Here is a 211,687-nt window from a genome sequence, read left to right on the forward strand (position 1 = left end):
AAAAAAAAAAAAAAAAAAAAAAAGAGATGGTCATTCAGGTATTAGGCAGGCATAGGTGAGGTGGGTCATCAGATAGGGACCTGGAACTCAGAAGAGAGCCTTTCACAGGAGGGGTGGGAACCTCCGTGCACCTCTAACCTTCTCTATTCAGACTCAGAGAGTCGCCATGGGAGGGAACCGGGAAGGGGCAACTCCTGCAGTTGCCTTCGATGACTCAGATTCTGGTTACCTGCTGCTCAATCCTTCACTTTCTCGTTTCTTAGCTCTTGGCATTTAGGGAAGTCCTGTTTTAACAAGACTGTTCCAGGTGTCTGCTGTGTGGATGGCCTCAGCTGTACTTGTTCATAGACAGAAAGGGACAGAAAATCCTCTGGGGACATGGCCGGGCTGCAACGTCCAGCTTCTGCTCCCCAGGGAGATGCTGATGCTCCCATCGCAAAAGATGTACCACTTATTTTGTTACAGGAGGCTGCTGTTTCTTTGCAGCACCTTTTTGGTTGTTTTGAGATGCGATCTCATTCTGTTGCCCAGGCTGGAGTACAGTGGCACGATCATGGCTCACTGCAGCCTCAAAACCCTGGGGCAGTCCTCCCACCTCAGCCTCCCAAGTAGCTGGGACTACAGGTGCTTGCCAACACACCTGGCTAATTTTTGTATTTTTTGTAGAGACGGGGGTACACCATGTGGCCCAGGCTGGTCTCAAACTCCTAGGCTCAAGTAATCTGCCTGCCTCAGCCTCCCACAGTGCTGGGATTACAGGCATGGGCCCCCGAGCTCAGCCTTTTGGCAGCATCTACACAAGCTGCGGAAGGCCTCAGATTCCAGGCCTCAGATGGAGTGCAGCAAAGTGGCATGAGACTCAGCTCTGCAGATGTTTTCCCTGGGGCTTAGAGTTGTTCCGCTCTTCACAGACCCCAGCCTGGGCCAGATGGCATAACCCCATCTCTACAAAAAAATACAAAAATTAACCAGGTGTGTTGGCGAGCACCTGTAGTCCCAGCTACTTGGGAGGCTGAGGTGGGAGGATTGCTTCTGTCTTGGGAGTCTGGGGACCTGGGAGAGGAAGATCATCACCTGACAGGCAAAGGGATTCCTACCATAACCCCAAGGTCAGGAATCTGGTCCACAAACTGCTTTTCATCCCAAGACCTCAGGCTCAAAGTCAAAGTTCCCCTCTTCTGTGTTGGGCAGCACCACCCGCACCACTCTGCCACCAATCCAGGGCACTCTTCTAGTTTCTTCATGAATTAGGCCTCCCTTTTTCTGATCTGAAAGAAAAGGACCCTAATAACAAGCCAGAACTCCTCCCAGCAAAATCTCTGGGATTAAGAACATTGGTACTTCCTTTGTTCATGTGTGAATAATCAATATTCTCCAGCCTCTTTTCTGTCTCCTTTGTGCACACACTTTCTCACTTTCCAATAGATAACATCTATCTTCCCTCAGTCTGCAGCTGAAACTCTGTGACCGCTGGGGGCAGGCCCTGTTCTCTTCGGCTCTCACTCTGGGGCCCAAGATTAGTGCTCTGGGGCGGGCGCCGTGGCTCACACCTGTAATCCCAGCACTCTGGGAGGCTGAGTCTGGTGGATCACTTGAGGCCAGGAGTTCGAGACCAGCCTGGCCAACATTGTAAAACCCTGTCTCTACTAAAAGTATGAAAATTGCCAGGCAAGGTGGCACATGCCTGCAATCCCAGCTACTCGGGCAGAATAATTGCTTAAACCTGGGAGGCAGAGGTTGCAGTGAGCCAAGATCATGCCACTGCACTCCATCCAGCCTGGGCAACAGAGCAAGACTCTGTCTCAAAAAAAAAAAAAAAAAAAAAATGCTGGGTGTAGTGGCTCACACCTATAATCCAAACACTTTGGGAGGCCGAGGAGGGTGGATTACCTGAGGCCAGGAGTTCGAGACCAGCCTGGCCAATATGGTGAAACCCCGTCTCCACTAAAAATACAAAAATTAACCGGGCTCAGTGGCAGATGTCTGTAATCCCAGCTACTCAGGAGGCTGAGGCAGGAGAATCGCTTGAACCTGAGCAGCAAAGGTTGCAGTGAGCCGAGACGGCACCACTACACTCCAGTCTGGGTGACAAAGTAAGACTCTGTCTCAAAAAAAAACAAAAGACAGTGATGTGCTAGTAAACCAGCTTGTGGGGGAGATAGGGATCCCCGGTTGTAGCAGTTATCAGTTTCCATGGTGTAGACACTTCCTCCCATGACCAATTTCCAACCACTAACAGTTTAACTACCAGCTTGCAAATTTCCTGAATATTTAACACTCTCACTAGCAGGTCTGAGCTGTCTCCAGCACTCCACTGGTTCAGGGGAATCACTGGAGCTTCCCTGGGACCCAGGATGTCTCGACAAAATGAGTAACAGATCACATGGAAGTGAAGGGAGACAGGGTACCTCACACGTCATTTCTGCCCGCTGGTTCCCCTGGCTCAGGGTACTGGAAAGAGTAAGGACTTTAAAAAAGCTCTAGATTCAAGTCCTTGTGGGACTGCGAGTTTCAGCATCTAACTCTGCAAAATAGGGTTGATAAAACCAACCCACAGGATTACTTTGAAGATAAAATTAGATACCTAGATTAAATGCCTAACAAATACACGGAGCAAGCTCTCAATATACATCTTCTTTTGCCCCCACCCTCTCCTAATTTTCTTGTAGTTCAAAGAATTCTTTTTCAAAGGACCCAGTAGGAGAAGTCCAGATGCAACCCTGTCAAAGAGGGGACAGGTGAGTCTACCCAATCCACCCCACTGTGAGCTTTAACTTTGGACCCCTGCAAGGTCTTTTCTGCTTCAAGACTCTCCTTTGTCCTCATTCCAAGAGGTGAGTTCATCAAAATTTTCTGGGGTTCATGCCATCTGGCTTCATTCTCCTCTGATATGGCAAGCTGCACCCAGAACCAGAAACCACACTCCAAAAAGGCAGCAGCATGTCAGGGCCACAGCAAGCGCATGGGCTGCCCCAAGGCTGCCCTTTGTACAGGGCAGAGCACATAAAGCTTTCCGCATGCCCCAAATGCCTCCCACATCAAACCAGGTCCCTTAATCAACGGTTACACAGAACACTCATGGGGATTTATGGTACAATTTTGCAGCAGGAGGTTGTGGTCAGAGATTTAGAAGAACTTTCCAACTATAAAACCACCCTAGAAGGAAGTGGAATCTTTGACTCTGTGGCTGGAGTGGGGGAGGAGTCAGAAGCAGAAGGGACACGAGGCTCCCTAGATTTGAGTTTTGCCGCTGACAAACAATGAAACGATTGGGATCATACAACAGAGACAGCAAATGAAACTTTGGAGACATGTGGTTTCTTTTTATTTTTATATTTTTATTTTATTTTATTTATTATTATTATTATTATTATTATTTAGATGGAGTCTAACTCTTTTGCCCAGGCTGGAGTGAAGTGACATGATCTCAGCTCACTGCAACCTCTGCCCCCGGGTTCAAGCGATTCCCTGCCTCAGTCTCCCGAGTAGCTGGGATTACAGGTGCTTGCCACCATGCCCAGCTAATTTTTGTATTTTTAGTAGAGACAGGGTTTCACCATGTGGCCAGGCTGGTCTTGAACTCCTGCCTTCAGGTGATCCACCCACCTCAGCCTCCCAAAGTGCTGGGATTACAGGCATGAGCCTCCACCCCTGGCCTGAGAAATATGTTTTCTTGTGGCAAAGAGCTTTTGGTAACTCAGGAAAGTTTCAGAAACTTTGAAGTATTATACAAAAACTCTTAATTAGAATTAGATGAGAAGGCCGGGGACAGTAGCTCATGCCTATAATCCCAATACTTTGAGAGGCCGAGGCAGGCAGATCATGAGGTCAAGAGATCAAGACCATCCTGGCCAACGTGGTGAAACCCTGTCTCTACTAGAAGTACAAAAGTTAGCTGGGCATGGTGGTGCGTGCCTGTAGTCCCAGCTACTCAGGAGGCTGAGGCAGGAGAATCGCTTGAACCCAGGAGGTGAAGATAGCAGTGAGCCGAGATCGCGCCATTGCACTCCAGACTGGTAACGAGCCTCCATCTCAAAAAAAAAAAAAAGAATTAGATGAGAAGATCTGGGTTTGAACCATATCTGGCCACTTTCCAACTGACTGACCTATGCAAGTTATTTAACCACGCTGAGTCTTGGTCACTCATGTTCATTCACTCAGGCTATATTTATTGAGCATCTTGCATGTGTCTTGCGTGGGGCTAAGAGAATCCTGGGAAGATGATGGTGAGCAAAACCAGGCACAGTCCTTTTTCTTTTCTTTCCTTTTCTTTTTTTGGTAGAGACGGGGTCTCACTCTAATGCCCAGGCTGGTCTCGAACTCCAGGGCTCAAGTGATCCTCCCACCTTGGCCTCCCAAAGTACTGGAATTACAGGCATAAGCAACCTTGCCAAGTCCACAGTCCTTTTCTTATGAAGCTGAAAATTTATTCATTGTAACAAAACATACTAATGCTAAGACCACTGGATATGCACATGCAAAAGAATGAAGTTGGACCCCTATCTCATATCATAGACAAAAATTTAATCAAAATGGATCAAAGACCTACATGTAAGAGATAAAACTATTAAATTCTTAGAAGAAAACACAGATGTAAATCTTTGTGACCATAGACTAGGCAGCGGTTTCTTAGCTATGACACAGTGCACAAGCAGGAAAAAAAAATAGATAAATCGGACTTCAAAAATTTAAACTTTTGTGCTTCAAAGGACATTAAGAAAATAGGTTGAGCATGGTGGCCCATGCCTGTAGCCCTAGCACTTTGGGAGGCCAAGCCAGAAGGATTGCTTGAGCCCAGGAGTTCGAGATCAGCCTAGGCAACAAAGCGAGACCCCGTCGCTATTTAAAAGAAAGAAAGAGAGAGAGAGAGAGAGAAAGGAAGGAAAGAAGGAAGGAAGGAAGGAAGGGAGGGAGGGAGGGAGGGAGGGAGGGAGGGAGGGAGGGAAAGAAAGAAAGAAAGAAAGAAAGAAAGAAAGAAAGAAAGAAAGAAAGAAAGAAAGAAAGAAAGAAAGAAAGAAGGAAGGAAGGAAGGAAGGAAGGAAGGAAGGAAGGAAGGAAGGAAGGAAAGAAGGAAGGAAGGAGAAAAGAAAGGAAGGAAGGAAGGAAGGAAAAGAAAGAAAGGGAAAGAAAGAAAGAAGGAAAGTAAAGAAGACCCATAGAATGGGATAAAATATTTGTAAATTATGAATCAGTTAAGAGACATATATTTAGAATTTATAACAAACTCTTACAACTCAATAATAAAAAGACAACCCAACTTAAAAATAGGCAAAGGATCTGAATAAACATTTCTCCAAAGGTATACAAATGACCAATAAGCACATGAGAAGATGTTCAGGCAGGGCCCGGTGACTCACGCCTGTAATCCCAGTACTTTGGGAGGCTGAGGTGGGCGGATCAGTTGAGGTCAGGAGTTTGAGACCATCCTGGCCAACCTGCTGAAACCTCGTCTCTAGTAAAAATATAAAAAATTAGCCAGGAGTGGTGGTGCACACCTGTAATCCCAGCTACTCAGGAGGCTGAGGCAGGAGAATCGCTTGAACCCGGGAGGCAGAGGTTGCAGTGAGCTGAGATCACACCATTGCATTCCAGCCTGGGCAACAGAGTGAGACTCTGTCTCAAAAGAAAAAAGAAAAAGATATTCAACATCATTAACCACCAAGAAAATGATAAATCTAAACCACCATGAAATACCACTTTATACCTACTAAGACGACTAGAATCAAAAAGACAGACTGGAGAAACTGGAACCTTCATACACTGCTGGTGAGAATGTCAAATGGCTCAGCAACATTGGAAAGCAGTTCTCAAAAGTGGAACATAAAGTTACCATATGACCTCGAAATTCCACTCCTAAGTGTATACCAAAGAGAAAACGGATGTCCATACAAAATCTTATACAGGAATGTTCACACTAGCATTATTCACAATAGCTAAAATTTGGAAACAGTATAAATGTCTATCAACTGATGAATGTATAAATAAAATATGGTATATCCACACAACGAAATAGTATTCAACAATAAAAAGAAAGTACTGATTCATGCTATAACATTGATAACACTATGCTAAGTGAAAGAAGCCAGACATAAAATGCCACATATTACATGATTGTTTATATGAAATGTCCAGAATAGGCAAATCTATAGAGACAAAAAGTAGATTGGTGGTTGCCTAAGGCCAGGAAGGGGAACGATTGGGGGTAAAACCGGAAATGACTGCTAATGAGCATGGGATGTATTTTGAGTGATGAAAATGTTCTAAAATTGTGGTGATGGTTGCACAACTCTGTGAATTTACTAAAAACCATTTCAGCCAGGCGCAGTGGCTCACGCCTGTAATCCCAGCACTTTGGGAGACCGATGTGGGTGGATCACGAGGTCAGGAGTTCAAGACCAGCCTGGCCAAGATGGTGAAACCCCATCTCTACTAAAAATGCAAAAATCAGCTGGACATGGTGGCAGGAGCCTATAATCCCAGCTACTCGGGAGGCTGAGTGGGAGTATCACTTGAACCAGGGCGGCAGAGGTAGCATCAAGCCGAGATCAAGCCACGGCACTCCAACCTGGGCAACAGAGTGAGACTCTGTCTCAAAACAAAAAAACAAACAAACAAAAACCATTTCATTGTACATTTTTAAAGGGTGAATTTTTTTTTTTTTTGAGATGGCATCTCACTCTGTACCCCAGGCTGGAGTGCAGTGGCATGATCTCGGCTCACTGCACTGCAACCTCCGCCTCTTAAAAGGTGAATTATATAGTATGTGAATTGTGTCTCAATATAACTGTTATTAAAAATAACAGCATAACTCGAGCAGATATTTGTATACCCACATTCACAGCAGCATCATTCACAATAGCCAAAAGGTGGAAGCCATCCAAGTGTCCATCAATAGATGAATGAATAAGCAAAATGTGGCCAGGCGTGGTAGCTCACACCTGAATTCCCAGCACTTTGGGAGGCTGAGGTGGGAGGACTGCTTGAGCTTAGGAGTTCGAGACAAGCCTCGGCAACTTGGTGAGACCTCATCTCTACCAAAAATACAAAAATTAGCCAGGCATGGTGGTGCATACCTGTAGTCCCAGCTACTCAGGGTGCTAAGGTGGTAAGAGGATAGCTTGAGCCGGGGAGACTGAGGCTGCAGTGGGCTGAGATCGCACCACTGCATTCCAGCCTGGGCAACAGAGGGAAACTCTGTCTCCACCAAAAAAAAAAAGTGGTATATACGTATATGCATATAATGGAGTACTTTTTTAAAAAGAAAATTCTGATATGTGCTACAATGTGGATAAACCTTGAAGACATCATGCTAAGTGAAATAAAAGTCAATCATGGCAGGGCATGGTGCCTCATGCATGTAATCTCAGCACTTTGGGAGGCCAAGGCGGGTGGATCACTTGAGGTCAGGAGTTCGAGACCAACCTGACCAACATGGAGAAATTCTACTAAAAACACAAAAAATTTGCCGGGTGTGGTGGTGCATACCTGTAATCCCAGCTACTCAGGAGGCTGAGGCAGGAGAATCGCTTGAACTTGAACCTGGGAGGTGGAGGTTGTGGTGAGCCAAGATCGCATCATTGCACTCCAGCCTGGGCAACAAGAGCAAAACTCCATCTCAAAAAAAAAAAAAAAAAAAAAGCCAATCACAAGAGGAAAAATATTTTATGATGCCACCTTTTTTTTTGAGACAGAGTTTTGCTCTGTTACCCAGGCTGGAGTGATCTCAGCTCACTGCAATCTCGCCTTCTGGGTTCAAGTGATTCTCCTGCCTCAGCTTCTCAAGTAGCTGGGATTACAGGTGCCCACCACCATGCCCGGCTAATTTTTGTATTTTAAGTAGAGATGGGGTTTTGCAATGTTGGCCAGGCTGGTCTTGAATTCTGACCTCAGGTGATGCGCCCGCCTCGGCCTCCCAGAGTGCTGGGATTATAGTCGTGAGCCACCATGCCCAGCCGATTCCACTTTTTTTAAGACAGAGTCTTGCTGGAGTGCAGTGGCGTGAGCTCGGCTCACTGCAACTTCTGCCTCCCGAGTTCAAGCGATTCTTGTGCCTCAGCCTCTTGAGTAGCTGGAATTACAGGCACATGGCACCATGTCCAGCTAATTTTTGAATTTTTAGTAGAGACGGGGTTTTGCCATGTTGGACAGGCTGGTCTCGAACTCCTGACCTCAAGTGATCCACCAGACTTGGTCTCCCAAAGTCCTGGGATTACAGGCATGAGCCACCATGCCCAGCCTATTATTCCATTTATAAAAGGCACCTACATCCTGGCCAACATGGTGAAACCCCATCTCTACTAAAAATACTAAAGTTAACTGGGCATGGTGGCGCGTGCCTGTAATCCCAGCTACTTGGGAGGCTGGGTCAGGAAAATCGCTAGAAGCCAGGAGGCGGAGGTTGCAGTGAACCGGGATCATGCCACACCACTCCAGGTTGGCAACAGAGCGAGACTCCATCTCAAAAAAGTAAATAAATAAAAAATAAAATAAAAGACATCTAAAGTGGTTACATTCTAAAGAAAGTAGAATGGTGGTTGCCAGGGCTAAGGAAAGCGGGGAACGGGAAGGTATTGTTTACTGGGTGGAGTTTCAGTGGGGGAAAATGAAAAAGTTCTGAATGTGGCTGATGGTGATGGTTGCAAAATAATATGGATGTACTTAATGCCACTGAACTGTATGTTTTAAAATGGTTAAAATGCTAAATTTATGTCTATTTTACTACAATTTTCAAAATAAAGGCATAATAATAGCTCTTACCTCATGGGGTGATTGTGAGGATGAAGAAGATGAATATTGGCTGAAGGAATGGCTAAAACAAGTAACAACTTTTATGAGCCTGGCTTGGAGAGTGGGGTTGGGAATGAGACAGGGAGTGGTGGAGGGACAATTTAACTTTCTACCTTAACACATTTACCTACTGTTTAGGTTTTCCCCCAACTGTTATATAACTCAGCAAGCTATAGACATGACAGGGGGCTGCTTATATTCTCAAGTTATTGATTTGTTCAAGTCTCAGTGTCCACAGAAAAGTGCATGAGTTTTGGGATCCATATTCTATCCTTGGCCAGTATTTGACCTTCTGTGTTTGTATCTTTCCCCAGATTTCTTTAGCTTTGCTTACCTTACTCTTCATCTACTACCAATTGACTAGAGTCTTAGTCACGAAGATCTTCAACCTCCCTGTCTGATCACTAGATCCTCCCCTCTCATCTGAGAAAGGCCCCAGCCTCAGATAGAAGGGCTCCCTGTCTCTCTGACCCAGTGTCCCCTGAATGCCTCTTCCCCATTTTTACCTGACTTCATACAGTGAAATATTCCCTGAGAGCTGACTTTTCAGTTCCTCACTTTGCAAAATTGCGAGACCCACTCACCCAGGAGGCCGGAGATGGCTCAGAGCCCAGACAGCCGGAAGTCTGTTTCCTGGGCCGGGGAATGCTGGCAGAAATCCAGATAGCTGACGTCACCTGGTCCAGATGGCGGAAGCCATTGCCCAACCATAAGAAATCGATGCCAACAACACATTTCTCTATGGCTGTCTCCCTCAATCCAGAAAAGCATTTTCTTAGAGAGGAGGTAGCTGAGTAGTAGTGGAAAGTGGCCTGGCCTTCGAATCATGTGATGTGTTGGGTATGAGGCTGGCCGCAGCATCAGCTGACAAATAACGTGAGAGCGGAGCCCTGGACTCCAAGTCAGAAAACGTAAGTCTGAGTAGGAGCACAGCTACCTAACTTCTGACCTTTGACAAATCACTGGATTTCCTTCAACTGGCTTTTTAAAAGCTATGAATAATAATACTTCACAGAAGCTATTATTGCAAGGCTGGAATGAGGTCATCTGTATAAAAGATTTCATAAGCTTGAAGCAGGATGCCAATGCAAAATTCTGCCTCTGTGAGAGGCTTCCTGGGAGAAGCAGATCCCGGGGGGCAGAATGGAGAGTGATTCCAGGCTGTTCCCAGAGCCAGGCAGCTGGCACTGTGTGAAAGTGGGCTTGCCGCTGCCTAGCTCTGCAACTGGGATGCATAACATAGCCTCTCTGTGTCCGGTTACTCAGTCAAAATAAGGATAAGAATGCCCGTGTCTGACCGGGTGTGGTGGCTCACGCCTGTAATCCCAGGACTTTAGGAGGCTGAGGTAGGTGGATCACGAGGTCAAGAGATCGAGACCATCCTGGCCAACATGGTGAAAACCCGCCTCTACTAAAAATACAAAAATTAGTTGGGTGTGGTGGCACATGCCTGTAGTACCAGTTACTCAGGACGCTGAGGCAGAAGAATTGCTTGAACCCATAAGGCGGAAGTTGCAGTGAGCCAAGATCACGCCTCTGCACTCCAGCCTGGCGACAGAGCAAGACTCCGTCTAGAAAAAAAAAAAAAAAAAGAAGGCTCATGTCACAGGGTGGTCTTGGGGTATAGAGGGGCAGTGAGTGAGTTACTCCACATAGGGCACATAGCACAATGCCCAGCATGTGACAGCACTCACTGTGGAGTAATAATGTAAAAAAAAGAATCAGGCTGGTGGGACCAGGGGAAAGCAAAGAAATGAGGCAAATGGCCCAAGACATATGGCCCTCTTGCTCAGATAATGTACATAACTCACAAACTTCTGCTTGCCATCAAACACCTCAATTTATCAAACATCCTGGCTGACAAAAAAAAAAAAAATGCAAGTTACCTCCCTGCTACCCTGGCATAATCAGTACTGCACATAACACTCTACAGCCTAAGAGGCATCCTACAAAATCCCCAGCAAGCCTTTGTTTCCTTGCAGTCAGCTTCTCTTCTGCTGGCCTGCCCGTTGCTCTCCTGCCCATTGCTCTCCTGTTTTTCTACTTTCTCTAGTAAATCTGCCTTTCTCTACCTACAACTGTCTTGGTAAATTATCTTACCCCTGAGCCGCCAGCCCAGATAGCTGTTGCTCCCCTGAAACATTTTGGTGGCCCACACAGGGAACTCTCCCTCTCCATACAGGGACTCTCTCTCCTTTCCCTTTCCCTTTCCCAACTCGGGACCCTCAAAGGACAGCATCTAAGCACAAAGACAATTGCAGGTCTCTGGCCAGAGCTACACTCCAGTGAGACTGAAAGGTGTCTGTCCATGTGGAAGCATCTGATCACCATCGCCCAGTTTGGGTGAGTGACCTGAGGTTTTTTGATTTTTTCAGTCTTTCACAATCAGCTTCTAGTATCTCTCTGGCAATCGAAGGTAACTGGCCAGGGCCACTCTCCAGTGTTCCCTGAAGGCCCAGAGTGAACAGGGCTAGCTACCCTGCCCAGAAGGGAGAAAAGCTGTTTCCTGTCTTCTCTGATTGCAAGTCCCTCATCCCTACGTGTGACGCAATTGACGGCAGGAGCTGGTTTGGGGCAAACTCACACACGTTTTAGGTAACACAAACCCTCTTTTTCTCACCCTAAATTCACCTATGGAGTCAGCCAGCCATCCTGTTCTGGGTCTTGCTAAATCAGGTGATGTCAGACAGCCTCAGAACGGTGAGTCTTCTCTTACCCATCCCATCTCCTGGGCCAACACCAGGTAGAGATCTTCCTTTACCCTTCTTTTTCCTCCTACCTGGGCTGATCACCCAGCATTAAGTGAGTGCCTGGAGTGGCCATCCAGCACAAGGCCCCTGAGCGGCCAGGAGGTCTTTTCTAATAGGTGGGATGCCCACTTTGGAAAGTGCACCCAAGTCCCTCTGTGGATGTAAGTGGAACGCTCTGTTCATCTCAGTGAGATGCGCCCCCAGAAATGTACAGTTCATGTCCCTGATTGACATTGCCCCTGAGCGGAGTGCTTTCCAGTCCCACCATGGAACAAACCCCATCCATTCCTGCAAACTCACCTCTAGGCTATAAAGAATTGGGACAAATTCTACCCCCAAACTCTCAAAAACAAACATCTAACTTTCTTGTATAATACAGCATGGCCCCCACGCAGAAAAATATCAAATTAGCCTCCTCAGTCATTACAACCAAGAACAAAATAAGGCGGACAAGACTAAGAAAAAAACAGACACAGAGACAAAAGGCAGGCTCAACTGTTGGCTGCTTTACAAGCCCCAGCTCCTACTCAGATAACAGAACTCACAAACTGCCTGCTTACCATCAAACACTTCAACTTTCCAGACATGCCAGCTGACGAAAAAAATGCAAGTTACCTCCCTGCTACCCTGGCGTTACCAGTGCTGTACATAACACTCTGCAGCCTAAGAGCCATCCTATAAAATCCCCAAAAAGCCGTTGTTTCCTTGCAGTCAGCTCCTTTCTTACAGGCCTCCCTGACTACATGTTTTCCTAATTACTGTAATAAATCTGCCTTTCTCTACCTACAACTGCCTGGGTAAAAATTTTTTTTTTTTTTTGAGACGGAGTCTCCTCTGTTGCCCAGGCTGGAGTGCAGTGGTGCGATCTCGTCTCACTGCAACCTCCACCTCCCAGGTTCAAGCAATTCTCCTGCCTCAGCCTCCTGAGTAGCTGAGATTAGATTACAGGCACCCGTCACTGCGCCCGGCTAACTTTTGTATTTTTAGTAGAGACAGAGATTTACCATGTTGGCCAGGCTGGTCTCAAACTCCTGACGTTAGGTGATCCGCCCGCCTCGGCCTCCCAAAGTGCTGGGATTACGGGTGTGAGCCACGGCGCCCGGCCGGTAAATTCTTTTACCCTGACGCCACCAGCGCAGATAGCCATCACTCCCCCGAGACGCTTATGAAGCAGCGGCTAGGATGATTCTTCCAGAGGCCATCCTGTCCACTTGCAGGCCCTGGGCTGGGTGGGTGTTCAGCCAAATCCCCAGATACCTCATGCAAAGAAATGCTGCCCCAACCCACTGTCCACGCCGCAGGCAGAGCAATTTAGCTAAAAATCTGACCATGTCACTTCCCCGCTTAACAGCCCAAATATCCCCTAGCCCATCCACCGAAAGACCAACAACTTAACATCTGAGTCTCTGTGATAGGCCCCTGAATCCCTCTCCAGCCTCATCTCCTGCTGCCCACAGCCTCTCATCAAGACTCTAGCAACCCCAAACTACCTGCAGCTTCTCACCTCTGCTACCTGGCTCCTTTTGCCCCTCTGCCCAATGTGGTCCCTCTTTCTCCTCACAAACCCTGCCGTTGCTAACTCCTAGTTATCCTTCAAGACACTCAGGCTCAAATTTTCCAGAAAGCCCCTTTGCAGGGCCTGCTTCCCCTTCTCCTCCCTTAATTCCTCCTGGTACTTCCAACACTGCACAAGCCAGATTGAATCCCAACTGTTCATGTGTCTGTTTCACACCAGTCTAGGGGCTCCTTGAAGGCAGATGCCAGCACTAGGTCTTGCTTGCCTCTATAAACCCAGCCCAAGCACAATGTCAGGCACAGAGTAGCAGCTCAGTAAACTGGGTGGAAAGACTGATAAATGCACACCCAGAAGCTCTATTTGCCAAAGTTTGTTTGTTCATTTGTCTTAAGGGAAAATGTTGTTTGCCTGGGGTTGGGGCCAACAATTCCAAGAAATACAGTTTCCCTTTGCCTCGTGGTTTTACCTTTTGTTTTCTTTTGTCTTTCTGAGAATCACCTCTGTCCATGCCTCAGACATCCTCCATATCTATTTTTGTTTTTGTTTTTGTTTTTGTTTTTATTTTGAGACAGAATCTCACTCTGTGGCCCAGGCTGGAGTGCAGTGACTCAATCTCAGCTCACTGCAACCTCTGCTTCCCAGTTCCAAGTGATCCTCATGCCTCAGCCACCCAAGTAGCTAGGATTACAGGCCTGCACCACCAAGCCAACTTATTTTTATATTTTTAGTAGGGACGGGGTTTCAGCATATTGACCAGGCTGGTCTTGCACTCCTGACCTCAGGTGATCCATCTGACTGGGCCTCCTGCAGTGCTGGGATTATAGGCCTGAGCCACCCTGTCTGGCCCCTCTGTACCTCTTTCTTCCCTGTTTTTATACTTTGTTTCACCTTCTTTATCACTTTGTTTCTTTTCCTTTCCTTTGTATTACATTTCTGTACCTTTGTTGCTTTACATCCTTTCTTCTTCCTTTTTCTTTTGTGGTTAAGTGACTGTCTGTTCTATTGCCCTTTAGCCAGGGTTAGAAGCTGTTAAGAACATTCCTGGGGGTCAGGTGCGGTGGCTCACGCCTGTAATCCAGCACTCTGGCAGGCCAAGGCAGAGGGATCACTTGAGTCCAGTAGTTCAAGACCAGCCTGGGCAACATAGTGGGACCCTGTCTCTATAAAAAATAAAACAGTTAGCTGGGTATGGCAGGGTATGTCTGCAATCCCAGCTACTCGGAAGGCTGAGGCAGGAGGATTACTTAAGATCAGGAGGGGAAGCCTGCAGTGAGCTATGATCACACCACTGCACGCCAGCCTGGGTAACAGAGCAAGATTCTGTCTCAAAAAAAAAAAAAAAAAAAAAAAGAGTATCCTTGGGTTCATGACTCTTAGAAAGAAAAAAGGAGAGTTTGAAAGGAAGAAAATCCGCTTTATTATGTACCTAGAAGTTCCAAACATTTTACTTCACATAGTCTTGGTAATAAATGTGTAATATGGTATATCAACCATGCAGAGTAGGATATGCTTCAGTAATAAACAACCCCCAAATCTCAATGGCTTTTATGCAGCAAAGCTTCATTGACTCTCCTGCCACATATCCACGGTGGGTTGGCCGAGGCTGTGCTCTGAGCTGTCATTGTCATAACTCCAGGACCCAGGTTGATAGAGCAGCCACTGTGTGGAATATCACCAATTACTACAGTTGAAGGAGAAAAAAATGTGGAAAAGCATACACTAGCTTTTAAAACTTCCACCTAGAAGGGACCATTTTAATTGGCCTAAGTAAGTCTGGTAGCCATGCCTGGATTAGTGGGTAGGAGTTAAATGGAGTGGCAAAGCTCAATGTTCTTATATCCCTGGAAGAAAGAGGATCTCAAGTATTTGCGAATAGGTCTGATAATCACAGTGGATATTACTGTTCCCACTTTACTGATGAAATAGCTGAGGCTCAAGAAGTTTACATAGTTTGTTCAAGAACATGCAGCAAATGTCAGAGACTGGAACTGAACCCCTGCCTTTTGATTCCTAGGACTGTGACCTTCCCCTTCACTGGGTTTTTAAGATGCTAGGCCTGGCTGGGCACAGTGGCTCATGCCTGTAATCCCAGCACTTTGGGAGGCTGAGGCAGGAGGCTGTGGGCGGATCACTTGAGGCCAGGAGTTCGAGACCAGCCTGGCCAACATGGCTAAACCCTATTTCTACTAAAACTACAAAAAATTAGCTGAGCAAGGTGATGCGTGCCTGTAATCCCAACTACTTGGGAGACTGAGGCAGGAGAATCACTTGAACCAAGGAGGCAGAGGTTGCAGAAAGCCAAGATCGTGCCACTGCACTCCAGCCTCGGCGACAGAGCAAGACTCTGTCTCAAAAAAAAATAAAAATAAAATACAAGGTTAGGCCTTTTCTACCAACTTTTTGGACGCTGCTGTGAGGCTTGGCTTGCTGGAACCCAGGAAGAAAATGGATAAGAAGCCCATCTTTGCTCACTGGCCCCAGAGCATGACTTCTGGTGAGGGGCATCAGAATCTCTCTCCAAACATTGAGAGACTGCCAAGTCCCAAGACAAAACCAGGTGGGTCATATGACTTGCGCCACAATTGTTAGAAACCTTCCAGACAAAACCAATTTATGGTAACAGAAGTCAGAATAGGCCAGGTGCAGTGGCTCACACCTGTAATCCCAACACTTTGGGAGGCTGAGGGCAGATCACCTTAGGTCAGGAGTTCAAGACCAGCCTGACCAACGTGGTGAAATCCCATCTCTACCAAAAACGCAAACATTAGCCCAGCATGGTGGCACACACCTGTAATCCCAGCTACTTGGGAGGCTGAGGCAGGAGAATTGCTTGAACCCAGGAGGCGGATTTGCAGTGAGCTGAGATAGTACCACTGCACTCCAGCCTGGGCAACAGAGCAAGACTCTGTCTCAAAAAAAAAGAAAAAAAAAAAGTCAGAATAGTGGTTAGTTTGGAGTGAGGGGCAGGAAAGAAGGTGCTATATTGACTGGAAGGGAAACAAGGGAGATGTCTGGGTTGAAGCTATCTTGTCCAGATGGTGGTTAAAGGGGTAAATATAAATGTAAAAGCTCATTGGATTTGTTTCCTGCTGATAGCCAGTTAGTCAATTAATTAATTGATTTAATTTTAAAAAACTAATTGGGCCAGGTACAGTGGCTCATGCCTATAATCCCAGCACTTTAGGAGACTAAGGCGGGAGGATCGCTTGAGCCCAGATGTTCAAGACCAGTGTGGGCAATATGGTGAAACCCCGTCTCTGCAAAAAATACAAAAATTATCTGGGCATAGTGGTGTACGCCTGTAATCCTAGCTACTCAGGCTAAGGCAAAAGTATCACTTGAGCCCAGGAGGTTGAGGCTGCAGTGAACCATTACCATTTCACTGCACTCCAACCTAGGCAACACAATGAGACCTTGCTTAAAAAAACAAAAGAAAGGAAAAAGGCAAAAAACATCAAACTGCATACATTTTTTAAATGAAAAAAGGAAACGAATTACTGACATGTGAAATGACTTGGATGAATCTCAAAGGCATTATGCTGAGTGAAAAAAGCTGTTCTCAAAAGTTACAGACTGTATGATTCCATTTATGTGACACTTTTGAAAAGATAAAACAATAGCAACAGAGACTAGATCAAAATAGCAAAATGGCAGGAAAGAGGATAGGACTACACAGGGGTAGCCGGAGGGAGTGTTTTAGGCAGTGGAGCTATTCTGTTTCAGTGGTGGTGATTACATGACCGATTGTGGTGATTACATGAATCTTTACACATGTTAAACTCATAGGACTGTCCACTGAAAAAATCAATTTTACTTTATGCTAATTTTTTAAATAAAATTATTTTGAATTAAAAAGAAACCTTCCAGCCCCTCAGTAGCACAGAGGAGTTTCTGAAAGGAGATGCTAAGGAACTGGCTGCCCTGGAACAGGCATACCACCTTCCCCACCCTGCCCCATACCAGGCCTGAGGATCTTCCTGGGCCCTCTGTGGTTCGCACTCTCCTTCCTTGTCCTCCTGCTGGGCCAGAGTGACCCATACATCCTCTCCGTTAGCATCTAAGTCTCGGGGTCTAGGAAGCCAGTGTGCTTTGCTCACTCCTACATCCCCGGTCCCTAGGACACAGGTACGAGGTAGTTGCTCATTGACAGAGTGAAGGAATGTTCTAGCACCAGGCCTGATCCGTCTTGACATGCTCCACAGGCTAGTCTATGTTTAGCCTCCTCTCCAGCTGCCCAGAGGACGCACCACAGCTGGGAGACATCACTGTTGAGGCGTGGGTCACACGCTCACCCCGCCTATGAGGCAGGGTTACCAGCTGTCTTATCATGTGAAGAATTTAGCAATCTGAGTTTATTATTGCTGTCATTCTAATTTTGAAATACATTTTTATTATACAAATAACATCTGTTCAATTAAAAAAAAAAAGTTAAACAAAAAAAGGTAGATCCAGTCAGTCCCACTTCCCAGATTCAGAACTGTTACTAGATTCTTCTCTATCTATCTAGAAACATTTATGTGAAGGGAGGCATGCATGTCAACATATATGTAACAGGTATGATTGCCCCACAGCTCCTGGGCTACAAGTAATGTCTTGTTTCTTTGTGGACTCACTCAAATAGACTCTGGGTCCAGCCCTGCCCACCATTGACTGGAACTCCAGCGTCAGACTGGAGTTTTCAGGCTCCCTCCCTCAGGTCATACAAGATGCCCAGATTTATGCAGTTCTAATGAAACCAAAGAGTCTGTTCCTCTGGCCACGTGGTCAGCACTTGCCAGCTGCTTGCCCAGGCCTGTGGGGACCATTATAAGTCAGGCTGCTGGTGGGGTGTGGTGGCTTATGCCTGTAATCCCAGCATTTTGGGAGGCCAAGGCGAGTGGATTACCTGAGGACAGGAGTTTGAGACCAGTCTAGCCAACATGATGAAACCCCATCTCTACTTAAAAGACAAAAAATTAGCCAGGTGTGGTGGCATGGGCCTGTAATTCCAGCTACTCAGGAGGCTGAGGCAGGAGAATCACTTGAACCCAGGAGGCAGAAGTTGCAGTGAGCCGAGATTGTGCCACTGCACTCCAGTCTGGGCAACAGAATGAGACTCTGTCTTTAAAAAAATAATAATAATAATAGAATTCAGGCTGCTCAGCTGCCCTGGGCAGCTCCTAATCACCCAAGCGTGGCATCAGCAAAGCCAGGAGAAAAACGGACAAATAAACCTTGAAAACAATTTGATATTCAAGAAGAAAAAAGGGAGGAGGAGGAGAAAGTAGAGGAAGGGGAGCAGCAAGGTAGTCATGCTCCTAGGGAAAGTCGTAAGTCCATAACACATCCTTAAAGCTGTTTTTGTTTTTGGTTTTTTGTTGTTGTTTTTCTTTTGAGATGGAGTCTCGCTCTGTCAACCAGGCTGGAGTGCAGTGGTGCAATCTCCGCTCACTGCAAGCTCCACCCTCTGGGTTCACGCCATTCTCCTGCCTCAGCCTCCCAAGTAGCTGGGACTACAGGCGCCCGCCACGACGCCCAGCTAATTTTGTGTATTTTGAGTAGAGACAGGGTTTCACCATGTTAGCCAGGATGGTCTCGATCTCCTGACCTCATGATCCACCCGCCTCGGCCTCCCAAAGTGCTGGGATTACAGGCATGAGCCACCACGCCCTGCCCTTAAAGCTGTTTTTGCTTTCATGTAGTTGTTTGGGTTTTTAAAAATTACATTGGAGGTGGGGGACAGCATGATATCTATATTTTTAGTTTTATTCTACAGTCTTTTTTTTTTTTTGGAGACAGAGTCTTGCTCTTGTTGCCCAGGCTGGAGTGCAGTGGCATGACTTCAGCTCACTGCAACCTCCGCCTCCCAGGTTCAAGTGAGTCTCTTGCCTCAGCCTCCTGAGTAGCTGGGATTACAGGCACCCACCACCATGCCCGGCTAATTTTTATATTTTTAGTAGAGATGGGGTTTCACCATGTTGGCTAGGCTAGTCTCGAACTCCTGACCGCAAGTGATCTGCCCACCTCGTCCTCCCCAAGTGCTGGGATTACAGGTGTGAGCCACCATGCCCAGCCTGCACCCTCTCTCTTTTCCCTGAGTCCATGGAAGTCTAAGAGTCAACCAAGAAGTAGGCTCCTGCCCTCACACCCTGTACTCTCAGACCATCCGGCACCACAGATATCTTTCCAGCTCTTCCAAAACAAGGCCTGCTTAGGGTGGGTTTCCTTTACAGCCCCACCCAGCCTGATCCTTTCTGTTCCTTCTAAAACATACACAAAAAGCCAAACACCTCAGGGGTCAGGAAATCCACAACTTCAAAGAAACGAAGTCCTGGTTTCCCAGAGGTGGGAGAGGAGAGGACCACTTTCGTTTCTCTTGAATTCTCAATAGATTGCCGTTACATGACATTCATAATAAACTGTCCTGCTATGTAACATATTCTTTTAAATATGATTGTTTCTTCAAATGTGATACATGTTGGGAAAGTTGTAGGGAGATCAATTAATAATCATTTATGGGAATGTTTCCTGAATGAAGGAGCCCAGGATGGGCACGGGACAGGAGATTTCAAGGAAGGAACAGATAGGACCCTTCTGAGAGATTTCAACCCAAATTAGACAACAAAATACATATACTCTCTGAGGACAGCTCAGGTCAATGGAAATGTATTGAGCATCTACCAATAAAAGCTAATCTTGACTGACTGCTTAGTAGGCACCAGGCACTGTGCTAGCCCTGGGGATGCTGCAACCAACCAGACAGAGATCTTCCTGCCCTGTGGAGCTCAGAAGGACAGATATGAAACACACAGGACTGAGGTGGTGACTCTTACACAAGATGGAGTTCAGGGTACCATAGGCATGTACAGCCAGAGGACCTAACACAGGATGCGGATCAGGGAAGGCCTCCATTAGAAGCTAACATTCAAACTGAGACTTGAAAATGATGAAAATATAAAAACATCAGAGCAGGGGGAGGGGGAACCTGGAGCTATAAGAAATCCAGACAAGTCGGAGGAACCAAAAAAAATCCAAGATATAAAGGCGTACAGGCAGAGAGGTGAGTTGGGTTTAGAAGAGGCTGGTAAAGTGGGCTTGACCAAAAAAGGCCCAGTGGACCCTATACTATGGAATGAATTGTGTCCCCCCAAATTCATATGTTGAACCCCTAACCCCCAATGCGACTATATTTGGAGATAGGGTTTTTAGGTGATTCAGGTTAAATGAGGTCCTAAGAGTGAGGCCCTAATCTGATGGGATTGGTGTTCTTATAAAAGGAACAAGATGCACAAGAGAGCTCTGTCTCCCCACATGCACAAAGAGGCCATGTGAGTACAGAGCAAAATGGCAGCCACCTACAAGCCAAGCAAAGAGGACTCTGGGCCAGATGTGGTGGCTCACACCTGTAATCCCAGCACTTTGGGAGGCTAAAGAGGGTGGATCACCTGAGGTCAGGAGGTTGAGGCCAGCCTGGCCAACATGATGAAACCCCATCTCTACTAAAAATCAAAAATTAGCCTGGCATGGTGGTGGGCACCTGTAATCCCAGCTATTCAGGAAGCTGAGGTAGAGAATCACTTGAACCTGGGAGGCAGAGGTTGCAGTGAGCCAAGATCATGCCATTGTACTCTAGCCTGGGTGACAGAGCAAGACTCTCTCTGTCTCAAAAAAAAAAAAAAAAAAAAAAAAGAAAGAAAGAAAAAAAAAAAAAAAGAAAGAAAGAAAGGAAAGAGGACTCTGAATGTCTGAATGAAGCTGACCTTACCAGCACTTTGATCTTGGACTTCTCAGCCTCCAGAACTGTGAGAAATAAACTTCTGTTGTTTACGCCACCCAGTCTAGGGTATTTTGTTATGGGAGCCTGAGCTGACTAATACGCCATATAAGAATTTTGAGTATATTTCTAAAAGCATGGTGGGAAGCCACTGGAGTTCTAAGCCAGGGACAGACATGCTCATGCGTACATCTGTGAGGCTCATTCTGGCTGCAGAGTGGAGAAGGGATCTGAGCAGGGCAAGACTAGAAGCAGAGAGGCACGGTGATGGATGCTAGGGCCGTCAGAGTAAACAAGAAAACCAGTCGCCGACCTTACGTCAGGTAGCTAGGCAGACATTCAACACAAGAGGACAAAAACGATGATTTATTTCTAGTTGTGGTGAGTGCTACAAGGAAAAGTACTGGGTATTGTGAGTGTGTAATAAAGAGACTAGCTTGGGGGTAGAGGGAAGGTTTCTCTGAAAGAATGACCTTTACCACAATAAAGATGAGTAGATTTGCTCACACATTGAAGGAGGGGAGAGGCAGAGAGCACCACTTCAGGTAGAAGAAGCAATAAGCGTACATGAAGGCCTGAAGCTGGAAGGAGTTCTGGCGAGGAGAATGCCAGAAGGAAATCCACTAGAATATAATGTTAGCTAATTCGGGTTATGGAATTATCGGTGCTTTTTATTCTCTTTTGTATGCATTTTGCATATTACAGATTTCCCACAACAAACATGTACTATTTTAATCATGGGGGTTGGGGGGGGCATTGTTAGTTTAAACAAAATAATGAAGGATGTGGGGAGGTGGGTGTCTGGAGGAGGGGGTGCATTTCAGAGGGATTGATGACACGATTGGTGAGTAAGTCCTGTATGGGGGAGGGTGGGAGGCCCATCTGTGGGGCTGGAACAAAGCAGCAAGAATGACTCACAAAAGACACAGCTGAAGCCAATGCACCAGGGCCTGTGGAGGTCAGGCTGGGGAGTCGGAGGTGATATGGGGAGTCGGAGGTGATATGAGAAGTCGCAGGGAGATGCTGTCAGACCAACTAGGCAGGGCCAGCATACACCTGAGCAGAGGAGAGGACGAGGAACCAGAGAGAAAAAGCCCCCATCAGCAGTCCCTGTAGGGCTGGTACAGGACCTTGGGAACCTGGTAAGGGCAGAGTCCTCCATGTTATTTTCCAGACATGAAGGGGTTAGATTATCCCGTGCTTTCTGCCCCCACAGCGGAAGTGGAAGCTGTGGTTTCCAAAGGCCCTTCCTGATCTGCAATCTCTGAGAAATCAACTAAAGAGATAAAGTCAAAGGTTGGTTGGTGGTGTGCAGTGGGAGTGGGGGTGGATCGCAGGCAGGAGTTGGAAAATTGAGGCCTGATGCAACCTCTAAAGCTCTAAGATCCGCCCCCACCCACTCCTGATCATGAGTGATAAGCACCCCACCACCCACTCTGCCATTTGGCAGATTTGGCCAGGATTTCCCCGGAGCCTGTGAAGTGTTCCCAGGGCTGGGATGTGACTTGGGGAGGAGGTGGTAATTGGCTCCCTTCTCCCCTCTGAGCTGGGCCTACAGGAACTGCCTCCACCACTTCCCCCTTCCCCTCCAGGGTTGTTACTCAGCACGGTCTGACTGCTCCACCTGAACCCTCCTTAGAATCACCCACTCACCTCACACTCCTGTCCCAGGTGCCGCCTGCTCATAGCCAGGGCAAAGAGATGAGGAGCAGCTTCATCCTAGTCTTCTACCCAGCCCCAAAGCTGAATTCCACATTAGGACCCTGGTCCTGACGCTGCTCCCGTGAAGAGATGCAAAATCACACTAAATCTTCATACTGAATCATCGTGTATATCAAATGCAAACCAGTCAGTAAGCAGCCAAGGGCACGCTGTCCACAGCCCTACAGCTAGGCCTGTGCTGCTATGAGGGTGCAGAGGCAGGGGTCCTGAAGAAACAAACCCAGCCCCTAGGAATGTTATTTGCTGTTGGAGACAACAAGTTCTTAATAAAAGCCACATTAACCCAGAAGACCTGAGTCATCTGAGAGAGACTGTTTGCACCTCTAAGCCTCAGTTTCTTCAATTGTGAAATGGTAATGACAGCTAATTTAGAATCAAATGATGCAGAGTATGTGAAAATAGATGAGAGACTTAGAAGGATCCCGTCCTTCCACAGATACTTATTCCTGGGCTTAGGGTATAAAGATAAAGTAAACAAACGTAACAGGCCTGATCCCTGCCCTCAGGAAGTTCCTCAATTTGCTGTTATTGTTGACCCAATGACAGTTGAATAAATGAAGGCCACTCATAAAAAGCAAATGGAGGCTCCGATAGAGTGTGACCGTTGGTATTTTCCAAAGTTGGGTGCCCCTTTCCACTTGCTCTCCTTGTCCCGTGACTGACACTCCAGGTAGGGGCCATATTTCCTCTCTTTGAATCGGAGCGGGGCTGTGACTACTCTGACCAATAGGGTATGAGGGAAGTGATGCAGATCAAAAAAAGATGAGGTTATAAAAAGAATGCAGCTGGGCACAGTGGTTCACACCTGAAATCCCAACACTTTAGGAGGCTGAGATGGACAGATTGCTTGAGCCCAGGAGTTGGAGACTAGCCTGGGCAACATAGTGAGACCCTGTCTCTACAAAATAATAATAATAATAATAATAAAATCAGTCAAGCATGTTGGCAGTAGTCCCAGCTACCAGGGAGACTGAGGCAGGAGGATCACTTAAGCCTGGGCAGTCAAGGCTGCAGTTAGCCATGATTGCACCACTGTACACCAGCACAGGCAACAGAGTGAAACCCTGTCTCAAAAAAAAAAAAAAAAAGCCAGGCATGGTGGCTCACACCTGTAATCCCAGCACTTTGGGAGGCTGAGGCAGGTGGATCACCTGAGATCAGGAGTTTGAGACCAGCCTGACCAACATGGAGAAACCCCGTCTCTACTAAAAATACAAAATTAGCCAGGTGTGGTGGCGTACACCTGTAATCCCAGCTACTCGGGAGGCTGAGGCAGGAGAATCACTTGAACCTGGGAGGCGGAGGTTGTGGTGAGCCAAGATCGTGCTGCTGCACTCCAGCCCAGGCAACAAGAGCAAAACTCCTTCTCAAAAAAAAAAAAAAAAAAAGCCATTCATGCCTGGTTCCCTCACAGCAACCCAGCCACCAAGCAAGAGAAACTCTAACTAGACCACAGATAGAAAACCTGAGGTCCCTGAGCCAACCACCAGCAGCCACTGCCAGATATGTGAGACATACAAAGTGTCTGCAGATGATTTCAGTCTCACAGCTTTCGAGTCTTCCAGCTGCAGCCCGAGATACCATGGAGCAGAGACAAGCCGTCCCCACAGCAGTGTATCCAAACTCCCGACCCACAGAATCTGTGAACATAACAAACGGTTGTGTCATGTCATAAAATTTTGAGGCAATTTGTTGGACAGCAAAAAATAACCAGAACACAGAGGACAAGCCAGAATAAGCAGCACATAAGTCGAAGCATAAGGTACCCTAGAGGTGTTAAGAGTTAGTCATTTCGGAGGACATTAATTGTGGAAAGCATTGCTAGACCACACCTCACCATATGGTTTTACACTCTGTCCTGCTGTTAAAGTCTTCCTTTAAAGGCCACCAGCACCCCAGAGTGACAAATATACAAATTCCCTCTTGTTTAAACTATCATCTAGGCCTGTGCCATGGCTTACACCTGTAATTCCAAAACTGTGGGAGGCTGAGGCAGCAGGATTGTTTGAGCCCAGGAATTTGAGACCAGCCTGGGCAACACAGTGAGACGCCCCATCTCTACAAAAATTGTTTTAAAAATTAGCTGGGAGTGGTGACATACACCTGTAGTATCAGCTGCTCAGGAAGCTGAGGTGAGAGGATCTCTTGAGCCTGGGAGCTCAAGGCTGCAGAGAGCTATGATCATGCCACTATACTCCAGCTGGGGTTACAGAGCAAGACCCTCTCTCCAAACAAACAAACAAAAAAAAACCCTCACAAACAAACAAAAAACCCTATCACCTGTGCGCCAAAGTCCCCCATTCCAATAGCTACATACCTAGTCCTATCTTTTCGCCTGAACTGCTGTCTTGTAGCTCTAATCTCCCGCAGTCACATGCAAGTTCCTTATTTCTTTGCCACCTCAAATCCAACACAACCAAAATGGATTCACTGTCACGGGCACTGTTTGGGCTCAGGTCCTTTTCACCAGTGGGTCCACTCACCTTCCAGCTTTTGGGAATATCAGCTGATAACCACACACAATTGTCCCCTTTTCTGGAGAACTGCCGTGGGCCAAACAGGAGCCAAGCCCTCCCTTGCACACACTCTGGACAGACCTCCCAGTGGCTGCCTGACCTTGAAGCAGATGTACAAAGCGCCAGCCCCCATGCCTCCAAGTGCAATTGACTGGTGCAGTTTGCTGCCCTGAGCTTCCCCATGAGCTCAGGTTGAAGCCCACATCCTTGCTTAGCCTCTTTCCCTTCCCTATCCTGTTTTCTTCAGTCTTTCTCCTGAGAGCCTCCCCCAATGCATCTCTTGAACAAAAGTCCCCACCCTAGGTTCTGCTTCAAGGTAGCCCAATCTACACCAGCTGCCAAGTACACTGGCTCACACCTGCAATCCCAGCACTTTGGGAGGCCAAGGTGGGCAGATTGCTTTGAGCTCATGAGTTCAAAACCAGCCTAGAGACAGGCTGGACACAGCAAAACCTTGCCTCTTCAAAAAATACAAAAAAAAAAAAATTAGCCTAGCTTGGTGACATGCGCCTGTAGTCCCAGCCACTTGGGAGGCTGAGATGGGAGGATCTATCGCTTGAGCCCAGGAGGCAGAGGTTATAGGAAGCCAAGACTGCACCACTGCACTTCAGCCTGAGTGACAGAGCAAGACCCTGTCTCAAAATAAAATAACAATAGGCCGGGCGCCGTGGCTCATGCCTGCAATCCCAGCACTTTGGGAGGCCAAGGCGGGTGGATCACTTGAGGTCAGGAGTTCGAGACCAGCCTGGCCAACATGGTGAAACCCTGTCTCTCTTAAAAATAAATAAATTAGCTGGCTGTCGTGGTGCACGCCTGTAATCCCAGCTACTCGGGAGGCTGAGGCAAGAGAATCACTTGAATCTGGGAGGCAGAGGTTGCAGTGAGCCGAGATCGCACCACTGCACTCCAGCCTGGGCAACAAGAGCGAAACTCCGTCTCAAAAAATAATAATAATAATAAATAAAACACCAACCAAGCCAAGTTTACTTTGTTTACCCTGTTGCTATGAGTCCTGTCTCTCATCACCCGAGCCCAAAATTCCCTTTCAGACCAGCCATCAGTTTGAATACATTTTCTAGCAAATGCCTCTCATTCTTCCTCCTCATTCCCATTGCCCCCATGTAATCACCTCACACCTGGCTTATGAAATCAGTCTCCTTTCCAACCTCCCTGCTGCTTCATGTTTTTCCTCCTGCCTCCAATATGTCTAGCCCTTAAGTGTGAGATTAAAATTTCTGAAATGCCTCTGATCATGTAGCTCCCCTACTGGAAAGTTCAGTGCCTCCGGTGTCTAGTGGCAGGAGATAAAGATTCTTTTGTCTGCTTTCCTGGTCCCTCACTGAGCTCTGGCTTCTACCTTGTTTATTTAACCTCATTTGTCAGTATTTTTAATTTTCTATTCCAGTCAGCTCCTACAGAGTTCCACAAACTGTGCTCATTCCCATCACACCAACACCAGTTCTTCCTCTCCCCTACATGTTCTCGAATCCCACCCAGCTTCTCAGCTGCGCCCCAACCCCTGCCCTCTCCTTCTCAGCCCCCAGCAGGGCACACGGCTGCCTGCAGGAAGTTACAGGGCTCTAAGCCTCTCCTGCAGCCAGATGTGACAGAGAAACTTCCTTCCAACCTATTTGAAATGAGCAGAAATATTACAGGTTACTTCTGTCTGTGGACTTACTAGGATGGGGTGTGTATTTCTTTGTCCTTCTCTTTTCCCTTGGCCTGAATATGGAGCCTGAGCAATCATCCTAAATCACGAAGAGTCATGCATCAAAGACAGTGAGGCAACGAGGTAGAACTGTCCCAGCCCCAAGCTGCCTGCCTGGCTCTGGACTTTGTTTCTGTCAGAGAGAAATGGACTTCCATCTAGGAAGTCATTGTTCTATTTGGTTTTGTCACTCACAGGTCAACCTAATCCTAACTTGGTTCTCCTCACATCTTGTGAAGGAAAGAAAGGAGCAGATGCGGCAGTGGCCTGTAAATGTTTAACTCTCAGAGGCCAGCACAGCAGTGGGTGAATGGGAAGGGGTAGAATGGGACTGACATTTAATGAACCTTGCTACATGCCAGGTAAGGTAATAGGCGTTTTGCATATATTTTCTTTAATCCTTATATTTAACACTGAGGGGTAAGTAGGGCCAAACTTTCCCAACCATTAATCCTTTCTGGGAAAAATTCCAGTACAGGTAGATTTATTTTTCTATATCTTTTTCACAACCTTGGAAGATACGTTAGTCACCCCTGTTGTGGATAATCAGAAAAAGTAGAAAATGGAGGTGAGAGAAAATGCGACTGTGGTGGATATTTTCTGAAGTTTGACCATCCTGCGTGCATTCTCTTCTCCTCTGAGAATAGTCATTGGATTCCTTGGAGAATTCCCTGTGTGCATTCCTAATGAGCTATGGTTAAGGTGTGCTTTTTCCCCTAGCCCTCACCTAGACTAGGCTGATCAGATTCTCTCTGCTAGGGCTTTGAATGATGAACAAAAATGGAAAAGATGGAAAAAACGCTTTGTCACTTATTCATTTCAGCAGGTAGCCAGGACAACACCGTCAATTCCTACTACCTCATCTGCTGGAGCTACCCTGGTTCTGTTTCCTGAGTCTGGTTCTCTGGCCTTCCTTTGATTTTGTGAGCTATTTAATATCCTCCCAAGACTCAACTATTCAGTTCAAGTTAAGGAAAATCAATTTTGTGGCTTGAAGCCAAAGAAATGCAAATACCAAGGAAGAAAAGTAGAAGCTCTTTAGAAAAGTTAAAGGAAGCCGGCCAGGCGCGGTGGCTCACGGCTGTAATCCCAGCACTTCGGGAGGCCAAGGCGAGCAGATCACCTGAGGTCGGGAGTTCGAGACCAGCCTAATCAACATGGAGAAACCCCATCTCTAATAAAAATACAAAATTAACTGGGCATGGTGGCACTGAGGTCGGGAGTTCAAGACCAGCCTAATCAACATGGAGAAACCCTGTCTCTAATAAAAATACGAAATTAGCCAGGCATGGTGGCACATGCTATAATCCCAGCTACTTGGGAGGCTGAGGCAGGAGAATCTCTTGAACTTGGGAGGCAGAGGTTGTGGTGAGCCGAAATTGAGCCATTGCACTCCAGCCTAGGCAACAAGAGTGAAACTCCCTCTCAAAAAAAAAAAAGAAAAAGAAAAGAAAAGTTAAAGGAAGCCAAGGCAAAGTGCACAGGGCTTTAGAAGAACATTTTAAAATTGCTCCTGGCAGGGAAGTGGTTATGATTATGTAAGGAGAACCTAGGCAAGACTGGTCAGACTGCAGGGTTGGATTTTTATGTGTTCTACATGGCAGGAATGTGGGGCAGAGCTGATGTTATATAAGCCTGAGTTGTAAGTTATGTGACGTATGTCATTGTATGCTCATCACAGGATTATTAAATAAAGGTAACTCAAACCATTTTGTATTTAGAGTATCCAAATTATTCTATATTTCTAGATTCACTATAAAATATGTGGGAGTTTGTTTTTTTTAAATGTGTTGATTATTTTGGTGGAGGACTGGAGAGAAAACAGAGATCACTAAGAACTCTTCGTCAACATTTTATCTTTTAGAAAGTAAAATGAATTTACAATTACCTGATTAAAAAAACTACAAGCAGTGGGTCCGGCACAGTGGCTCCCGCCTGTAATCCCAGCACTTCGGGAGGCCGAGGAGGATTACTTGAGCCTAGAAGTTTGAGATCGGCCTGAACAACATAGCGAGGCCCCATGTCTACAAATAGTCAAAAAATTAGCCGGACGTGATGGCATGCACCCATGGTCCCAACGAATCAGGAGGCTGAAGAGGGAGAACTGCTTGAACCCTTGCAGTTGAGGCTGCACTGAGCCATGATTGCACCACTACACTGAGCCATGATCACACCACTGCAGAGCCATGATCACACCACTGCACTGAACCATGATTGCACCACTGCACTGAGCCACGATCGCACCACTGCACTGAGCCACGATCACACCGCTACACTGCACTCCAGCCTGGGCCACAGAGTGAGACCACATCTTTTTAAAAAAAAAAAAAAAAAAAAAAGCAAACAAAAACTACAAGAAATGGAGAGCCTGGGAAGTGTCTAGTAGGGAAACCAGGAGTTGTATCCATATTTGTGTGACTACCCCACATTCCTGCTAGTTCTGCCTCAACAAAAGCTTTCCCCCATCACTCCATCCTACAGTGATCTCACCCCGCTGCGAATGCCTAGAATGCTTGCTCTCTGCACCAACATTCCATTTGTTTGACATTCATCATGGGGATCTGCTGAGTCTTCATATGAGGAAAAGTACTTGTTAAGCTCTAACATATCAAATAAATGTTAATTAATTATGTTATTAGATAAGTAGGTAGATGGATAATAAATAGATGCACACACATATATAGCTACAGATACAGTTACAGTTTTATATACTTAAATTTATGTGCTGATCTCTTAATTTCCCTTAACTTGGTTATAAACTTCTTAAGGCCCATATTTTATACATCTTTCTGCCTTCCACTGCTCTTAGTTGGAACACATCTGACAATTTACTGATGTTTTGAGTGTAGGAATTAGCCTTTGCCAGTTGAAAAATCTGTGAACTATGGCCACTTATTTTCACCACTCTCCTGTGCCCTGGGAGGACTAGATGAGCTCATGGGTACAAAGGGCCATGGATCAGTTAGTTTCCTGTGGCCGAAGACAGAATAACTCAGCAGTCTTAGTTCCCCCTTCAACTTCATGCCTTCCTTTCTGAAGAAGTATGGGTCATGTAAGTGATCAGAAATGGGCTTTCATTTCTGAATACAAGATTTCTGAAGAAGTGGTTTCTGGACCTCTCATTGGGCCGTGTGCGATACAATCTAATGAGAGACAACTGATCTTGACTCTTTTAAAAGTGTCAAAAGCAGATTAAAGCCATCAGCCTATACCAAGCGTTTTCCCAATGCAGCATTTTCTCTTCCCCCACCCTATCTGTCATCTAGCCTAGTGCTATCCAACAGATCTTTCTGTAATGATGGCAATGTTCCAATATGGTAATCACTGACCATATGGGATTATTGTGCTCTTGAAATGTGGCTAATGAAACTGAGAAACTGAATTTTAAATTTTGACTAATTAGAATTTACATTCAAATAGCCACATGCAGCCGGGCGCAGTGGCTCACACTTGTAATCCTAGCACTTTGGGAGGCCAAGGTGGGCAGATGACCTTATATCGGGAGTTCGAGACCAGCCCAGCCAACATGGTGAAACCCCATCTCTATTAAAAATACAAAAATTAGCCAGGCATAGTGACACGAGCCTGTAATCCCAGCAGCCTGGGAAGCTGAGGCAGGAGAACCGCTTGAGCCCAAGAGGCGGAGGTTGCAGTGAGATGAGATCGTGCCACTGCATTCCAGCCTGGGCGACAGAGTGAGACTCCATCTCAAATAAAATAAAATAAAATAAAATAAAATAAAATAAGTAGCCACATGCTACTGTATTAGACAGCACAGACCTCAATTAAAAGAATCTGGGTTTCTTTATTCATTCATTTATTTATTCATCATTCAACCAAAACCCTTGAGTATCTAGTATATATCAATCAGGCATGCTGCTGAATACTGACAGTGGGGTCAGTGATTAGTCTCTCACTTGAAAAAGCCCAAAATCTGTTTGAGGAAACAAATGATCTTTGGGGAGATCATTTTTTTAGGCCTCAAGACCTTAAAGTGCATTCTGGTTACACCACCTCCTCTTAAGAAAAGTAGCTGGGAGCGAGTCCTTGGGCATGGGTCACCCTGGAGATAATCTTCCGGCCCTGACCTCATCTGCTAAATTAGGATCCTTGCTTGAGCTAGGGACAGTTCTCAAGGGCTGGCAAGAGGCCAGTGATACAGCCAGAGGTGAGAATACCCAAAAAGGTTACTGTATCCTGGGGAGTGTGTACACAACCCATTCAGAGTCTCAATGTAAGACATAAGCGAGGACATGAATGTCAGAGCAGTGTAAAACCCCAAAGACAAAAAGAACTAGGTCAGTGGGTTGAATAATAACATTAATAATGAGGATTGTTGAGAGGCAGGAAAGCGTGGAGGTTAATAGCTTTGTCTCTGGAGACAAACTTCCTGGATGCCAAACTCAACTCTGTCATTCCCCTGCTTCACAGAGTTCTGTGCTGTCACTGCACCTATATAATGGGTGTTGCCATGCCCTTCTCTCAGAGGTGTACCATGAAAATTAAGTGAATTAAGACATACAGTTATCCGGGCATGATGTTTCACACCTGTAATCCCACCATTTTGGGAGGCTGAGGCAGGAAGATCATTTGAAGCCAAGAGTTTGAGACCAGCCTGGGCAACAAAGTGAGACCCTATCTCTACAAAAAAAAAAAAAAAAAATTTAATTAGCTGGGCATGGTGGCACACACCTGTAGTCCTAGAAACCCAGGAGGCTGAAGTGGCAGGCTTGCTTGAGCCCAGGAATTTGGGGCTATAGTGAGCTATAACGGCACCACTGCACTCCAGCCTGAGCGACAGTGGGAGATCTTGACTCTAAAAACAAATGAACAAGCCAGGCATGGTGGCTCATGCCTGTAATCCCAGCACTTTGGGAGGCCCAGGCAGGCAGATCACGAGGTCAGGAGTTCAAGACCAACCTGGCCAACATAGTGAAACCCCATCTCTACTAAAAATACAAAAATTAGCCGGGTATGGTGGCACATGCCTGTAATCCCAGCTAACTGGGAGGCTGAGGCAGGAGAATTGTTTGAACCTGGGAGGCAGAGGTTGCAGTGAGCCAAGAGCATGCCATTGCACTCCAGCCTGGGCAACACAGAGAGACTCCATCTCAAAAACAAAAACAAAAAACAAACAAACAAACATGGAGTTGAACCCAGGTAGACGGGCTCTAGCATATATGCTCTGACAAATAGGTATGCCACTGGGCTTTGGAATGAGATAGACCTGGGTTCACATCTAACTCCCATTACTTCTTGGTTATACAATCTTAAGAAAGTGAATTGCTTCATTGAACCTCATTTTTCTCATCTGTAAAATGGGTGTATAGATAAAATAACAGTTGGGGTTATGAAGGCTTAATGAATTGATTTGAGTATAGCTCTTAACACAGTGCCTATGCCGGGCACAGTGGCTCACGCCTGTAATCCCAGCACTTTGGGAGGCCAAGGCAGACAGATCATGAGGTCAGGAGATCGAGACCATCCTGGCTAACAAGGTGAAACCCCGTCTCTACTAAAAATACAAAAAAATTAGCCAGGTGTGGTGGTGGGTACCTGTAGTCCCAGCTACCCAGCTACTCGGGAGGCTGAGGTAGGAGAATGGCGTGAACCTGGGAGGCGGAGCTTGCAGTGAGCCCAGATAGTGCCACTGCACTCCAGCCTGGCTGACAGAGTGAGACTCCATTTCAAAAAAAAAAAACAAACAGTGCCTATGAGGCATCATACATGCTCAGGTGTGTGGGCTAGTGTCACTTCACCTACACCACAAGACCTGGGCAGAGCCAGTCACTACAGACAGAGATGCTGAGCCACAAGGGGTCTGGGCCACCATTGGGCACTGGAAGCCACTGTGGCTTCCAGAAGACCTGCTGGTTCTTCAGGGGGCAGGTTACTGGCCACTGAGACGGCTGCATTCCAACTCATCTCTGTCCCTTGAGGTAATCTGAGTGAACCTGTTCTCTAACAAACATAACACTTAGTTTTGGCATATTTGAAGCAAGAATTTACAAAACGAACATTTTGATGCAGCTTCCTTAAAACAGTTCTGTCAGTATGAAATGGTAAACCACTTTGGAAAAACAGCATAGCAACTTCTTTTCTTTTCTTTTTTTTTTTTTTTTTTTTTGAGACGGAGTCTTGCTAAGCTGGAGTGCAGTGGTGCAATCTCAGCTCACTGTGCAACCTCCAACTCCCTGGTTCAAGCGATTCTCCTGCCTCAGCCTCCTGAGTAGCTGGGATTACAGGCATGCACCACCACGCTCAGCTAATTTTTGTATTTTTAGTAGAAACAGGGTTTCACCATGTTAGCCAGGCTGGTCTCCATCTTATGACCTCATGATCTGCCCGCCTCGGCCTCCCAAAGTGCTGGGATTACAGGCATGAGCCACCGAGCCCAGTCCTTAATTTTTCTTTTTTTTAGAATGGGGTCTCGCTCTGTCTCCCAGGCTGGAGTGCAGTGGTGTGAACGTGACTCACCACAGCCTCGACCCCTGGGTTCAAGTGATCCTTCCACCTGAGCCTCCCAGAGTAGCTGGGACCACAGGCGCGCTCCACCATGCTTGGCTAATTTTTTAATTTTGTAGAGACCAGGTTTCTCCATTCTCGGGAGAACCTGCTCCTGATGTTTAACATGGGTTCTTTTCTATTTCCCAAGTGTCTCAGCTGGGTTGAGAAATAAAGGGAAAGAGTACAAGAAAGAGAAATTTAAAGCTGGGTGTCCGGGGGAGACATCACATGTCGGCAGGATCCATGATGTTCCCTGAGCCGTAAAACCAGCAAGTTTTTATTAGCGATTTTCAAAAGGGGCGGGAGTGCACGAATAGGTTGTGGGTCACAGAGATGCATACTTCACAAGGTAATAAAATATCACAAAGCAAATGGAGGCAGGACGAGATCACAGGACTACCAGGTGAGAAATTAAAATTGCTAATAAAGTTTCGGGGCACGCATTGTCATTCATAACATCTTATCAGGAAACAGGGTTTGAGAGCAGGTAACCTGCCTGACCACAATTTATTAGGTGGGAATTTTCCCATCCTAATAAGCCTGGGAGAACTATAAGAGACCGGGGCTTATTTCATCCCTTCGGCTTCGACCGTAAAAGACGGGACACCTTAAAACGGGGCCATCTATAGACCTACCTTCAGGGCGCATTCTCTTTCTCAGGGATGTTCCTTGCTGAGAAAAAGAATTCAGCGATATTTCTCCCATTTGCTTATGAAAGAGGAGGAATATAGCTCTGTTCCCTCCGGCTCACCGGAGGCCAGTTCAAAGTTACCTCTCTTGTTCCCTGAACATCTCTGTTATCCTGTTCTTTTTTAAAAATGCCCAGATTTCATATTCAAACACACATGCTCTACAAACAATTTGTGCAGTTGACACAATCACAGGGTCCTGAGGTGACATTCATCCTCCTCAGTTTACAAAGAAGATGACGGGATTAAGAGATTAAAGTAAAATCAGGCATAGGAAATCACAAGGATATTCATTGGGGAAGTGATAAGTGTCCATGAAATCTTCACAATTTATGTTCTTCTGTCACGGCTTCAGCCGGTCCCTGAATTCGGGGTCCCTGACTTCCCGCAACACTGCATGCTGCCCAGGCTGATCTCAAACTCCCAGACTCAAGAAATCCTTCTGCCTTTAGGCTGGACACGGTGACACACGCCTGTAATCCCAGCACTTTAGGAGAGCAAGGCAGGCTGATCACTTGAGGTCAGGAGTTCCAGACCAGCCTGATCAACATGGTGAAACCCGTCTCTACTAAAAACACAAAAATTAGCTGGGCGTGGTGGTGCATGCCTGTAATCCTAGCTACTAGGGAGGCTGAGACAGGAGAATCGCTGGAACTCAGGAAGTGCCACTGCACTCCAGCCTGGGTGACAGAAGGAGACTCCATCTCCCCCTCCCCCCCCCACACACACAAAATCCTCCCGCCTTTCCCTCCCAAAGTGCTGGGATCACAGGTGTGAGCCACTGGGCCCAGCAGCGATTTCTTACTAAGCTAAATATGCACCTCGTTATACTACTCCTAGATACATGTCTTCAAAAAGAGTTGTCTATGAATGTTCATAGTAGCTTTATTCATCATTTCCAAAAATAAGAAAAAACCACAATGTCCATCAATGGTGAATTAATAAGCCAACTGTCATATATTTATACAATGGAATGCTATCCAGAAGTCAAAAGGAAAGAACTACTGAATCATGCCATGACATGGATGAATCACAAAAATGTTACACTGAGCAAAAGAATCTGGACACAAAAGAGTGTCTCCTGTAGTTAGTTAGTTTCTTTCTTTCTTTCTTTCTTTCTTTCTTTCTTTCTTTCTTTCTTTCTTTCTTTCTTTCTTTCTTTCTTTCCTTCCTTCCTTTCTTTTTTTTCTGAGACAGAGTTTTGCTCTTGTTGCCCAGGCTTAAGTGCAATGGCGTGATCTCAGCTCACTGCAACCTCTGCCTCCTGGAGTCAAGTGATTTTTCTGCCTCAGCCTCCCAAATAGCCGGGATACAGGCACCTGCCACCACACCTCGCTAATTTTTAGTAGAGACGGGGTTTCACCATGTTGGTCAGGCTGGTCTTGAACCCCCAGACTCAGATGATCCTCCCGCCTTGGCCTCCCAAAGTGCTAGGATTACAGGCATGAGCCACCGTGCCCTGCCTGTAGTTTCATCTGTAGACATTCTAGAACAGGCAAAACTGTAAGCTTAGAGGTCTGATCAGTGGTTGCTATAGGGGATAGGGACAGAACTGACTACAAAGGGATGTGGGGAACTTTTGGGGTGATGGAAAACAATATCATGATGGTAGAGGCCTTTACACAAACTATATGCATTTATCAAAACTCATCAAAAACTACTCCTAAGAAGGATGAATTTTACTGTATTTAAATTATACTTCAATCTACCTGACTTTTTAAAACAAAATGCACGGCCAGGCGCGATGGCTCAAGCCTGTAATCCCAGCACTTTGGGAGGCCGAGACGGGCAGATCACGAGGTCAGGAGATCGAGACCATCCTGGCTAACACGGTGAAACCCCATCTCTATTAAGAAATACAAAAAACTAGCCGGGCGAGGTGGCGGGCGCCCGTAGTCCCAGCTACTCGGGAGGCTGAGGCCGGAGAATGGCGTGAACCCGGGAGGCGGAGCTTGCAGTGAGCTGAGATCCGGCCACTGCACTCCAGCCTGGGCGACAGAGCGAGACTCCGTCTCAAAAATAAATAAATAAATAAATAAAACAAAATGCAGTATCACCAAATACTACCAAATTTTATGTGAAAGGCTCAGGGTCAGAGACAGGATGAGTTCAACCTACAGGGATAGGTTGAGAATATCTGGTTTATACATTTCTTACTGATTTTTTTTTTTGAGAAGTCTTGTCTTCTCCCCCAGGCTGGAGTGCGATGGTGCTATCTCGGCTCACTGCAACCTCCACCTCCCACGTTCAAGCGATTCTCCTGCCTTAGCCTCCCAAGTAGCTGGGATTACAGGTGCCTGCCACCACACCCGGATAATTTTTGTATTTTTAGTAGAGACGGGGTTTCACCATGTTGGCCAGGCTGGTCTCAAACTTCTGACCTCAGGTGATTTGCCTGCCTCGGCCTCCCAAAGTGCTGGGATTACAGGAATGAGACACCATGCCTGGCCACTGATTTTTTTTTAATGATGACAATTTGATAATAATTTTAGGCCTTGTCGAGAGGTTACCAGTGTTAAGATGACTGCATCTCAATGGCACATGCCTCTCCTGGCAATCAGAAAGATAAATAGACAAATGACTATAATATCGTGTGTGTGATGCTTTGAGAGATTTGTATACAATGTAGATAAACTAATTCTGGATGGCAGAGTCAGGGGCGGTTTTTTCCCAGGAGAATAGGGAGGAAAAAGGAAAAGAAATAGAATGGTTATAGGGTCCAATGGGTAAGAGTTTGGCATGTGTGAGAAAAAGGACAAAATTAGAGACGCGCAACATCAAGAAGCAATGGGGGTATTGAAAGAGAAAGCCTGCAAGGTGCTTGGATTTGGGTTGGGAGCTCAGAGAGTTTGGAGCCACTGAAGTTACTAAAGCAGGCATGGACATGGTCAAGGCTGTCTTTGAACGAGAAAGCCCTAGGGGGTATAGAAGGTGAACTGGAGGCACAATAGTTAGGAAGGTGCTTTGTGGCCCGTGATTGTCCCATTTTCACTAAAACAAAATGTGCCTTTTTGGTAGTGAACTGTTCTGAATGCCAAAAGTACCAGGTAAGTTGGTTCCAACTGGAATATTGCAGCCCTGAGGGTGGCTCGGCTGCCCAGTCATTTGGTGCCCCCTTTTTCTTTCCTGAACCAGGGAATCTCAGCTCTCAAGAAATCTATTAATTCAGGCTTCCAGGGCCAGCAACACTTGGTCTGTGTCAGAGACACAGCAGTCACACGCGCAAACCCACACGGTCATGGCTGACTGTGGAGGCCTCAGCAGGGCGGAGGAACACAGCGCCATTTGCAACCTCCCCTTGTGTGCAATTCCCCTACTGTGGTGGGTGGGATTCCCAACCTGGGGAAAGAAATGACCAAGTGTCTGGGAAGGGAAAGTGTCATAAAAGAGCCAGGGCCCGGGAGCTAGGATGACGGTGGCCTGAGGCCCAGACACTCTAGGGAATCCATGAGGCGTGGAGAGAAAACATGAGGGAAAGCAGAGCTACTGTCTGCCCGGCCCAGCTTCCTCTTTTATGAGCTCATGGTCAAAGCCAGGCCAGGCAGAGGGTGCTGGCGATTGAGTGAGCTTGTTTTTTCCCTAACTTGGTTCTGAGTCACACATGGCATCTATCCTTCCCAGAAAACTGCCTCAGGGCTCACCCCTTGGCAGCCCACCAAGCCCCAGTACTGACACGCGATCCCCACTGGGTAGGGCCAGGGAGCTGCAGACGGGCCAGCCCCAGCACCTGCCTCCGCCCCTGGAGAGGCCTCTTGGGGAATGAACTGTCCCTCCCAACCTTGGAAGAAAAGAGCCTATGGCAGCTGCTTTGGAGGGTAGGCCGGAGGCACGTCCAACTTCTGAGCACACATGGGAGACACTGCTGAATCATGGGGTTTCAGAGGAGGAAAAACATTAGAGAGCCTTTAATTTATGCCTTTCACTTTGTAGATCGACTCATCCAGTAAATACAGGGTGTCTGAAAAGGCCGGACAAAAGGGGAACTACTTTATTTGTTGTGCAGTTTTCCCCTATGATTATGTTTTGACTTAAATCTCAAATTCGCCAATGGCTGACATTGGAGCTGTCTACAGAGAGATGCAGGCTGCTTCCCACGAGAACAACACCGTAACAGTAATAACATCAACGATCCTGTATTTCTAGCCTTTTCAGCAGCCTGTATTGATTGACAGACACAGTTCTGGGCACTGAAAATCGAGCAGTACACAAGATAGATAAAGTTCTACTCTGATGGAGTTATAATCTGGTGGGAAAGAAACCAAGACCAAAGGAGGAGCCACAACACTGGGGTCCTAGGAAGCCAGCTTTGGCAGGAGGACAGGAATACTGGGCCCTTTTCCAGCTCCCGGCTCAGCTCGTAGCAGCCTCCGGGGTAGCTGGGTTGAGTTGGGCTGGGTCAGGCTGAGCTGCATCCCAGGGTAGGGTCACTGTGCCACTTTTGTGACCTTGCCTTGGTGCTCCCAGAACTCTTGCCATGGTTTTGCGTCAGGGGAACTGCCAGGGCCTGATGTGGGGCCTCCTAGAGCTTAGATGAACATCTTTAGGGGTCATTTATTAACTTGCTACCTAGAACTCACCACCCCACTCTACACCCATGCCTCTAAAGAATTATTCCAGCTAAAACGTAGGTGGGAGGGGGTGTTTAAAATCACCTGTTCCTTGTCAGTATAGTGGTGAGTAAAAACAAAATTTTTTTTTTGGCTGGGTGTGGTGGCTCACGCCCGTAATCCCAGAACTTTGGGAGGCCGAGGGGGGCGGATCACCTGAGGTCAGGAGTTTTCAAGACCAGCCTGGCCAACGTGGTGAAACCCCATCTCTACCAAAAATACAAAAATTAGCCAGGCGTGGTGGTGTGCACCTGTAATCCCAGCTACTCGGGAGGCTGAAGCAGGAGAATTGCCTGAATCAGCACGTAGTTTACGTGCCCAGCTAAACTACATTTTTTAAATAAAGAAAGGCCAGACTCTATGGCTCATGCCTGCAATCCCATCACTTTGGGAGGTTGAGGTGGGAGGATCACTCGAGCCCAGGATTTTGAGACCTGCCTGGGCAACATGGCAAGACCCTGTCTCTACCAAAATAAATAAAATTAGCTGGGCATAGTGGCATGTGCCTGGAGTCCCAGCTACTCAAGAGGCTGAGGTGGGAGGATCACTTGAGCCCAGGAGGTTGAGGTTGCAGTGAGCCATGTTCATGCCACTGCACTCCAGCCTGGGTAAGAGAGTGAGACCTTGTCTCAAAAATTAAATAAAGACATACATAAAAAATAAAATCACTCGCATTAGTTGAACAGGAACTAGAAATGCAGAAGTCTTTGCTTCTCTGGGGAAAATAAAGAGCCACAAAATCTGCCTGATATGGAGAGGGAGGGAGGGAGGGCAGAATAAAAAGAGAAAGAGAACTTGTGTCGCCTGGTGATGTTAGCAGCTGGAGGTTATTTTCTCATTCCAGTCCCCTACTCCTGGGTTGGCTCACTGCTGCCCATCCCTGTTCCAAAGCAGTCCCTCTTCTCATAATTATAATAATGCCCCTGCTCCATGCAAGAAGCACCTACTATGTGCCCAGAAGGAGTACGTTTATATTCTTAATCTTTGCAGTTACCTAGAGGTCAACTTGCCCATTTATCAATTGAGGAAACAGATTTTCAGCAACATTAAGTAACTGGCCCAATATTGCCTAGTTAATAAGTAGCAGAGCTGGCACTTAAACCCAATTTCCTCTAACACCACTAGGTTACAATATGTTCTTTCTGCTATTCCATGTTTTCTTTCTATCTCAAACCCATCTCAAGACAACAAGTAGTTATTGAGGATCTACTGAATACCAGGTGCAGCTAAAAGCTTTCACTTGTCATTCCCTGACCCCAGGACCCTGGCACAGTCCCTTCACCCTGCTTTCCTTTCTCAGATGCTCCCATTTCCAAATCTCTGCCTCCCTTTCCCCTGCCCATTCTGCCTCCGCCAGTGCCCATTCCTGCCGTCCCCCATTCTGGGCCTGTGGTCAGCAGTGCAGTAGTACCCAGGTGGGGCAGCAGGCCTGACTCACTCCTGTGTCAGGGACTGTAAAGGGCGCGGGCCAAGGCTTTGCTGTCGCTGTCGTCACTGCACGATTGTTCCTGATTCAGCGGCAGATCACCTGAGCCACACCTGAGTACCACCAACCTCCTCTTTGAAGAGCAAACATGGGGGCCTTAAAGGAACATGGCTAGATAAACAGACCTCTCTGGAGATGAGGTTTAGCTCCTCAGAGGAGATAGATTTAAGAATATTTATTAAGCTCCTACTAGGTGACAGCCAAGTACTGGAGACACTACAGAGATCTAATGAGAAAAAGGTCAGATGTGGCACTGTACGCTCGTGGAGATTATATTCCAGTAGGTGGGACAAACGACAGCAAAAAGTAAATACATAAAATGATTCCCCAACGTGATATGTGTCACGAAGAAAAACAAGGGGCTGAGAAGGAGGTTAGCAGTGGTGATGGATCAAGGTAAAGGTCAAACGAGGGAAATGAAGGAACATGGTGATCTAGGGGAAGATGGGAAGGAAATGAGGAGGAGAGCTGGAAATGGAAGAGGCTGAGGGCCTGCTTCTCCAGGATCAGGGCAGTGGGAGCCAGTTCAGTTTGCTTGTCTCAGCCCCCGGCACTTTCTGTCCTTAACTCATTCCCCAGCCTGCACTCCCCCACTCCCTTATTGGCTTAATGATTCACCCCCAACCTTTCCCTAGCTTCCTGTGTGGCAGGAAGGGGCAGGAGCAGAGCCCTGGGGCTCTGAGGGTAGCAGGAATGGGAATGGGATTGGTTGGGAATGGTGAGCAGTCCGAGTTCTCAGGTTTTCTCTTTGTCCCGTTCTGGTGTTGCCGCAAAGAAAGGTCTCTCTGTGCCAGGAGGACAGTGAGGATAACTAGACCCAACTGCAGGCCCAGATTCCAGATGTGGGAGGTAGTGGCAAAACAAGATCCTGGCATCCCCTTCATTTCCCCTCCTCTGCCTAATGCCCTAGAGAAATTTTCCATCATAAACAAGTAATGCATTTTAAACTTTGGTGCTGTGTTCTCTCTCCCACCCACTTGTTTTCTTCCATCATCACTAGCTCTCCCTACTCCCAATTTATGTCTGCGTGAGTGTGAGGGTCTGTACACATGTGTAAGTAGTCATGGGTTTATGTTGGTCATTGTGTAGCGTGCGAGTTCCGAGTTGCCTTGGAATAAGGATGTTGGGGGTGGGGGTGGGCTCCCTGTGCTTGGGTGTAAATGTAAGAATGATGGCAGGTGTGAAGGCAGGCATGGGAAAGCAATGCGCCTTTGTTTACAGAGGAGGTGTGTTTTATGCAGGCCAGGAAGAAGTGTGTAATGTGGAAGGGATCTTGTGTATTTAGATAAGAGTAGCGAGTATAAAATAAAGTGACTTGTAGGCCCAGGAATTGTACACACAGCAGTAGTGTATCTATTTCTAGCCGGTTGTGGCCTGTCCTCTTATTTGTGTTCCTACATGTTCTTGATTGAAAAATCCGTGTAAGTGTTTCCTAAATGGGAAAAGTGTTTGCTGTTTGGTGTCTGTGTAAGAATTGTCCCAGCTTTTCTAAAGACGTTGTACATTTGTATGAGTGGTTTGGAGGAGTGTAACCACATCTCAGAAGCTTGGTGTGACCCAGCCAAGGTGGGGATACTATATGCACACCTACAGTTGTACATTTCACCTGGTGTTTAACAAGATTATTGAGCAACTGCTGCCTACAAGATACCATGCTGGGTTCTCTGGAGGACACAAAGACGTGTATGACACAGCCTCCAATGGAAGACATCATATGTGTATTCACTTTGTGCACCAGGCTTAAAATGATGGTGGAAAGATCTGAGCCAGATGTATTTCAAATCTCTGGAGTAATCTCAGATCTTTTCATCCTCTTGCTGTCGGCAACCCTCCCTCCCCCATGCTCCCTTCCCCTAATGATATCTACCTCATTGCCCAATTCTGATTATCTTATGCTAGGAATGTCTCTTAGGGCCACCTTCTCAGGCTCTTGTTACCATCTACCTGAGCCCCTCCAATAGCCTCCTGTCTCCTGCCTTAGTCTCTCCCCATCCAGAGCATCACTCCTCATCCCAATCAGTTCCCTGCTTGAATTTTCTTCCCTTTATCTCATCCAGCAACCCACAAGCTCTACAGTCTAGAGTGAAACCCAGGCTCCAGACCTAGCAGCTCTGCTCTCCCCACTCTGCCCAATTCCACTCCTTTCCAGCCATTATTACATCCCACTACTGCCTTACAGGAAACTTACTCTGAGATTGTTTTTCTTGTGATTCCCCAAACACATCTTGTACTTTTCCAGCTCAAAGTCTTTGCTAATTCCATTCTTACAGTCATCCTCCACATCTGAATTTGTCATATCCCACCCACTATTCAAGATCACCACCAGTGCCACTCTTCCATGAAGCCTTCCCTGATTGATTGGACAGATGTGAACACTAGCTCTTTTGGGTCCCCCTTAACACTTAGTCTTCAGTTTTCTTAGTTTTTGTTTGTTTGTTTGTTTGTTTGTTTGTTGTTTTTTGAGACAGGGTCTCACCCTGTCATCCAGGCTGGAGTGCAGTGGCACGATCTCAGCTCACTGCATCCTCTGCCTCCTGAGTTCAAGCGATTCTCCTGCCTCAGCCTCCGAGTAGCTGGGATTACATACATGTGCCACCATGCTTGGCTAATTTTTGTATTCTTAGTAGAGACAGGGTTTCACTATGTTGACCGGGCTGGTCTCAAACTCCTGACTTCAAATGATCCACTCGCCTTGGCCTCCCAAAGTGTTGGGATTACAGGTGTGAGCCACCACGCCCGGCCTTTCTTAGGATCTTCAAAAAAGCTTGCCTTTCCTTCAGGCAGAAACTCAATGTAACAAAAAAAAAGAGAGAGAGAGAGAGAGAGACCAACAGAGAGACAGACAGATAGAGAGCTCTCCTGGCCATGTTTCCCTCTTCATGCTGGAGGGTAAGGCCCTCACAGCTGGAGTATCAGCTTTATCTGGCTTTCCTCAGGGAGCTGCATGACACAGCACTTATACTGAAACTAGCCTCAGGATTCTCAACAGCAGTACCCTCAACAGAGGGCACCTGAAACAGGTGAATGCTCAAAAGATGTTAAATTCTGCGCGGTGGCTCCCAGCACTTTGGGAGGCTGAGGCAGGCAGATTGGTTGAGCTCAGGAGTTCAAGACCAGCCTGGGCAACATGGCAAAACCCTGGCTCTACAAAAAATTATATATATATATATAATCAGGAGGCTGAGGTAGGAGGATAGCTTGAGCCCAAGAGGCAGAGGTTTCAGTCAGCCGAGATCATGCCACTGCACTCTAACCTGGGCAACAAAGCCAAACCCTATCTCAAAAATAAATAAATAAATAAAAAGTTAAATTCTGTGTCCATGAGCAGCTGTCTGTAAGGAAGTTATGGAAATGTGAATCTGCTTTAAGTTGAGTAATTACCATTACTGTAACATTTGTATGTCTCACGATTTAGAATGTTCTTCCCATAAATTTGGTTGTTTGACTCACAGCAAGGGGCAAATCTAGATGGCTGCTAACCTATTGCCTTTGTATTTGTGGCCCTCTGCACTAGCCTTTATTTGAATATTTCTGCACACTCCTAAGAGAGTAGTTTTGCTGAACTGCCCCTATACAGTCTTTGCACCTTTGCTGTGCACGTGTGTTGGTATGTTCATGTGGTATGTGTTTTCCTTTTTTCCAGGATTTCATTCTTTTTTATGGCTGAATAATATTTAATTGTGTGTTGTTATTATTTTATAGTGACAAGGTCTCACTATGTTGCCCAGGCTCCTGAGCTCAAGTGATCCTCCCACCTCAGCCCCCCCAAATGCTAGGATTACAGGCGAGAGCCACCATGCCCCACCATTGTATATTACTTTTTTAATCTTTCTGTCCTTTTTTCTCCCCCAACTTTTATTTGAGATTTTGGGGTATATGTGCAGGTTTGTTACCTAAGTATTCTGCATGATGCTGAGGTTTGGGGTACTGAGCATAGTACCCAGGTACTGAGCATAGTACCCAATAATTTTTCAACTTTTGCCTTGCTCCCTCCGTCCTTCTTCTAGTAGTCTGAAGTTGCTGTTGTTGCCATCTTTATGTCCATGAGTTCTCAATGTTTCCCACTTAAAGTGAGAATGTGTGGTATTTGATTTTCTGTTCCTGAGTTAATCCGCTTAGGATAATGGCCTCCAGCTGCATCCATGTTGCTGCAAAGCACATAATTTCATTCTTTTTTGTGGGTATGCAGTGTGTGTCTTCATATGTGCTCAGGCAGGCAAGTTTGTGTCTGTGTGTGCTACTGTGTTCATTTCTCTCTTAATCTTGACTATTTCTGTAACGATTTCCTTCTTGGGGAGTGTATTTTCTAAAGATACGTACAAGTACATGAATGTGCACATGTAACTGGGTCAGTGTTGTAGCAGGACGGCCTGATCTCCAATAAAAAGCCCTATTGGCAGAGCGCGGCGGCTCACGACTGTAATCCCAGCACTTTGGGAGGCCGAGGCGGGCAAACCAAATACCACACATCCTCACTTATAAGTGGGAACCAAACATTGGGAACTCATGGACATAAAGATGGCAACAATAGCAACTTGAGACTACTAGAAGAAGGACGGAGGGAGCGAGGCAGATTACGAGGTCAGGAGATCCAGACCATCCGGGCCAACATGGTGAAACCCCGTCTCCACTAAAAATACAAAAATTAGCTGGGCATGGTGGTGCATGCCTGTATTCCCAGCTACTGGGGAGGCTGAGGCAGGAAAATCGCTTGAACCAGGGAGTCAGAAATTGCAGTGAGCCGAGATCGCGCCTCTGCATTCCAGCCTGGCGACAGAACGCGACCCCGTCTCCAAAAAAAAAAAAAAAGCCCTCTTGGGTCCCTAGTGCTGGGGCCTGTGAGGGATCCTGTGGCTAAACCATCTCCTAGGCTGTCGCGAACCCCTCTCCAGATGCCACATGCCCCGACATGTGCCTACAGCCCGGGATCTCACCCACCCCCACTCGCGACTCACACACTCAACGTACAGTTGGGCGCCTAGGATTGCGCACGCCAAGTCTCCACCCACTCCCTTTGTTTAATCGTTGGAATTTCCAGACCGCTGCTGCCAACCGCTCCCCAGCTGCGGGAGGAGGAGTTAGAAGGACCCGCCCAATTTCCAGGAGCCCATAAATTAACTCTGCCGGCAGCCGGCCTGCACTTGGCCTTACACTCCGCTCAGGGCACCATGTGTCACTCTCGCAGCTGCCACCCGACCATGACCATCCTGCAGGCCCCGACCCCGGCCCCCTCCACCAACCCGGGACCCCGGCGGGGCTCCGGTCCTGAGATCTTCACCTTCGACCCTCTCCCGGAGCCCGCAGCCGTCCCCGCCGGGCGCCCCAGCACCTCTCGCGGGCACCGAAAGCGCAGCCGCAGGGTTCTCTACCCTCGAGTGGTGAGTATCGCCGAAGTGGGCATTCGCGGGGTGTGCTGCCCTGGAGTCACTGGGGAATGACTCGACTCCAGAGGCCTCGACATGACCTGTCTCCTTTTTTGTCACCCCTTAGGTCCGGCGCCAGCTGCCAGTCGAGGAACCGAACCCGGCCAAAAGGCTTCTCTTTCTGCTGCTCACCATCGTCTTCTGCCAGATCCTGATAGCTGAAGAGGGTGTGCCAGCGCCCCTGCCTCCGGAGGACGCCCCCAGCACCGCATCCCAGGCGCCCACCCCTGTGCCCCCGGTCCTCGAGCCCTTTAATCTGACTTCGGAGCCCTCGGACTACTCTTTGGACCTCAGCACTTTCCTCCAGCAACACCCAGCCGCCTTCTGACTTTGACTCCCCGCACTCCCCAAAAAGAATCCGAAAAACCACAAAGAAACACCAGGCGTACCTGGTGCGCGAGAGCGTATCCCAAACTGGGACTTCCGAGGCAACTTGAACTCAGAACACTACAGCGGAGACGACACCCAGTGCTTGAGGCGGGACTGAGGCGCACATAGACCGAGGCACAGCCAAGCTGGGGCTAAGCCCGGTGGGAATTAGAACGTCGTTAATTTATTTCTTATTGCTCCTAATTAATATTTATATGTATTTATGTACGTCCTCCTAGGTGATGAAGGGGTGTACGTAATATTTATTTTAACTTATGCAAGGGTGTGAGATGTTCCCCCTGCTGTAAATGCAGGTCTCTTGGTATTTATTGAGCTTTGTGGGACTGGTGGAGGCAGGACACCTGGAACTGCGGCAGAGTAGGAGAAGTGGGGAGGACTCGGGTGGGGGAGGACGTTCCGGCTGGGATGAAGCCTGGTGGTGGGTCGTAAGTTTAGGAGGTGACACTGCATCCTCCAGCATCTCAGCTCCGTCTGTCTACTGTGTGAGACTTCGGCGGACCATTGGGAATGAGATCCGTGAGATCCTTTGATCTTCTTGAAGTCGCCTTTAGGGAGAGGCTGCGGGGTAGAGGGTTGGGGGTTGGTGGGCTGTCACGGGGCGACTGTCGAGATTGCCCAGTATGTTCTGTGAACACAAATAAACTTGATTTACTGTCTGCAGTCTTGAGTGTATCTTTGCAAGCGCCGACTCCCCACTCCTCCCCGCCTTCAGATGGCAAGGAACGGCGGGAGGCGCCGTGGCCCAGTCCCCAGCCCGCGCACTTCCCTGGGCCCGGGAGCTCCTTTTCCTGGAGTCAACAGAACCCAGCATCCGGTTGCCCGATGCAGTCTTTCATTGCCCAGTCTGCGGTTTTCCCAGGTAGTTGCCCCGCGGCGAATCCGAGATGTGGCAATCACCCTTACGCCAGGGTGCCGGGCCGCGGAGGTCAAGTCCCGCGCCCGGGGGCGGAGCGTGGAGCTGTGTCGCCCGGCTCAAGAAGGGCGGTGATTGGGGCGGCAGGGATGTGGCCGCCCCTGGGCTAACCAGGCAGCCCGGCTGGGCCCGGGAGCCAACGGGTGGGCGGGCTGCGGACTCGAGCGGGGCCTGCCGGGAAAGGGGCGGGCCAAGCTCACAGGGCCGAGGCGGGGCGAGGTGGGGGTGCTTAGTTTGCTGCGGGGGGCGGGGTCGCGTCTGCAGCAGCAACAGGGTGCGGCCGGGTGGGGAACGCGGGAGCGGACCCAGGAAGGCTGGTCCGCTACCGGCCCCTGCTCGGCTTGCAGGTCCCTGCGCGCCCTCGCCCTTCCCTAGACCCCAGCCGGGCCGCCGCCGGTGTCCAGGAAGGTGAGTGGGGGAGGGGAGATGGAGCCTGGGGCTGCCGAGAAGCAGGGAGGGAGGGGAAAGATCTTCAGGCCTCTGGGCGCAGGGGACCTTTATCAAAGGGAGCGGCGAGGGGAAGGGAGGGACCGTACGCAGGCGGGGAAGAGGTCGCTGGGGATCTTCAGGATTTTGCAGGGAAAAGCTTTAGCGGACCCATGGGTGCGGAAGGGACAGGCTGTGGCGGATGCAGACTGAGAGGGCCTGACGGGAAAGGGAAAGGATGGGCCCCTGTGGACGCCACAGCGCCCCTTCCCCATCCGCAATGGCTTTCCCTCCCTCTCCTCCAGCTCCAGCCTGAACCATGTTTTTCACCTGTGGCCCAAATGAGGCCATGGTGGTCTCCGGTAAGTACTGTTGTACCCTTCCCAGCCAGTGACCCCAGAACCCCTGTGAGTCTGGCCTCTGCCCCTTCTCCCTCTCCCTACCAGCTTCCCAGCCCCAGGCTTCTGCCCCTTGATGACCACGAACTGCCCAGTTTGATTCCCACCATTCCAAGGCCCAGATTGCTTCCCCTCCAGCTCCCAGATTCTCTCCTGTGGGTTGCTGTCCCTAGCCCCCGCCAGTTCCTCAGTCTTCCACATTCAAGCTCTGCCACAGTTCCTCACTGCACCTCACTTTGCAGGGTTCTGCCGAAGCCCCCCAGTCATGGTGGCTGGAGGACGAGTCTTTGTCCTGCCCTGCATCCAGCAGATCCAGAGGTAGGCAAGAAGGGAACCAGGGAAGGGGAACCTCCCATTTTCTCTTTTTCCTCCTTTTCTTACTGTCTGTCCCTTCTTTTTCCCCTAGGATCTCTCTCAACACACTGACCCTCAATGTCAAGAGTGAAAAGGTTTACACTCGCCATGGGGTCCCCATCTCAGTCACTGGCATTGCCCAGGTGAGGCTTTCAGAGCCTTTTCCCCAAAGTCTACTTCCCCATCACCCTCTCACCCAGACATTAAGACATCTTCTGGCCACAGCCTTCTCGATCCTTGCCTGCAGAGAAGTTCCTCTGCTAGTCTCATCTTTTCCAGGCACCCTCAAGGCACTTGCCGCCTCCTCCTTTCTTTCCCTGAAATGGAAGAAGCATTTCTTTGAGGGCTCTCCCTTCTCTCTGCTTCTTCTCTGACTTCATGAGGCCCCCACCACACCTTTCCTACCCCTACTCTGGCTACAGGTAAAAATCCAGGGGCAGAACAAGGAGATGCTGGCGGCCGCCTGTCAGATGTTCCTGGGGAAGACGGAGGCTGAGATTGCCCACATTGCCCTGGAGACGTTAGAGGGCCACCAGAGGGCCATAATGGCCCACATGACTGTGGAGGTTGGCCTGGGGGCAGGGAACCATCTGGAATGATGCCAAAATGAGGGGGACCCAAGGACCACACTAGTCTGTGAGAGACAGTGGATCTAAGAGCTTACATCCCGGCCGGGCAGGGTGCTTCATGCCTGTAATCCCAGCACTTTGGGACACCAAGGCGGGTGGATCACTTGAGGTCAGGAGTTCAAGACCAGCCCTGCCAACCTGGTGAAACCCCATCTCTACTAAAAATACAAAAATTAGCTGGGCATGGTGGTGGGTGCCTGTAATCCCAGCTACTTGGGAGGCTGAGGCAGGAGAATCGCTTGAACCTAGGAGGTAGAGGTTGCAGTGAGCCAAAAAAAAAAGAAATCTTACATCCCCTCTCCCCACCATCCTGTTATCACAGGAGATCTATAAGGACAGGCAGAAATTCTCAGAGCAGGTTTTCAAAGTGGCCTCCTCAGACCTGGTCAACATGGGCATCAGTGTGGTTAGCTACACTCTGAAGGACATTCACGATGACCAGGTAAAACTGGGCAATTGATCCTTCCCCACTTCCTTGCTCCCATCTCTTAAGCCGTCCAAGGGACTAATTTCTACATCTCTCCCACAGGACTATTTGCACTCTTTGGGAAAGGCTCGAACAGCTCAAGTCCAAAAAGATGCACGGATTGGAGAAGCAGAGGCCAAGAGAGATGCTGGGATCCGGGTGAGAGAGATGGGGGTTGCTTAGTGGGAAAGGGGATAGAAGTGGCACAACTGAGAAGAAGCAGGGGTGCTGGGTTAGCAGGAAAAATACTTGAGGCAGACAGAGAACCTTGGTGGGAAGCAGGCTCTCACTGTGGCCTTTCTTCCACTGCCCTGACATTTCCTACCTGATCTCTGCTTGGACAGGAAGCTAAAGCCAAGCAGGAAAAGGTGTCCGCTCAGTACCTGAGTGAGATCGAGATGGCCAAGGCACAGAGAGATTACGAGCTGAAGAAGGCCGCCTATGACATCGAGGTCAACACCCGCCGAGCACAGGCTGACCTGGCCTATCAGCTTCAGGTCAGAGCCACTGCACTGGGCAGATGGCCAGGCTGCTCTCTGCCCCTTCCCCATTCCTCTCAGGCTGTCCGTCTCAGGAACCACTACTTCTCATATTCTAACTCTGATCTTATTCTGGCTCTCCATCAGTGGACCAGCTCCCTTATATGAGGAGAGATTTAAAAGACTCAGATGTTACAGCTGAAAAGCTTTAAAGAAAAGGCCAGCTGGGTGTGGTGACTCATGCCTGTAATCCCAGCACTTTGGGAGGCCAAGGCAGGCTGATTGCTTGACCTCAGGAGTTCAAGGCCAGCCTAGGCAACATGGTGAAACCCTGTCTCTACAAAAAATACAAACATCAGTCAGGCATGGCGGCTCGGGCCTGTAGTCACAGCTACTTGGGGGATGAGGCAGGAGGATTGCTTGAGGCAGGAGGATCGCTTGAGCCAGGATGTGCAGGTTGCAGTGAGTCGAGATCACACCACTGCACTCCAGCCTGGGTGACACCGAGATCCTGTCTCAAAAAAAAAAAAAAAAAAAAACAAAAACGAGAAAAGAAAAAAAAGACCAGGAGCGGTGGCTCATGCCTGTAATCCCAGCACTTTGGGAGGCCAAGGAAGGTGGATCACAAGGTCAAGAGTTCGACACCAACCTGGCCAACATAGTGAAACCCCGTTTCTACTAAAAATACAAAAATTAGCCAGGTGTGGTGGCACGTACCTGTAGTCCCAGCTGCTTGGGAGGCTGAGGCCGGAGAATTGCTTGAACCCAGGAGACGGAGGTTGCAGTGAGCTAAGACCATGCCATTGCACTCCAGCCTGGTGACAGAGTGAGACTCCATCTCAAAAAAAAAAAAAAAAAAAATTCAAGAAGGGATATGATCAATAAAGCTGGTCATATGTTTGGAGCAGACTGTGTCTGTGCAAGGGTATCTGACTGAGAAAGTGGATCCGAGCTCAGATCCGGCCCATGCCCCTCTAATCAAGCAGTGCTGACATGGGTCTGCATCTACACAGAGGAATTTCTAATTTGCACAGAGGCATGCTATGGGCTAACAGCAGCCCTGGTTAATCAAAAAAGGGTATGAAGAAGGAAAACATGGACTTGGACATTGAATCCTGCAAAGTGAGATATGGGCAGCCCTTGATATTGCCAGGAGATATAGTTGATCTTCATTCTTCATTATTTGTATCTGAGAATTTGCCTATTCACTAAAATGTGTTGGTAACCTCAAAAGGTTACCAGTAAAGTCGCTGCACTTTCAGAATCATTTGCAGACACGCACAGAGTGGTGAGATAGCTGAGCCACCTGATGTGCAGTGCCCAGGTGAGGTTCAGCAAGGAGATGCTCTGCCGCCTTGTTTCAGCTCTCATATCATAAGCCATGTTATTTTCGCAGTATATTTACTGCCATGTTTTTTGCGTTTTTGTGCTTTTTCTTGGTGATTTCGCTCTTTAAAATGGCCCCCAAGCATCAGTACTGGAGTGCTGTCTGGTGTCCTTTAGTGCAAGCAGGCTATGATGTGCCTTATGGAAGAAATACATGTGTTAGGTAAGCTTCGTTCATGCAGGAGTTGTAGTGCTGTTAGCTGTGAGTTCAGTGTTAATGAATCAATAATATAGTTTACATAAGGTGTCTTTAAACAGAAACACATATAAAGCAAGGCTTTATATTGATCAGTTGATGAAAATGTTGTGACCAGAGGCTCACAGAAACCTAGCCCTGTATTTCTTCTAGGAACAAATTAGGTACTAACTAATTCAGCATTCATGACTACTTCATAGAACAGAACTACCAAGAATAATGAAAGTCAACTGTACTTTGAGACCTTTACCCAAAGGATAGCAATGTTATGCATTTTGTTTTTGCCAAGAGTTGGTACAGGCTGAAAGCATTATGAAGGTACAAAACATCTTTTGTTATTATGTTAAATTCCTGGGTGACTTGACAGGTTGAGCATGGCATAGAGCTTGGCAACTCAAACTGTGTTCTACCTAGCAGCAGCTACAGCATCATTGCGAAGCTTGTTCGAAATACAAAATTGCAGGCCCTGGCCCTCATCAACTGAATCAGAACCTGCATTTTAACAAAATCTTGAGGTGAATTCCTAGGTGATTTGTATGCACATTGGAGTTTGAGTTTGAAAAGGATTACCATAATGGAAACTGCTAGCTTGCAGTAAAGCTATGGATAAGGTTCTTAACCTTCTAAACATGACCTTACTTGTCTGCAGATTAAGGGATTGGGCTGGTTGGGCTCTTTTCAACTTTTATCAGTTTCTTCTTATGCACCAGGCACTGTGCTAGGTGTTCAGGAAAGGATTTATTCAACAAATATCTGTTAAGTGCCTCCTGTGTGCCAGACATCATTTTGGAGGTGAGGCTGTAAATATGAATGAGACAGAAAAGATTCCTGCCCTTATGCAGCTTACATTATGACACAGGAAACAGCTAGTAAGCAAGTAAATGACCTTCCCAGGCTATAATTCTTGTTTACGTGCTGTGAAGGAAATAAACAGGGTGATGTGAAAAACTGTGGGAGGGGAGTTATTAGGTTAGCGGGTGGTCAGAGAAAGTTTCTAAAGGCCAGGCGCGGTGGCTCAAGCCTGTAATCCCAGCACTTTGGGAGGCCGAGACGGGCGGATCACGAGGTCAGGAGATCGAGACCATCCTGGCTAACACGGTGAAACCCCGTCTCTACTAAAACAAAAAAACTAGCCAGGCAAGGTGGCGGGCGCCTGTAGTCCCAGCTACTCGGGAGGCTGAGGCAGGAGAATGCCGTAAACCCGGGAGGCGGAGCTTGCAGTGAACTGAGATCCGGCCACTGCACTCCAGCCTGGGCTTAGAGCGAGACTCCGTCTCAAAAAAAAAAAAAAAAAAAAGAAAGTTTCTATGAGGAAGTGGTGTTTGAGATCAGACCTGTAGATAAGAAGGAACAATGTAGAGTTCTGGGCCAAGAACATTCTAGCCTGTACTTTTTAAGTAGTCATATGTGGCTGGGTGCGGTGGTTCATGCCTGTAATCCCAATACTTGGAGAGGCCAACACAGGAAGATCACTTGAGGCCAGGAGTTTGAGACCAGCCTGGCCAACATGGTAAAACCCTATCTCTACCAAAAATACAAAAAATAGTAGCCGGGTGTGGTGGTGTGAGCTTGTAATTCCAGACACTCGGGAGGCTGAAGCATGAGAATCACTTGAACCCAGAAGGTGGGAGTGAGATCGCGCCACTGCATTCCAGCCTGGGTGACAAGCGAGACTCCTTCTAAGATAGATAGATAAATCGATCGAGACTCTGTCTAAGGTAGATAGATACATAGGGCTAGTGGCTAGGCAGGAGGACCAGTAAGTGCAAAGGCCATGAGGTGGAGACAGAAAGGAGGTTTCTGATCTGAGGAGGCTGGTGTGCTGTGAATGAGGAGGAAAGGCTGACGGCCAGATCACAAAGGGTTTGTGTGGTCATGATGGAGACATAGAAGAGAATTGAAAGCACAGTGGAAAGCTATTGGAGAACCTCAAGCAGAAAGGTGCCATGGTCTTATTTATATTTGTATAGGGATCAGTCTGGTTGCCTTGTGGAGAATGGACTGTATGAAGAGAGGAAGCAAGGCCAGGCGCGGTGGCTCACGCCTGTAATCCCAGCACTTTGGGAGGCCGAGGCGGGCAGATCACGAGGTCAGGAGATTGAGACCATCCTGGCTAACACAGTGAAACCCCATCTCTACTAAAAATACAAAAAATTAGCCAGGTGTGGTGGCGGGCGCCTGTAGTCCCAGCTACTCGGGAGGCTGAGGCAAGAAAATGGCATAAATCCGGGAGACGGAGCTTGCAGTGAGCCGAGATAACACCACTGTACTCCAGCCTGGGTGGCAGAGCGAGACTCCGTCTCAAAAAAAAAAAAAAAAAAAAAGGAAGTAAGAGATGAGTTGGGCTCTTTTTCAGAGATGATGGATTAAACGAATGTAGCTAATTTTACTCTCTCCTAAAACCTCACTAAAGCCAAAATGATTTTTTTTTTAAGATAAAGACAGAGGCTGGTCCAAAGGTAGTAAGTTATCTCAATTGATTGTTCAGTGAGTTACAGATTGAACTCCTTGTTCTGCTCTTTACCTACTTCTCACTACTGCACTTGACTAGTCTTTCTTCCTCTCTTTCCTTCTCTTCTCTCTTCTCTCCTCTCCTCCTCTTTGAGACTGAGTCTTACTCTGTCCACCAGGCTAGATAGAGCGCAGCGGTACAATCTCAGCTCACTATAGCTTCAACTACGAGGCTCAAGCGATACTCCCACCTCAGCTTCCCGAGTAGCTGGGTCTACAAGCATATGCCACCACACCTGGCTAATTTTTGTATGTTTTGTAGAGATGGAATTTCACCATGTTGCCTAGGCTGTTCTCAAATTCCTGGGCTCAAAGGATCCTTCCCACCTCAGCCTCCCAAAATCCCAGCATTTTGAGAAACTGAGGTGGATGGATCATTTGAGATCAGGAGTTCAAGATCAGCCTAGCCAACATGGTGAAACCCTGCCTCTACTAAAAAAAAAATACAAAAATTAGCCAGACGTGGTAGCATATGCCTGTAGTCCCAGCTGCTTGGGAGGCTGAGGCAAAAGAATAGCTTGAACCTGGGAGGTGGAGGTTGCACTGAGCCAAGATCACGCCACTGCACTCCAGCCTGGGCAATAGAGCAAAACTCTACCTAAAAGAAAAAAAAAAGAAAATAAATAAATCTGCTTAAATAAGAGGAATTCTATGAATACACACATTCTTGTAGATGTTCAGAGTATCCCTGGAAGGATACACAAGAAGCTGGTCTGGGTGGCTACTTCTGGGAAAGGGACCCACGTGGTTTGGAGAATGTAGGAAGAAGCTTTCTCGTGGTTTACTTTTTTTTTCTGTTAAATCTGCACCATATGCAAAAGACAAAAAAGATCACGTGTCCCCACCCCCACAAAAAATAAGTCAGCTATTGCAGTAGCCTAGGCTAGCACTAAGGTTATTCTAGCAACAGTGGGGGGATTTGAGCAAGACTGGAGATAACAGAAGGCCACCATGTGCTCAGTGCCCTCCAGGTATTTATACTCTAGAAGGGGGCACAGGTGGGAAAAATAGATTAAACAGGAGCTCATCAGAGGAACACTGGACTCCACTGGGCTGGCCAAGCAGGAGGGGACCCACCTTCATGTACCTGCTCCTATTTTTTTTTTTTTTTTGGATGGAGTCTTTTTTTTTTTTTGAGACGGAGTCTAGTTCTGTCGCCCAGGCTGGAGTGCAGTGGCGCGATCTCGGCTCACTGCAAGCTCCACCTCCCGAGTTCACGCCATTCTCCTGGCTCAGCCTCCCGAGTAGCTGGGACTACAGGCGCCCACCACCGCGCCCGGCTATTTTTTGTATTTTTAGTAGAGACGGGGTTTCACTGTGATCTCGATCTCCTGACCTCGTGATCTGCCCGCCTCGGCCTCCCAAAGTGCTGGGATTACAGGTGTGAGCCACCGCGCCGGGCTGGAGATGGAGTCTTACTCTGTTGCCCGGGGTGAAGTGCAGTGGCGTAATCCCGGCTCACTGCAACCTTCACCTCGCAGGTTCAAGCAACTCTCCTGCCTCAGCCTCCCAGGTAGCTGGGACTACAGGCGTGTGCCACCACACCTGGCTAATTTTTTGTATTTTAGTAGAGACAGGGTTTCACCATGTTGACCAGGCTGGTCTTGAGCTCCTGAACTCAGGCAATCCACCTTCCTTGGCCTCCCAAAGTGTTAGGATTACAGGCGTGAGCCACCGCGCCCAGCCACCAGCTCCTATTTTTATGTCCCACTCTGGAGCTCTGGTTCTGGAGCACTTCCTCTTCACTTCTGACTCAGAGCGCCCCTCCTACCCAGGTGGCCAAGACTAAGCAGCAGATTGAGGAGCAGCGGGTGCAGGTGCAGGTGGTGGAGCGGGCCCAGCAGGTGGCAGTGCAGGAGCAGGAGATCGCCCGGCGGGAGAAAGAGCTGGAGGCCCGAGTGCGGAAGCCAGCAGAAGCTGAGCGCTACAAGCTGGAGCGCCTAGCCGAGGCAGAGAAGTAAATGTCCCCTTCCTGACCCTTCCTAGCCCACTTGCCACCTAGGCACCCCAAGATGGAGGGCTGAAGCCTTCACCACCTGGACTGCTATGGATTTTAGGTTTCAGGAACCTCTGCCTTTGCAACACTGAGTCACTGGGCTGCACCCTCCACTTTCCTTCTGTCCACAGGTCCCAACTAATTATGCAGGCGGAGGCAGAAGCTGAGTCTGTGCGGGTGAGTTAAGATGCAGCTCCTGCTGGCTTGTGGAGAGGGTGGGGGTTGCTGCTTGAGCTGGGATTTCTTGTTCTTAATGATTTCCGTCAATCTCACAAGCATCCTTAACCCTCAGATGCGTGGGGAAGCTGAGGCCTTTGCCATAGGGGCCCGAGCCCGAGCCGAGGCTGAGCAGATGGCCAAGAAGGCAGAAGCCTTCCAGCTGTACCAAGAGGCTGCTCAGCTGGACATGCTGCTAGAGAAGCTGCCCCAGGTCTGGAGGTTGTGTGGGCACCAAGAAAGGAGGAAATAGAACCAGGGACTAAGGGGTGGGGTGAAATGAGGGGCTTAGGGGGAACCAGGCTAGGGGGACCCTAAATTAGGGGTGGGAATTATTAGTGGCCAAAGTAAGGAAGGATGACCAATGGAACGAGGACCTTAAAACCCAGGGTAAGTTGTTTTATGAAGAGTGTGGTCAGATCATGGGCACTGAGTGGGCATCTCTCTCCTGCCAGGTGGCAGAGGAGATCAGTGGTCCCTTGACTTCGGCCAATAAGATCACACTGGTGTCCAGCGGCAGTGGGACCATGGGGGCAGCCAAAGTGACTGGGGAAGTACTGGACATTCTAACCCGCCTGCCAGAGAGTGTGGAAAGACTCACAGGCGTCAGCATCTCCCAGGTGAGGTCTCAGGTTGGAGCTGAGGAGCAGAATTGCTAGGTTCCTGTGTTGTATAACGCAGCAGGCGTAGCATTTAACCAGCATCCAGGCCTGGGAGTCATTGATGTTTATTAATCACTTTCTGTGTGCCAGACACGGTGCTAAGCTTCTACATAAATGAGTTGTTTTAAACTACCCTTAGGGTATATAGGGTTTTACAAAGTCAAGAAACTGAACTTCCAGCATGTTCCTACTCATTCTGCTGGTGCAGCTGGAGTGAAATCCAGGTCAACTGTCTCTGCAACCTGTGCTTGTGGTCACCCCACTAGTATAGGGAACTAGTTGCAGTCTATTAACAGTTAATTAATTCCAGGGCATATCACTGCTTTTCTTGGTTCCCCAGTTAATTCACCTGTAGATCATGGTCAAGGTCAGCAAACAGGCTCTGGAACCACTGTTTTGTTAATCCTAGCTACAATGCCTGCTAGCTGTGATCTTGGACAAGTAATCAACCTCTCTATACCTGTTTCCTCACCTTAAAATTGGGTTAATAATTAGAAACTACCCTGTTGAATTGTTGAGGGGCTCGAGCAAATATTTGCAGTGTTTAGAATAGTGCCTGGTGTATAGTAAGCATTATGTGTATGGTAAAGAAATGGTGCCAGGTGCAGTGGCTCACGCCTGTAATCCCAGCACTTTGGGAGGCCGAGGCAGGCAGATCACCTGAGGTCAGGAGTTCGAGACCAGCCTGGCCAACATGGCGAATGAAACCCCATCTTTACGAAAAATGCAAAAAAAAAAATTGCCAGGCTTGGTGGTGTCTGCCTGTAATCCCAGCTACTCGGGAGGCTGAGGCAGGAGAATTGCTGGAACCCAGGAGGCGGAGGTTGCAGTGAGCTGAGATTGCACCACTGCACTCCAGCCTGGGTGACAGAGCAAGACTCTATCTCAAAAAAGAAAAAAAGAAGCCAGGCACGGTGGCTCACGCCTGTAATCCCAGCACTTTGGGAGGCTGAGGCAGGCGGATCATGAGGTCAGGAGATGGAGACCATCCTGGCTAACATGGTGAAACCCTGTCTGTACTAAAAATACAAAACAATTAGCCAGGCATGGCGTTGTGCGCCTATAGTCCCAGCCGCTGGGGAGGCTGAGGCAGGAGAATGGTGAGAACCTGGGAGGCAGAGCTTGCAGTGAGCCAAGATTGCGCCACTGCACTCCAGCCTGGGTGACAGAGCGAGACTCCATCTCAAAAAAAAAAGAGAGAGAGAAAGAAATGCATATTTGGACTGGGCGCTGTGGCTCATGCTTATAATCCCATAACCTTGGGATTATAGGTGGATGGATCAGCTGAGGTCAGAAGTTTGAGATCAGCCTGGCCAATATGGTGAAACCCCATCTCTATCAAAAATACAAAAATTAGCCGGGTATGGTGGCGCATACCTGTTAATCCCAGCTACTCGGGAGGCTGAGGAAAGAGAATCACTTGAACTCAGGAGGCGGAGGTTGCAGTAAGCCAAGATTGCACCACTGCACTCCAGCCTGGGTAACAGACTGAGATTCCGTCTCAAAAAAAAAAAAAGCATATGTAAATAAAAGCCCTGGATCATACCGATGACCTTCAAACTGGGTTTCTTGGAGCCTCCTGGAGGCCTGCAGTGGAATATTCATAGCTAAGGAGAGTGCAAACAAGGCTCTGCCCCTTCTCTTCTCTTGAGTGATTTATTGTATGTGGATCCTGATGTCTTTGCTTAGGGAAACAGGATGAGGTAAGGCACCAGAAAGAAGACTCCTGGCCGTGTGTGTTCTCCCTATAGCCCATTCATCTAAATGGGGGCCCAGGAGAGCAGGGGCCTCAACCTCCCAAATGTTCCCAAGTGTCACCTGCTGTTGTCTTTTTGCCAGGTGAATCACAAGCCTTTGCGAACAGCCTGAGCCTTCAGCCCTCACAGATGCCCAGCCTCATAGCTGAAGTTGCCTGAATGATCCTCCTGTTGCATGTAATCCACTGGCCTCCCTGAGCATGTCCATTGACAGTGAGGTCCCACCCCTCATCTCTCCTTGCCAAATAGTTTGTGCCTTGTCTTGAAGGGGGTTGCTCCCCTTGCCAACCTCACACTGCTATGATTGCCAACTCCAGCGGTCCCATGTCAGCCTTCTGATGATCCCACTCCACCCCATCTCAACTTATTTAATTCCTAATTAAATCAGACTGTTGGAGCCTGTTGTCTAGAATACTTTCCTGACCAAGACTGAAGGATGGGCTGGAGGTTTTCAACTTTGCTACCCAAATAAATTGCTATAAGTAAGTACTGATACTTTTCAACAATTAATAAAACAGAAGCAACTGGAAATGAATGCTTGGCCCGGCATGGTGGCTCACATCTGTAATCCCAGGACTTTGGGAGCCCAAGGCAGACAGATCATCTGAGGTCAGGAGTTTGAGACCAGCCTGGCCAACATGGCGAAACCTTGTCTCTACCAAAAATACAAAAATTAGCCAGGTAGGGTGGCACGTGCCTGTAGTCCCAGCTACTTGGGAGACTGAGACAGAACCACTTGAACCTGGGAAGTGGAGGTTGCAGTGAACCAAGATCACATCACTGCACTCTAACCTAAGCAACAGAGTGAGACTGTTTGAAAAGAAAAAAAAAATGAATGCTAGAGTCAGATGTGGTGACTCTTGCCTGTAGTCCTAGCTACTTGGGAGGCTGAGGTGGGAGGATCACTAGAGCTCAGGAGTCTGAGGCTGTAGTGAGCCGTGATCGTACCACTGCACTCCAGCCTGGGTGACAAAGCAAGATCCTGGCTCTATTAGAAAGAAAATGAACGCTAGAATGTAGCTTCCTCCTTTGCATAAAATAGGCTTTCTAGAATGGGAGAAAAGCAAGTTACTTATATACTGTCAAGAGTTTTAGAGTTAATTTTTCCCAACAGTGTATTATAGTCAGAAAAGCATGCTAAAATAGAAGGACTGTTGAGAATAGTATTAGTTCCCAGAATTCCTGAAAATATGGCAAAAGGAATTATTGTTTTCAGGGTAGCTTTGAGACTTGCATTGAGAACTTAAAAGTATGAGGTATGAGGTAGCAGATGGTACAGATTGTTTTAGAATGGGACTGTAAGGTAGCATTCCCGACTGTCTTTTTTTTTTTTAACACAGGTCTTGGGCCGGGCGTGGTGGCTCATGCTTGTAATCCGAGCACTTTGGGCCTGGCACAGTGGCTCATGCTTGTAATCCCAGCACTTTGGGAGGCTGAGACGGGTGGATCACTTGAAGTCAGGAGTTTGACCAGCCCTGGCCAACGTGGTGAAACCCCATCTCTACTAAAAATACAAAAATTAGCCTGGGGTGATGGCAGGTGCCTGTAATCCCAGCTACTTGGGCAGCTGAGGCAGGAGAATTCCTGGAACCCCGGAGGCAGAAGTTGTAGTGAGCCAAGATCGCGCCAATGCGCTCCCCTCTGGGCAACAAGGCAAGACTCCATCTCAAAAAAAAAAAGACAAGGTCTTGCTGTCACCCAGGCTGGGGTGCAGGGGTACGGTCAGGGCTCATTGCAGCCTCGCCCTCCCACCCAACCCCCACCCTGGCCAACAACCACCACCCTCTACCCCGGTAGCTGGGACTACACGCATGCGCCACCATGCCCAGCTTTTTTTTTTTTTTTTTTTTTTTGGTTAGATGGTTCACTGTTGCCCAGGCTGGTGCGGAACTCCTGGGCTCAAGCCATTCTCCTGCCTCGGCCCCCAAGTGCTGGGATTACAGGTGGGAGCCACCATACCAGGGCTTCACTAGTTATCTTGGTGTCACAGGTTGACTAAGCCTATAGGATCACAGGAAACGGCCGTGGGTACACATAACCCAAAGGAATCCTGGGCTGAGTGGCCAAGGCCAGTTCAACCATTTCTGGTTCAGTACATCTGGGTGGGACAAAAAACTTCCATTTATTTCTGCAAGTTTCCAGAGGATGTGGATGCTGGTCTGGAAACCAGTTACGCATGACTTGTCATTCTTCTCAGCTTCCATTTTCCAGCCCTGGATCCTGTATCTAAGCCTATGCCTTCCCCAGTTAAGACTCATTGGTGGACCTGGTGCATTGGCTCACCTGGCTCATGCCTACAGTCCCGCTGCTTGGGAGAATGAGGATTGCCTGAGCCCAGGACATCAAGGCTGCAGTGAGCCGTCAGAGACTCCATTAAAAAGACTGACTGGTGCTGAGAACAGTTTGGGTACCAGAGATAATGATGTGAGGGTCTATTCAGTAGTGTCCTTACCAGTACCTCCCTGAAATATCAAATCAGCAGACGCCCAAGTCCCTCATATAAAATGTAGTATTTGCATATAACCTGTGTACTTTAAATCATCTCTACATTACTTGTAATACCTAATCTAATGCAAATATTATGTAAATAGTTTACACTATTATTGTTTAGGGAATGAGAAGTCTATATATGTCCAGTACAACTATTTTCCCAATATCCAGTTGGTTGAATCCATGGATGCAGAACCCATAGATGGGACAGGAACTTAATACTGTGAGGTGTCAATTTAAGGAGAGCAGTGCACCTGAACTCAGGCCCCAGGCCTCCATCAGCAGTGTTTCCCTAAATAAGCACACATCTCGTAGCTTTTTTCAATTCCCATTTATTTTTGGCTCTTGGGGCGATGTCATCTTTTCAATATGAAAAAAAGCAAGTTCAACACAAAATAGAAATCTCAAATGTAGGAAAGAACAAAACTAAGTGTGTGTGGGGGGAAGCAACAGCAAAATGAAGAAATGAGATGTTGCAAAAAAAGATGGAGGGTTCCCCTCTCCTCTGGGGATTGACTCAAACACTGATGTGGCAGTATACACCATTCCAGTCAGGGATGCTTGTTCTTTTTTGGGAATAAGAAAAGATGGGGATTCAGAGGACGTTTCTGGAGGCTTAGGGACCAAGGCTGGTCTCTTTCCCCCCGCCCCTGCCCCCGCCCCCTTGATCCCTTTCTCTGATCAGGGGAAAGGAGTTTGAATGAGGGAGGTAGAGTTGGAAAGGGAAGGATTCCACTTGACAGAGTGGGTCAGACCCCTCCAAAGAGTAGAGCTTGGAGGGAGATTGAAAGTGGAGATAATACTGCTGACACCTCCCTTGAAGCTGAGATGGTAAATGGACATACTTGGAAATTAGTGACTTTAATAGCCTGGATTTCCCTCTCCAAAACTTTTAGAATGGAAAATCCCATCCCCTCCCTTATATAGTGACTTCTACCCACTACCTTCTACCACTTTCTACTTTGGGCTTAGGATGGTGGCCATTATCTACATGGGTTTTCAGCACCTGGTTGGTTCTAAATGGGATCTGGATGAGACCCAGCGTCTTGGAGATTTTTAAGAGGGAAATATTAACTGGACAGATGGAAGGAATGGGCACCAGAAGGAAATACAGGGTCACCAGAATGGCAGAAACCTAGGTTTCCCAGAGTGGAAAGAGAGAGGAAACATTCAACAAACAAGTATTTATTGAGTGCCTACTATGTGCTAGGCACTGTTCTAGACCCCCCCCCCCGGAAGAAAAAACAAAAAACAAGATAGAGGCAGCAAACACAAATTCTGAGGGAGAGGAAAGGGGCAGTTGAGTAAGACGGCTAAGGGAACTGAGAAGCCTGAGGTGATGGGGGCTCTGCCTTAGGCCTCCTCTTCGGCCTCCTCACCGAAATCCTCCTCCTCTTCTGCGGTGGCATCCTGGTACTGCTGATACTCAGAGACGAGGTCATTCATGTTGCTCTCAGCCTCAGTGAACTCCATCTCGTCCATGCCCTCGCCTGTGTACCAGTGGAGGAAGGCCTTCCGGCGGAACATGGCAGTGAACTGCTCCGAGATGCGCTTGAAGAGCTCCTGGATGGCCGTGCTGTTGCCGATGAAGGTGACTGCCATCTTGAGGCCACGAGGTGGGATGTCACAGACAGCTGTCTTGACGTTGTTGGGGATCCATTCCACAAAGTAGCTGCTGTTTTTGTTCTGCACGTTAAGCATCTGCTCATCGACCTCCTTCATGGACATCCGACCACGGAAGACAGCAGCCACGGTGAGGTATCGGCCGTGGCGGGGGTCACAAGCAGCCATCATGTTCTTGGCATCGAAGACCTGCTGGGTGAGTTCTGGCACTGTAAGAGCTCGATATTGCTGGCTTCCACGGCTGGTGAGAGGGGCAAAGCCAGGCATAAAGAAATGGAGGCGTGGGAAGGGGACCATGTTGACTGCCAATTTGCGGAGGTCAGCATTGAGCTGGCCAGGGAAGCGGAGGCAGGTGGTGACACCGCTCATGGTGGCTGAGACGAGGTGGTTCAGATCCCCGTAGGTTGGTGTGGTCAGCTTCAGAGTACGGAAGCAGATATCATAGAGGGCCTCGTTGTCAATGCAATAGGTCTCATCAGTGTTCTCTACCAACTGATGGACGGAGAGGGTGGCATTGTAGGGCTCGACCACGGTGTCAGATACTTTGGGTGAAGGAACCACGCTGAAGGTGTTCATGATGCGATCAGGGTACTCTTCTCGGATCTTGCTGATAAGGAGAGTGCCCATTCCAGAGCCTGTGCCTCCGCCCAGTGAGTGGGTCAGCTGGAAGCCCTGCAGGCAGTCACAGCTCTCTGCCTCCTTCCGTACCACATCCAGGACAGAATCAACCAGCTCGGCCCCCTCTGTGTAGTGGCCTTTGGCCCAGTTGTTACCTGCCCCAGACTGACCTGGAATGCAGTCAGGAGAAAAGCTCAATTAACAGGGTATGGAAGATACATGATGTTTCCATCTTTCAACTTTAGAAATAATTCCCTTGGATGTATCTTCTTTCTCCTTCACTGTGATGTATTCTCCCCCTACTGCCCCATAATGTACCAGCAACAGTAGGCACTACCTCTACCCTCCATAAGATTTCAGAATACAGTTCTTAGCACTCCAGTACAACAATCATCTCCTAACTTTTGCTGTGTCCTTGCACCCAAATAAGTTGAACACGATAGTATATCATCTGCTAATATCATCTGTATAACTTACCAAATACAAAGTTGTCTGGTCTAAAGATCTGGCCAAAAGGACCTGAGCGAACAGAGTCCATGGTCCCAGGTTCTAGATCCACCAGGATGGCACGAGGAACATATTTGCCACCTACAAAGAATAAAGTTAAGAGCTGTGAGATCTGGCAGAGGGAAAGGTTTATAGATACACTGGGAATGGAAGACAGCACGGACCCAAGACTTGTTCCAGGTCCTGCCACCAGGTGGCAGCAGACGTCTTTGGCCCCGACGGTGGTTCACAAAAGAGAGAAAATGATAGATTCACCAAAAGGGGATAAGGCGTGCCCAGGAATGGAAAGAGACCCCAGAGAAGTGGGAGACAGGGAAGGGAACCTGAGCTGCCCGGGCTCTTGCCTTTACCTGTGGCTTCATTGTAGTACACGGAGATGCGGTCCAGCTGCAGGTCGCTGTCCCCGTGGTAGGTGCCGGTGGGGTCGATGCCATGTTCATCACTGATCACCTCCCAGAACTGCCGGGCAGGAGCAACGAGACCACAACAAGTCAAGTCCCAGTCAACTACGTCCCCAACTACCATTTTATTTCATCTTTTTCTTAACTTTTTTCTTTTTTTTTTTGAGACGGAGTCTCGCTCTGTCGCTAGGCTGGAGTGCAATGCCGCTATCTCGGCTCACTGCAACCTCTGCTTCCCGGGTTCAAGCGATTCTCCTGCCTCAGCCTCCGGAGTAGCTGGGACTACAGGCGCGCGCCACCACGCCCAGCTAATTTTTTGTATTTTTAGTAGAGACGGGTTTCACCATGTTGACCAGGATGGTCTAGATCTCTTGATCCGCCCACCTCGGCCTCCTAAAGTGCTGGGATTACAGGCGTGAGCCACCGCGCCCAGCTTCTTTTAATTTTTAAGACAGGGTCTTCCTCTGTTGCCCAGCCTGCAGTGCAGTGGTGCAATCACGGATCACTACAGCCTGAAACTCCCAGGCTCAACCGATCCTCCCATCTCAGCCTCTCGAATAGCTGGGACCACAGACGCGCGCCACCACACCCAGTTAATTTTTTTTTGTTTTTTTTTTGAAGAGATGTGGCCGGGGGGAGGGGTCTCGCTTTGTTGCCCAGGATGGTCTCAAACCCCTGAGCGGGAGCGATCCCAATTAGCCCGCCTCAGCCCCACATCTCCCATTTTAATCCCACACGCGCTCAGGTCGTTGTTCTAGGGCCTGGCATCCCGTGTGCCTGCCACACCCTTCCCCTAGACACTCGCTCCCCCGGGAAAGCCACAGCTTTCCCTGCTCGGGATTATGTGCAGCGGGTCCCAAGTGCTCGGTGGGCGGATGGAGGTCGACCATACTTGGATAAGCGCCGCTGTTCTTCCCCCGAGCTGGGCACCGCCCCACCGCGCGGCGCACAAAAGGCTCGGGGCACTAGAAGAGCTGCTGCCGCAGTCGACCACCCCCCACCCTCCACGTGACTGCCGCGCACGCGCAGGTCGAGCCGCCGACAAAAGACTTCGCACGTGGGCGGGGCCAGGGGCAAGAATTCCGCGCGAGGGGCGGGGCCCGGGGTAGCGCGCCCCTCCCGGCGGGCAACGCCGCATTGTCCCCGCGCGCCAGCGGCGCCCTGGCCCCGCCCCGCAGGGCCCCGCCCTTCTGCTACAACGTAGCACCCGCACTTCCTCCCGCCCCTCCCCCGCTACACTGTAACCGCGCGCAAAAAAAAAAAAAAAACCCTTGGCCTCGGAATTTTATTCCTTTGCTAGATTTCTCCCCCTTGATTTAAAGCATTCTTTCTCTCTCATTAAGTCCTGAAGGACTCGTTAAAGAAAACCACACACCCCCATTTTCTCGACGTATCAGTTCACGCCCTAAAGAGGTCTCGCTTAGGGGCCATGAAAGCAAGAAAAATTAATCCCGTTCTTATTCTCCTTCCACCCAGGAACAACTACAGGACTGGCCCTCCGGGGTCGCGGGCGCGCTGGGGTCCCTGATCTTTTGTGAATGGTAGCGCCCGGCGCAGCCCACCCTGGCGCATCGCCCCCCGACCTTTGCACTGGAGCTCTCTGCAGCCGCCCGACAGCCTCACCCCTTCCCGCTCCCGTTTGGCCCTACGAACCCCGCAGGGGGGGCTGGGCGGGATGCACATGGGCAAAACCTCGCCCCGCTTTGTCTCCGACTGTTTCCGCATCTCTCTCCCTGCCCGGTTCTTGGACCGTTAGAAGCCCTTTTAAGTAACATATGTCCTTGGTCTTCCCGCCCCCGAAACCCGAAGAGCCCTTTTACTAGTTTCTCCAAAATCTGCCTGCCAAGAAAAATGATTCCCAGTTTTCCAAAAGCAAATGCTACTTATTATATATATAAATGTAACAAACTTGGGAGGGGCAAAGCTTGATTAAGAATGGAGAGTGCAAATGCCCCACAACCATTTTTTCATAACTTACCTGGATTTTTCCTTCTAAAAAGAAATAAAAGAGGTGTAAAATTCTTACCTTGGCACCGATCTGGTTGCCACACTGACCGGCCTGGATGTGCACGATTTCCCTCATGGTTAAAATTTATTTTTTTTGCTCGCCTCAAGGTATGTATGGGGCAAGAAAATAAGTAATTTTTTTTCTCTGCAGGTCGCAGGCTGGAAGATTGGAACGCGCCCCAGACGCTGGAGCAGCGAGGTGCGAACGCGGCGGCAGGAAGGTTCTGAGAGGGAGAAAGGAGAGGGGAGGGCGCGGAGGGAAGGCAGGCTGGGCGGGGCGCGCGTGCGCCGGGGCTGGGAGGCGGGAGAATCGGCCCCGCGCGCGGTCGGGAGACAAAGCCTCATCGAGCCTGGCCCTGATTAGTCGATGCCGGTCATGTACCAGGCGTCCATTGGCCTCTGAGCCAGTGGACGAGCGCAGTCCTCTTTGGGAGTTGTAGTCCCCTATTGTTCACGGTGCAAAATGAAGTGACGAATGGGTGGGTACCGGTTTGGTTTTTGTTGGGTTTTTGTTTTGTAAATGAAAAACGACCTTGCGCAAGATTCCTTTCCTCTGTGCCTGAGGTTTTTGTACAAAAAGTGAGCAGTTCTTGGGGATGCAGGAATTGAGAAGTCTGGGGTTCCAGAAGTTGGGTGGTGAGGCACGCCCTAAAAGCTCCCAGCTGCAGTACCTCTAGGGAAGACAGAATTGCTTAGCTCAGCGAAAAATGGGGAGGAGTGTGGCACCGTGCTCTGCTACCTCTGGCCTTTGGTGACCCAAGTCATGAACTTCAGTAAGCTTCTGCTCTCTCAAATACTTCAAGAAGGGAATCGCCCTCTTGCTATTTCCTTGGGAATTTTCGAGTCATTGTTTTGAAAGAGAAACAAAATTGCAGCAAGGGCTTTTCAGGATAGAGATGTTGTCTGGAGAGTATGTTCAAAGAATAAAATAGTTTAGAGAAACCGACATCGGGGATTTGTGAAACTAGAAGTCTCCATCCACGTAGGAGATCTGGGCCTTAGGGCAGACTTTGAAGACACCTTGATCTTCTTGTCAAACAGGGAACTATGGAATGAGATGCCTAATAGATTTTCAGTTTTTTCAGCCTACCTTTTTAGACATGTTAATGAAGTCAGTGGTTTTTCAATTCGCTTATTTCACTGACCAGGTGGCCGCCATTGCAACTCTGCAAGATACCCAGTATTGAAAAAGGAGAGAGGGGTAATTGATGGGGGAAAATTGGATGGGCTCAAGACAGAGTCCACCAGCTTCTTCCCAGAGATTTATTCACTTATTTGATAGTTACTATGTATCCACCAAATTAGGAACTATGGTTACAAAATGATTAAAAATTAGTTCCCTGTCCTCCAGGATGTTGCAGTCTGGCCACTCAGAAATGTAGTATCAAGTCAACATCATTGTTCATTCACATTCGATTACACACAGATCAATTTTTTTTTTTTTTTTGTATTTTTAGTACAGACAGGGTTTCGCCATGTTAGCCAGGATGGCCTCAATCCCCTGACCTCGTGATTCGCCCGTCTTAGCCTCCCAAAGAGCTGGAATTACAGGCGTGAGCCACCGCGGCGGGCAGATCAATGTATTTCTAAGTCGCCTTCTAAATAAGGGAACATCAACTTGTGTAAGCCCTCTCTTCCCACTTAAAATATAATGCTCTATGTTTTAGGGAAATGAAAACAGTCATTTTGTGGGAGTAGAAATAACTCAAAATACACAATCAGATAACTTGTTTCAATTTGTCTCTATATTAGCTGTAGGATCCTAGGAAAGTCCTTTTACTTTGCAGGACTTCAACTCCTTGTTTGTAAAATCTGCTTATTTGACTGTTGTGGACAGAATTGAGATAACCAACAGAAAGGACTTTATGAATTATGCAAGTGTTATAGTTACCATTTTCTTCATGTCTTATTGTGAGATAATAAAATGGGCCGGGTGCGGTGGCTCACGCCTGTAATCCCAGCACATTGGGAAGCCCAGGTGGGAGGATCACCTGAGGTTGGGAGTTCTAGACCAGCCTGACCAACATGGAGAAACCCCGTCTCTACTAAAAATACAAAATTAGCCGGTCGTGGTAGCGCATGCCTGTAATACCAGCTACTAGGGAGGCTGAGACAGGAGAATTCCTTGAACCCAGAAGGTGGAGATTGCGGTGAGCTGAGATCGCGCCATTGCACTCCAGCCTGGACAACAAGAGCGAAACTCCGTCTCAAAAAATAACAAATAAATGGCCGATCGCGGTGGCTTTCGCCTGTAATCCCACCACTTTGAAAGGCGAGGCGGGCGGATCACCTGAGGTCAGGAGTTCGAGACCAGCCTGACCAAATGGAGAAACCCGGTCTCTACTAAAAATACGAATTAGCTGGGTGTGGTGGCGCATGCCTGTAACCCCAGTTACTTGGGAGGCTGAGGCAGGGAGAATCGCTTGAACCCGGGAGGCGGCGGTTGCTGTGAGTCGAGATCGCGCCACTGCACTCCAGCCTAGGCAACAAGAGCTAAACTCCATCTCAAAATAAATTAATTAATTAAAAAATAAAAATAAATGATTTTATCATCCTTCCCTCGCCCCTCGAAAGGTGGGGACAGCCTTTAAGACAGAGTGCAAGCCAGTTTTCTCTGTTCGACTACAGATCTTTAGGATCTTGGATTTATGAAAATGACCTCAAAATGTCCGTCAGAGATGTATTCCCGGGAAGAAATAATATGACTTCTACTACAAACCAAATCAAAAGGAAATGAAATTCCACTGCAACAAGGAGTGAAATGCCACGCCTACGGGCTGTTCTCCAAACTGCAGCCCCCAGCCACGACTGCAACTCACTTTCATTTCTCATGAGTCAGCGGACACCATGTCTGGGAGGACCGAGGAAAGGCGCTCTGGCCGTACCGGACACGTCGGACGTCTATGGCAGAGCCCCTCTATCCATCGCCGGCAGCTGGCGCCAGACTCTCTGGTCGCGGTTTGGAAATCTGCGCGGGAAGTGGGTGGTGGGCGGGCAAGCGGTAGTGGGTTGTCCCTTGGAGCTGCCCAATCGACGTGCATTATTCTGTTGGCGCACCGCGGCCTTCAATTACCGTCATAGTAACTGATCTCAGCAGCCTGGTAGACACCTCCCATTTGAGCTGTAAGGGGGCGGGGAGGAAGGGGTGGGGATTTGGGTGTGCCTCTGCTCGACTGGCTGCAGCTGTGAAAGACAGCGGCAGCAGCCAATCAGCAAATCGGCTCTTTTCGGCACACGCACTCGCTCCACCCGGGTCGCGACCGTTACTGGTGGCGCGCGCGGGGACTCAAAGTAGGTGAGTTCTAGGGGCCTCGCCCACGGCTCCCCGGGAGCCATCTTGGTTCCCCCAGAAGGTGGGAGGGGCATGTCTTGGGTGCGACTGGGCGAAGGTGACTTGGAAGTTCGCTTCTCGGACCATAATACTCATCTTTACCTGGCGCCCCGCTCCGAGTTTAGGTATGAAGACGCGGAGACGTTGGGCCACAAGGGAACCCACTGAGGTGGGGACCAAAGATGGTGGCTCTTTGAATTGGAGCCAAGCGTGGTGGGCACTCGCTGAGTTGGCCTGTCATAAAGACAGAGTTGACTCTTTGTCCATGGGGCATCCTACTTTCCCTACCTGTCAACAGTTTCCCTTTAGAGTGGCATATTTTCAGGTGAATTCCATTTATGCTATTTTCTTTTCATCTCATTTGTTCCTTCATCAGTAGGCTCGGTGATGAGCCATCCCGAGGGCAGGGTTGATTTCCTGTTTGGTTCACAGATGTATGCCGAATACTTCAAACAGCACTAGGTATACCATAACCATTGAATGAATATGATGGACCCCAGGGGAAAGACACAGTTCCCCTAATTCAGTCCTGGAGGTAGGTGTGAAGGCAGAAATGGAAAGTAATGGTTACAGTGTAGCGAGAGATCTTAGGGTAAGCACAAGTCCATTGACCACTGTGGAACAGGCAGGATACACCAGGAACACCAGAAAGCAGGGAAGACACCAGGAAAAGGTTTGCTGAGAAAGTGACATTTGAGGCCGGGCGCGGTGGATCACGCCTGTAATCCCAACACTTTGGGAGGCCAAAGTGGGCGGATCACCTGAGGTCAGAGCTCGAGACCATGGTGAAACCCCGTCTCTACTAAAAATACAAAAATTAGCCGGGCGTGGTGGTGGGCGCCTGTAATCCCAGCTGCTCCGGAGGCTGAGGCAGGAGAATCGCTTGAACCCGGGAGGCAGAGGTTACAGTGAGCTAAGATAGCACCACTGTACTCCAGCCTGGATGACAAAGCGAGATTCCGTCTCAAAAAAAAAAAAAAAAAGTGACATTTGAACTGAATGTTAAAGAATAGGTAGAAGTTGGACCAGAAAACTAGGTGGGAAAAAGCCAAGGAATTGGTCTAAGGCATGAAGATTTGAGGGGACAAGAACAGTGTGTTCGAAGACTGGGGAAAAAGTCTGGCTGAACCATAGGCTTTTGCAGGTGAGGGGCAGGCATTACAAGATGTGAATTTCAGATCATGGAGAGTCTTGCTAAGGAGTTTAGATTTTATTCTGTGTGCACGAAAAACCATCAGAAGATTTTAGAGGAGAGACATTATCTGGGTGATTTGGGGCGTATCTTAACGTTATATACGCTTATATATGTTTCAAGGAGATCTGAAAATCTTAACCCAGCTATGTTGCAGTTTCTTTATCTGAAGAAATGGAAGATAATAATACCTACTTTACAAGGTTCTTGTGAAGATTAAATGAGTCAGAGTCAATATAAAGTAATTAGAACAGTGCTTGACACATAGGAAGCCTCTATATATGTCATCTTTTGTTATCATTTTTTGCAGTTGCATCTGATCATACTGAGGTGGTCTGGTAAAGTATAAAAAGCATGGGCTAAAAAAGAAAGAAAAACAACCAGGAACAGTGGCTCACGCTTGTAATCTCAGCACTTTGGGAGGGCAAGGTGGGCAGATCACCTGAGGTCAAGAGTTCGAGTCCACCCTGGCCAATATGGCAAAACCCCGTCTCTTCTAAAAATATAAAAATTAGCTGTGCGTGGCAGCTCGTGCCTGTAGTCCCAGCTACTTGGGAGGCTGAGGCAGGAGAATGGCTTGAACCCAAGAGACAGAGGTTGCAGAGAGCCAAGATTGTGCCACTGCACTTCAGCCTGTGCGACAGAGAGCAAGACTCCGTCTCAAAAAAAAAAAAAAAAAAAGGAGAAAGACAAAAAGAAGCATGGGTTTTGCAGCCAGAAGCACATTTATTCTTGTTCACTTAACCTGCTGGGATATCCTGAGCAAACTATTGAATGTATGTTTAGTATTAGTTTCCTAAATGCCTGCCTCATGTCTACTATGCCTGACCATAAGACAATGCCCAACACATGCTTGGCATGTGTTAGCAAAATAGCATTTTTCAAATTGTGGGTTGCAATCCAGTAGTGGATAGTGAAATCAATTTAGTAGGTTACAAATCAGCATTTAAAATATGTAGAACAGAAAAAAATAGAATGAAATATATCAGTATATTGTACGTAGTAAGGATAAACATTGTCTCTCAAAACTTGTTTCTATAAACAAGCACATGTTTTTATCTATTTATGTACTTGGGACATTACAATATTACTTTTTTTTTTTTTTTTTTTTTTTTTGAGATGGAGTTTCACTCTTGTTGCCCAGGCTGGAGTGCAATGGCATGATCTCAGCTCACCGCAACCTCCACGTCCTGGGTTCAAGCGATTCTTCTGCCTCAGCCTCCCAACTAACTGGGATTACAGGCATAAGCCACCATGCCCAGCTAATTTTTGTATTTTTAGTAGAGACAGAGTTTCTCCATGTTGGTCATGCTGGTCTCGAACTCCTGACCTCAAGTGATATGCCTTTCTCAGCCTAGCAAAGTGTTGGGATTATAGGCGTGAGCCACCACACCTGGCCTACAATATTTCTTGCTCTGCGTCATGGTCAAACTATGTTTTAAGGGCCGGACCCAGTGGCTCACACCTGTAATCCCATCACTTTGGTGGACCAAGGCAGGCGAATCACTTGTGGTCAGGAGTTCAAGATGAAACCTAACCAACATGGTGAAACTCCCTCTCTACTAAAAATACAAAAATTAGCCAGGCCTGGTGGCAGGTGCCTGTAATCCCAGCTATTCAGGAGGCTGAGGTGAGAGAATTGCTTGAACCCGGGAGGCAGAGGTTGCAGTGGGCCCAAGATCTTACCACTGCACTCCAGCCTGGGGAACAGAACAAGACTGTCTCTCAAAAGAAAAAAAAAAAAAATGTTTTAAGTGCTTCAGAAGGTTAACAACAGAAAGATTGGTGGAAAGAGAAGCATCAACATTCATAATGATCCAGTTTACCCCCCAGTTTTCAGTCTGATAACTCTGATGTTGTTTGTGTGAACCAATAATGAGGATAATTGATAATGTGTATCCTTCCCAGATCATGGAGGACACCCAGGCTATTGACTGGGATGTTGAAGAAGAGGAGGAGACAGAGCAATCCAGTGAATCCTTGAGGTGTAATGTGGAGCCAGTAGGGCGGCTACATATCTTTAGTGGTGCCCATGGACCAGAAAAAGGTCAGAGGGTATTGGATGCTCAAGTATTGATATAGGTCTTTTATTTTTGTGGGAAGGTATTTGGAGGGTTGCAAGAAGCTTATGTATGTTTCAATGAGATGTGAATTTTTCTTTTTGTATGAATGGAGGAGATGGGGCCGATTGAGTTGATTGTTGTAGGCTACTGCCCTGGGCTCACTAGAAGTGATTTTACTTTGATAAGAGAAGATTAAGAGATTGAAATGAAGTTTGGTGCAGTGACTCACACCTGTATTTCCAGTGCTTTGAGAGTCCAAGGCGGAATGATCACTTGAGACTAGGAGTTAGAGACCAGCCTGGGTAGCATAGCAAGACCCTGTCTCTACAAAAAAATTTTAAAATTAGCCAGGTGTGGTAGTTCATTGCACATCTGTAGTCCCACCTACTTGGGAGGCTGAGCCAGGATGATCGCTTGAACCCAGGAGTTCAAGATTGCACTGATCTATGATCATGCCACTGTATTCCAGCCTGGGTGACAGAATGAGACCCTGTCTCAAAAAAAATAATAAATAAAATCCAATTGTGTGCTCTGGAGATGGATGGTAGTGATGATTGCACAACAATGTGAATGCACTTAATGCCACTGAACTGTACACTTAAAATTATTAAGGTGATACATTTTGTGTTATATATATTTTATAACAGTAAAAAAAAAATCCATTGTGGATGGATGGGGTATCACATACACTTTTTCAGTGCCTAGATGTCCTAGGGCCTTCTATTTTTCTAATGCATACGGAGGCCTTGAGTGAGTAGTAGAGTACCTAATAGGCACTTTTTCCTAATGACAGGCCAGGACTCTGACCCTGGAACTTACCTGCCTCTCTAATTCTTAGATTTCCCACTACACCTCGGGAAGAATGTGGTAGGCCGAATGCCTGATTGCTCTGTGGCCCTGCCCTTTCCATCTATCTCCAAACAACATGCAGAGATTGAAATCTTAGCCTGGGACAAGGCACCTATCCTCCGAGACTGTGGGAGCCTTAATGGTACTCAAATCCTGAGACCTCCTAAGGTTTTGAGCCCTGGGGTGAGTCACCGTCTGAGGGACCAGGAATTGATTCTCTTTGCTGACTTGCTCTGCCAGTACCATCGCCTGGATGTCTCTCTGCCCTTTGTCTCCCGGGGCCCTCTGACTGTAGAAGAGACACCCAGGGTACAGGGAGGAACTCAACCCCAGAGGCTTCTGTTAGCTGAGGACTCAGAGGAGGAAGTAGGTAAGTTTGTATATTGGCAGGGTGAACGAGGAGACGGGAATAATGAGTGTACAACTGTCAACTTATTCTTTTCTGTTCTTGACAGATTTTCTTTCTGAAAGGCATGTGGTAAAAAAATCAAGGACCACATCTTCCCCCGTGGCAATGATAGTTCCAGAGAGGTGAGTGCCAAAGAGTCAGATACCTGAGTCTTCAAAATGAGGAAGAACCAGGGGCTAGAGGATCAATCTCTAAAAGAGATGATTATCATGAGAGTTGGGGCTGGGGAACCACACATATTCATTCACTCAGCTGAATGTTTATGGAGCACCTCTGATGTGCCAAGTGGAAAACAAATTGGAAACAGAAGAAGAAACACTACCTTGTGTCTCCCCTCAAGGAGCTCACAGTTGAGTTGAGGTATCCCTTCCAGGGAAGTAAATTCTATCGACTCTCTTTTCTTCCCTTCACAGTGATGAAGAGGGGCATTCCCCTGTCCTGGGTGGCCCTGGGCCGCCTTTTGCCTTCAATTTGAACAGTGACACAGATGCGGAAGCAGGTCAGCAATCAGCCACAGAGGAGGCCTCCTCAGCTGCCAGAAGAGGTGCCACTATAGAGGCAGAGCAGTCTGAAGCTGAAGTTGTAACTGAAATCCAGCTTGAAAAGGATCAGCCTTCAGTGAAGGAGAGGGACAATGACACAAAAGTCAAGAGGGGTGCAGGGAATGGGGTGGTTCCAGCTGGGATGATTCTGGAGAGGAGCCAACCTCCTGGAGAGGACAGTGACACAGATGTGGATGATGACAGCAGGCCTCCTGGAAGGCCAGCTGAGGTCTATTTGGAAAGGGCTCAGCCTTTTGGCTTCATCGACAGCGACACCGATGCGGAAGAAGAGGGGATTCCAGCAACCCCAGTTGTCGTTCCTATGAAGAAGAGGAAGATCTTTCATGGAGTTGGTACAAGGGGTCCTGGAGCACCAGGCCTGTCCCATCTGCAGGAGAGCCAGGCTGGTAGTGATACAGATGTGGAGGAAGGCAAGGCCCCACAGGCTGTCCCTCTGGAGAAAAGCCAAGCTTCCATGGTTATCAACAGTGATACAGATGATGAGGAAGAAGTCTCAGCAGCGCTGACTTTGGCACGTCTGAAAGAGAGCCAGCCTGCTGTATGGAACAGAGATGCAGAAGAGGACATGGCCCACCATGCGGTCCTTCTCCAGCGATGCCAAACCACCACTGGGAGAGACAGTGACACAGATGTGGAGGAGGAAGAACTCCCAGTGGAAAATAAAGAAACTGTCCCCAAGGCTCACACAAAGATTAGAGCCCTTGTTAGAGCACATTCAGAAAAGGACCAGCCTCCTTTTGGGGACAGTGATGACAGTGTGGAAGCAGATAAGAGCTCACCTGGGATCCACCTGGAAAGAAGCCAAGCCTCCATCACAGTGGGCATCAACACACAAGTGGAGGAGGAAGTCCCGCCAGGGTCAGCCATTGTACATATGAAGAAGCATCAGGTGTCTATGGAGGGGACAAATCAAACAGATGTGAAAGCAGACGGGGGACCAGCAAAGCTGCTTGTGGTATCTCTAGAGGAAGCCTGGTCTCCACATGGGGACTCTGAAATAGATGCAGAGGAGGGCACCTCCTTAGCAGCCTCAGCAGTTGCAGATGTAAGAAAGAGCCAGCTTCCAGCAGAAGGGGATGCTGGGGCAGAGTGGACTGCAGCTTGTCTTAAGCAGGAGAGAGCTTATGAGGTGGGGGCCCAGGGTGGGTCACCTGTGGCACAAGTGGAGCAGGACCTCCCTACCTCGAGAGAGAACCTCACAGATCTGGTGGTGGACACTGACACTCCAGGGGAATCCACCCAGCCACAGAGAGAGGGAGCCCAGGTCCCCACAGGAAGGGAGAGAGAACAACATGTGGGTAGGACCAAGGACTCTGAAGACAACTGTGATGGTAAGTGCTGGCCTTCCTTCCTTGACCTCTGAAATAAACCAGGGTTCTAACAGTTGGGGTTGGGGAGAGAAAGGTAGGGATTATTTAAGGAGTTTAGTGTCAGGTATGTTTTTTTTTTTTTTTAATTATCTAATATTCCTCCCCTACCAGATTCTGAAGATCCGGATCTGCAAGCTACCCAATGCTTTCTGGAGAATCAGGGCCTGGAAGGTGAGGACTTCTGTGTTATTTGAATCCTGTACCAGTGGGAGCTGGGAGATTAGACTGGTGGTCCTTGAAGGGTAAAGGCTAGTGTGGGTAGGGTAGGAGACCAGGAATCAGACCCTGCAGTAGTATGGAGGAGATGTACTTAGGTCATCTTTTCCTATACAGCAGTCCAGAGCATGGAGGATGAACCTACCCAGGCCTTCATGTTGACTCCACCCCAAGAACTTGGCCCTTCCCATTGCAGCTTCCAGACAACAGGTACAAGAAACTCTTACCTCCTCTGTGCCCCCAGTTTTGCATTCTCTTTTTTTTTTTCCTTTGTCACTCAGGCTGGAGTGCAGTGGCGCCGTCTCAGCTCACTGTAACCTCCACCTCCCAGGCGGTATCTCTTCCTTCAGCTTCCCAAGTAGCTGGGATTACAGCCGCCTGTCACCATGCTTGGCTAAATTTTTTGTATTTTTAGTAGAGACAGGGTTTCACCATGTTGGCCAGGCTGGTCTCAAACCCTTGACCTCAAGTGATCCGCCTGCCTCAGCCTCCCAAAATGCTAGGATTGCAGGCGTGAGCCACTGCGCCCGGCCTGCATTCTTTCTTGATTTGCCTTCCTACATGTTTCTTTCATACTCTGATGACAATCAACCCTTTGTATATGCGAGTTTGCATCCGTGAATTCAACCAGCTACAGACTGAAAATATTTAGGGACTGGCCTGGACAACAGAGAGAGACCTGGTCTCCACAAAAATGAAAAAATTAGCCCAGCATAGTAGTGAGCACCTGTAGTCCCAGCTACATGGGAGGCCAGGATGGGAGGTTCACTTGAGCCCAGCCTGGGCAATAGCCTTTCCCTCAACCCCCACCCCCAATGTCTCTTAAAAAAAACCACATTATTGCATCACTATTCACAGTAGGCAAGATATGCAACCAAACTAAATGTTCATCAACAGATGAATGGATAAAGAAAATGTAGGCCGGGGTCGGGCACAGTGGCTCACGCCTCTAATCCCAGCACTTTGGGAGGCCAAGGCAGGCAGATCACCCGAGGTCAAGAGTTTGAGAACACCTTGACCAACATGGAGAAACCCCGTCTCTACTAAAAATACAAAATTAGCTGGGTCTGGTGGTGCATGCCTGTAATCCCAGCTACTCAGGAGGCTGAGTCACGAGAATCCCTTGAACCTGGGAGGCGGAGGTTGTGGTGAGCTAAGATTGTGCCATCACACTCCAGCCTGGGCAACAAGAGTGAAACTCTGTCTCAAAAACAATAGAAAGAAAAGAAAACGTAGGCGGGGCACAGTGCCTAATGCCTGTGATCTCAGCACTTTGGGAGGCCGAAGTGGGCGGATCACATGAGGTCAGGAGTTTGAGACCAGCCTGGCCAACATAGTGAAACCCTGTCTCTACTAAAAATACAAAAATTAGCTGGGCATGGTGGCAGGTGCCTGTAGTCTCAGCTACTCAGGAGGCTGAAGCAGGAGACTCATTTGAACCCCAGAGGCAGAGGTTGCAGTGAGCCAAGATCACGCCACTGCACTCCAGTATGGGTGACAGAGTGAGACTTCGTCTCAAATAAAAAAAAGAAAATGTGTATATAGGCTGGGTGCGGTGGCTCAAAATACAAAAATTAGCTGGGCATAGCGGCATGCACTTGTAGTCTTAGCTACTCGGGAGGCTGAGATGGGAGGATTGCTGGAGCCTAAGACACAGAGATTGCAGTGAGCTGAGATCACGCCACTGCACTCCAAACTGGGCGACAGAGCAAGACTCAATCTAAAAAAGAAAATGTGTTTATATACACAATGGAACAGTATTCAGCCACAAAAGAGAATGAAATCCTGTCATCTACAGCAACATGGATGAACCCTGAGGACATTATGTTAAGTGAAATAAGTTGGCACAGAAAGACAAATATTGCACGCTCACTCATGTGGCAGCTAAAAACATGGATCTCATGGAAGTAGAGAGTAGAATGATGGTTACCAAAGGCTGGGAAGGGTAGAGGGACCGGATGCATAAAGAGGTTGGTTAATAGATACAAAAATACAGTCAAGATTGAATGAATAAGTTCTAGTATTCAGTTCCACAGTAGGGTTACTATAGTTAATAATTTATTGTATATTTCAAAATAGCTAGAAGAGATTTGATATGTTTCCAATACAAAGAAATGATAAATGTTTGAGATAGTGGATATTCCAATTATCTTGGTTTTATCATTGTACACTGCATGCATGAGTCAAAATAGCACAGGTACCGCATAAATATGTACCATTATTATGTGTCGATGAAAAAGAAAATGTGGTATATATACACAGTGGAATACTATTCAGCCTTTAAAAAGTAGGAAATTCCAGCCAAGCATGGTGGCTCACACCGGTAATCCCAGCACTTTGGGAGGCTAGGATGGGCGGATCACTTGAGTCCAAGAATTCAAGACCAAACCCCATATCTACAAGAAATACAAAAAATTAGCCGGGCGCATTGGCACATGCTATAGTCCCAGCTACTCAGGAGGCTGAGGTGAGAGGATCTCCTGAGCCCAGCAGTTGGAAGTTGCAGTGAGCCAATATCATGCCACTGCACTCCAGCCTGGGTGACAGAGTGAGACTGTGTCTCAAAAAGAAAAAGAGAGAGACTATTCAGGGAACTCTCTTATTAGGCTATGATGTTTTTATTTTTTTATTTTTTTGAGACAGGGTCTCTGTCACTCAGGCTGGAGTGCAGTGGTATGATGAGAGACTATTCGGGGAACTCGTATTAGGCTATGATGTTTTTCCTTTTGTTGTTGGGGTTTTTTTTCTTTTTTTTTTTTTTTTGAGACAGGGTCTCTGTCACTCAGGCTGAAGTGCAGTGGTATGATCGCAGCTCACTACAGTCTTGACTTCTGGGGTTCAAATAGTTCTTCTACCTCAACCTCCTGGGTAGCTGAGACTACAGGACTACAGGTCCCTGCCCCCACACCTGGCTAATTTTTTTGTATTTTTTTAGAGATGGGGTTTTGCCATGTTGTTCAGGCTAGTCTCAAACTCCTGACCTCAAGCAATCTTCATGTCTTGGCCTCCCAAAGTGCTGGGATTACATGTCTGAGCCACCATGCCCGCCCAAGGCTATGACCTTTTTGAGACAAACGTTAAATGTTGTAACTACCACCCTTATTCCCAGCTTTCCTTTAATAACCTGTTCAGATTTATTATTTATGAGTTTATCTAAATCTTTTCTCATCATATTTATTATGTCAATCTGTACTTCCCTTTCCCTCCTCCTCTCCTTTTCTCTCTCTCTCTCCCTCTCTCTCTCTTCCTTCCTCCCTTCCAGGTACCCTAGATGAACCATGGGAGGTCCTGGCTACACAGCCATTCTGTCTGAGAGAGTCTGAGGACTCTGAGACCCAGCCTTTTGACACCCACCTTGAGGCCTATGGACCTTGCCTGTCTCCACCTAGGGCAATTCCAGGAGACCAACATCCAGAGAGCCCAGTTCACACAGAGCCAATGGGGATTCAAGGCAGAGGGAGGCAGACTGTGGATAAAGGCATGGGTATACCAAAAGAAACAGCAGAGAGGGTGGGCCCTGAGAGAGGGCCACTGGAGAGAGAAACTGAGAAACTGCTACCGGAAAGACAGACAGATGTGACGGGAGAGGAAGAATTAACCAGGGGGATACAGGACAGAGAACAAAAACAGTTGTTAGCTAGAGACACCCAGAGACAAGAATCTGACAAAAATGGGGAAAGTGCAAGTCCTGAAAGAGATAGGGAGAGTTTGAAGGCAGAAATTGAGACATCCAAGGAAATACAAGAGAAACAAGTACAGAAGCAGACCCTTCCAAGCAAAGCATTTGAGAGAGAAGTAGAGAGACCAGTAGCAGACAGAGAGTGTGAGCCAGCTGAGTTAGAAGAGAAGGTGCCCAAAGTGATCCTGGAGAGAGATGCACAGAGAGGGGAGCCAAAGGGAGGGAGCCAGGACCAGAAAGGGCAGGCCTCCAGCCCAACACCAGAGCCTGGGGTGGGGGCGGGGGACCTTCCGGGACCTACCTCAGCCCCCGTACCTTCTGGGAGCCAGTCAGGTGGAAGGGGATCCCCAGTGAGCCCCAGGAGGCATCAGAAAGGTAAGTGAAGGCAGAGGGGAACTCGAGGTGATACACAGGCCTCATAATAATCAACCCCTGGGCAACCAGCTGCCTGCAACTCAGCCACCTTTGTGTTTATTTTCTGTCTAGGCCTCCTGAATTGCAAGATGCCACCCACTGAGAAGGCTTCCAGGATCAGAGCTGCTGAGAAGGCTTCCAGGGTGAGAGCTGCTTTTTCTACCTCCTACTCCACAAGTCATCTCTATATCCTCTCCAACGCTCCTTCACCTAGCCTCACTTTAATCTATTCTTTTCTCATTATTCAGTTTTCTTCCATTTTTATCACTCCTTGATTGGCTTCTATTCCTTTATCCTCGGCACCCATTGTTTTCCATATCTGTTTCCCAAGTTGTATCTCCTACCTGACTCAAAAGAAAGATCCTTCGTGTTTCTTCTTTCTTTGCCCCAGCCATCCTTTTCATTACCATCATCCATGTGTGGAGAACACTATAGTAGCATTATGGAGACAGGTCCATGGGGAAAGGTAGCTTCCCAGGTATATCCCAGTCTAATGGAGGAGAGATCATAGACAGAAAGGGAAATCCAGTAAGCATATTTTTTTTTTTTTTTTTTGAGACAGAGTTTCGCTCTTTTTACCCAGGCTGGAGTGCAGTGGCGCGATCTCGGCTCACCGCAACCTCCGCCTCCCGGGTTCAAGAGATTCTCCTGCCTCAGCCTCCCGAGTAGCTGGGATTACAGGCATGCGCCACCACCCCGGCTAATTTTGTATTTTTAGTAGAGACGGGGTTTCTCCATGTTGGTCAGGCTGGTCTTGAACTCCCGACCTCAGGTGATCCACCTGCCTCGGCTTCCCAAAGTGCTGGGATTACAAGCGTGAGCCACCGCGCCCAGCCCAGTGAGCATATTTTTTGTTTTGTTTTTGTTCTTTTTTGAGACAGAGTCTCTCTCTGTCACCCTGGCTGGAGTGTGCAGTGGCGTGATCTTGGCTCACTGCAACCTCCATCTCCCGGGTTCAAGTGATTCTCCTGCTGCAGCCTCCCAAGTAGCTGGGACTACATGTGCGTGTCACCACGCCCAGCTAATTTTTATGTGTTTTTTTGAGACAGAGGCTCACTCTGTCACCCAGGCTGGAGTGCAGTGGCGCGATCTTGGCTCACTGCAACCTCTGCCTCCCAGGTTCAAGCGATTATCCTGCCTCAGCCTCCCAAGTAGCTGGGACTACAGGCACCTGCCAACACACCCGGCTAATTTTTTTTGTATTTTTAGTAGAGACGGGGTTTCACTATGTTGGCCAGGCTGGTCTTGAACTCCTGACCTCGTGATCCACCCACCTTGGCCTCCCAAGGTGCTGGGATTATAGCCGTGAGCCACTACGCCTGGGCGAAATCCAGTAAGCCTATCTAACCATAAACAAGTATCAAGAACAGTATCCAAGTTCTATCTCTTTTCTCCACCTCCTCCCCCTCACTTGCTTCTGTTTCTCCCTAGGGCGATCAGGAATCTCCAGATGCTTGTCTGCCTCCTACAGTGCCTGAAGCCTCAGCCCCACCCCAAAAGCCCCTTAACTCTCAGAGCCAGAAACATCTTGCACCTCAGCCCCTTCTTTCTCCCCTTTCACCTTCTATCGAGCCAACCATTCGTAAGACCGGGCAGGATAGGAGTCAGGAAGCTCCAGAGACTCCCTTGTCCTCAGAGCTGGAGCCTTTCCACCCAAAGCCTAAAATCATAACTCGGAAGTCCTCCAGGATGACACCCTTTCCAGCTACCTCTGCTGCCCCTGAGCCCCACCCTTCCACCTCCACAGCCCAGCCAGTCACCCCCAAGCCCACATCTCAGGCCACTAGGAGCAGGACAAATAGGTTCGCTGTCAAGACTCCTAAACCAGTTGTCCCCACAGTCCCTGAGCTCCAGTCTTCCACCTCCACAGACCAGCCTGTCGCCTCTGAGCCCACATCTCAGGCTACTAGGGGAAGAAAAAATAGATCCTCTGTCAAGACCCCTGAAGCAGTTGTGCCCACAGCCCTTGAGCTCCACCCTTCCACCTCCACAGACCAACCTGTCACCCCCAAGCCCACATCTCGGACCACTAGGAGCAGGACAAATATGTCCTCTGTCAAGACCCCTGAATCAACTGTCCCTATAGCCCCTGAGCTCCCACCTTCCACCTCCACAGAGCAGCCTGTCATCACTGAGCCCACATATCAGCCTACTAGGGGAAGAAAAAATAGGTCCTCTGTCAAGACCCCTGAAACAGTTGTGGCCACAGCCCCTAAGCTCCAGCCTTCCACCTCCACAGACCAGCCTATCACTCCTGAGCCCACATCTCAGGCCACCAGGGGTAGGACAAATAGGTCCTCTGTCAAGAGCCCTGAAACAGTTCTCCGCACAGCCCCTGAGCTCCAGCCTTCCACCTCCACACACCAGCCAGTCACTGCCAAGCACACATCTCAGGCCACCAGGGGCAGGACAAATAGGTCCTCCGTCAAGACCCCTGAACCAGTTGTCTCCACAGCCCCTGAGCTCCAGCCTTCCACCTCCACACACCAGCCTATTACCCCCGAGCCTACATCTCAGGCTACTAGGGGAAGAACAGATAGAACCTCTGTCAAGACTCCTAAAATAGTTGTGCCCACAGTCCCTGAGCTCCAGGCTTCCACCTCCACAGACCAGCCTGTCACCTCTGAGCCCACATCTCGGACCACTAGGGGAAGAAAAAATAGGTCTTCTGTCAAGACCCCTGAAACAGTTGTGCCCACAGCGCCTGAGCCCCGTCCTACCACCTCCACAGACCAGCCTGTCACCCCCAAGCCCACATCTCGGGCCACTAGGGGCAGGACAAATAGGTCATCTGTCAAGACCCCTGAATTAATTGTCCCTATAGCCCCTGAGTTTCACCCTTCCACCTCCAGAAGCCAGCTTGTCACCCCTGAGCCCACATCTCGGGCCACTAGGGGCAGGAAAAATAGGTCCTCTGTCAAGACCCCTGAACCAGCTGTCCCCACAGCCCCTGAGCTCCATCCTACCACCTCCACAGACCAGCCTGTCACCCCCAAGCCCACATCTAGGGCCACTAGGGGAAGGACAAATAGGTCCTCTGTCAAGACTCCTGAACCAGTTGAACCAGCAGCCTCTGATCTTGAGCCTTTTACCCCCACAGACCAGCCTGTCACCCCTGAGGCCATACCTCAGGGTAGTCAGAGCAAAACACTGAGGTCTTCCACAGTAAGTGCTATGCTAATTCCTACTACCCCTGAATTCCAATCTCCTGTCACCACAGACCAGCCTATTTCCCCTGAGCCTATTCCTCAAGCCAGTTGCATCAAGAGGCAGAGAGCCACTGGGAATCCTGGCTCCCTCACAGCTCCCATTGACCATAAGCCTTGCTCTGCACCCCTGGAACCTAAATCCCGGCCCTCAAGGAACCAAAGATGGGGAGCAGTGAGAGCAGATGAATCCCTTACAGCCATTCCTGAGCCTGCCTCTCCCCAGCTTCTTGATATACCAACTCATGCCTCCCAGATCCGAAAAGTGGAACCAGCAGGTAGATCTAGGTTCACCCCAGAGCTCCAGCCTAAGGCCTCTCAAAGCCGCAAGAGGTCTTTAGCTATCATGGATTCACCACCACATCAAAAACAGCCCCAAAGAGGGGAAGTCTCCCAGAAGACAGTGATTATCAAGGAAGAGGAAGAAGATACTGCAGAGAAGCCAGGGAAGGAAGAGGTGAGGAGAGGGCTAGGACCACAAAGCTGGGAAAAATGGCTTCGGGGCTCTGAAACTCCCACCAAGATTTTTCTCAATCTCAGGATGTCATGACTCCAAAACCAGGCAAGAGAAAGAGAGACCAGGCAGAGGAGGAGCCCAACAGAATACCGAACCGCAGCCTCCGACGGACCAAACTTAACCAAGAATCAACAGCCCCCAAAGTAAGAGACAAGGGCATGGGACTTTGTGGGAGACAGAGATGAGGGGAGGATGCAAGGAGACCTGGAGGATTGTAGAGATGGGTGCTGATGGTGTGGGTTGCTGTGACCACCTCGGGTCAACCCTTCCACAGGTGCTCTTCACAGGAGTGGTGGATGCTCAGGGAGAGCGGGCCGTGCTGGCACTGGGGGGAAGTCTGGCTGGTTCAGCGGCAGAGGCTTCCCACCTGGTCACTGATCGCATCCGCCGGACAGTCAAGTTCCTGTGTGCCCTGGGGCGGGGAATCCCCATTCTCTCCCTGGACTGGCTGCATCAGGTGAGAGGCCAAGGGATGATGACAGACCAATATAGTGGCAAGACTGCTCACGTAGTACCCTAGAAAGTTGTGGAAGGGAAGAGGCGTTACAGGAAGACAGGGGCATTAGTGAGCCAGAAGCCTGAATGATTTAAAAGACATTTTGTGAGCTCTCTCTAAGTGCTAGGCAGCAGAGCTGGGTGAGGGGCTGGGCTGAGCTTTGATGCTGACTGCTGCTGTCCTTAGTCCCGTAAGGCCGGTTGCTTCTTACCCCCGGATGAATATGTGGTGACCGACCCTGAGCAAGAGAAGAACTTTGGCTTTAGCCTTCAAGACGCACTGAGTCGGGCTCGGGAGCGAAGGCTGCTGGAGGTGAGAGGCTATCTCTTGACCTGTGCTTCAGCCCTCCCTCCAGTGCTTCCCAACCTACAATACCGTCTCCACCATTTCTTTCTCTTAGGGCTATGAGATCTATGTGACCCCTGGAGTCCAGCCACCACCACCTCAGATGGGAGAGATCATTAGCTGCTGTGGAGGCACATACCTACCCAGCATGCCTCGGTCCTATAAGGTATGCTTAGGATGTTCTGGGTCTGGGTGAGGTGGCAGTGGCAGTTAAAGAGGTGGCTGGAATGGCAAAGGTTGGAGGGGAAAAAAAATGGAGGTACAGAAAAGAATATAGAGTAGTGAGAGGGTGGGGAAAGACCTATGGTATAGAAAGGGATAGGAATGAGGGGACAGATCTGCTGATACACCCATATAACAATCACCGAGATTCAGCAGCTTAATTTAGATTATGCTACTTTTGCTCCATCTATCCCTTTTTTCCTTTGATTTTCTTTGCTGAAGTATTTTCTTTCTTTTTATTTTTCTTTATTCTTTCTTTTTTTCCTTTCTCTTTCTTTACTGAAGTATTTTAAAACAAACTGCCGGGGCCGGGCGCGGTGGCTCAAGCCTGTAATCCCAGCACTTTGGGAGGCCGAGACGGGCGGATCACAAGGTCAGGAGATCGAGACCATCCTGGCTAACACGGCGAAACCCCGTCTCTACTAAAAACACAAAAAATTAGCCGGGCGAGGTGGCGGCGCCTGTAGTCCCAGCTACTCGGGAGGCTGAGGCAGGAGAATGGCGGGAACCCGGGAGGCGGAGCTTGCAGTGAGCTGAGATCCGGCCACTGCACTCCAGCCTGGGCGACAGAGCGAGACTCCGTCTCAAAAAAAAAAAATAAAATAAAACAAACTGCCAATATTACATTATTTCTTCCTACATACTTAAATATACATCTCTAAGAAATATGTGCATTTTGTTTCATAATCACAATGCCATTATTGATCCTAAACAAAGTTAACAGTAGTTTATTGGTCATTTGCTCCCACTCCATTAATAAAATTTCCCCCATTGACTGAAAAATCTCTCTATGCAGTTGTTCAAATCAGGATTCAAATAAAGTCCACATACTGCCACAACTATTATCCTCTTAATTCTCTTTACTCTACAGCATCCCTTAACCCACCCAGCTATTTTTATGCCATCAATTTCCTGCAGAAACTGGGTCACTTGTCCTTTAGAATGTTCCTCAGTGTGGAATTTTGGGTTTGCCTCCTTGTTGCATCATTTATCTTGTTCCTCTGTATTCCATATTTCCTGGAAACTGCAGATAATTGTAAAAGCTTGAATGAATTCAGGTTCATCTTTCTAGCAAGTGTGTTTCTTTTTTTTTTTTTTTTTTGAGACAGAGTCTTGCTCTGTCGCCAGGCTGGAGTACAGTGGAGTAATCTTGGCTTACTACAACCTCTGCCTCCTGGGTTCACACCATTCTCCTGACTCAGCCTCCTGAATAGCTGGGACTACAGGCGCACGCCACCACACCCAGCTAATTTTTTTTTTTTTTTTTTTGAGATGGAGTCTTGCTCTGTCGCCCAAGCTAGAGTGCAGTGGCGCAATCTCAGCTCACTGCAAGCTCCGCCTCCTGGGTTTACACCATTCTCCTGCCTCAGCCTCCCAAGTAACTGGGACTACAGGCGCCTGCCACCACGCCCGGCTAATTTTTTTGTGTTTTTAATAGAGACGGGGTTTCACCGTGTTAGCCAGGATGGTCTTGATCTCCTGACCTCGTGATCTGCCCGCCTCGGCCTCCCAAAGTGGTGGGATTACAGGAGTGAGCCACTGTGCCTGGCCTAGCAAGAGTAGTTCATAGACAGTATGCGGTGTGCTTCACTTGGCTTCATATAGGAGGTATTATTTTAGTGATGCTAAGACTGGTTAGTGGGTCCTGAACCCATTTCTAGGATTCTTTTTCACCCCTGATTTTGTCTTTGCTGTCTTCCCTAGCCTCAGAGAGTTGTGATCACATGCCCTCAGGACTTCCCTCGTTGCTCTGTTCCACTGCGTGTTGGGCTGCCCCTCCTCTCACCTGAGTTCCTGCTGACTGGAGTGCTGAAGCAGGAAGCCAAGCCAGAGGCCTTTGTCCTTTCCCCTTTGGAGATGTCATCTACCTGAGAACTCCACTACCCTTTTCCCTCCCAGACCACGAATTAGAAGATATTTGGAAGAAAGAACTCAGGGCGTTAGAAAGGATTGGGGTATATTGATACAACTTGTCCTGGAACATGTGTGGGACCAGAAATCTTCATGAATAAATGAAAAGATAAGGCGTTTGGAAGCCACAGGTGGTGGTTGTTTTTGTTTTGTTGTTTCATTTTTATGGCCATTTTATTTGTAGTTTTTTATTTGTATAGATTTAGGGGATACAAGATTTCTTACATGTATATACTAAATGGCCATTTTAAAATTAGTTTCATGCTCAGATGTCATAAGTGGCAGGTATCTTTAGCTAGACTGTTGTAGTTATTGCTCAATGCCACTCATGGTGTCCTACCTCCTATTTGGAAACCATCTCTATTGTTTTCTTACTGAGATTTTTTGGAGTCAGGAACTTGAAGGGATGCTTGGAGTGAGTAGATTTGAGGGTCCAGTTATGGAGTGCTACTAAAACATTTTCTTCTCTCCTGGCCTCTGGAAGCATCTTTAGCTTTGACTTTGGGCAAGTCTCTGTACTTTTCTGGCCTGCTTTTCCAGGATTTATAAAATTAGAGCTTAGGCTTGACCTCTGTGATAAATAAATATTCACTCTGTGCCTTATGGTGTAGTGTAGTTTTTTAAAATGTCTAGGTCTCAAGACACAAACTTTAAAAAAAAAAGTCACGGACTTGTATTTAATTCATCATTATTTTCTATTTAGGGCAAATTATATAACATTTCTTAAGGTTTTTTTTTTTTTTTTTTCTTGAGACAGGGTTTCATCTCTGTCACCCAGGCTGGAGTGCAGTGGCACCATCTCAGCTCACTGCAACCTCCACCTCCCAGTTCAAGCAGTACTCCCACCTCAGCCTCCTGAGTAGCTAGGACTGCAGGCACACACCACCATGCCTGGCTACTTTTTTTTTTTTTTTTTTTTTTTTTAATTGTTTAGTAGAGACGGGGCTCTATTAAATTTTTGTATTTTTGGTAGAGACGAGGTTTTGTCATGTTGCCCAGGCTGGTCTCTAACTTCTAACCTCAAGTGACACACCCACCTCAGCCTCCTGAGTAGCTGGGATTGCAGGCACATGCCACCACGCCCAGCTAATTTTTGTATTTTTAGTAGAGATGGGATTTCACCATGTTGGCCAGGCTGGTCTTGAACTCCTGACCTCAGGTGATCCACCTGTCTTGACTTCCCAAAGTGCTGGGATTACAGACATGAGCTACCATGACTGGCCTTTTATTTTTTTGAGACAAGGTCTCACTCTGTTGTCTAGGCTGAAGTCTAGTGGCTTGATGTCAGCTCACTGCAGCCTTGACCTCCTGGGCTCAAATGATTTTCCTCTCAGCCTCCCAAGTAGCTGGGACCATAGGTGTGTGCCACCATGCCTGGTGAATTTTTGTATTTTTGGTAGAGACAAGGTTTTGTCATGTTGCCCAGGCTGGTCTCTAACTCCTGACCTCAAGTGATCCACTTCAGCCTCCAAAAGTGCTGGGATTACAGGCTTGAGTCACCGTGCCCAGCCAAATTTAAAATTTAAAAGTTGATTACAAGGATGTGGAGAAATTAGAATCCTTATACATTGCTGGTAGGAATATTAGATGGTTCAGCCTTTGTGGTAAGCAGTTTGATGGTTCCTCAAAAAGTTAAACATATGGATGGGCACAGTGGCTCACACATGTAATCCCAGCACTTTGGAGGCCAAGACGGGCAGATCACTTGAGCTCAGGAGTTCACGACCAGCCTGGGCAACATGACAAAACCTTGTCTCTACCAAAAATACAAAAATTCACCGGGCATGGTGGCACACACCTATGGTCCCAGCTACTTGGGAGGCTGAGAGGAAAATTGTTTGAGCCCAGGAGGTCAAGGCTGCAGTGAGCCAACATCAAGCCACTGCACTTCAGCCTGGGCAACAGAGTGAGACCTTGTCTCAAAAAAATAAAAGGCCAGTCATGGTGGCTCATGTCTGTAATCCCAGCACTTTGGGAAGTCAAGACAGGTGGATCATCTGAGGTCAGGAGTTCAAGACCATCCTGGCCAACATGGTGAAACCCCATCTCTACTAAAAATACAAAAATTAGCCAGTCATGGTGGCAGGCATCTGCAATCCCAGCTACTTGGGAGGCTGAGGCAGAAGAATTGCTAGAACCTGGGAAGTGGAGGTTGCAGTGAGTTGAGATTGTGCCGCTGCACTCTGGCCTGGGTGATAGAGCAAGACTCCACCTAAAAAAAAAAAAAAAAAAAAAAAAGCCCGGGTGCAGTGGCTCACGCCTGTAATCCTAGCACTTTGGGAGGCTGAGGCGGGTGGATCATGAGGTCAGGAGATAGAGACCATCCTGGCAAACATGGAGAAACTCCAACTCTACTAAAAATATAAAAAAATAGCTAGGCGTGGTGGCGGGCGCCTGTAGTTCCAGTTACTCAGGAGGCTGAGGCAGGAGAATGGCATGAACCCAGGAGGCAGAGCTTGCAGTGAGCTGAGATCGCGCCACTGCACTCTAGCCTGGGCAACAGAGTGAGACTCTGTCTCAAAAAAAAAAAAAAAAAAAGTAACTTATTTTCTGGCTGGAACCATGTAGGGTGTCGTAAAGAAAAAGGAGAGGGCCAGGGTGTGGTGGCTCACACCTATAATCCCAACATTTTGGGAGGCCGAGGTGGGCAAGTCACCTGAGGTCAGGAGTTCCAGACCAGCCTGACCAATATGACGAAACCTCGTCTCTACTAAAAATACAAAACAAATTAGCCGGGCATGGTGGCAGGTGACTTGATCCCAGCTACTCAGGAGGCTGAGGCAGGAGAATTGCTTGAACGCAGGAGGGGGAGGTTGCATTGAGACGAGATCGCGCCATTGCACTCCAGCATGGAAGACAGAGTGAGACCCCGTCTCAAAAAAGAAAAAAAAAAGGAAAAAAAGAAGGAGGTTCCTGCTATGCCAGAAACCCTTAAAAAGCGAAGGAATTTCCCACAGTTGAAGATCAAAGGCCTGAGAAAGAAGTTTGCCCAAAAGATGCTTCAAAAGGCAAGGAGGAAACTTATCTATGAAAAAGTGAAACACTATCACAAGGAATATAGGCAGGTGTACAGAACTGAAATTCAAATGGCTAGGACGGCCAGAAAAGCTGGCAACTTCTATGTACCTGCAAAACCCAAACTGACATTTGTCATCGGGATCAGTATCAGTGGTGTGAGCCCAAAGGTCCAAAAGGTGTTGAAGCTTCTTCGCCTTTGTCAAATCTTCAATGGAACCTTTGTGAAGCTCAACAAGGCTTCAGTGAACATGCTGAGGATTGTAGAACCATATATGGCATGGGGGTACCCAAATCTGAAGTCAGTAAATGAACTAATCTATCAGCGTGGTTATGGCAAAATCAGTAAGAACCGTATTACTTTGACAGATGATACTGTGATTGCTTGATCTCTGGGTAAATATGGCATCACCTGTATGGAGGATCTGATTCTTGAGATCTATACTGTTGGAAAATGCTTCAAAGAAGCAAATAACTTCCTGTGGCCCTTGAAATTATCCTCTCCACAAGGTGGAATGAAGAAAAAGACCATCCATTTTGTAGAAAGTGGACATGCTGGCAACAGGGAGGACCAGATCAACAGACTTCTTAGAAGAATGAACTAAGGTGTCTACCGTGATTGTTTTTCTAATCTAAGCACTTAAACAGTACCTGCTCTCAAATTGGAGGGAAAAAAAGAAAGTTAAACATGGAATTACCAAATGATCCAGCAATTCTGCTCCTAGGGATACACCCAAAATAATTTAAATCAGGTGTCCAGGCTGGGTGGGGTGGCTCATGCCTGTAATCCCAGCATTTTGGGAGGCCGAGGCGGGAGGATTGCATGAGCCCAGGAGTTCATGGGCAACCAGTCTGGGCAACATGGTAAAACCCTGTGACTACAAAAAATACAAAATGGGCTAGGTGCGGTGGCTCATGCCTGTAATCCTAGCACTTTGGGAGGCGAGGCGGGTAGATCACCTGAGGTCAGGAGTTCAAGACCAACCTGGCCAACAAGGTGAAACCCCATCTCTACTAAAAGCTACAAAACTTAGCTGGGTGTGGTGGCTCATGCCTATAATCCCAGCATTTTGGGAGGCCGAAGTGGGTGGATCACCTGAGGTCAGGAGTTTGAGACCAGCCTGACCAACAGGGAGAAACCCCGTCTCTACTGAAAATACAAAATTAGCTGGGCTTGGTGCTACATGCTGGTAATCCCAGCTACTTGGGAGGCTGAGGCAGGAAAATCGCTTGAACCGAGGAAGCGGAGATTGTGGCGAGCCAAGATCATGCCATTGCACTCCAGCCTGGGCAACAAGAGCAAAACTCTCTCTCAAAAAAAAAAAAAAAAAGATTAACTGTGCATGGTGGCTCATGCCCATAATCCCAGCACTTTGGGAGACTGAGGTGGGTGGATCATGAGGTCAGGAGATCAAGACCATCCTAGCCAACATGGTGAAACCCCCTCTCTACTAAAAATACAAAAATTAGCTAGGCATGGTGGCATGCGCCTGTAGTCCCAGCTACCCATGAGGCTGAGGCAGAAGAATCACTTGAACTCAGGAAGAAGAGGTTGCAGTGAGTCAAGATCATGCCACTGCACTCCAGCTGGCTGTAGAGGGAGATTCCATCTCAAAAAAAAAAAAAAAAAAAAAAATTTAGCCGGCTGTGGTGTGGTGGCACACGCCTATAATCCCAGCTACTGGGAATGCTGAGGTGGGAGGAGGTTGAGGCTGCAATGAGCCATGATTGTGCAACTACATTCCAGCCTGGGTAGCAGAGCAAGACCCTGTCTCCAAAAAAAAAAAAAAAAGGAAAAGAAAACAGTTGTCCAAACAAATTCTTGTACACAAGTGTTCATATAAGCACTTTTTACAATAGCCAAAAAGATAGAAACAACACAAATGTTCATCAGCAAATGACTGGATAAACAATTGTGATATACCCATATAATCAAATATTATTCGACCATAAAAAAGGATGAAATACTGATATATGCTACAATATTTTGAGGATGAACATCAAAATGTTTTGCTAAGTGAAGGAAAGCCAGAAACAGAACACATATTATATGATTACACATGTGTGGAATATTCAGAATAGGTAAAGCCACAGAGAACAAGAGCAGATTTGTGGTTGCCAGTGGCTGTTGACGGGGAGTGGGGAGGTGGGAATGAGAAAATGGGGAAATGGGGAGTAACTTCATGGGTATGGAGTTTTATGTTGGGGTGATAAAAATGTTTTGAAAGCCCAGCACAGTGGCTCACGCCTGTAATCCCAGCACTTTGGGAGGCTGGGGCAGGTGGATCACCTGAGGTCAGGAGTTCAAGACTAGCTGGACCAACATGGTGAAACCCCATCACTACTAAAAATACAAAATTAGCCAAGTATGGTAGCACATGCCTGTAATCCCAGCTACTTGGGAGGCTGAGCAGGAGAATTGCTTGAACCTGGGTGGCAGAGGTTGCAGTGAGCTGAGATCAAGCCATTGCACTCCAGCCTGGGCAATAAGAGCAAAGCTCCATCTCAAAAAAAAAGGTTTTGAAACTAGATAGAGGTGGTGGTTGTACCTATTACTAATGTACTAATATACTAAATACCATTATATTATTCTCTTTAAAGTGGTTAGGCTAGGCTGGGCGTGGTGGCTCATGCCTGTAATCCCAGCACTGCGGGAGGCCAAGTCAGGTGGATCTCCTGAGGTCAGGAGTTCAAGACCAGCCTGGCCAACATGGTGAAACCCTATCTCTATTAAAAATACAAAAATTAGCCAGGTGTGGTGGTGGGCACCTGTAATCCCAGCTACTCGGGAGGCTGAGGCAGGAGAATCACTTGAACCCAGGAGGCGGAGGTTACAGTGAGCCAAGATCGTGCCATTGCACTCCAGCCTGGGCAATAAGAGCGAAACTCTGTCTCAAAAATAAATAAATAAATAAATAAATAAAATAAAGTGGTTAGGCAGGGTATGGTGGCACCCTGGGAGGCTAAGGCAGCAGGATCACTTGAGCCAAGGAGTTTGAGACCAACCTGAGCATCATAGGGAGACCCCATCACTTCAAAAAATAAAAAGTTAGCTGAATGTGGTGGTACATGCCTGTAGTCCCAATTACTCAGGCGGCTGAGACAAGATGACCATTTGAGCCCAAAAGTTCAAGGTTGCAGTGAGCTGTGATCATACCACTGCACTCCAGCCTGGACCGCAACGCAAAAAAAAAGGTGAATTTTATGTTTTATGAATTTCAATTTTTTTTAAATAATTGGGGAGGCCGAGACAGGCGGATCACGAGGTCAGGAGATCGAGACCATCCTGGCTAACCTGGTGAAACCCCGTCTCTACTAAAAAACACAAAAAACTAGCCGGGCGAGGCGGCGGGCGCCTATAGTCCCAGCTACTCGCGAGGCTGAGGCAGGAGACTGGCGTAAACCCGGGAGGCAGAGCTTGCAGTGAGCTAAGATCCGGCCACTGCACTCCAGCCTGGGCGACAGAGTGAGACTCTGTCTCAAAAAAAAAAAAAAAAAAAAAGAAAAGAAAAAAAAAAATAATTGATTACTTGTGTACACTTTTCTGCATGTAAGTAATACTTAAGTTTGGAAAACTTTGGTGTAGTAGAAACAGCATGAGATTTGCCAAGCATTGTGCTGGCTATTAAACATATCTAATCTCATAATATACATTAAGCACAGCCATTGTGGGGGTGGCAGACAGTATGACCCAGATAAATATTAGTCCCCTTGCACAACTCAAAGCTTTCATACTCTGAAATTGTCCATGTCCCTGAGGCCCTGATTTCTTTCTTTCCCTTTTTTTTTTTTTTTTTTTTTTTGAGACAGAGTTTCGCTGTTGTTGCCCAGGCTGGGTTGCAATGACGTGATCTCGGCTCACTGCAGCCTCCACCTCTCGGGTTCTAGCGATTCTCCTGCCTCAGCCTCCTGAGTAGCTGGGATTACAGGCATGCACCACCACGCCGGGCTAATTTTGTATTTTTAGTAGAGACAGGGTTTCTCCATGTTGGTCAGGCTAGTCAACCTCAGGTGATCCACCCACCTCGGCTTCCCACAGTGCTGGGATTACAGGCATGAGCCACCATGCCTGGCTCCTTTTTTTTCATTGTTATTGAGATGGAGTCTTGCTCTGTTGCCCAGGCTGGAGTGCAGTGGCGTGATCTCGGCTTACTGCAACCTCTGCCTCCCAGGTTCAAGCGATTCTCCTGCTTCAGCCTCCCATGTAGCTGGGACTACAGGCGTGTGCCACTACACCCAGTTAATTTTTGTATTTTTAGTAGAGACAGGGTTTCACCATGTTTGTCAGGCTGGTCTCGAACCCCTGACCTTGTAATCCACCCACCTAGGCCTCCCATAGTGCTGGAATTAGAGGCGTGAGCCACTGCACCTAGCCTCCTTTTTTTTTTTTTTTTTTTTTTTTTTGTTTGAGACAGAGTTTTACTCTGTCACCCAGGCTGGAGTCCAGTGGCGAGATCTCAGCTTATCACAACTCCCACCTCCCGGGTTCAAGCGATTCCAAAGTGCTGGGATTACAGGCGTAAGCCACTGCGTCTGGCCTCTTACACTTCCAATGAACCCCACAGCTTGTAGCACATTGCTTTGTGTGGTAAGTGTCTCTATTTGTGGTCCTAGCAGGAAATGAATAGCACAGTCAAATTAGGATAATTTGGGGAACAGTTTAATAAAATGATAATTACAAAGAAGTAGGCAGGGTGTAGGGAAATCAGAAAGCATAGTGCAGTGCCTTAGTACCCACAGCTCTGTTGTGATCACCTCCAAGCTCAAAAAGATGAGGGTGGAGCAGTCGTGTAAAGAGGACTTTCTCAATAAAAACTGTGACTTTCATTGATACCGTCCATTTGGGACAACTTCCTGAAGCAGAAAGCAGGGTGGAGACTGAATTCAAGGGAAAACATAAGATGTCTGGTACAGCATACAACAGCATTCATTCAGAGGGGGGTGGGAGTACTCAGCCCAGGAGAGGGAGAAGGAATGTAAAGCCTGCGAGAGGCTGCTCAGCAATTTTCTGGTCCCTTAGCCTACAGGATTAGCAGCTTCCTAACAGGCAATTCTCTCTCTGGACCTGTTTATTCTATCTATAAGTTGATGGAATTAGTCTAATGATATCTAAGGTCCCTACTATGTGCACAGCTACTGCGACAAGGTCCTTAGCTGCATGATCTTTAATTCTGACAAAGGTTACTATCACAAATATTTTAACATTTTTACTCTCGTGGTTACAAATCAACAATCTCTGGCACTATTACAACAAACCTTTCAGTATTTACAGAGAAGTTATTTGCCCTTCTTAGCAACTAGCCAATCAACAACTCAACTTTATAGTAAGTTACAGAATTTATTCTGTACACTGTATTCTGTACAATGTATTCCATACATTAATGTATTTTGTGGTAAAATAGTAACTTTTAATTTTGGATGGTTAAACTAGACGAGCTGAGATTTAACCCACGTAAGCGGCTGCAGAGCCGCTACCCTTAACAGCTCTCTCTCGGGATTCTAACATTCCCTTCCGTGACGGAGAGACCGCAGGCTGGGACACGCATCCCGGGACGGATCCACAGCTGGGTGGGGAAGGCTGCGCCCGGCGGGCCGGAAGCCGGACGGTGGCGTGCAGGAGCCCCGCCTTCCTGGGCTGGATTCGGGCGGGGGCGGGGAAGGGGCGGGGCCTGAGGCAGCGGGAATCCCGACCCCGCCCCTTTCCCCACCCCTCCATTTCTCGCCATGGCCCCTGCACTGCTCCTGGTCCCTGCTGCCCTCGCCTCTTTCATCCTGGCCTTTGGCACCGGAGTGGAGTTCGTGCGCTTTACCTCCCTTCGGCCACTTCTTGGAGGGATCCCGGAGTCTGGTGGTCCGGGTGAGCGGGAGGGATCGGGGATGAACTGGGAGTAGGAAGGTGGAGCTGTAGGAGAGGGATCGAGGGCGGGGCTTGGAAACAAATGACAGGGGAAGTCCCAGAGAGGGAACTCGAATCTTGAAAGCGGCGGAGAAGCTACAGGGGAGGGAGACCTGAGTTCTAAATTAGGAACTCAAGGATTACAGTTTTGGAGAGGCGGGAGAGTGAGGACTGAGGGAGCCGAAAAGGGCGATAACCAGAGTATTCTAAGTAAAATGTTTTGTAGAGAGGGCTGTTGAGAGTGTTAAAAAGAAGGAGCATTTGGAGAACCGAAATAAGAGGGGCAATCCAGCGGTGGCCTCTCCAGCCATGCTTTTTGCAACTGCCTGACATGCATTGTTCTATAAATCCTCTCCCCTAGGTTTGCAGGAGGCCTAGGGAAGAGGGCAGAAACTAGGAATGGAAAAGTGAGATGGGCACAGCCTAGAGAGGAAGCATTAAGGCTCTTGAAAGCAGTAGGGACATGGCCTGGGGCTCCAAAAGGAGATGAGGATGCGGGAAACATTTGCCACCTTTTCGATCTTCTGTCTCTTTCTCCCTCAACTTCCTGTAGATGCCCGCCAGGGATGGCTGGCTGCCCTGCAGGACCGCAGCATCCTTGCCCCCCTGGCATGGGATCTGGGACTCCTACTTCTATTTGTTGGGCAGCACAGCCTCATGGCAGCTGAAAGAGTGAAGGCATGGACATCCCGGTACTTTGGGGTCCTTCAGAGGTCACTGTATGTGGCCTGCACTGCCCTGGCCTTGCAGGTATGAGGCCCTGGCCTTGCAGGTATGAAGTCCCTAAGGGAGACCAAATGTGGGAGGGGTGCCCTGGATTGGAGGGGCAAAATATGGGTTCAGGAGGAGAACTGAGGAACTAATCTCAGCTTCCATTCCTCCACAGCACATACCCTAGTTTTTATCAAGAAGGGTGTACTTGTCCTTCCCCAAGCACAATACGTGCATTCTCACCTTTGCAACTTTGTTCATGTCCTGCTTGAGATCCCTTCTCTTCAGTCCTACCCTTTCTTCAAAACCACTTCCCTAGGTCTGAAGAGGCCTTGTCTGTCTTCTCATTGGGTGGTTGGCATAGGCTACTACTTTGTGTAGCTATCAGGTCACCCCATCTGTTCTGTAAATTCTCAGGGTGGAGACAGGCCATCCTTACATCTTTGGGACCTCACCCAGCATGCACCCTCCACATGGTGAATATTTGGTGGTGATGCTTAGGAGAGAGGTGGGGGAGAGTTGCAGGCTAGCCTGTGGTGGGGGCAGCTCTGGATCCGGGTCTCCCAAGGTCGGGCGGGGTAGGCCACTGGGATATGAAGCCCCTTATCCTTCCACAGCTGGTGATGCGGTACTGGGAGCCCGTACCCCGAGGCCCTGTGTTGTGGGAGGCTCAGGCTGAGCCATGGGCCACCTGGGTGCCCCTCCTGTGCTTTGTGCTCCATGTCATCTCCTGGCTTCTCATCTTCAGCATCCTTCTCGTCTTTGACTATGCTGAGCTCATGGGCCTCAAACAGGTGAGGCTCTGAGATCCCTACCTACAACCTCTGACCCGTTTTAGAACTACTCTTTCCCTTTCAAGGGTTTCCCTCCTACCATGCTCTTCTACTGTCTCCTTGAGTCTCCCTCATGACCCTTCCCTCAGAAGGACAGCAACCATGGGCCTCCTGGGCCTGGGGAAGGTACATGGATCATAAGTCAGGATCAGGGATCCAAGTCTCAGAAGAGGGGTTCCTGGGCCTGAGTTCTAGAAGGCTGGTGCCTGGAAGAGGAGGAAAGAAGCACCCAAGCTGAGAAAAGGGCTTGACTCAATTTCTAAACTCTTCTCCCTCTTAGGTATACTACCATGTGCTGGGGCTGGGCGAGCCTCTGGCCCTGAAGTCTCCCCGGGCTCTCAGACTCTTCTCTCACCTGCGCCACCCAGTGTGTGTGGAGCTGCTGACAGTGCTGTGGGTGGTGCCTACCCTGGGCATGGACCGTCTCCTCCTTGCTCTCCTCCTTACCCTCTACCTGGGCCTGGCTCATGGGCTTGATCAGCAAGACCTCCGCTACCTCCGGGCCCAACTACAAAGAAAACTCCACCTGCTCTCTCGGCCCCAGGATGGGGAGGCAGAGTGAGGAGCTCACTCTGGTTATAAGCGCTGTTCTTCCTCTCCCCCTGAATTCTAAATCCTTAACATCCAGGCCATGGCTGCTTCACGCCAGAGGCCCAAATTCATGGACTGAAGGAGCTACCCCTTCCACTACTTGAGACTTTATTCTCTGGGTCCAGCTCCACACCCTAAATTCTGAGTTTCAGCCACTGAACTCCGAGGTCCACTTCTCACTAGCAAGGAAGAGCGGGGTATGGAACTCATCTGTCCCCTCACTGTTTGGGGCATGACACTTTCGCCCTCAACAGCCTCCTGAGAAGGAAAGGATCTGCCCTGACCATTCCCCTGGCACTGTTACTTGCCTCTGTGCCTCAGGGGTCCCCTTCTCCACCTCCGCTTCCACTCCAAGAAGCTGGACCAGGGTCTGCAAGTTCAATGGTCATAGCTGTCCCTCCAGGCCCCACACCTTGCCTCACCACTCCTGGGCCTAGTCTCTGCACCTCCTTAGGCCCTGCCTCTGTGCTTAGACCCCAACCTAGTCAAGGGTATTCTCCTGCTCTTAACTCGATGACTTGGGGCTCCCTGCTCTCCCGAGGAAGATGCTCTGCAGGAAAATAAAAGTCAGCCTGATTTTTCTACATATGGCATGCAGTCTGTCAGTGTCTCCCAAGCTGCAGGGCTGAGTTTGGAAAAGAAAGCCAGAGGGAGCCTGGGAGCGCCGAACTGGAGTCTGGGCAGCCACCACGCCCTCTGGCAACCGCTGGGCTTCGGCCACCCCCCGCCGACCCGCCCCCACTTTGCCAGAGCGGCCGGGTCCCCATTCCCATTCCTTCAAATTCCCTTTTTCCCGGCAGCCGACCTGGAGACCCAAGGGAGATAGGTTGAAGCTAGAAAGAGTCCGGCAGCAGCTCTGGTAGGGGGGCGCGCTTCCAAAACCTCTGGTTTCTGAGCGCCTCTCCTGCCGCCCACTCCACAAGGCCCCCCACAGCCTGGCCGTTGCCCTCGACCCCGCAAAAACAAAGGCCTGCAGAGGTTGGACCTCCAGACCCAGATGAGAAGGCAAAAGCGTAGGGAGGAGCTGCAGGAGATGGGAAGGGCGGGCCCGGCCCCGAGCAGCTGCCGCTTCCTCCCAAAGTCCCACGAGGGGCCTGAGTCACGGGCCACCGCCCTGGGTCGGCGAGCTGGGGGAAGGGATCTGGACACCTGGGGTGTCCGGGCGGGAAGCTGGTGAGGGCCCCTGGGGACACAGCGGAGGGTCAGGGGTTGGGACAAGAACAGGGCAGTCCCGGAGCGAGTCCCACGCGGGGTGGGAGGGAGCTAGGCCCCGCCCTCTCCTCGGCTCCGCCCTGCGCCCCCATCCCTCTCCTCATTGTCCTTAGACAAAGCGGTCGCCGCCCCCGCCCGGCCCCCTGGTCTCTGTCTCCGTCCCACCTCCTTTGCTGCCTCTTTCCCTCCTCCTCTCCTTCCCTCCTCTCCTTCCCTCCTCCCCTCCCTCTAGTCTCCGGATCTCCCTCGGTCCCTCTCTCCTCCTCTTCCTCTCTCCGGACGCCCGGCTCCTCGGCACCCCCTCCCGCGGGGGTCCTGCGACGTGTGAGTTGACTGAGGGGCTCAGACTTGGGGAGTGGGTGTCTCCTCGCTCCGGTCCTTGCTCCCATCCCTGGCCCGGATCTTGGCTGTCTCCTCTTTGTGCCGAGATTGTCAGTCTGTGCGTCCAGAGCGGGGTGGAGACTGCCGGCTCTGTCACGGCTCCATGAGAGCGGGGACGGGGCACAGGACTTGCAGGCGCCGGGGAGAAGAGACATGGAGCCGGCCCTCGGCACTCTGGGGTCGCGTGGCGCAGCCGGTGGGGGAGGCAGGCGGTGGTGACGGGACAGGGTGGGGGTGGACGCCAGGGTTCTGGGAACGCGCTGGCAGCCCTGACGCCCGGGTTCCGAAAGTCCCGGGGGTGGGTATTTCCCCCGACCCGCCTCGGGGGCGGAGTGCGGGGCAGAGGGGTGGGGGCTGGGGAGAGGCGTGGCCCGAGCGGTGCTGGAAGGGGAGCCGGGACCTTTGGGGCCCGCGCTGAGACGCGCCGGGTTGCTGCCGCCGCGCTCCTTTCCCTTCTTCCTTGGTTTCCCTTCTCCCCTAGACCTCTTCGCTCTCCGCTCCTCCTTGCCTCCCCAACACCCCCTCAGGTCCCGTTGCCTCCTGGTCCTTCCAGGGATTCCTGGTCCTTCCTTCCCACACTAGTCTCCCTGGGGTATCGCTGAGGCAGTCTGGCCTGCACCCAGATTCCCCTCACCCCAGCCTCATTTCTCTCTTCTCCCTCACACCAACTTTCCTTTTCGCCCTTCTCTCTCTGTCTCACATCCTAGAGACTGTCTTTAATACGCATTAACCCTGACTGCCACATCTGGCTCCTGCCCTCATTGCCTCCAATCAGGACTCTTCCTCTCACATCACCCCCACCACCCCCAACTTGGGCTCACAACTTCTCTTCACTTTTTCCATTTCCCCAGTTCTCTGCCTTCCCTCTTTCCCTCTGTCCTCATCCTTAGCCCCTCTGCCCTGCTTTGTGTCCCACCTCTCCCCCTCCACTTCCTCTCCTCCCACCCTCAGTCTCCCCCCTGGGCCTCTCTGGAGCCTCTCCTTCCTGTTCTCTGCCCCCAGTGCTCCCTACCCTCACCTCAAGGCGACCATGGCCACCATCCCAGACTGGAAGCTACAGCTGCTAGCCAGGCGCCGGCAGGAGGAGGCGTCCGTTCGAGGCCGGGAGAAAGCAGAACGGGAGCGCCTGTCCCAGATGCCAGCCTGGAAGCGAGGGCTCCTGGAGCGCCGCCGGGCCAAGCTTGGGCTGTCCCCTGGGGAGCCTAGCCCTGTGCCGGGGACTGCAGAGGCTGGACCTCCAGACCCAGATGAGTCTGCCGTCCTTCTGGAGGCTATTGGGCCAGTGCACCAGAACCGATTCATCCGGCAGGAGCGGCAGCAGCAGCAGCAGCAACAACAAAGGAGTGAAGAGCTGCTAGCAGAGAGAAAGCCTGTGCCTCTGGAGGCCCGGGAGCGGAGACCCAGCCCTGGGGAGATGCGGGATCAGAGCCCCAAGGGAAGAGAGTCAAGAGAAGAGAGACTAAGTCCCAGGGAGACCAGAGAGAGGAGACTGGGGATAGGGGGAGCCCAAGAGTCCAGCCTGAGGCCTCTGGAGGCTCGGGACTGGAGGCAAAGCCCAGGAGAGGTGGGAGACAGGAGCTCCCGACTGTCAGAGCCATGGAAATGGAGGCTGAGTCCTGGAGAAACTCCAGAGCGGAGTCTGAGACTAGCAGAGTCTCGAGAGCAAAGCCCCAGGAGAAAAGAGGTGGAAAGTAGACTGAGCCCAGGGGAATCTGCCTACCAGAAGTTGGGCCTGACAGAGGCCCATACATGGAGACCTGACTCCAGAGAGTCTCAGGAACAGAGTTTGGTACAACTGGAGGCAACAGAGTGGAGGCTGAGGTCAGGAGAAGAAAGACAAGGCTACTCGGAAAAATGTGGCAGAAAAGAAGAGTGGCCAGTTCCAGGGGTGGCTCCGGAAGAGACTACAGAGCTGTCCGAGACCCTGACAAGGGAGGCCCAAGGCAGCAGTTCCACAGGAATGGAGGCAGCAGAGCAGAGGCCTGTGGAAGATGGCGAGAGGGGCATGAAGCCAGCAGAAGGGTGGAAATGGACCCTAAACTCCGGGAAGGCTCGAGAATGGACACCCAGGGACATAGAGGCTCAAACTCAGAAACCAGAACCTTCAGAGTCAGCAGAGAAGCGTCTGGAATCTCCTAGTGTGGAGGCTGGAGAAGGGGAGGCTGAGAAGGAGGAGGCGGGAGCTCAGGGCAGGCCTCTGAGAGCCCTGCAGAACTGCTGCTCTGTGCCCTCCCCCTTCCCACCAGAGGACGCTGGGACTGGAGGCCTGAGACAGCAGGAAGAGGAAGCAGTGGAACTCCAGCCCCCACCACCAGCCCCTCTGTCTCCCCCACCCCCAGCCCCAACTGCCCCCCAACCTCCTGGGGATCCCCTCATGAGCCGCCTGTTCTATGGGGTGAAGGCAGGGCCAGGGGTGGGGGCCCCCCGCCGCAGTGGACACACCTTCACCGTCAACCCCCGGCGGTCTGTGCCCCCTACGACCCCAGCCACCCCAACCTCTCCAGCCACAGCTGATGCTGCAGTCCCAGGAGCTGGGAAGAAGCGGTACCCAACTGCCGAGGAGATCTTGGTTCTGGGGGGCTACCTCCGTCTCAGCCGCAGCTGCCTTGCCAAGGGGTCCCCCGAAAGACACCACAAACAGGTAGGGAAGCAGCCAAGCCAGACTTCTTAGAAGCCCACTTGTCAATTCTCTTTGGACTCTGGTCTTTATTTCTTTTTTATACCCCTGTTTTCTTGTCTTCCTCTCTTCTTTCTTGTTAATTCCTGCCACCACCCTTCCTCGCTCTGCACATACACCCTTCCTTCTCAGAGCCCTCCTTTTCCATTTTGAGCCCAAAAGATCCTGCCCCAGCAAAGGCCGTCTCTGGGTGTGTCTCTTTCAGGGTGTGCCCGGCTGCTCATTCTCCCTTCCCTTGGGCTCTGAATTTCCAGCCCCCTTTTCTTTCCTCCCTTTCCTGAGTGTGACCCGCCCCAGCCCATCCAGTGGGAAAGCCCAAACTGACAAGCTTGAATCAGTGAGGGCAGCGTCACGAGGGTGAAAGCACTTGCAGTTTTTCTGCGGAGAAGGGATAGGGAGCCTGGGGTGGCGGAGGGGGTGCGTTTGTGTTCTAGGGAGAAACTGTAGGGAGAAGTGAATGGAGGAAGGTCCAACTGCCCCATGGGAAAGAGGGCAGAGCTGAATAGGGACATCTTAGGATGGAGGGGAGAGGGGAGATGGAACTGGGCCGGCCAAAGAGCAGAGAGAAGGCTTTTGAACCCTGAGTCTGCCCCATGGGAGAGACACAGAGAGGCCATTTGAAGTGGGTGACCTTGGGGTTGCACACCCCCAGCTGGGCCACTGCTTCAGACAGTGCTCCCTTCTCTCTTGGGACAAGAAAAGCCTTCTCCTCTTCCAAAATACCCCCGCCCCTCACTCCCCCGTCCTTCCTCCCTGGGTTTCCCCTCCCTCCCAAGAACTGGCTTAGGGATCGGTTTTCCCCTCTCTTCCTGCCATCCTGGACTCTCCCTCCCCTTAGGGTAGTGAAAGAGAGAAGTGAATTTGGAGACAGTTTTGAGAGCAGGCACTGGCCAGGGAGCATAGTGGGAGTTCTGGACAGGGGCCGGGGCTGAGGCCAGCAGAGGGTCAGAGGTTAGACTTGCAACAAAGACCTGCAGGAAAGTGGAGGCAGCTAGGCTAACTCCCCCTGGCCCTGGCCTCATTTCTTCCCTGTGCACACCCACCTGTTTCCAGCTTGAAAATCTCTGGGGAGAGAGAGGTCCCACACTCAGACATCTCAGACTTAGGAAGTCCCTCCAGTCACACACATCTCCCCAGAGCCTGGGATGCCCAGTCTCATTCTCATCCCCTGTGTTAACATCCTCAGATTTGATTTTTTTGTGTCCTCAGTGTCAGTGGGGAACCACAGGGACTAAAGATATGGGTTAAGCCTGGGGTGGAGGGGGGTTCATCTTCACATGAAGCGTAAGTTCACACCCCTGAGCCATGGTGCTTGGGAACCTACCCTCAGCCCTCTGACTGCTACCATCCTGTTCCCCTCAGGGCTGGGCAGATGAAAAAAACAGAAGTCCGGAAATGCTACCCGGGTGAGGTGTTCAGAAAAGTCACTTCCTACTGAGAGAGGCTTGTGCCTCTGGGGAAGAATGAGCAGAGGGAAGCATGAATCTTTGGAGCCCAAAGCCCAGGGAGCATCCCAGGGGAGCCAGGAAGCAAGTGCAGGGCAGGACCCATGCTGGTGACCATACCTAGGCCAGAGAGCAGGGGAGCCGGAAGCAGATCGCCCAAACAGGAAGCCTGGGGTGGGGGCCGGAAGGCTGGTGGGGCTGAGTGGGGAACCCTGGGCTCTGGGCCTGCCAGAGCTGTGCTCAGGATGTGGTGAGAGAATAAGGAAGCAGCCACTGCTTGGGTGGGGGTGGGGAAGAGGCAGCACAGAGTTCTTCTGACCCAGATGCCTCACCCTCCACCCTCTCCCCACTCTCAGCACCCTGTTCTTCAGGGACTGGGTGCCTTGTCCCAGCTCTGCTGCAACACACTGGCTCAGGAATAGGAGATAGGAGGACCCTGCCACCAACCCCCGCTTCACCTTCCCTAAATAACTCGTTTGCAGGCTAAGTCCATCAAACTTATCCCTGCCATCAGGAGAGAAATCCCAGCCCTGCCACTGGAGCCCAGGGGATGGCTGTGGCTGGTGCCCTACCCCAGAGGCCTCCTGGGCTGAGAGACCAGCCCCATTGTGACCTTATATAGCTGATGGGAGAGGAGCCAGTGAGTCACCCTCTCTCTACCCGCCCCCCCACTCCCATGCAGGCTGTGCATTCCTGAGAAGTCCAGTCAGAAGCTGGTGGGGGGTGAGGAGAGAGGCAGGGTAGGGGGGAGATATAAACATAGACCGAGAGCAAATAAAATAAGTCCTTTTTCAGAATAGATAATAAAGTACAGAGGTTATTATTCCAAAAGAGGATATGAGAAGAAAACAAAAATGGGTTCCCAGAAATGTGGGTAAATCTGTCAGTAACAGAAACTAAGTGGTCGCTTCTGAGAACTTGGGATATAAGCAGTCTGGCTGCTGTAACTAGATTGTACCAGCAGTTCCACAGACATGAGCTGGGGGGTCAAATATATACAGGCTGGACCACCCCCAGATTGTTTCCCCAGCATTGGTCCTCTGATGGCACCTCATCTGAGGTTTGAACAAACTCTAAACTCTTGCACTGTAGCAACTTTCAAGCTCCTTTTTTCTTTTCTTTTTTTTTTTTTTCTGAGACAGTCTTGCTGTCTCCCAGCCTGGAGTTCAATGGTGAGATTTCGGCCCACTACAACCTCCACCTTCCGGCTTCAAGTGATTCTCCATCCTCAGCCTCCTGAATATCTGGAACTACAGGCGCACACCACCAAGCCCAGCTAATTTTAGTATTTTTAGTAGAGACGGGATTTCACCATGTTGGCCAGGCTGGTCTCAAACTCCTGACCTCAAGTAATCCACCTGTCTTGGCCTCCCAAAGTGCTGGGATTACAGGTGTGAGCCACTTCACCCGGCCCCAAGCTCCTTCCAACAGCAGACACAAGTATAATAAATTAGTAAATTATCTAGGAAGTTAGAAGGTGGTAAGTGATTATGAAAAAAAGAAATTGAACAGTGGAACTTAGAGGGTCAGGAAGCAGGGGGAGTGAATATGGAGACTTCAAAATGGGGTGATCAGGAGGGTCAGAGCCATGGGGATATTTCGGGAGAGTGTTCTAGGCAGAAGGAATAGCTAGTACTTTTCTGGTCCTGAAGTGGGAGTGCGGGGAGGGACCAACGCCAGTGTGGCTGGAGTGAAGGAAGAGGCCAGAGAGGCAAGGGGAGGGTGGCACATTGGGAGCACCCTGTAGGCTTTGGTCAGGCTCTGGGCACCTTTGGGGCAATCAAGTAGACTTTTTTTTTTGAGGTGGAGTCTCACTCTGTTGCTCACGCTGTAGTGCACTGGCATGATCTCGGCTCACTGCAACCTCCGCCTCCCGGGTTCAAGTGATTCTCCTGCCTTGTCCTCCCGAGTAGCTGGGACTACAGGCGTACACCACCATGCCCAGCTAATTTTTTTGTATTTTTAGTAGAGACGGGTTTCACCATGTTGACCAGGATGGTCTCAATCTCTTGACCTTGTGATCCGCCCGCCTCGGCCTCCCAAAATGCTGGGATTATGGGCATGAACCACCGCGCCCAGCCTCGAGTAGACTTTTTGCTCCAAGTGAGATGGGGAGACAATGTGGGGTTCGGAGCCAACAAGGAGTAACATACACAGTTCCCGAGTTCCACCTTCCCATGGGGACCCAGGTGTCATATCTGATTTTTTGTTTTCTTTTTTAGAGACAGTGTCACTCTATTGCCCAGGCTTGTCTCCAACTCCTGGGCTCGAGAAATAATCCTGCCTCAGCCTCCCAAAGTGCTGGGATTACAGGCGTGAGCCACCGTGCCTGACTGGTGTCATATCTGAAGCAGCTCTTAGCAACCACCTGCCCAGCCACCCTTCTGGCTTCTCCCTTTTCATACCTCAGTCCATTAGGGGACTCAGGGATGTTCGACTGGCCCCAAGTCTTCCCAAATAGATGCCAGGGAAGGCCTGAGTAGATCATTTGGACCTTTCCAAGTAGTCCACATGGAATCCTCCTGCTGTCTGCCTAATCCCTTTGGCTCCTAGACTTAATCCCACCCTGCCCCTTCCCCCTGAGCTTCTTAAGAGGGCAAAGGGGAAGGGTAGAAAGGCAGTGAGAACAGCTGGGACTCACCTGCTTTTGGCACAGTGTGATTTTTCTGTGCCCTGTCTGGTATTTTGTCTCTGCGCCTGTCCCTTTGAGCACACTGTGGGCCCCCACCCCAGGTTTGTGTGGACTTTCCTTTCTGCCCTTGTCATCTCCCCCAACCTTTCAAGGTGTCAGCGGCTAATCTTTCCCCTGTGTGTTGTGGGAGTCTCTTGGTTCCTCTGGGCCTTTATATTCATCTCCCATCTCTTCCCAGGCCCTAGACCCCCTTTGCTATGGATAGGAGAGGAATGAGGGGAGTGGGAGGGAACAGGTGCCCAGGCTCCTGGGTTTTGCATAGGACAGCAAGGGGCTGTGGGTATGAAAACCACGGTTTTGGTTGAGACTGGCTCCCCAGCCAGTTCTTTCCCCACTGGCCAGTCTGCTGGGCTCCTCTGGGAAGTTTACTCTATTGCCTCCAAGGTGCCCAAAGACTCGGTTCTGATCACAAGACTAATCGCCACGTATTTTAATTTCTTTTTACCCCTCTGCCTCCCACACTCGAAAGAGCAGGGACCTTGGTCTTATGTTATTCACTTCTGCCTCCCAAGCCCCTGCCAACGTACAGGGCAAAGTCTGATGTTTTGAAATGATATGATCGAAGAGGGAAACTCTAGGATTGGAAAGCCAGTGTGTAAAGGAAAACTGGATCCCAGAGTGGATGGGAGAGAGTGAGGGGGGCGCCTAAGTCCAACCCCCACCCCCACCTTTCCCCCGCCCCACCTGCTCCCTTGCAGACTTCCCCCCCCCGCCCCCGCTTTCTCCCCCTCAACCCCCACGGGCCTCACCCCTGCTGACCTTGCCTCCTGCCCCCTTTTTCTCCCTCCTTCAGCTTAAGATCTCCTTCAGCGAGACAGCCCTGGAGACCACGTACCAATACCCCTCCGAGAGTTCGGTACTGGAGGAGCTGGGCCCGGAGCCTGAGGTCCCCAGTGCCCCCAACCCCCCAGCAGCCCAACCCGACGACGAAGAGGATGAGGAAGAGCTGCTGCTGCTGCAGCCAGAGCTCCAGGGCGGGCTGCGCACCAAGGCCCTGATTGTGGGTAAGCGGAGGCTCCGCCGGCTCGAGAGCGCCCCCTGCTGTCAGAGCGGGCGCTGCGGTCCAGGAGAGAAGAGGAGGGAGGATTGCATGTAGGCGCTTGGAAGGGGCTTGGTGGTCCTCTGGTCCAACCTGCCCCTTCAATAGATGGGCAAACTGAGGTCCCGGGCAGTGAAGTACACATTGAGTCTTCAAGTTTCAAAACGAGAACTCTTCCTGAGTACTGTAATCTGGTCAAAACCACAGGGTGGGTCGACAGGCCTGAGTTGCAATTCCAGCTTGTCTCTTAATTGTGTGATCTCAGGGAAACCATCCGATATCTGGCTTTAGTTTATTATTTATGAAATGAAGTTAATAATAACTACCTCCTGTGGCTCATGCCTGTAATCCCAGCACTTCGGGAAGCCAAGACGGGTGGATCGCTTGAGCCCAGGAGTTCAAGACCACCCTGGGCAACATGGCAAAATCCTGTCTCTACAAAAAAATACAAAAATTATCCAGGTGTGGGCCAGGCACGGTGGCTCACGCCTGTAATCCCAGCACTTTGAGAGGCCGAGGCGGGCGGATCATGAATTCAGGAGACTGAGACCATCCTGGCTAACACGGTGAAACTCCATCTCTACTAAAAATAAAAAAAAATTAGCCGGGCGTGGTGGTGGGCACCTGTAGTCCCAGCTACTTGGGAGGCTGAGGCAGGAGAATGGTGTGAACCTGGGAGGCGGAGCTTGCAGTGAGCCGAGATCACCCCACTGCACTCCAGCCTGGACAACAGAGCGAGACTTTGTCTCTAAAAAAAATAAATAAATAAAAATAAAAGAATTAGCCAGGTGTGGCAGTGCACAGCTGTGGTTCCAGCTACTTGGGAGGCTGAGGTGGGAGGATCGTTTGACCTCAGAAGTTGGAGGCTGCAGTGAGCCGATATTGCACCACCCACTGCACTCCAGCCTGGGCAATAGAGGAAGACCCTGTCTCAAAAGAAACAAACAGGCCAGACACGGTGGCTCACGCCTGTAATTCCAGCACTTTGGGAGGCTGAGGCAGGTGGATCACTCAAGGTCAGAAGTTCAAGACCAGCCTGGCCAACATAGTGAAAACCCATCTCTACTAAAAATACAAAAATTAGCTAGGCATGGAGGTGGACACCTGCAATCCCTGCTACTCGGGAGTCTGAGGCAGGAGAATCACTTGAAGCTGGGAAGCAGAGGTTGCAGTGAGCGGAAATGATGCCACTGCACTCCAGCCTGGGCTACAGAGTGAAATTCTGTCTCAAAAAAACAGAAACCAAAAACTACCTCCTAGAGTTGTAGAAAAGATTAAGTAATTTATTTTATTTAATTAATTTATTTATTTATTTTGAGACAGCGTCTCCCTCTGTCGCCCAGACTGGAGTGCAGTGGCACAATCTCAGCTCACTGCAACCTCTGCCTCCCAAGTTCAAGCGATTCTCATGCCTCAGTCTCTCAAGTAGCTGGGATTACAGATGTGTACCATCACACCTGGCTAGTTTTTATATTTTTAGTAGAGACAGGGTTCCCCCATGTTGGCCAGGCTGGTCTTGAACTCCTGACTTCAAGTGATCCTCCCGCCTCAGCCTCCTAAATTGCTCAGATTACAGGGGCTCCAGGCCAAGATTAAGTAGTTTTTGTGAAGCACCAAGAGCCACAGCTGGATATCAAATTACTTAATCTCTCCTGGAGTTATGGTGACATTAAACAGTTATGAGGATGCTTGGCACAGAATCCGAGCTAAATGAGTGATGGATGTGGTTACTGATGGTAACGTGCTTTAGATGTGGAAGATATTATAGGACTTCCTGCATGCCAACTGCCCTTCAATTTGTGTGTGGGGGAAGGGTGGGCAGAAGGCAGAGGCTCTCACTCATTCTCTGTCATTATTGTCCCCTCTCCCACAGATGAGTCCTGCCGGCGGTGACCATCTTCAACATAGGGATATACCTCCTTCCTTCTAATAACTGAAGATCCTGGATCCCGGAAGATTCAGGGCAGCAGACCCTGATAATGAGCCTGGCAGGGAAGGGCAACAACCAACATCTTGTAACTTGCTTTCCCCACCCTGTTTCTGGGGGCAGAGCCAATTGCCCAATTTCTACCCTAATCCAAAGTCCCTGGTGTGGGTGGGGTTAAACGTGCTGGTACATCCTGGGTGATCTAAGAGTGAGCGCCAAGTGCTGAGAAGGAGCACAGAACTCCCTGGAGGGTGGAGATGGAGCACCTGCCCTCCATGGCAGGGTACACTCTCCCCACAGCCTTCCTTCCCACCATCCCATGGGGACTCTTGGGATTTAAGCACTCATCTCTCTCGAGGCCCAGAGCCCACTCCATTTATAGGCACATCTCCCTCATTTCCTAGGTCACTGCCCCTTTGTTTACAGCTCCTGCCTCCTCCTTGACCACAGCCTGGTTTACAAATTCCACCAGCTCCCAGCCCCACCTGCCAAAGTCCCAGGTTTACAAGCCACGCTTACTTGCTGTGTCTGCGTGGAATTCTTTCCTCTCTCCCCTCCAGTCTTCTCATTGGAGTGACCTGAAGGTGTGGCTTCCTCCACTTTTTCTCAGTATTACTTTGCCTTAGTTTTCCCCAAGAGGGAAGGCTGGAAATCTTAACTCTGTACCCGTTGATAGTTATTTAATTCTGTTTCTCCTAGTGGTTCACAATTGAACTGAATTGAGATGGTGTCGGGTGGCTAAGGAGACCCCTCACCTCTCCTCCCCCATTGTGCCGCCTTTATCAATTGCCTGTCTTGTTTTGTTTTGTTTTTTTAACTTTCCATAATAAAATGGAGTTCTCTCCAACTCGTCTGCTTCTCCTTTAGGAAAAAAAAAAAAAAAAAAAAACGGGTATGTGAGGGGAGGCTCTGGTGGCTGGGGGAGAGGAAAATGATGGGGGATGAACCAGGAACTCGGCACTGACATGTCAAAAGGGGTCTGGGAAGCTGCGCATGGGTTTCACGCAGGACAAGCAGGTGACATGAGAAAGGGCAGTTGAAGTGTCCACTAGACTGGAAGTGCCATGAGGGCTGACTACATCAGCTGGGTTCACTGCAACATCCCGTACCTGTCAACTAGTAGACACGAAATTATTTCTAGAATGAATGACAATAAATGAATAGAAGAAAAGGGTTAAAATATTGCAGAGGACACTTCGAGTTGAAGGATTCTAGGATTTAGAAGCCTGCGCCATGCAGGCAGCTAGGTAGTATATGACACACAACACATGTGGCTAATCCAGGGATATGTACTTCAAGAGTTGGGGCTATGAATAGTAAATCTGAAATTGCTGCAAAATGAAGTAACTATGTACAAGAGTCAGTTTCCTGGAAAAGGTTCTCTGAAAGACAATGGATTTTATATCACTGGGCGCAGTGGCTTACGCCTGTAATCCCAGCACTTTGGGAGGCCGAGGCAGGTGGATCATGAGGTCAGATCGAGACCATCCTGGCTAACACGGTGAAACCCCATCTCTACTAAAAATACAAAAAATACAAAAAGTTAGCCGGGCATGGTGGCAGGCACCTGTAGTCCCAGTTACTCAGGAGGCTGAGGCGAGAGAATGGCGTGAACCCGAGATCGCGCCACTGCACTCCAGCCTGGGTGACAGAGCGAGATTCCATCTCAAAAAAAAAAAAAGGTTTAAAAAACCTTGATAATGCATGGCTTTGGTGCCCATATAGTTGATATTCGGGATTTTCCCATTTCGAAGAGTATCTTATACAAATGTGGAACATCAATATTTTATTCATCAGGTATTTTTGTTTGTTAGTTGTTAGCTCTCCAGGCTAAGAAAGATATGGTTGAATAGTTAGAGTCCTTCTACCACTATAGGTTGCTAATCTCAGACTGGTCAGAGGAGGCCCCAGGCCTTTACTATAAAACAAAATGGATCAGACAAATTGATCTTAAGCATATGCCAAAGGTTTTCAATTTACTAGCAAGAGAACGAGCCCAGTGTCAAAAGACAGCCAGTTCGGAGGAAGTCTGGGAAGGGAAGGAAACAGAATGATTATATTAGCAGCCTGTTAGGTAAAGGTCTTAATAAGTTTCCAGTTGTGACCCAGGAAAACAGTTAGGAAGCTCTGAGATGCCAGGAGTGCCCACAGTCCATCTCAGAAACAGAAAACAATGCATTCAAGAAGTCAGGCCGGGCGTGGTGGCTCACACCTGTAATCCTAACACTTTGGGAGGCCAAGGCGGGTGGATTGCCTGAGCTGAGGAGTTCGAGACCAGCCTGGGCAACACGGTGAAACCCCGTCTCTACTAAAATACAAAAAATTAGCTGGATGTGGTGGCACGTGCCTGTAGTCGCAGGTACTCAGGAAGCGGAGGCAGGAGAATCGCTTGAACCTGAGAGGTGGAGGTTGCAGTGGGCCAAGATCACGCCACTGTACTCCAGCCTGGGCGACAGAGTGAGACTCTGAGACTCCCTCTCCAAAAAAAAAAAAAAAAAAAAAAAAAGTCAGTGATGTAGATCCACTTGTGACTATTAATAAGAACAATGTTTCATTTCCTAACAGTAATGCCTGGTAACTGCAATTAATCATAAAAGTGTGATGCAGGGTCAAACAAATCAGACAGCAGAGCATCAAGAGACAAATTCAGCTTTTTTTTTTTTTTTTTGAGGCATAGTCTTGGTCTGTCGCCTAGATTGGAGAGCCTGATCTCGGCTCACTGCAATCTCGGGCTCCTGGGCTCAAGAGATTCTCCTGTCTCAGGCCCAGCGCGGTGGCTCACACCTGTAATCCCAGCACTTTGGGAGGCTGAGGCAGGCAGATCATGAGGTCAGGAGTTCAGGACCAGCCTGACCAACATGGTAAAATCCCGTCTCTACTAAAAATACAAAAGTAAGCAGGGCGTGATGGCACGTGCCTATTGCGCCTGTAATCCCAGCTACTCCAGAGGCTGAGGCAGGAGAATCACTTGAACCTGGGAGGCAGAGGTTGCAGTGAGCCAAGATCGTGCCTCTGCACTCCAGTCTGGGCAACAGAGCAAGACTCCGTCTCCAAAAAAATAAAAATAAAAAATAAAAGATTCTCTTGTCTCAGCCTAAAGAGTAGCTGGGACTACAGATGCACACCTCCACACCTGGCTAATTTTTTGTAGAGATGGCAGGGTCTCACCATGTTGCCCAGGCTGGTCTCAAACCCCTGTTCTCAAGAGATCCTCCTGCCTCAGCCTCCCAAAGTGCTGGGATTATAGGAAGAGCCACTGCACCTGGCCTTGCTTACTTTTAAATAAGCAGCCACCAGTGATTTTCTCAAGATGTTAGCAAAAATGCAGAAAACAGTTTGCCTGTTCCTTAGTTTGGAGATTTTGTCTTTAACAATTTTCCCCAGTTTCCCAGTTTCTTCCTGCCTAGAGGTCTTCCCTTATGCCTGACCTGTCTTCACTCCTGCTGCAGGCAAACCAATCCTAGCAAAGGTCACTTTTTTGTTTGTTTGAGACAGAGTCTTCCTCTGTCGCTCAGGCTGGAGTGCAGTGGTGGGATCTCGGTTCACTGCAAGCTCCGCTTCCCAGGTACAAACGATTCTCCTGCCTCAGCCTCCCGAGTACCTGGGGCTGCAGGCGCACGCCACCACACCCGGCTAATTTTTATATTTTTAATAGAGACAGGGTTTAGCCATCTTGGCCAGGTTGGCCTCGAACTCCTGACCTCAGGTGATCTGCCCGTCTTGGCCTCCCAAAGTGCTGGGATTACAGGCGTGAGCCACCGCGCCAGGCCAACACGGCTAATATGCTTCATGAGCATGGACCCTATCTTCCAATCTGAAATAGAATTTCGGTCGTCCCTTACTTTGTATAGTTTTTGGCTCTATAAAACTTCCATACTTTATTTATTATGTATCCTGTCCCTCCCCCACCGCAAAATGTAAATTTGGTAAGGAACTTTTGATTTGTCCTCTGCTAGATCCCAGCGACGGAAAGCAATGAGCACACATTAGGCGTCCATTAAATTGATTTCACTTGTTGAATGAATGAGTTAGCGAAGCACTCACGGACTGACCATCAGGGGGCGTCAGAGAAACTGAATAGAGGCGGAAATGAAGAAAAAAGAATTACTCCGAACTTTCAGGCATGGTTCCGCGAGGTTTGAACTCGCTCGGCCACCGTAGTGCTTAGAGGCCGAAAAGGTGCAGCCCCTTCCGGGCTCTGCGGTACCGGACGACGGCTTAGGGATGTCGGAAATTGATCCTAGAGGTCCCAAGGTAGCCGCCTTGCGAAGCTGAGGCTCCAGCCGAGGGCTCCAGGCCTCCGACCAGCCCAGCAGTGAACCGGGCTGCCCGACGCTTCAGGGCTGGGAGCAGGGAGCGTGGGTCGCCATGGCGACGCCGGCGGGGCTGGAGCGCTGGGTTCAGGACGAGCTGCACTCGGTGTTGGGGCTGAGCGAGCGGCACGTCGCCCAGTTCCTGATCGGTACTGCACAGCGCTGCACGTCGGCCGAGGAGTTCGTGCAGCGCCTACGAGACACTGATACTTTGGATCTCAGTGGGCCGGCCCGGGACTTCGCCCTGAGACTCTGGAACAAGGTGTCGGCAGGGTGGGGAGGGGTCCTGTGATTTGTCCCGATGAGGCTGGCCTAACGGTCCATCGAGGAGTTAAGAAAGCTCAGTTCACAAGCACTTATTCTTTGTCCGTTGTCGCCTAGGTACTGTGCTAGCTGCTGGACGCCCAGCTCAGTGGAGAAGATTGAGGAGGGCTTAGGTGTGTCGGGTTAAACGCAATAGAACGGTGTTTTTCGAACTCTTAACATGCATCCAGGGCCCTTGTTAAAATGCAGATTGCGATTCAGTAGGGATCTTAGTTTCTGCATTTCTTTCTTTTTCTTTCTTTCTTTCCCTTTTTTTTTTTTTTTTTTTTGAGAGACAGCCTCGCTTGCCCTGTCGCCCAGGCTGGAGTGCGGTCGTAAGATCACGGCTCACTACAGCGTCGATCTCCCTGGCTGAAGCGACCCTCCCATCTCATCTTCCCCAGTAGCTGGGACGACGGGCATGCGCCACCACCCCCGGCTAATATCTTTTATTTTTATTTTTATTTTTAGAGACGAGGCCTTGGTGTGTTGCGCAGGCTGGTCTCTAACTCCTCAGCTCAAGCAGTCCTCCTCTCTCAGCCCCGCAAAGTGCTGGGATTACAGGCGTGAGCCACCTTGCCCGGCCCCCCTCAGCTTCTGAACTTCCTTCCAGCCGTTTAATTAACAGAGGAGGCCCGGTGCAGTGGCTCACACCTGTAATCCCAGCACCCCAGAAGGCTGAGGCAGGAGGATCACTTGAGCCCAGGAGTTCGAGACCAGCCTGGGCAACATAGTGAACCCTCCCTACAAAAAATTTAAAAATTAATTGGGCGTTGTAGTGTGCACCTATGTTTCCAGCTACTTAGGAGCCTGAGGTGGGAGGATCACTTGAGCCCAAGAGGGACAGAGTGAAACCCTGTCTGTAAAAAAAGCCGAAAAGCTTGCCGGGCGCGGTGGCTCAAGCCTGTAATCCCAGCACTTTGGGAGGCCGAGTCGGGCGGATCACGAGGTCAGGAGATCGAGACCATCCTGGCTAACCCGGTGAAACCCCGTCTCTACTAAAAAATACAAAAAAACTAGCCGGGCGAGGTGGCGGGCGCCTGTAGTCCCAGCTACTCGGGAGGCTGAGGCAGGAGAATGGCGTAAACCCGGGAGGCAGAGCTTGCAGTGAGCTGAGATCCGGCCACTGCACTCCAGCCTGGGCGACAGAGCGAGACTCCGTCTCAAAAAAAAAAAAAAAAAAAAAGCCGAAAAGCTGTGGGCCCCATTCAGGATGATAAACATGGGGTGAAGCCATGAGGAAGAAAGAATGAAGGCTGATTAGCTGGTTTAAAACTAAGTAATTGTGCCCGGGTGCGGTGGCTCACGCCTGTAATCCCAGCACTTTGGGAGGCCCAGGCAACTGGATCATGAGGTCAGGAGTTTGAGACCAACCTGGCCAACATGGTGAAACCTCATCTCTACTAAAAATACAGAAATTAGTCGGGCGTGGTGGCAGGCGCCTGTAATCCCAGCTACTTGGGAGGCTGAGGCAGGAGAATTGCTTGAACCTAGGAGGTGGAGGTTGAAGTGAGCCGAGATCACGCCATTGCACTCCAGCTCCGGGTGACAGACCAAGACTCCATCTCCGTGGGCGGGGGGAGACTAAGTAATTGTTTAAATTAGGAACAGAGCTAGAGCTAAGTGGGAGGGCAGAGATCAGGAGTTGCTCAGACCTCCTTATCTTCCCCTCTACTGACAGGTACCACGAAAGGCAGTGGTAGAAAAGCCAGCGCGGGCAGCAGAGCGAGAGGCCCGAGCCCTGCTGGAGAAGAACCGATCTTATAGGTTGTTGGAAGACAGTGAAGAGAGCAGTGAGGAGACTGTGAGTAGGGCTGGAAGCAGCCTCCAGAAGAAACGTAAAAAGCGGAAACACCTCAGGAAGAAGCCTGAGGAAGAGGAGGAAGAAGAGGAGGAAGAGGCTTCTGAGAAAGGGAAGAAGAAAACAGGGTAAGTCAGAAGCAGGGCGAGAGAGGATGGGGCAGGCTGAAGCGTGCTTGATGCCCTTATTTAATCCCCTGGATGGGCTGCAGGGGGAGTAAACAGCAGACAGAGAAGCCAGAGTCAGAAGATGAGTGGGAACGGACAGAGCGTGAGCGCCTTCAGGACCTGGAGGAGCGTGATGCCTTTGCTGAGAGGGTTCGACAGCGGGACAAGGATCGGACTCGAAATGTCCTGGAGCGGTCAGACAAGAAGGTGAACAGGAGCAGCACGTTCTGTAAATCCCCAAGATCCCAGGGTGAAATGTGAGGTTGGCTGTGATTGCAGAGATGGTGATCTCTGGGAAGACAAGGGGCTTTCTCTAGTGAGATGTTCACCTCTGTGGGGAGAGATGAGGTGAGAGAAGCCCTGTGCATCCTGTGGCTAAGGCAACTCTCTACTGTATCTGCAATCGTACAGTTTCCTCACTGAGAGGGGACATTTTTTGTGTTAGGGTACATCTGAATGATCCTTGTGATTCTAGAGAGGAGCAGCTGTCAGTGTGGGGGCTCTTTGGCCTCACACCCCTCCATTCTTGTTTTTTTTTTTTTTCTAGGCTTATGAAGAAGCTCAGAAGCGCCTCAAGATGGCCGAGGAAGACCGGAAGGCCATGGTGAGTCCCAGGGCCCAGGGAGCCAAGATCAGAAGACAAAAGGGAAGACCTTCTGATAGAGTGGTTACGTATAGGGAGAGAGAATACAGAGGAAGCACGGTGTGGATGCTGATGGAGTGGTCAGGTCTCTAGAGGAGGGGCTTGGTTGTCAGGAGCCAGCTGAGGACAGACTTATGTTGTCGAGGGAAGGAGCCCTCTTAAGTTGTAGGGGGAAGGAGGCTACCCATAAGTCCTTGACTCTTAACTTTAGGATCAAACATACTCTATTAGTGAATGAAGTCATGAGCTTTCCCTATTCCTGAGTCCTAATGAGATGTGAGGCAGCTGGAATGTTGTCAAGAAGGTTGCTGGAGGACAGGGGCAGGGCAGCAGTCCCACTGTACAGGAATATGCTAACCATTCAGCTTAGGTACACCATCTCCAAATACCTTCCCACCACCTAATTCTTGCACCCCTTATATGGCTTTGTGATCTCCCTGTGTCTTCTCACTGGACAGGGGCAGAGCCCTCATAATTCATAAACTGGACTTTTTATGGTATGAAACTAGGTAGGGTAAGCTGTTTTCCAAAGGCCTGGTCTTGTCAAGTAAAGTCACACTTAGATTCCCCAATAGAATTTTGAGACACTTCGAGCTCCTTTTTTTTTCTTACCTTTTTTCTTTTTTTTGAAATGGAGAGGGGCACACGCTGTCCTGTCGCCCAGGATGGAGTGCAATGACGCGATCTCGGCTCACTGCAACCTCTGCCTCCCAGGTAGCTGGGATTACAGGAGCACACCACCACACCTGGCTAATTTTTTTTATCTTTAGTAGAGACGAGGTTTCACCATGTTGGTCAGGGTGGTCTCGAACCCCTGACCTTGTGATCCACCCACCTTGGCCTCCCAAAGAGCTGGAATTATAAGCGTGAGCCACCGTGCCCTGCCTTCTTTTTATTTGTTTTATTTTTAATTTTTATTTATTTATTTATTTTTGAGGTGGAGTCTCACTCTGTTGCCAGGCTGGAGTGTGGTGGCGTGATCTCAGCTCACTGTAACCTCTGCCTCCCTGGTGGAGGAATCAAGTGATTCTCCTGCCTCAGCCTCCCGAGTAGCTGGGACTACAGACCCGCACCACCACACTCGGCTAATTTTTTGTATTTTTAGTAGAGAGGGGGTTTCATCATGTTGGCCAGGATGGTGTTGATCTCTTGACCTTGTGATCTGCCCGCCTTGGCCTTCCAAAGTGTTGGGATTACAGGCCTGAGCCACCACGCCTGGCCCTTTTTACTTTTTAAATTTTATTTATTTATTTATTTATTTTTATTTATTTTTTTGAGACGGAGTCTCTCTCTGTCCCCAAGGCTGGAGTGCAGTAGTGTGATCTTGGCTCGCTACAAGCTCTGCCTCCCGGGTTCATGCCAATCTCCTGCCTCAGCCTCCCGAGTAGCTGGGACTACAGGCGCCCGCCACCACGCCTGGCTAATGTGTTTTGTGTTTTTTTAGTAGAGACAGGATTTCACCGTGTTAGCCAGGATGATCTTGATCTCCTGACCTTGTGATCCGACCACCTCGGCCTCCCAAAGTGCTAGGATTACAGTCGTGAGCCACCACGCCCAGCTTTTTATTTATTTATTTTTTTGAGACAGAGTTTTGCACTTGTTGCCCAGGCTGGAGTACAATGGCATGATCTTGGCTCACTGCAACCTCTGCCTCCCAGGTTCAAGCGATTCTCCTGCCTCAGCTTCCAGAGTAGCTGGGATTATAGGCATGAGCTATCTCGCCTGGCTAATTCTGTAGAGACAGGGTTTCTCCATGTCGGTCAGGCTGGTCTTGAACTCCTGACTTCAGGTGATCCACCTGCCTCAGCTTCCCAAAGTGCTAGGATTACAGGTGTGAGCCACCGTGTGCCTGGCCTACTCTTGAAGGTTTCTCCTGACCAATTTATCTCATATCTCTTCCTGAAATTGACTGTGGTTAGGCTTCTGAGACATCTCAGTGCAGTTGTAGTGGTGGTGGTGGTACTGTTTTGGCCTGAATTTAATTTTTCTTCTTTTTTTCTTTCTTTTTTTTTTCTTGAGACGGAGTCTCGTTCTGTTGCCCTGGCTGGAGTGCAGTGGCATGATCTCGGCTCACTGCAACCTCTGCCTCCCGGGTTCAAGTGATTCTCCTGCCTCAACCTCCCGAGTAGCTGGGACTACAGACATGCACCAGCATGCCCGGCTTACTTTTGTATGTTTAGTAGAGACGCGGTTTCGCCATGTTGGCCAGTCTGATCTCAAACTCCTGACCTTAGGTGATCCATCCCCCTCGGCCTCCCAAAGTGTTAGGATTACAGGCATGAGCCACTGTGCCCAGCTGTAATTTTTCTTTTTCAATTACAAAAATATTTAAGCACATAGGGAAGTTGAAAGAATAGAAAAAAGAACACTCATATACACTATTCAGTTTGAAAAATGGTTAATACTGTGGGCAATATTTGCATTGTCTTTGTAAATGTGGTATGTTCTTTTCAGATCATTTAAGAGTCTTAGACATCATAGCATTTTATCTCTAAGTACATCAGTATGTACCTGCTAAGGATAAAGACATTGTCCTCTAAAATCAGAATGCTCTTGTCACAGTCAGGAAGTTGAACAGCAATTCTTACGTATCAACTAAGATCTCTGTACAATCAAAGATTCCCTCATTACCCCCAAAATAACTTTAATGACTGCTTTTTCCTAACAATGCAGTCAAGGTTCATGCATTGCATTTGGTTATTAGATTTTAAGTTTGTTTCTCTCTCTCTCTGTCTCACCTTGCAGTGTCCTACATTCTGGATTTGTCTGATCCTTATCTTATGGTGTTAAGTACTTCTCTGCCCTGTGCTTTCTTTAAAGCGGCAATTGGGTCTAAAGCTTGTCTACACTCAGATTAAACAGTTGTGGCAGGAACACTTCTTGGGCAGTGATGTGCACTTCATATTATGTCATATCACGGGGACATGCTATCCAGTTGTGTATCTATTAGTATTGATATCCTTTCTACCAATAGCCTTTCATCGAATGCTTTTAGCAGCCACTGGTAATCCTTTCCTGAACATGTTATTTTGTTGGGGATTGCAAAATGGTGATTTTTTGATTCTGTCATTCCTGTTACATGTATTGGCTAGAATTTGTCTATAAAGAAGAGCTTTTCCTTAACAACTAGGAACAAGCTACAGTTCCTTCTTAAAAACCAGGGTAAATGTTTGTTTCCTTTTAAATACCAACTTTTAGAGTAAGGAGTTTGGTGTAACAGTCATTTCACTGGAGACAGATTTTTTTTCCCTTGTTTTTTGTTTGTGTGTGTCATGTTGGATCCAAGAATTTTTATTTTTCAGTATTTTATAATCTCACATCATTATTCTTTTTAGTGCTCAAATTGCTCTGATTTTTTACCCATATTAAAAAAAAATCTATCTTCCTCTTCCATTGAAGGAATATTTGACTGTGGTACTTAGATTAGGTCGTGATCATAAACTGCATTTTAAGTCTTTACAGAACAAACAAGAAAAGCCAAGCAACTAAGTAGAACCAGGCCCCTTAAGGGTAAAACACTAGAGGGCTTTTTTTTTTAACATGGAGTTTTGTTCTTGTCGCTCAGGCTGGAGCGCAGTGGCGTGATCTAAGCTTACTGCAACCTCCGCCTCCCGGGTTCAAGCAATTCTCCTGCCTCTGCCTCCCAAGTAGCTGGGATTACAGGTGCCCACCACCGTGCCCGGCTAATTTTTGTATTTTTAGTAGAGACGGGGGTTTCACCATGTTGGCCATGCTGGTCTCGAACTCCTGACTTCAGGGGATCCACCCGCCTCAGCCTTTCAAAGTGCTGGGATTGCAGGTGTGAGCCACTGCGCCCGCCCGACCACCAGAGGGGCTTTGACCTTGCAGTAGAGGAAGTTGGGATCACAGGGAAGATGATGTTGTCATAGTGGGAGGACTCCTGGCAGGAAAGGGCCTTACAGATATTGCCAGTTTTCTGCTGTCATCCATAATGTGTGCTGAAAAGTTTGTATCAAAGGTAAATGTGTAGAAACTAAGTGACACATAGCATGGTGAAGAGAGGTTAGTACCAGAGAGCCAAACATCCCTGATTACATTTGCCTTACAGAAACACTCTGATGCTGTAGTCCTACCTTTTTATAATCAGTTTTTCTCTCTTCCTCAAACTATAGTCATACAGTTTAAGACCAAGGAACATCTAACTGGGGCTGAAGATTGCCTCCTGTTGGCACCCCCACTGGTTTCTATCTTTGTCTAAATTGTTTTTGGTTTGAGTCCTGTGCTTCTAAATACTGGATTAGCCTTTTATTTTCCCCCTTTCCACTAATTTGAATAAAATGGCAAGAGTAAAATAAAGCTATGCAGACATCTCCCTGATGTATCTGTTTTAACAAAGGTGATAATGCTGCCCAGGGGACTTTCCAGCTGGATTCTGCTGCAGGAAGATAGGGTGTGGCGTCAGTATGTAGCATCCAAAGAGGCCCAGATTTGAGTATGTCATTGTTTTGGTTGTGCATTGCAGAGGGAAGGTGGAGGGTGCATCCTTAGGTTCTCATGGCCGCCTGTCAGGGAATTTTTCCTTTTTAGGGATTGGTAGAGAAAGGGGTTGCTGCTCCAGCAAGATAAGGATTCGACTGTCCTTTCCCAACTCAGGTCCCTGAGCTGCGGAAGAAATCTCGCCGAGAGTACCTGGCTAAGCGGGAGCGAGAGAAGCTTGAGGACCTGGAGGCGGAGCTGGCTGATGAGGAGTTCCTTTTTGGGGATGTCGAGCTGAGCCGGCATGAGCGGCAGGAGCTCAAATATAAGCGGCGAGTGCGGGATCTCGCCCGGGAGTACCGGGCAGCTGGGGAGCAGGAGAAGCTGGAGGCCACCAATCGCTACCACATGCCCAAGGAAACCCGAGGACAGGTGAGGCGAAGCGGCATCTGCTTCAGCCTTGGTCCCTAAGACAAATTGCAGGGAAGGCTTCAGGGGACTGGGCAACCCCTGGGTCAGCCCCTTTCTTGCCTTGCCTTTCCTAGTGGGCAGTGGGTGGGGGTAGTTATGGGAGGAGGGGGGTGGGCAGAGAGGACATCCTCTGTTTTCGAGTCTTCACATATCCCCGCTCTCTGTAGCCAGCCCGAGCTGTGGATCTAGTGGAGGAGGAATCAGGAGCCCCTGGGGAAGAGCAGCGGCGCTGGGAAGAGGCGCGGCTTGGGGCAGCATCCCTGAAGTTTGGGGCCCGAGATGCTGCCTCTCAGGAGCCCAAGTATCAGCTGGTGCTGGAGGAGGAGGAGACCATTGAGTTTGTCCGGGCCACTCAGCTCCAGGGTGATGAGGTAAGAGGAGAGCTGGGAGATATTCTGAGAAGGACCCGAAGCGAGCTATTTAGCTCACATCTCCTCCTCTTTCCTTAGGAGCCATCAGCTCCACCCACCTCAACTCAGGCCCAGCAGAAAGAGTCCATCCAGGCTGTCCGCCGCAGCCTCCCGGTGTTCCCATTTCGAGAGGAGCTCCTGGCTGCTATTGCAAATCACCAAGTCCTCATCATTGAAGGCGAGACAGGCTCAGGGAAGACCACCCAGATCCCGCAGTATCTCTTTGAGGAGGTACAGTCATCTCACCCTTCAGCTTGCCAGGGCACCTGGCATCAATGTCCTCATTCCTATCAGTGCTCCTTTTACATTGCATTTTTAGTAGTCACTTACCCATCTTTTCCACTAAATTGTGAAATTCTTGAGAATAAAGACCATACCCTTTTCACATTTCTGTTCTCACTTCCTACATTCATTTCATTCAGGTTAGAAGGACGGGTAGGTGGATAGGTGGAGTGGGACATGTGTGTAAATGTGGACCTCCCTGTACTCCAGCCTGGCCAAAAAACAAGAAGTTAAAGGACTATTTTCTTGTCTTTTTGATCGTTTTTTTTTTTTTTTTTGGAGATGGGAGTCTTGCTGTGTCACCCAGGCTGGAGTGCAGTGGCACGATCTCGGCTCACTGCAACCTCTTACTCCTGGGTTCAAGCAATTCTCCTGCCTCAGTCTTCAAAGTAGCTGGAATTACAGGCATGTGCCACCACACCTGGCTTATTTTTTAGTAGAGATGGGATTTCACCATGTTGGCCAGGCTGGTCTCGAACTCCTGACCTCAAGTGATCCAGTCGCCTCAACCTCCCAAAGTGCTGGGATTACAGGCATGAGCCACTGTGCCTGGCCCCGGCCCTATTTTGGAGGCTCTTGCTCTGATGCCCAAGCTGGAGTGATGTGGCACCATCATGACTTACTGCAAGCTGGAACTCCTGGGCTCAAGAGATCCTCCCACCTCAGCCTCCTGAGTATCTGGGAGGTGCACACCACCATGCCCATATTAAAAATTTTTTGTTTTTTTGAGGTGGAGTCTCGCTCTGTCGCCAGCCTGGAATGCAGTGGTGCGATCTTGACTCACTGCAACCTCCACTTCCTAGGTTCAAGTGATTCTCCTGCCTCAGTCTCCCGAGTAGCTGGGACTACAGGTGCATACCACTACACCCAGCTAATTTTTATATTTTTAGTAGAGATGGGGTTTCACCATGTTGGCCAGGATGGTCTCAGTCTCCTGACCTCATGATCTGCCCACCTTGGCCTCCCAAAGTGCTAGAATTACAGGTGTTAGCCACTACACCTGGCCTGAAATTTGTTTTGTTTTGTTTTGTTTTTTGTTGTTGTTGAGACAGACTCTTGCCCTTTTGTCTAGGCTGGAGTGTGGTGGCATGATCTTGGCTTACTGCAACCTCTGCCTCCCAGGTTCAAGCGATTCTCCTGCCTTAGCCTCCCAAGTAGCTGGAATTACAGCCATGCACCACCATGCCCGGCTACTTTTTTGTATTTTTAGTAAAGACAGGGTTTCACCATTTTGGCCAGGCTTGTCTCAAACTCCCAACCCCGGGAGATCCGCCTGGCTCGGCCTTCCAAAGTGCTGGGATTGCAGGCGTGAGCCACTGGGCCTGGCCAAAGTTTTTAATTTTTAATTTTTTTGTCATACTACGTTGCCCAGGCTGGTCTCGAACTCCAGAGCTCAGGCAATCCTCCCACCTCAGCCTCCCAAAGTACTAGGATTATAGGCGTGAGCCACCGTGCCCAGCCTTCCTGCTTTTTACCTTAGCTGACTCTGCCTCAGCTAATCTGTTCTTTTCCAGCTCAAGTCTAGCAGAGCCGTGAACTTAATTACCCAGAGCTAGGTGAGGACCCCCTTTGAGGGCCCTAGGTCTGTCATCCTATCTATTTGCCCTTCTTTTCTGGTTTTCAGCATCTGTCTTTTCCTCCTTTTCTCCTATCTGGCTTTTACAACTTCTTTCTCTGAATTGTACCTGGTCCCAGGGGGCATATTTAGCAAAGGGTAAACCTCTTCTTTCTTCCTTGTCATTCAGGGTTATACAAAGAAGGGTATGAAGATTGCCTGCACCCAACCCCGGAGAGTGGCCGCCATGAGTGTAGCCGCCCGAGTGGCCCGGGAGATGGGTGTGAAGCTTGGGAATGAGGTGAGATTTCTAGGGAACTGGGGGTAGAGACTGGGGTCTGTGACTCAGTCTACACTGCCCTCAGGTCCCTACAGCAGAAGTCTTGGTGCTGCCCCACTTCACCTTTCCCCAAGTTCCTTTCAGGGCACACCATCCAACACTTGGTTGCTAATGGTTTCCCTTGACCAGGTTGGCTACAGCATCCGCTTTGAGGACTGCACATCAGAGCGAACTGTCCTCCGCTACATGACAGATGGGATGCTTCTCCGGGAGTTCCTCTCTGAGCCTGACCTTGCGAGTTACAGGTACATACAGGGCCCTCATCTCCCATGAGAGAGCTGCCCACACTCTCTTCCCCCTGTGCTGCCGCCTCCCTCCCACTCAGTTCTCTCCTGGATCTCTAACCTCTGGCTTTTCTCTCATTTCTTGCCACCCAGCCAATTCAGCCATTGTCTTCTGATTAATCCACCAGTTCTTATATCGTTATGGTTCAAACGGTCCTTGAACTGACCTCCAGGAACCACGGAGATGGGGCTGGAGGATAGAAGAGATTGTAGAGAAAGCCTCTTCTTCTTTCCCCATTCATCTCCAGGGTTTAGAAAACAACCAGGATAGCATAGCATTGCTGCGGAGGCTTGAAATGCCATGTGAAGACCATTTGAAAACACTTGGAATGCTCAGCTTAGAGGGAGAAACAGGAGAGGCATCCTGGTTCCCTCTAAATATGTGAAGGCTGTTACATGGAAAGAAGGATGAGACTTGGTTTATGTAACCCTACAGGATATAGCTAGGAGCCATGGGGAGGTTACAGGGAGACAGATTCCAACTCAATACCGATGGCTGAATAACCCTCAGAGTGTTGGAGATTGCAGGGCCTGTCAGAGTGGTTGGACTCTGGATCTTGGCCCTCCACACAAGTCTTGGGTAGCTTGGTCTGTGAATAATGAGCTCTTAGTGCTGGAAATGGCCAAGCAGAGGTTGGTTGAACATGTGTTGAGGGGGAAAAGGGATTCACGAATGTGCTGGGGTTGGGGTCAGGCCAGCTGAACAATATGTGCCCTTTTGACTCTTCAGAGGCTGTGAATTTCTGGCCCTGGAAGATCACAGTGGAGTGATTGGACAGATAGGATTTTATCCTTCATATCCCTTGCAAAAAATCTCTGAGAACCCATGGAGAGCCAGCCAGTGCAAGAGGGCCTGATGCAGATATTTTTGCCCATCGAGCCAGCCTGCTTTGTGGAATGACTGGGGGCTTCACCATCACAGTTAGGGTTAGGGACAAAGAGTTGAGGTCAGAGAGGTGGGTAGGGGAAGATGAGGATGAGTTCCTGAGACTTGGCTGCCACCCAGAAAAGCCAAAAAATAAAGCAAAGAGAAAGAAGGTGTCATGCACATAACTGAGTTAGGAGGAAACCAGGGAGCATGCAGAGTCCTCTGAGAGTTGGGGTAGAAAGGCTTAACTTGCTCCTCTCTGCAAAAGAAGAATCCTTCTTAGCAGGTCTCCCTCTGTCACCCAGACTGGAGTGCAGTGGTGCAAGCTCAGCTTACTGCAAGCTCCGCCTCCCAGGTTCATGCCATTCTCCTGCCTCAGCCTCCCGAGTAGCTGGAACTACAGGCGCCCGCCACCACACTCGGCTAATTTTTTTTTTTTTTTTTTTAAGTAGAGACGGGGTTTCACCGTGTTGGCCAGGATGGTCTCAATATCCTGACCTCGTGATCCACCCTTCTCGGCCTCCCGAAGTGCTGGGATTACAGGCGTGAACCACCGCACCTGGCCTCTTTTTATATAGAGTGTCGCTCTGTCACCCCGGCTGGAGTGCAGTGGCTCAATCTTGGCTCACTGCAACCTCTGCCTCCCGGGTTCAAGCGATTCTCCTGCCTCAGCCACCTGAGTAGCTGGGACTACAGGTGTGCGCCACCACACCTGGCTAATTTTTTTTGTATTTTTAGAAGAGACAGGGTTTCGCCATATTGGCCAGGCTGATCTCAAACTCCTGACCTCGTGATCTGCCTGCCTTGGCCTCCCAAAGTGCTGGGATTACAGGTGTGAGCCACCGCACCCAGCCTAAAGCATATCCTTCAACTTTTTCTAGTAAGAGAAGCTACTGAGTCTAAGCAGACTCTTGACTGAACTAGACAGTATGTCTAACTTGTCCTGGCCTCAATGCAGCCTCTACATCTTGGCTTCTATTGTCTGCTGAGGCTGGGATAGGTTGCAGATCATGGGTCCCTGGCCGCCTCTGACTTTCTGTTGGTCTTACATAACTGGGATGGCTGAGTTCTCCTTAGAGCCCCCTCCGTCAACAGTCATTCTTGAGCTCTTTGTGTCCATCACTCCCCTCTCGTCCAGGGAACCCTGGTGTCTGATACTGCATTGCCCAGCGCTCCTCCCTCATTGCTGCCCTATTCCCTCCCCAGTGTGGTGATGGTGGATGAGGCTCACGAACGGACCCTACACACAGACATTCTCTTTGGATTGATCAAGGATGTTGCTCGCTTCCGACCTGAGCTCAAGGTCCTGGTGGCTTCAGCCACACTGGACACTGCCCGTTTCTCCACCTTCTTTGATGACGCCCCTGTGTTTCGAATCCCCGGACGCAGGTTTCCTGTGGACATCTTCTACACCAAGGTGCTACCTCAGGGAGGATGGGCTTAAGTCTGTGGCAGAAAAGCTGAGGCCTTTGGAGACAGTTATCCCAAGGAGGGAAAGATGGAGTGGAAGGTCCAAAGGGGAACTAGGATAAAGTATATGTTGAACTGGGAGGAGAGGAAAGGTTTGCCTAAGCAGGTGGCCCTCCTGTGACCCCATCTCTTTCTGCTCTCCAGGCTCCAGAGGCTGACTACTTGGAAGCTTGTGTTGTATCTGTGTTGCAGATCCACGTGACCCAGCCCCCTGGGGATATCCTGGTGTTCCTGACAGGACAGGTGCCTGACATGGTTGGGAGAGGGGAGGATGTATCCCAGGGGAAGACGGGGCCGGCATGTTGGCCTTCTGTGACTCTGGGATCCCTGCTGCTCTCCCCACCCTCTATCCAGGAGGAGATTGAGGCTGCCTGTGAGATGCTCCAGGATCGCTGCCGCCGCCTGGGCTCCAAAATCCGGGAGCTCCTGGTGCTGCCCATTTATGCCAACCTGCCCTCTGACATGCAGGCCCGTATCTTCCAGCCCACGCCACCTGGGGCACGAAAGGTCAGTTGGAGAAACCCACACTCTTCACCCCTGTGCTTCCCACAACTAGTAGTGAAAAAGCTGTGTGCCTGCCCCATGCAAGGTGAGCCCTGGGCACTGCTGCACACAGCTGAGGAGCAGTCAGTCCTTTGTCCCTGGGACTGAAGGGAGGAGAAATATGGTGTGAACCAAGAGAGAGCCAAATATGTGATCTGGAAAGTAAGCACAGTAGATTCAGTGGAGAAGGGAAGTCCTTGATGTGCCAGGAGGTGGGATTTGATATGGACCTTTAAGAGAAATGGCTGAGGTCGGCCAGGTGCAGTGGCTCACACCTATAATCCCAGCACTTTGGGAGGCCGAGGTGGGCAGATCACAAGGTCAGGAGATCAAGACCATCCTGGCTAACATGGTGAAACCCTGTCTCTACTAAAAAAATTTTTCAAAAATTAGCTGGGCATTGTGGCAGTCGCCTGTAGTCTCAGTTACTCGGGAGGCTGAGGCGGGAGAATGGCATGAACCCAGGAGGCGGAGCTTGCAGTGAGCTGAGATCGTGTCACTGCACTCCAGCCTGGGCGACAGAGTGAGACTCCATCTCAAAAAAGAAGAGAAAAGGCTGAGGTCAGGCATGGTGGCTCACGCCTGTAGTCCCAGGACTTTCGGAGGCCGAGGTGGGCGGATCACTTGAGGTCAGTAGTTCAAAACCGGGTTTGCTAACATGGTGAAACCCTGCCTCTTCTGAATATACAAAAATCAGCTGGGGGCCAGGCGCGGTGGCTCAAGCCTGTAATCCCAGCACTTTGGGAGGCCGAGACGGGTGGATCACGAGGTCAGGAGATCGAGACCATCCTGGCTAACACGGTGAAACCCCGTCTCTACTAAAAAAATACAAAAAACTAGCCAGGCGAGGTGGCGGGCGCCTGTAGTCCCAGCTACTCGGGAGGCTGAGGCAGGAGAATGGCGTGAACCCGGGAGGCGGAGCTTGCAGTGAGCTGAGATCTGGCCACTGCGCTCCAGCCTGGGCGACAGAGCGAGACTCTGTCTCAAAAAAAAAAAAAAAAAAAATCTGCTGGGCGTGATGGCGTGCGCCTATAATCCCAGCTGTTCAGGAGACTGAGTCATGAGAATCGCTTGAACCCGGGAGGAGGAGGTTGCAGTGAGCTGAGATTGCCCTACTGCACTCCAGCCTGGTGACTGTGCGAGACTCCGTCTCAAAAAAGAAAAATGGCTGAGAAGTTATCAGAGGAAGGCCCAAAGTATGTTTGAGGTCAGTGTGAGCTAATAGGCTTAGTGGGAGGTTCATATGGTGAAGGAGTAGGAGACAAGGCTAGAAACAATTTGGGGCTAAGATTAGGGAGAGCCTTTGATGACAGGAGAGTTTGGACTTTATTTATTTTTCTTTTTTGAGACAGAGTCTCGCTCTGTCACCTAGGCTGAAGTGCAGTGGCAAGATATCGGCTCACTGCAGCCTCTGCCTCCCAGGCTCAAGTGATTCTTGTGCCTCAGCCTCCCAAGTAGCTGGGATTACAGGTGTGTACCACCACACCAAGCTAAATTTTTTTTTTTTTTTTTTTTTTGAGATGGAGTCTCACTCTTGCCCAGGCTGGAGTGCAGTGGCGCCAACTCTGCTCACTGCAACCTCTGCCTCACAGGTTCAAGCGATTCTCCTGCCTCAGCCCCCCTAGCAGCTGGGATTATAGGCGCCCTCCACCACGCCCAGCTGATTTTTTGTATTTTTAGTAGAGATGAGGTTTCGCTATTTTGGCCAGATTGGTCTTGAATGCCTGACCTCAGGTGATCCACCCACCTTGGCCTCCCAAAGTGCTGGGATTATAGGCATGAGCCACCGTGCCCGGCCAACACCCAGCTAATTTTTAGTAGAGACGGGGTTTTGCCATGTTGGCCAGGCTGGTCTTGAACTCCTGGCCTCAAGTGATCCACCTGCCTTGGCCTCCCAAAGTGCTGGGTTACAGGCATGAGCCACTGTGCCCGGCGAAGTTTGGACTTTAGACAGCTGAGTAGCAATCAAAGGATTTTGAGCAGAGATTTAACTTTCATTGAACAAATATTTAATGAGTTCCTTCTGTGTGTCAGGTACACAGGGGTTGATGATACAGTGATGAACAAAACAAGTCCCTAGCCTAACAAACTTGCACTTGTGGTCTATTGGGGAAACAGTGGATGCATAAATACATAATGTCAATTTGTGGCCAGTGCTATGAAGAGATACAAGGTAGCACAGCAGGATGGAACTTGACTCTGAGGGGTGGGAGTGAGGACTGGCATGAAGGTATTTTCCTTGAGGTGTAGTGAGGGCCTCTTCAGTAAGGGGAAAGTGGAACAGAGACCCAAACCAGGTGAGGGAGGGAGCCAGGCTGATACCTGTGAGAAGAGTGTGCCAGACAGAGGGAACAGCTGATGCAAATAATCCAGTGAGGAGTGCACTTACGTGGGCAGAGCAAAGCAGTGTGCGAGAGGAGTGAGGGAGGTGGTGGAGTGCTAGCAGATGAGGTCAGAAAGGCAGCTGGGGTAGGTGATCCAGGCTTTTAAGGGGCTTGGATTAAATTCTAGAGTAGGATAGGAAGCCACTGAAGGATGGGGAGTGATGTGACAGGTTTGTATTTTAAAAGGACTGTCCTGGATGCCATGTGACAGAGGGTAGGGGCAGAAGCAGGGAGACGTGTTAGGAGGCTCTTACAGGAAGTGTTGTGTGAAGATGAAAGCGGTGGTGGGGAAGATGGGGCAGGAACTTGAACACCCCCATTTCCCAACCCCCCCCCCCCAAAAAAACCCTAAATCCTCTTCTCCATTTTCTTTCCTCCTATGGCCCTGCTATCTCCCAGCCCCCGCTTCCCTCTCCCCTGTCTTTTGGACTTGTTCCCTGCTCCTGACCTTGAATACTAATTCCTTCAGCTCCTGCCCCTTACTGCAATTGCTTCACTACTCCTAACTTTCCAAGATTACTTTTTCTGGGTAACTAGGTAGGTGGGGTCAGTGGGTGACCCCATATCCTCTCACTCAGGTGGTTGTGGCAACGAACATTGCTGAGACATCACTCACCATCGAGGGCATCATTTATGTGCTGGATCCAGGGTTCTGTAAGCAGAAGAGCTACAACCCCCGCACAGGCATGGAATCGCTCACTGTCACACCCTGCAGCAAGGTCAGCCTGGGAATGCATGGGGGTGGGGGAGGTGGAGTTGGCCCACAGAGAAGGTCCAACTCAGAAGCAGAGTGGGGGCTTCCTAGGGAGCGGGGATGAGCAGTTTGCATCCTTCCAGATTTCTTGTGTAAATACTGCCTTTTCTCTTTTCCCTGACCAAATTGTCAGCCAGCCTGCTCTCCTTTCTTTCCAGGCCTCAGCCAATCAGCGAGCTGGCAGGGCAGGTCGAGTGGCTGCAGGGAAGTGCTTCCGCCTGTATACTGCCTGGGCCTATCAGCACGAGCTTGAGGAAACCACAGTGCCTGAGATCCAGAGGACCAGCTTGGGCAATGTCGTGTTGCTGCTCAAGAGCTTAGGTGATTGGGCTACCTGAGAGAGGAGGGAGGGGCTGGAGTCACTGTCCTTTGAAGGGACTGTGTTCCATCTGTCACACCTCTCTCTAGGGATCCATGACCTAATGCACTTTGATTTCCTGGACGCTCCACCATATGAGACACTGCTGCTGGCTTTGGAGCAGCTGTATGCTCTGGGAGCCCTCAACCACCTTGGGGAGCTCACTACGGTGAGTTGGGGGGCAGCATGGCTTGGGGCAGCATGATAGGGGTCAGGATGGCTCCAGGGGCCCCTGTAGTAGTAGTGGGAAACCTGAGGGAGGACTGGGCTCAACTCTCTCTCTCCTCTCCCTAGTCTGGTCGAAAGATGGCAGAGCTGCCGGTGGACCCCATGCTGTCCAAAATGATCTTAGCCTCTGAGAAGTAAGCCCTCCCCTCCACCTGGTCCCCCAGCACACATACTGGCCAGGCCTCCTCTTGTCTCTGGGGTCCTCTTTGTCTTTTTCTCTTCATCATATTATCCTTTAACACATAATAAATTATTAGATAACTCTGATTGCCCTCTTTTGAGGCCAACAAGGGTAAGACACTTGATCCTATCCTTGATTCCACTGTGCCTGGCCCCTTGAGGAACTTACTCATTCCTAAGGTTTGAAACTAGAACATTTAATGTAGCTGTGGAGGGACGACCTTTAAATGCCATTCCTCTGCTGTCAGAGATCTTTTCCAAATGCACATAGTGAATGCACACTTTCTGCAGAAGCCTCAGAAGTCCCCAGTGTTTCCTGCTCCTGCCTCCATGGATGTCCCTCCTTTGTGACTGTGTTTCATCTATGGCCCCTACCTCCTTGACCCCCAGGCTGCTGCCAGAATCTATCTGCTGGCTGCTTTGTAGCCATTAGGCCAACCAGCCTTTTCCACATGAGGAAACATCCATCACACAGTGATCACTCCCCACTCCACCATATCTGTTCCTATGTGTCTTGCTTTGAACTCATGCTTTCCCCTTCCTGTCCCAGGTACAGCTGTTCAGAGGAGATCCTGACAGTGGCTGCCATGCTCTCTGTCAACAACTCCATCTTCTACCGACCAAAGGACAAGGTCGTCCATGCTGACAATGCCCGTGTCAACTTCTTTCTCCCTGGTGGTGACCACCTGGTTCTGCTAAACGTTTACACACAGGTCACTGGGCTTGGGTGAGTGGGAATGAGAGACACCAGGGGACTTTAGTCCTACTGTATACTTAACTGTCTCTCCTTTCTTTTTAATCCTTTTCCCAGTGGGCTGAGAGTGGTTACTCTTCCCAGTGGTGCTATGAGAACTTTGTACAGTTCAGATCAATGCGCCGAGCCCGGGATGTGCGAGAACAGCTGGAAGGGCTCTTGGAACGTGTGGAAGTTGGTCTCAGTTCCTGCCAGGGGGACTATATCCGTGTACGCAAGGTCAGCATTTCTTCAGCCTCCTGCTCTCCACCCCCAGTACCTTCCCAGGAGCAAGCTTCTCTAGGGGCATGCAGCCGTTCCTCCAGCCTGAGAGCATGCCCTCTTCCCCTTGTGTATGACGGTGTCCTCCCAGGGCCCTTTCTTCCCCAGACCACTGAAGGTTCATTCCTGGGAAGTTCTTCATGCATTCCTTACCTCTCTAGTTTTCCTGAAGCTGGAATTAAAAAGGTAGTGAGCTCTTAGGGTCCCCAGATGTCTGCCTTTTCCATTGATTTTCTTTCCTGCCTGCTCCTTAGGCCATCACTGCTGGTTACTTTTACCACACAGCACGGTTGACTCGGAGCGGCTACCGCACAGTAAAACAGCAGCAGACGGTCTTCATTCATCCCAACTCCTCCCTCTTTGAGCAACAGCCACGCTGGCTGCTCTACCACGAACTTGTCTTGACTACCAAAGAGTTCATGAGACAGGTGAGGACAACATCCTGTGCCCACACAGGTGGAGACTATGTAGAGAGATGGTATCCTGACAAGCTAAGAACCCAGGTTCAAGTTGCTGGGAGTGGTACAGAAAGAGGAAGGTAGGGTAAAATAGAAAGACATCCTTTTTTTTTGTTTTTGTTTTTGAGACTGAGTCTCGCTCTATTGCCTAGGCTGGAGTGCAGTGGCGCAATCTAGCCTCACTGCAACCTCTGCCTCCCGGGTTCAAGATACTCTCATGCCTCAGCCTTCCAAGTAGCTGAGATTACAGGTGCAAGCCTCAATGCCTGGCTAATTTTTGGTATTTTTAGTAGAGATGAGGTTTCACCATGTTGGCCAGGCTGGTCTTAAATGCGTGCCTCGGCCTCCCAAAGTGCAGGGATTACAGTTGTAAGCCACTGTGCCCAGCCCAAAGACATCCTTTCTAACAGGTGTCAGCATCTTCCAAGATCTGAGAACTAGACATTTATTCAATACATATTTGAATGGCTACTGTATAGGTGCTGGGGCTATAATGAACAAAGCAGAGTGTCTCTTGTCTCACAGAGTGTACCTTGTCTATGTTCTAGGCTTTTCTTTTTTTTTTTGAGACAAGAGTTACACACTCTAGTAGCCTACGCTGGAGTGCAGTGGCACAGTCTCAGCTCATGCAATCTCTGCCTTCCGGTTTCAAGCAATTCCCCTGCCTCAGCCTCCAGCTGGGTTACAGGTGCCCACCACCACGCCCAGCTAATTTTTGTATTTCTAGTAGAGACAGGGTTTCACCATGTTGGCCAGGTTGATCTCGAACTCCTGACCTCATGATCCGCCCGCCTCAGTCTCCCAAAGTGTTGGGATTACAGGCGTGAGTCACCACGCCCAGCATGTTGTTCTAGACTTTTCTTAGGAATAGCTTATTTGGTATCTTGAATAACATATAGAGGTGTATCTGCCCTTTGGATATATAATAATAGAGCCAGGCACCTTTACCCCTAGCCCTGCAGTCAAAGAGGAAAGATAACTTTTGACCACACGCATGAGGATCTAGGTTGGGGCTGGGCATAGTGGCTCATTCTTGTAAACCATCCTAGCACTTTGGGAGACCAAGGCAGGATCCCAGCACTTTGGGAGGCCAAGATCAGCCCAGGCAACATACTGAGACCCCATCTATACAAAAAATTAATGGGGCACTGTGATGTGTGCCTGTAGTCTCAGCTACTTGGGAGGCTGAGGCAGAAGGACTGCTTTGAGCCTGGGAGGTCGAGGCTGCAGTGAGCCATGATACGCCACTGCAGTCCAGCCTGGGCAACAGAGCAAGACCCTGTTTCAATTTAAGAAAAAAATAATAATACACAAAAGATCTATGTTGGAAAGAAGAGAACTCCATTGATCTTTTCTCTCCTCCTAGGTACTGGAGATTGAGAGCAGTTGGCTTCTGGAGGTGGCTCCCCATTATTATAAGGCCAAGGAGCTAGAAGATCCCCATGCTAAGAAAATGCCCAAAAAAATAGGCAAAACACGAGAAGAGCTAGGGTAAGAGAAGGACGTAAACAGAACCTGTGACACCAGCTCCTTTTCCTTCTATACATTATTTAATACCTATTAAATAAAATTATTTTTGGAATAAAGCTTGTGGGAATATTTGGGATCTAGAGAAAGTGATACATGAAATTCTATCTCATATAGTCAGTTAAACTTTATTATTTACAAGTTAAATTACAGAGCAGCTTTACACAGCATGAGATGGAAAGGAAGGCAGGAGAGAAAAGAGAGGAAGCTGGCTCCTGAGATTCTTGGCTGCCTCCACCTCCTTCTCTTGGGCTTAGCAGTCTTCAGTGCTGCCCCCACTCAAAGGTCAAGGATCAGGGCTTGGAACACAGGTTTAAGTCAGGTTCTGGCTCTGACAGCCCCAGGGCCACCAGGGCTCCCACTAGCAGCTTCTTCACAGGCGTTGGAGGTGAGTGTGAAGGCATCAACTGCAAGGAGAAAGGTTAATGCCAGTTGCGGGAGGCACACAGATGTTCTACCCTTCACCCTACCCAGCCCTACCTAGGACTCACTTTATCTAGACGATGGCGACAAATGAGGCCACTGGAATTCAGGTAGAAAGTGGAGTAGGCATCATAGGTCCTGGGGAATACAGGGAGGCTTACTGAGGGAGAAGGTGACTGGTCCCAAAGCTGAATTCAAGCATTTGTTTAAACGTGTAGTCTCTAAATTCTGCTACATATTAGATCACCTGGGCAACTTACAAACATCTCAGTGCTTAGGTTGTCCCGTCTCAATTAAATCAGTGTTTGGCATCAATATTTTTTAACGATCCTTGGGCATTTCTACCATGCAGCAGTTTGGGAACTGCTGTTAAAAACTTATATCCAATGTTTGTGGCTGAGCCTAACATTTTATTGCGATTCTACTCCCAGGCAGAAATTTACCAGGTTGTAAGGCTCAACATAAGAGACAGGACTTTTCATTTGTTCAGTACTTTTTTTTTTTTTTTTTGGTGAGACGGTTTCACTCTCACCCAGGCTGGAGTGCAGTAATGTGATCACGGCTCACTGCAACTTCCGCCTCCCGGGTTCAAGTAATTCTCCCATCTCAGCCTCCCAAGTACCTGGAACTACAGGTGCACACCACACACCTGGCTAATTTTTGTATTTTTTGGGTTTTACCATGTTGGCCAGGCAGTTCTCCAACTCCTTACCTCAAGTGATCCGCCTGCCTCGGCCTCCCAAAGTGCTAGCTAGCATTACAGGCGTGAGCCACCACACCCAGCCTGTTCAGTAAGTATTTGAGTACCTACCATATCCTAGGTACTGTATAGGAAGAAACTGAAGCTCAGATGTTTTTCTAATATACTGAGCCTCTGTTATTTTTTTTTTTTAACATTAACATAAACTAAACAAGATCCCTGTCCTTATACAGTCAAGTCAGGATAGGTCAAGGGTTGTCTGGGAGACTAGATCATCTGTAATCTCAGCACTTTGGGAGGCTAAGGCAGGCAGATCACCTGAGGTCAGGAGTTCGAGACCAGCCAGCCAACATGGTGATACCCCGTATCTACTAAAAATACAAAAATTAGCCAGGTGTGGTGGTGCGCCAGTAATCCTAGCTACCCAGGAGCCTAAGGCCGGAGAATCGCCGGAACCCGGGAGGTAGAGGCTGCAGTGAGCTGAGATCACGCCACTGCACTCCATCCTGGGTGACAGAGTGAGACTCCATTTCAAAAGACAAAAAAAGAGGGAACTGATTATAGTTTGGGTCCTTTCTCATTTCTCTCTTACCGGTAAAGCTCGTCTTTGTCACGCTTGTAGAACCGCAGAAAGAGCAAGTGGACAGGCAGCCCTACGAGCCGCCACCGTGCTTGCAGGGTCCAATTCTCAGGGTGGCGGGTCAGTTGTAGAACCTCCAAACGAAGCTGTGTAAAGTAATTCCAGGCCAGGAAACGGCAGAGGGTCAGTGAAAGAATGTACCATATCCGGCCCCTGTGAAGAAGGGATGGGAAATAAATCTCATGATGGCAGAATTAGAAAAACAAACTGGCTTCTGTCTAAGAAATGGGGAAGAGCCGTGAGAAGCAATCTAGGAACTTCTCTGGGAAGTGGAAAAGGTCTTGTGTATAGCTTTGGGTGCTTTTCCTCCCCAAGGCCCTACCTGTGCCCCAATTCTCACTTGGTACGTATGTTGAGGATCTCATTGATGAATTCCACATCCAAGGAATACAGACTGTAGTCGTGGGACTGAAGGAAGAGCTTGGGAAGCTAGGTGGAAGAAGATGGCATCAACCCAGTGGGAAAGAAAAGATAATCCTATTTTTCAGTTTTCTATTTTTTCTTTTTTTTTTTTGAGATGGAGTGTAGCTCTGTCACCCAGGCTGGAGTGCAGTGGTGTGATCTTGGCTCACTGCAACCTCTGCCTCCCAGGTTTAAGCGATTCTCCTCCCTTAGCCTCCCAAGTAGCTGGGATTACAGGCACCTGCCGTGCCCAGCTGCTAATTTTTGTATTTTCAGTAGAGATGGGGTTTCACTGTGTTGGCCAGGCTGGTCTTGAACTCCTGACCTCGTGATCTGCCTGCCTCGGCCTCCCAAAGTGCTAGGATTATAAGTGTGAGCCACTGTGCCAGGCCCAGTTTTCTATTTTTAAGGCCTCCTTACTCCTGTCTTGGAGTGAAAGATCTCATCCCATGATTAACCTCCCTTAACCCAAAATGAGGAACATTTTCTTTTTCTTTTTTTTCTTTTTTTTTTTGAGACAGAGTCTCACTCTGTTGCCCAGACTGGAGTACAATGGTGCTATCTCAGCTCACTGCATCTCCTGGGTTCAAGTGATTCTCCTGCCTCAGCCTCCTGAGTAGTTGGGATTACACGTGTCTGCCACCATGCCTGGCTGATTTTTGTATTCTTAGTAGAGATGTGGTTTCACCATGTTGGCCAGGCTGGTCTTGAACTCCTGACCTCAGATGATCCACCTGCCTCAGCCTCCAAAAGTGCTGGGATTACAGCACTTCGAGTTACCGTGCCTGGCTGGAACATCATTTTCTCAGGAAAACGTTTATAATACATTTCTATGCCTGCCTCATGGTTCCAAAAAAGAATCCAGTTGACTAACCCCCTACCTCCAAGGATTACTGACATCCCTTCCCACTGTAGATGACGGCCACTTTTGCACTGACTTACCTCTTGTCTCAGTCTCTCATACATGACAGACAGATGTTCCTCCATACTAGGATCTCCTGACGGGGTGGCAGGGGAAGGGTGGGCAGTTCCAGGGACTTGGAAAGGTATCCAAGCCCCAGGATAGGGGCAGGGAGGTCCCTCAAAAAGGCTTCTAAGCCCGTCCAGGCAGCCGCTATGCAACTCAGGTCCTGGTCCCTCCTCCCCCTTTCCTGGAGGGAGAACCACCCATGCTGAGCTGAGGGCCTGGATCTGAGGGAGAGGTAGTGGGGGAACCTGGGGAGGACGCTGGGTGGGAAGGCGCGGGGGCAGGGGAGACCAGAGTAGAGGAGAAGATGGGGAAGTGGTTGTCGTGGAGTGGGGCCAAAGGGGTGGGAATGGTAGAGTCCCTGGATAAAGCTGGTCCTAAGGAGACAGAACAAAAGGGAAAAAGATAAGAATCCACTTGCCTAACACCCCTTCATCCCTTGGATGCTCAACAGGCTTCCAATACCTATTCCTCCTGACAGAATGGATGGAATTACTATAGGAAAAAAGGGATGGATTCATCTCCATCTCTACTGAAAACAGGAGGAAACCATTTTATTATTTTGAGATGGAGTCTCGCTCTGTCGCCAGGCTGGAGTGCAGTGGCGCGATCTCAGCTCACTGCAACCTCTGTCTCCCGGGTTCAAGTGATTCTCCTGCCTCAGCCTCCCGAGTAGCTGGGACTACAGGCAAGCGCCACCACCCCCAGCTAGTTTTTGTATTTTCAGTAGAGATGGGGTTTCACCATGTTGACCAGGATGGTTTTCATCTCTCGACCTCGTGATCCACCGCGACTGGCCAGAATTCCTTGATTCCAACACTGGACCGGGCGCGGTGGCTCACACCTGTAATCCCAGCACTTTGGGAGGCCGAGGCGGGCAGATCACGAGGTCTAGGAGTTCGAGACCAGCCTGGCCAATATGGTGACACCCCCGTCTCTATTAAAAACACAAAAAAATTAGCCGGGTGTGGTGGCTTGTGCCTGTAGTCCCAGCTACTCGGGAGGCTGAGGCAGAAGAATCGCTTGAACCCAGGAGGCGGAGGTTTCAGTGAGCCGAGATGGTGCCACTGCACTTCAGCCTGGTTGACAGAGCGAGACTCCGTTTCAAAAAAAAAAGATTCCAAAACGGGGGGCAGTTTCACCTCTCTTATCTCAAGAATCATGTAATACATACTTGATGAGCGAACGAATAACAGGTTTTATTGTACTGTGGATTAAATGCTGTGGCCTGTACGTCTCCATGATTAAGTGTGCGAGGCAAATGTACAGAGAAAAAAGAATATCCAGCTGAAGCTAGGAATCTGAATTCTAGTTCTATCATGTACTTTAGGCATTCTCATTCCCTATGCCTCCGCTTCCTACAAATGTCCTATAAACCAGGACAATAAAACCTCACTGAGTTATGAGGCCTATATGAAATAATGAATGTAAACAAAACGTAGCGACCTAGAAAGCAGTACATAAATGGAAGCTATTATCATTTTGGGCCCCTTTAACGACAGACACAACCTCAGGAGACAGTTAAAGGCTGGCCTTCATTCTCCTGGGTTTACCGACGTTGAAACTGCAACGGGAGGTCACCCAAAGTCAGGCCTCACCCGAGTCCCTCCGCGCCCAAGGAACCACCCAGGGGACCGTCTCACTCCAGGGAAGGCGGGCGGCCCGCTCGGGTACCTCGGTCCCCAACGGTGTCCCAGAGGCGCCGTCTCTGCTGGGGGCGTGGCCATCTTGCCAGCCCCGGCGCAGGGGCCCGAAGCGGGTGGACACTGGCCGGCCTTCCTGCCAGGACCGCTCTCCGAGTGCAAGACGCGCGGGCTGCTGAGGGCGCCCTGCGGGTCTGGTCTGGGCCGAGGAACTCCGGGACGGCGCCGCGGCCGGGCTGCGAATCTCTCCGCCCCTGCCCTTCAAATCACCTCTAGGCACAGGTAACCGCGGAGAGTCGGGCGCAACGCAGACGCGCCCCGCTGCCTGGCCTTGACCCCGCCTGTCCGCCCTCAAACCTGGGAGGACCGAAGTCCTTACGCGCCAGGCCCGGCAGCGCCTCCCGCCCGCTCCCGCGACCCCTAGCCCGTCCACGCGCTGCAGAGCACAGGTGGGAAGGGGCGGCGGGTGTCTCTGCGCCTGCGCGGAACCCAGCGCGCGCTCCGCCCCACGCACCGGCTCTGAGGAGGGTCTCTCCCCGCCCCCTCTCCTCCCTCCCGCTTCTGCTCCGCTCTCACCTGGGGTCGAGCCTGGTAGGCGCGGAGGCAAGGGCCGAGACGCCGGGCCGCACCCCGGCTGGGCTGGTACATGATCTTCCGGGAGTGGAGAGGGAGCCTCCTGAGTCCGACCTCCGGCCTCCTCACAGGGGTGAGCGCGCCCCGGAGCCGGCTTCGTGAAGGGGAAAGGAGGCCGGGGCGGGGGGGGGAGGGGGGAAGGGGCTGAGGGAGGGAAACGGAGATGTCGCGCGCTTGCGCACTGCGGGCTCGAGGGAAGCGGCTGAAGCGCTCTGTCGGCAGTAAGCGCGCCTGCGCCCGCGGGCTCGGAGGCTGCCTGAGAGCGCTTGCGCAAGTTAGCAGCTCCCCCCCCCCCCAACGCTGTATTCACAGCTGACGCCTTTGAACAAAACGCTGAGCAAAAACAGGGCTGAAGCCTGAACCGGGTGCAACGACAGTGAGGGGTGAGGTGGCTGAAATAATGAGTCAAGTTTTCCAAGCGCTCTTGTGATAAAAATAAATACTTTTATTGGTCTGGTTAAAAGATACAAATGACTTGAATCTGATAAGGCTGCTGAATGAATGAATGAATGAATGAATGAATGAATCCATCTGTTATGAGGGTTGGGCTTTGGCTTTTTCCTGTAGTGAGGGAGAAATAACACTTTGAAGATATGAGACGGGGCTGCGGTCACCAAGGCCTGGTGCTGCGACGTTCCTGCAGGTTTCGAATGAACCTGGCGTTGAGTATGTCCCCACCCACTGTCCAGGACTGGGCTGGTGGGGCCGGGGCCGGGGCCGGGGCCTGTGGAGGAGCTGTGTGCACAGGCTTCTCCCCAGACCCGTCCTGTGACAAGGCCTGCTCCTCACTGGCAGACCTGGTAGGTGGGGAGATGGAGACTGGGTTATAGGAATACTAAAGAGGAAATTAAGATTACAGACTCTTCAGTGTCTCGGGGCAAGTTTTAATGTAGGACACATGATGGGTATGAGGCTGGAACCATTAGTGCTATGTCCAAATTTAAAACCTCCCAGAGAACCTGTATTCCAAAGGGAAGTGCCAGAGTTGAACCTGTGGGGGAAAGGGGCTTGCAGGATGTAAGGTGGAAGGAATTGTGGGAGGAGCTGGTGTCTAGTTCATACAGTAAGATTTAGGAGTAGGCAATGAAGTGGCTAAGAGTGATGTTAGGGAGTCAGATGGTGGTGGGAGGCTGTTAGGGGAGGGGTTTAGACCTCACCTATTCTTTGTTTCCTGTTCTCCCTGCTTGGAGTCTTGGTTGCCTGTGGAAATACCAGGCACGTGAATGGGAAGGCAGGAGTAGATAGTGAATGCGGCCTACTTGATTTGAGGGTAGGGAGGAGTAAATACTTACCTGTATTGGGGGATGAGGAATTCACCCCCCCATGGCGGCTGTAGCAGCAGCTTTGGGCTACCAGACCTGGGGGAGTCCCCCTGTAGAAGAAATGGGAGATGATGGGAAGGAGGCTACTGGATGAAAGATGGGTGGGTATGTAAGAATCAGAGGAGAGGAGTAAAAGGAATAGCACAGGAACAAAGAGAAGGGGGTAATTATCATTCCTAACGGGTTTTAATCAAAGCTGTGTCCCAGAAAAGGGCAGGGGAAGTTGATTTTATACCCAAGATTTTCTGGAGTGCTTCTGATTTATTGCTCTATTCTTTCTAGTTGAGGTAATGTGTTAAATATATGGCTAGGTGTGATCCAAATCATGTCATAAGAATAGACTCACATGTGGTCAAAAATGTGTTGGATCAGGTACTCTGGTGTTTGGTTTGGAAAACAGGGTTACCTTAAGTATAAGATTCCTTAGACCAGGCTGGGTGCGGTGGCTTATGCCTGTAATCCCAGCACTTTGGGAGGCCAAGGCAGGCGGATCACGCGATCAGGAGATCAAGACCATCCTGGCCAACATGGTGAAACCCCATCTCTACTAAAAATACAAAAACTAGCTGGGCACAGTGGTGCACTCCTGTAATCCCAGCTACTCGGGAGGCTGAGGCAGGAGAATCACTTGAACCCAGGAGGTAGAGGTTGCAGTGAGCCAAGATTGTGCCACTGCACTCTAGTCTGGCAACAGAGCAAGACTCCATCTCAAAAAAAAAAAAAAAAAAAGATTCCTTAGACCAGAGGGAAATAGGAAGTGACAAGCTGAATTTTGAATTTAGGAGGAAAAGGAAGGGGGCCTCTGTAAATAGGGTGACAGATTGTGTTACACTCTCAGTGGAGGTAAGGGTTTGTCTTGAGAGAGATCCAGCGGTTTAGTGGAGCAGTAATCAGAGAGGGAAGAGGAATACAGTAGGCAGGAGGTAATTAGTGGATCCAGAGATGTTGACATCTCGGCAAAGCCTGGCCCAGAGTAAAGGGTAGAAGTCACTGGGGAGAGCTGGAGGTTCCTGGAGGGAATGAGGGAGTAGATACAGAAGCCCACACACAGGGATCCAGCACCTACATGAAAGGAGACACAGAATCTGCAGGAGGACTAACAGTGCAGATGGGGATAGGCAGACACCAGACCCGGGAGCTCTGAGGCTCCTGGGTAAAAGATGTGCAGATCTAGAAATGAGAGGGACGGAGGTCCTGAGGTCCCAGGAAAATAAGGGGTGACGCACAAATGAGGCTGACAACTTTTTTTTTTGTGATTCTTTTTTTCATTGAAAATGTCAATTTAGAAAACACAAAAGAATTCACACTTTATTCAGACAACACTGAGAGGGAGAAGAAAAGGGAAGAGTGAGTAGGGGAGAAGGGGAGATCCGGCTCCCAAGGATTTCAGGAAACACAGTGGGGTACCTGATCTAGCACACATTCAGAAGGTAGGGAGGGGAAGGGATCTAGCTATACTCTGGGCATGGAGCAGGGAAGGTCATCCTTGCTATGGAGAAAAGGAGAGAGGAAGGACAGAGGAAGAGTGGTCCCCCATCTCATCTCGACAGTCTCACAAGACAGGAGTATATCGGCATCTAGCTACCAGGGAGGGATGGATGCAAGAGGGGATTCCAGGATCTAACAGATCCTTGAGACTCTGGATCTACTCTCAAGAAACAACTTCCCTCAGAGAATCTGGATCTGGGGGAAATGGTGGTGTCAGCCAGTCTCCTTTAGAGACCCCAAAGCCACACCAGTTTGGGGTTCCCTGACACCTACACAAAGTGTGGAAATGAAGAGTTTGGCAATGTTGAGTAGATCCCTTTGGGAAGCTGGTAAGTCCCTGTTCTACCTAACTAGACTGCTCTGAAGCAGAGCTTGCTCACTGGCGGCCATTCGCAGGCTCAAAGGGCAAGTGTGGCAGGCAGCACAAAGCAGTATTAGAGCCACCCGTAGACACTAGAGGGAATATGGGGTTTATCCCATGGATGAAATTCCTTAAAAAGTTTCCCTGACACAGGACGCCCTTAGACCTTCTATGGTGTTCTGAAGTTTGACAGCAAGCAAGAGTGTGCTTCTCTAGATAAATGTATGAGCCATCCAACCAAGAGGTCTGGCAACAGATCAGGCTGTCTGTGGGGAAAGTATTCAGAGCCCAAGTTAGGACAGAAGGGGTGCTTTTGTGGTAAGAAAAGCTACAAAGTGTTAGGCAATTTGAGACCCTGACATCCCTATTGTCTAAGAAAGTAGAAGGAGGGGATCCTGTGGGCTCTGTCAGGTTCCACTGGGTCCTACAGGATGCAATGGAAGAGTAGGTGTGAGGTTCTCAGGGAGGGGGTCTCTGCCCACCCCAAGTCTCCCAGGGAAGGGAGAGGGTAGCTGTCAGTATCGACTCTCCTCAGAGCGGGGAAGGGAGCTGTGGAAGGATGTTATGGATGGGAGGAAGGGAGAGGAGAAATGGGCGGGGAGGGGGGAGAGAAAAACAGAGAAGTCAGAGGTGAAGAGAAAGCTAGGGAGAGAAATAAAGGAAATGCCCACTCCCAGCCTGCTGCGATGGACTCTTGGCACACAAGCCAGTGGCTCCCCACTCTGTGTCAGGCACTGCCCCTTCCCCAGCAAGTATTAAGCAAAGATTTCCCCAATCTTAGAAGGCTCCGTTCCCCCAACTCGATGGATCTCGGTGTTCTTCCTACTGTTCCACATAACTTTCACATTAAAGCCAGGGTCCCCAGGCTCCATATAAGGTCCTATTCTGCTCCTTCACTGTGTTTTTTTCCCAGATCACTTGCACAAATATTTTTCGTGAAAGGTTTCAGGACCTCCCCAATCCACCCATCTTACTGATCCATCTCTCTGATGGATTCAAATTAACCTTTGTCATTTCTAACATCCTCTTTGATAGCTGTGAGGCTCCTTACCCCTTCAACTCCTATTACCTGGTACGACGACGTTGGGCTGGGCTGCCCCCAGGGTCAGCAGCCAGCAGAAGGCGGGCGGTAGGGTGTGGGGGGCAGAGGCGCAAGGAACGCAGCAGCTCCTGCTCTGGCACAAAGGGGCGGAGGGGACCTCGTTCTGGTGAGTTTCCCAGGCTGCTGGATCGGGGGGGTGGGTGGGCTGGAGGTGTGGCACGGCGAGGGGCCCTGTTTAGGGGCCAAGGAGGCTCCACAGCTACCTTCAGAACTGGGGACAGGGAGAATGAAGAGCAAGACAGAAAAAGAAGAAAAAAGAGGGAAGACAGAGGGTCATGACAGTAAAGGTTTGGGTAGAAAAAAAGAGAAATCTGAGTCTTTTTTTTTTTTTTTCTTTTTTGAGACGGAGTCTCACTCTGTCACCCAAGCTGGAGTGCAGTGGCACAATCTTGGCTCACTGCAACTTCTGCCTCCCAGATTCAAGCCATTCTCCTGCCTCAGCCTCCCAAGTAGCTGGGATTACAGGCACGTGCCACCGTGCCCAGCTAATTTTTATATTTTTAGTAGAGACGGGGTTTCACCATGTTGGCCAGGCTGTTCTTGAACTCCTGGACTCAGGCAATCTGCCCGCCTTGGCCTCTCAAAGTGCTGGGATTACAGGCATGAGCCACCACACCTGGCCCAAGAAATCTGAGTCTTTAGAAAGAACGAATCCTTCCCCTGGGTCCCCTGAACATTCTCTTCCCTTGTTTAAGGTCCCCCAGGCCCAGACACCCAACCCTTGCCCCTCTTACATTCTCGGTCACTAGAGGAGTATGGCTTGATGTCTCCCTCTGCTCTCTTGGGTGGCAGCTTCCTTGCTGGAGCTGGTAGTGGAGGGGACACAGACAGGGTAAGTGTAAGAAGACATACTTTGCACCCCTCCTCCCAGCCACTAGCCCACAACCCCAAACTTCTGCTCCCTGACACCATAGTTCCTCCTGGGAACTTGCAGGAGCAGCACCGTGGCAATGCCAGCACACCAAAAGGGAATTTGAGGGGAATGTGGAACACTTTTGAGGAGAGCCAGAAGGAGTAGGCCAAACACAGAGCTAGGGAGAAAGATCTAAGGGGAGACTCTGGGGGCCTGGGAGATGCAGGAGAAGGGCAGCAAAGGGGAGCAAGCTCTTACTGTCAGTGGGTGCTGTCATGGCCCCCTGGGATTCTGGGGCAGTGGAATGGTCCCAGCCGGGCCAACAAGGACCCTGGGTTCCTCTGGATGAGATGGACAAAGCCCTTGGTTAATCAGGAATTGCTCTGGAGAGTTCAAGGGAGGTTTGGAAGGAGGCCAGAATCTCTCCTTCCTATACGAAAATGGGAAGAGACTGAAGTTTTATTAGGTTAAAAAAAAAAAAAAGGATGAGGAGAAAATAAATATGGGCATCTGAAAAGGAGCTATCAGAGTAAACAGGAGGCTGACATTATGTCCAAAGTTCAGCCTCCCCCTCTTCACTTTTCTGCTTGCTCCTGGCTTTCCCTCTCAAGAGATTCTCTACCATGTATGTGTGGCAAATGAAAGACTTCTCAGCAAATTCACTTAAGCTTTATCCACAGCACCCTCCCCTGCAGGCCTGAGTCCTCACCATCCTTGTTGGCCCTCACTCTGTTTCACAGCCTGTAGTTCTGCATGAGTTAAATGGGAGAAGCCTTGGAAACCAAAGCGAGTTGAGGTGCCTCTCAGTGCCTGACACTGTGATGCTCATAGCTGGTTACAGACTGTTCTTTGGATGGTGGTTACTCCCATTCCTGGCCACAGAGCCAGCTCAGGAAGGGGGCTCTTCTGTGCAAGCAAGCACTGTACAGCCGTCAGAAGTTGGTAAGGTGGAGGTGGTGAGGAAGAGGAAGGAGTGGGGCTCCGACTGTCAGTAAGTATGTGCCTGTGTGTGTGTGTGTATGGGATGGGGAATCTGGACAGCATTTTAGTGCCTCTGAGGTTTGGTTTCTCCATATCAATTTCATTATCTGGTTGGAAATGTTATAAATTCTGAGTGTTATCTTCTAAAACTAACATTTAAATTTTGGGCCATTTGTGTCACTATTTGACTGCATATGGAAGGGCTGTTTGCACCAGCATGTCCCTCATTGGCTGACAGAAGCCTGGGGTTTACAAAGGAGCCTGACTCTGGCCTATGTTGATGGATCTGAACTAGCAAGAGGGTCCATTGATATCAGTTGTCAAACAGGCTCCCAGTGAGCTTGCTTAGTTAAAAGTCTTGCCAAATATAAAATGCACTGAGCTCCCATGAGGGCAAAGGCAAACAGGCATGACTGCTGGAGACTTGGGTTGCTTTAGAATTTTCCCAAATTGCCCACAGATGGCACTGTACCCCGTGGTGTCTAGATTAAGTAGCCATCACTGCACTACAGTTCCACCCCTTCAATACAGGCTTTACCAGTGGGCGTGGGATCGACTGCAGCAGCACGAGAGTGTCGAGTTGCCCTCAGAGAGGGAGCAGGGGGCCCTGTGAGGAAGGAAGCGGCGGGGTCCCTCAGTGAGGGGCCGGCAGGACCAAGAGTCCAGCTCTTTCCTTTCCCTCACCCCGACTACATGACCAACAAAAGGTGAGAAAACTTACGATGTTGATGGGCAAAGAAGCCTTCAAAGATCACAAAGTTGTTCACCTAGAAGATGAAACAAACAAAATATAATCATGCATCACTTAACGATGGAGATACATTCTGAGAAATACATCATTGGGTGATTTCATTGTGTGAACATCACAGAGTGTACTTACATAAATCTAGACACTACAGCCTACAACACACCCAGACGATGTTGTACAGCCTATTGCTCCTAGGCTACAAACCTGTACAGCATGTTACTATACTGAATGCTGGAGGCAATTTTTTTTTTTTTTTTGAGAGGCAGGGTCTCGCTGTGTTGCCTAGGCTGGAGTGCGGTGGTGCCATCACAGCTCACTGCAGCATCAACCTGGGCTTAAATGATTCTCCCACCTCAGCCTCCCGAGTAGCTAGGACCACAGGTGCATGCCACCACATCTGGCTACTATTTTTTTTTTTAAACTTTTTGTAGAGATGGGGGTCTCACTATGTTGCCCAGGCCGGTCTCAAACTCCTGGGCTCATGTGATCCTTCTGCCTCAGCCTCCCAAAGTCCTGGGATTATAGACATGAGCTACCATGGTTAGCCAGCTGTAGGCAATTCTAACATAATGGTTCAGCAGATGTATCTATACTTACCTAAACATAGAAAAGGTACAGTAAAGGCCGGGCGTGGTGGCTCACGCCTGTAATCCCAGCACTTTGGGAGGCTGAGGCGGGCGGATAACGAGGTCAAGAGATCAAGACCATCCTGGCCAACCAACGTGGTGAAAGCCCGTCTCTACTAAAAATACAAAAATTAGCTGGGCGTAGTGGTGCCCGCCTGTAATCCCAGCTACTCGGGAGGCTGAGGCAGAAGAATCGTTTGAACCCTGGAGGCGGAGGTTGCAGTGAGCTGAGATCGTGCCACTACAACCCAGGCGACTGAGCGAGACTTCATCTCAAAAAAAAAAAAAAAAAGGTACAGTAAAAATATGGTATTATCATCTTATGGGGCCATTGTTACATACGCGGTCTGCCACTGACTGAAATGTCACGATAAGCACATGACTGTATAGCTGTCTGCTGGCCACTCAGCACATACTTAGGTACAGAAACCTGTGTTAGGAAAATCATAGGAGGAGGAACAAAAGCCAACCTTCTTGTCTTTGATAATAGACTCAATAAAAAACTCAGACCCCAAAAGGCTGATCCTAAAGTTCACAAGAAATTGCAAAGGACCTCAAATAGCCAAAGCAATCTTGAAAAAGAACAGACCGGGCATGGTGGCTCACACCTGTAATCCTAGCACTTTGGGAGGCCAAGGCAGGCAGATTGCTTGAATTCAGGAGTTTGCGACCAGCCTGCAAAACATGGTGAAGCCCCATCTCTACCAAAAATACAAAAACTAGCCAGAACTGGTAGCGCATGCCTGTGGTTCCAGCTGCTCGGGGGGCTGGGGTAGAAGGATTGCTGGAGGTTGCAGTGAACCGAGATTGCTCCACTGCACTGCACTCTACCCTGGGTGACAGAGTGAGACCCCGTCTCAAAAAAGAAAAAGAGAAACCAAAGCTGGAGAATTGACACTTCCTGATTTCAAAACTTACTACAAAATTATGGTAATCAAAACTGTGGTAGTGGCCTAAGGATCAACATATTGATCAAAAGAATGGATTGAGAATCCAGAAATAAACCCATATATCTCTGGTCAATTGACTTTTGACAAGGGTGCCAAGACAATTCAATGGGAAAAGAACAGCCTCTTCAACGAGTGGTGCTTGGACAACTGAATATCCACGTGCAAGATTATTTATTTTGATCTCTACACCTCATATCATAGGCAAAAACTAACTCAAGAGATCAAAGACCTAAATGTAAAAGCTAAAAGTGGCCAGGTGCAGTGGCATGTCTGTAATTCCAGCACTTTGAGAGGACGAGGTGGGTGGATCATGAGGTCAGAAGTCTGAGACCAGTCTGGCCAACATGGTGAAACCCCATCTCTACTAAAAATACAAAAATTAGCCGGGTGTGGTGGCGCATGCCTGTAATTCCAGCTACTCAGGAGGCTCAGGCATGAGAATCGCTTGAGCCTGGGAGGTGGAGGTTGCAGTGAGCCTGAGATATGTCACTGCACTCCAGCCTGGGCCACAGAGTGAGACTCCATCTCAAATAAATAAATAAATAAAATAAATAAAAGCTAAAATTATGAATTATTAGAATGAAACAGGGGGAAGTCTTCTTGACCTTGGATTAGGCAAGTTTCTTTTTTTGTTGTTTTAGATGGAGTCTTGTTCTGTCGCCAGGTTGGAGTGCAGTGGCACAATCTTGGCTCACTGCAACCTCCGCCTCCCAGGTTCAAGCGATTCTCCTGCCTCAGCCTCCTAAGTAGCTGGGACTACAGGTGTGCGCCACCAAGCCCAGCTAATTTTTTGTACTTTTAGTAGAGACGCGGTTTTAGCATGTTGGCCAGGATGGTCTTGATCTCTTGACCTCATGATCCGCCCACCTCGGCCTCCTAAACTGCTGGCATTACAGGCGTGAGCCACTGCACCCAGTTGGCAGGTTTTTTTTTTTTTTCTTTTTTTGAGATGGCGTCTTGCTCAGTCACCCAGGCTGGAGTGCGGTGGCACGATCTTGGCTCACTGCAAGCTCCGCCTCCGGGTTCACGCCATTCTCCTGCCTCAGCCTCCCAAGTAGCTGGGGCCACAGGCGCCGGCCACTACGCCCAGCTAATTTTTTTCTATTTTTAGTAGAGACAGGGTTTCACCGTGTTAGCCAGGATGGTCTCGGCCTCCCAAAGTGCTGGGATTACAGGCGTGAGCCACCGCGCCCGGCTGGCAAGTTTCTTAAATATGACACCAATGCACAAGAAACAAAAGAAAAAGATAAACTGTACTGCATCAAAATAAAAATCTTTCAGGAGTTCAAGACCAGCCTGGCCAACATGGCGAAACCCCGTCTCTACTACAAATACAAAAATCAGCCGGGTATGGTGGTGCACACCTGTAGTCCGAGCTACTCAGGAGGCTGAGGCAGAAGAATCACTTGAACCCAGGAGGTGGAGGTTGCGGTGAGCTGAGATCGTGCCACTGTACTCCAGCCTGGGAGACAAAGTGAGACTCTGTCTCAAAAAAAATAAAAATAAAAATAAATAAATAAATAAAATAAAAATCTAATGCTTCATTTTTCACTAAGAAAGTGAAAAGACAGGCCAGGCGTGGTGGCTCACGCCTGTAATTCCAGCACTTTGGGAGGCCGAGGCAGGTGGATCACGAGGTCAGGAGATCGAGACCATCCTGGCTAACATGGTGAAACTCCATCTCTACTAAAACTACAAAAAACAAACAAACAAACAAAAAAATTAGCTGGGCGTGGTGGCGAGTGCCTCTAGTCCCATCTACTCGGGAGGCTAAGGCAGGAGAATGCTGTGAACCCGGGAGGCGGAGCTTGCAGTGAGCAGAGATTTCGCCACTGCACTCCAGCCTAGGCGACAGACCGAGACTCCATCTCAAAATAAATAAATAAATAAATAAAATAAAAAATTCAGCAGGGTTCCAAGGGGTGGGTAAAGTCAGGGGAAGACACGCTGGAGGCCAGGATGCTACTTTGGTAACCAGCAACTATTAATTTTAGAGTTACTTCATTATATTTTCACATTTAATTTGGCCTTCACAACAATCCTGGAAGTCACTATTTGAAAGAGGGGGGAAGCTGGGCGCGGTGGCTCACGCCTGTAATCCCAGCACTTTGGGAGACTGAGGCGGGCGGATCACGAGGTCAGGAGATCGAGACCATCCTGGTTAACACGGTGAAACCCCGTCTCTACTAAAAATACAAAAAAAACATTAACCAGGCGTGGTGGCGGGCACCTGTAGTCCCAGTTACTTGGGAGGCTGAGGCAGGAGAATGGTGTGAACCCAGGAGGTGGAGCTTGCAGTGAGCCGAGATTGCGCCACTGCACTCCAGAATGGGCGACAGAGCGAGACTCCATCTCAGAAAAAAAGAAAAAAAAGAAAGATGGGGGGAAATACAGCCTTGGAGACATGGCTTCGCTTGGCCAATGCCAAGTAGGTACAAGTGGCAGGGCTGGGCCTCAACTTTCAGACTTCTGATTCCAGTTGCAGTGTTTCAGCCAGGAAAATAGTGTAGTCATTAAGAGTTTACTTGGGGCCGGGTGCAGTGGATCACGCCTGTAATCCCAACACTTTGGGAGGCCAAGGTGGGTGGATCACTTGAGGTCAGGAGTTCAAGACCCTGTCTCTACTAAAAATACAAAAATTAGCTGGGCATGGTGGCGTGCGCCTGTAATCTTAGCTACTCAGGATGCTGAGGCAGGAGAATCGATTGACCCCAGGAGGGAGAGGCTGTAGTGAGCTGAGATTGCACCACTGCACTTCAGCCTGGGTGACAGGTGAGACTCCATCTCAAAAAAAAAAAGAGTTTACTGGGGGCTGGGCATGGTGGCTCATGTGGATAGCTTGAGCCCAGGAGTTCAAGACCAGCCTGGGCAATATAGCAAGACTTCATCTCTACAAAAATATTTTTAAAAATTAGCCATGCATGAGCTGGGCGCAGTGGCTCATGCCTATAATCCCAGCACTTTGGGAGGCCAAGGCAGGCGGATCACGAGGTCAGGAGATCGAGACCATCCTGGCTAACATGGTGAAACCCCATCTCTACTAAAAATACAAAAAATTAGCCAGGCGTGGTGGCGGGTGCCTGTAGTACCAGCTACTTGGGAGGCTGAGGCAGCAGAATGGCGTGAACCTGGGAGGCAGAGCTTGCAGTGAGCCAAGATCGCGCCACTGCACTCCAGCCTGGGCAACAGAGCGAGACTCCATCTCAAAAAAAAAAAAAAAATTAGCCAGGCATGGTGGCTCACACCTGTAGTCCCAGCTACTTGGGAGGCTGAGGTGGGAAGATCTTTTTTTTTTTGAGACGGAGTCTTGCTCTGTTGCCAGGCTGAACTGCAGTGGCAAGATCTCAGCTCACTGCAACCTCCACCTCCTGGGTTCAAGCGATTCTTCTGCCTTAGCCTTCTGAGTAGCTGGGACTACAAGCATGCGCCGCCACACCCAGCTAATTTTTATATTTTTAGTAGAGACAGGGTTTCACCATGTTGGCCAGGATGGTCTTGATCTCTTGACCTCATGATCCGCCCGCCTTGACCTTCCAAAGTGCTGGGGTTACAGGGGCGAGCCACTGCGTACGGCCTTTTTTTTTTTTATTTTTTTTTTAACACAGAATCGCCCAAGCTGGAGTGCGATGGTGTAATCTCGGCTCCCTGCAACCTCCACCTCCCAGGTTCAAGCTCTTCTCCTGTCTCAGCCTCCTGAGTAGCTGGGATTATAGTCACGTGCCACCACACCCAGCTAATTTTTGTATTTTTAATAGAGATGGGGTTTCGCCATGTTGGCCAGGCTGGTAGGGAAGATCTCTTGAGCTTAGGAGGTAGAGACTGCAGTGAGCCATGATATTGCCACTGCACTCCAGCCTAGGCAACAGAGCAAGACCTTGCCTCAAAAAGAAAAAAAAAAAAGTTCACTGGGTGCAAATGGCTATGGGTTCAAATGTGGACTCTACTATTTACTGGCTGTGTGAATTTGGTTAAGTCACTAATTTGTATAAACCCAAAATAGGTTTAATAATAGTACCCACCTCAAAAAGATGTGCAAGAATCCACTGAGATGATGCATATAGATATCACATAGAGCCCATGAAATATGAGTTGTTATTTACACTCTACACTGCTCTGGCCTCACATGTTAACTGGGTAATGTGTTTCATATCAAATATTGTGCTCCAGGGCCAGGTGTGGCGGCTCATGGCTGTAATTGTAGCACTTTGGGAGACCGAGGTGGGCGGATCACTTCAGGGCAGAAGTTAGAGACATCTGGTCAACATGGCGAAACCTCATCAACACAAAAATTAGCCAGGTGTGGTGGTGGGCGCCTGTAATCCCAACTGCTCAGGAGGCTGAGGCAAGAAAATTGCCTGAACCCAGGACGCAACCCAGGACGCAGAGGTTCCAGTGAGCTGAGATTGCGCCACTGCACTCCAGCCTGGGCAACAGAGTGAGACTCCGTCTCAAAAAAAAAAAAAAAAATACTGTGCTCCTTCCATTGCTCTCTGCTGCCTCTTAATGGAAAAATATACTGTAGGAAGACCCTGCCTATCCCTTGCCTTGACCTTGCTGTGATGTCTACCAACCCATCCCCATCCTCCCCCAACAAGCACATGCTTAGCACTCCAACCACACCATACTGCTTGTAGTACCCTGAAAGGTGGTTTATTTTTATTTATTTACTTACTTATTTTGAGACAGCATCTCACTCTTGTCGCCCAGGCTGGAGTGCAGTCGCGCGATCTCGGCTCACTGCAAGCTCCGCCTCCCAAGTTCACCCCATTCTCCTGCCTCAGCCTCAGAGTAGCTGGGACTACAAGCACCCGCCACCAGGCCCAGCTAATATTTTTTGTATTTTTAGTAGAGATGGGGTTTCACTGTGTTAGCCAGGATGGTCTCAATCTTCTGACCTCATGATCCACCTGTCTCAGCCTCCCAAAGTGCTGGGATTACAGGCGTGAGCTACCGCGCCCGGCCTGAAAGGTAGTTTAATACCTTTCTGCCGTTGTTCATGCCAGTTCTCTACATAAAAGGCACCTTAGCCTTTTGTCCACCTGACAAACACTTGCCTTTTAAGATTAGACATGTCGTCTTTCTTTACCCAACCCCCAGCCCAAGGTAGCACTCAAATCCATGTCCTTATGCTTCCTCTGTAATCACGTCTATCAAATCATGTTACAATGGATTAACTGTCCATGTTCCTATCCAAGGCTGACTTGTCAACCAAATCCCAACCCCTCCTGCCCACTCAATGACATCACTTCAACAGTTCTCCCCACTTCCTCTGACATAATAATAATATTTTTCTCTATTGAATCATTCTAATGCTATTTGTTCTCCCATCTGAAAAGGATCAACTCTTTTGATTCACTTCACCCTCCAGCTCTTGCTCTATTTCTATTCCTCTTAAAGCAGGATTTAAAAAAGTGGCTTATTCTTGCTGCATTCCTAGCTTCTCAGCCTACAAGACCCACTGCATCTAGGCTTGCACACACCGCTGCACCAAAACTGCTCATCAAGATCACCAATAGCCTAAGGCAGATAAATCCAATAGTAACTTCTCAGACCTCTTTGCTCCTTGATCAGCAGCATTTGACCCAGTAAACTATTCCTTCCTCCTGGAAACACTTTGTTCAGTGGCCTTTTAGGTCACCTTACTTTTCAATTTTCTTTTCTTTTCTTTTTTTTTTTTTTGAGATGGAGTTTCACTTTTGTTGCCCAGGCTGGAGTGCAATGGCACGATCTCCGCTCACTGCAACCTCCGCCTCCCAGGTTCAAGTGATTCTCCTGCCTCAGCCTCCCAAGTAGCTGGGATTACAGGCATGAGCCACCTCGCCTGGCTAATTTTGTATTTTTAGTAGAGATGGGGTTTCACCATGTTGGTCTTGAACTCCTGACCTCAGGTGATCCACCTGACTTGGCTTCTCAAAGTGCTGGGATTACAGGTGTGAGCCACCACACCCGGCTTCAGGTTTCATCTACTTCACTAGTCACTCTGTGGTTGCATTTGCTGGTCTTCTCTTCCTTCACTTCTTTTTGTTGCTGTTAGAACAACTCAGCAAAATAAAATTTGAGTTTATTGTTGGACAATATTGTTTCACGCATACATCAAATAGGCCTAAATAAATAAATAAGCAGCTATTTCATAGACAAAAAAGGCAAATAAATGAAACATTTTATCTTTGGCCTTTTTAACCATCTCACACAAACCAACTGTGTATGGTACAGCTAACTACATACACTAAAAAAGCTACTGGAATGCTCAGAATAAGACTCTTTTTTTGTTCTTTTTTAAGCAAGGTTTTTTTCCTCCTTTGAGATTATAATGAGCATGGTCATACCACAAGTAAAGTCAGAAGTAAGACAGAGAACCCTCCAAAGGCTGGCTTGGTCATCTGAGATCATTAAAAATGACTGACCTGGCCTAGCGTGGTGGGTCACGCCTGTAATTCTAGCACTTTGGGAGGCCGAGGTGGGCGGATCACAAGGTCAGATCAAGACCATCCTGGCCAACCTGGTGAAACCCTGTCTCTCCTAAAAATACAAAAATTATCTGGGTGTGGTGGCGGGCGCCTGTAATCCCTGCTACTCAGGAGGCTGAGGCAGGAGAATCGCTTGAACCCGGGAGGCGGAGCTTGCGGTGAGCCAAGATCGCACCACTGCACTCCAGCCTGGTGACAGAGCTAGCCTCCATCTCAAAGAAATAATAAAAAAAAGACCCTAACAATATGTACAAAAATATAAAATGTAAATAAAAAATACAAACTTCTTTTTTAAAGTACTTCTAAAAAAGCAAGACCTTGGAAGTTTTGGTTCTTTTTTCCTCCTCTTGCAAATTCTCTGCGTTGGGTTGGGTGGGGGCGAGTGTCTGTCATCTGCAGTGGCACTGCCTTTGCAGGGCAAGCAGGCCTCTCTAGGGCAACCACGTTTAGATTCTGAGATGGGAAGTGGAGGGTGAATAGATCACAGTGACTTTAATTTAAAGTTTAACTTTTCTTTTTTTGCTGTCTAATCATCCTCATCGGCCTTCTGCTGCTTAGGATCAACATTGTCATCTTCATCATCATCAGCTGCCCATTTGTCCGTACCGCCTCAGCTGCTTCGTTTTCATCTCTGTTCTTTTCCTCACCATCACCTTCCTCTTCCTTCTCTTTCTCCCCACCCTGTTCCTCTTCTTCATCTACCTCATTGTCAGTCTTCTGCTCCCCATTTTCCTCATTAGCGTTCCTGTTAGCATGGGCATCTCTTCCACTTTCTGCCTCTTCTTCATCTACCTCATTGTCAGTCTTCTGCTCCCCATTTTCCTCATTAGCGTTCCTGTTAGCATGGGCATCTCTTCCACTTTCTGCCTCCTCCACAACTTCTTGAAGTCCTTGGTGGTGATCTCGGAGCTTGTGTCCACAACTGCGTCTGACATGGTGGAGCACAGCGGTGATCCGATGCAAGGGATTAAGAAGAAAGCAAGAGTTTGGGGACTATGTCGATTAAGCTGCCATACTGTGAGACAGCAGAGGAAGCGCATGGCGTAGGTGGCTGCCATGAGCAGGACACCAAACCAGGAACAATGCAAAGATGGCTTTTCAGAGCAGCCAGTTGGGGGTCCTCACTTCTTAAAGAGGGCCCAAGGGGAGGGCCCAAAGGGGCAGCTTTTTTTTTTTTTTTTCCGAGACAGAGTCTCGCTCTGTCGCCCAGGCTGGAGTGCAGTGGCGCAATCTCGGCTCACTGCAAGCTCCGCCTCCCAGGTTCACGCCATTCTCCTGCCTCAGCCTCCCGAGTAGCTGGGACTACAGGCACCCACCACCACGCCTGGCTAATTTTTTTTGTATTTTTAATAGAGATGGGGTTTCACTGTGTTAGCCAGGATGGTCTCGATCTCCTGACCTCATGATCCACCCGCCTTGGCTTCCCAAAGTGCTGGGATTACAGGCGTGAGCCACCGTGCCCGGCCAGGGTAGCTTCTCTATCTGTAATATTTCTATGGTGATCACATCCTGTCTCTTTGCTTTAAATACCAGATGTATGCTGAAAACACTCCTCCCCAAACCTCCTCCCTGATCTCTTGGGAAGTATCCAACTGTCTACTCAAACCTGGACATATCACAGACATCTCCAATTAACATATTAAAAATGCACTCCTAATATTTTCCTCCAAAGCTGGTCTACCTACCATCTCAGTTAAAGCAACTTCATTCTTCCAGCTGCTCAGACTTTGGGGTTGTCCTAAAGTCCTCTTTCTCCACACACAATCTGTCAGAAAATCTTGCTTTACCTTCAAAATATTTAAAATTTGACCACTCTTTACCTTCACTACTGCTACCACCTTGGTCTGAGCCACCATCATTTTTCACCAGGATTGTTGCTGGCTAATTAGTTTACTTGCTTCTACTCTTGCTTCCTTATTGCCTTTTCTTTCTTTTTTTTTCTTTTTTTGATAGGGTCTTACTCTGTTGCCAGGCTGGAGTGCAATTGTGCAATCTCAGCTCACTGCAACCTCCACCTCCTTGGTTCAAGCAATTCCCCTGACTCAGTCTCCCGAATAGCTGGGATTACAGGCGCGTACCACCATGCCTGGCTAATTTTTTTTTGTATTTTTAGTAGAGACAGGGTTTTACCATGTTGGCCAGACTGGTCTTGAAGTCCTGACCTCAGGCAATCCACCCGCCTCTGCCTCCCAAAGTGCTAGGATTACAGATGTGAGCCACTGCGCCTGGCTACTGCCTGTTCTTAACAGCCAAAGTGATCTTGTTAAAAAAGAAAAAATCAAGATCACAGCCAAAGTGATTTTTTTTTCTTTGATGGAGTCTCACTCTGTTATCCATACTGAAGTGCAATAGTGCGATCTCAGCTCACTGCAACCTCTGCCTCCTGGGTTCAAACGATTCTCCTGCCTCAGCCTCCCAAGTAGCTGGGACTACAGGTGCCCACCACCACACCCAGCTAATTTTTGTATTTTTAGTAGAGATGGGGTTTATACCATATTGGCTAGGCTGGTCTCAAACTCCTGACCTTGTGATCTGCCCGCCTTGGCCTCCCAAAGTGCTGCGATTACAGGCATAAGACACCACACCTGGCTCTTTTTTTTTTTTTTTTAGGAGTCTTGCTCTGTTGCCCAGGCTGGAGTACAGTGGTACAATTTCAGCGGCTCAATGCAACCCCTGCCTCCTGGTTCAAGTGATTATCCTGCCTCAGACTCCCAAGTAGCTGGGATTACAGGCACCTGCCACCACACCCAGCTAATTTTTGTATTTTCAGTAGAGACCTCAGGTGATCTGCCTACCTCGGCCTCCCAAAGTGCTGGGATACAGGTGTGAGTCACCACCACTGGCCTGATCTTATTTTTTACTTAAAATAAAAGCTAGTGTTTGCAGTAGCCTATAAGGCCCTTCCTTCCCCATTACCTCTCTGATCTCATCTCCTACCATATTCCTCCACTCACTCATGCTGCTCTGGACACAGCCCATTTGCTGTTTCAGGTACATCCCACCTCACAGCCATACACTGGTGGTACTTTCTGTCTGGGATGCTCTCTCTCCAGATATTTCTTGGCTCTTATTTTTTTTTAATTTTTTTTATTTTTTGAGACACAGTCTCACTTTGTTACCCAGGCTGGAGTGCATTGGTACCATCTCGGCTCACTGCAGCCGCCACCTGGGCTTAAGCAATCCTCCTGCCTCAGACTCCCAAGTAGGGAACACAGGTGCTTGCCACCACACCTGGCTAATTTTTTTGGTTTTTCGTAGAGATGGGGTTTCACCATGTTGCCTAGGCTAGTCTCAAACTCCTGGGCTCAAGTGATCCACCCACCTCGGCCTCCCTAAGTACTAGGATTGCAGGTGTAAACCACCGCGTCCAGCCTTGGTTTTTATTCTTACTTCCTTTCAGTTATTGCTCAAATGACACTTTCTCAGTGATGATCCCCTTTCAACCTGCAATCCCACATACTCCCATGCCCACCTTACTTGAGTATTCCCAAACCCTTAGTTGTTCTCATTTTTCCAGAGCACTTATTAACCATATTCTTGTCTATTATGTTTGTCTCTCCAGCTAGAATATAAGCTCCACCACTAAGACAGGGACTTTTGTCTGTTTCTTTCTTTTTGTTTTTTGTTCCAAGACAGAGTCTCGCTTTGTCCCCCAGGCTGGAGTGCTGCAGCACGATCTCGGCTCACTGTAACCTCTGCCTCCGGGGTTCAAGCGATTCTCCTGCCTCAGCCTCCTGAGTAGCTGGGATTACAGGCGCACGCCATCATGCCCGGTTAATTTTTATATTTTTAGTAGAGACAGGGTTTCACTATGTTGAACAGGCTGATCTCGAACTCCTGATATAAGGTGATCCACCTACCTTGGCCTCCCAAAGTGCTGGGATTACAGGTGTGAGCCACCATGCCTAGCCCTTTTTCTTTTTCCTGTTTTTTTTTTGAGATGGCATCTCACTCTGTTGCTCAGGCTGGAGTGCAGTGGTGCAATCTCAGCTCACTGCAACCTCTGCCTCCTGGGTTCGAGTAATTCTCCTGCCTCAGCCTCTTGGGTAGCTGGGATTACAGGCACCCGCCACCACGTCTCGCTAATTTTTGTTTTTTTTTTTTTTTTTCAGACGGAGTTTCACTCTTGTTTGCCCAGGCTAGAGTGCAATGGCACGATCACGGCTCACTGCAACCTTCGCCTCCCAGGTTCAAGCGATTCTCCTGCCTCAGCCTCCCTAGGAGCTGGGATCATAGGCATGTGCCACCACGTCCGGCCAATTTTGTATTTTTAGTAGAGACAGGGTTTCTCCATGTTGGTCAGGCTGGTCTCGAACTCCCGACCTCAGGTGATCCGCCCGCCTCCGCCTCCCAAAGTGCTGGGATTACAGGCGTGAGCCACCGTGTCCGGCTAATTTTTGTATTTTTAATAGAGATGGGGTTTTACCATGTTGACCCGGCTGGTCTTAAACTCCTGACCTCAAGTATTTGCCCACATCAGCCTCCCAAAGTGCTGGGATTACAGGCGTGGGCCATCGCACCGCACCTGGCCTTTTGTTTTTGTTTTTTTTTGGAGACAGGGTCTCTCTCTGTTGCCCAGGCTGTAGTGCAGTGGCACAATTGTGGCTCACTACAACCTCTGCCCCCCAGGCTCAAGCAATTCTCCCATTTCAGCCTCCCAAGTAGCTAGGACTATAGGCACGTGCCACCATGCCTGGCTAAATTTTTTTTTCTATATTTTTTGTAGAGACAGGGTTTCGCCATGTTGCCCAGGCTGTTGTCTGTTTCATTGAGTAAAGCATTTCTAGTGCCCAGAACACTGCTAGGCACTCAATGTTTATTGGATGAATGGGTAGCATTAGTAACATTTTGCTGCACTTAGTTATAAACAAGACCTCCTTCCCCATATTAGGCCAAAGTTCCATGAGGACAGGGAATGCATATTATTCTGGACCCTTAATAAATAGTGACTGACCAGATGAGTAATGGACTATGTGAAAACAAGGCAGTGAAAATGAGCTGGTTATATTTGGGTTGAAAATTAGTCATAAGGGGCCAGGCGCGGTGGCTCACACCTGTAATCACAGCACTTTGGGAGGCCGAGGTGGGCGAATCATAAGGTCAGGAGATCTAGACCATCCTGGCTAACACCCTGAAACCCAATCTCTACTAAAAATACAAAAAATTAGCTGGGTGTGGTGGCGGGCGCCTGTAGTCCTAGCTACAGGGGGAGTTAAGGCAGGAGAATGGCGTGAACCTGGAAGTCAGAGCTTGCAGTGAGTTGAGATTGCATCACTGCACTCCAGTCTGGGCGACAGAGCGACTCCATCTTAAAAAAAAAAGAAAAAAAAAAGTGGTAAGGGTCGGGTGCGGTGGCTCATGCCTGTAATCCCAGCACTTTGGGAGGCCGAGGTGGGCAGATCACTTGAGGCCATGAGTTCAAGACCAGCGTGGTGAAACCCTGTCTCTACTAAAAATACAAAAATTAGCTGGGCATGGTGGCGCATGCCTGTAATCCCTACTACTCAGGAGGCTGAGGTATGAGAATCACTTGAACCCCGGAGGTAGAGATTGCAGTGAGCTGTGATTGCGCCACCGCAATCCAGCCTGGGTGATGCACAAAAAAAAAAAAAAAAAAAAAAAAAAAAAGAAGGAAAGAAAAAGAAAAATTCGGTGTAGGAAACAACTTGTGGTAAATAATCAAAATAAGTCTGGGTACAGTGGCTCACGCCTGTAATCCCAGTACTTTGGGAGGCTGAGGCAAGTGGATCTCTTGAGCCTAGGAATTCAAGACCACCCAGTGCAACATAGTGAGACCTCATCTCTACAAAAAATAAAAAATTAGTCAGGCATGGTGGTGCATGCCTGTAGTCTCAGCTACTCAGGAGGCTGAGGCAGAAATATCGCTTGAGCCAGAAGTTGGGCTGCAGTGAGCCAAGATCCTGCCACAGCACTCCAGCCTGGGCAACAGCAGGAGACTCTGCCTCAAAAAAAAAAAGAAAAAAAGTCAGACACACAGTGGCTCACACCTGTAATCCCAGCATTTTGGGAGGCCAAGGCGGGTAGATCACAAGGTTAGGAGTTCGCGACCAGCCTGGCCAATATGGTGAAACCCCATCTCTACTAAAAATACAAAAATTAGCTGGGTGTGGTGGCAGATGCCTGTAGTACCAGCTACTCAGGAGGCTGAGGCAGGAGAAGTGCTTGAACCCAGGAGGTGGAGGTTGCAGTTAGCTGAGATTGCGCCACTGCACTCCAGCCTGGGCGACAGCGACACAGCGAGGCTACATCTCAAAAAAAAAAAAAAAAAAAAAAATCTCAAAATAGACGAGAAAGAAGTCACTACAGGATGAGAGATGGTACCACAAGACAAAGAGCCTGGTTGTAGAAAATGAAACCTATGTGATAGGAAATAAGTCACTACTTCTTTGCTATAAATAATAAATTCAATGGGAATGCTCAGTGGGGATCTATTCTCTGAAACTTCTAACCTGTGGCACTGTGGTCTCCAGATTGTAGTGTTTATTCAGGAATTTCAGCAGCTTCTGTGAGGGTCGGTCAATGGCGAGTTGGTGCGGTTCCACTCGCTCCTTCTGCAGGGAACAGGAGACTCAGGGTAGGAGGAAGTATGGGGAAAGCATGCCAACAGGAAGCCAGAAGCCTGGGAAGGGAATAGGAGGACATAGGAATATGGGGGGTGGGAGGCAGGGCTTCTGGAAGGGCTCATGGCAAAGGAGTCCCTAGTTTGGATGAACCAGTGAAGAGGTAAGTGATACCTGCAACATATACTGGAAGAGTTCTCGCCCATGGCCATGGCGTTGCACAGACTCATGGATATAAAAGTCCAGGATGCAAAGTGGTTCTACCTCATTATGAGCCTCACGATCATCCTAAGAGAGAAACAATAAAAATGTTTTAGGACCCCCGGCATCTCTGCTGCCCCCTAACCTCCAGCACTTTTGTTCTCAAGAACCAAGGTATACGAACTCCTGGCTTCCAGTAACACTCACCAGTACGAAGAGCTTCTTGTATCCAACTTTGATGAAACCAATAATGGCTCCTTTTCCAGCCCTGTAGAACGGGGAAAATAATGAACAGGCTAGTGGTAACTATCTGTAAGAGATAGTCAAAGATGGGGGAAGGGCTGAGGGAGGAAGGAATTAAGTATGGGATGGAAGAGAATGTGGCACTCACGGTCGGCCTGAACTGTCTTTGAGAATATAAACAACATGGCGGTTACTCTGCATCCTTGATGCACTAGTGATGGGAGCGGAAAGATTCTGGGCCTGCAGGGAAGATTAAGTCAGACTTTCTGCAAGTCCCTCCAAAGGACCCAGGCCTCCCTTATCTACCATCCCCACAGAGGTCCTCCCTTTACTCCATCTAAAACCTCTCCAGTACCTTGGCAGAAGCCTTGCCCAGTTCATCTATAATGGTCATAATTTGCTGCTGTAGATCAACACTAGAGAAAGAGAAGAAATAAAAGAGTCAGATACTCACTGAATTAGCGGGTCCTGGGCAGTCAGTCCTGGGAACCTGGGCCACAACTCCAACCAAGGTTTAACACTGAACGCTCCCTGCCTTTGCCTGGAAGTCTCCCAATCTGATTTCCCACCCCACGCTTCTGAAACCCAAACTTCTGTCACACCTTTCAAGGTGGTACACTCCCTCCTCCCTTAAGGTTATTGTGAGGAAGCAGAAAGGCCGGGTCAACCACATCCTTTGGTTGGGACATTTTGGGCCGGGGTGAAAGGTCACAGATCCAAGCGCTGATCAATCCCACTAGGCCCAGGGTCAGAGGTCACCAAAAAGGCAGGCCAGGACATCAAAAGGACCGATCACTAGTCAGTGAGAAGGGGGCGTGGTGCCTGGACCAGGTTTGGAGAGGAACCGGGAGAAAAGGGGCAGGGGGTGGGTTTGAGCTGTCACCGGGCCGGCGTTGTGGTTCCGGGTCGGCGGGCTGGGGGCCTCAGGTGCTGGTCCAGCACCGTGATCCGCTCCGGGAACAGCGCGTCCACATCGAACGGGAACTCCATGGCCCATTGTGCGCGGTTGGACCCGCCCCACACGACGTCACTTCCGCCCCTCCCTTCGCCGCACTGCCTCTGGGAGTCTTTATTTCCAGGAGCCCCGCCTGTAGACCCTGCCCCTAGCGTCCTGGCAACTGCCAGGGCCCCCCTTTTTTTGGCCAAACCAGCTGTATCCCTAGCAGTGCCACTCATTCCCATCTCTGCATCCCACGGCAGTGAGTGCCATGGCAACGCAGTCTTCCTAGGCCCAGTGTCTCACTAACCTTTTAGCCCCTCAGTGAAGTGGGCTATGCTGTGAATGTGAATAGCGACCCACAAAGGCATCTTGACAGAGTGGCACAGCTGCCCATCCCCAGCTTCTAGTCCCAGGCGTCACTGGCAAGGCTGGCTTAAGCCTGACCACTCATCTCCCCACAGCACCACCCAATTGCTTATATGAAAAGAACATCACTCAGCCCACCCCCGCTAATAGTATTCATGGTAAACAGCCCAAAGCAAACTAGAGACAGGAGAGTAGAGCTTTATTGTGTAAAAGCTGAGTTGGTATAAGTCTGAAACAGCAACAATGTTTAGCCCAGCCCATCTATTTACAATATATAGGGGTTGGGGTTTCCCATACACATCTGTCCTGCCCTCCCTCAGCCTCAAGATTTATCCCTATCAGCAACATTATTTCCTGGATTTGTCATTGGCTACAAAAGACACAACTCTTCAGGGTGATATCCCATCATATAAACCTACATACACATTATCTCCTAGTCCCTCTGGCTCTCTTCCCTTTTTTTTGAGACAGGGTCTGGCTTTGTCACCCAGGCTGGAGTGCAGGGGTGCAACTGCAACTCACGACAACCTCCGCCTCCTGGGATCAAGTGATCCTCCCTTAGCCTCCCCAATAGCTGGGACTACAGGCGTGCAGCACCACACCCAGCTAATTTTTGTATTTTTTTGTAAGCCACCATGCCTGGCCTCTCTTCCCAGTCTACGGCTCCTACAGAGCACTCTGAGGGTCTGTCTGCCCAGTGAAGGAGGCTTCCGCTGGTGCTGTAGGGGGCATCTTGGGCATTGACTCAGGTGGGGGGCCACTCTCTTCTCGGAGATGACCCTGGTAAAGCCGGCGAAGGCGTGACAGTTCTCTCTCTGGTGGCTGTTTCCAGTTGTACCATGGGTACCAGGGGTCACCTGAGATCAGGGTGGGGGCTGGCGGAGTAGCACTCACAGCCCCATGAGAGATACTGAAGTCACGGTCCCGTGGTTCAACCTGGGGGATGTGGTAAATGAGGAGACCTAAGGGATTAATAAAGAAGAGAAATTTAAGAGGGAATGAGGAGGGTGGTTTAGATGAAGAAAAAGGATTATAAAGGGAGGGACCAGTCAGAGCCACTGGGTACATTTATGTATGTTGTATACTGCAAACAGGTGAGACTGGCCCAGAGGGCAAATGTGGGCTGACATACTGCTGGGGCTCTTGCTTACAAAGCTATGCAGCCCTGAATAAGGACTATGAAGCTGCATCTATACCTTTTACTAATTTATGCAGCAATGCCATGTAGTCCAGGGTCAGACATTTATATAAAGATCTTCCTATGATCTTGCTATGGCATTGAGACCAGCAGTTGTAAAATAGGAGGGAAAGGGATGGAAAGACAAACACCAAGGAGACAAGGTAATGATAAAGTAAGACACTCAGCAGAAGGGACAGGGGACAATGGAATGTCAGAAGAGACTCAGGAAGAACATGCTGGTTGCTACCATCTTGAACAGGTGTGAGCATTTATATCCATAATCTAGCCCTAAGTCACCTTCCTTATACCTAAACAAAACCGCCGTGTGCCCCGTCTCATGCTCACCATGATCCCTGGCTTTCTGGATGGCCTGGGTCAACCTCTTGTGCTGCTTCACACAGACTCCTACGGGGAGAAAAATAACTTGTTCTTTAAGGCACAGTAAATAATAGAACACAACTGCTTCCGTATGGTGACAGAGGAGTAGATTGGGAAGGACTGGCTTTACCTAATGACCCCTTTCCCCTGACCTCTCCAAGGACCTCAGTTTCCCCATCTGCCCAATGGAAAGAATCTCTCCCACCTCTTGGAGAGCTGGGATAAAGATTTAGGAGGGTCTAGCCACTATAGAGAAGCTATTTAATGGTAAAGCCTCCAAGACAGGAAGCAGAACACAATTTAATGGGCAAGTGTGGTTAATTAGAGGGTTGACTTGAACAATCCACAGAGAAAGATTCAATAAAGAGAGAAGAGACTTCAGAGTTGGGGAAGGCAATCTGAGAGAGTAACAATAATAGTCCCTTCAGCCTTTATAGCTTGACTATAAGAAACTCTTGACAAACTGAACACTGATTGTACTGCCACCTCCAATAATGGTGAATTCAGATTTATTCTCTGCAAGGCTGGGCACGGTGGCTCATGCCTATAGTCTCAGCATTTTGGGAGGCTTAGGCAGGAGGATCACTTAAGTCAGAAGTTCAAGACCAAAGTGGCCAAAATGGTGAAACCCTGTCTCTACTAAAAATGCAAAAAAAATTAGCCAGGCACAATGGCACGTGCCTGTAATCCCAGCAACATGGGAGGCTGAGGCAGGGGAATTGCTTGAACCCAGGAGGTGGAGGCTGCAGTGAGCCGAGATCACGCCATTGCTCTCCAGCCTTGGGTGACAAAGTAAATGAGATTTCGTTGCAAAAAATATATATATATATTAGTCTCCACCGGGCACAGTGGCTCACGCCTGTAATACCAACACTTTGGGAGGCCGAGGTGGCTGGATCACCTGAGGTCGGGAGTTCGAGACCAGCCTGACCAACGTGGAGAAACCCCATCTCTACTAAAAATATAAAATTCACCAAGCATGGTGGTATGCGCCTGTAATCCCAGCTACTCAGGGGGCTGAGGCAGGAGAATCACTTGAACTTGGGAGACAGAGGTTGCAGTGAGGCAAGATCCTGCCATTGCACTCCAGCCTGGGCAACAAGAGTGAAACTTCGTCTCAAAAACAAAATTCTCTGCAAATTTGTCTTGCTTCAGAGCAGGGTTAGCAAAATTTTTCTGTCTAGAGTCATATAGTAAATATTTTAAACTCTGCAGGTCCTGTGGTCTCTGTCTCAGCTACTCAACTCTGCTATTGTAGCATGGAAGCAATTGTAGACAATATGAAAACAAATGGACATGGCAGTGGGCCAGATTTGCACTGTGACTGTAGTTAGGGAATAGATATAATCCTGAATTGTTAAATTTACAACTCCAAGTTTGGAAAATCTAATTCAATTGACAATGATATAAAATAACTTATGTGATAATTTGCGAGAAGTCTTTTGTAAAAGTGAAAAGACCCTATAGAAAGGAATTAATCACTGTTCATCAATTAAAAACTACATTTAGATAGTTTGCTTACAGAAGCACTTGCTTTTTTCTTTTTCCTTTTTTTTTTTTTTTTTTTGAGATGGAGTTTCACTCTTGATGCCCAGGCTGGAGTGCAATGGCGCAATGTCAGCTCACTGCAACCTCTGCCTCCTGGGTTCAAGCGATTCTCCTGCCTCAGCCTTCCGAGTAGCTGGGATTACAGGCATGCACCACCACGCCCAGCTAATTTTGTATTTTTAGTAGACACGGGGTTTCTCTACGTTGGTCAGGCATTGGTCAGGCTGGTCTCGAACTCCCGATCTCGGTGATCCGGCCGCCTTGGCCTCCCAAAGCGCTGCAATTATAGGCGTGAGCCACCACGCCCGGCTGTACTTGTCCTTTTCTTTTGTCCACATTTAATTGCTTTAGCCCCCAGTAAACCAAGATTTCCAAAAGGTTCAGCCAGACCTTTTAAGCTATAAGTAGGAGCCACTGAACGAATAACTATTGAACAACTACATAAACAAAACATGCCACAAGGAAAAGCTCTCTGGTGGTGCAGGGATGATGGGCTAACCTGTGTATAGAGAATGGAAGATGATACCCGTGTGGGCGCAGACAAACTGTTCCAAGAGCTTCACGTTCTGTAGGGGAAAGTGGTAGAGAAACGTGAGGAAAGAGGAAGGGAGAACAGCAAGATCTTTGGACACTGCAAGTACACAATCCCTACATACCCACATGGACCACCTTCACCCCTCTACAGCTCTCCAGGTGCTATCCTCTCACCCCTCTACAGCAATCCAGGTGCTATCCTCTCACCCCTCTACAGCAATCCAGATGCTATCCTCTCACCCCTCTACAGCTCTCCAGATGCTATCCTCTCACCCCTCTACAGCTCTCCAGATGCTATCCTCTCACCCCTCTACAGCTCTCCAGATGCTATCCTCTCACCCCTCTACAGCTCTCCAGGTGCTATCTTCCTTCATGTCCCAGTTGGGCTTCATCAATTCACTGAATCCATCCTTGCACATCCCATATTCTGTCACTGTGCTCCCAAAGAAATCTCTTATGCACAGGTTAAGTTCTTTTTTCTTTTCTTTGAGACGGAGTCTCCCTGAGTCGCCCCGGCTGGAATGCAGTGGTACGATCTCAGCTCACTACAACCTCCACCTCCCGGGTTCAGGCAATTCTCTGCTACTCCTCCCGAGTAGCTGCGGTTACAGGCGCCCGCCACCACACCTGGCTAATTATTTTGTATTTTTAGTAGAGACGGGGTTTCACCATCTTGGCCAAGCTGGCCTTGAACTCCTGACCTGGTGATACACCCACCTTGGCCTCCCAAAGTGCTGCGATTACAGGCGTGAGCCACCATGCCCAGCCTGCAGAAGTTAAGTTCTAAAGTCAGCCTTTAGGTGAAAAACTGGGACTGGTCATTGGAAATCCCAGAAATCACCCAAAAAATGATATTGTAATGTGTATGTATAAACAACTAATGTATTTAATAGCATACTGAATATAATTTATATAGTAAGAATAATTTTACAGTTTACATAGAACAACCTTCACTCAGCAAATTAACTGTAGGAAATGAGACTCTTGAGAAAAAAGCAGATATACTGTGGAGTAGAATGCAAGCGGAATCACCTGTGCTACTAAATTTGTAACATTTCTCTCTCTCAGTTATATAATTAACTATAATCTCTGTTTTGTTTTGTTTTTGAGATAGAGTCTTGCTCTGTTGCTCAGGCTGGAGTGCAATGGCACAATCTTGGTTCACTGCAACCTCCATCTCCCAGGTTCCAGTGATTCTCCTGCCTCAGCCTCCCAAGAAGCTGGTACTACAGGCACCCGCCACCATGCCTGGCTAATTTTTTTTGTATCTTTAGTAGAGATGGGGTTTCACCATGTTGGCCAGGCTGGTCTCGAACTCCTGACCTCAAGTGATCCACCCACCTTGGCCTCCCAAGGGATTACAAGCATAAGCCACCGCATCTGGCCATAATCTCTTTTTATAACTAATCATATGCAGTCAAAACTGGGGAATTATCTATGGGACTCCTGAATAACCTGTGTCAGAAGGGTTCTTATTGCAGTCAAATACCCCCATTTTCTGACTGTTATCCAAATGCTCTACTGCTTCCCTGATGACCAGACATACAGCTTCTGCTCTAATACTTTCGCTGCAACCTCAGAAGAACACTTTCCTATTACCTATTTTATTAATGTAATGTTTTCAAATTCTTGGTTTTTTTGTTTTGTTTTGTTTTTTTTTTTGAGGAGTTTCGCTCTTTTGCCCAGGCTGGAGTGCAGTGGTGCAATCTCAGCTCACCGCAACCTCCACCTCTCGGGTTCAAGCAATTCTCCTGCCTCAGCCTCCCAAGTAGCTGGGATTATAGGCGCCTGCCACTATGCCTGGCTAATTTTTGTATTCTTAGTAGAGGCAGGGTTTTGCCATGTTGGCCAGGCTGGTCTCGAACTCCTGACCTCAGGTGAACCACTCTCCTCGGCCTCCCAAAGTGCTAGGATTACAGGCATGAGCCACCACGCCCAGCCAATATGTTTCCAAATTCTTTAAAGGAGCAAATCCTGTCCTTCTCACATATTGAAGGCTTTCTGAAAAATACTAGACTCTATCTTGCCCTCTGGCCTCACGTCCCAGCATGCCACTGAACATTGACAAGGAAATATAAAAAAACCTCAGGAAGAAAGTGGGCCAATATACTTTGTAATAACTGTAAAGAATACAAACGAATCTTTGGATATTGCTCTCCCACTAGAAATAGCCATTTCGCTGGCTGGGCATGGTGGCTCACACCTCTAATCCCAGCATTTTGAGAGGCCGAGGCAGGCGGGTCATGAGGTCAGGAGTTTGAGACCAGCCTGGCCAATATGGTGAAACCCTCTTTCTACTAAAAATACAAAAAGTAGCCAGGCATGGTGGCACACGCCTGTAGTTACAGCTACTTGGGAGGCTGAGGTGGGAGAATCGCTTGAACCTGGAAGGCGGAGGTTGCAGTGAGCTGAGATCGCGACAGTGCACTCCAGCCTTGGCAACAGAGTGAGACTCAGTCTCAAAAGAAATAGCCATTTCTCTTACCTGCCAGTTTAGACTGTAAATTTCATAGGCATAGGATAAAACTTGCAGTACAATCCATAGTAGAAGGTAAAAGACTGGAGAGAGAAATGTTTTTATAATGCCAGAAACAGTTACTACAAAATAAACTGTAGGGCCTCCAGGATATACGAAGTGTGGGGCACCTACAGTAATCTCTTTGGCACTGCAAAGGGGCTCCTAATCTTTATTTTTCTTACCATAAAAAGAAAAGACTCTCCTTACCCTAAAGTCAACATGCAACTTGTGATCTCGGCAGATGGGGCAGGGATTCCCAGCAACTTTATTCCCACGCTGTAGAGAGAAAAAAACCAGCAGTTAAGGATGTTCAAACCCGTCAGAAAAAGTGCTGCTGTTACTGTTACTTGTGGCCTCTACCCCTACTCCACATCCCACTCTCAGAAACTCACAATACACGTTTTCCGAGTCCGCTGTGGGGGTACACCACCCTTGTGGTTGCGGCGGTAGTCAGCCCAGACAGGGCGAGAACCATATCGCTCCTGGTATTCTGAAATGAAAGATCATACAAGTTATTCCTGGGTGGGAGTGTAGTGGGTGGCTCTATCCACTTATCTTAAATCCTATCTGACCCTCCCTTTCCCCATTTAGAGGTACCTTCTGATTCCAGATATTTCCAGGGTTCATCCTTATAAGGAGAAATGGGAACTGGGGACAAAGAATCTTCCTCAGAGGGAGGTTTGGTGCAAAGAGTCTGGAGGGGAACCTATAAAGGAGCAGAAAAAAATAAAAGAATGAGTTCAAGGAAAGAACTCAATGGTTTGCTTATCACATTTTGGAAAGAGGGGGAATGCATACATATTGCATTAATGGAATATAACAGGAATACATATGTAAGTTAAGTATTTTTGTTGGGTTTAAACTGACATAAATCAACAACCACGCTCTTTTCTACAACTGGATCCTGAAAGAAAAGCTAAGTTAGCGGATATATGCTGAAAAACAATCTTATTTCAGAAGACAATTAAAAAGTCTAGTACAAGGCCCAGCGCAGTGGCTCACGTCTGTAATCCCAGCACTTTGGGAGGCTGAGGTGGGCGGATCATGAGGTCAAGAGATCGAGATCATCCTGGCCAACATGGTGAAACCTCATCTCGACTAAAAATACAAAAAATTAGCTGGGCGTGGTGGCATGTGCCTGTAGTCCCAGCTACTCGGGAGGCTGAGGCAGGAGAATCGCTTGAACCCGGGAGGCGGAGGTTGCAGTGAGCCAAGATCGCACCACTGCACTGCAGCCTGGCAACAGAGTGAGACTCCATCTAAAGAAAAAAGGAAAAAAAAATCTAGTACATAAAAGGTAGTCCTGCTTTTTGGAAATGAATTGATTCTGGTGGAAGAATAAAGAGGAAGGATATCTAGGTTCTCGGAACCAAGATGTGTGGTGGGGAGGGGATGCTGAAGACAGGTGAGTCTCCAAATCAATCCAATGAAGTCACTGAGTTGCCCATTTTCATAAAAGCTGAAAGTCAACAATCTACAGGGCAGAACAAACTTGAGTCCTAACGCTAGTTTTAAAGCTACCAAGGCTGTTATTAAGTCTGTGTTGACCTCTGTCACCACTCTTCAGTCCCACTTTAGGGAGTGGCAGCTGGGCAAGCCTTTCTATCTCACCGTGCCCCACCAAGAACCTCCAGAGAGGTGAGTACACAAGACTGGAGGGAAACCTCAATTCAAAGGACGGAGTTAAGCTCTCATAACTCTGATAAGAAACTGATTTAATAAAGAGAGCTGAGAAACTGTCCTCAGGTCGTAAGAATATATCCTGACCTTACTGGGAAATAGCAAGGTGGGTAGAAATTAGGATCCCTAATTTCCCTAAGGACATTCCTGAGCAACACAGATTTAGACACGACCTGCACAGTTAAGAGCTGGTTGTGGCGCTCGCTTGGGGAGCACATATGTTACGCTAAAATTGCAACGATACAACATTAGCATGGCCCCTTAATTATTTAAATAATTTTCAAAAAGCTGGTTATGCATAACTGAGGGTGGACGGGGGTCAAGTCTATCACTTAATTATTTTACTGAGATGGCATTTTGGAAGAAGGATGACACCTAACCCTGGGGCTTAGTCCTCGGCTCGGGATTAGAAAACGCGCGGTGTATGGGAGGGGGTTGCTGGAAGTACTGCCTAGACAGCTAAGATATAAACACGTGGGAAGGTCTCCACTCGTGGATTCCTGACAGCGGAGCGACGACCTAGAGAAGGTATAACCAACTTGGGGTTGTGCAAAATGTCCTTCGAGAAGTTACCTGAACTCTGTGGGCACCTCGGAAGAGAGAAAGCATAGGAAGCCGCCTCAGCAGGGTGTTTAATACGGACGCCGCCATCTTGACGTACGCCCAGCACGGGAATGGAAGGAAAGGCAACTGCGCATGCTTCAGGAAACTGACTAGGGCAGGGCCAAGGACAAGCCCGCAGTGCGGAAGGCGGCCGCACGTTTGCGTCAGGACGGAAGCGTGAAAGGGAAGGCATGGGCGGAGAAGCTAATTTCAACTGCGTCACAATCGAATTAGACCTCAAAATTGCATTTTTTCTTGGCCAGTCACTACGACTCTTAGATCTCTTTGTTAGAGTTTGCCTTTTAAGCAATTTTGAAGGCGATTTTTATCGAGATCCTCTCAGTGCGCATGCTCCGGCACGTTTCTACCAACCCTGGGTGAGAAATGTTCTCCAGGGCGGAAGTGGCGGAAGCAGAGGAAAGGGAGGTGCTGGGCTCTCTGGTCACGCGCACGCAACAGGGGGGCAGAAAGGAGGCGGAAGAGAGTGCCGGGGAAGGGGCGGAGCAAAGGTGAAGTGAGACTAGCCAATCAGCTGGCGAATTGTCGTTTAGGTTGACCAATGAGTTCACGCCTCGCGTATAATGTCTCGCGACAAGGGCGTTTCACTAGCACGTTTGGGCGCGTTGGGCGGCGTCCGGGTATAAAAGACTCCACCCGAGCGGGCGGCCGCCATTCTGGGGTTCGTTTAGAGGTAAGTTTACCTACCTTGTTGTTTAGTGGGTAAAATTTTGCGGAGAGCGTTGGATCTGGGAAGCGGGGTAGGGATGGGTTCATTTGAGAGCCACGGCTTAAAGCGGCTGCGATCAGGATGGGACACAGAGGTTTGTTTGGGGACAGCAAAGATGGCATTTCTGGGTGTTTTGAAGCAACCCGTACTGATTACATCTTTCTCCCTTGTGTTCCTTTTATCCCAGGTTTGAATTTTCTCGGAGAAAGACAGGCCGACCACGAGGAAAACAGAAACAAGCCGCAGCAACATCTAAGCCCTTGAAAGGATCCTGAGAGAGGGGGGAAAGGGAAAACAGCAGCCACCAGCCCAACCACTTGTGTCTTCTGCCCCTTCCCACCTATCTTGCCCACCCCACCAGCCCACGCTGCTTGGGACTTGAAATCTGTGGCCGAAGGACCGTCACCACATAACTTGAAAAATAATCAACCACCCTCCCTTCCCAAACCACCCAAATTCACTCATCCAGCGTTTACTTTTTTGAATCCACTCAGAACTTTTTTCTGCGACCCCCCTCCCTAAATGGAGTTGGGTGGGGGGGGAAATGAATACTGAGTTGGCCTTTATTTTTTAAAAGACTTTTTGATCCAATGAGGCCCCCTAAATAATTGAGTTTTGGGTCCTGGTTGGTTGTTTTATTTTTTTTCCTCCAAAATTTTACCCCCTCCCCCCTGAGCCCGAGGTGCTGACGTCGCAAAAAAATTGGATAGTAAGTGTCGAATTTTCAAAAACCAGCCTTGCAACAAGAAGTCAACGTTTCCCGTTGTGAAACCAAAAATAATGAGAGGAAGAAATGAGACCATAGAACAAATAGAGAACTGGAGAAGGACCAATCTGGTCACTTAATCTCCATTAAAAAGGGCCTGTGGGTCTAAACAGTCTTGTTCTCTCTCCCCTACCACCTATCTCTTCCCTGCCCTGCTGCAGGCAAAGAGAGGGTGGAGGGAGGGCCAGCAAGTGAGGATTTTGATGGTTAACCCTTGGTAATCCAGCCAATTTCCAGACTGCCAAAGCCATACGTGTTTATATAAGGAGGAATGGTTACCTTCCTCTGGTTAGCAGCAGTCTTCGAAAGGGTTAATGAGCTCACATACAAGAGATGGTGGATCTTGTGGCCCAGAAGTACCACTTCTTTGTGTGTGAGACAAGCAGGGTGCCTTTCAATTTGCCAGATTAATAAGCAATCTGTACATAAAGATTGCAGGGTAAGGAGATGGGCAGAGAGAAATAGTAGCTCGCTATAACTTTTTAAATGACTGTTAAATCCTCTCAATTTTAATGTAATTTGTTTGGGGTATATTTGTGTGGTTAAAATAGGTGGCAATCTAGGAATAAAGATTGCAAGACACTTAGGACAAAATATAATCTTAGTGCCAGTACATACAACAGTTGGGGAGGTAAAGAATGTCTTATAATTGTTGCAGATTGCATAGGTATTTAAAAGCAAAAGAGTGATTAACATTTTAACTTGATATTTTTTGGTGGGGGAGGTACAGTTAAATAGAGGGTGGAAAGGTTGGGTAATGTGGAATTTAGGAGTATAATTTTAAAAGCCATTTAGTGCAATTGAATGCTAGCTTTCTAAAAGATTTGTGTCGTTAAAAGGAATTTTTTTCTTCCCTGCTTCAATATGGCGACTTTCCTTGTCCTTTTGTCTTCCAAGCGGCGTTGCAGGTTGTGTCTTGACCCATTTTTTTTCCTGTCCTCCCACCTCAACCCTATTTGTTGAGAGGGGTCCAAGTCCTTCCTCCCCCTTTCCCTCTATAGGGAGGATGGGGGTGGTCGATGGTAGCCGGTTGAACCTCCGTTGCAAATTCAGTTCTTCCCTGCAGAAAATTGTTCTAATATTTTGATTGCTTTAATTTTCACTACGCTCTTACTGATCAAAATAGGTCAAAGATTATTCACGATGGGGAACTGGCTTTTGGCTTTTTTACTAAAAAGGTGTTTTTATAATGTAACTGAAGCTACCGGCAGAGCTGGGTGGCTTTTTAAAGTTCGAGTCCTCTTTCTCCATTACAAAATGGCGTCCCTCCGTCTTTGTTGTTTTTCTTCCCCTTTTGCCATCCTGAGCTTAGGGCCGCCCTAGAAACTTGGTCAAGGGGGAGGAGCAGCCTTGAAAGGTGATGTAATCAGCTTTCTTCCTCTTTTCTCCACCCTCTTGAAGCTCCACCCCTGAGCAGATGCCTTTGCACTCCCTGTGCTCGTGGCTGCTAGGGAGAAGACATTTTCCTAATTTTCATTATATAAAATACCTTAAAGGGATGAGAGCTTATAGGAATTAAGTATTAAGGCTGTCCATCTCCTTGGGTAGTTCTAGTTTTTATAGAACCAGTTTTTATTTTCACTTTCACTCATCACAACTGCTTGTAATTTTTCCCCACTTCAGCTGCCAGGGGTGAAAAACAGGGAAACCCAAGACTGGGAAGCTTTGAGGATGTGTGTGAGCGTGTGTGTATGTATATATGTGTGTAGAGGGAGATGGGAAAGACACAAGGGCTTGCGAGAGTACCTTCGAGATAAACGGGCCTGATGACACTGAAATGTGCCATTTCTGCTCAGGAACCAGTCTTTGGGCCTCCTGCATTTGGTCGCTTTGTGTAATGAGAATCGGGGGAAGGTGGATACTTCTAGGACTTTCTTCTAAATCGCCCTCATTCCCACCTCTCAGTTTGGGGATAAACTGTATTCAGTGCTGTATCACGTTCTGCACTTGCTTAGTTCCTGTACATTGGTACTAGGATAAGAAGTGAATCTTTAGGAAAGGAGGCGGCAGTTGTAAACTCAAGGCAGGGGGAATCAAGCTACGGTTTCTGGTAAGCAAAACCTTTCTGGTATTACATTTCACAACTTTCATTTTTTTTTTTCCCAAAGAGCCACCTTTTTTGAATTTCTTTTTCCTTCCCTTCTAAAAGAAATTCCTTGAAAGCATTAATGAAAAAATGATGTCCTCTTCATTTTTCAACTCATGCAGTGCTGTGGCAGTTGGTGCATGTTCAGAAGCCATGCCCTATCTGAGGGTGGTATTGGGTGTCTGGTTCCTTTCTTCCCCCAACTTTTTCAAAGCCAAATCTTTATCAGACTCTCCATATAATTTTAATATTTAAAAGTCCTGCACTGAAGCGTGGAGGTTCTAGGCAGAATTGGAAAGCACAACTGCCCTGTGGTGACGTGGGTGAGACTTAGGGCTAATTTTCTACTGGGTACAGATTCTCAAATTATTACTTAAACTTCTGGATTGGATGGGAGGGACTCTTCCACATGTCTATTGACCACAAGTTTTTTTTGTTTTGTTTTGTTGTTTTTTTTCTTTTAAGCAGTTTGCCATGTGCCTCTGCAGCATATCTTCCTTGGGAGCTGAACATTCTACCCACTGGGGTTCCTGATATCTAGTGAGCCAGGGGATTAATAAAGAAGATCTTCCTTAACATGAGAGATGGGAAGCAAGGTCTACTAGGGGAACCACATCCATTCAGAGAATCTTGGAAAAGCTGATCCTTGTAGTTTGTGGCCAGAGTTCCAGTCTGGGGTCTTTTTCTATGAGTTGGGGTGGTGTATCATTTTGCATCTTTATTGAAAGGCAGATAAGCTTTTGAGGAGCTCATGTATCAGGTTTGCAAAATGACTTTGAGGGGTAGGGGCTTACTACTTGGAAGCAAGCTATGACCTTGTGATGAATCACCTGAGAGACATAATTCAGTCCACTATTGAGTCAAACTAGGAAATGCCTAAAACACTGAAGAAAGGAAGGGGAACATGAGTTAGGTACAAATCATTTTCATTTCCAGAAGTGCCTCTAAATTAAGGTAAATTTGGGAGTTTTTTCTCCTTTTGTTAGAAGACAGTTATTTTTTAAAGAACTCTGACTTGCACAGAATTTTTATCCTGAACCAATTCAGTCCTGTTCATTGGTGATGGATGTGGAATAACTTTAGCTATGCTGGATATTTTTTCACCCTATTTAATTGAACAGCCCTCAAGTAAAATTCATTTTGAAGGCAGGAGTTGGTGTCACAGACGTTTATCTCTGGTAAAAGTGGTAGAAAATTCCCCAGTGCCTTGTGCCAGTAGAGTATGGCTCTGCCTGAAACATCTCCATAAGGAAAGCATAGCTTAGGATGAGGTGGACGTAGGCCAGGGGGTTGCTCCCTCACTCCCCACCCTCTGTATGTTCTGCAGTCAAGGAAATAGCAGCTCATTAAAAAAAGACATAATCATGCCCTGGATTATTCGTGGTTCCAGAAAGCTTTCTCAAGCTTTCATTCTAGACTCCAGATCCTGAGTAGGTAATGTTACAACACTTAGTCACAGCCCCTGCCTGCCTTCATCAACTCAGTTTGCCTTCTCAGCTGTAGCCCTGTGCCCGGAATGTTGGACTTTACATTCCTTCCCACTTCAGTGCCTTGGAACTTGTTTGGTTTTTTCCCAAAATATACTGACTTCCAAGTAAGGAAACTAGGTTATAAGACACTTGGGGTCCTTAATTTTAAATAAGAATGAATCTGCCTAAAGGAAGGCCATCATGAGAAAACCCACTTAGATTTTATCAAGATTGGTGCTAATGAGACAAAATTTCACTTACATTTCCAAAATATAAGTGGTGGAAAATGAATGTTTAACACTAATTTTGCTTTGTCTCTTAGCTTCCCTTTGACTATTAATGTTTTTTATTCTTGTTTATACAAATGGGAATAAAAAAGTCCTTGGATCCCATTCCCAGCAGAGGGCTCTGGACAGAATTTAGCTTTGTACTCATTGGTCCATTTTTCTAAGACTGGCTCTTCTGTCTTGTCTCCCATCCTCTGAAGGAACACTTGAGCTCAGATGACAGTTTATTTAGTGTCTGAAGGAAATAGAGGTAGCTGGTCTATTTATTGGCTTAGCTTGCAGTTGGATATGCCAAAGGGAATTCTCCAGGGTTATATATATTCAGCCCTGGGTTTGAACCAGTCAGGTCAAGGGGAACTGGTTTGAAATGATGTTTAATTCAAGGCCTTTTGTCAAGTTGCATATATTATGCTTTGGGAATCTAATGGTAGGTGTATGTGTGTGTATATATAGAGTTTTAAAAATTTCTTAGTCTCTTGATTGCTTATGATATGTTATTATTGGAACCCATACATTGCTTTTCCAGACTCCAACAGATGTGATATCTGTTTTATATGTCCCTTTATCATATCTCTTTATAGTTTCTATAGATCACTTTATATTATCTCACTACATGGGAAGAATACCTTTATTTCTGTGTCTGTGTAAGAATCACCATACTTGAGTGGATTTGGCCCACGAACGTCTAATCTTTTCCAGTATTCTCCTTGAATGTTTTTTCTCTGACCTCAGGTTCCACTTGTACTTGTAGAGGTTCCAGGGCAGCAGTGACTTCTCAACATTTCTTGCCTCATCTCTCCCTTTGTTCGGCCCACAGGTTATGATCTCCAGAGCCAAGATTATACTTCTTCCCTTCCTGGCTGCCTCCTCCCTGCTGCTGCTGCTGCTCGCCTAGGTTGTTAGGACCTACACATTTGGAAATTTATTGACCTTTTTGTTGGGAGGGCTAAAAGGCTGAGATTGTTATGCTTATGTTTTTTCTTTTGTTTGAGAACAAATAGAATTAATTTGCATTATCTTACAAGAAACCTATGTTTTTTCCGGCACAAAAATACTCATCTTTGTAAAATACTGATTTTTCTGCCCTTCTGCTGGGATTGTGTCTATTACCTCTGTGCTAGATGTAGGATGAGGAAGGTTTTGTTCTTGCCTCTTCCTTGCTACCCAGTGTTGGCCTTATTGCCCAAAGGCAGATATTGCTGAAATGGCTTTCTTTTTTGGTGGTTTTTTGTTTGTTTGTTTGTTTTTGAGACAGGGTCTTACTCTGTCGCTCAGGCTGGAGTGCAGTGGCACAATCACAGCTCATTGTAGCCTCAATGTCCCTGGGCTCAAGCAGTCCTCCCATTTTCCCACCTCAGCCTCCTGGGTAGCTGGGACTACAGGTGCACACCATCATACTCAGCTTATGTTTTGTAGAGATGAGGTTTCGCCATGTTGCTGAGGCTGGTTTCAAACTCTTATGCTCAAGGAATCTGCCCACCTTGGCCTCCCAAAGTGCTGGGATTACAGGCATGAACCACAGCACCTGGCCTCTTTTTTGGTTCTTAGAAGCAAGTATTTAGAGGCAGTGTAGATACAAATCCCAATCAGAACAATATTGATTGTAAATTACCTTTCTGGAACTTCAGTTCTGCCCTGTCCCATAAAAGGAGCTTAGCTTTTAACTAATTCCTTTTCCAACCTGGTCTAAAACAGCTGCTTAAAAGGGAATTTTTCTAGCATTTGACTTTATTCCATTCTTTAGTTTCCATGGTTTTCAGTTTTAGGCTTTTCTAGGGGATCCACAGCGTGATTTTTGAGGAGAGGACCAGATTTACATCTTTGCTTTTGAAAGCACAAACCACTAGCTTCCGTTTAACATGGAGACAGTAAAAACTTGTGCAGTGTTTGGTTAATGAGTGACAGTCTATTCAAGGCCTAGGAGGACCTGCTTGATTTCCTTGCATCCATTTGTCTCAATATCTGGCACCTACCTTCAGATCTCCTTAGGGAAGAATTCTGTTTTCAAGTTTTGTTTTGTTCTCTATCATCTACCACTTCAGCTGATAGATATCTTGCCTTATGTCGTGATTATGACTCTTAATGGGCTAAGATAAAAAGGAATCAACTCTTACAAGATATGTAGCTCAAACACCCAAGATTTGGCCCAATTTCTGTCAAGCTATAGGCTGTTTTTCAAGCCAGATTTTTCAGCAACTAGGGAAGACAGGACTTAACAATAGGTACAAATGCCCTGGAGAGTTGAACATCTTGTTATGAGAACTGAATCTTAGCTCTAGTACGATCTAGTGAAGTTCAGCCATCCTAGGAAGGTGCTGCTGGGAGGGAGGGACAGGTGTGCTGCTCTAGTCCTCCAATCGAATTGCTTTCCTGTTCAGTCACATATGCTCCCCATGTTTAACTTGCTAGGGCTATTTTCTCGGTAGTGGCAAGTGGTCTGTGTTGATTTTTCGTATCTAAAAAATAGCATAGTTGAATAGTCACTATACTTTGTCAGATGTAGAGATGTGGTTTATTAGAGGGCCTACTCGGGTAGTCCTTGCCACCCATTTATTCTGTGGGTTTGTTTGTTTTGTCCTCTTACCATAGAAACCACCATCATGGGTTCTGGTCCCATAGACCCCAAAGAACTTCTCAAGGGCCTGGACAGCTTCCTTAACCGAGATGGGGAAGTCAAAAGTGTGGATGGGATTTCCAAGATCTTCAGGTGAGTCTTTACCCTTTTTTGGATTCATTGTGAGTAGAGAATATTGTGTGTTAAAATATGGCTGCAGTTGAGGCAGACTGGAATGATCCTGGAAAGGAAAGGGAAAGACAGTCAGTGCAATAGGATTAAAATCTAACAATTTTAGGGTAAGGGATAGGAAAAGATGATCACTTGGTTTCTGACCATAGCGGAAGCTGGAGATTTGGACGTCCACAGTCCCAAGGGAGTCATATGTTGGAATGAGAGCAGGGTAGCCTGGTAACAGAATTCTAGATTGTTTAGGTTCATGTTCCACCTACCTATAATGTTATTTTCTTTCAGGGATTCTCAGGTTCAGGGGAGAGTAAATAAGCCAGTCTTGAACAGACTATTAGGGACAGTTGTTGAGGGCTAGCCGTATCACCTGGGGGCAGAATGACATTCATCCTGTGTGTTAGGGAGGCAGTGATGCTCTCCTCCCCAGGTCAGGGACTTCGGTGTCTCTGTTCTCCCATAAGTTTCCATGTTGCACTGGATCCATCCCATCCTCCTAGAGGTATATGTGACTCCCCCTCTCTGGAGCAAAGTCCCAAATCATCAGGAATCTCTAGGCAGTTCACAGATTAGAGAGGCGCTTTTGCTAAGAGAAGAGATACTGGCTGCTTCATTTCTAACCCTCACTCATATCCTGCAGTTTGATGAAGGAAGCACGAAAGATGGTGAGTCGATGCACTTACTTGAACATTCTCCTGCAGACCCGTTCAGCAGAAATACTGATCAAGTAAGTGGGGATCTGGATGGTTGGAATGGGAAGATGTAGCTAAAAGATGGGGTGGTGAGGCATGGGGTTCCAGGGTCATTGATGGGAGACTGGGATCATGGGATGTGGTACTTTCAAAACCTAGAAAGGGCGTTACTGATAGACTCTCCTGCCTGCCTGCAGGTTTATTGACGTTGGTGGCTACAAACTTCTTAACAATTGGCTGACGTATTCAAAGACAACCAACAACATTCCCCTCCTCCAGCAAATACTACTGACCCTGCAGCACCTACCACTCACTGTAGACCATCTCAAGCAGGTACCTTTAGTCTTTAAACCCTGATTCTTCTTTTTTTGGTTTAGTCTAACAGATGAAAACTCACACTGACTGATGTTGGCTGTGATCTTGGGCCTGTGAGATAGAATGGCAGAAAAAGAATTTAGAATAAGACTTGGTTTGAATTTATCTCCTTTAATAGGTGTGTGGCGCCTGGGTGCGGTGGCTCACGCCTGTAATCCCAGCACTTTGGGAGGCTGAGGCGGGCAGATCACGAGGTCAGGAGACCGAGACCATCCTGGCTAACACGATGAAACCCCATCTCCACTAAAAATACAAAAAATTAGCCAGGCATGGTGGCATGCATTTGTAGTCCCAGCTAATCAGGAGGCTGAGGCTGGAGAATCGCTTGAACCCAGGAGGTGGAGGTTGCAGTGAGCCGAGATCACACCACTGCACTCCAGCCTGGGTGACAAAGCGAGACTTGTCCCCCACCCCCAAAAAAAAGAATGTGTCAGCCGGGTGTGGTGGCTCACACCTGTAATCCCAACACTTTGGGATGCTGAGGTGGCTGGATTGCTTGAGCCCAGTAGTTTGTTTATTTATTTATTTATTTATTTTTTTTTTTTTTTGAGACAGAGTCTCGCTTAGTCGCCCAGGCTGGAGTGCAGTGGCGCAATCTCGGCTCACTGCAAGCTCCGCCTCCCGGGTTCACGCCATTCTCCTGCCTCAGCCTCCCGAGTAGCTGGGACTACAGGCGCCCGCCGCTTCGCCCGGCTAATTTTTTGCATTTTTAGTAGAGACGGGGTTTCACCATGTTAGCCAGGATGGTCTCGATCTCCTGACCTCGTGATCCGCCCGCCTCGGCCTCCCAAAGTGCTGGAATTACAGGCGTGAGCCACCGCGCCCGGCCGAGCCCAGTAGTTTAAGACCAGCCTGGGCAAAAATGATAAGACCCTGTCTCTACAAAAAAATAAAATTTACCCAGATGTGGTGGTGGTGGTGCATGCCTGTAGTCTCAGTTATTTAGGAGACTCAGGTGGGAGAATCATTTGAGTCTGGGAGATTGAGGCTGCAGTGAGCCAAGATTGCGCCACGCACTCTAGCCTGGGCAAGACAGTGAGACTCCGTCTCAAAAAAAAAAAAGGTGGGGGGGAGCATTGTAACTTTTGTCATTTTTAGCTCTAAGTGGAATTATTTGCCTCCTGGCATTTACCTTTCTGTTGCTCCCATCTCTCATAGAACAACACAGCTAAACTGGTGAAGCAGCTGAGCAAGTCAAGTGAGGATGAAGGTAGTGTGCCGCTCCTGCTCTCTCATGGGCTTTTCTCTATTACTTCCACTTCATTACCTTAATATCTTTTCCCATCCTTGGATTGTCGCTTCACTTTTCTTTTTCTGTGTCACCTTGCTTTTTTTTCCTTCTTTTAAAGAGAAAGTTCCTCTAACCTGTACCCTGTTTCCTGTTCTCAATTCCAAAGTTGTTCATTTCTCTGTTGCTGAATATAAGGCGCCATACTTTAACTGGAAGCTGATTCCTAAGATTGCTTGTTATAAAACACATACACTTAAAATTCACTGTGGGAAATAGTATCATCCTAGCGTGTCTCATCATCGTTCACTTCTGTTTTTCTAACTATAGCATATTCTGGGAACTTTAATAACTGTTTTCCTAACAATAGATGTACTAGTTCTACCAGTAAACATATTCCTGTAGGACATGGGCAAAATCTTGACTCTTGAAATATATCAAAGCGCTGGGCGCAGTGGCTCACACCTGTAATCCCAGCACTTTGGGAGGCCGAGGCGGGCGGATCACGAGGTCAGGAGATCGAAGCCATCCTGGCTAACAAGGTGAAACCCCGTCTCTACTAAAAATGCAAAAAATTAGCCAGGCGTGGCGGTGGGCGCTTGTAGTCCCAGCTACTTGGGAGGCTGAGGCAGGAGAATGGTGTGAACCCGGAGGCGGATCTTGCAGTGAGCCGAGATTGCGCCACTGCACTCCAGCCTGGGTAACTGAGCGAGACTCCATCTCAAAGAAAAATAAAGAAATATATTAAAGCTCTGATTCTTTCCTTTTCTAAAAGAGTTGTGGAGCTTCTGGCAAGGACCATACAGTTCTGTCTTGAAGACAAAGCCTGTCTCCTTTAGAAATTTAGAGTTTCCTTTATCTCTACCCAGGCACACAAGATACCAGTTTCCCACCAAGTGAGCAGTAATCTATTTCCAACTGGCTTAATTGTGTTGCTCTCTTTAAATATATATTTAATTACCATCATTCCTTTAGATATTGAAATTTGTATATTCCCTGTCGGCTGTAGTTAAGTCTCACCGGAACCATAGTTATCAGTTACTCCAGAAAGGTTTTAGGATATTCCTGCATTGAAGTTCATGTTGGCTTAGGTATAGAAATTGCTAATTGTATGACTGTTTCAAAAAGTTATGTTTTAGTGTTCTGTGAAAATCTTACTATTAAATGACAAATTATGAAATAAGTCTATAAGTGGAAATGTTGGCCAGAAGAGAGGTGCCATAGATCAGAGATGTTATTTGCCAAGTACAAAAGGAAAGAGTTATAAAAGTATTTTTTCATTTAGAAACAAATTTTATGCTTGTTTTTACATCTATAAAGGAAAATAAAAAGTCTTCAGATTGTTGTAACAATTAGGTGTGTTATACGTAAAGCAACTAATGTAGCTTTTTAAAAAAATGTCAGTAGTTTTTGAGGAACTGGTGGATTTTGGTTACATGTATAAGTTCTTTAATGGTGATTTCTGAGATTTTGGTACACTCATCACCCGAGCAGTGTACACGGCACCCAGTGTGTAGTCTTTTACTAATGAAGTTTTTAACCACATATTCTGAAATAAATATTAGGTCTTTTTACTCCAGAGTGGTGCGATGACATCAGAGTTGAAAGTTATTTGAGTAGAACACAACTCTTAATTCATTGTTCCATTGTTTAAGAGTTTGGTTTTTAAGCATATCTCATGTTCTTCTTAAAACTTTGGATTACTTTCTCCATTACATAGATTTTCACAATATTTTCTCAAACCTCCCATTTTCTGTTCCTGGAAGAATATTTTACATTATTAGGCATTTCCCCTTTCTCTCACCTGCAGAGCTCCGGAAATTGGCCTCAGTCCTTGTCAGCGACTGGATGGCTGTCATCCGCTCTCAGAGCAGTACTCAGCCTGCTGGTAAGCTCCTTAGTCCTTTATCCTTTGTATTTATTTCTTTCCTACTGGGATGTGGCCTTTAGGTACTCCCAGTCTGCTTCACCTCTGACAGTGTTTAAATAAAATCCATTTCTGCTTTGTTTTTTCATGACAGAGAAAGATAAGAAGAAACGTAAAGATGAGGGGAAAAGTCGAACTACCCCTCCTGAGCGACCTTTGACAGAGGTGAAGGCTGAGACCCGGGCCGAGGAGGCCCCAGAGAAGAAGAGGGAGAAGCCCAAGTCTCTTCGAACTACAGCACCCAGTCATGCCAAGTTCCGTTCCACTGGTAAGACTGGCGGCTGGCCTCTGGAGGGTTCGTGTGCATGTGCACACCCAGAGCCTTATGGGGGAATCATTTGATGTGTGATATGTTAATCGTAAGGAAGAGAGAAGATTAGCGGAGGAAGCTTTGGTTACAAGGTTAGAAGAACATTTGCGGGTGAGAACGGGAGGAAAATTCAGGGGTTTAGGGGTTTGAGTTCAGCTGCCCACACCATGCTTCTTTCCCCAGGACTAGAGCTGGAGACACCATCCTTGGTGCCTGTGAAGAAGAACGCCAGCACAGTGGTGGTTTCTGACAAGTACAATCTTAAACCTATCCCCCTCAAACGTCAGAGGTATGGACCATATTCTCAGGTTCTGAATGGGGTGGATCTGTGGACACAAGGGAGCAAGAGGGGGTGAGTCAGAGATGTTGATGACGGTTCCTCTTCTGACAGCAACGTAGCTGCTCCAGGAGATGCTACCCCCCCTGCAGAAAAGAAATACAAGCCACTCAACACAACACCTAATGCCACCAAAGAGATCAAAGTGAAGATCATTCCGCCACAGCGTGAGTCTAAAGTGGGGAGATGTACTTTGAATTAGGAGCAAAGTCTTTTTTTTTTTTTTTTTTGAGACAGTCTCGTTCTGTTGCCCAGGCTGGAGTGCAGTGGCACGATCTTGGCTCACTGCAAGCTCCGCCTTCCGGGTTTACGCCATTCTCCTGCCTCAGCCTCCCGAGTAGCTGGGACTACAGGCGCCCGCCACCATGCCTGGCTAATTTTTTGTATTTTTAGTAGCGATGGGGTTTCACCATGTTAGCCAGGATGGTCTCAATCTCCTGACCTCATGATCCACCCGCCTCGGCCTCCCAAAGTGCTGAGATTGCAGGCGTGAGCCACCGCTCCTGGCCAGGAGCAAACTCTTATGGGAACGAATGTCTCTGGGAACAAGAAGTTTTTTTCCCTTCTCTTTTATTATTTCCCTCCATTTTCCTTTGATTTCTTGGTACCCTTTACTTTTTGTACCTCTGGAACTCCCGTTTCCGGTGTCACTTAGGAGTAATTTTAGAGATAAGATAGGGAGGTGTGCCATTTTGTGACTGGTCAGGGGCGCTTGGCAAGGTGATTTGTCGTGTTCACAGGGGCTCACTTCACCAGTTACCTGAGCTATAATTCACATCCAAAGCTATGGCTTGCCTGCCACAAGAAACCTAGAATAACAAGAAGAATATCGTGTGTCAATCCTCCTGCATGTGCTTCCTGGTCCTCTTGAGCTTGTCGTGTCCAAAGTTGAGGCAGGCTCTTCATTGGCTCGTTTTATGCCTAGATTGTGTTTGCAGGTGTAGGATTGTGAAGGAGGTCTGATGATGCCATTTGATGCTCTTTCTTTTTGTAGCTATGGAGGGCCTGGGCTTTCTGGATGCTCTCAATTCAGCCCCTGTTCCAGGCATCAAAATTAAGAAGAAGAAAAAAGTGCTGTCACCTACAGCTGCCAAGGTATGGGCTCCCAAAAGTAGGTTTCAGTGAGAGTATAAAAGGTAAAGTAGAAGAAAGGGCACAGCAGCTAGGAGTTGTCCGGGAGGACAAGAGGCGTTTTGCCTTGGATATAGACTGGTGCAGGTGAGACCAGTGTGGAGACAGAGTCTTCCTTTATATAGGAACTGTTGGGGGATTGTGCCTGGGACCCTGGACTAATTGCCTTGCCCTTGGCTTTCCAGTCAGTTCACTTCCTTTTCTTTCACAATAGCCGAGCCCCTTTGAAGGGAAAACGAGCACAGAACCAAGCACAGCCAAACCTTCTTCCCCAGAACCAGCACCGCCGTCTGAGGCAATGGACATAGACCGTCCAGGCACCCCGGTTCCCCCTGTTGAAGTCCCAGAGCTCATGGATACAGGTAATCTAGAAACTGGTTCAGTTTGGGGGGTTTTCTGAAAGGAGGGATCTGGGTCTGAAACCTCTTCTGCTTCCAGCCTCTTTGGAGCCAGGAGCTCTGGATGCCAAGCCAGTGGAGAGTCCTGGAGATCCTAACCAACTGACCCGGAAAGGCAGGAAGAGGAAAAGTGTGACGTGGCCTGAGGAAGGCAAACTGAGAGAATATTTCTATTTTGAATTGGATGAAACTGAACGAGGTAAGAGGTCATTTCCTATGTAATAGGTGTGTTTAAGGGATTTTAAAAGAACTTGGTTGTGCTTACTTTCCCTCTTGCTTTTCTTCCTCTGCCGATAGTAAATGTGAATAAGATCAAGGACTTTGGTGAGGCAGCTAAGCGAGAGATACTGTCAGACCGACATGCATTTGAGACAGCGCGGCGTCTGAGCCATGATAACATGGAGGAAAAGGTGCCCTGGGTGTGCCCCCGGCCCCTGGTTCTGCCGTCACCGCTTGTCACCCCTGGAAGCAATAGCCAGGAGCGATATATCCAGGCTGAGCGGGAGAAGGGAATCCTTCAGGAGCTCTTCCTGAACAAGGAGAGGTGAGCAGAGTGGGATTCCTGCCCTGGGATGTTGAGTGCTTGGACACTCCTGAGGGGAACGTGAGCTGGGGTAATTAAGGGGTGGAGGTTAGAAATTACTTTCAGGGCCTGAATTAATAACTTGACTATCATTCTACTATTTTCCCTCACCTGTGCTGTTCCTGATAGTCCTCATGAGCCTGATCCTGAGCCCTACGAGCCCATACCCCCTAAACTCATCCCCCTAGATGAGGTAAGTCAGTGTTATGTGATGATGGAAGTTGTGATGGTCATTGAATTCAGTGCATCTTTCATGTGAGAATGTCTCTGTTCTGTCAGTCCTAATTTTTTTGTTCTTCTTTCAGGAGTGTTCCATGGATGAGACTCCGTATGTTGAGACCCTGGAACCTGGGGGGTCAGGTGGCTCACCTGATGGGGCAGGAGGCTCCAAGTTGCCTCCAGTTCTGGCCAATCTTATGGGAAGCATGGGTGCTGGAAAGGGCCCCCAAGGCCCTGGAGGAGGAGGCATTAATGTCCAGGAGATCCTCACTTCCATCATGGTATGCGCCCTCTTTCCCCTTTTCCACCTTCTGTGGAGCCTTCTTAAGTGCTCTCTCCTCACTCTGTCTCCCATTCACCTTACCCCAGTTCTCCACATCTACCCACTTACCCTAATCTTTGGCTCTCCCTTTCGCCATGGTTGTTACCCTGTCTGTTTACTTTGCCTTCTTACATCCTCACAGGGTAGCCCAAACAGTCATCCTTCAGAGGAACTACTGAAACAACCAGACTATTCAGACAAGATCAAGCAGATGCTGGGTAATCCTCAGGGCCAGCCCCAGGGGACTGGGGGAGGAAGCCTGCAGTGGAGTTGGGGGAAGCAGGGTTTCACAGATGCAGAAGAGTACAGGGCTGTGGACACTAGGCAAGAAATGGGAGGGAAAGACTGGACAGAGAGAGCATTGCTCTGCCAGGTTGGTTTGAGAGGGTCAGTTGGGTGCATCTAAATGGGAAACTATGCCTGTCTTCTAGAGTGCTCATGCTGTGTTATCCTTGTTTTCATTAACAGTGCCACATGGACTCCTAGGCCCTGGCCCGATAGCCAATGGTTTCCCACCAGGGGGTCCTGGGGGCCCCAAGGGCATGCAGCACTTTCCCCCTGGACCTGGGGGACCTATGCCAGGTAGGTGGTGAGTACAAGGTTGGAATGGGCTTATCTGCTTAATTTCAGTCTGATAATAGTATAGGATTGACTGGAAGGTGGGAGGTGAGGTGGTTTAGGTTGGGAGATGGCAGTTCCTGGTAGCTGATACTGTGTTCTCTTTTTTCTCCCTGTACAGGTCCCCATGGAGGCCCTGGTGGGCCAGTGGGTCCACGTCTCCTGGGTCCTCCACCCCCTCCCCGGGGGGGTGATCCCTTCTGGGATGGCCCGGGCGACCCTATGCGGGGTGGCCCAATGCGGGGGGGTCCAGGACCAGGTCCTGGACCATACCATAGAGGCCGAGGTGGCCGAGGAGGAAACGAACCTCCTCCTCCTCCTCCTCCTCCATTCCGAGGCGCCAGAGGAGGTCGCTCTGGAGGAGGACCCCCAAATGGACGAGGGGGCCCTGGTGGGGGCATGGTTGGAGGTGGTGGGCATCGTCCCCATGAAGGTCCTGGTGGAGGCATGGGCAACAGCAGTGGACATCGTCCCCACGAAGGCCCTGGCAGTGGCATGGGCAGTGGGCATCGCCCCCATGAAGGCCCTGGCGGTAGCATGGGTGGGGGTGGAGGACATCGTCCCCACGAAGGCCCTGGTGGTGGCATCAGTGGTGGCAGTGGCCATCGTCCCCATGAAGGCCCTGGTGGAGGAATGGGTGCTGGTGGTGGACATCGCCCACACGAAGGCCCTGGCGGAAGCATGGGTGGAAGTGGTGGACATCGTCCCCATGAAGGCCCTGGACACGGGGGGCCCCATGGCCACCGGCCTCATGATGTCCCTGGTCACCGAGGCCATGACCATCGAGGACCACCTCATGAGCACCGTGGCCATGATGGCCCTGGCCACGGGGGAGGGGGCCACCGAGGGCACGATGGAGGCCACAGCCATGGAGGAGGTGAGGATGCTCCCTGTCCCTCATATGCCTTTTGGTGTCCCATACAAGCTTTTGGGGAGTGGGTGAGAGTCACCACTGTTGGTAGCTAGGCAGAACGTGAGGTACCCGTCTCTTTGATGTCCCAGTATATGCATAGCAGTTCCTACTCTATGCCCTTCCCCCAAATCCCTAAGACTGTGTCTCTGAAAGTTCTTAGGATGCAATGGACTGGGGTGGTGAGGGTGGCATTGCCCTCAGCCATTTCCTGTCTAACTGTTCTGCCATCATTCCCACAGACATGTCAAACCGCCCTGTCTGCCGACATTTCATGATGAAGGGCAACTGCCGCTATGAGAACAACTGTGCCTTCTACCACCCGGGTGTCAATGGGCCCCCACTGCCCTAGGGACCATTTGCCTGCCCCGTTCACACAACCCCTGTGGACTGCAGCCTCGCTCCTTCTACCCTGTTATGGCTTCTGTGAGGCCCATTTTCCCTTTTCCCCAGCTGATGAGGAGCCGGCCCCCTCAGTTCCCACTTGCTTGGGTTCCTGGGGGTTTTCTGATCACTGGTGCGCATTGATGTACATATTTTCCTCCAGTCTGGGGAGGAGAGAGACTGGAAACGTTCCTGGACTGCTGAAGAGGAGACCCAGTTGGCTTCACTTTTTGAGAAGATTCACCCTGTACCCCAAACCCCTTTCCAGTATTACCCTTAATGCTTGAGAACCTAAAGCTGGTTATCCTGGAGAACACCCCTACCCTTCTATTGCGGGTCCCCACATGCACACAGAGCTCTGACACAGGATCAGCTGCACTTAAGAAATCATCCCAGCTCAGTTCATTATTCCTCATGGGGTGGGGAGATGGTGAAGGGGTATTGTATATCCCACTGCACTGAGAGGGCTCAATCAGCTGGATTTGAGTTCTGGAACACACATCATCCCCACTCCTCCCCCAGCGTGGGCTCTCCATTCTGAGTCCTTTCTCAAGTGGGACCTTGAACTGTCTGTGAACACCCAGTCTGCGTCCTGGGTCTGCTAGGTTCGATGATGGTGAACTCATATCTGCATCAGGTGCAAGTTTTAGCTGGCAAAGGTGAGGCCAGTGGTGCTGGTGTGCCTTTGCCAACTACAGCCAGTCTGGAGACTTGATAAAATACTTCAGTGAGACCAGCTTCTCATCAACTTGGGCCTGGCATGTTGGGCCTGAAAGTCACACTACATGCACTGCCTTGGGGAGTTAGCTCACTCCCTGCTCCCACCTGGAACCTTGCCAGTGTGAAGGAGGCTTTCAGCTACTTCACCCTGTCAACCACCTCTGAATCCCCACCAGGTGCCTTCCTGGGTGGATTCGACAAGATGATTTTGCCCTTTCCCAGTTCTCTCCTTCACCTTGGCATCAGTTGTTTTCTATGAAAACAGTGGATTGGTTGGGTTTTGTGCAGGGTCTTGGGTTAGAGCCAAAATGGATTTGAGGATGAGTATTTTTTTTTTTTTGGTTTTGTATATTTTGTACATTAATAATAAACAGTGGAAAGAGAAGCAGCTTATTTAACCCCTGGTGTGTTTGGACTTTTTTGAGACGGAGTCTCGCTCCGTTGCCTGGGCTGGAGTGCAGTGGTGCAGTCTCAGCTCACTGCAATCTCTGCCTCCTGGGTTCAAGGGATTCTCCTGCCTCAGTCTTCTTTGAGTAGCTGGGATTACAGGCACCTGCCACCATGCCTGGCTAATTTTGTGTTTTTAGTAGAGACAGGGTTTCACCATGTTGGCCAGGCTGGTCTCGAACTCCTGACCTCGTGATCCGCCCACCACGGCCTCCCAAAGCGCTGGGATTACAGGCGTGAACCACCGCGCCCGGCCTGGACTGTTTTTTTAAAAAAGCCATTACCACCTGTGTTAGGTACATTAGTATAAATCTGTGGAATCTGATTTTTACTCCTCTGGAGCTAATGCTTGATCTAAGAGTTGCTATTAAGTACTGGTGAAAAAATACTTCAAAAAGTACATAAAACACTCTAGGATACAGACTAGATCTCAGCCACAGCGGTCTTTCCTGGTTCTCATCTCTCTGAGTCTTCCCTAACACGCCTCGTGTGTGTTCCTAGAACAGTCCTGTCCTGGCTATCATGCCCTCTAGGATGTGTTCTTGGTCATCTTACCCACATTCTACAGATAAGGGAGGAAAACCTGAGGATGCTGGAGTCAGATAAAGGCCATTGTCCCAGCTCTACCTCTCTGCAGTCTGGGTGACCTTAGCCAGGTTAGTGTTGGGTATCAGTGGATCATGTCTGTAATCCCAGCACTTTTGGGAGGTCAAGGTGGGAAGACTACTTGAGCCTAGGAGTTTCAGACCAGTCCGGGCAACATAGGGAGACCGGGTCTGTACAAAAAAATGCAAAAAACCCCCAAAAGGCCAGGCATGGTGGCACATACCTTTAGTTCCAGCTACCTGGGAGGCTGAGGCGAGAGGATCACTTGAGCCTGGGAGTTCAAGGCCACAGCTATGATAGTACTACTGCAATCCAGTCTGAGCAACAGAGCAAGACCCTGTCTCAAAAAAAAAAAAAAAAAAAAAAAAAAGGGCTAGGCACAGTGGCTCATGCCTGTAATCCCATCACTTTAGGAGGGCGAGGTGGGTGGATCACCTGAGGTCAGGAGTTTTGACACCAACCTGGCCAACGTGATAAAACCCCGTCTCCACTGAAAATATAAACATTAGCTGGGTGCCTGTAACCCAACTACTTGGGAGGCTGAGGCGGGAGAATCGCTTGAACTCAGGAGGTGCAGGTTGCAGTAAGCCAAGATCGTGCCACTGCACTCCAGTCTGAGTGACAGCAAAATTCTGTCACAAAAAACAAAAGGGTAAGTATAGACTGCTCTTCCCAAAGTGGCTCTGGCCAGGCACAGTGGCTCATGCCAGTAATCCCAGCACTTTGAGAGGCCAACGTGGGAGGATCACTTGAACCCAGGAGTTCAAAACTACCCTAAGCAACATAGGGAAACTCCATTTCCCCATTTCCGTGCCTGGCCCCCACTCTTCTTAAAACCAGCAATTAAAGCTGGGCACGGTGGCTCATGCCTGTAATCCCAGCACCTTGGGAGGCTGAGGCGGGTGGATCACCTGAAGTCGCAAGTTCAAAAGCAGCCTGGCCAACGTGAAGAAATCCCATCTCTACTAAAAATACAAAAATTAGCCAGGCGTGGTGATTGGCACCTGTTATCCCAGCTACTCGGGAGGCTGAGGCAGGAGAATGGCGTGAACCTGGGAGGCGGAGCTTGCAGTGAGCCAAGATCGTGTCACCACTGCATTCCAGCCTGGGCAACAAGAGTGAAGCTCCATCTAAAAAAAAAAAAGAAGAAAAAAGAAAAAAGGATCTATCACTTGAGGGGGGAGTGTGTGTGGCAGATATGAGGCAGTTGAAGATATTAACATGTTTAACGTGGGTTGAGAACAGTGGTTTTCAAGTCTGTTAGCATTCATCAGAATCATCTGAAGAGTTTATTAGAAAACAAATTTGGGCTGGATGCAGTGGCTTATGCCTGTAATCCCAGCACTTTGAGAGGCCGAGGTGGGCAGATCACCTGAGGTGAGGAGTTTGTGACCAGCCTGGCCAACATGGTGAAATCCCATCTCTACTAAAAATACAAAAATTAGGCATGTTGGTTTGCGCGCATAATCCCAGCTACTTGAGAGGCTGAAGCAGGAGAATCACTTGAACCCGGGAAGTGGAGGTTGTAGTGAGCCGAGATCACACCACTGCACTTCAGCTTGGGTGACAGAGCGAGACTTTATCTCAAAAACAAAAACAAAAACAAAAACAAGACAAATTGGGGGTAGGGTCCAGCAAAATTCTGATTCAGTAGGTCAGGATGGATCCTGAGATTTGCATTTCTAACAAATTCCCAGTTGCTGATGCTGCTACACTGCCCTGGAACACATGTCTCAGCTGTATTTCTGGCATTGGCCACATGAGGGGGCAACAATGTTTTATTAATATCTCTCAACGGCCTCACTGCATTTAGGCCCAAAGTGGGTAGTTATACCTTCCCCTTGCCCAGGCTTGGTGTGTGTGTGGGGTGTTCAGGTCAGTCTGTTGTTGCTCTGTGCACTGGGAGAAGACCTGAGAAGACATAATCTGAGGACCAGGCTAGGACGCGAAATACCAAAGAAGTATACAGCTCAAGTGAAAAAACCCAAACATGTCACAGCCTAGTGGTCACAACTTTGTGTCTCTTTCTTTCTGGTTCTATCTACTGCCTACTTCTCACCCTCTTTCTTCTATCTCCTGCAACAAGCCACAAGAACCTTTAAAGAGAGCTTAAAGTTTTTTTTTTTGTTTGTTTTGTTTTTGTTTTTTTTTTTGAGACGGAGTCTCGCTGTGCTCCCAGGCTGGAGTGCTGTGGCGTGATCTCGGCTCACTGCAAGCTCCGCCTCCCGGGTTCACGCCATTCTCCCGCCTCAGCCTCCCAAGTAGCTGAGACTACAGGCGCCCGCCACCATGCCCGGCTAGTTTTTTGTATTTTTAGTAGAGACGGGGTTTCACCATGTTAGCCAGGATAGTCTCGATCTCCTGACCTCGTGATCCACCCGCCTCGGCCTCCCAAAGTGCTGGGATTACAGGCTTGAGCCACCGCGCCCGGCCTTAAAGTTTTTACTGTATTTTAAGAATGAGCTCGGCCAAACGCGGTGGCTCACACCTGTAATCCCAGCACTTTGGGAGGCCGAGGCGGGCAGATCACGAGGTCAGGAGATGGAGAGCATCCTAGCCAACATGGTGAAACCCCGTCTCCATTAAAAATACAAAAATTGCCAGGCGCAGCGGCTCACACCTGTAATCCCAGCACTTTGGGAGGCCGAGGCAGGCGGATCACGAGGTCAGGAGATCGAGACCATTCTGGCTAACACAGTGAAACCCTGTGTCTACTAAAAATACAAAAACTTAGCCGGGCAAGGTGGCAGGCGCCTGTAGTCCCAGTTACTCAGGAGACTGAGGTAGGAGAATGGCATGAACCTGGGAGGCAGAGGTTGCAGTGAGCTGAAATCGCGCCACTGCACTCCAGCCTGGGCAACAGAGCGAGACTCTGTCTCAAAAACAAACAAACAAACAAAAATTAGCTGGGCATGGTGGCACGCACCTGTAGTCACAGCTACTCGGGAGGCTGAGGCAGGGGAATCGCTTGAACCAGGAGGTGGAGGTTGCAGTGAGCCAAGATCATGCTACTGCACTCTAACCTGGCGACAGAGCAAGACTCTGTCTCAAAAAAAAAAAAAAAAAAAAAAAAAAGAGCTCATTTTCTTTCAAATCATTTATGAAAGTTTGGCCAGGCGCGGTGGCTTATGCCTGTAATCCCAGCACTTTGGGCGGCTGAGGCGGGTGGATCACCTGAGGTCAGGAGTTTGAGACCAACCCTGACCAAATGGTGAAACCCTGTCTCTATTAAAAATACAAAAAAATTAGCTGGGCATGGTGACTGTTGCCTGTAATCCCAGCTATTCTGGAGGCTGAGGCAGGAAAATCGCTTGAATCCAAGAGGCAGAGGTTGCAGTGAATCCAGTGAGCCAAGATTGTGCCATTGCATTCCAGCCTGGCTGACAAGAGCAAAACTTCATCTCAAAAACAAAACAAAGAACCTGTTCTTTTTTTTTTTAGACAAGAATTTCACTCTTTTGCCCAGGCTAGAGTGAAATGGCACAATCTTGGCTCACTGCAACCTCTGCCCCCTGGGTTCAAGCGATTCTCCTGCCTCAGCCTCCTGAGTAGGTGGGATTGTAGGCGCTTGTCACCATGCCTGGCTAATTTTTGTATTTTTAGTAGAGAAGGGGTTTCACCATGTTGTCCAGGCTGGTCTCGAACTCCTGACCTCAGGCGATCCACCCGCCTCAGCCTCCCAAAGTGCTGGGATTACAGGTGTGAGCCACGGCACCCGGCCTACCTGTTCCTTTTTACTTACGTAAAAACTTTAGATTATATAAAGAGATTTTCCTTGTTTTTTTGCAGGGGGAGAGAGGTTGAACATTTCATTCATTTCACTACAATGATGTTTCTTCACCAAGCCCTGTAGGCACTTTTCTCTCTCCCGTTTCAGTCTGCTTTTCCTTTCTGCTTCAATTTTTCCCCTCTAAAATACCCTTGCGACGTTCAATGTTCTCGTCCTGTCAGTCCTTCCCCAGGGGCAACGAGTCTATCTTCAATTCAGAATCATTATCTCATTTCTTTCATTCCTACTCCTGGGCAGTAGACCTCATGTTGAAAAATCACAAAATCCTACTATCTTAGCCCAGTACAAATTAATATTAGCATTGGTTCTACACTTACTGCTGCTTGGCGTTTTTTTTGTTTGTTTTGTTTTGTTTTTTTTGAGACCAAGTTTTGCTCTTGTTGCCCAGGCTGGAGTCCAATGTGCAATCTCCGCTCGCTACAACGTCCACCTCCCCGGTTCAAGTGATTCTCCTGCCTCAGCTTCCTGAGTAGCTGGGATTACAGCTGCGTGCCACCATGGCTGGCTAATTTTTGCATTTTTAGTAGAGACGGTGTTTTGCCAAGTGATCCGCCTGCCTCGGTCTCCCAAAGTGCTGGGATGACAGGCATGAGGCACCGTGCCTGGACTACTCTTCTTGATTCTCTGGCACCAAAGCTTGGAAAAGAGTGAGTCCCATCCACTGGGAGCAACATTTCCCCTTCTCTTCCCATGGAAATACCTGAGTCTACATTATCTCCCTTCCATTCTTAGATGAAGAGAATCTTCTTTCCAAAGTAATATTGAGCTGTTCTCCTGCATCTCTTTTCCCTGTCTCCCCACACCCACTATTTACCATCTAGTAGCCAGAGCAATTTTGTAAAAATGAAAACTGGATCAGTTTGCACTCCTGGCTAAACAGAACCAATGGCCTCCCATTGCTCAGCCTCTCCTGATCACATCCCAACCCGCTGGTCAAGGCATATAAGGCCCCATGTGTATTGGCGCATGCTCAAGTTCTCAGCTCCAGCCATTCCTTGACCATGTCCAGCTCTTCGCAGCCTCAGGGTCTTTGCACATTTTGGTCCCTTCCCTGAAGGCTCTCCTTTCCTACCTTCAGGCTTTGGCTTTAATGAGGCTGAGGTGGGAGAAGTTGAGCCCAAGAGTCTGAGCCCAGCCCAGGTAACAAAGCAAGACCTCTTTGCTACAAAAAAATTTAAAAATGAGCTGGGCATGTTGGTGAATGCTTGTAGTCCCCGCTATTTGAGAAGGTGAGGTAGGAGGATCACTTGAGCCCGGAGGATTGAGGCTGCAGTGAGCCACTGGAGCCTCTGCACTCCAGCCTGGGAAACAGAGGGAGACATCTCAAAACAAAAAACACATTTCTACAAGGTTTACTATGTGTACCACGTATGTGCATCACTTGTAGGTAATAAGTTGTTTATAAATAAAATGATTTAATATGGTTAATGAAATTTCCATGTGCTACCATGGAAATGTTTCCCTTTCGTGTTCCATTTCTATGCTGCTTTTTGGAGGGCATACTTCTGCCCACATTTAGGTGAATTATTAATTCCATTAACAGCATGTATGATTGGCTAGAGGGATCACAGAAGTTAAAACATATACACTGGAGGAGATAAAGTTTGTGGCCAGGTGCCATGCATGGCTCATTCCTGTAATCCCAGCACTTTGGGGGCCCTAGGAGAGGACTGCTTGAGGTCAGGAGTTTGAGACCAGCCTGGGCAATATAGCAAGACCTCATCTTTACAAAAAAGAAAAAAAAAAAGAGAAAGAGAGAGAGAGAGAGACGAAATTTATGCCTGTGAGGGGAAGTTATTTTGGAGTATTTTTTCACTATGTTTGAAGTAGTGAAATTAGTGATCAAATACTTGAAATGCAAGCTGGTATTCACTTTATAAATAACATTCCTATATATTTTATGTATCATCTCATCTAGACTAGCGAACTAAAAACTTAAAAATGCAAAAGTGTAGGCCAGGTGTGGTGGCTCATGCCTGTAATCCCAGCACTTTGGGAGGCTGAAGTGGGCAGACCACCTGAGGTGAGGAGTTTGAGACCAGACTGGCCAACATGGCAAAACCCGATCTCTACTAAAAGTACAAAACTTAGCCGGGCGTGGTGGCTCATGCCTGTAATCCCAGCTACTCGGGAGGCTGACACAGGAGAATCACTTGAACCTGGGAGGCAGAGGTTGCAGTGAGCCAAGATCACTCCACAGCACTCCAGCCTGACAACAGAGTAAGACTCCATCTCAAAAAAAAAAGAGAAACAATTATGAAATGCATATAACAAAAGCAATAGAGTTTAAGGCACTTTACATATTATTACACATCGAATCCCCTAATAACCCTGTGAAGTAGGTACTACCACCTTCATTTTACAGATGAGAAAAGAGGTATCAAGAGGCTAATGGCTTGTCCAAGGTCACCGCCAAGACCCTGACTTCTCCCCCTCAAATTCCGTAAGAGGTATGTTTCCTTATGTCTTTTGTTTTGTTTTGTTTGAGACAGAGTCTTGCTCTGTTGCCTAGGCTGGAGTGCAGTGGTGCGATCTCGGCTCACTGCAACCTCTGCCTCCCAGGTTCAAGTGATTCTCCTGCCTCAGCCTCCTGAGTAGCTAGGACTACAGGTGTGCACCACCACACTCGGTTAATTTTTTTGTATTTTTAGTGGAGATGAGGTTTCAACACGTTGGTCAGGATGGTCTCGAACTCCTGACCTCGTGATCCACCTGCCTCGGCCTCCCAAAGTGCTGGGATTACAGGCGTCAGGCACCATGCCCGGTCTCCTTATTTCTAATTTAGAGTGTTCCCTGACTATGCAGCTGTCTCCACACCAAACCTTCACTTGTTGTATGAAGCTTGTACCTGAGGTCCAGTATTATTTATTCACTTGGCTGGAAAACAATTTCCCCAAATTAAATGTCCAAACAGTTAAATCTTAGCCACACAGCTCTCCATATTCCCTCTGGAACAGGATACATCTCCTATCACTCCCTTCTCCCCAACCTCCACATCTGCTCTTTCCATCTGCCCTTTTCTTTCCCTCCCTATCTCCCCTAGCTAGTGCAGGATTCAGTTACCCCATTCCCGTAACAAGTTATGGGCTTCACCCTTCAGGTTTCTATAGCACGCCTTGCCTATCACCACCTAATACCACTACCCACCATCTGTATTTTACTTTCCAAACCCATCTCCCCAGTCTAACTCTTAAGAAAAATGGCCACAGCAGCTATCATCCATGAACTCCCAGGTTACCTTGTTCTTCCTCCCAAGCCTTAGCTCTGCTCTTTTCCTACTTCTGAAAAATGGCTCCCTGTTTCCTGATTATTCAAATCATTATTTTTCAAGGTCTATCCTCAAGTGACCCTGTCAAATAATCAAGCCGTGGATAATGTTTCCTTTTGAGTATGTGGCAACTTAGAATCTAGAGTACTACATGTTAGACAATTGATCAAATTACATTACCTAGTCACGCCTACTTTTAAGTCTTCTCTAACCAGATTATTAATGAAGGCAGATCTTGTCCCTTCCCTTCTTATATATCCCACAGTACTGTACATGTTGGCTGGACGATTTAATTTTTTTTTTTTTTGAGATGGAGTCTCGCTCTGTCACCCAGGCTGGAATGCAGTGGTGCAATCTCGGCTCACTGCAACCTCCGTCTCCTGGGTTCAAGTGATTCTCTGCCTCAGGCAACCGAGTAGCTGGGATTCAGGCACTTGCCACCACTCCCAGCTAATTTTTGTATTTTCAGTAGAGACGGGGTTTCACTATGTTGCCCAGGCTGGTCTTGAACTCCTGACCTCGTGATCCGCCTGCCTTGGCCTCCCAAAGTGCTGTGATTACAGGCGTGAGCCACCGTGCCCAGCCGATTTAATACTTTTTGAGAGGATCAATACCCTGGTCCCTGACCACAGGGCAGAGCACTTCCTCATTCATGAGATTAGCTTGGACAATGAGACCCAAATTCTGGTTAGGCGTGGTGGCTCATGCCTATAATCCCAGCACTTTGGGAGGTCGAGGCAGGAAGACTGCTTGAGGTCAGGAGTTCAGGACCAGCCTTAAGAAACATAGCAAGACACTCTCTACTAAAAAATTTTTTTTAAAAATTAGTTGAGTGTGCACATGCCTGCAGTCCCAGCTACTCAGGAGGCTGAGGCGGAAGGATTGCTTGAGCCCAGGAGGCTGAGGGTACAGTGCACTCTAGCCTGGGCAACAGAGCAAGACCTTGTCTTAAAAAAAAAAAAAAGTTGGGCACAGTGGCTCACCCCTATGATCCCAGCACTTTGGGAGGTCAAGACAGGTGAATTACTTGAGGTCAAGAGTTCGAGACCAGCCTGACCTACATGGTAAAACCCTGTCTCTTTTGTGTTTTTAATAAAACACAAAAATTAGCTGGGCCTGGTAGTGTGTGCCTGTAATCCCAGCTACTTAGGAGGCTGAGGTAGGAAAATTGCTTGAACCTGGGAAGTGGGGGCTGCAGTGAGCCAAGATCGTGCCACTGCACTCCAGCCTTAGTGAAAGGACAAGATTCTGTCAAAAAAAAAAAAAAAGAGACCCAAGTTCCAAGACGGAAGGTATGAATCACTACTTTTTCCTCACGTGAAGGGTTGGGGGAAAGGAATCCCATGATCCTCAAATAGCAAACACCGTCAGCAAGACTGCAAACAAGATCCATTTAGTGGGGATGAGGGGATTATTAAAAGCTGCTAGAAAACTGAATAAAGCAAATCAAGACTGAGAACAGTTCCAACACTCCCATCAATCTCCAAACAGTGACAGGTCGGCAGCAACTCCTTTCCTTTATTTCTTCCCCTTGTAAAGGGAAATTCAAGTTCAGCAGCATTCCTTTCCTGCCCCAAGTCCTCAACCAGACAAGAGGCTGCAGGCACCAAATCTTGGGTTGGATAATGGCAAAGGCCTCAGAAGCTCACCTCCAGCTCTGAGCTTCAACAGCTGTTTGTACCAGTGACTCAGCATTTAATCCACCAGAAAAGAACAGCACCACCCAAAGACCGGGGGCAGCTGGGCCTGAAGCTGTAGGGTAAACCAGAGGCAGGCTTCTGAGTGATGACAGTCTTGAGACAATAGGCCACATAAACTTGGCTGGATGGAACCTCACAATAAGGTGGTCACCTCTTGTTTGTTTAGGGGGATGCCAAGGATAAGGCCAGCTCAGTTATATGAAGAAAAGCAGAACAAACAAGTCTTTCAGAGAAATGGATGCAGTCAGAGTGGGATCAAGGTCACACTCCACTTTCATGTGCCTGAGTGGTTGCCAGGTCAGCTGCAGGCCAGAGGCAGTCTTCAGATGAGAAGGGGAGACCACAGGGGACTTCTAGGCCACACAAGTATGTCTCTCGGGAGACTTCTGGGAAGGAAAGCTCACTCTCGGGGCCGGCTGACCATGACTTCACCCAGGGCCTCCAACACCTCCCGCTTGTAGTCTTCGAAGTCACCATCGATTTGGCTAACACTCTGCTCCTCCACCACCCACAGCTGGCAGTTGGTTTCTGTGATGAGTCGGGCATCATGGCTCACAACGATCACAGCTTTGAAGAAAGATAGTAAGAACAGAGGGCAGGAAGAAAGGAGGAAGAGGGAAATCAGAACATGAAATAGGGAGTCCTAGGACCTGCTGCAGTGAAGGACACTACAGCTTGGTCCCCATGGAGCAGGGAGGAGGGCATACTCTCAGCTGACTTACCACCCTTGTATTCATTGATGGCCTCCCCTAGAGCATCAATAGACTCTATGTCCAGGTTATTGGTTGGCTCATCCTACAGAGAAGGAATTTCATGACTGAGCACTGCAACTCCCATCTTCCATACTGTTACCCTTATCCCTTCTCCTACAGCCCAGCTCACTCACCAAGATGAGGACATCAGGCTCCCGACAGGCCAGCTCGGCAAACACAACTCGCGCTTTCTGACCGCCTGTAGCAAAGGAAGGGGAGGGCTGTCACACCTTCTAGCACCTCACAGTCTGAAGGCAAACCCTCAAGATAAGCCAGTTTGTGAACTGAGGCTCCCTCATTCCTGGTTCCTCTAGGTAGTTTGTAGACATGAATGATACGGTGAAGGGTGCCCTCCCCGGCCCCTGCAGTGGTACCAGAGAGTTTGCAGATCTGGATGGTGTGGGCGTGACTCTCCAGGCCGAAGCGGCCCAGGCACTTGCGGGCATCCTGGTAGGGCAGGTTGAAGCCCCGCTGCAGGTACTCAGTGGGCGTCTCCTCCATACGCAGCTGCTCTGCATACTGCTGGTTGAAGAAGCCAATTTTCTGCCCGAGAAGAGAGGGAGGTGGTCAGTTAAAGTCACACTTCCTCCATCAGATTACCATTCCTTAAATCCCAATACCAACTTACCAGCCGGTGGTTCTTTCTCATTTCCCCCTGGGTCTGCAAGGGAAGAGAAAGTAGTTAAGAGGAGGGTAAGGGGAAAAGGCACTGCAGCTCCACATACCAACTTTTTTTTTTTTGAGACGGAATCTAGCTCTGTCACTCAGGCTGGAGTGCAGTGGCGCAATCTCGGCTCACTGCAACCTCCGCCTCCTGGGTTCACACCATTCTCTTGCCTCAGCCTCCCAAGTAGCTGGGACTACAGGCGCCTGCCACCATGCCTGGCTAATTTTTTGTTTTTTTTAGTAGAGACGGGGTTTCACCGTGTTAGCCAGGATGGTCTCAATGTCCTGACCTCAACCATACACCAGCTTTTCTGAAGGGAAGACAAACACCAGAAATGGGCCAGTGACAAGTATGCATAAGAAAAGGAATAAGGGCTGGGTGCAGTGGCTCATGCCTGTAATCCCAGCACTTTGGGAGGCCAAGGAGGGCAGGTCAGGAGGCACTTGAGGTCAGGAGTTCGAGACCAGGCTGGCCAACTCTGTCTCTACTGAAAATACAATAATTAGCTGGGCACAGTGGGACATGCCTGTAATCCCAGCTACTCAGGAGGTTGAGGCACAAGAATCGTTTTAACCCAGGAGGTTGAAGTTGCTGAGATTGCACCACTGCACTCTAGTCTCGAGGACAGGACAAGACTCCATCTCAAAAAAGAAAAAAAGAAAAGGAACAGGGATGTTCCCCTAATATGACAAAGGCATGGTGAGCAAAGTAAAAGAGTAAGGGGCAAAAGGGGAGTTAAGCAAAATAGAGGGAGGACGACAGGAACAAGCAGGAGGGACTAACCACAGCCAAAGAACACCTGCTCTCCACACAGCGAGACTCACGAATGGTACGTCGTAAGGGCCTCAGGTGACAAGTTTAGTGTTTTGGGGAGGATCTAATACCTTTCTAAAGATCTAATCTCTGGATGTGAGAAAATGGCCTCTCAACACTTTGCTGGAGGGAGCAGAAATGGCTACAAACTTTCTAACACACTAGATGGCAATATATTACAAAAGTTCAAATAAAATGGTAGATTTGGCCAGGCGCGGTGGCTCACACCTGTAATCCCAGCACTTTGGGAGGCCGAGGCAGGCAGATCATGAGGTCAGGGTATCGAGACCATCCTGGCTAATCTCGGTGCACTGCAACCTCCACCTCCTGGGTTCAAGTGATTCTCCTGCCTCAGCCTCCCAAATAACTGGGATTACAGGCATGCGCAACCACACCTGGCTAATTCTGTATTTTCAGTAGAGATGGGGTTTCTCCATGTTGGTCTCGAACTCCCCACCTCAAGTGATCCACCCGCCTCGGATTCCCAGTGTTGGGATTATAGGTGTGAGCCACCACATCGGGCTTGGGCTGGTTTTTAACTCCTGAGCTCAAGTGATCCGCCCGCCTCAGCCTCCCTCAAAGAGTTGGGATTATAGGTGTGAGCCACCACACCAGGCCATTTTTTTTTTGGAGATGGAGTCTCGCTCTGTTGTCCAGACTACAGTGCAATGGTGCAATCTCAGCTCACTGCAACCTCCGCCTCCCAGGTTCCAGCAATTCTGCCTCAGCCTCCTGAGTAGCTGGGATGTAGGTGCGTGCCATCACCTGCCTAATTTTTGTATTTTTAGTAGAGACGGGGTTCACCACGTTGGCTAGGCTGGTCTGGAACTCTTGACCTCAAGTGATCCCTGCTGGGACTACAGGCATGAGCCACTGTGCCCAGCCCATTTATGCAATTTTTAATTGTTCTATAAAAGACATATATTTCTTGTATAACCAAAACACGTGGGTGTGCCCCCTAGTTCGATCCCAATTCTCTTAGCTCTCCTCCCTGAACTGATCTAAGCTCTTCTCCTCCTCTACTGCTCCTCTTAGGGAAATGAATCATCTATGATGAGTTCTGTATTTAACTCTACATTCTCAAGAAGCTCCCTGATTCCAGCTTCTGGCAAGCAGCTGTGTCTTCACATTTCTCATGCTCTCCCTTCTTGGCTCCAGGACTCACCGGTGTCAGCTTGCCAGTCAGCAGCAGGAGTAGCGTACTCTTCCCCACACCATTAGGGCCCACAATGCAAACTGCAAGATGGAAAACAGGTGGTCAAAGAGGTCCCCAGAGACTCTCCCTGTGGCTCCTGCTATACATCCCTGAGCCAACCCCGCCAACTCACTCCTTGAATCCATGTCGATGCCAAAATCCAGGTTTTTAAAGAGTGGTTTCTGGCCCTCGTAGCCGAATGTCACACCTGAAAGCCAGGAAAAGCAGCAATTTATATTATTTTCAGTCCCTGTAAAGTTCTTCTGATGTGCTGGCCTTGGAGAACAGGAGCAATCTCAACCTTGGTGGAGAGTTTGGGGTGCACATACATGCTTTTGGTGCTTCCTGTGGAGCAGGAGAGGCCCGCGGCACTCACCATGCAGACCCAGCACAGGAGGGCTGAGTGGTGGGGGGTCCGGAAAAGTGAAGCGCACAGTGTACTCCTTAGGGCGCTTCAGGAGCTCAGGGGCCTCCTGGGATTCCTCATCCTGGTTTTTCCGTCGGCATTTCTGCTGCTTCCGAGTCAGGGCTTCCTTCGTTTGTTTTTCCTGGAGAGGAAGAGGAAAAAAGAGAAATCTGTGTCCTGCACAGCAGTCCTCGAAATGTAGGCCAGCGTTCCAGAGTCTCCTTCTTCCTCCACTGTCAGGAGAGAACAGTGGTCCCCAGCCCAGAAGTCCCTCAGGTGCTCACCGCCTGCTTGGTGGACTTCCCGCCTGCCTTCAGCTCCTTCAGCTTTTTCTCTTGCTTCTCATACTGCTTCAGCAGTTCTTTCTGCTTCTGCTGGTACATCTTTTTGAAGGTCACTGGGGCAGAAGACGGGACTGGGCATCAGTGGTTGCTCCTCTCCCCAGCAAAGGGACAACCAGGGGTTGGTGGTGACGGGGTAGGCATCACTGTCTGGAATTCTGACAGGATTCAGTTTATCTAAATAGGCCCTCCCATTCAGACCTCTTTTCAAGGTTCTATCTCTTCCCTGCATCCACACACAATCCTACTTACTGTAATTGCCCCTATAGTAGTGGAGCCGCTGGGCATCGAGGTGGATGATATCAGTGCAGACATCATCCAAGAAACCCTGGTCATGGGAGACAATCAGCAAGGTCTTCCGCCAGCCCTGGAGGTAGCTGGGTTTCAGAGAACAGGGTGTAAGTGTCACAGCGGTCAAGTGAGAGAGAAGTCAGGGGAAGCAGCCAGACAATGGGGGCTGGGAGGGAAAGGGAGGGTCTGGATAGAGCTGTCACAGGCACAGTGGAGAACGGCTAAAGGAAAACAGGGCAGGAAGGGGAAGAAAGTGCAGAATGGGAACCAATGATGCCAAGGCTGTAACGCACTTATTGAGCCAGATGACAGCGTTGAGGTCCAGGTGGTTGGTGGGCTCATCCAGCATCAGCAGTGTGGGCTCCATGAACAGTGCCCTAGAGGGTGGGGAGCAGAGGGCAGGGTCAGGGAGAGAAAGATCCTTGCTCAGACAACCCCAGAGAAAATTCAGGGAGATAAAGCCTAAGACCATGAACACTCCTTCCCAAGCTCTCCTCAGAGAAGTTCTGGGGCAGGATATGGTTTAAGTTTTTCTGAGACAGGGCCTTGCCCTGTTGCCCAGGTTGTCATGCAATGGCACAGTCAGGGCTCACTATAGCCTCAATCTCCCAGGTCCAAGTGATACTTCTACTTCAGCCTCCAGAGTAGCTGTGACCACAAGCGTGCACCACCAAGTCCAGCTAATTTTTAAATTTTTTGTAGAGACAGTGTCTCCCTATGTTGCCCAGGCTAGGATATGCTTTTTTTCCCTTTCTGTGAAGATAGGGTCTCGCTATATTGCCCAGGCTGGTCTCAAACTCCTGGGTTCAAGATAATCCTCCTGCCTCTGCCTTCCAGGCATGAAGGCATCACCCATTGCACCCAGCTGCAGGGTATGTTGATGAGAACTCATCACCAGGTAGAGAGAAACAGAAGGACCCTAAGCTCTCACAACACAGATAGTAAGGAGGGAGAGGTAAGCCTTGAGACTCCCTATTGCCTTGGAGAATGAGAAGGGATAGAGGGAAAGGGCCCTGGTGGTCTGAGGTTGGAAGGGAGGGCAGTGAGGTGAATGGCCCACCTGGCCAGGGAGACACGCATGCGCCAGCCCCCTGAGAACTTCTGTGTGGGTCGATTCTGCATTTCAGGGTCAAAGCCGAGGCCAGCCAGGATTCGCCGTGCTTTGGCCTCTGCAGCTGCTGCCCCAGTGGCCCGCAATTCCTCATACACCTGGGAGGAGGGAGAAGAGGACACATGTCTGAGGGTCCCAGGAACCCCCAAGTCTTAGCCCGTGTCCCCTGCGCCATCTCCTCTACCTTCTCTAGCCTCTCAGCAGCTGTGTCATCTCCTTGTTCCAGCTGTCCCTGAAGCCGCCGCTCCTCTTCCAGCAGCTTTAATCGCTTGGTGTCAGCTCGAAGAACAGCCTGGACTGCTGGTGTCTCATCTGCTACCACCTCTGGGAGGCAGAGGGAGAACAGTCAGGCAGCCTCAAGATCCAAGAGTCTCATCCTTCTTTCCCTTCAACTGCATTTCTGTTTTGCCTGACCCTGCCCAGCTTTTTGTACTCATTCCAAATAAAACAAGTTCCTCATTAACTCTCCCCTCCTTTCGTTAGCATCCCTTTCCCAGTCCCCAGTCTCCCTCCACATCCCTTCCAACTCCATGGCCACAATTTCTTCTATTCTTGGCTGGCTTTTCTACCAACTGCCCACCCCACCAAGCCCCTTTTCTCCCCACTGGTCTCACCCTGCTCACACAGCAACACATCAATGTTGGGAGGGATGCTCAGGGCTCGGTTGGCAATGTGCTTGAGGAGCGTGGTCTTGCCCTTGCTGGGGAATAAAAGCTATTAGGACCCGGCCACCACTGAGAAATCTCTTCTTATCCCTCCAGGCTCCTCCCCTTTTTGGCCTCCAGCTCCCTCCTCTTCTCACCCATTGGGCCCCACCAGCCCGTAGCGGCGGCCGGCTACAATGTACAGGTCTGCATTGACGAACAGCTCCTTGCCATGAGCGGAGATGCTGAACTTCTCCAGCTGCAGCCATCAGGAAAGAGGTGGCAGAGGGAAGGGATGATCACATGAAAATTCTCCCTTTGGGACAGGAGTGGTCACTTTCTCCCTGCAGGGAAGCCTCTGACAAACCGATACCTCCAGCATAATCCCCTTCCTCTCCCCACAGCCGGTCCCTGCCCTGTCCACTGCCTGTAATGGGAGTCCCATGCGTCCTCAGCTAGTGTAGTCTGTCCCACACTATTTTCTGCTGAGGGTGGACCCTACTTCTACTGGTTTTTCTATCTTCTTGCTCAAGTTGGCAGAACCCAAGGTGTGGAAAATGCCTCCAATCTTTCTTCCCACTAAACTAACCCATTCACACACCATGGCCACTCAGGGAAGATGAGAGAACCGGCTCTTCCCTAGGCAAGTGGACTGGAAGGGGCCCCCTGAGACCTTACCTTGATGTCAGATGCATTTTCTAACATGGCTTGGCGGGAGGACATCTCTGCCTGGGACACGGAGAAGTCATTTTCAGCTGCATTGGCTGCTTTTAAGGAAGCCACTTGGCGCTCATACTCCATCTGAGAAGGAAGGAAAAACTACATTTGAAGCCACGGTCTATCAGTTTCCCATCACCATGAAACAGCCCATGCTGGCTGGGCATGCTGGCTCACGCCTGTAATCCCAGCACTCTCAGAGGCTGAGGAAGGTGGATCTCTCGAGCTCAGGAGTCTGAGACCAGCCTGGGCAACATGGCAAAATCCCGTCTCTACAAAAAATACAAAATTTAGCCGGGCATGGTGGTGCCACCCATAGTCTCATCTATTCGGGAGGCTGAGGTGGGAGGATCACTTGGGCCTGGGAGGTTGAGGCTGCAGTAAGCAGAGATCACGTTACTGCACTCCAGCCTGAGGAACAGTGTGAGACCCTGTCTCAAAAAACAAACAAAAAACCCCAAAGTGAAACACCCCATGTCATCAGACATCGAGATAAGGCTCACAGAACACAATTATTTTCCTACTCCGATTGTTTTACCTGGAGTAGCCCCCAAAGCTGTCCTTCCTATTCCCAATCGCATGTCCCCTAGTTGAAGTGTTTAAAAATCCCCTACTTTTGACCACTAAGAACCAAGGTCTTACCTGTTTTTTCAGCTTTTTCTTCTCCTTTTTGCTAAGGTGAGCATAGGGATCATCTGCCTTAGACTCTCCTCCTTCCTCCTCCTCTTCTTCCCCTTCTCCTTCTTCCTCTGAACCCTGTGAGAACCCAGGGATGGTCAAAAGTAGGGACCCTGGCTGGGTGCGGTGGCTCACGCCCGTAATCCCAGCACTTCGGGAGGCCAAGGCGGGCAGATCCTGAGGTCAGGAGATCTAAGACCATCCTTGCTAACACAGTGAAACCCCATCTGTACTAAAAATTGCAAAAAATTAGCTGGACATGGTGGTGGGCACTTGTAGTCCCAGCTACTTGGGAGGCTGAGGCAGGAAAATGGTGTGAACCTGGGAGGTGGGGCTTGCAGTGAGTGGAGATTGTGCCACTGCACTCCAGCCTGGGTGACAGAGCGAGACTCCATATCAAAAACAAACAAACGAACAAACAAAAAAACCCACGGACTCCTTCTAGAACTCAGATTTCATGTCATCCACACCCTGTCCCTGCCCCAGTTCCGCAGTCAGCTCTTTCCTTCACTCAGAGTCCTAAAATATCTTGGGATCCTCTCTCATTCTCATATCCAGCCCCTAGTCTCCCTGTAGTCCTTTACCAATTTCTGCTACCAGGAATGGTACAAGACAAATGGTATGAATATATATGTATGAAATGTGATAATGCGTATGTCCCTATAAACGTAACTCCCAATATAATGTAACTGAAGGTGGAGTAAATGGATTTCAAGAGTTTCATTTGCATAAAATGAGTTTCTGTGGTTTCCCTGTTAACATGCAAAGAAAAGATCAGGTAGCCAGCTGGGTGCGGTGGCTCATGTCTGTAATCCCAGCACTCTGGGAGGCCAAGACGAGCAGATCACAAGGTCAGGAGATTGAGATCATCCTGGCTAACATGGTGAAATCCTGTCTCTACTAAAAACACAAAAAATTAGACGGTCATGATGGCACGTGCCTGTAGTCCCAGCTACTTAGGCGGCTGAGGCAGAATTGCTTGAACCCAGGAGGCAGAGGTTGCAGTAAGCCGAGATTACGCCACTGCACTCCAGCCTGGGCAACGGAGTGAGACTCCATCTCAAAAAAAAAAAAAAAAAAAAGAAAAGAAAACATCAGGAATCTCTAGTGTACAGTCAGAGGAATCAAGCAGAATCACAGAACTAGGAAGTGCCGGAGGCATGGGGACCCTAGAGATCTCCAGATTCCTCCTTCTATCACACAAAGGAGACAAGTGAGACCCAAAGGGATGGGAAGATGTATTTAAGGTCATAGCCAGTGAAGGCAGAGCCAGGACCCAGATCATCTGAGACAAATTCCAGGCCCTTTCCTCACTGGATCAGGTGTTGCAAACTACAGCCCATGGGCCAAGGCTGACCTCACACTTGTTTTTACACAGCTCCTGAACTTTATAAAAATAGTTTTTGTATTTTCAAAGAGTTGGTAAAAAAAAAAAAAAAAAAAAGAATATGTAATAGAGATTATATGTGGCCTGCAAAGCCAGAAACATTTACTACAAGCCCTTTATAGAAAAAGTTTGCTAACTGGGCACACTGGCTCACACCTGTAAGCATTTTGGGAGGCTGAGGCAGGAGCACTGCTTGAGCCCAGAAGTTTAAGACCAGCCTGGGCAACATAGTGAGACCTCGTCTCTATACTAAAAATTAAAAAATTAGCCAGCGGTAGTGGTGCACACTTCTAGTTCCAGCTACTCAGGAGGCTGAGGCAGGAGAATCTGTTGAGCCCAGGAGGTTGAGGCTTCAGTGAGCCGTGTTCACACCCCTGCACTCCAGACTGGGTGACAGAGTAAGATCCTGTGTAAATAAAAACAAAAACAAAACAACAACAACCCCACCACTCCCCCTAAAAAAAGAAAAGAAAAAAGGTTTGTTGAGATAGTAACTATATCCCCAGATCGTGACTCTCCCATAAGAACCCTGGAGCCCTAGTCCCTCATTCTACCTCCCCCCAACACCAAATACACACACCTGCTCTGCCTTCCTGGCCTTCTCCTTCCCTTGTTTGGGAGGCTCCTTTTCCTTTATTATTTCTTCTTCTTCATCCTCCTCTTCATTGTCCAGAGCAGCGAATTTATTTTGAGGCTAATAGGGAAAAGACAGGTGTGATGAAATGCTTTAATTCCTGGGCCCCAATACCTCCTCCTGCTAGTTACTCTCTCACCTTAGCCTTCCCTTTTGACTTCTCTTCCTTTCCCTTTTTGCCCTTGAGCACAGGCTGCTGTTCCTCAGATACGGCCTGGAGGAGACACACATACACATTAAACACATACGTACAAATTATTGTGCTACTTTGCTGTGTAATAAGCATTTCTAGAGAGTCTCCTGTGTTACCCATACAGATGCTCCTCCATTTATGATCAGGTTGCATCCCGTCCCGATAAACCCACCAGAAACTGAAAGTATCATAAATAAAAAACTATAGTTCCAACTTACTATAGGTTTATCTGGACATAACCCCATCATGAGTTGAGGAGTATCCTAAATGAGTATGACCTTCACACTATCATAAAGTAGAAAAACCGTATGCCTAAGTATAAGTTGGAGACCATCTGTACTGAGTGCTGCTGACGAAAAATGAGACCCAGAAAAACCCTATCCTCCAGCTTGAGACTAGATAGTGAAGAGACAACTAGGGAACATCAGCAAGGTTAAGGATTATAAGTCAGGCAAGTGCGCAACCGGAGTGGATGGCACTAGCACTGGACGCTTTCTTGAGAGGGCAAATGGACATGGACTAAGATGCACACGCAGAAGAGTCACAAGTAGAAGAGCAAGGACCTGGGGCTTTGTTTCAGGTTCTGTGCTTAAAGCAACAGAATCACTGAAGATGTCTGAGTGATAAAAAGGGCTTTTTTTTTTTTGAGATGGAGTCTTGCTCTGTTGCCCAGGCTGGAGTGCAGTGCCTCAATCTCGGCTCACTGCAAATTCCGCCTCCCAAGTTCAAGTGATTCTCCTGCCTCAGCCTTCCAAGTAGCTGGGATTACAGGCGCACACCACCATGACTGGCTAATTTTTGTATTTTTAATAGAGATGAGGTTTCACCATGTTGGTCAGGCTGGTTTCGATCTCTTGACCTCGTGATTTGCCCGCCTCGGCCTCCCAAAGTGCTGGGATTACAGGTGTGACCCACTGTGCCTGGCCTGGGCATGTATTTTAAAAAGATGATTTTAACAGTATAAGTAAGACAGATCGAGGAGAGCTAGTTTAAAAGCAGGAAATTACTCCACCATGGCCAGAAGGTGCTAAATGGAGTGAGAGTGACTGATCGAGCCACCACTGTCACCTTATTGATCCGATTCTTCTCTGGCTTGGCAGGCTTAGGAGGATGTTTTTCTTCCTCATCCTCTTCCTCACTCTGATCCTGAATCAGGGCTGCAAAAACATTACCACCCTAGAGAATGAAAGGGCCACAGAAGTCAGTAGGATGGTCAAGATTGCATCCTTGGGGTCCGTTTACCACACAGATGGCTTACCTTGGTTTTCTTCCCTCCGCGGGGTTTTGGGGTGGGTACTGAAATGACAAGCGGAGAACATGAGATAGGAAACAATTACAATGTCTGGCCCCCCAGTTTAATGCAACTTGAAGATCAAGGTATGAGGCATCACTCCCATGACTCATGGATTCCAGGTACCCGTTCCCCCTCAGGTCATTTACCCTCATCCTCCTCATCACTGGCTGGCACTGAGAGCTTCTTAAGACGCTCCATGAGCTCTTTCTCCTCCCCATCATCATCCACATCCTTCTTCCGCCTGCCTTTTCGGGTATCTCGCTTCTTTTTTTGCTGCTGAGAGCAAAAGAAGAATGAGAAAATGAAGCCCAGGCCCCTGCTGTATTTCTGCCTCACAGAAGGTTCCCCATCAGCTAAGTGGAGCAACGTGGGCTGCAAAGGGATTGGTGGGCCCTGTGGCACTTGTACCTGCTGTTGCTGTTGCTGCTGCTGCTGCTGCTGCTGCTCCTCCTTTTCCTTGAGTACTTTCTCTTCTTCCCCAGCCTGTTTATCTTCTACTGCCAGCTCTTCAAAGAACTATCAAGGGAGTTAAGATACAGGTAAACATGGTTCCAAGAGCAATCCAATCAAGCTGTACTCTGCCACACACGGGCCCACTGGCCCTCCACTCCACCCTCACCTTACCTCCTGTCTCGCTCTTTTTTTCTTTTAGTGGAGAATGGAGTGTGCAGGTCTCAAACTCCTGGGCTTAAGCTATCCTCCCACCTCTGCCTCCCTAAGTGCTGGGATTACAGGCGTAAGCCACCATGCCCAGCCTATCTCTTCTCTTGACAAGATCTTCTCTCCTCCCTTGGACCTCCCACCTCCTTCACATGGCCATTTATTTAGCCTGGAAACACCCATAGTCATTTCTTATCCTCAACCCTCATTTTCTCACCGTTTTTTTGATCTTCTTGTCCTTCTTCCCTTTCTTCACCACTTTGTCTAGAAAGTTAAGCAGAGATCGTGAATGCTTATCTACAAATTCTAACGCAGTCTGATCTCCCCTGCAAGATCTCTGTAGCCTCCATCCTATTTTATTATTTTTCTGGCTTAACTATCACTCCCTAAATATTTTTACTGTCTCACAACTCCGGCAGAAATAATCATTCCCATCTCTATTCATTCATCCAATAAGTATTTATTTACTACACAGCTACCACGTGTCAGATACTGTGCTAGCATAGGGGATTATAACAATGAACAAGACAACCGTGGTCTCCTCTGGAGCTTACAGGCTATAGGAAGAGAGATTTTTAAATAGGTAATTCCAGGTGTACTGAAGGTTCCAAAAGAAAAGGTAAAGCCGGCCGGGCGCGGTGGCTCAAGCCTGTAATCCCAGCACTTTGGGAGGCCGAGATGGGTGGATCACGAGGTCAGGAGATCGAGACCATCCTGGCTAACACGGTGAAACCCCGTCTCTACTAAGAAATACAAAAAACTAGCCGGGTGAGGTGGCGGGCGCCTGTAGTCCCAGCTACTCGGGAGGCTGAGGCCGGAGAATGGCGTGAACCCGGGAGGCGGAGCTTGCAGTGAGCTGAGATCCGGCCACTGCACTCCAGCCTGGGCTACAGAGCAAGACTCC

At 48.7% G+C, this 211,687-nt stretch overlaps 12 protein-coding genes and 2 pseudogenes across 50 annotated transcripts in view; 8 read left to right on the plus strand and 6 right to left on the minus strand.

The window, feature by feature from the left end:
- Nucleotides 1-45,185: 45,185 nt before the first annotated feature.
- On the plus strand, nt 45,186-46,514 carry LOC112622445 (radiation-inducible immediate-early gene IEX-1). Its single transcript, XM_025382104.1, has 2 exons — nt 45,186-45,419; nt 45,532-46,514. Exons 1-2 carry the CDS (start codon nt 45,210-45,212, stop codon nt 45,790-45,792), a joined length of 471 nt encoding a protein of 156 aa, XP_025237889.1. The 5' UTR covers nt 45,186-45,209; the 3' UTR covers nt 45,793-46,514.
- A 282-nt stretch (nt 46,515-46,796) lies between these two features.
- Nucleotides 46,797-58,738, plus strand: LOC112622443 (flotillin-1). 6 transcript variants are annotated; one of them, XM_025382080.1, is made up of 13 exons: nt 46,797-47,175; nt 47,499-47,555; nt 47,834-47,909; nt 47,998-48,088; nt 48,368-48,511; nt 48,897-49,016; nt 49,104-49,199; nt 49,385-49,537; nt 55,388-55,569; nt 55,740-55,785; nt 55,901-56,038; nt 56,280-56,444; nt 58,326-58,738. In XM_025382080.1, the coding sequence occupies exons 2-13, from the start codon at nt 47,513-47,515 to the stop codon at nt 58,353-58,355; spliced, it is 1,284 nt and encodes a 427-aa protein (XP_025237865.1). In that variant the 5' UTR covers nt 46,797-47,175; nt 47,499-47,512; the 3' UTR covers nt 58,356-58,738. The 6 variants fall into 6 exon arrangements, with proteins under 6 accessions (XP_025237865.1, XP_025237866.1, XP_025237863.1 ...); XM_025382081.1 differs by lacking the exon at nt 48,368-48,511; XM_025382078.1 differs by lacking the exon at nt 58,326-58,738 and having other exon boundaries at nt 56,280-56,984.
- Nucleotides 58,739-61,049: 2,311 nt separating this feature from the next.
- On the minus strand, nt 61,050-68,980 carry LOC112622444 (tubulin beta-7 chain). 20 transcript variants are annotated; one of them, XM_025382098.1, is made up of 5 exons: nt 65,909-66,271; nt 63,832-63,940; nt 63,452-63,562; nt 62,537-63,144; nt 61,050-62,191 (listed from the first exon to the last, which is right to left on the minus strand). In XM_025382098.1, the coding sequence occupies exons 1-5, from the start codon at nt 65,963-65,965 to the stop codon at nt 62,087-62,089; spliced, it is 990 nt and encodes a 329-aa protein (XP_025237883.1). In that variant the 5' UTR covers nt 65,966-66,271; the 3' UTR covers nt 61,050-62,086. The 20 variants fall into 20 exon arrangements, with proteins under 20 accessions (XP_025237883.1, XP_025237874.1, XP_025237888.1 ...); XM_025382089.1 differs by having other exon boundaries at nt 61,050-63,046; nt 63,119-63,144; nt 65,909-66,254; XM_025382103.1 differs by having other exon boundaries at nt 61,050-62,446; nt 63,053-63,144; nt 65,909-66,254.
- Nucleotides 68,981-69,212: 232 nt separating this feature from the next.
- On the plus strand, nt 69,213-87,272 carry LOC112622442 (mediator of DNA damage checkpoint protein 1-like). Its single transcript, XM_025382074.1, has 15 exons — nt 69,213-69,545; nt 72,321-72,459; nt 73,314-73,694; nt 73,780-73,855; nt 74,147-75,627; nt 75,778-75,837; nt 76,000-76,092; nt 79,145-79,936; nt 80,048-80,118; nt 81,407-83,638; nt 83,722-83,841; nt 83,973-84,155; nt 84,381-84,506; nt 84,595-84,705; nt 86,466-87,272. The coding sequence occupies exons 1-15, from the start codon at nt 69,348-69,350 to the stop codon at nt 86,631-86,633; spliced, it is 6,231 nt and encodes a 2,076-aa protein (XP_025237859.1). The 5' UTR covers nt 69,213-69,347; the 3' UTR covers nt 86,634-87,272.
- Nucleotides 87,273-89,566: 2,294 nt separating this feature from the next.
- Nucleotides 89,567-90,292, plus strand: LOC112623457 (annotated as a pseudogene).
- Nucleotides 90,293-95,257: 4,965 nt separating this feature from the next.
- Nucleotides 95,258-98,306, plus strand: LOC112622471 (nurim). Of its 6 annotated transcripts, none has more exons than XM_025382204.1 (4): nt 95,258-95,544; nt 96,137-96,333; nt 96,894-97,088; nt 97,408-98,306. In XM_025382204.1, the coding sequence occupies exons 1-4, from the start codon at nt 95,412-95,414 to the stop codon at nt 97,687-97,689; spliced, it is 807 nt and encodes a 268-aa protein (XP_025237989.1). In that variant the 5' UTR covers nt 95,258-95,411; the 3' UTR covers nt 97,690-98,306. The 6 variants fall into 6 exon arrangements, 5 of the variants coding, with proteins under 5 accessions (XP_025237989.1, XP_025237992.1, XP_025237991.1 ...); XM_025382205.1 differs by having other exon boundaries at nt 95,259-95,544; nt 96,912-97,088; XR_003118991.1 differs by having other exon boundaries at nt 95,390-95,544; nt 96,137-96,355; nt 96,912-97,088.
- Nucleotides 98,307-98,647: 341 nt separating this feature from the next.
- LOC112622470 (phostensin) lies at nt 98,648-109,934 on the plus strand. Of its 2 annotated transcripts, none has more exons than XM_025382202.1 (4): nt 98,648-98,723; nt 100,314-101,952; nt 106,919-107,129; nt 109,038-109,934. In XM_025382202.1, the coding sequence occupies exons 1-4, from the start codon at nt 98,716-98,718 to the stop codon at nt 109,055-109,057; spliced, it is 1,878 nt and encodes a 625-aa protein (XP_025237987.1). In that variant the 5' UTR covers nt 98,648-98,715; the 3' UTR covers nt 109,058-109,934. The 2 variants fall into 2 exon arrangements, with proteins under 2 accessions (XP_025237987.1, XP_025237988.1); XM_025382203.1 differs by lacking the exon at nt 98,648-98,723 and adding an exon at nt 99,039-99,254.
- Nucleotides 109,935-113,206: 3,272 nt separating this feature from the next.
- On the plus strand, nt 113,207-133,967 carry LOC112623029 (pre-mRNA-splicing factor ATP-dependent RNA helicase DHX16). Of its 2 annotated transcripts, none has more exons than XM_025383184.1 (20): nt 113,207-113,666; nt 115,389-115,636; nt 115,720-115,882; nt 116,223-116,279; nt 120,933-121,187; nt 121,394-121,597; nt 121,676-121,867; nt 123,664-123,774; nt 123,943-124,058; nt 126,172-126,382; nt 126,580-126,678; nt 126,790-126,942; nt 129,941-130,081; nt 130,275-130,437; nt 130,525-130,643; nt 130,769-130,836; nt 131,433-131,595; nt 131,694-131,855; nt 132,152-132,325; nt 133,722-133,967. In XM_025383184.1, exons 1-20 carry the CDS (start codon nt 113,460-113,462, stop codon nt 133,848-133,850), a joined length of 3,135 nt encoding a protein of 1,044 aa, XP_025238969.1. In that variant the 5' UTR covers nt 113,207-113,459; the 3' UTR covers nt 133,851-133,967. The 2 variants fall into 2 exon arrangements, with proteins under 2 accessions (XP_025238969.1, XP_025238970.1); XM_025383185.1 differs by having other exon boundaries at nt 113,245-113,345.
- A 17-nt stretch (nt 133,968-133,984) lies between these two features.
- Nucleotides 133,985-139,463, minus strand: LOC112623032 (uncharacterized protein C6orf136-like). Its single transcript, XM_025383191.1, is given in 7 exon segments — nt 133,985-134,289; nt 134,374-134,443; nt 135,598-135,798; nt 135,986-136,074; nt 136,990-137,391; nt 138,689-139,228; nt 139,231-139,463. Coding segments are annotated over 7 exon segments (1,491 nt in total). The 5' UTR covers nt 139,306-139,463; the 3' UTR covers nt 133,985-134,175.
- Nucleotides 139,464-139,733: 270 nt separating this feature from the next.
- Nucleotides 139,734-162,625, minus strand: LOC112623033 (alpha-tubulin N-acetyltransferase 1). Of its 4 annotated transcripts, XM_025383192.1 has the most exons (13): nt 161,816-162,625; nt 161,569-161,629; nt 161,362-161,453; nt 161,178-161,238; nt 160,944-161,057; nt 160,659-160,760; nt 146,119-146,164; nt 145,936-146,004; nt 144,298-144,369; nt 143,531-143,774; nt 140,583-140,662; nt 140,448-140,490; nt 139,734-140,087 (listed from the first exon to the last, which is right to left on the minus strand). In XM_025383192.1, the coding sequence occupies exons 1-13, from the start codon at nt 161,884-161,886 to the stop codon at nt 139,901-139,903; spliced, it is 1,242 nt and encodes a 413-aa protein (XP_025238977.1). In that variant the 5' UTR covers nt 161,887-162,625; the 3' UTR covers nt 139,734-139,900. The 4 variants fall into 4 exon arrangements, with proteins under 4 accessions (XP_025238977.1, XP_025238978.1, XP_025238979.1 ...); XM_025383193.1 differs by lacking the exons at nt 139,734-140,087; nt 140,448-140,490; nt 140,583-140,662 and adding an exon at nt 141,855-143,010 and having other exon boundaries at nt 162,097-162,625; XM_025383194.1 differs by lacking the exons at nt 139,734-140,087; nt 140,448-140,490; nt 140,583-140,662; nt 145,936-146,004 and adding an exon at nt 141,855-143,010 and having other exon boundaries at nt 162,097-162,625.
- Nucleotides 154,715-155,123, minus strand: LOC112623035 (annotated as a pseudogene).
- LOC112623034 (28S ribosomal protein S18b, mitochondrial) lies at nt 157,439-171,554 on the minus strand. Of its 3 annotated transcripts, none has more exons than XR_003119075.1 (9): nt 170,931-171,554; nt 169,275-169,383; nt 169,070-169,167; nt 168,885-168,953; nt 166,125-166,191; nt 164,045-164,104; nt 163,164-163,481; nt 158,049-158,099; nt 157,439-157,510 (listed from the first exon to the last, which is right to left on the minus strand). XR_003119075.1 is itself a non-coding variant. In XM_025383196.1 (7 exons), the coding sequence occupies exons 1-7, from the start codon at nt 171,006-171,008 to the stop codon at nt 163,186-163,188; spliced, it is 777 nt and encodes a 258-aa protein (XP_025238981.1). In that variant the 5' UTR covers nt 171,009-171,554; the 3' UTR covers nt 162,694-163,185. The 3 variants fall into 3 exon arrangements, 1 of the variants encoding a protein (XP_025238981.1); XR_003119074.1 differs by having other exon boundaries at nt 157,443-157,510; nt 158,049-158,093; nt 163,159-163,481; XM_025383196.1 differs by lacking the exons at nt 157,439-157,510; nt 158,049-158,099 and having other exon boundaries at nt 162,694-163,481.
- On the plus strand, nt 170,261-189,587 carry LOC112623030 (serine/threonine-protein phosphatase 1 regulatory subunit 10). Its single transcript, XM_025383186.1, has 20 exons — nt 170,261-170,315; nt 171,875-172,396; nt 178,885-179,002; nt 179,676-179,762; nt 179,925-180,060; nt 181,261-181,312; nt 183,141-183,218; nt 183,352-183,525; nt 183,751-183,856; nt 183,959-184,071; nt 184,899-184,999; nt 185,250-185,397; nt 185,474-185,632; nt 185,731-185,977; nt 186,146-186,209; nt 186,322-186,516; nt 186,700-186,775; nt 187,026-187,139; nt 187,297-188,052; nt 188,328-189,587. The coding sequence occupies exons 3-20, from the start codon at nt 178,896-178,898 to the stop codon at nt 188,435-188,437; spliced, it is 2,823 nt and encodes a 940-aa protein (XP_025238971.1). The 5' UTR covers nt 170,261-170,315; nt 171,875-172,396; nt 178,885-178,895; the 3' UTR covers nt 188,438-189,587.
- Nucleotides 189,588-198,677: 9,090 nt separating this feature from the next.
- LOC112623031 (ATP-binding cassette sub-family F member 1) overlaps nt 198,678-211,687 on the minus strand; it is a 19,572-nt gene continuing 6,562 nt past the window's right edge. The window contains exons 2-25 of one of the 3 annotated variants that reach the window (XM_025383188.1): nt 211,001-211,047; nt 210,532-210,639; nt 210,270-210,396; nt 210,088-210,125; nt 209,898-210,005; nt 208,776-208,850; nt 208,583-208,696; nt 206,580-206,693; nt 205,899-206,021; nt 205,379-205,479; nt 205,191-205,276; nt 204,761-204,900; nt 204,526-204,674; nt 203,759-203,842; nt 203,427-203,551; nt 203,118-203,230; nt 202,804-202,975; nt 202,561-202,635; nt 202,398-202,468; nt 200,381-200,413; nt 200,127-200,295; nt 199,887-199,951; nt 199,723-199,795; nt 198,678-199,567 (exon numbers count right to left, since the gene is read on the minus strand). In XM_025383188.1, coding sequence (XP_025238973.1) covers nt 199,401-199,567; nt 199,723-199,795; nt 199,887-199,951; nt 200,127-200,295; nt 200,381-200,413; nt 202,398-202,468; nt 202,561-202,635; nt 202,804-202,975; nt 203,118-203,230; nt 203,427-203,551; nt 203,759-203,842; nt 204,526-204,674; nt 204,761-204,900; nt 205,191-205,276; nt 205,379-205,479; nt 205,899-206,021; nt 206,580-206,693; nt 208,583-208,696; nt 208,776-208,850; nt 209,898-210,005; nt 210,088-210,125; nt 210,270-210,396; nt 210,532-210,639; nt 211,001-211,047 — 2,477 coding nt within the window. In that variant the 3' untranslated portion in view covers nt 198,678-199,400. Of the gene's footprint in view, nt 199,568-199,722; nt 199,796-199,886; nt 199,952-200,126; nt 200,296-200,380; nt 200,414-202,397; nt 202,469-202,560; nt 202,636-202,803; nt 202,976-203,117; nt 203,231-203,426; nt 203,552-203,758; nt 203,843-204,525; nt 204,675-204,760; nt 204,901-205,190; nt 205,277-205,378; nt 205,480-205,898; nt 206,022-206,579; nt 206,694-208,582; nt 208,697-208,775; nt 208,851-209,897; nt 210,006-210,087; nt 210,126-210,269; nt 210,400-210,531; nt 210,640-211,000; nt 211,048-211,687 lie in introns of all 3 variants that reach the window. The other 2 variants (XM_025383187.1, XM_025383189.1) reach the window with 2 other exon arrangements.

Source organism: Theropithecus gelada, chromosome 4, assembly GCF_003255815.1.
Source record: "Theropithecus gelada isolate Dixy chromosome 4, Tgel_1.0, whole genome shotgun sequence".
NCBI classification, from domain to species: Eukaryota; Metazoa; Chordata; class Mammalia; order Primates; family Cercopithecidae; genus Theropithecus; species Theropithecus gelada.

What these genes read in the sequence shown, in the direction of transcription:
- LOC112622470 (XM_025382202.1), top strand. An exon ending in CCGAAAGACACCACAAACAG is followed by an intron (nt 101,953 to 106,918) that starts GTAGGGAAGCAG and finishes TCCCTCCTTCAG; the next exon opens with CTTAAGATCTCCTTCAGCGA. An exon ending in CACCAAGGCCCTGATTGTGG is followed by an intron (nt 107,130 to 109,037) that starts GTAAGCGGAGGC and finishes CCTCTCCCACAG; the next exon opens with ATGAGTCCTGCCGGCGGTGA.
- LOC112623029 (XM_025383184.1), top strand. Translation starts at nt 113,460, where the DNA reads ATGGCGACGCCGGCGGGGCTGGAGCGCTGGGTTCAGGACGAGCTGCAC. An exon ending in CCTGACCTTGCGAGTTACAG is followed by an intron (nt 124,059 to 126,171) that starts GTACATACAGGG and finishes TTCCCTCCCCAG; the next exon opens with TGTGGTGATGGTGGATGAGG. An exon ending in GTTGCTGCTCAAGAGCTTAG is followed by an intron (nt 130,438 to 130,524) that starts GTGATTGGGCTA and finishes ACCTCTCTCTAG; the next exon opens with GGATCCATGACCTAATGCAC.
- LOC112623030 (XM_025383186.1), top strand. Translation starts at nt 178,896, where the DNA reads ATGGGTTCTGGTCCCATAGACCCCAAAGAACTTCTCAAGGGCCTGGAC. An exon ending in CCCAGAGCTCATGGATACAG is followed by an intron (nt 185,398 to 185,473) that starts GTAATCTAGAAA and finishes TTCTGCTTCCAG; the next exon opens with CCTCTTTGGAGCCAGGAGCT. An exon ending in AACTCATCCCCCTAGATGAG is followed by an intron (nt 186,210 to 186,321) that starts GTAAGTCAGTGT and finishes TTCTTCTTTCAG; the next exon opens with GAGTGTTCCATGGATGAGAC.
- LOC112623033 (XM_025383192.1), bottom strand. Translation starts at nt 161,886, where the DNA reads ATGTGGTTGACCCGGCCTTTCTGCTTCCTCACAATAACCTTAAGGGAG. An exon ending in TGGGCAAGGCTTCTGCCAAG is followed by an intron (nt 161,454 to 161,568) that starts GTACTGGAGAGG and finishes TCTTCCCTGCAG; the next exon opens with GCCCAGAATCTTTCCGCTCC. An exon ending in GAACAGGAAACAAAGAATAG is followed by an intron (nt 140,088 to 140,447) that starts GTGAGGTCTAAA and finishes CCCACCTACCAG; the next exon opens with GTCTGCCAGTGAGGAGCAGG.
- LOC112622444 (XM_025382082.1), bottom strand. Translation starts at nt 68,930, where the DNA reads ATGCACGTCGATTGGGCAGCTCCAAGGGACAACCCACTACCGCTTGCC. An exon ending in GTACTACAATGAAGCCACAG is followed by an intron (nt 63,563 to 63,831) that starts GTAAAGGCAAGA and finishes TATTCTTTGTAG; the next exon opens with GTGGCAAATATGTTCCTCGT. An exon ending in ACCAGACAACTTTGTATTTG is followed by an intron (nt 63,145 to 63,451) that starts GTAAGTTATACA and finishes ACTGCATTCCAG; the next exon opens with GTCAGTCTGGGGCAGGTAAC.
- LOC112622443 (XM_025382076.1), top strand. Translation starts at nt 47,535, where the DNA reads ATGAGGCCATGGTGGTCTCCGGTAAGTACTGTTGTACCCTTCCCAGCC. An exon ending in CGCCTAGCCGAGGCAGAGAA is followed by an intron (nt 55,570 to 55,739) that starts GTAAATGTCCCC and finishes TTCTGTCCACAG; the next exon opens with GTCCCAACTAATTATGCAGG. An exon ending in CAGAAGCTGAGTCTGTGCGG is followed by an intron (nt 55,786 to 55,900) that starts GTGAGTTAAGAT and finishes CTTAACCCTCAG; the next exon opens with ATGCGTGGGGAAGCTGAGGC.
- LOC112622442 (XM_025382074.1), top strand. Translation starts at nt 69,348, where the DNA reads ATGAAGACGCGGAGACGTTGGGCCACAAGGGAACCCACTGAGGTGGGG. An exon ending in GCAATGATAGTTCCAGAGAG is followed by an intron (nt 73,856 to 74,146) that starts GTGAGTGCCAAA and finishes TTCCCTTCACAG; the next exon opens with TGATGAAGAGGGGCATTCCC. An exon ending in CCCCAGGAGGCATCAGAAAG is followed by an intron (nt 79,937 to 80,047) that starts GTAAGTGAAGGC and finishes TTTTCTGTCTAG; the next exon opens with GCCTCCTGAATTGCAAGATG.
- LOC112622445 (XM_025382104.1), top strand. Translation starts at nt 45,210, where the DNA reads ATGTGTCACTCTCGCAGCTGCCACCCGACCATGACCATCCTGCAGGCC. An exon ending in GGGTTCTCTACCCTCGAGTG is followed by an intron (nt 45,420 to 45,531) that starts GTGAGTATCGCC and finishes GTCACCCCTTAG; the next exon opens with GTCCGGCGCCAGCTGCCAGT.
- LOC112623034 (XM_025383196.1), bottom strand. Translation starts at nt 171,008, where the DNA reads ATGGCGGCGTCCGTATTAAACACCCTGCTGAGGCGGCTTCCTATGCTT. An exon ending in GAGGTGCCCACAGAGTTCAG is followed by an intron (nt 169,384 to 170,930) that starts GTAACTTCTCGA and finishes GCTCCTTTATAG; the next exon opens with GTTCCCCTCCAGACTCTTTG. An exon ending in AGTTGCATGTTGACTTTAGG is followed by an intron (nt 166,192 to 168,884) that starts GTAAGGAGAGTC and finishes TTTCCCCTACAG; the next exon opens with AACGTGAAGCTCTTGGAACA.
- LOC112622471 (XM_025382204.1), top strand. Translation starts at nt 95,412, where the DNA reads ATGGCCCCTGCACTGCTCCTGGTCCCTGCTGCCCTCGCCTCTTTCATC. An exon ending in CCCGGAGTCTGGTGGTCCGG is followed by an intron (nt 95,545 to 96,136) that starts GTGAGCGGGAGG and finishes AACTTCCTGTAG; the next exon opens with ATGCCCGCCAGGGATGGCTG. An exon ending in GCACTGCCCTGGCCTTGCAG is followed by an intron (nt 96,334 to 96,893) that starts GTATGAGGCCCT and finishes TGGGATATGAAG; the next exon opens with CCCCTTATCCTTCCACAGCT.